This window comes from Salmo trutta, chromosome 37, assembly GCF_901001165.1.
Source record: "Salmo trutta chromosome 37, fSalTru1.1, whole genome shotgun sequence".
In the NCBI taxonomy this organism is placed as follows: domain Eukaryota; kingdom Metazoa; phylum Chordata; class Actinopteri; order Salmoniformes; family Salmonidae; genus Salmo; species Salmo trutta.
Genome location: NC_042993.1, coordinates 12,276,904 through 12,501,884, shown reverse-complemented (window position 1 = coordinate 12,501,884; position 224,981 = coordinate 12,276,904). Strand labels below are relative to the sequence as shown.

The following is a 224,981-nucleotide window of genomic DNA, read 5'->3' as shown; positions in this document are numbered from 1 at the left end:
ACTGAACACCAAATTTGACCAAAGGCTGGGGATCTTTGGCCTATTGGATTCAGACAGCTAGACTGAAAAAAATAGGTGTCATGGAAAATGTGTTTGCTGTATTCAGGCTTGTGTCATGAATTGTGGTTTTGGTACATGCACATTAGCCAGCTACATCCTGAAATGTTCTCTACCTCCTTGTCAGCAGCCACACTACCTCTTGGTTCCATTGAAACCTTTGCACATGATGCTATTGTCCCTGTCTGAACCCAAACCTAATGTGGTGTTAGTTACACCCAGACCTGCAGTACTTCCACCCAGTCTGTCTTGGTTGAGATTCTCATTAAGCAGACATGCTTATCCAGACTTAAGGAGCAATTTGGGTTAAGTGCCTTGCTCAAGGCTACATTAGCATATTTTTCACCTAGTCAGCATTGGGATTCAAACCAGTGACCTTACGGTTACTGGCCCAATGCTTTTAACCACTAGACTACCTGAAGCACTGGCTTTATGTGTCTGCTGGACCAAGACAGGGTCTAGTTTGCAAACATTTTTGAAGACTCCAGCCACCCAACTCATAGACTGTTCTCTCTGCTACCGCACGGCAAGCGGTACCGATGCACCAAGTCTGGAACCAACAGGACCCTGAACAGCTTCTACATCCAAGCCATAAGACTGCTAACTAGTTAGTTAAAAAATTAACCAAATAGCTACCCGGACTATCTGCATTGACCCTTTTTGCACTAACTTTTTTGACTCATCACATTGCTGCTACTGTTTACCATCTGTCACTTTATTCTTAGTTATATGTAAATATCTACCTCACCTACCTCGTATCCCTGCACACCGACTCGGTAATGGTACCTCTGGTATATAGGCAAGTTATCGTTACTCATTGTAACAGCACTTCACTGTTAGTCCACACCTGTTGTTTACGAAGCATTTGATAAATAACATTTTATTTTAGTTGAACCAGTGCTATTATTGGCAGGAGCTTATTGACCAGGGCTATACAAGGTATGGTCCCTATACAAATGATCCTGTGCAAATGGGTCAATCAATGACATTGGCACATCACATCACTGTACCACCTTTCCTTGCCCAATGATCAGCACTACAGTTACAAAAGTACATTTTTTCATACATCTACAGTGCATTCAGAAAGTATTCAGACCTTATTCTAAAATCGATTAAATTGTTAGTATTTTCTTCATCAATCTACACACAATACCCCATAATGACAAAGCAAAAACAGGTTTATTTTTTATTTAAAATAAAAAACTGAAATATTACATTTACGTAAGTATTCAGACCCTTTACTCAATACTTTGTTGAAGCACCTTTGGCAGCGATTACAGCTTCAAGGCTTCTTGGGTAGCTTGGCAGACCTGTATTTGGGGAATTTCTCCCATTCTTCTCTGCAGATCCTCTCAAGCTCTTCAGGTTGGATGGGGAGCGTCGCTGCACACCTATTTGCAGATCTCCAGAGATGTTAGATCGGTTCAAGTCTGGGCTCTGGCTGGGCCACTCAAGGACATTCAAAGACTTGTCCCGAAGCCACTCCTGCGTTGTCTTGGCTGTGTGCTTAGGGTCGTTGTCCTGTTGGAAGATGAACCTTCGACCCAGTCTGAGGTCCTGAGCGCTCTGGTGCAGGTTTTCATCAAGGATTTCTCTGTACTTTTCTCCATTCATCTTTCCCTCGATCCTGACTTGTCTCACAGTCCCTGCTGCTGAAAAACATCCTCACAGCCTGATGCTGCCACCACCATGCTTCACCGTAGGGATGGTGCCAGGTGTCCTCCAGACGTGACGCTTGGCATTCAGGCCAAAGAGTTAAATCATTGTTTCATCAGACAAGAGAATCTTGTTTCTCATGGTCTGACCGTCCTTTAGGTGCCTTTTGGCAAACTCCAAGCGGGCTGTCATGTGCCTTTAACTGAGGAGTGGCTTCTGTCTGACCACTCTACTCTATCCTACCTGATTGGTGGAGTGCTGCAGAGATGGTTGTCCTTCTGGAAGGTTCTCCCATCTCCACAAAGGGACTCTGGAGCTCTGTCAGTCACCATCGGGTTCTTGGTCACCTCCCTGACCAAGGCACTTCTCCCCCGATTGCTCAGTTTGGCTGGGCGGCCAGCTCTAGGAACAGTTTTGGTGGTTCCAAACTTCTTCTATTTAAGATTGATGGAGGCTACTGTTCTTGGGGACCTTCAATGCTGCAGAGTTGTTTTGGTACCCTTCCCCAGATCTGTGCCTCAACACAATCCTGTCTCGGAGCTCTACAGGCAATTTCTTTGACCTGATGGCTTGGTTTTTGATCTGACAACTGTGGGACCTTTTATATAGACAGGTGTGTGCCTTTCCAAATCATGTCCAATTAATTGAATTTACCACAGGTGGACTCCAATCAAGTTGTAAAAACATCTCAAGGATGATCAATGGAAATAGGATGCACCTGAGCTCAATTTTGAGTCTCATAGCAAATGGTCTGAATACTTAAGTAAATAATGTATGTTTTATATTTGTAATACATTTGCACCAAAAAATGTGCTCTGTCATTATGGAGTATTATGTGTAGACTGATGAGGGAAAAAAATGATTTAATAGATTTTAGATTAACGCTGTAATGTAATAAAATGTGGAAAAAGTCAAGGAGTCTGAATACTATCCGAATGCACTGTAATTGCAGTAGTTGCATTAGCATACATTAGACACAAGACCAAATACCTTCAGCAGTCTCTGACACAGTTCCCAGGATATGATCCACCGGAAAGTCAATGTGTACAGGCTCTCATTGTCATCTCCACCATCACCCACAAATTAGAGAGAATTTCACAGACCTGTCCCCTTTATTTCTCACTGCAGCTTCATCTCTACCACACCACAACTTTTAGGCGCCTCTTCTCTACTGACGGTAAGACCTGTATACACAGATTACTCTGAACAGGGTCTGTGGCCATACAGTGACGGTTTGCCATTCATGCGTTTTGTGTAAGTCACAGTCATCTTGGTAGTGGTTCCTCTGAAGTACTCAGACTCAGGCGTTTACCGTGTTGTAGTGTACTGTAACAACGCAGCATCGTAGCATCACATTCAGTGGTGGTGACCTTATCACTTCTGTTAACATCTCACCTGCTACGCCTGCTTTTCATTCATGGACTCTTTGATTCATTCAGAGACAATATAAAACTGTTTCTAACAGAAACAAATGTGTGTCAAGAGACTCAGATCAAAGATGGGAGAATGAACAGTGAGTTTGTCTCATCTGAATGATGACTGAAATATAAGTGTTGTCATCCAGGCCACGTGGTACTAGGAGAACTGGAATAAACATCTGTAGCAAAGTGGCAGATGTCCTGAATGGACAACCATGTCAGCAACCATACAGACGTTCCACTTACATTGGTTTGGTTGATAAAGACTAGACACACACACACACTCCAGTGACACATACCAGTGAGTCAGCATAGACGCGGGGCAGGGTGAGTGTAGTGAACGTTAAACTGGCAGTAGCGGACTAGCAGGTGTTAGGAGGTGGGATGTGGGGGAGAGGTACTCTTGCTATTACTGTATAAGAGACAGTAAAGTACAGCCTCATACACCATCTCTCGCTGTCTCTGCCCGGTATCTGAAAGAGTGACATTTCTGTGTTTGGTTAGTGGGACCACTCATAATCACTTACAGCCACATAGAGTAGACTAGACAGTCCGCTGCTTTGAGTTCAAGTCATTTCAACACCAAACAGTGAAGTAGTCTCAGAGCATGACACAGGAGCTCTAACGCTAACTCTCTCTCTCTCAACTAAATTCAAAGGGCTTTAGTGACATGGGAAACATATGTTAACATTGCCAAAGCAAGTGAAATAGATAATAAACAAAAGTGAAATAAACAATATAAAATGAACAGTCACAAAAGTTACAAAAGAATAAAGGCATTTGAAATGTCATATTATATAGTGTTGTAACAGTGTGCAAATAGTTAAAGAAGAAAATGGAAAATAAATAACCATAAATATGAGTTGTATTTACAATAGTGTTTGTTCTTCACTGGTTGCCCTTTTCTTGTGGCAACAGGTCACACATTTTGCTGCTGTGATTGCACTGTGGTATTTCAGCCAATACATACAGTTGAAGTCGTAAGTTTACGTACACTTAGGTTGGAGTCATTAAAACTCATTTTTCAACCACTCTACACATTTCTTGTTCACAAACTAGGGTTTTGACAAGTCGGTTAGGACATCTACTTTGTGCATGATACAAGTAATTTTTCCAACAATTGTTTACAGACCGATTATTTCACTTATAGTTCACAGTATCACAATTCCAGTGGGTCAGAAGTTTACATACACTAAGTTGACTGTGCCTTTAAACAGCTTGGAAAATTCCAGAAAATGATGGCATGGCTTTAGAAGCTTCTGACAGGCCAATTGACATCCTTTGAGTCAATTGGAGGTGTACCTGTGGATGTATTTCAAGGCCTACTTTCAAACTCAGTGCCTCTTTGCTTGAAATCATGGGAAAATCAAAAGAAATCAGCCAAGACCTCAGAAGTAAGTCTGTTTCATCCTTAGGAGCAATTTCCAAATGCCTGAAGGTACCACGTTCATCTGCACAAACAATAGTACTCAAGTATAAACACCATGGGACCACACAGCCGTCATACCCCTCAGGAAGGAGACGCGTTCTGTCTCCTAGAGATGAACGTACTTTGGTGCAAAAAGTGTAAATCAATCCCAGAACAACAGCAAAGGACCTTGTGAAGATGCTGGAGGAAACGTGTACGAAAGTATCTATATCCACAGTAAAATGAGTCCTATATCGACATAACCTGAAAGGCCGCTCAGCAAGGAAGAAGCCACTGCTCCAAAACCGCCATAAAAAAGCCAGACTACGGTTTGCAACTGCACATGGGGCAAAGATCATACTTTTTAGAGAAATGTCCTCTGGTCTGATGAAACAAAAATAGAACTGTTTGGCCATAATGACCATCATTATGCTTGGAGGAAAAAGGGGGAGGCTTGCAAGCCGAAGAACACCATCCCAACCGTGAAGCACGGGGGTGGCAGCATCATGTTGTGGGGGTGCTTTGCTGCAGGAGGGACTGGTTTACTTCACAAAATAGATGGTATCATGAGGTAGGAAAATTATGTGGATATATTGAAGCAACATCTCAAGACAACAGTCAGGAAGTTAAAGCTTGGTTACAAATGGGTCTTCGAAATGGACAATGACCCCAAGCATACTTACAAAGTTGTGGCAAAATGGCTTAAGGACAACAAAGTCAAGGTATTGGAGTGGCCATCACAAAGCCCTGACCTCAATCCTGTAGAAAATTTGTGGGCAGAACTGAAAAGGCGTGTGCGAGCAAGGAGGCCCACAAACCTGACTCAGTTACACCAGCTCTGTCAGGAGGAATGGACCAAAATTCACCCAACGTATTGTGGGATGCTTGTGGAAGGCTACCCGAAAGATTTGACCCAAGTTAAACAATTTAAAGGCAATGCTACCAAATACTAATTGAGTGTATGTAAAATTCTGACCCACTGGGAATGTGATGAAAGAAATAAAAGCTGAAATAAATAATTCTCTCTACTATTATTCTGACATTTCCCATTCTTAAAATAAAGTGGTGATCCTAACTGACCTAAAACAGGGGATTTCTACTGGGATTAAATGTCAGGAATTGTGAAAAACTGAGTTTAAATGTATTTGGCTAGGGTGTATGTAAACTTCCGACTTCAACTGTATGTGAGTTTATCAAAATGTGATTTGTTTTCAAATTCTTTGTGGGTCTGTGTAATCTGAGGGAAATATGTGTCTCTAATATGGTCATAAATCTGGCTGGCAGTTAGGAAGTGCAGCTCAGTTTCCACCTCATTTTGTGGACAGTGTGCACATAGCCTGTCTTCTCTTGAGAGCCAGGTCTGCCTATGACGACCTTTCTCAATAGCAAGGCCATGCTCACTGAGTCTGTACATAGTTAAAGCTTTCTTTAAGTTTGGGTCAGTCACAGTAGTCAGGTATTCTGCCACTGTGTACTCTCTGTTTAGGGACAAATAGCATTCCAGTTTGCTCTGTTTTTGTGTTAATTATTTCCAATGTGTCAAGTAATTATCTTTCTCTCTCTCTCTCTCTCTCTCTCTCTCACACACACACACACACTCACTCACTCACTCACTCACTCAGTTAACTCACTCACTCAGTTAACTCACTCACTCAGTTAACTCTCTCACTCAGTTAACTCACTCACTCAGTTAACTCACTCACTCATTCAGTTAACTCTCTCACTCAGTTAACTCTCTCACTCAGTTAACTCTCTCACTCAGTTAACTCTCTCACTCAGTTAACTCTCTCACTCAGTTAACTCTCTCACTCAGTTAACTCACTCACTCTCTCGCACAATGTGAATAGTTTTCTTCTGAAAAGTTTTTCTTTCCTGTGAGAAAGATGTGTAGGTGTGTTTCTTGACACCTACCCTTACACCTTGTATTATCTGTGATCTAAATAATGTGATGAACAGACCACCTTGTGGTTAACCCCAACAACAGGAGTGTTTGATGATGACTAACTAAGGGAGATGCAAGATGGCCACCAACACCTCCATCATTTCAAATGGAATGCCTACTGCACCTCATCATGGTATTTGTGTTACTTCTGTTTCAAACAGGCAACATGCACATCCAGAAAGGCCTTTCAGAGAGTTACATTTTGGATCAATCGGATCAATGAAATCACATGATCAGTTATCTTCTCTGCTGAAAAAAAGTTGTCCCGTAAAAAAAAACATTTCTAAATGCAGCTTATCTTTGTGTGGACCTTTAGAGGAGGATTAGGCAGGGAACCCCACATAAGGCTTTGACACTAAAGTTGACATGGTTTCCCCCCGTGTGTGTCATCGTTGCTCTTTCTGTCTCGGAAAGCAGTTGGGCAGATATGCAAAAACAGGCGTTAGGGGTGAAGGAGTAGGGGTGAAAGGGAAACCACTGGACCGTTCAGATGGTTGAGTGTCCCTCTCACCCACCCATTCTCTTAGTAAAATTGAAAAAACCTCAGGCATAGTACAGAACGAATGATTGGTCAAGACGCTCCATACTACAGTATGTCTTCTCAACACAATGGAGGTTAATTTATAGGGCCAATGCAGATGTTTTTATATCAATATCAAATCCTTTCTTGGTAACAATTAAGTACCTTACTGTAATAGTTTTCAATTAAAATGGTTAAAAAGAACATAAAAGATTTCTCAAACAAGAATTTAGCTAAGACTGTCTGGGAGTGGTCTGAGTAGGGAGAAGAAAAATAGCTGTTATTGGCAGAGAAGTTTGGAACTCTCATTGTGATTGATCTATTAAGTCATTTACCACCTGGTGATGTCACCAGCCAAGCCGAAACTCCACCCATGCAAAACCTGCTTGTTAGGTCCTGTGTAGATTGTATTTTCAACCAGCAAATATCAGGAAATAACACTGATCAAATTTCTTCACACTTTTACAGTGTTAGTTTCATCAGCTGTATAATATGATACAAAATACAGGAAAACTGAATTTTGACTGAACTGGTCCTTTAATCAACATTAATATCTTTGAAAAACAGAGCCTTAAATTTCCAAGCTTCACTACTGTATAACGTATTACTAAAGATGCTGCATGCATTGTAAAGAGTGCAAGGTCTGACCATTGACCCCACAGTAGAAGCCTACATGCCTATATCATTAATGATAATAGTTTTCACATTATCCATCTCACACCCACATGAAATGCTGCACCATCAGGCTAATGCATGTGCTATTTCAGGTAGACAGGTTGTAGTTGGGTTCTATGTTGTTACAGCCTCTCCGGCCTCTCTAGCGTTCAACATCCTGTCAAACCTAAACAAAGTGCAAATGGTTTTCTCTGAGCACTGTACTTCAGCCCATTACAACATTTCAGTAACCTGCGACTGTGATGTGCGTGGGAAAAAATGAATAAATGTGTGTGCCTTTTAAGATAAGATCATAAATATGATTAAAGAGATTAATCTGGCATAACCTGTGCGTAGCTACATTTCAAACTGTCAGTCTCAGCCTAATACTTTATTTTGAAATTAGATAATAAACCAAGATCAATAACTTGCCAGATCAACTCTGTATACTGTAGTAACCAATCATATCTCACGGATGCTCTCATGACAGACCAATCAGGGCCAGATGAGGTTAAGAGGAGGGACTGAGAAGAGAGAAGAGGTAACCACCCTTTCCCTTACCTAAACGGACACCCAGCCAACCCTGTCATTCAACAGCCAGGCCACAATGCGTGTAGGGTCGACACTCTCCACAGTGGGTGGGTTGAGTCACTCGTGAACTGGTGAGTCTCTCCATCTCACTGAACACCTCTGCTTTACTTCACTTTCCGTCCCTGCATGGTCTCCTAAGCCGATTTTTAAAAATGTCTCTCTCTTTTTCTCTCTCACTCTTTCTCTCTAACTCTTTCTCTTCACTATCTCCTCTCTGTTGCTCCTGTCATCTAGCTGGTGTCTCTGTGGTTTTTAGCTTCAAAAGGTTCCTCGCATGCAACTCCAGCCTTTACATGTGAGTAGAGGAGAGGCCCTCTGGTTTTTCATGTGTTGTCAGAGGATGTTGAAGGTATGTCAGTGCACACTAGGTTTTCCCCTTAGCTTTATGGGCTATTGAGCACATGTAGATTTGCTTGTGGTAATATTGAGGCCTGCATACTGTAGGCCTAATGTCTGTCTGTAGCCCGCTACTGTATGTGTGATATTCAGTAATCATATCGCCATCAGTACCTGATTTCTGATGGGACTGTCCTGTATGGGGATAGCCAGGGAAGATATACTCATTCAACTTTGTGGATCGATTAGTTTGTATGGATGATTGCATTGATGGTGGATCAAGCTGTTGTTAAAGGTGCTACATGTAACATTTCTACCTGCAATAGTCCTGATGTCAATAATAATGCATTTTACTTCTATAACACATGTCAGTATCAGTAAAGGAACATACAGTCGTGACTCAAATTATTGGCACCCTGATAAAGATTAGCAAAAAAGACAGTATAAAATAAATACAAGCTATGCTGAAAATATTTTAAAATTGTATTATTTTTACTAATACAATTGCTCAGAAAAATATATTTAGTTTAACAAGTCATATTTTCTTTCTCAAAAAGATAGGGGTCAAAATGATTGGCACCCATGTTTTCAATACTCCGACACCCTCCCTTTGTGAGGATAACGGCTCCGAGTGTTTTTCTAAAATGTTATAAGAGATTGGAGAACACATTGGGAGGGATCTTAGACTACTCCTCCATACGGAATCTTTCCAGATCATTGATATCCTTTGTCTGTGCTTATGGCCCTCTTCAATTCAAACCACAAGTCCGGAGACTGAGATGATCATTGCAAAATGCTGATTTTGTGGTCAATTAACCATTTCTTTGTGGAATGTTATGTGTGCTTGGAGTTATTGTGCTGTGGCCAGATGACATGAAAGTAGACATCTCTGGCCACGCAAGAAGGATGTGATAAACAGAAACAAACCGCATACCTACTGTAAAATATGGAGGTGGATCTTTGATGTTATGGGTCTATTTTGCTTCCACTGGTCCTGGGGCCCTTGTTAAGGTCAATGGCATCATGAAATTTACTCAGTACCAGGACATTTTAGCCACAATCCAGGTTGCATCTGACAGGAGGTTGAATCTTGGCCAGAAGTGGATCTTCCAGCAAGACAATAACTCCAATCACACATCAAATTCCACAAAGAAATGGTTAATTGACCACAAAATCAACATTTTGCAATGGCTCTCTCAGTCTCTGGACTTGAACCCCATTGAAAACCTGTGGTTTGAATTGAAGAGGACACTCATTCCATTAGCACAGATGAAGGATATCAATGATCTGAAAAGATTCTGTATGTAGGAGTTGTCTAAGATTCCTCCCAATGTGTTCTCCAATCTCATAAAACATTTTAGAAAAAGGCCCAGTGCCGTTATCCTCACAAAGGGAGGGTGCTGGAGTATTGAAAACTGAGGTGCCAATAATTGTGACCCCTATCTTTTTAAGAAAAAAATAAGTATTGTTAAACAAAATCTCTTTCTGTGAGCAAAATTGTATTAGTAGAAAATAATAGGATTTACCCTTTTTTCAGCATACAATATAGCTCAGTATTTGTATTATGTATTTTATACAGTATTTTCTGCTCATCTTTATCAATAATTTCTGTCGTGACTTGATGTCCTACTGGTGGAAATAATAGAATAGAATTTTTAAAAATGCACTCATACAATTCTCTAATATACAGTAAATAGTCAAATTAATGTCAGTAAAGACGTTCTATAAATGTTCACCCTATAAAGTATTACTGTACCAACAAAAATAGGGATGAAGTGATGCTGGAATACATTGTACGATAACTGCTATTCTGCAGTTTCACTTACGCATGAACTTCATTGTCATTTTCGAGAAGGGTGGTCAATTTAATTAAAGCAGTTGCTTCTCAACAATAAGAAATTCAAAAATGTGATTGTAGGATCCCTCATGTTGCGTACAGACAGTTTAGCAACAACATCTAAATCAGAATATGATGATTTCTATGATCTGTTGTGTCCCCACCACCAATAACCAGTGTTATTGAGCCTTGAATGACTGGCCTTTGTATGTCTGTGTCTTGCAAGGATAATGTATTGCACATTTGTGGACAATGTGAATCCATTATCTGGTGCATAAATACGATATAGGGGGGTGTATATGGTCAATATACCACAGCTAAGGGCTGTTCTTAGGCATGACGCAACGCGGAGCCGTGGTATATGGCAGCCCCCCGCACCTCTCTGATTCAGAGGTTGGGTTAAATGCGAAAGACACATTTCAGTTGTATGCATTCAGTTGTACAACTGACTAGGTATCCCCCTTTCCCTTTATTGGCCATACACCATAAACCCCTGAGGTGCCTTATTGCTATTATAAACTAGTTACAAACATAATTAGAACAGTCAAAATAAATGTTTTGTCATACCTGCGGTATACGGTCTCATATACCATGCCTTTCAGCCAATCAGCATTCAGGGCTCGAACTACCCAGTTTATAATATGATATAATCTATAATAATACAGAGGCCATTACAGAGGCCATACTGAGGCATCGTATAACAGTTGTCCGTGGCCATCAGTATACTATAGTTGAAGAGAAGTTAGTTTTAGTATTTTCACTCTGGGGTCTATAGACCCATTCAGCAAACAAATCACACTTTGGGTGTTTAGTAATATGTAAGCAAATAAAGGAATATATTACTTAAAATATTGAGTTCATACTTTTGAGAGTGGAACTGACACTTTGTTTGACTACGTGTGTGTTGGAAAGAGATTAAGCATCAATTACAGTAACGATGACATTAAAGTGCTGTCATTTCAGTACCGGTATGTCTACTTTCGATCTTATCGACTGTCGCCGTCGGCGGATAGAAATGGCGTTACTGTACTAAGCAGAGGTTACTGTGCCAAAGTGCTCCATGGGACAGTTCTCTCAGAGACAGGTCAGCTGGAGGAGCAGAACAGAGGATACACAACCACACATCACACACATAACTGACCACTTAGATTTTTTTAATGAAGGGGGTTTTAATGAGTTCAAAAATAAAGTCAGTTTTAACCTGTTTGCAGTGGTAAGTAAAAATACTTTAAAGTACTACTTAAGTAGTTTTTTTCAGTATCTGTACTTTACTATTTATATTTCTGACAACATTTACTTTTACTCCAATACATTCCTTAAGAAAAATATGTACATTTTACTCCCATACATTTTCTCTGACACCGAAAAGTACTCGTTATATTTCGAATGCTCAGGCAGGACAGCTATATGGTCCAATTCACACATCTATTAATATAACATGTTGTCATCCCTACTGCCTTTGATCTGGCTGACTAAATGCAACTACTGCGTTTGTAAATGATGTCTGCGTGTTGGAGAGTGCCGCTGGCTGTCCGTAAATAAGAAAACCAAAAAATTCTTGCCACCTGGTTTGCTTAATATAAGGAATTTGATGTAAAGCATTTTGTTTTACTTTTTACGTATAACAATTTAGTACTTTTTCCACCATTGTAATTAAGTACATTTAAAAACAGATACTTTTAGACTTTTACTCAAGTAGTATTTTACTGGATGACTTTTACTTTTGTCATTTTCTATTAAGTTATCTTTACTTTTACTCATGTATGACAATTGAGTATTTTTTCCCCCACTGCTGTTTAGTAGGATTGTGCACAATATAGTACAGAACTGCGGTTAATCCACTTTTGTAAATTGACGTGACCCATTTCTTTTCGACACAATCCTGTCATATCAAGACTCACTACTGCATGTTCCAATAGCACAATTTGATTTATACCACATACAGCACACTGATACAACTGTAGATGCCTATCTAAACCAAATTACAGTACATTATAGGTTGTTGTTGATCAAACAAACTTGTCGTCTGTCTGTGAAGCCTGTGTGTACTGGCATTAGTCATAGTGTCATATTCTGAGGAGGTTTGTGGCTTCTGAGCGTATACCTGAGAGATTAATTTCAAAGCTGACATGAAACATAACATTTCCACACGTCAACCAGATATACAGCCTCCGCCACTTATTTTTTTTACAGAGGTCAGATATAAGACGTGCTAAAAATATCTGTGAAATATGCTGTACTTCATCAACCACAGAATTGACATACCTTTTAAGCCCCAGATTGCCACACAAGGACTTCAGGGGAAATGGACTTAAAGATAATATCATGAATGGATATATTTTAATACGACATGTTCTTGAGATTCATTTCACTTCATGCTGCAGACTGTGAAATGCCACTCAATATTTATTGATATGTAACATGATTGACATATCAATTGCTCCTGTAATGTTGAACTATTTAAGTCATTCTTGCATTGTGTCAGTCCCTTTCGGGCTATGAATTTCCAAAACCCTAGTAACCAACAGCACATTATCAACCTAACCTACGTCAGCAGGTGATATGATCTGCCCTCTGAGTTTCCAACCCCCTCTTCTCTCACCCCTGATAGCTTGAAAACATCCTAAACGTCTGGCATCGATGGAAAAACACTAAGAACCAGAGGCGTGGGATATAATCTATTTATCACAACCGCAATCTCTGCAATTTACCTATTTATACAAATACATTTTCCAACTTGCTATCTGCCATTTTTATTTCTCAGAAACATTACAAAAAATGATCACATTTAGATAATTTCACTGTCTCCTTTTTCCTATAGGTTGAATGGCGTTGTCTCAAACAGTTTCCAAACCATCTCCGATCCACCTGCCCATCTTCTCTTCCCATCACTCCTCCCTTCCTCCTCCAGACCTCTAAGATGATCCGAGTTCACAACACCCAGTACTCCCTCTTCCTGCGCCAGGCAGATGTCCTGCGTCGCTCGGGGACGCTGTGTGATGCTGTTATCTCAGTGGAGAGCCAGGTGTTCAGGGCCCATCGGCTGGTGCTGGCCTGCGCTAGCAAAACCCTGGAGCATCAGCTCACCCTGCAGGCTGCATACTCAAACCAGCCCGATCGCCTCGACCAACCTCACCACTGTAGTCTGGAGCTCCTCTCTCCACACACCTTCCAGCAGGTCCTGGACTTTGCCTACACCGAGACACTGGAGGTCCCTGTGGATGATCTGCCCCAGCTTCTGAGGGCCGCCAAGCTCCTGGAGATGCATTCCCTGGAGGAGCAGTGTCGCAGCCAGCTGAAGAGAAATCGGGGGTGCCTGAAGAGAGAGAGAAGAGAGTTGAGAGAAATAAGAGAAGTGAGAGGAACGAAAGAAACTGGAGAAATGACAGAAACAAGAGTTCAGATAACAGAGGAGAGAGATGAGAAAGAATCCCTGAAAGGAAGTCCCATTCCAGAAGAGGGGGATCCCCAGACAATTCCCTCCATTGATCTGGAGCCCCAGAGCAGCCCATTCACTGAGGACCCCACTCTTCCTGACACTAGGGATAACTCCTCTGGTTCATTACCCCCACAGAGAAAAAGGCCAAAGCTACTCACACCCACACTAGTGGCCACCACACCGCCTCCATCCAGAGACAGTGTCATCGCCACCACTGCTGCCACCATCCAACCCCCTCCTCCTCCTCCCCCAGCGTCGAGGATCATGTGGCACCAAGTCAACACCCTGAGGAGGATGGCCTTGAACTATAACGACATCCTAGCAGCCAGTTCCTCTTCCCTTCACCCCTCACAGCACCTGGTGACATACCCCTTCCACCTCTCCACTCCCCACATGTACCCCCTGCTAACGTCCTCACGCCCACCCCAGGTCCACAGCGCCGTCCTGGGCTACCCGGGCTTCCTGCATCCATACCACCACCCCCTGTTCTCTGGGTCTCGGGAGCTAGGGGACATCCTGAAGCAAGGTCTGCTGGGAAAAAGAGACCCGATGGATAAAGTGTTGATAGGTGGAGCACCAGGGGAAGGGCAAAGGTAAGACCGCTGTGGAGGGGTTTTATACTACAGACGTTTCGGTCTTCATTCTTCTCCTTCTTTCCCTGTTCTCATTTCTACAATATAGTTCAGAATCTCCCTAATTTGCTTACATTAAGTAGCACATATCGACACAGCTATCTGACTCATTGTCGTTTGGGTGGATCTGAGTGAAAGTTCTAGTCTCCTGTTCTTTCCTACAAGCAGAGTTTCCCCTGTCTCCAGTTAACCCTCTCCTGTCTGTCATATTCACATGATGTATATTATGGATGTAGATGGTCATTCATATTAGCTGTGTCCAAACCACAGAACAGCTGCTGAAGTCATGTTATGTGGTCTGTCCCTTGATGGTGGCATTACCTTGTATCTGGTTTTACAGTGAAGCTACTTCCTCTTTTCTAATGCAGAGACATGAAGTACAGTAGGGTGTAAATGAAAGGCTCTATAAATCAGTTTTCCACATAGTATGTAAAGGGGGAGCCCCTTAGTTTCTCCCCTCCCTTGCAAATATCAACCATGAAAGACATTCAGATCCACTATAGATCGGTTACAAACTGTTTCAGTCCTGTTCTTAATTAAACAATGTCTGCCTATTTTATATGTATTTAACTTTTGTTTAATCAGGGGAGTCCATTGAGCCCTGAGGACAACAAATGTAACATGAACATTCCAATAAAAATAATATATAAAGAAATTAGGTTTACAATTTGGCACACACACACACACACACACACACACACACACACACACACACACACACACACACACACACACACACACACACACACACACACACACATATATAACATGATACATACTGCACTCCCTCAGATACCACATTGATCCCCAGGTCAGAAATAACATGTGGCTCAGATCAGAGTACTACAAAGTACTACAGAATGAGTGTAAGTAGTCTTAAAACTGTGTTTATGTGATCCTGTTTCAGTGTGGAAACTATCGGTCGTCAACATCTCTCTGACTTCCTCCTCCCTCCTGTTGCTGATCTCTGAGGTTTATCTAATATCTGTATCCATTTCATTTAGGTGGCGCAGAAAACCATCTAGCAGACTTTGTAGCAGATTTGTCACTTGTTTATTTGGGGGATTTTAGGGCCACAAAGAGCGTTACCATTCTTCCTTTAATCTCTGAAAAATCATTCACCTATGGTTTTTCAGTCTAACAAAGTGCGTCAGATGCTGTGGAAAGTCCCTTTTCTATGTGACACTAAACATACAGTACCATTGTAACGCCTGGCCTCTTCCTCAGAACCCCAACCTACGACAGTTGGGTGCTTACGTTTGACATCAATAGACAGGTACATATAGCCTGCGGTTGGAGAGGCAGGGGAGAAGGACAGGATGTCTAAAGATGGTGTGCAAGTCAATCTGCTTTGGCATGACATTCATTGCAACACATCAACTGGGTTATCTAATAGTGGTTCGGTGACCACCATGCTCACGTGTTTGCCTTACAACAGTTACATTGACTCTTGTACTTGAAATAAAGTTTTATTTTGAACCTGTCTTCTATGGGGCCAGATACTCCCAGGAGCATCCAGCAAGAACCCAGGACTGTCAGCACTGCAGCAAGGTCCTCCTGGGCAGCTCATGGCTGCAGGCCTCAACCACTAACCCCTCAGGTACTGTAATGTCATAACATTCACTCAGTGCTTTTTCACTAGACCTCTAACTGGGATACATTGCAAAAAGCATAATCTCAAAATGTGAATATTGTATTGGGAGCTGTGCAGAACTAAGACGTGACTGTATTCTTAATATTCTAATGGATACATGGCAGTGACATTTCTAAAAAAGTGTGACCCTTAACCTCTATTGTCATAGGGACAGAGCATATAGAAAACATGAGAGAGAGAAGAGTGCCTGAGGGAGAACGAGAGAGAGAGTAAGAGAGTGAGAGAGAAAGAGTGGGGGTGATAAAGGAGAGGAGAGAGAAGCATGTCTTATGAAGAACGAGAGAAATAGAGTGAAAGAGTGAGAGAGTGGGGGAGAGAGAAAGGGTAAGAGAGAGTGAGGGAGTGAGAGAAAGAGAGTGAGAGAGAGAAGTGTGTCTTAGGGAGAACGAGAGAGAAAGAGAGTGAAAGAGTGAAAGAGAGAGAGGGGGAGAGAGAGAGTAAGAGAGAGAGAGTGAGAGCAAGAGTGTGTGTGAGAGAGAGAGAGAGAGAGATACAGAAAGACAGACAGAGTGAGTGAGTTGTGGCTTTGTGCTGGCGGTGCAGCAGTGCGGTAAGCTGGCAGAACAAACAGTACGCTCTGCAATGTGCTGGTGGTTTTGATACAGTGCCAAAGGGAAAAAAAGCTTACATCTTTTTTCCCCTCTATGTAGGGTGGTCAAATCAGCCTCACATCTTTACAGTCTGTGTTTGTGTGATGGGGTTACCACTGTCACTCGCTCGTTACAGTACGACTGAGAGACAGTATTCATGTGACTCAAGATTATCTCCACTGATTGTCTCCACCAAATTGAATGGACAGCCAAGAGTAACACATTTAGTTGAATAATGAGTGTTTCACTGACTTCAACTGGTCACTTTTATCAGGCTTGATCATTTTAGTCCCCATAAGTGGGGACTTACAAGCTTAGACATCAGAGGTTTGTGCGTTCTAAGCGAGAGGCCAAGGAAGGTTTGGACAGGAAGCTAATTGAGAACAGGCTGAATTGTAGCGAGAGAGGAGTGAACACTTTATTGTGGTCTTGGTCCTTGCTCTCCCCCACCTCTCTCTCTCTCTCTCATCTCCACCCCCCACACCCCCCCCAGCCCCCCACCCCTATTCAGCATCCTGTATGTGTTCTACAGGGCCCCATAGTAACTGTGTAAAACAGTATCACTAACTGCCACCAAAGGGCTAGAGAGCTGACAGCTCTACTTCAGAATCACACCTCGGTCAGATTATAGAGAAATACAAAGGTACACGATGAGAGGAAACCAAGGTTCTTCTTGTCAATTTGAACCTCGTGAAAGGATGTGGTGTATTTATAGAACTATCTCTGATAAAAGGAGGTCTTATTTATCATTATCTAGGTGTGACAAACAACATGATGCTACATAACAGTTGTATAATACCATTTCATACAATACCCACTGTCATTTAAAATAAAATCATCTTTGAACTTATCGTCACAAAAGAAGACAACAAAAAATGTTGAGTGAAGAAGGTTGCTGCTATGACAACAGTGAGCCTTTACAGTCATGAGTGTGACCCCTGTCCTACAGAGAATCCATCTGCATGCAATGTGGCTGAGCTCACATCACCCTTTAGTGCTATTAGTAGGTCATCACTCTGGCCTGACACTATTGTTTAATCGGGTAATGGTCACCAATGATTGTGCAGATAAATATAGACGTGTGAGAAAACAATTAACCCATACGCTCAATTATACAGGCTGCAGTGGGGAGCACCGGGGGAAAGTCAGGGGAAGAAACACATTACAGAATAGAAATGGAGCTAAGCTAGGTTCATTAATACTGATGTTCAGTGGACGGTTCTGTCTGTATACACAATGTATATTCATGTAAAGTTAACTATAACTAATTATAAGTTACTCATCACAAGATACTAAATGAAAAAAGGAATTTATATGACATGGAATGATTACAATTCTACCCCCACCCCCTCTTGTTGCTCTCTCCTCCCCAGGCTCAGGTGAGACCTCTCTGGGGTGTAAGTACTGTGATCGTGGCTTCAGGGTGGAGCGGTCACTGCCGTCCCACCGGCGAGATCAGGGAGGAGAGAAGCCCTACCAGTGTAAGCGCTGCTCTAAGAGGTTCAGTCTCAAACACCAACTGGATACACACCATCGGGTACACACAGGTATTATATCCCCCTGTGTGTGTGTGTGTGTGTGTGTGTGTGTGTGTGTGTGTGTGTGTGTGTGTGTGTGTGTGTGTGTGTGTGTGTGTGTGTGTGTGTGCGTGCGTGTGGTTGGGGGTGTAGGCGTGGGTGTGTGTTTCAATGTGTCAGTCATTGTGTATGTGCTTGCCTGCTCACTCTCAATGTCAACCCCAGGAGAGAAGCCGTTTGAGTGCCGTCTGTGTGGCCAGCGGTCAAGGGACTACTCAGCCATGATCAAGCACCTGCGGACCCACGGCGGGGCCACACCCTACCAGTGTACTGCCTGCCTGGAGTTCTGTAGCAGCCTGGCTGCCATGCAGAAACACCTGAAGAACCACCCGCTGCAGGACTTCCCCCCAGACTGGACCATCAGCAGCACCTACCTGTACACATGCCATACCTGAGCTAGATTGAAGGCAAATGTAATGTCAACAGAGAATAATTTTACTGCCAAACAACTACATCTCAGGGAGACTAACTCAAAGCATGTAATAATGTACATACATGGTAACAAGACACCAGTTACCGTAGAATTTATCCATGTACTCCAAAAGTGCATGGAGTACGTCAATGCATATTTCCACCACTAGAGGGACACTGGGTCTCAGAAAAGAATGTAAAACATGTCTTGCATCAGCAGCATTATCATTATCAAGCACAGTATTATTACCATGCTATCAAGGCTGCAGCTGAAGTCAGTCACTTCCAAGAGACAAGGAAAGGAAACATCAAGACTATTTAGAGGCAGCAAAAAATGTGTCCTTGTTTCATACGAATGTTTCCATCTATGTTTGGCCGTTATGTCTCTCAAGACGACTTGGAGCAATCCTTTTGTACGCAAATTCTTGATTTTCATTTAGCCATATGTGTTTAGTACATACCTTTTTTTGCACTTTTTTTGTGTTACAAAGTAGGATAGAAATATATTTAATTTTATTTTTTGAATCATTAATCTACACAAAATACTCCCTAATATCAAAGTGAAAAGAAAATTCTACACATTTTTATAAATTAATAACAATTAAATAACTAAAATATAGTAGCTGCAGAAGTACTCATCCCCTTTGTTTAGGCAAGCCTAAATAAAGTAAAATTTGTCTTAACAAATCACATAAGTTCTATGGACTCCCTCTGTGTGGAATAACAGGGGTTGACATGATTTTTGAACGACTACCCCTTGCTCTGTCCTCCATACATACAACATATATAAGGTCCCTCAGCCAAGTATTGAATTTGAAGCACAGATTCAACTACAAAGACCAGGGAGCTTTTTGAAAGCCTCATAAAGAAAACCAGTGATTGGTAGATGGGTAACAATAACAAATCAGACATTGAATATATCTTTAAGCATGGTCAAATTAATAATTATGCTGTGGATTACGTATTAAACCACCCAGACACATCAAAGATGCAGTCGTCCTTCTGATCTGAGCTGCAGGACAGTAAGGAAACTGCTTAGGGATATTATTATGAGGTCATTGGTGATTCTAAAACAGTTACAGAGTTCAATGGCTGTGATGGGAGAAAACTTAGGATGGATCAACAACATTGTAGTGACTTCACAATAATGACCTAAATGACAGAGTGAAAAGAAGAATACAAATATACAGAATAAAAATAATCCAAAACATGCATAAAGGCACTAAAGTAATACTGCAACAACAACAAAAACATGGCAAAGGAATACACTTTTTGGCCTAAATGCAAAGCCTTATAATATACTTATCTAATCAAGGTATATTAGTGTCTTCCACTTTGATATTAGAGTATTTTGTGGAGGCCATTGACCAAAAAAATACAATTAAATCCATTTTAATTCCACTTTGTAACACAATATAATGTGAATAAATCCAAGGGGGGTGTAGCCTTTCTATAGGCACTGTATATTTGCTTTAGCCTGTTGCCATTTTAATGATAGTATTGATATAATAAATGTACTCATTTGGCAGATGGCCTGTTTTTGTATTGATTGTAGATCCTCACACAGTCACACCCAACAACAAAGAAACAGTAGCCTGTCAAACCTTAATGACCATTGATTTGCTCTGAACTTGAGTATGAATGCGTTTTGGCATAAATTACACAGCAGCTGGCATGCAGATTGTATTTGCAATTATTATCTTTTCAGAGAATAAATGTTTTAAATAAATATTTATTTATTTTGACAGGTTGTCTGTGTCAGTGTTCTACCATTTTACTTACAGTACTTTTTAGATAAAACTATAATCTCATTATTAAACAATATCTAACATCTTATTCATCTGGTCCAAACAATCCTCATAATTTATCTGAAATATCTATCTGAAAACAGGGGCGAAAATCCCGGAGGGGACAGGGAGGAACACGACCCCCCCATCCTGGGAAAAATATGATTTGTCCCCCCCAATATATCACTGAAACATAACTATGTAATTTAAATAATATTAATAATACGCAATGAAAGCAATTGTGCTGATTATAGACACTTAATAGCGCGTTTTTAAGTTTCAAAAGATTGCGATCCCCCCACCCTTTGCCTCACAATGGTTTGATCCACTGGCAAGGTAACAGAGAGGTCGTATCTACTGTCTGAAAGGCACTCAATGCACGTAACTGACGTGAGGTTAATCCAGTCAATCGCGTACACACACTAGCTGAATATGCAGAGCTAGCGCGCAAATATTAACTATTAAGCTAGCTAGTACCTATTCCATTTATGTGGCGTCGTCAAAGATGGAATCTTTGATATCGTCAATTTATTCCACGATCAGCATGCAGATGATGTAAGTTAGTGCTTCAAAGTCCCTGTGATAAGGTTAGCGATAAACTGAAATCCAAACTGAACAGAACTACACTCTCTTCTACCATTGTCTTAAATATATTTAATGGTCTCGTTGCAAAAGCTAAATTGTTGCAAGGGAACTTTTATTTATTTATTTTACTTCACCTTTTTTTAACCCGGGTAGCAAAGATTATAGCAAACACCACTGAAACTGAATTGGTGCTCGCTAGCTTTGCAAATTCAGCTATTGTTGGAAGCCAGCCAATATGAAACAAACTATTAAAATTACAAAAGGTTGCAGCATATCTTGTGTAAATGGTGAACTCATACAGCTGTTAACTCTTGTCATTTTAATCCGTTTCACATTTGCTAGCTACCTTTTAGATCGAAGCCCAAATAGAATGATTGAAGATGATAGAAGCCCATCTCCTACTGTAAATAACCTACACACTGTGTGTGTGTGTAGCCAGCCAGCCAGCCAGGTAGAAAAATGGCAGAAAAATAAAAGACGGACATCAGAGTATTTTTCAATACACCAAAACGCATAGTAAGAACCCTAGTAGCCTAATATCTCAAAGACTAGTTGATAAAATGCTCATAAGAAAGAAATTCTAATGGAAATGTTTCACAATGATGTCATTAGGCAGAGCAGGCAACAGATGGCACACAGACAGCAGAGTTGGGGACAGATATGCAGGGACAGACTGGCAGAGACAGGGAGTCTCAGGTAAGTTTGTTGAGTCTTTGTTTGGCAACATTATGAAATGTTCTCCATTTTTTTGACTTGTAAAATAGGAACATAATTGGAAAATGCCATGGATACCACCACTCTCAACTTAAACTGGTGACTGAACTAAGATTTGTTAAAGGCAATGGTATAGCTGTTGTGATTAGTTGTGTAGTTTTGGGTACCGGTAGTTAGGAGTACGGCAAACACCTTATTTCTTTGGTTCCTCAATATACATTTACCATATTACAATGTAGGCTATGTGTTACAGCACTACTTTTGGTGTCCCCCTCAGGAATTGCTCTTGAGAAAATTTCATGTAATTGTCCCCTCCAAAGTTGATATCAGATTTTCGCCCCTGTCTGAAAAGATATCTGAAAAGCAGTATTCAAAGGTAGCACTTTAAACAATCAACACAACGGTCAGTCTTAAATAAACGAATGTTCTACATTTAAAATGACAGTTGCTTATTATTTTAAATTAAAATATCTTAGGCGATTATAATCAGTTAATGTGGAAGCCTGAGAGCACCTGATATCACAGAGTAGTGATCTGATCCTGGCTCCCATCACACTCGTTCACTTCACCCGTTCCTCTTGGATGCTGTCTATAGTGAAGCCCCCACGCTGCGACGGCCGCTGCGACGGCCGCTTCTCCTTCCCCCTTTCCCTCTTCTCTGTCTCTCTCTCTCTCCGTCCCGTCAACACAGTTCTCCGAGTCGTCGCTGGCCTTGGATAGTGCGAAGAGCGTACACTCCACCAGGACGTTAAACTGCTTGGTCTCGCGGGCGCTGCAGTGGGGTGGAGTGGAACCGACGCAGGTCCACCCGGAAGGAGCCCTTCTCCAGGGTCATCCATGGCTCACATCGAGCCACTCATTCTATCAATTACATTTCAATTTAAGGGCTTTATTGGCATGGAAAACATATGTTAACATTGCCAAAGCAAGTGAAGTAGATAGACTTTTGTTTATGTAGGAGATATTCGCTTGGCACATCATACCTGGGAGAGGAATACAGTCAGTCCAGTCATTGCATCTGGAAATTTTAGAAAACAAGCTACTGAATACTTTCTGCTGCATAGCCCTCCAAGGCAATGCATTGCAACTGATCTTAATAAAGTTATACATAATTTGAACTACATTTGACCAATTACCCTATCCTGCCACAAGAGGGCACTATGAGCCAAAACCTGCATCTGTTACTTAAGGTTGTTCATAATAACCAGTCTCTTTGATACCACTGCTCCTTAAATTCTACTGTATGTTATAAACCGCGCTCCCCTTCCGATGCATAGAGCAAAAACCTGAAATTATAATAGCCCATATAATAGGCCCAATTAAATGAGATACGCATGGTAAGTTGTATGGTTACTTCGGGAATATTTACTCATCATGGCGATAAACGGCGAGGAATTTATTATACAATGGTTTTCATAACAATTGCAGAATAAATAATACATATCATATGATAAATGTATTATGTTTATAAATGGAATATTGTCTACTCGAGAAATGATAAATTACAGACGTAGCCTACAAATGGCAATGGAAAAGGTGAACCTCTGTTCTACTATTAAACTGTGCTTCTGAATGGATCGCATAGAGCAAAAATACTTTAACTAGCTTATCTATTTACTACTGTGAAGTGGATACAATTAAATAAGACATTAAGCCTATCCTTACTTGTTGTGGGCTTACAGGGTTTTCAGGAGTATAAAACCACCACAGGCAGAGCATTTGAGGAATTTATTCTGCAACATCATGGAAATCAAATAATAGGTAATAGATGCCAATTTCTAATTATTTTAGAATGGAAATATAAAATACATATATTTTCGCTGTTCTCACGAACGGCAAATGATTTCATCTTGTTATTATAGCGTATTTAGATACATGTTCTTTTTAGGAATAAGAGCATCATCATATTTTCCCCATTTCACAAGGCTAGGCTATTGCATTTGGCTTCTTGCAATGCAATACTTTAGACCATGTGCTTACACATGGTCTAAAGTTTGCAGATAGATAAGCACATTCTCCCATCAAGTTGAGTTTTTATAAATGCCAACTTTTGAGTGAAAACTGTCACACTATTTTGGGGCATATTTTGTGCATATGCAATGTTTATAAATGAGGCCCCTGGTCACTTCAACACTGTGTTAAGTACAGTACTCCAACAGTGCTCACTCAACACATCAGCCACAGTTAACATATGGCAAAACATGCCATAATTAAAAGGGAAAGACACCCATATCTCTGTTGTCTGCAGTTATGCCAAATGTCTCCATTTTCTTTAGAGGTTGCATTTGGGCATTTCCTGATCCAGAGACTCTCTTTGGAAGGCTTCAACCTAAAATAAAACCTGCCTGAATAATTAACAAATCTTGTTGTGTGTTTAGTCACTGCCACTTGCATAGTCAGGGACATCACATAAAGTACTTTCTGTTACGGCTTGGTAATCGTGGAGGAGGAATGAGGCGCAGGAAGCAGCGAACACAGGGTAGTGGTGTTTTTAATATACACTCACACAAAAAACAAATGTTCCCACACACAGGGGAGAAAATACATACGGCGTCAAACAACGTCGACACGAACATAAGCCGTCTGTCAAAGAAACAATCATTAATCCCGCACGAACAGGAGCGGGCCAGCTAAACTAAATAGCCCCTCTAATGGCTAATTGACCACAGGTGTCACAAAATAAAAAAAGGGAAAAGCAAAAGGGAATCGGTGGCAGCTAATAGGCCGGTGACGACGACCGCCGAGCGCCACCCGAGCAGGAGGGGGCGCCACCGTCGGTGGGAATCGTGACAGTACCCCCCTCCTGACGCACGGCTCCCGCAGCGCGCCGACACTGGCCTCGAGGTCGACCCGGAGGGCGAGGCGCAGGGCGATCCGGACGGAGGTGGTGGAACTCCCTCAACATAGATGGGTCCAGGACGTCCGCCGCCGGCACCCAGCACCTCTCCTCCGGGCCGTACCCCTCCCAGTCAACGAGGTACTGTAGGCCCCTCGCCCGACGTCTCGAGTCCAGTATGGCCCGTATGCTGTACGCCGGGGACCCCCGATGTCCAGAGGGGGCGGAGGGACCTCCGGCACCTCATCTTCGTGAAGGGGACCAGCTACCACCGGCCTGAGGAGAGACACATGAAACGAGGGGTTAATACGGTAATAGGAAGGGAGTTGCAACCGATAACACACCTCGTTTATCCTCCTCAGGACTTTGAAGGGCCCCACACACTGCGGCCCCAGCTTCCGGCAGGGCACGCAGAGGGGCAGGTTCCGGGTCGAGAGCCAGACCCTGTCTCCCGGTGCGAACACGGGCGCCTCACTGCGGTGGCGGTCAGCACTCCTCTTCTGCCGCGCACTGGCCTCCTTTAGTGAGTCCTGGACGGCTCTCCAGGTCTCCTTGGAGTGCTGGACCCAGTCCTCCACCGCAGGAGCCTCGGTCTGACTCCGGTGCCATGGTGCCAGGACCGGCTGGTAACCTAACACACACTGAAAGGGTGATATGTTAGTAGAGGAGTGGCGAAGTGAGTTCTGGGCTAACTCAGCCCAGGGAATATACCTCGCCCACTCCCCTGGCCGGTCCTGGCAATACAACCTCAGGAACCTGCCCACCTCCTGGTTCACCCTCTCCGCCTGCCCATTGCTCTCGGGGTGATAACGGGAGGTCAAACTGACCGAGACCCCCAGCCGCTCCATAAATGCTTTCCAGACCCTGGATGTGAACTGGGAACCTCGATCAGAGACAATGTCCTCCGGGCACCCCGTAGTGCCGGAAGACGTGGGTAAATAGGGCCTCCGCAGTCTGCAGGGCCGTAGGGAGACCGGGCAATGGGAGGAGACGGCAGGACTTAGAGAACCGATCCACAACCACCAGAATCGCCGTGTTCCCCTGAGAGGGGGGAAGATCTGTCAGGAAGTCGATGGACAGGTGCGACCATGGTCGTTGTGGAACGGGGAGGGGCTGTAACTTCCCTCTTGGTAGATGCCTAGGAGCCTTACTCTGGGCACACACCGAACAGGAAGAGACATAGGACGTCACATCCTTAGCTAAGGTGGGCCACCAGTACTTCCCCCTTAGACTCCGCACTGTCCTCGCCTCACCAGGATGACCCGCAGTGGGTAGCGTGTGCGCCCACCGATTCAAACGATCACGAACACCGAGCGGCACATACATGCGCCCCAAGGGCACCTGCGCAGGCGCAGGTTCTAACACCAATGCCCGCTCGATGTCCGCGTCCACCTCCCATACCACAGGTGCCACCAGCCTAGACGCTGGAATGATGGGAGTTGGATCGATGGGCCGGTCCTCCGTGTCATAGAGACGGGACAGCGCGTCGGCCTTAGTATTCAGGGAACCCGGTCTATAGGAGATGGTACACCTAAACCGGGCAAAGAACATGGCCCACCTCGCCTGACGTGGATTCAGTCTCCTCGCTGCCCGGATGTACTCCAGGTTTCGGTGGTCGGTCCAGATGAGAAAAGGGTGTTTAGCCCCCTCAAGCCAGTGCCGCCACACCCTCAGAGCTTTGACCACTGCTAGCAACTCCCTGTCCCCCACATCGTAGTTACGCTCCGCCGAACTGAGCTTCTTCGAAAAGAAAGCGCAGGGGCGGAGTTTCAATGGCACACCCGAGCGCTGTGATAGCACGGCACCCACCCCAGCCTCGGACGCGTCCACCTCCACTACGAACGCTAAAGACGGGTCCGGGTGCGCCAACACGGGTGCGTCGGTGAACAGCGTCTTCAACTTCTTGAAGGCTCCGTCCGCCTCCGTTGACCATGGCAAACGCACCGGCCCCCCCTTCAGCAGTGAGGTAATGGGAGCCGCTACCTGGCCAAAACCCCGGATAAACCTCCGGTAGTAATTGGCAAAGCCTAAAAACCGCTGCACCTCCTTCACCGTGGTTGGAGTCGGCCAATTACGCACGGCCTTAACGCGGTCACACTCCATCACCACCCCCATGGTGGAAATGCGATAACCCAGAAAGGAGACGGCTCGTTTGGAAAACTCACACTTCTCAGCCTTAACGTATAGGTCATGCTCCAGCAGTCTACCAAGCACCTTGCGCACCAGGGACACATGCGCGGAGCGGGTGGCGGAATATATCAGAATGTCATCGATATAGACTATCACGCCCTGCCCGTGCAGGTCCCTGAGAATCTCGTCAACAAAGGATTGAAAGACGGCTGGAGCATTTTTCAACCCATACGGCATGACGAGGTACTCATAATGGCCTGATGTGGTACTAAAGGCAGTTTTCCACTCGTCTCCCTTCTTGATACGCACCAGATTATACGCAATCCTGAGATCCAGTTTTGTGAAGAACTGTGCTCCGTGAAATGATTCCACCGCCGTAGCGATGAGAGGTAGTGGGTAACTAAACCCCACCGTAATAGCGTTTAGACCTCGGTAATCAATGCACGGACGCAGACCTCCCTCCTTTTTCTTCACAAAAAAGAAACTCGAGGAAGCGGGTGAGATGGAGGGCCGAATGTACCCCTGTCCCAGGGATTCCGTAACATATGTCTCCATAGCCGCAGTCTCCTCCTGTGACAAGGGGTACACGTGACTCCTGGGAAGCGCAGCGTCAACCTGGAGATCTATCGCACAATCCCCCTGTCGATGAGGTGGTAATTTAGTCGCCCTCTTTTTACAAAAAGCGATCGCCAAATCGGCGTATTCAGGGGGAATGCGCACGGTGGACACCTGGTCTGGACTCTCCACCGACGTGGCACCTATGGAAACTCCTAGACACCTACCTGAACACTCCTCTGACCACCCCTGGAGAACCCCCTGTTTCCACGAAATACGGGGATTGTGACCAGCCAGCCAGGGGACCCCCAGCACCACCGGAAAGGCAGGCGAATCAATAAGGAAAAAACTAAAGCGTTCCTTATGATTCCCCTGCGTTACCATGTCCAGTGGCACCGTAGACTCCCTGACTAACCCTGACCCTAATGGCCGGCTATCTAGGGAGTGCACAGGGAAAGGGGAATCTATCGGCACCCGCGGAATGTCCAGCTTAATGGCAAGTCCACGATCCATAAAGTTCCCAGCTGCACCTGAATCGACTAGCGCCCTATGCTGGGAAGAGGGAAAAAAATTAGTAAACAAAACAGGTAAAAACACATGACCAACAGGGTTCTGGGTGAATCTGGTGCCGACTCACCTGGGGTGACCGAGAAGTGTTCTGCCTGCCATCTCGACTCCCAGACTGGCTCCTCCAGCACCGGTCGGCCGTGTGTCCTCTCCGACCACAGCTGGTGCAGGAAGAGCCACTTCCTCCGGTGCCCCTTTGCACGGCCCCCCCTACCTCCATAGGGGTAGGGGCGGGGGTGCACGGGGGTGGAACGGGCAGGACCCTCTCCGAACGCCCGCGGGCAGCCTGCAAATTGTCCAGTCGTATGGACATATCTATGAGCTCGTCCAGGGACAGAGCTGTGTCCCGACAGGCCAGCTCCCTGCGGACGTCCGCCCGGAGACTGCAGCGGTAGTGGTCTATGAGGGCCCTGTCGTTCCACCCCGCCCCAGCAGCCAAGGTCCTGAACTTCAGCGCGAAGTCCTGGGCACTCCTCGTCTCCTGCCTGAGGTGGAACAGCCGTTCACCCGCCGCTCTTCCTTCCGGAGGGTGGTCGAACACGGCCCGAAAGCGGCGGGTGAACTCTGGGTAGTGGTCCCTCGCCGAGTCTGGACCGTTCCAGACCGCATTAGCCCACTCCAGAGCTCGGCCCGTCAGGCAGGAAACGAAGGCACTCACGCTCTCCTCCCCCGTGGGAGCAGGTCTGACGGTGGCCAGGTACAGCTCAAGCTGGAGCAAAAATCCCTGGCACCCAGCCGCCGCCCCATCGTACTCCCTCGGGAGCGCCAAACGAAGCGCGCCAGAGCCAGACGTCATGGGGGGCGAAGATGGCTGTATCGGGGGAGGTGGAGGTGGAGAGAGGATACCACTTCTCTCCCATCGGTCCATCCTCTCCATCATCTGGTCCATTGCCGATCCGATGCGATGGAGGACTGTCGTGTGGTGGAGTACGCGTTCCTCCATCGAGGGCAGAGGAGTGGCCGCTGCTCCCGCTGATTCCATGCCTTTTATCACGGTGCGGGATTCTGTTACGGCTTGGTAATCGTGGAGGAGGAATGAGGCGCAGGAAGCAGCGAACACAGGGTAGTGGTGTTTTTTAATATACACTCACACAAAAAACAAATGTTCCCACACACAGGGGAGAAAATACATACGGCGTCAAACAACGTCGACACGAACATAAGCCGTCTGTCAAAGAAACAATCATTAATCCCGCACGAACAGGAGCGGGCCAGCTAAACTAAATAGCCCCTCTAATAGCTAATTGACCACAGGTGTCACAAAATAAAAAAAGGGAAAAGCAAAAGGGAATCGGTGGCAGCTAATAGGCCGGTGACGACGACCGCCGAGCGCCACCCGAGCAGGAGGGGGCGCCACCCGAGCAGGAGGGGGCGCCACCGTCGGTGGGAATCAAATGTATTTATATAGCCCTTCTTACATCAGCTGATATCTCAAAGTGCTGTACAGAAACCCAGCCTAAAACCCCAAACAGCAAGCAATGCAGGTGTAGAAGCACGGTGGCTAGGAAAAACTCCCTAGAAAGGCCAAAACCTAGGAAGAAACCTAGAGAGGAACCAGGCTATGAGGGGTGGCCAGTCCTCTTATGGCTGTGCCGGGTGGAGATTATAACAGCACATGGCCAAGATGTTCAAATGTTCATAAATGACCAGCATGGTCAAATAATAATAATCATAGTAGTTGTCGAGGGTGCAACAAGTCAGTAACACAAGAGTAAGTGTCAGTTGGCTTTTTCATAGCCGATCTTTGAGAGTATCTCTACCGCTCCTGCTGTCTCTAGAGAGTTGAAAACAGCAGGTCTGGGACAGGTAGCACGTCTGGTGAACAGGTCAGGGTTCCAACAGGTCTGGGACAGCAGGTCTGGGACAGGTAGCACGTCCGGTGAACAGGTCAGGGTTCCATAGCTGCAGGCAGAACAGTTGGAACTGGAGCAGCAGCACGGCCAGGTGAACTGGGGACAGCAAGGAGTCATCAAGCCAGGTAGTCCTGAGGCATGGTCCTAGGGCTCAGGTCCTCCGAGAGAGAGAAAGAAAGAGAGAAAGCGAGAGTTAGACTAGACTACTCCCTAGTCTAACTGGCAGCAATCCACCAATCAATAACCATATAAAACCATGTGCAACAGAACCACTCTGTTAGCATTTCCTCTACACACTGCTGAGATCAGATATACAGTCTGGAGTTGTCCTGGGAACAGTGTTTACATTAGTAGAGGGATTTAGTAGACAGATAAAGACAGAGTAGGGTAGGGGAGAGATTGTGGATCTAAACCTGTCCACTGAAACAGGGCCTGTTGCTCTATCCAGAGACCAACTTACTGTTAACGCACATATGAGGTGAATGCAGGATTTGAACCCACAGCCATGCTGTCGTGTCCGCACCTTTGTGTCCATGCTCCGACTTATCTTCTCTAAACCAGTGCACATAAAAACACATGGAAAAACAATGGAGTCCACCTGGAAAGCATCTTGTCTTTATTTGGTGACACGAAATACCTCACTGGGGGGGATTTATGAGGTTGTTCTTTCAAAGAATATTTAACTCCTTCAGCACAAGGAAACACAAACAACATTTGGGAATACACTACAAAATTTGAACAAAAAATGTAATGTAATCTGTTAAAAAATACATATTATATACGAATTTGCCTAGTAAAATGTTGATACTCCGAACACAAGGTAAAGGTAGCCAGGTCGGTCTACACTCCATCCCTACAGTCCAGGAATTGACCATCGGTCAATGCGTCTGTCTGTCTGTCGAGGCAGACATACTTGCTTATACTATCCTTTAGTCTGGTTACACATATTTGGCTTTTAAACAGTGGCAGTCTGTGACGTTTATACATTTAACAAAAAAAAAATTATGAACATGGCCTTATTTTTATTACAGCATATTGGATAACTGTCATTCATATTCCATTCACCCAGTTCAATGTAACAGCGATAGGTTAAGGTTAGTGCATGATACTCAAATATTTTCCATACCCATAATGAGGTTGATACAACCTAGCCTATGAATGAAAGTTTACAACATACAGTAGGTGTATAGGTCAAAAGAAATCTGAGTAATCAAGGTGACAGACATTAACACATTCAATACCGCTTTGCACACTATTGCCTGTATCTAGCTGATCAAAGCTGTAATCATTAGTCCAACAGTTGCAAACGAGAGTTTCTATTGGACAAATTCAGGTATGTTTATCCCAATTTCGTTCTGTTTGCTTCCGTTTAAGAAATGTTTTTCAACAGAATCGGTGGAATTTATACACCCCTGATCACACGTAAATACTGTTCACTTTCATAGCAGCCACATACAAACAGCATGATCTCTTTGTTGTATAATTCCTTCTTGCATCTAGGCGCTCGCCTCCTCTCACCTTCTTCCCTTCGCTTATGGACTTCAGTGTACAACACCATCAGCTTTCTCTGACCTGGTAAAAAAAAACTTTCCAAGCCAAAACTTCATAACATAACTATTAAAACTTCTTAGGGATTTCCCCCTTTATAAAATTTTCGCCTAAAATGACATACCCAAATCTAACTGCCTGTAGCTCAGGATCTGAAGCAAGGATATGCATTTTCCATTGAAAGGAAACACTTTAACGTTTGTGGAAATGTGAATTGAATGTAGGAGAATTTAACACAATAGATCTGGTAGAAGAAAATACAAAGAAAAAAACAACCGTTTAAAAAAAAAAAATCTACTACCATATTTGAAATGCAAGAGAAAGGTCCCAAATCTAGCCATCTCTATGGTTGTTATTCCAATGGTGTCCACAAGAGGGCAGCAGTGTATGTGCAAAGATTCAGACTGATAACTTGAAGTATGAGCAAGCCACATGACATTTAGTGTGAAGTCACCCAGCAACATTTGGGCAAATCGTGAAGGACACATTTACATTACATTTTTCTGCAAGAATATTGTCAAATCTGTATACTTGGACTTTGATTTAGCTTTTCCAGTATTAGTAGCCATATTGTAAGTTCAACATTTGTAAAAAACCCAGGTTTCATAACTTCATAACTTTCCATATTCTTGCAATTTTTGCCCAAAAGGAAAAGGCTAGCTGTCACACAAGGTTAGCAGAAACATTGTGCGACAGATACGGGGTTACCGCATACTCCTGTAAAGCCCAGCTCATTGGCTATCTACAGTTGAAGTCGGAAGTTTACATACACTTAGGTTGGAGACATTAAAACTTGTTTTTCAACCACTTCACAAATTTCTTGTTAACTAACTATAGTTTTGGCAAGTCGGCTAGGACATCTATTTGTGCATGACACAAGTAATTTTTCCAACAATTGTTTACAGACAGATTATTTCACTTATAATTCACTATATCACAATTCCAGTGGGTCAGAAGTTTACATACACTAAGTTGACTGTGCCTTTAAACAGCTTGGAAAATTCCAGAAAATGATGTCATGGCTTTAGAAGCTTCTGATAGGCCAATTGACATCATGTGAGTCAATTGGAGGTGTACCTGTGGATGTATTTCAAGGCCTACTTTCAAACTCAGTGCCTCTTTGCTTGAAATCATGGGAAAATCAAAAGAAATAAGCAAAGACATCAGAAAAAAAATTGTAGGCCTCCATAAGTCTGTTTCATCCTTGGGAGCAATTTCCAAATGCCTGAAGATACCACGTTCATCTGCACAAACAATAGTACGCAATAAGGACCTTGTGAAGATGCTGGAGGAAACGTGTACGAAAGTATCTATATCCACAGTAAAACGAGTCCTATATCGACATAACCTGAAAGGCCGCTCAGCAAGGAAGAAGCCACTGCTCCAAAACCGCCATAAAAAAGCCAGACTACGGTTTGCAACTGCACATGGGGCAAAGATCGTAGTTTTTAGAGAAATGTCCTCTGGTCTGATGAAACAAAAATAGAACTGTTTGGCCATAATGACCATCATTATGCTTGGAGGAAAAAGGGGGAGGCTTGCAAGCCGAAGAACACCATCCCAACCGTGAAGCACGGGGGTGGCAGCATCATTTTGTGGGGGTGCTTTGCTGCAGGAGGGACTGGTGCACTTCACAAAATAGATGGCATCATGAGGGGGGGAAATTATGTGGATCTATAGAAGCAACATCTCAAGACATCAGTCAGAAAGTTAAAGCTTGGTCGCAAATCAAATCAAATCAAATTTATTTATATAGCCCTTCGTACATCAGCTGAAATCTCAAAGTGCTGTACAGAAACCCAGCCTAAAACCCCAAACAGCAAGCAATGCATGTGAAAGAAGCACGGTGGCTGGGAAAAACTCCCTAGGAAAAACTCCTGAGAAAGGCCAAAAACCTAGGAAGAAACCTAGAGAGGAACCAGGCTATGAGGGGTGGCCAGTCCTCTTCTGGCTGTGCCGGGTGGATGGGTCTTCCAAATGGACAATGATCCCAAGCATACTTCCAAAGTTGTGGCAAAATGGCTTTAAGGACAACAAAGTCAAGGTATTGGAGTTGTAATGTCGTGTATGTAGGTGGCAGGGAAGTCAGGTGCAGGAGAATCGAACTTGGTATAAATGGAGTAGTTTAATAGCGTTCAAAAAATAATTTAAAAAAAAAGTACATAATAAATAAAAGTGGGTACAAGAATCCGTCGCACACCAATCCATAATACACGAGCATACAAACAAAACAATCTCTGACAAGGACATGAGGGGAAACAGAGGGTTAAATACACATGTCATGAATGGGATTGGAACCAGGTGTGTACGAAGACAAGACAAAACCAATGGAAAATGAAAAATGGATGAATGATGGCTAGAAGACCGGTGACGTCGACCACCGAGCACCGCCCGAACAAGGAGAGGCATCGACTTCGGCAGAAGTCATAACAGGAGTGGCCATCACAAAGCCCTGACCTCAAACCTATAGAAAATGTGTGGGCAGAACTGAAAAAGCGTGTGCGAGCAAGGAGGCCTACAAACCTGACTCAGTTACACCAGCTCTGTCAGGAGGAATGGGCCAAGATTCACCCAACTTATTGTGGGAAACATGTGATAGGCTACCCGAATCGTTTGACCCAAGTTTAAATTGTTTAAGGCAATGCTACCAAATACTAATTGAGTGTATGTAAACTTCTGACCCACAGGGAATGTGATGAAAGAAATAAAAGCTGAAATAAATTATTCTCTCTACTATTATTCTGACATTTCACATTCTTAAAATAAAGTGGTGATCCTAACTGCCCTAAGACAGGGAATTTTTACTAGGATTAAATGTCAGGAATTGTGAAAAGCTGAGTTTAAACTTATTTGGCTAAGGTGTATGTAAACTTCCAACTTCAACTGTAGCTAGCTTTGTTTGACCCCGATTGGTGCTTATTTGACAAAGTTACAGTCAATCAAGTGAAGGTCTTCCCTGTGGCTCAATTGGTAGAGCATGGTGTTTGCAATGCCAGCATGGTGTGTGCAACGCCAAGGTTTTGGGTTTGATTCCCACAAGGGGCCAGTACAAAAAAATAATAATAAAAATGCATGAAATGAAATGTATGCATTCACTACTGTAAGTTGCTCTGGATAAGAGTGTCTGCTAAATGACTAAAATGTAAATGTAAGACCACCCGTGCCATTAAGGCGTCGCTCTCTGACCAAATTTGGTGTCTTATAGGATATACGACACTCCTAATGATATAGTGAAGTCTGGTTACGTTCTAGGATCTCTGAGGAATAAATACGAATGTAATTTGACTGGTTGAAACAACGTTTAGGCTTAGATTTTCACAGATTCCTTTCTTTGCAAGTTGAACGAATGGAAATGCAAAGTCGATCATGCATGCTATTTGGACATTATTAGGATATGAAAAATTATTTTATCTAAGAAAATGACACTTCATGATATCTCTGGGACCCTTGGGATGATAAATCAGAGCAAGATTTCAGAATGTAAGTACACATTTCATCTTCAGAGGTGAATTTATCAAACCTATCGCGGTGAAAAAAGTGTTTTGTTGTTAGGAGCTCTCCTCAAACAATAGCATGCCATTTTTTTGCAGTAATAGCTACTGTAAATTGGACAGTGTAGATATATTAACAATAATTTAAGCTTTCAGCCGGTATAAGACACTTATATGTACCGATATTTGTTGTTTCTCTAAAATCTGCGATCGTGACACACGACGCTGCATGATTTACAACAACGGGACGCCTATCCCTAAGATATTTTAACCGCTACACACAGCCTACATCGTTGTCACCATATTAACATCATAGTTAACATAGCTACTAGAACTAATGCGTTAGTAAACATGCTACAAACATGCAGTGCAGTGTATAGTAAGCACCTACATCGGCGGGCCCCGGTGGCAATAAATTAATAAAACCAAAAGCTTACTTCGACTTGGAAGAGTTCCAGTGTTTGATAGCCATTGCCAGCTAGCTAACCTAGCATCCCTCTCTGTTTGAGTCAGGTGTTTGAGTAGGCTAAACTAGCTAGCTGCATTTGCTAGTTAAGTGAAGGTGAAAGTTTAAAAAATACAACAAAATATAGCTCTCTCTCTCTCGCTTCTCCTTAATTTAGGAATAAATTAATTTGTTCAAAACTGTTATACTATTGTTTTTCTCTTTTTGAGTCAACTACTCACAACATTTTATGCACTGCAGTGCTAGCTGGCTATAGCTTATGCTTTCAGTACTAGATTAATTCTCTGATCCTTTGATTGGGTGGACAACATGTCAGTTCATGCTGCAAGAGCTCTGCTAGGTTGGATGATGTCCTCCGGAAGTTATCATAATTACTGTGTAAGTCTATGGAAGGCTGTGAGACCCACAAGCCTACTAGGTTTTGTATTGAAGTCAACGTGCCCAGAGGAGGATGGAAACTAGATTTCCCTGGCTACACCATGGTGCTACACCAGAGAGTGCTGTTGAGGCTACTGTAGACCTTCATTGAAAAAACGTGTGTTTTAATCAATTACTTAGTGACATTTGAATATATTTTGTATAGTTTTATCTAAAAAGTTTAAATTTTAAATGCTTCAATTTTTTTTTTAAATGAAATTCACTGAAGAGACCTTCATTAAAGGCAGAGGATCCTCCACTGCCTTTAACTAATGAATAAGATGAACAAATAACTTAGACTGCATTTACACAGGCAGCCCAATTCTGATTTTTTTTTAAAATTAATTGGCCTTAATTGGCTCAGCTCTTTTGCCCATAATTGAGAAAAAGATCAGAATTGGGCTGCTTGTGTATGTATCTCATATCTAGTAAATAAGCAGAGGCCTAATGTAGTTGAGCTCTATCTTCTAGCATGTAGCCACCTCCCACAATCCAACCCTCCTACCCTTTTCCAGGCCCGGCAGCAAAACGAATCAGTTGGACGGGCCTTTGATTTCCAAACGGGGGCACATTTTTTCATGGGATCTGCAAAAAATTCTAAAAACCTGTTTTTGCTTTTTCATTATGGGTATTTTGTGTAGATTGATGAGGGGATTAAAATGGATTAAAATGGATTCAATCCATTTTAGAATAAGGCTGTAATGAAACAAAATGTGGAAAAAGTCAAGGGGTCTGAATACTTTCCGAATGCACCGTATTTGTGGTGTACCTGGTGAGTTAAGACAATAAGAAATAAGACATTGCCAAATAGGCACTTTCCTACATTTGAATGCGGCAGCGTAGCCTAGTGGTTAGAGCGTTGGACTAGTAACTGAAAGGTTGCAAGATCGAATCCCCAAGCTGACAAGGTACAAATCTGTCTTTCTGCCCCTGAGCAAGGCATTTAACCTACTGTTCCTAGGCTGTCATTGAAAATAAGAATTTGTTCTTAACTGACTTGCCTAGTTAAATAAAGGTAAAAATAAATACAAATTCTGGAGAGAGGCGCACCATATATTCACCATGATGCAACATTTTAAATTATACATTATGTTCACATGTTTTAGTCGCTTTGAAGCAATCCATAGATAAAAAATAAAAAATAAACAAATGATCCACTGTGGCAATGTCATGCTCTCTGGTGAAGTATTTTAATTATTTTATTTAGACAGGAGTAATTATATAATTTTGGTGCAAAATCAATTTACTTTAGGGCAATCCAGCATCCTAACAGTGCACTTTTCACCCACCAACTTTCCTTTACAATTTGCCCGGATAAAGGAGGTGGGTTGGAATTGTGACATTAAAAAAACAAGAAAGTTCATTTGCAGTTCTAAACATATTTAGGGTGTCTTTTACTCACTTTTTGTCTCTCCCACGATGTTATTCCGCTCTCCTACTGCTCCATTACAATTACATGCACATGACCAATTATGCAAATTAGGTGATGACGTCATTTAGGACTTCCAGCGACTTTTAGGACAGCCAATAGCTAAACTGAGGCGTTGGCAACACTGAATTACCGAGACAGAGGGTTGCCGTTTCGCTTGCTCTAACAGAGCCTAGTCTATTCCTTACGTCTTCTCTGAACGAAATGAGCCACTATTCTCATATTTGCTCTGATGACTTGGATACATTTTGGGATGAGTTGAGTAATACATGTGTGCCGTGTCATAAACATAATCCGATCCGACCAGGTGAGCTCGACATGCTGCAAAGATAATCTTTATTTGAAATCAAGTTTCGATGTTGATGTTTTTCTGTGCACAGCGGACACTTGTAGTCTACAAACAATGATACATTTTTGACCAGGGTACGAATTTAGTCCAAACTGTGGCAGGCATGATGATGGGGGAAGATCGGAAGCACCGTATCGACCGTGTGCCGCCCAGAGCTTCAATAACGGGAGCTTCGTGAAATGCCAACCCTGTTTTCGCTGCGCTCCAAATCATCAAAAGCTGTCGGAATGCAACACAACGACAGACACGCAATGCTGCGTAGCGAGGTGAGCGCAAATTCTTTCTGGGATAGCTTCAAATCTTGACAGGAAAAGAAAGGATGGCCGATTGTTTTCAATCTGGTGCTGAAACTATGGGTGCTTGGTTGTTTGAGTAAAATGTTTAACTGTAAACCCTATGTCTAGGGACCAGACAGGCTGTTGGAAAGGAGCCCTGAGTACCACGGTGAGTTTCATCTATGATGATGAAGCTGATGATGCTATTTAATTAACAGCGTTGTGTGGTAGACTTTGAAGACCACTCTCAAATGTATCATCGCAGTTATTAATCTGTGGACTCTAACAACATCAACAACAGTGCCCCAGGGAGGCTATTTATTCACAAATGTTTTCAATTTTGGTCAATGTCTTCCCAATAGGGCACTGAGCAAACAAAACAAAGTTATTCAATCAGGAATAACAGAGTTAGTTGACTTCACATCAATTTCAGACTCAACAGGTCCAATGGTCAACAACGTTAAGGGACCAAGTGTCATCATCTAGTCCCACCACAGTCAAACACATTGATCCAGGATTACATGGTTATTCTGCAACTGCATGTAAGTTCCAACCCCCAAATATGAGCCATTTTAGAAGTCATTTAAAAGGTACTGAGTTTGATAATACCAGTCCTTCACCATTCAAAAAGATGACTAAACTGCTTTGTTAGGATACTGCTGAACATGTGTAACTGCTCATTGTCACACTCCTGTGTTCTTTCAGGGATAGTGCTTACTGTCATCTTGGTTTTCTCTGCACTTGCATTTCTCTTATTCATCTATATTAAGAAGAGAAGGAGAACATCAAGAGCTTTTTGCTTCAGAGGTGAGCAGGGTGATGAGCACTAGGGAGATTAAAAAATGTCAAACTGTCATGCTTAATTAACGCAGACCAACTGGTTTGACACGTTTGCTTAAAACCGCTTTAACTCTTACACTTACCTTACTCTGTGTAAAAAGCACTTATTTCCTGTCCTATGTTTGAATGGTTGTGGTTTGACACAGATAAGGAAAATACCCACCAACGGTCACGGAGCAGTAAGACAACAGCAGCTGTCAATGAAGAGGTTGCTCTGCTACAGTCAGAGACCAGGAGCCTAGAGGACATTTTGAGTGAGTTATCAAGTGCTATTACTAAGAGCTACTACCAGTCTGTTATTCATTGGTATTACTAGTACCTCTACATCACTACTCTTCCATAAGTTGCAAAAAGGCTTTAGCACGCAACTTGAATTTCAGCACAAATCTCCAATGACATTTGGCTGGTTCAACGAAATGGGTCCATTTTTGTCTATCTTTTATATTTTAAGTAGAAATTGTGCCCCATATTTAATTTTAAAAGCCTGTTATATTAAATGAAGTGCCCTTTAATGTAGACCACACGGATAATTCAATGAAGACTGAAAAGACGTTTAACTGTTCCTTTTTAAATAATTATTTCAAAAGAAACATTGAACATCTAATAGTCAAATCATAGTGTAAAAGCAGGTGAGCTGGTTCTACTGTCAATCTTCTGGTGTTTTGTGGTGGAAAACTGAGTGGGTCAAGCAGAACACGTCAACCCTGTTACCCAACAATTTACATTCATTTGCCCCTCCTGGTTGCACACAAGCTTCCATTCACCCTGTCAAACATCGTCAACCATGTTAGTCAACCCTGTAACTTTATTTGGCACTTAATATAGTCATTATTTTATTTAACCTCTTGAGATGGGAAATCGTGTTTTTGATTAAGTTGACCGTGTGCTCTTCATGACAGAATGTTAAAATGAGGTGAAATCAGGCTTTTCACCACACAGTTATACTACCCAAAAGGGACTCATTTCGTGAAACGACCCATTAATACTTGATTTACGTATTTGGCTCTGGATTGACACAAGTCAGCATTACAGACACGTCACTCAACTTTAGTGATATTTCCCCTCGTCTCACCAGGTCCTGACCTCCAGTCTGCACCACTGCAGATGGTTCTGGACAACCTGGATGTTCTAGAGGAGCTTGTGATCCTGCTGGACCCGGAGAGCCCTGGGGTGAAGAACACCAGCCACCTAGCATCTCGCTGCTCATTCCCCGCCACCTGGATTACCTACACCTACTCCCTGAGGGAGAGCAAGAGCCCCTTGAGGGCCGTGCTGGAGGGGGTCACCACCAAGCACCCAGAGTGGACTGTAGGACACCTGGCCAGGTTGCTGAGAGAGATGGACCGGAACGACGCAGTGGCGGTGCTCACCAAGCTCAGCTTGCTTAAGGTGTTCTAGTCTGGGTGTGTTCCGTGTTGGGTCCGGAAAAGATTTCTCCATCCAGATACAACTGCGAGTCTCTACCCCCTGCCAACTCACAGATATGTGACTAGTTTCGGGAAACTAGGCGTATGTCGCAAGTCACGACTTCACAGGAGAGGCCATTTTTTAAAATCAAAATGCGTTTTTTTGACAGAAATGCCTTCTAGAACATTATAACCGGAGGGCCAGTAGAAGGCCCTCCGGTTATAATGTTCTAGAAGGCATTTCTGTCAAAAAAACGCATTTTGATTTTAAAAAATGGCCTCTCCTGTGAAGTCGTGACTTGCGACATACGCCTAGTTTCCCTGGGGGACACCGAAGTCCCAAGGCAGTGATTGGGAACACTGCTCCTTTGCATTAAGGTTCAAATCATATATTTATCTTCGATAACATGGCACTTATCACTTAAAGCAAGGATGTTTAACCCGGTGTCCAGGCCAAGTTCCCAACCTTGCCCTTACACAATCATGGCTAACTAATCATTATCATCTTATGTCAAATGTATTATCACCAGGATTTTATCACCAACCAATTATATTGCTTTATTTATACATTGCATGTTATATAAATGACATATCAGCATTTATTTGTTGTTTAATTCTCTTTTCGAATGACCAAGTCTGATTTTTGGCAAATAAAATTAAATAAAATTGCATAGAAAAATTAAATGGGTTTAGAAATATGTATACAATTATTTACTAACTCAGGGTTTATTTTTACAAGGGAAAGACAAGTTCACACATTTTCTTGTTTTATGTCTTTTACACTTTTGTTATACTTAATAACCCTACCATATAGAACATACAGCTTTCTGGGAGAGATCGTCATGGTAACTTCAGGTTTCCAACTAGTGCTTTGCATGTTTCATCGAACACACATGCCAGCTCTGCAGGACATTAAAACCAAGTTACTCTTATATTGTCTTCATCCTCTTTTTTGCATTAGTATTCTTTCTGTCAGAACAACTGAGGTAGAATCCTGGCAAGAGGTTGGGGAGTGGAGTGGGCATAGAGAAACTTTCTGCTCTGAGCGGTGTTCCCACATCTGGTTTTAAGAGGAAAAGGAAGCATGGTTAAGGATAGCCGTATCCCTGAAAAACAGATTCATCCTGTTATTGGCAAACTAAGGGTGTTAGATGATTGACACATGGGAATACAGGCTCCATCTCACTGATTGGTCGCGCAGGCTGGTGGGCTTAAGCTTTTCCTTACTGGGTAATAAATTCCAAAAGGACAGTGCTCATTTCCTTTAGATTATTATCTCTAGCTTGAAGGGTTCTCTGTAGCACGCAGATGGGAAGAACAGCGTGGACTCGAATGCTTGATATCCTCCTGTTATAAGCCCTGCCGATACTAAGGCCTGCTGTACTTTCTCCATGAAAATTCTACCAGAACAAAGAAATACAATCAAAAACAATTCAAAAATACCTGCTTTAGAACAATGTCTTGTGTAAAGGCTGAAATGTAATACACAACTGTCCTCAAACATCAAGGTTCAAATAAGAGAAAGAAGTAACAAAGTAAACAAAAAGAGGAAACGAGGGGAGGAAGATTTTCCACTAGACCACCATTTATACAAAGCACAGCTAGTTTCACCAGTCCAAAATCTGAACAGAAACATGAATAAATACAACTATTCTAGAGCTCAAGCAATCTCTTATTGTAAAGATGTGAACAAGAGTGTGTACATTTGATGTCCTAATATGTCTGACTGAACTGACTGACAGCGTTGTATGACAGCAAACGTTAATGTGCTGAGTGCATTCTCTCCCTATCTGGGTTTTACACCAAGATTTGATTCTCTCTTAAAGCCATCCTACTGAGCAACATACAGTACTGGCCTAACGCTATGCTTGAGATCTCCAGTGCACAGGGGTGCTGTCAGTCCACACAGTCGGGTATATATAGAGTTTATAACACATCTCTTAGTGGTGTAACATGGACAGTGTTCCACCCTTTGTGGATTGCAGAGAATGTCAGAGAGAAGTCAGTACTTTGTTAACTGAATGTTGAGAAATATGGAGTCTGGATTTTGTTAGTTCACTAAAGATGTGCAACTGTAGCAAAGAAGTAGGCCTAATATTATTGCAAAAAGGTAATCAGCATTTGTCATGATAGTAACAAAATATATTTTTAAATAAAAAAAGACGCACTGAGGTTTCCAGCTAAACTCGTCACTCTTGGATTGGGTAGTGTTTGCGACATACAAAACTGTTGAAGGGAAAGTTCTTAAAGATATGATTTAGCTGCAGCAAACTCTTTAAGGGTGACACTAACCGTTATCTAACCGTTTAACTGAACATAATGGAGGTCCCTTCCCCGGTCTGTGTGAGAGGGGAGTGGAGAATGGATAGAAAAATAGGTATTATTAGCAGGGTCTCTGACCTAGGAGCCAAAAAGCCTACGGCCCATCATATCTAGCACCGTGGTTCTCTGAACAGTCAACGGAAAGCAAATATGTACAACCTGACGCATGATGAGCACTGTGAAAAATAATTTCAAATAAATAAAACAATGATTAAAGGATCAAGTAAAGATAGAGATATAGCTAAGGGATCGACTAGAAAGGATGGAGCCAACATGATTATGGGTGTCGAATAAAAAAAATCCTGCCTCCTGACAAAAAAAGATGCGGAATCTCTCCAAGTCTAGCTTATCAGGTCCACCCTTATATTTCAACAGAAAGGGATTGACGTTATACATAATGGAAATACCTTCATGCAACATAGAACCAGCATAACCACAAGAGGTCTGCGGCGTTCAGTTTCCTGTTCTCAAGAAAAAACCCACGCTATAGCGGTAGCTACTTCCGCTCTCTCCTGTGGCAAACTTGCCCAACCTCTGGCAGGTGCATATCGGTCAGGAGCCAATGTGAGCTTATGGATGCATGTCCCTGTGTGGTGCTCCTCTTCCCTCTTGCTCCCCATCTCCTGGCCCTGGTTCCTCTCCCAGTCTCTTCGTAGTGGCTCATCTTCTCCTGTATTTTCTCCTCCCCCAGAGCCTATTAACCTCTGTTGTCTTCCCATGTTGCCTCTGCTCTCTTACCCCTCCCCTAGCGCCTTGCTCCCGCTGCAGGGACTGTGGCAGTCCCACGTCCTGCCCCTAGTTGAGGAAGCATCTACATTTCTGGGCCCCGCAGTTGCAGTTGAGCTTGCTTGCTGGGTCTTCGATGGGGAACTTGTTTCATTAATCTAATGAGTTATTTATTTAATCTGCTAACTATGTTTAATTGTTACCCAATTAAATGAATCATGTAATAATTAACTCATTAGGATTTGGGCCACCATGGAAGAGGTTGTTTAAGGAGTTACCATCTTGCGAATTGAACTCCTATAATGTATACATCTATTTCAACGATAAACAGTCCTCTTATTAATCATTACCTCATCATGTCATCATTCTGAACAGTTGTAACCTCATGCATCTGCAACAACCCCAGCCTTACTCCAGTACTACACAAATTGGTTTAATTTCTATTTACTAGCTAACTAAATAATAACAGGATAACATACACACTTAATACATGAGACAAAGGTCCCTAGCAGACTTTTACAATATGCTGGCTTTTTACACGACGACATGGAGAGAAATAGAAAAAGATACTTATCTGCGATACATTTTAGAACTTTTCTGACATTAATCATATACAGTTGAAGTCGGAAGTTTACATACACCTTAGCCAAATCCATTTAAACTCAGTTTTTCACAATTTCTGACATTTAATCTTAGTACAAATTCCATGTCTTAGGTCAGTTAGAATCCCCACTTTATTTTATGAATGTGAAATGTCAGAATAATAGTAGAGAGAATGTTTTATTTCAGCTTTTATTTTTTTCATCACATCCCCAATTGGTCAACAATTGACATACACTCAATTAGTATTTGGTAGCATTGCCTTTAAATTGTTTAACTTGGGTCAAACGTTTCGGGTAGCCTTCCACAAGCTTTCCACAATAAGTTGGGTGAATTTTGGCCTATTCCTCCTGACAGAGCTGGTGTAACTGAGTCAGATTTGTAGGCCTCCTTGCTCGCACATGCTTTTTCAGTTCTGCCCACACATTTTCTATAGGATTGAAGTCAGGGCTTTGTGATGGCCACTCCAATACCTTGACTTTGTTGTCCTTAAGCCATTTTGCCAAACTTTGGAAGTATGCTTGGGTCATTGTTCATTTGCGACCAAGCTTTAACTTCCTGACTGATGTCTTGAGATGTTGCTTCTATATATATCCACATAATTTTCCATCCTCATTATGCCATCTATTTTGTGAAGTGCACCAGTCCCTCCTGCAGCATACCACCCCCGCAACATGATGCTGCCACCCCCGTGCTTCACGGTTGGGATGGTGTTCTTCGGCTTGCAAGCCTCCCCCTTTTTCCTTAACGATGGTCATTATGGCCAAACAGTTCTATTTTTGTTTCATCAGACCCGAGGACATTTCTCCAAAAAGTACAATCTTTGTCCCCATGTTGTTATAATTATTGCCGTGTTGAATTGACCAAACCGCAGCAGGAATGTGGATACTCATCTTTTTAATATTTTAGAGCAAAGTATACACAGAAAACAATAAACACGAACGACTCCAGACAGGCTAACAGGCTACTTACAAAATCATAGCAGTGTTAACACAACCACCCACAATCCCAAGTGACAAACATACTCCTAAATATATGACTCCCAATCAGGAACAACGATAACCAGCAGTCCCTGATCGGGAGCCACACAGACCAGCATAGAAACACAACACCCAGAACAAACATACACAGACATCTTCTGGCATGTCCTGACCAAAATACTACACAACTACACCCTCAGCTGGTCATGGCGTGACACATGTGCAGTTGCAAACCGTAGTCTGGCTTTTTTATGTCGGTTTTGGAGCAGTGGCTTCTTCCTTGCTGAGCGGCCTTTCAGGTTATGTCGATATAGGACTCGTTTTACTGTGGATATAGATACTTTTGGATCCGTTTCCTCCAGCATCTTCACAAGGTCCTTTGCTGTGATTGATTTTCACTTTTCGCACCAAAGTACGTTCATCTCTTGGAGACAGAATGCGTCTCCTTCCTGAGCGGTATGACGGCAGCGTGGTCCCATGGTGTTTATACTTGGGTACTATTGTTTGTACAGATGAACGTGGTACCTTCAAGCGTTTGGGAATTGCTCCCAAGGATGAACCAGACTTGTGGAGGTCTACAATTCTTTCTCTGAGGCTGATTTCTTTTGATTTTCCCATGATGTCAAGCAAAGAGGCACTGAGTTTGAAGGCAGGCCTTGAAATACATCCACAGGTACACCTCCAACTCAGGTACACCTCCTTTCTGATTGAGAGGGGGTCAAATACTTATTTCCCTCGTTAAAATGCAAATCATTTTATAACATTTTTGACATGAGTTTTTCTGGATTTTTTTGTTGTTATTCTGTCTCTCACTGTTCAAATAAACCTACCATTAAAATTATAGACTGATCGTTTCTTTGTCAGTGGGCAAACGTACAAAATCAGCAGGGGATCAAATACTTTTTTCCCTCACTGTACAGGAATGGACAACATTTCAATAGTGAATTAGTCACAGCTATGAAAACGATTGTGTAAACCTGTAGTTGTACAGCTGGCTCCTTTGTTACTCATCAGACCGAACGAATACATTGATATGTCTACCAACTTATAAATGGATCATTTGTTGATGTGAAAGTTGTTTTTCAAAGGAACAACATTTGCGGTCATGTACAACAAGTTCTAAGAATGTTCCTCTAGACAAGATCTTTCATGGACTAGCTACTGCAGTATTTAAGTTTCCTTTTTTAAGATATTAGCATTTAGCTAGCTTCCTTTGCGATGGCCAACATACAATAACTCTGTAATCTGACCTTGTGGATTTGAGTGGGACTTCATCCTCCTCCTCATCGTAGGGGTTGATGTCAGGGAGCTGGTGGTGCTGGGAAGCCAGGAAGTTGAACATGTCGAAGACCGGAACAAGGTGTTACGTTAAATTTTACAGTATGCAGGCTTAATTTTATCATAGTTGTTTTTGCCCAGCACTGGTGTAGAATTTGGGATGTGGACATCATCAACACACTCTTCATATGTTAATGAAAGGAGCAGCATAGACGTCATACAGGTCTTATTTCTAGCTTACTCAGACTGTGGAGTTGGAGATGACACTCACACCCAAACACAACCACCACAGACATCCTTTGTTCCTCTAAACCTGACAGCTGTCTACATTCAAAACAGACATTTCACCAATACTCCACACAGAGAGACTAGCTTTCACTGAAGTTGAAAACCACCTACAGAGGGAAAAACCCAGATTCTCGAGACATTTGCTAGACAGTGGTATGGGTTGATCAACTGCAAGGTGAGGACAAAGTAATACCTGTTCCCACAATTACACTTGTGGTGATTCGCCAATTCTCAGAAATTTCCAAATGAATACATTTCTATTTATTAAACTTCTTCCAAACTACGACTCATGATACCTAGGAAGTGTTGGTTAAAATGTTAACAAGATATGTAAGATGAATATGTAAGACAACTTGGACTCAATTTCTGATTTACATTCCAAAATAATGACTTCCCTTATAATTTCTATATTTAACTTCCAGGGCCCCAGAAGTGAACAGAAAACAGGGACAATGACCTGAGGTAGACCTCAGAGCGGGCACATCCAGAGGGGTTGACAGGCAGGTCCTCCTCTTGGCTGATCTGTTTAAAGAAGCGGAAGGCGTGGCTATGGCAGCGACGGGCCCCCTGGAGCTGCTCCACCAGGAAGACCACCGTGTCGTGGAGCAGGCCCAGCATACGGACACCTGTCATTCCAGAGAAGGACAGCTTCCTCAGCCTGGCCCCTGCCAGCGCCCCCTGGACAGTCTATCACTGCCCTCCAGGCCACTGAGGGAAAGGAGGGGGAAGAAGAATGGAGAGAGAGAGAGTAAGGTGTGAGTAACACAGGATAACACAAAATTGTAATTCATATGGGAATTAGCCTACATTTTGTGCTAGATGGTTTACTATACAAGTTCATTCTAGCCAAGTACGAGAACAAGTATATTTCATCATCTTATGTTAAGTCATATGTAGAAATAGTGGGTATTTGTGCAGAAATCATTGCCTTGACTATTGGCTAATGTAATTATTTCTAAACGAACACTCTACAAATAACAGACACATGCAGTCTATTAATTTGCCCTTTCCTCCCTGAAACCTCACCCTCTATGCTGTCTGCCTCCACACTGAAACCGTCATTGCTTTTTGAAGCGGAGGTGGGGCTGGTCTCGGCTGGGAGGGCACTCATCGTCCTCGTCTGAGGGCAGCAGCTCATCATCTGAGCATGATAGAGCACCTGACAGGATGGAAATACCACAGGGTATTTTCAAATCAGGCAGACTTGTTTACAGAGTACAGGCATAAGAAGTATCATCAGTCATCATCATCATCATCCAAGTCATCGTCATACAGACATACTGTTCATTCGGCACCATTACACATAAGTACCTGAGTATTTGTTCCAGTCAGTCAGGGCACTGCGGCCCACTGCGTCACAGTTCTGTTTACCCATGTCCCCCCCAAATCGAGGTATAGACAGGCGGTCCCAAGGCCCTGGCCTGTGAGGAATACAACAAGAGAAACACTGAAATCGACTGGATATAGGCTGTATATCACTCGCTGTATCAGATACACACTTTCAGGCAGAAATGCAGCGATGACAATTGGAGAGCATAGTGCAAAGCAGGACCTGTCGGTACCCAAAGACAGCTTTGCTGTTGTCTCCAGCAGGGCTGGGGGTAGGGCTGGGCGATATGACAATATATATCGTGTGACGATAGAAAAACGTATATCGTTTCATATTATGCTCTATCGTTTATTTCATTGTGTCGCAAATCACTCTTTACCGCAATATTTGGACGTCGCTCTGTCCATATGGCAAAGAATCATGAAGATGGAAGAAGATAACAGCTGCTGTTATAACTTACATCTGCAAAGACATGGCCCCAATTTACACGGTCGAGAAATGGGGGTTTCGTGAGTTGGTGCTAACACTCGACCCAAGGTTCCAAATTCAAATACCTTTTTATTTGTTGAGTATAATACAAAATGTAATAAGAAATAGGCCTTTACATGTGGTAATTTTATGTAAACTATTTATTCATTGAATTTACAGAAAATGTGTGTATTTTGCCATATCGTCCAGCCCTAGTCAGGGGTGTTTGCATTAAAACCTCAATGGTGAAAAGTGTGTTGGACCTGGACAAGCTAAAGGAGGAGCACTTGAGTGACTCTGAAAGCACAAGGTTAGTCTTTTTAGAACTTATCAGGGCAGTGATCTAATGAAATGAGTAATCAGACAAAATGTACAAATAATATCTTCAATGAATAATACAAGAATAGTCATGCTTTTATGTTTAATGGCCAGTGAGTTTCCTGTAGAGTTCCATTTTGATTTAAAAGTGATTAACTTGCTACATCTGCAACAATGCTCAAGGTCAGAATCATATTGAAATATTTATTCTTTCACAATTGGCACGTTGCTCGTGTTTCCAGTGTGGGCCTCTTCTGTTTAGTGTCGATAAGATCATGTCTGGCTATTTTTAACCTTATTCTTAACTCTTCCTCTGACTACTAGTAACCTACAGTATGATATGACAAATGGAACAAGGCGTTTTACTCCTGAAATAGAACTGTCGATGTCAGTAACTATAAAGAGCAGGTCATGCATAGAAACCTTTTTTGGAGTCATAACTGAGATTGTCATAACTGTCACCACTCATTTACCAATCTACAATACAGCTCCTAGTTTGCAATAGGGGACTCTGGCTCTAGGAAGTCTGTCTTGGACTTCTTTGTGGCACCAATGCAATCTGAAAGGGAGGACACCCTCTTCATACGGACATGGGTGCAAGGACGGTGGGGTGTTGAAACAGGTGGTGTGGTGGCTGTGGGCTCAATGAGTAGTCCTGGGGGCAGGACCACAGATTTCAGGGAAGATGGGAGACTGGCGCTTTATGTTGCAAACAAAATGGGATCAATTTGAGAAGAAAAATGTAAGGACAAATGTGGAAGGGCACTGTCTGGAATAGGTGCTGATAATTTGGTACAAAAGGTCTCCATGAGCGGCAAGACTGTTGATCCTTGGGAGGATGTCAGGGGTTGTAGCGAGATGCAAGTGAGAGGTGGCCTTGACGGGTTAAAGCCAGGCAAAGAGAACTGCACAGAGGGACTCATTTGTAAAAGGGGTTAATCGGGGCTACGCAGGGGTTAGGGAAGTCTGAGGAGATAAGAGAAGAGGGTTGAAGAAGCTCCAACAGGGTGCCCTGACTACTGCTCAACGATGGATCTTGTGAACTCTCTGTCAAGTGGTTCATGTAAATGGCAGATCCATCTGTGGGTGATACAAAGTGGCCACTGTTAGAATCTTTTGGGTCTTGAGGCTGATGGGTTTCCATGGGAGCATCAACCTGGACAGGGACCAGCTCAGTGAAACAGGGGGAGGGAGGATCACACCTTTCAAGGATCACACCTCTCAAGAACAAGTGGAGCCCCAGGGACAAAGTCTAGAATGGAACCTTGAAATAAATCCTCTGGGTAGACCGTATCAGGCACCTTAGTATGGACAACGTCCGGCAGAGTTCCTTGAAGGGGTGCAATCAGCACTGGTTCCTGGGCTTCTAAGGAGGGGACTGAGTTCTGTTGCTCTAGAGGAGTTGGGAAGGTGTATAACTGCAGGGGAGTAGTATTCACCTCAGCAGGGCTGTATGTTGTGGATGGGTCCACTGCATCTGGTCTTCGAGCTTCTGGTGAGATCTCAGTTGGTGCAAGGGTCACACTGTCCAATTCAGTCCCAGCTAGTTGTGTGGAATTGAAGGCTTGGATGGATCCTGGGGTACACACTACCGGTCAAAAGTTTTAGTACGCCTACTCATTCAAGGGTTTTTATTTATTTTTACTATTTTCAACATTGTAGAATAATAGTGAAGAAATCAAAACTATGAAATAACACATATGGTTCATGTAGTAACCAAAAAAGTGTTCAAATCAAAACATATTTTATATTTGAGATTCTTCAAATAGCCACCCTTTGCCTTGATGACAGCTGTGCACACTCTTGGCATTCTCTCAACCAGCTTCAGGTGGAAAACTTTTCCAACAGTCTTGAAGGAGTTCCCATATATGCTGAACACTTGTTGGCTGCTTTTCCTTCACTCTGCGGTCCGACTCATCCCAAACCATCTCAATTTGGTTGAGGTCGGGAGATTGTGGAGGCCAGGTCATCTGATGCAGCACTCCATTACACTCCTTCTTTGTAAAATAGCCCTTTCACAGCCTGGAGGTGTGTTGGGTCATTGTCCTGTTGAAAAACAAATGATAATCCCACTAAGCGCAAACCAGATGGGATGGCATATCGCAGCAGAATGCTGTGCTAGCCATACTGGTTAAGTGTGCCTTGAATTCTAAATAAATCACAGACAGTGTCACCATAATAGCACCCCCACACCACCAGCAAAGCAGTCCCACCTCCTCCATGCTTTACAGTGGGAAATACACATGTGGAGATCATCCATTCACCCACACGCGTCTCACAAAGACACGACGGTTGGAACCATAAATATCCAATTTGGACTCCAGACCTAAGAACAAATGTCCACCGGTCAAATGTCCATTGCTCGTGTTTCTTGGCCCAAGCATGTCCTTTAGTAGTGGTTTCTTTGCAGGAATTCGACCATGAAGGCCTGATTCACCGTCTCCTCTGAACAGTTGACGGTGAGATGTGTCTGTTACTTGAAGTATGTGAAGCATTTATTTGAGATGCAATTTCTGAGGCTGGTAATGAACTTATCTTCTGCAGCAGAGGTATCTCTGGGTCTTCCATTCCTGTGGCGGTCCTCATGAGAGCCATTTTCATCATAGCACTTGATGGTTTTTGCGAATGCACTTGAAGAAACGTTCAAAGTTCTGTATTGACTGACCTTCATGTCTTAAAGTAATGATTGACTGTCTTTTCTCTTAGCTTATATGACCTGTTCTTGCCATAATATGGACTTGGTCTTTTACCAAATAGGATTATATTCTGTATACCTGCCTTACCTTGTCACAACACAACTGATTGGCTCAAACTTATTAAGGAAGAAATTCAATAAATTAACCTTTAGGGCACACCTGTTAATTGAAATGCATTCCAAGTGACTACCTCATGAAGCTGGTTGAGAGAATGAAAAGAGTGTGCAAAGCTGTCATCAAGGCCAAGGGTGTCTATCAAAATATATTTTGATTTGTTTAACACTTTTTTGGTTACTACATGATACCATATATGTTATTTCATAGTTTTGATGTCGTCACTATTATTCTACAATGTAGAAAATAGTAAAAATAAAGAAATACCCTTGAATGAGTAGGTGTTCTAAAACTTTTGAACGGTAGTGTATACAGTGGGGGAGGTTTGGTAGCAGGGAGTTCAACTCTGGTTGTAGACTCGGGAGGGTTGCTAAGGGGTGACTGATCTGGGACAGGGCTTCCAGAGTCTGCACTTAGACCATTTGTTGTCGTTTCTACATCAGTCGGAGCATCTTGCGTTTGAGCTGGGTTCTGGACTTGACTGGCGCTCTTCAGTTTCTGAGCCCCGTCCATGGTTGTCATGCTGGCATCACTCTCCATCCCATTGTCTATGCCGTCCAGCTGAGGGCTAGATCTTGAGGAGGGAGAGGCAGGAGCCTGGGGTGGGTCCCTGGAGCCTGTGCGACTGACCACAGCGCTCGTGGAGTCAAAATAGTGCTCCATGTCTTCATCGGAGGAAGTGTTCCCCCAGTCTTGCCTGGCGGACTCAGCTGAGCGGTTCAGGGCTGAACGTGTCTTCCCCTTGCAAACCTCTGGCTCCCAGAACTCCTCTTGATTGTCGTCGCCCTCCACGTCTATCTGGGCGCCACAGTTCATGGCCACTCCCTTCGTTCACTAGCGTCTCCTCAATCTCAAGCTCCGTCTTCAACTCGGAGCCCATGGCCACATCAGAATCCTCGTGGAATGGTATGAAAGAGCCCCTAAGTGGTGAGGTGCTGTTAGATACAGGGTTATCCTCCGGTTCTGGGGAGGCCAGGAAGTTGTGTGGTACCTCCACTGAGTCTGACTGGTTCAGGTCAAAAGACAGCCTGGGTTTAGGAGAGTGCTGGACGGTTGGGGAGAGGGACAGGCAAGGGGAAGGGAAGCTGCCCACACTGTCTTCCCACGGTGGCTGGGGAAAGAGTCCTGAAGTAGAGTGAGTCATGTTCCCGGGGCATCGGGCAGAGGAAGCACTTCGACCTCCGACAGGGCGGGCAGAGGGAGAGGTCAGCAGGATATCAGTAGCACCGAGGGGAAACAGCGGAGAGGTGGGTACGGAGGCCTTGGGATGCATGGAGCCCCCAGTGCGGAGGGTGATTAGTCCAGATTCAGTTGGACAGCCTAGGGGGTGGGGAGGACATGTCCCTACGATTTTGGGAGTGGGGGCTGTGGCGACGTGGGCCTGCGCGTCTCCTCCAGGTCACTGATGGTCAGCATGTGGTGGGGTTTGGACTTGGTAGCTCCTGTGGAGGAAAAACAGATAGCAGTAAGGCAACTGAACAGACACAAACAATCAATGCTTTCTGTGTAATATCTATAAATCACTCAAAACCTGACAATTAAGAGTCCTAATAAAGTTTATTTTTTTAAACCCAGATATGTTTTAGAAATCAACATCAGCCAACCACGGAACAGATGGCAGTCCCCGGAACAGACCGCCAGTTGGTCTCCTGATTTTGGGCCTTGCCCCTTGGTCAGGTTTAGTGGAGCTGAGAAGCTGGGAGTAGTGGGTCAGGAATGTGCCACCTCAACCTCTTGGGCATCAGATTCTAGAGGTGAAGCAACAACAACTCTGTTTCCTATGCCACATCTAAGTCTTGCCAATATCCACTTTGCAGTGTAAGAAAGTCAACAGTCACACATTCACACTAATATTTTATACTGAACAAAAATAGAAAACGCAACGTTCAACAATATCAAAGATTTAAATAAATTCATTAGGCCCTAATCTATGGATTTCACATTACTGGGAATACAGATATGCATATTTTGGTCACAGATACCTTAAAAATAATATAGGGGCGTGGATCAGAATACCAGTAGAGTATCTGGTGTGACCATTATTTTTTCCTCATGCAGTGCAACACATCTCCTTCACATAGAGTTGATCATTAAGTTTGCTGAGGACACAACAGTGGTAGGCCTGATCACCAACAACGATGAGACAGCCTATAGGGAGGAGGTGAGAGACCTGGCAGTGTGGTGCCAGGACAACAACTTCTCCCTCAGTGTGAGCAAGACAAAGGAGGCGATTGTGGACAAAAGGAAAAGGCGGGCCGAACAGGCTCCCATTAACATCGACGGGGCTGTAGTGGAGCGGGTCGAGAGATTCAAGTTCCTTGGTGTCCACATCACCAACGGTCTATCATGGTCCAAACCCACCAAGACAGTCGTGAAGAGTGCTCGACAACACCTTTTCCCCCTCAGGAGACTGAAAAGATTTGGCATGGCTCCCCAGATTCTCAAAAAGGTCTACAGCTGCACCATCGAGAGCATCCTGACCGGGTGTATCACCGCCTGGTTTGGCAACTGCTCGGCATCTGACCATAAGGCGCTACAGAGGGTAGTGCGTACGGCCCAGTACATCACTGGGGCCAAGCTTGCTGCCATCCAGGACCTATATACTAGGTGGTGTCAGAGGAAAGTCCCAAAAATTGTCAAAGATTCCAGTCACCCAAGTCATAGACTTCTCTCTGCTACCACACGGCAAGCGGTACTGGAACCAAGTCTAGGACCAAAAGGCTCACGCTCAAATGGGTGACATGTCTGGTGAGTATACAAGCCATGGAAGAACTGGGCCATTTTCCTCTTCCAGGTATTGTTTACAGATCCTTGCAACATGGGGCCGTGCATTATCATTCTGAAACATGAGGTGATGGAGGTGGATGAATGGCATGACAATGGGCCACAAGATAGCGTCATTGTATCTCTGTGCATTCAAATTGCCATCAATAAAATGCATTTGTGTTCGATATCTGTAGCTTATGCTTGCCCACATAAGCTCTAGCGGACATTGCTGCAGTCAGCATGCCAATTGTATGCTCCCTCAAAACTTGAGACATCTGTGGTATTGTGTTGTGTGATAAAACTGCACATTTTAGAGTGGCATTTTATTGTCCCCAGCACAAGGTGCACCTGTGTAATGATTATGCTGTTTAATCAGCTTCTTGATATGCCACACCTGTCAGGTGAATCGATTATCTAGGCAAAGGAGAAATGCTCACTAATAGGGATGTAAACAAATTTGGGCACAACATTTTTGCAAAATATGCTTTTGAGCGTATGGAAAATTGCTATGATCTTTACATGTTGAGCTTATATTTTTGTTCAGTGTAGTAGTGAGGGTTTGATGCAGTATTGTGTTACCGGGACTCTCACCTGACTGGGCGCAGAGGCTGTGTGCTATAGTGCTATTCTCTCCCTTGTCAGGCATCTCTTCAGCAGGTTTCTCAGGGACCGGCGGTCGGACCTCCCGGATCGTACACGTGTATTTGCAACGCCGCAGTGGGTTCACCGTGCTCCAGTACCAGCGAGAACACCTGCGGAGAGGAGGAGTTGAAAGGAAGGAAGTCATAAAAAAAACAAGTCTAAACATGCCAATTTCTGATTCATTATTAATTATGAATTTCTGCTACTTACTGGTAACCCACTGGGAAGAGTTTTCCTTGCTTTGCAGACAGCTCAGTCAGAATACCTAGCTTTTCAATCTGCAAAGAGCCCGAATTCAGAAAATAACAATGATTAGATGAGAAAAACCCATGACCAGTCCTGTGTCCACTGTACTGTGATTCCTGTACTCAATGAGCTAAAAATAACAATGTAATGTGTCGAGAAAATATACCAATCATCAAATTGATGTTTTCTGGCTCCAGTCCGGTCAAGAACTTCCTGCGAAGACTGATCCCATCAAAGTCCACGTACATTCTCCGATTCACCTCAAACCCTTGGCCAGTGATGATCTGCAATGAACAAGAACAATGTACACATGCGTGAGGAAACTGATTCACATGTTTCAAAAAAACAACAGTCCCACTGCTGAGTAGTCCCAGGACTTTACCTTGCCACTGATGAGGTCTCTGTGTTTGTAGCAGTAGACCTTCTTGTCGTCCTGGAATACACAGTTGCGGGAGCGGGCACACATGAAGTGGTAGTTGCTCTGGCAGGAGGTCAGACAGCAGCCCACTGTGGCACCTGTATGGTTACAGCGCTCACAGCGCTGCGGAAACAAGAGAGACAGGTTAGATCAGTCCAGGAGGAGAGAATAGGGGTGGATAATGAGTTTGAGAGAGATGGACATTGGACAATGATACACAAACTACAGCAGCTGGAAAAACAAGAATTCACTTCACAAAAAAAGTGGAAGCCTCACAGGTACCAAATTCAACACCAATATTACCCAGTCCAGGTTCTGCAACCAATTGGCACCTGGAATTGGTCCCACCTGTCCCTCATTACCCCAAATTAGTATAAGTAGAAGTGCAGTCACTCGGGTGGTCGGGCAGACAGGCAGAGTCTTCAGAAGAACCGGAGAAGAGGACCTATTCCCAGCAGCATGCCACCCAGAGCAAGTTGAGAGCAAGGAATGAAATCCCGGGCTCATTGCTCTCTCCCTCTCTTTTGTTCATTAACCCAGGCGGTCCGAGGTGCCGCCACGCTGGACACAGTGACCCACCCGTTACCTGAGGGGCCTTTCAGTTGGATTTCTCCCCTTCACGTTCTCTCCAACCTTTATTGAAGAACTACTTTGTTTTGAGCACCACATCAGTCTCCTGCTGTCTTATTTTATTGTGAGTTTCACCTCTGACTCTGCTGGGCTGCCACAATTCATAAGCCACTTTTTCAAGATCCTGGCCATAAATGTTTATTTTCTTGCTCACATTTAGTTTCCCTTTTTGTGTCTCATGCTGCTCTGCTGAACTTACACTTTAAAACTTTCCACACCTTCTCAGGGGATGCCTTTTTCATCTGGAAAACTGCAATATAGAAAATGTAATAAAATAAAATCCCTGTTATCTTTTCTGTTTTCCTTTTAGAGCAAACAAATCATTGGAATTACTTTTCCAGAAAATATATAAGAAAATATTAACAAATCATGTTATAAGAACATTCATCAATATTTAATAAACATCCACGTAAACATTGATTCCCTCACGTTGATGACGTGAGTCTGATCGTGAACGGTCTCCCCTTGAGCTCTGGTCTGGACCATTATGGTGGCTTTGGGCTGGTTAGTGATGGATGATTGCCAGCCCCGTAGACCCTCCTGTATGGTCCCTGTGGAACCCCTGGCCTCAGCACTAGGGGCCTCTTTAGCCCTTGTCAACATACTATAGGTGAGGTGCCAGATATGGGAACAAGGTTGATGGCAGGGGAGTGACTCCCAGTCATTCAATACCTAAATAAACACAAGAGCATGTCAACAACAATTATAAAGTGGTTGGTTCGAGCCCTGAATGCTGATTGGCTGACAGCCATGGTATATCAGACCGTATACCATGAGTATGACAAAACATTTATTTTGAATGCTCTAATTACGTTGGTAGCCAGTTTATAATAGCAATAAGGCACCTCAGGGGTTGTTGATATACTATAGAACACAGGAACCTTTGAGTACTTGGTCTTGAAATAACCAGCAGGTGATGAGATCCCAGGTATCATTACATGTCCTACCCAAAATGAAGCATGTCTGGACCTTTGTTATGGTAAGATCTCAGGTGCATATTTTTCCAAAGCACCACCCAATCTTGGGGGTTCGGATCATAATATGGTTCAGCTCATCCCAATGTACAAAGCGAGAGAAGGCTAAAAAGGTGGAAATTAAAACCTGGACTCCTGAAGCCCTCCAGGACTGACTGGGCGGGACTGATGGACAGCGCCGATGACCTGGAAGAGGCAGCTGATACCGTCTCGGATTACCTCTGTTTGTGTGAAGATCTCGTTATTCCCAAAAGGAAAATCAACATCTTCCCCAATAATAAACCATGGGTAACTCAGGAATTAAAATAGCTCCTCAACCAGAAAAAAACAAGTGTTTAAATCAGGTGGCAGTAAAGACGAAAGGAAAAATATTTAGAGGCAATGCAAAAGCAAAATCATGAAGTGCAAGACAGCATACAAAGACAACTTAGAAAACCTTTAAAGACAAGGACAGTAGGAAAACAATCACAGGCTTCAAACCAAACAGACAATGTAGGACTGTTGAAAATGACATTGCTTTTGCAAATGATTTGAATAGTTTCTATTGTAGGTTTGATGTGTGATTTTGCATCGCAGCAGAAAGTGGCCTTGGACAGTATAGACAGCATACCAGTTGTTGATATACAGATCTCTGTGAATGACGTCAAGCAATACTTTCAACGTGTCAACCCACGAAAATCATATGGTCCAGACGGCGTCACCAGCAAGGCACTTCAGGCATGCGCAGACCAGCTGTCACTGAACAGTGGGATAGTTCCAGACTTATGGAAGAAATCACTGACTGTCCCAATAGCTAAAAACAACAGGCCAACAGAAAATAACGATTTACGCCCTGTAGCCCTAAACTCTGTAAATATGAAATGTATTGAAAAAATAATGAAAAAACAAATTCTGGTCTCTCATCCCAATTAGACTCAAACCATTTTGCCTACCGTGCTTCCAGGGGTGTTGATGTGTTACTGGTCATGTTGAACAATATCTACGAACATTTAGTAAAGGCAAATAGCCTAGTGAAAATTGTATTAATTGACTTTAGTAGAATGTTTAACACCATCCAACCCCACCTACTGGTGGATAAGCTGGTGAATTTAGGTGTCAACTCTCTACTGATCAAGTGGATAATTAGTTTCCTTGTGAACCGTACTCAACAAGTGAAGTTTAACTCTGCCATCTCTACATCTAGAATGGTGAATAAGGGAGCCCCTCAAGGTTGCGTAGTTTCACAGATACTGCACACGATTGTCAAGCCTCTGACGCATCCCACATTTTCCGCAAACTGAACCATTTTAATGTTGACCGCCATATCTTGCAAATGTTCTATAAATCTATCCTGCAGAGTGTGCTGTCCTTTGGTCTGATATGCGTTTTTGGTAACATGCGAGTGCAAGACCAAGTCAAGCTTCAGCGCTTGATTAAGGTGGCGGGAAGGATAATTGGTTTAGATCAAGAATCAGCCAACAACCTGTACACAAATCTCATCCTCATAAAACTTGAAAGCATTTTACAGGACAGTACTCATCCCTTTCACTCAATTCAGTCACAGCAGCAGCCGGACAAGGGCAAAGACTTCTTCAAATGAAAATGAAAACAGATAGATATGTGTACTCTTATTCCAACAGCCATTAATTGTTGGTCCCTTGAGTATACAGTATATTGGACTTTCACTTTAAATGTGTAGCTATAGCATTTTAAATGAATTAAATTGTGTAGTTTCTGTTTTAAGTACATTAACAAATTAATTTTTCCCTGATGGGATAATAAAGTTGATCTGAATCTACAGAGCAGCTGGTTATAGCTCACTGGGCACTGCCGTCTATTCCATGTTGGGTCAACGTAATTGAATTGAAACAACCAGTATGCCCAGTGGGTGGTCATTTAACCAGGCAGTCTGAGCTCATTAAAAGCTGTTTACAGATTACTGGTTCACCCATGATGACCAGAGAGAGGAGAAACAGTACACTTCCAGAACTATTTTGTGACTCGAGCAAACAAAACCTTGTTGGCAGAGTCAGAGGCATGGTCATACAGTTGGAAGTCAGAAGTTTACATACACCTTAGCCAAATACATTTAAACTCAGTTTTTCACAATTCCTGACATTTAATCCTAGTAAAAAGTCCCTGTCTTAGGTCAGTTAGGATCACCCCTTTATTTTATGAATGGGAAATGTTAGAATAATAGTATAGAAAATGATTTATTTCAGCTTTTATTTCTTTCATCACATTCCCAGTGGGTCAACAATTTACATACACTCAATAAGTATTTGGTAGCATTGCCTTTAAATTGTTTAACTTGGGCCAAATGTTTCGGGTAGCCTTCCACAAGCTTCCCACAATAAGTTGGGTGAATTTTGGCCCATTCCTCCTGACAGAGCTGGTGAAACTGAGTCAGGATGGTAGGCCTCCTTGTTCGCACATGCTTTTTCAGTTCTGCCCACACATTTTCTATGGGATTGAGGTCAGGGCTTTGTGATGGCCACTCCAATACCTTGACTTTGTTGTCCTTAAGCCATTTTGCCACAACTTTGGAAGTATGCTTGGGGTCATTGTCTATTTGGAAGACCCATTTGAAACCAAGCTTTAACTTCCTGACTGATGTTTTGAGATGTTGCTTCAATATATCCACATAATTTCCCCTCTCATGATGCCATCTATTTTGTGAAGTGCACCAGTCCCTCCTGCAGCATACCACCCCCACAACATGATGCTCCCACCCCCGTGCTTCACGGTTGGGATGGTGTTCTTTGGCTTACAAGCCTCCCCCTTTTTCCTCCAAACATAACGATGGTCATTATGGCCAAACAGATCTATTTTTGTTTCATCAGACCAGAGGACATTTCTCCAAAAAGTACAATCTTTTTCCCCATGTGCAGTTGCAAACCGTAGTCTGGCTTTTTTATGATGGTTTTGGAGCAGTGGCTTCTTCCTTACTGAGCGACCTTTCAGGTTACGTCGATATAGGACTCGTTTTACTGTGGATATAGATACTTTTGTACCTGTTTCCTCCAGCATCTTCACAATGTCCTTTGCTGTTGTTCTGGGATTGATTTGCACTTTTCGCACCAAAGTATGTTCATCTCTAGGAGAGAGCAGGTATGATGGCTGGCTGCATGGTCCCATGGTGTTTATACTTGCGTACTATTGTTTGTACAGATTAACGTGGTACTTTCAGGCGTTTGGAAATTGCTCCCAAGGATGAACCAGACTTGGAGGTGTACTATTTTTTTCTGAGGTCTTGGCTGATTTCTTTTGATTTCCCCATGATTTCAAGCAAAGAGGCACTGAGTTTGAAGGTAGGCCTTGAAATAGATCCACAGCTACACCTCCAATTGACTCAAATGATGTCAATTAGCCTATCAGAAGCTTCAAAACTATGATGTCATTTTCTGGAATTTCCCAAGCTGTGAAGTGAAAGTGAAATAATCTGTCTGTAAACAATTGTTGGAAAAATTACTTATGTCATGCACAAAGTAGATGTCCTAACCGACTTGCCAAAACTATAGTTTGTTAGTCTGGTTGGTCACAGGATGAGCAAGACATCATACCTGGGATTCATGCGAACCCAATACACACATTTGTCATTACACAACTTTTAAACAATGGCGGTCAGTGAACAGCATGTTTGATGACTGTCATTCATATTCCATTCACCCCGCTCAATGTAACATCGATAGTTTTAGGCTAGTGCAAGATACTAAAATGTTCTCTATACCCATAATGAGGTTGACACAACTTAGCCTATGAATGGAAGTTTACATCTTACAGTAGGTGCACAGGTTAAGAGAAATTTGAGTAATCAAGGTGACAGACATTGACACATTCACTACCGCTAGCTGATCTAGCTGATCAAAGCTGTAATCATTAGTCCAACAGTTGCAAATGAGAGTTTAAAATTGGACAAATTCAGGTATGTTTATCCCCGTTTTGTTCTGTTTTTCCATTTAAGAAACGTTTCAACAGAATCAGTGGAATGAATACACCCCTGATCACATGCAAATACAGTTCACTTTCATAGCAGCCACATACAAACAGCATGATCCCTTTGATTGTTGTATAATTCCTTCTCGCATCAATGCGCTCTCCTCCTCACACCTTTTTCCCCTTCGCTTATGGACTTCAGTGGACAACACATCAGCTTTTTGTGACCAGGTGAAAAAACCTTTCCAAGCCAAACCTTCATATCATAACCGCTACACACAGCCTACATCATTGTCACCATATTAATGTCATAGTCAACATAGCTACCATCCATAGAGCCCTGCGACAGGAGTCCTCACCTGCCCACTGTCCCGAGGGGCGTATATCTACGTCACCTCTGATGTGCGGGACCGTCTCCTCGCCTTGGCACACACAGCACCTGTGTCGGGGTACCCGGGTATAGCCCGTACTATCGACCGTCTCTCCACCAAGTTTTGGTTACCCACCTTGGCCCAGGATGTCCGGGTATACGTCTCTTCCTGCACCACCTCCTTACCCGAGCAAGACACAGAGACACCTCCCCTATGGCAAAATCCACCTGCTGCCGGGTTCCCCATGACCCTGGTCCCATCTTTCCGTGGACTTTGTCACGTGGGACATACTGGACCGTTCTCTCATTTGGGACTTCCACAGGCGTTGTCCCAACCGACCCGCACCACGTCTCCGGGGTCGTCCCCAAGGTCGGCGGCGCCCCGCTGGAGCAGCTCCTGGGGGGGGGGGGGGGGGGGGGGGGGGGTGTTACTGTCACACTAGCATTCACTTTGGTGCCCCCTTCTGTCCAGCTCAGGTATATATATATTCCCCCTGTCGTTTGTCTTTGTTGGTCATTGTATATGTTGCTTGTTTTCCTGAGAGGAATCACTAGTACATTTTCCTGAGTACTTTATTATTTTGCACTTTGGGTTTCGTCCAGCTTATAGCACCATAGCATAGCATAGTTTATTTGTATTTAGTTTAGTCACATTATTTTTTACATTTGTAGTATGTTTGCCAATCACTTGGGCTGCCAGAATTATTTGCCATACCTTTTGCCTCCCCCCTCTCAATTATACAATTTCTCAATTCCTCATCAATCCAAGGAGATTTGACAGTTTTTACAGTCTTTTTCTTAATGGGTGCGTGCTTATTAGGAACAAGCAATTTCATAAATGTATCAAGTGCAGCGTCTGGTTGCTCCTCATTACACACCATAAACCAGCAAATATGCTTTACATCATCAACATATGAATCACTACACAAATTCTTGTATGACCTCATACACTATATCAGGCCCAGCCTTTGGTATTCCTAGATATGGCTATTCTATTGTGATCACTCCTATGGATTTGGATACTGCTTTAAAGCAAATTTCTGCAGTATTAGTAAAGATGTGATCAATACACGTTGATGATTTAATTCCTGTGCTGTTTGCACCTACCCTGGTAGGTTGACTGATAACCTGAACCAGGTTGCAGGCACTGGTTAGTTTTTCTTGAGTGGGCAGCTTGATGATACCCTGCCTTCGACAAGTTTTATTTTACTAGCAAACAGCACTGTAGCCAACTCTATTCTAGAACGAAATGGGCCACTATTCTGAGAATTGCTCTGATGACTTGAATACATTTTGGGATGAGTTGAGTAAAACATGTGTGCCGTGTCATAAACATTCACAGCATCCGATTCTACCAGGTGAGCTCGACACGCTGCAACGATTGTCTTTATTTTAAATCAAGTTTCGATGTTGCTACGTTATGTTTTTTTCCATGCACAGCGCGCACTTGTGGTCTACAAACAAATCTTATTTTCGATCAGGGTACGAATTTAGTCCAAACTGTGGCAGGCATGATGATGGGGGAAGATCGGAAGCACCGTATCGACCGTGTGCCGCCCAGAGCTTCAATAACGGGAGCTTCGTGAAATGCCAACCCTGTTTTCGCTGCGCTCCAAATCATCAAAAGCTGTCGGAATGCAACACAACGACAGACACGCAATGCTGCGTAGCGAGGTGAGCGCAAATTCTTTCTGGTATAGCTTCAAATCTTGATATAAAACAAATGGCCATCCTTTCTTTTCCTATCTGGTGCTGAAACTGTGGGTGCTCTGTTTGAGTAACACTGTAAACCCTATGTCTAGGGACCAGACAGGCTGTTGGAAAGGAGCCCTGAGTACCACGGTGAGTTTCATCTATGATGATGAAGCTGATGATGCTATTTAATTAAGAGCATTTATGTGGTAGTTTTGTGAAGACCCCTCTCAAATTGATCATGGCTGTTATTCTTCTATAGACCTAAACTACATCAATAACAGTGTCACAGTGAGGCTATTTATTCACAAATGTTTTCGATTTTGGTCAATGTCTTCCCAATAGGGCACTGAGCAAACAAAACAAAGTTATTCAATCAGGAATAACAGAGTTAACTTCACATCAATTTCAGACTCAACAGGTCCAACGGTCAACAACGTTAAGGGACCAAGTGTCATCATCTAGTCTCACCACAGCCAAACACATTGGTCTAGGATTACATGGTTATTCTGCAACTGCATGTAAGTTCCAACCCAACCCCCAAATATGAGCCATTTTAGAAGTCATTTAAAAGGTACTGAGTTTGATAATACCAGTCCTTCACCATTCAAAAAGATGACTAAACTGCTTTGTTAGGATACTGCTGAACATGTCTAACTGCTCATTGTCACACTCCTGTGTTCTTTCAGGGATAGTGCTTACTGTCATCTTGGTTTTCTCTGCACTTGCATTTCTCTTATTCATCTATATTAAGAAGAGAAGGAGAACATCAAGAGCTTTTTGCTTCAGAGGTGAGCAGGGTGATGAGCACTAGGGAGATTAAAAAATGTCAAACTGTCATGCTTAATTAACGCAGACCAACTGGTTTGACACGTTTGCTTAAAACCGCTTTAACTCTTCCACTTACCTTACTCTGTGTAAAAAGCACTTATTTCCTGTCCTATGTTTGAATGGTTGTGGTTTGACACAGATAAGGAAAATACCCACCAACGGTCACGGAGCAGTAAGACAACAGCAGCTGTCAATGAAGAGGTTGCTCTGCTACAGTCAGAGACCAGGAGCCTAGAGGACATTTTGAGTGAGTTATCAAGTGCTATTACTAAGAGCTACTACCAGTCTGTTATTCATTGGTATTACTAGTACCTCTACATCACTACTCTTCCATAAGTTGCAAAAAGGCTTTAGCACGCAACTTGAATTTCAGCACAAATCTCCAATGTCATTTGGCTGGTTCAACGAAATGGGTCCATTTTTGTCTATCTTTTATATTTTAAGTAGAAATTGTGCCCCATATTTAATTTTAAAAGCCTGTTATATTAAATGAAGTGCCCTTTAATGTAGACCACACGGATAATTCAATGAAGACTGAAAAGACGTTTAACTGTTCCTTTTTAAATAATTATTTCAAAAGAAACATTGAACATCTAATAGTCAAATCATAGTGTAAAAGCAGGTGAGCTGGTTCTACTGTCAATCTTCTGGTGTTTTGTGGTGGAAAGCTGAGTGGGTCAAGCAGAACACGTCAACCCTGTTACCCAACAATTTACATTCATTTGCCCCTCCTGGTTGCACACAAGCTTCCATTCACCCTGTCAAACATCGTCAACCATGTTAGTCAACCCTGTAACTTTATTTGGCACTTAATATAGTCATTATTTTATTTAACCTCTTGAGATGGGAAATCGTGTTTTTGATTAAGTTGACCGTGTGCTCTTCATGACAGAATGTTAAAATGAGGTGAAATCAGGCTTTTCACCACACAGTTATACTACCCAAAAGGGACTCATTTCGTGAAACGACCCATTAATACTTGATTTACGTATTTGGCTCTGGATTGACACAAGTCAGCATTACAGACACGTCACTCAACTTTAGTGATATTTCCCCTCGTCTCACCAGGTCCTGACCTCCAGTCTGCACCACTGCAGATGGTTCTGGACAACCTGGATGTTCTAGAGGAGCTTGTGATCCTGCTGGACCCGGAGAGCCCTGGGGTGAAGAACACCAGCCACCTAGCATCTCGCTGCTCATTCCCCGCCACCTGGATTACCTACACCTACTCCCTGAGGGAGAGCAAGAGCCCCTTGAGGGCCGTGCTGGAGGGGGTCACCACCAAGCACCCAGAGTGGACTGTAGGACACCTGGCCAGGTTGCTGAGAGAGATGGACCGGAACGACGCAGTGGCGGTGCTCACCAAGCTCAGCTTGCTTAAGGTGTTCTAGTCTGGGTGTGTTCTGTGTTGGGTCTGGAAGAGATGGCTCCATCCAGATACAACCGCAAGTCTCTACCCCCTGCCAAGGCACTGAGATATAACAGGAGGGCCAGAAGGAGGCATGCTTTTCTTGGGGACCCCAAAGCCCCAAGGCAGTGATTGGGAACACTGTTCTTTTGCATTAGGGATCAAGTAAGATATTTAACTGCGATAACATGGCACTTATCACTTAAAGCAGGGATGTTAACCCCGGTGTCCTGAAAAAGAAGAGCTGCACACTCTAGGAGCTCCGATGCAAGAATATACTAACCTAATAACCAACGTTTTGACAGACAAGCTGTCTTCATCAGGTTATAATGACAAACACTGTGGGGTGACGAGTTTATATTGTGTCGAAGGACACACACAGGTGTCTGTAATCATGACCGGGTGTGGCTTGATATCATTGGTTCATTTTCAGATATAAATAGAACATACAAAAAACATGAATGGATAGCATACAATCATAGATAACATTTTGCTACATAGGCCTACAAACATTTATAATGAATAGCAAGATCACAGTAATGGCTTCAGATCAAAGTCTACGTTGAGACCAAGGGGAGCAAGGGTCTTTAAAGTAAAGATCCAGGCAGCCTCTCGTTTTAACAAATTGTCAAGGTCATCCCCTCTCCTAGGGAGGGTGACGTGTTTGATGCCGATATAACGTAGGGACGAAATCGAGTGTTCATTTTTACCACACGGACAAGTTCTATGATAAATAACTGCCTTAGTAGAGCATGTGATAACACCTTTGATTGGGATCTGTTTCCCTGTTTGGGGGTGTTTAAAGGATCTACATTTGTAAGTGACATTGTATTGAGCGCAGCTGTTACACTTGTAGTTTCCATCCAGTAGAGGTGCAAATAGACATTGTGCAGGAGTATTTTGGGGTGGTAAATCAGTTTACCAACTGATCAGAGATTTCTGCCCCGTGAAAATACCACTAAGGGAGGGTCAGAAAACACATTACCGATACTGTCATCGGATTGTAGAATGTGGTAATGTTTGTGAACGATTCCCTTAATTTGTTCAGAGCACTTTAAATGAGGGGTAGTGAGGATGCAAGAATGCTTCTTTTTGCAGACTGTCCTTGAAAGAGATTAAGGGACATTTTAATGTTTGTGCCATTCTTATCTAATTTCTGTGTTCTATACACCTATTTCTGTGTTCATGCAAGTGGCTGACTGTACAAATCACACTTATGAGTAGCTGCAATTTGGCAGTAGGCCCAGACCGTGTTTTGAGAACAAACGAAAGATCTCAGTTTCAAGGTATCAGCTTAGAGAAAGAAGCCTCGTGAGTTGTTGGTCTGTCACGTTATGAAACAGTATTGGTCGGTCACATGGATGAAACAAAACAGTAATGATTAATTAATTATGCCAAATCATGCAAATATAATTTGTCTGTGTATAGCCGTATATAAGTCAACGGTTGGGACTGCCCCGGCAGAGTTTTTCTGACAGACATGTGTACTATAGTGCATTGAGTTGGTTGGAACCTCTCCAGCACGCTGACAAATAAACAATTATTCATTTAAGATTGAGTGTCCCTGTGTAAGAAATGGTTTTGGATTTTTGTACCCCCTCTCCTTGAATTTTCTTTGCATCTCAGCCATATTTCTGTCAATCTGATTGTTTTTGATTCGACAGAATTGTCTGTAGGGCAAACTGTATTTCATGGGAAGCGGGTGACAGCTATCAGCCCTCAAACTGTTACGATCAATAGGCTTCCTGTAAAGATCAGTATATAGAACATTATCCTCACACAAAATCAGAAGATCAAGGAAACTGGTTTGATGCGTTTCAGATGGCAGTAAATCTCAGGTGCTCAGAACAAGTGTTAAGTTCCCAACCTGGCCCTCACAATCATTATCATCTTATGTCAAACGTAATATCACCAACCAATGATATTGCTGTATTTATACATGGCATGTTATATAAATGTCATATTAGCGTTTGTTTAATTCAATTTTCAAATGATCAAGTCCAATTTGTTCAAACATCTTAACATCTTTATTAAGCAAATAACATTATAAATAAAAAAAGTGCATAGAAAAATTAAACGGGTTTAGAAATATGTATACAATTATTTACAAACTCAGGGTTAATTTGTACAAGGTAACAAAGACAAGTTCACACATTTTCATGTCTTTAACACTTTGTTATACTTAATAACCCTACCATATAGAACATACAGCTTTCTGAACCATTCCTGGGAGAGATCGTCATGGTAACTTCAGGTTTCCAACGAGTGCTTTGCATGTTTCATCGAACACACATGCCAGCTCTGCAGGACATTAAAACCAAGTTACTCTTATATTGTCTTCATCCTCTTTTTTGCATTAGTATTCTTTCTGTCAGAACAACTGAGGTAGAATCCTGGCAAGAGGTTGGGGAGTGGAGTGGGCATAGAGAAACTTTCTGCTCTGAGCGGTGTTCCCACATCTGGTTTTAAACGGAAAAGGAAGCATGGTTAAGGATAGCCGTATCCCTGAAAAACAGATTCATCCTGTTATTGGCAAACTCTAAGGGTGTTAGATGATTGACACATGGGAATACAGGCTCCATCTCACTGATTGGTCGCGCAGGCTGGTGGGCTTAAGCTTTTCCTTACTGGGTAATAAATTCCAAAAGGACAGTGCTCATTTCCTTTAGATTATTATCTCTAGCTTGAAGGGTTCTCTGTAGCACGCAGATGGGAAGAACAGCGTGGACTCGAATGCTTGATATCCTCCTGTTATAAGCCCTGCCGATACTAAGGCCTGCTGTACTTTCTCCATGAAAATTCTACCAGAACAAAGAAATACAATCAAAAACAATTCAAAAATACCTGCTTTAGAACAATGTCTTGTGTAAAGGCTGAAATGTAATACACAACTGTCCTCAAACATCAAGGTTCAAATAAGAGAAAGAAGTAACAAAGTAAACAAAAAGAGGAAACGAGGGGAGGAAGATTTTCCACTAGACCACCATTTATACAAAGCACAGCTAGTTTCACCAGTCCAAAATCTGAACAGAAACATGAATAAATAACTATTCTAGAGCTCAAGCAATCTCTTATTGTAAAGATGTGAACAAGAGTGTGTACATTTGATGTCCTAATATGTCTGACTGAACTGACTGACAGCGTTGTATGACAGCAAACGTTAATGTGCTGAGTGCATTCTCTCCCTATCTGGGTTTTACACCAAGATTTGATTCTCTCTTAAAGCCATCCTACTGAGCAACATACAGTACTGGCCTAACGCTATGCTTGAGATCTCCAGTGCACAGGGGTGCTGTCAGTCCACACAGTCGGGTATATAGAGTTTATAACACATCTCTTAGTGGTGTAACATGGACAGTGTTCCACCCTTTGTGGATTGCAGAGAATGTCAGAGAGAAGTCAGTACTTTGTTAACTGAATGTTGAGAAATATGGAGTCTGGATTTTGTTAGTTCACTAAAGATGTGCAACTGTAGCAAAGAAGTAGGCCTAATATTATTGCAAAAAGGTAATCAGCATTTGTCATGATAGTAACAAAATATATTTTAAAATAAAAAAAGACGCACTGAGGTTTCCAGCTAAACTCGTCACTCTTGGATTGGGTAGTGTTTGCTACATACAAAACTGTTGAAGGGAAAGTTCTTAAAGATATGATTTAGCTGCAGCAAACTCTTTAAGGGTGACACTAACCGTTATCTAACCATTTAACTGAACATAATGGAGGTCCCTTCCCCGGTCTGTGTGAGAGGGGAGTGGAGAATGGATAGAAAAATAGGTATTATTAGCAGGGTCTCTGACCTAGGAGCCAAAAAGCCTACGGCCCATCATATCTAGCACCATAGTTCTCTGAACAGTCAACGGAAAGCAAATATGTACAACCTGACGCATGATGAGCACTGTGAAAAATAATTTCAAATAAATAAAACAATGATTAAAGGATCAAGTAAAGATAGAGATATAGCTAAGGGATCGACTAGAAAGGATGGAGCCAACATGATTATGGGTGTCGAAATTAAAACTCTCCCCTTGCCCCCCCCCGACAAAAAAAGATGAGGAATCTCTCCAAGTCTAGCTTTTCTGGTCCACCCTTATTTCAACAGAAAGTGCTTGACGTTATGGCGTCAAGGAAAATACCTTCATGCAACAAAGAACCAGCATAACCACAAGTTGTCTGCAGCGTTCAGTTTCCTGTTCTCAAGAAAAAACCCACGCTATAGCGGTAGCTACTTCCGCTCTCTCCTGTGGCAAACTTGCCCAACCTCTGGCAGGTGCATATCGGTCAGGAGCCAATGTGAGCTTATGGATGCATGTCCCTGTGTGGTGCTCCTCTTCCCTCTTGCTCCCCATCTCCTGGCCCTGGTTCCTCTCCCAGTCTCTTCGTAGTGGCTCATCTTCTCCTGTATTTTCTCCTCCCAACCCAGTAAAACCTTAATTTAAGGCTTTTAACCTCTTCCTCTGTTGCCTCTGCTCTCACCCCCTTCCCTTGTGCCTTGTTCCTCCTGCAGAGATTGTGGCAGTACCACGTCCTGCCCCTAGTTGAGGAAGCGTCTGCATTTCCGGGCCCCGCAGTTGCAGTTGAGCTTGCTCGCTGGGTCTTCGATGGGGAACTTGTAGTCGTAGGTGAGCTCCTCGCCCCGGTAGATCTTGCGCAGGGCGAAGATGACGATGTGCTTCTGACCCTCCACGTTGATGACGCGCGAGTAGCAGTTGGGCTCGCACGAGTGGTTGATGAAGCGCGCCGCATTGCCGTGCATGGTGGCGTCCACCACGTCAAAGTCATCGATACGGAACATGTAGCAGCCGATACCCTGTGGAAGAAGGAGGGAAAAGAGACAGGGGGCTTAATATGTGTTTCTTAAACTATGTTGGTATCAATAACATTTATTCATTCAAGCCCACAATTAGTGGACTTAAAAAAAGTCCAACTAAGATCTTTTTGGGACAAACCATAGGGCTTATGTCGTCTCAAACACACTCTGGACTGATTGATCTCACCTTGCCATCGTAATACTTCTCTCGCTTGTCTGTGAGCACTGAGCGAATGACGATGCCGGCATACTCGATGACCATCTCCTGAGCATCGATGTTCCTCTTGCAGAACAGACCTCGGCCGTGGATAGCAGACCTACACCAGAGAGATGTCAGAAGAGGTTCAAGTATGAACAACAGTTTCCATAGCTAATCTCCTTGGCTATAAAAAGGATGCAATGGATCACATTATTATTTTTTATTATTTGATCCTGAGTCAATGGAAATTCATGTTACTCATTTTGCAGCAGAATAACAGAATAGCAAGAAAGGGAGAAGCAGGAAATATAAACCATGCCTCAGTCCCTAGTTTGCTGTGATAGCTGTAGAGCAGTGGTTCTCAAACTTTCTATAGTCCCGTACCCCTCCAAAACATTCAACCTCCAGCTGCGTACCCCCGCTAGCATCAGGGTCAGAGCACTCTCAGATGTTGTTTTTTGCAATCATTGTAAGCCTGCCACACACACACACTATACGATACATTTTTTAAACATAAGAATGAGTGTGAGTTTTTGTCACAACCCGGCTCGTGGTAAGTGACAAAGAGCTCTTATAGGACCATGGCACAAATAATAATAATAATAAATAATTTCTCTTTATTTAACCATCTTGCATATAAAACCTTATTTGTTCATCAAAAATGGTGAATACCTCACCACAGGTTAATGAGAAGGGTGTGCTTGAAAGGATGCACATAACTCTGCAATCTTGGGTTGTATTGGAGAGAGTCTCAATCATTTCCCACAGTCTCTGCCTGTATTTAGTTCATGCTAGTGAGGGCCGAGAATCCACTCTCACATAGGTACGTGGTTGCAAAGGGCATCAGTGTCTTAACAGCGTGGTTTGCCAAGGCAGGATACTCTGAGTGCAGCCCAATCCAGAAATCTGGCAGTGGCTTCTGATTAAATTAAATTTACACAGAACCGCTTGTTGCAATTTTGATGAGGCTCTCTTGTTCAGATATTGGTAAGTGGACTGGAGGCAGGGCATGAAAGGGATAACAAATCCAGGTATTTGTGTCATCAGTTTTGGGAAAGTACCTTCGTAATTGCACACCCAACTGACTCAGATGCTTCGCTATATCACATTTGACATTGTCCGTAAGCTTGAGTTCATTCGCACACAAAAAAATCATAAAATGATGGAAAGATCTGTGTGTTGTCCTTGTTAATGCAGACAGAGAAGAGCTCCAACTTCTTTATCATAGCCTCAATTTTGTCCAGCACATTGAATATAGTCGCAGAGAGTCCCTGTAATCCTAGATTCAGATCATTCAGGCGAGAAAAAACATTTCCCAGATAGGCCAGTCGTGTGCGAAACTCGTCATCATGCAAGCGGTCAGACAAGTGAAAATTATGGTCAGTAAAGAAAACATTAAGCTCGTGTCAATACTTTTCCCCTTGATAACCAGCGCACTTCTGCATGTTGTAAAAGTGTTACTTGGTCGCTGCCCATATCATTGCATAGTGCAGAAAATACACAAGAGTTCAGGGGCCTTGCTTTAACAAAGTTCACCATTTTCACGGTAGTGTCCAAAACGTCTTCAAGCTGTCAGGCATTCCCTTGGCAGCAAGAGCCTCTCGGTGGACGCTGCAATGAGCAACTGCTGGCACGCGTGTTATCACTCCACTGTGTCTCCCTGTCATGGCTTTTGCGCCATCAGTACAGATAACAACATGAGCAGCAGCTACGTTTGGCTACATACGGACCGTTAGTGGAATTCCCGTGAGAAAGTAATGGTTAATGTGATTGGATGTTAATCATTTCACTAGGCTACCTGTATTTGACATTGTGTTGTTATTTTACAGAACACTAGATGGTTTCATTTTATTTTTGGCAGTGAAACGAGGCTACTCAGGCGACAAAAAAAACCTTACCCAAATGTATAGCCCCGTTCAAAAATATAAATGGACTGTTTGAAAATGTGGGGCAGAAAAGGGAACCACATTTTTATTTGGCATACCCCTGTACCCCAGTTTGGGAATACCTGCTGTAGAGAACCACAGTGACTGCTTCCTGTCCAGACAGACGGTAAATGACCTATTGTGGGGTCAGTTTGCACCCCACTGAGAAACGCATGAGCTCTTTAGCCCAGAATCATGATCATAGCCACAGGCTCTGTCCATAGTATTGGCTTTGACCAGGACTAGATGTGTGCTGACCTGTACACGCCTACAGCCTCCTTAGATGTCCTCTCCAGATGTCTGAAGCGCATGGCCATGGGGAGCTCCAAGCTAGTGGCACGTCTAGGAGAAAAGGCATAAGCAGAGAAGATGAGCTTCTGACCTTTCACGTTGAACTCTTGGAAAAGAGTCACTAGAGACTCTAAGACACAAGAGGGTAGAACACATTTGTAACATTTATTGTTTGGGGGAAATAGTTGCAGAAATGACGGAATGGTTTAGTCCAACCATAAAGATCACTTTAGGGGAGTTACAAATACAGGAATGGACAACATTTCAATAGTGAATTAGTCACAGCTTTGAAAACGATTGTGTAAACCTGTAGTTGTACAGCTGGCTCCTTTGTTACTCATCAGACCGAACGAATACATTGATATGTCTACCAACTTATAAATGGATCATTTGTTGATGTGAAAGTTGTTTTTCAAAGGAACAACATTTGCAGCCATGTACAACAAGTTCTAAGAATGTTCCGCTGGACAAGATCTTTCATGGACTAGCTACTGCAGTATTTAAGCCAAAGTTTCCTTTTTTAAGATGTTAGCATTTAGCTAGCTTCCTTTGCGATGGCCAGCATACAATAACTCTGTAATCTGACCTTGTGGATTTGAGTGGGACTTCATCCTCCTCCTCATCGTAGGGGTTGATGTCAGGGAGCTGGCGGTGCTGGGAAGCCAGGAAGTTGAACATGTCGAAGGTGGACTTCCTGTAAGAGAAGACAGGAACAAGGCGTTATGTTAAATTTTACAGTATGCAGACTTTCTTTATCATAGTTATTTTTTGCCCAGCACTGGTGTAGAATTTGGGATGTGGACATCACCCACACACTCTTCATATGTTAATGAAGGGAGCAGCATAGACATCATACAGGTCTTATTTCCAGCTTACTCCGACTGTGGAGTTGGAGATGACTCACATCGAAACACAACAACCACAGACATCCTTTGTTCCTCTAAACCTGACAGCTGTCTACATTCAAAACAGACATTTCACCAATACTCCACACAGAGAGACTAGCTTTCACTGAAGTTGAAAACCACCTACAGACGGAAAAACCCAGATTCTCTAGACATTTGCTAGACAGTGGTATGGGTTGACCAACTGCAAGGTCAGGACAAAATAATGCCGGTTCCCACCATTACACTTGTGGTGATTTACCAATTCTCAGAAATGTCCAAATGAATACATTTGTATTTATTAAACGTCTTCCAAACTATGACTAATGATTAGGGTTGCACATTTTGGGGAATATTCAGAGGTGGAAACTTTCCATGGGAATTAATGGGAATATATGGTTATTAACGGAAATACACTACCGTTCAAAAGTTTGGGGTCACTTAGAAATGTCCTTGCTTTTTAAAGAAAAAATGTGCTTGTCCATTAAAATAACATCAAATTGATTAGAAATACAGTGTAGACATTGTTAATATGTAGTAAATGACTATTGTAGGTGGAAACGGCTGATTTTTTATGGAATATCTACATAGGCGTAAGAGGCCCATTATCAGCAACCATCACTCCTGTGTTCCAATGGCACGTTGTGTTAGCTAATCCAAGTTTATCATTTTAAAAGACTAATTGATCATTAGAAAACCCTTTTGCAATTATGTTAGCACAGCTGAGAACTGTTGTTCTGATTAAAGAAGCAATACAACTGGCCTTTAGACTAGCTGAGTATCTGGAGCGTCAGCATTTGTGGGTTCGATTACAGGCTCAAAATGGCCAGAAACAAAGAACTTCCTTCTGACACTCGTCAGTCTATTCTTGTTCTGAGAAATGATGGCTATTCCATGTGAGAAATTGCCAAGAAACTGAAGATCTGGTACAACGCTGTGTACTACTCCCCTCACAGAACAGTGCACAACTGAGCAAAAGGACAAGTACATTAGTGTCTCTAGTTTGAGAAACAGACGCCTCACAAGTCCTCAACTGGCAGCTTCAATAAATAGTACCCGAAAAACACCAGTCTCAACGTCAGCAGTAAAGAGGCGACTCCGGGATGCTGGCCTTCTAGGCAGAGGACCTCTTGCTCAGTTGTGCACTGGGGCCTCCCACTCTTTCTATTCAACAGTCATTTACAACATTCAAATTGATCAGAAATACATTGTTATGTTATTTTAATGGACCAATTGTTTTTGCTTTTCTTTCAAAAACAAGGATATTTCAAAGTGACCACAAAACTTTGAACAGTAGTGTATATGCAAATTAATATTAATACCATCCTGATGTCCTAGCCATGTCTGAATCCTGGCTTAGGAAGGCCACCAAAAATTCTGAAATGTCCATCCCCAACTACAACATTTTCCGCCAAGATAGAACTGCCAAAGGGAGTGGAGTTGCAATCCACTGTCTGCAGAGTTCTGTCATGCTATCTAGGTCTGTGCCCAAACAGTTCGAGCTTCTACTTTTAAAAATCCACCTTTCTAGAAATAAGTCTCTCACTGTTGCCACTTGTTATAGACCCCCCTCAGCCCCCAGCTGTGCCCTGGACATCATGTGAATGAATTGCCCCCCATTTATCTTCAGAGTTCGTAATGTTAGGTGACCTAAACTGGGATATGCTTAACATACCGGCCGTCCTACAATCTAAGGTAGATGCCGTCAATCTCACACAAATTATCAAGGCACCTACCAGGTACAACCCTAAATCTGTAAACACGGGCACCCTCATATATATCATCCTGAACAACCTGCCCTCTAAATACACCTCTGCTGTCTTCAACCAGGATCTCAACAGTCACTGCCTCATTGCCTGCGTCCGTAATGGGTCCACGGTCAAACGACCACCCTTCACCACTGTCAAACGCTCCCTAAAACACTTCAGCGAGCAGGCCTTTCTAATCGACCTATCCCTGGGGAACCTGGAAGGATATTGACCTCATTCCGTCAATAGAGGATGCCTGGTTATTCTTTAAAAGTGCTTTCCTCACCATCTTAAATAAGCATGCCCCATTAAAAAATTGAACTAAGAACAGATATAGCCCTTGCTTCACTCCAAACTTGAATGCCCTTGACCAGCACAAAAACATCCTGTGGCGTGCTGCATTAGCATAATATAGCCCCTGTGATACACAACTTTTCAAGGAAGTTAGGAACCAATATACACAGGCAGTTAAGGAAAGCAAAGGCTAACTTTTTCAAACAGAAATTTGCATCCTGTAACACAAACTCCAAAAAGTTCTGGGACACTAAAGTCCATGGAGAATAGGAGCACCTCCTCCCAGCCGCCAAATGCACTGAGGCTAGGAAACACGTTAATCTAGAATTTCAATAAGCATTTTTCTACGGCTGGCCATGCGTTCCACCTGCCAACTCCTACCCCGGTCAACAGCTCTGCACCCCCCACAGCAACTTGCCCAAGCCTCCCCCATTTCTCCTTAACCCAAATTCAGATAGCTGATGTTCTGAAAGCGATGCAAGATTTGGACCCCTACAGATCAGCTGGGCTAGACAATCTGGACCCTCTCTTTCTAAAATTATCCGCCGCAATTGTTGCAACCCCTATTACACCTCTCTTTCGTATCGTCTGAGATCCCTAAAGATTGAAAGCTGCCGCGGTCATCCCCCTCTTCAAAGGGGGAGACACTGTAGAACTAAATACAAACAGTTACAGGCCTATATCTATCCTACCCTGCCTTTCTAAAGTCTTCGAAAGCCAAGTTAACAAACAGATCACCGACCATTTTGAATCCCACCGTACCTTCTCCGCTATGCAATCTGGTTTCCGAGCTGATCATGGATGCACCTCAACAATGCTCAAGGTCCTAAACGATGTAACCGTCATCGATAAAAGACAATACTGTGCAGCCTTCTTTATTTCGCCACTTTGACCCATTTATTGCTTTACCTCACTAATCTTACTACATTTGCACACACTGTATATAGATGTTTCTATTGTGTTGACAGTAGGTTTGTTTATCCCATGTGTAACTCTGTGTTGTTTGTGTCGCACTGCTTTGCTTTATCTTGGCCAGGTCGCAGATGTAAATGAGAACTTGTTTGATGTTTTTTTGCATACATCATCCAGGAGGATCCTCTTGATGGGGCTGTCCATATGGCCATTTCTTGGAGAGACTCCTTCCCCTCCAGGAGACTGTCAAATATGACAACAACACCACCCCAACGGGTGTTGCTGGGCAGCTTCGATGTGGTGCTCTTATTCTTCTCACTTTGCTTGTTGAGGTAGATTGCTGCTATAACTTGATGACCCTTCACATACCTAACCATTTCCTTGGCTCTCTTGTAGAGTGTATCCATTGTTTTCAGTGCCATGATGTCATTGAGGAGCAGATTCAATGCATGAGCAGCACAGCCTATGGGTGTGATGTGAGGGTAAGACTCCTCCACTTTAGACCAAGCAGCCTTCATGTTTGCAGCATTGTCTGTCACAGGTGCAAATACCTTCTGTGGTCCAAGGTCATTGATGACTGCCTTCAGATCATATGCAATGTTGAGACCAGTGTGTCTGTTGTCCCATGTGTCTGTGCTCTTGTAGAATACTGGTTGAGGGGTGGAGATGTAGTTAATTATTCCTTGCCCACGAACATTCAACCACCCATCAGAGATGATTGCAATACAGTCTGCTTTCTCTATGATTTGCTTGACCTTCACTTGAACTCCGCATCCAGCAAATGAGTAGATAAAGCATGTCTGGTTGGAGGGGTGTATGCTGGGCAAAAAACATTCAGAAATCTCTTCCAATACACATTGCCTGTGAGCATCAGAGGTGAATCAGTTGCATACACAGCTCGAACAAGACATTCATCAGCATTTCTCTGACTACGTTCCTCCACTGAGTAAAAAAAAACTTCTGATTCCAGGTGGACCATGAGCTGTTGCTATCGATAGGGTGTCTCATCATTTTCACCTCGAATAGAAGTAGAGGGACTTTTGTCAAAGGTTGCTTGCTGTGAGCACAGAGGGAACTTTATGCACTTGGCCAGATGATTTTTCATCTTTGTTGCATTCCTCACATATGATTTGGCACAGTATTTGCAACTGTACACAGCTTTTCCTTCTACATTAGCTGCAGTGAAATGTCTCCACACGTCAGATATTGCACGTGGCATTTTCCTGTAAAGATTAGAAGAAAAAAACAGTAAAAAAAAACTAAATACAATTCCATGTACAGTTAAATAGTTAGATTAAACAACTCCTTTGTAAGATAAATGTTTTAAAATGAAACATGTATAGAAACAGGTGAACTAACACTCAGTTAGCAGGCTCAAGCAAGCTAAAACCCACATGGTAGCAAAGTCTAACTAGCAGAAACTGTTAACAAGTTAGAAATTATTTAAACAAACTTTGCTGTAGGCTACTAAACTCAGCTAAAAAAGAAACATCCCTTTTTCAAGACACTGTCTTTCAAAGATCATTCATAAAAATCCAAATAACTTCACAGATCTTCATTGTAAAGGCTGAGTAAGGCTGGACTGAGAGCTTGTAGGCCTGTTGTAAGGCAGGTCCTCACCAGACATCACCAGCAACAATGTCGCCTATGGGCACAAACCCACCGTCGCTGGACCAGACAGGACTGGCAAAAAGTGCTCTTCACTGACGAGTCGCGGTTTTGTCTCACTAGGGGTGATGGTCGGATTCGCGTTTATTGTAGAAGAAATGAGCGTTACACCGAGGCCTGTACTCTGGAGCGGGATCGCTTTGGAGGTGGAGGGTCCGTCATGGTCTGGGGCAGGGTGTCACAGCATCATCGGACTGAGCTTGCTGTCATTGCAGGCAATCACAACGCTGCGCGTTACAGGGAAGACATCCTCCTCCCTCATGTGGTACCCTTCCTGCAGGCTCATCCTGACATGACCCTCCAGCATGACAATGCCACCAGCCATACTGCTCGTTCTGTGCGTGATTTCCTGCAAGACAGGAATGTCAGTGTTCTGCCATGGCCAGCGAAGAGCCCCGATCTCAATCCCATTGAGCACGTCTGGGACCTGTTGGATCGCAGGGTGAGGGCTTGGGCCATTCCCCCCAGAAATGTCTTGCAGGTGCCTTGGTGGAAGAGTGGGGTAACATCTCACAGCAAGAACTGGCAAATCTGGTGCAGTCTATGAGGAGATGCACTGCAGTACTTAATGCAGCTGGTGGCCACACCAGATACTGACTGTTACTTTTGATTTTGAACCCCCCTTTGTTCAGGGACACATTAATCCATTTCTGTTAGTCACGTCTGTGGAACTTGTTCAGTTTATGTCTCAGTTGTTGAATCTTGTTATGTTTATACAAATATTTACACGTTTGCTGAAAATAAATGCAGTTGACAGTGAGAGGACGTTTCTTTTATTGCTGAGTTTATTTACTAGTTAACAAAAAAACATGCATGTCATAAAATATATTCACCCCACCCAGTATTGTAATCAAAACTTACCAGAAAGCATGTTGTCCTTGGCTCAGACAGTGTAGTAGTGTGGGCACAATAGCATCTCATTAGTGTGCAAGATCTTGAGAATCAGCTGTACATGTGATGGAAGAGTGGACTGCACGTGATGGTAGAATGCACTGTGCATGCAGAGGGTTGCAATTCCATTGAATTGGGGATAGTTTAACCAAAATATGTCACAAAACCTAGAATTGCCTTATATGTATCCCACAAAAAAGGTTCACTGTTATAAGCTAAGTTTTTTTATGAATTTAAGCAAAATTCCCCAAAATTCCCATGGAAAATTTCCGGAAATTTCCCGCAATGTTTCCGACCTTTTGCAAACCTACTCATGATACCTAGGAAGTATTGGTGAAATGTTAACAAGATATGTAAGATCAATCTGTAAGACAACTCAGACTCAATTTACAAATTACACTCCAAAATAATGACTTCCCTTATAATTTCTATATTTAACTTCCAGGGCCCCAGAAGTGAACAGAAAACAGGGACACTGACCTGAGGTAGACCTCAGAGCGGGCACATCCAGAGGGGTTGACAGGCAGGTCCTCCTCTTGGCTGATCTGTTTAAAGAAGCGGAAGGCGTGGCTATGGCAGCGACGGGCCCCCTGGAGCTGCTCCACCAGGAAGACCACCGTGTCGTGGAGCAGGCCCAGCATACGGGCACCTGTCATCCCAGAGAACGACAGCTGCCTAAGCCTGGCCCCTGCCCGCGCCTCCTGGACACAGTCTATCACTGCCCTCCAGGCCACTGAGGAGGGAAAGGAGGGGGCAGAGAAATAGAGAGAGAAGAGTAAGACGTGAGTAACACAGCATAACACACAAATGTAATACATATGGAAATTAGCCTATTACACAAGTTAATTCTAGCCAAGTGCGAGAACAAGTGTTTTTCATAATCTTATGTTTAGTCATATGTAGAAATAGTGGGTATTTGTGCAGAAATCATTGCCTTGAGTATTGGGAAATGTAATTCTTTCTAAACGAACACTCCACAGATAAGACACATGCAGTCTATTCATTTGCCCTTTCCTCCCTGAAACCTCACCCTCTATGCTGTCTGCCTCCACACTGAAGCCGTCATCGCTTTTGATCTCGAAGCGGAGGTGGGGCTGGTCTCGGCTGGGAGGGCACTCATCATCCTCGTCTGATGGCAGCAGCTCATCATCTGAGCATGATAGAGCACCTGACAGGATGGAAATACCACAGGGTATTTTCAAATCAGGCAGACTTGTTTACAGAGTACAGGTATAAGAAGTATCATCAGTCATCATCATCCAAGTCATCGTCATACAGACATACTGTTCATTCGGCACCATTACACATAAGTACCTGAGTATTTGTTCCAGTCAGTCAGGGCACTGTTCTGTTTACCCATGTCCCCCCCAAATCGAGGTATAGACAGGCGGTCCCAAGGCCCTGGCCTGTGAGGAATACAACAAGAGAAACACTGAAATCGACTGGATACAGGCTGTATATCACTCTCTGTATCAGATACACACTTTCAGGCAGAAATGCAGCGATGACAATTGGAGAGCATCGGGCAAACTAGGAGCTGTATTGTATATTGGTAAATGAGTGGTGACAGTTATGACAATCTCAGTTATGACTCCAAAAAAGGTTTCTATGCACGACCTGCTCTTTATCGTTACTGACATCGACAGTTCTATTTCAGGAGTAAAACGCCTTGTTCCATTTGTCATATCATACTGTAGGTTACTAATAGTCAGAGGAAGAGTTAAGAATAAGGTTAAAAATAGCCAGACATGATCTTATCGACACTAAAGAGAAGAGGCCCACACTGGAAACACGAGCAACCAAATGTGAAGAAAAAAAAATATTTCAATATGATTCTGACCTTAAGCATTGTTGCAGATGTAGCAAGTTAACCACTTTTAATAAAAAAGGAATTTTACAAGAGACTCAGCGGCCATTAAACATAAAGGCATGACTATTCTTGTATTATTCATTGAAAATAATATTTGTACATTTTGTCTCATTACTCATTTCATTAGATCACTGCCCTGATAAGTTCCAAAAAGACTAACCTTGTGCTTTCAGAGTCACTCAAGTGCTCCTCCTTTAGCTTGTCCAGGTCCAGCACACCTTTCACCGTTGGGGTTTTAATGCGAACTCCCCCAGCCCTGCTGGAGACAGCAGCAAAGCTGTCTTTAGGTACCAACAAGTCCTCCTTAGCACTAGGGGGCTCTGGCTCTAGGAAGTCTGTCTTGGACTTCTTTGTGGCACCAATGCGATCTGAAAGGGAGGACACCCTCTTCATACGGACATGGGCGCGAGGAGGGCGGGGTGTTGAAACAGACAGTGTGGTGGCTGCGGGCTCGGGTTCGAAGAGTAGTCCTGGGGGCAGGACCACAGATTTCAGGGAAGGGTTGTTACGGAATGTGGAGGGACTCAATATGCGCGGACCGGTCCGGTTTGGAGTGTAGTTACTGGCCATAGCTTGGTTGATGATGGCTTGTGCGCTCTCAGTCTTGGTCATGGAGGAACTGCCGTCCTGACCAGCAAACTCAAACAGGTCTGCAGCTTTGTCAGACTTCTTTCTCCTAGAATTTGTGGAAGGTTCTTTCTTCTTTCTGGTTTTCTTCATCCCTGGTATAGCTCCTTCTGCAGATACACTTGCGTTCCTCCTGGGTTTCTTTACCGCAGTTGCTGCCACTGTCCCATTGCTGTTATGAGTGAGCAGTTGAGTGATGGTAGCTGGGTTCTGAACCACAGGCGTGGCCATCCTAGGGACATGGGTTGGCATGGCAGTCCCTGTAACTGGAGTGGACATTGTACCAGCTGCTGCCAAGGTGGCAGACAGGGCATTGCTCTGAAGGAGGCTGGCAATCTGAGTGACACAGTTATAGGAGGGAGAGCTCTGACTGGGCAGCTGGAAGGTGTTGCTCTCTGGGTTCTTCACAAAGATCTGGCCCAGGCGGTTGACCAGCAGAACGTGAGGTGTAGGGTCCACGTTAGGACCACCCACTTCCTTCACAGTAAGGATAGCGTGGCCAGGTAGTCCCTGAGGTAACAGCGTCTGTTGGGGCTCCAGTGGCGGCCTGGGGGTGGAGAAGTTGATGGAGATGGTGTGTCCCATGGCAGCTTCCTTCTGCAGAGACGTGGAGCTGTATCCGTTAATCATCACAGGGGCAGAGGAGGGCTGAAGCGAAGAGAGCATGGGGTGACACTGGGTGGATAGAGCATCGGAGAGAGAGCATATGGAGGGAGAGGAGGATACAATGGTAATTGCTGTGGAGACCATGGCCTGGGATTGTGTGGAGAATACAGGCAGAGAGACTGATCCATAAGATGGGAGACTGACACTTGATGTTGCAGATAAAATGGGATCAATTTGAGAGGACAAATGTGGAAGGGCACTGTCTGGAATAGGTGCTGATAATTTGGTACAAAAGGTCTCCATGGGCGGCAAGACTGTTGGCCCTTGGGAGGATGTCAGGGGTTGTAGCGAGATGCTAGTGAGAGGTGGCCTTGAAGGGTTAAAGCCAGGCAAAGAGAACTGCACAGAGGGACTCATTTGTAAAGGGTTCATCCGGGCTACGCAGGGGTTAGGGAAGTCTGAGGAGATAAGAGAAGAGGGTTGAAGAAGCTCCAACAGGGTGCCCTGACTACTGCTCAACGATGGATCTCGTGAACTCTCTGTCAAGTGGTTCATGTAAATGGCAGATCCATCTGTGGGCGATACAAAGTGACCACTGTTAGAATCCAAGAAGAGGTCTTTTGGGTCTTGAGGCTGATGGGTTTCCATGGGAGCATCAACCTGGACAGGGACCAGCTCAGTGAAACAGGTGCTGGGGGAGGGAGGATCACACCTCTCAAGAACAAGTGGAGCCCCAGGGACAAAGTCTAGAATGGAACCTTGAAATAAATCCTCTGGGTAGACCGTATCAGGCACCTTAGTATGGACAACGTCCGGCAGAGTTCCTTGAAGGGGTGCAATCAGCACTGGTTCCTGGGCTTCTAAGGAGGGGACTGAGTTCTGTTGCTCTAGAGGAGTTGGGAAGGTGTATAACTGCAGGGGAGTAGTATTCACATCAGCAGGGCTGTATGTTGTGGATGGGTCCACTGCATCTGGTCTTCGAGCTTCTGGTGAGATCTCAGTTGGTGCAAGGGTCACACTGTCCAATTCAGTCCCAGCTAGTTGTGTGGCATTAAAGGCTTTGGATGGATCATGGGGTCTATACACTGGGGGAGGTTTTGTAGCAGGGAGTTCAACTCTGGTTGTAGACTTGAAAGGGTTGCTAAGGGGTGACTGATCTGGGACAGGGCTTCCAGAGTCTGCACTTAAACCATTTGTTGTAATTTTTACTTCAGGCGGAACATGCGTTTGAGCTGGGTTCTGAACTTGACTGGCGCTCTTCAGTTTCTGAGCCCCATCTGTGGTTGTCACGCTGGCATCACTCTCAGTCCCATCGTCCACACCGTCCAGCTGAGGGATAGATCTTGAAGAGGGAGAGGCAGGAGCCTGGGGTGGGTCCCTGGAGCCTGTGCGACTGATCACAGTGTGCGAGAAGTCAAAATAGTGCTCCATGTCCTCATCAGAAGAAGTGTTCCCCCAGTCTTGCCTGGTGGATGCAGCTGAGCGGGTCAGGGCTGTACGAGTCTTTCTCTTGCGAACCTCGGGCTCCCAGAATTCCTCTTGGTTGTCGTCGCCCTCCACGTCTATCTGGGCACCACAGGTCATGGCCACTCCCTCATTCACTAGCGTCTCCTCAATCTCAAGCTCAGTCTTCAACTCGGAGACAATGGCCACGTCAGAGTCCCCGTGGAATGGTATGAAAGTGCCCCTAAGTGGTGAGGTGCTGTTAGATACAGGGTTATCCTCCGGTTCTGGGGAAGCCAGGAAGTTGTGTGGTACCTCAACTGAGTCTGACTGGTTCAGGTCAAAAGACAGCCTGGGTCTATTGGAGTGCTGGACGGTTGGGGAGAGTGACAGACAAGGGGAAGGGAAGCTGCCCACACTGTCTTCCCACGGTGGCTGGGGAAAGAGTCCTGAAGTAGAGTGAGTCATGTTCCCGGGGCATCGGGCAGAGGAAGCACTTCGACCTCCGACAGGGCGGGCAGAGGTCAGCAGGATATCAGTAGCACCGAGGGGAAACAGCGGAGAGGTGGGTACGGAGGCCTTGGGATGCATGGAGCCACCAGTGCGGAGGGTGATTAGTCCAGATCCAGTTGGACAGCCTTGGGGTGGGGAGGACATGTCCCTACGGGTTTGGGAGTGGGGGCTGTGGCGACGGGGCCTGCGTGTCTCCTCCAGGTCACTGATGGTCAGGATGTGGTGGGGTTTGGACTTGGTAGCTCCTGCAGAGGAAAATATATCAGATAGCAGTGAGACAACTGAACGGCACACAAACAATTAATGCTTTCTGTGTAATATCTAGAAATCACTCAAAACCTGACAATTGTTTTTTTTTAAACAACATTAGCCAACCACGGAACAGTTACCTGGGGAGGGTAGAGGCCGGAACAGACCGCCAGTTGGTCTCCTGATTTTGGGCCTTGCCCCTTGGTCAGGTTTAGGGAGTGGAGCTGAGAAGCTGGGAGTAGTGGGTCGGGAATGTGCCACGTCAACCTCTTGGGCATCAGATTCTAGAGGTGAAGCAACAACAACAACAACTCTGTTTCCTATGCCAAATCTAAGTCTTGCTAATATTCACGTTGCAGTGTAAGAAAGCCAACAGTCACACATTCACACTAATATTTATACTGAACAAAAATAGAAACGCAACATTCAACAATATCAAAGATTTCATTGAATGACAGTTCATAAGGAAATCTGGCTATTTAAATAAATTCATTAGGCCCTAATCTATGGATTTCACATGACTGGGAATACAGATATGCATATTTTGGTCACAGATACCTTAAACAAAAAAAGGTAGGGGCGTGGATCAGAAAAGTATCGGGTGTGAGCACTATTTTTGCCTCATGAAGCGCAACATCTCCTTCGCATAGAGTTCATCAAGTTGTTGATTGTGGCTTGTGGAATGTGGTCCCCTCTCCACTTCAACGTCTGCATGAAGTTGCTGGATAGCGGCAGGAACTGGAACACACGGTTGCACACGTCGATCCAGAGCTTCCCAAACATGCTCAAGGAGTGACATGTCTGGTGAGTATGAAGGCCATGGAAGAACTGGGATATTTTCAGCTTCCAGGAATTGCATATAGATCCTTGCGACATGGGGCCGTGCATTATCATTCTGAAACATGAGGTGATGGCGGCAGATGAATGGCACGACAATGGGCCTCAGGATCGTGTCACAGTATCTCTGTACATTCAAATTGCCATCAATGAAATGCAATTGTGTTCGATGTCCGTAGCTTATGCCTGCCCATACCCTCACGCCACAATGGGGCACTCGGTTCACAACGTCAACAAACCGCTCACCCACACGTGGCCATACAATGTGATCTGCAGTTGTGAGGTCGGTTGGGCATACTGCCAAATTCTCTAAAACAACTTTGGAGGCAGCTTATGGTAGAGAACTGAACATTCAATTTTCTGGCAACATGTCTGGTGGACATTCCTGCAGTGAGCATGCAAATTGCACGCTCCAAACTTGAGACATCTGTGGTATTGTGTGATAAAAATTCACATTTTAGAGTGGCCTTTTATTGTTCCCAGCACAAGGTGCACCTATGTAATGATCATGCTGTTTAATCAGCTTCTTGATATGCCACACCTGTCAGGTGAACGGATTATACATTACTAGTAAACAAAATTGTTCACAAAATGTTAGCTAAATAAGCTTTTGTATGTATAGAAATTGCTATGATATTTTATTTCAGCTCATGAAACATGGCACCAACACTTTACATGTTGCGCTTATATTTTTGTTCAGTGTAGTAGTGAGGGTTTGATGCAGTATTGTGTTACCGGGACTCTCACCTGACTGGGCGCAGGGGCTGTGTGCTATAGTGCTATTCTCTCCCTTGTCAGGCATCTCTTCAGCAGGTTTCTCAGGGACCGGCGGTCGGACCTCACGGATCGTAAACGTGTATTTGCAACGCCGCAGTGGGTTCACCGTGCTCCAGTACCAGCGAGAACACCTGCGGAGAGGAGGAGTTGAAAGGAAGGAAGTCCTAAAAAAAACAAGTCTAAACATGACAATTTCTGATTCATTATTAATTATGAATTTCTGCGACTTACTGGTAACCCACTGGGAAGAGTTTTCCTTGCTTTGCAGACAGCTCAGTCAGAATACCTAGCTTTTCAATCTGCAAAGAGCCTGAGTTCAGAAAATAACAATGATTAGATGAGAAAAACCCATGACCAGTCCTGTGATACTTATACTCAAGCGAGCTAAAAATAATGTAATGTGTCGAGAAAATATACCAATCATCAAATTGATGTTTTCTGGCTCCAGTCCGGTCAAGAACTTCCTGCGAAGACTGATCCCATCAAAGTCCACGTACATTCTCCGATTCACCTCAAACCCTTGGCCAGTGATGATCTGCAATGGACAAGAACAATGTACACATGCGTGAGGAAACTGATTCACATGTTTCAAAAAACAACAGTCCCACTGCTGAGTAGTCCCAGGACTTTACCTTGCCACTGATGAGGTCTCTGTGTTTGTAGCAGTAGACCTTCTTGTCGTCCTGGAATACACAGTTGCGGGAGCGGGCACACATGAAGTGGTAGTTGCTCTGGCAGGAGGTCAGACAGCAGCCCACTGTGGCACCTGTATGGTTACAGCGCTCACAGCGCTGTGGAAACAAGAGAGACAGGTTAGATCAGTCCAGGAGGAGAGAATAGGGGTGGATAATGAGTTTGAGAGAGATGATGGACGTTGGACAAAGATACAAACTACAGCTGCTGGAAAAACAAGAATGTCACTGCAAAAATAAAGTGAAGCCTCACCATGAAGCGCCCCCTAGCGACGGCACTGTGCACGTGCATCAGAGAGCCATTGTCCTCCTCGAACACCTCGGCGGACCACATGGAGCAGTTGATGTGAGCCCATTCGTTCTGGCCCAGGTACAGCAGCCTGCCCGCCTCCTGAAGGACACACGGAGGTGGTTAGAAATACAGTACTGATGGGTTACCTACTCTGTGGATTTGGTTGACTTAATTTCCTGTGAGTCAAAGGCTGTTATGTTGAAAAAGGGTATGAAGGCTTAGTGCTCTGAAGTCAGAGTGCGGTTTGTGTGTCTTTCCACCATGCTGCTCAGAAGTGTTCTGAAACCTAGTTTCAGTCTTACTCACATTGGACTTAGCATCTCCATACGTTTGGCACAGTGAGCATTGCCTCCCGTCATCCTTGGACCACCCTGTGTCTAGGTCAGCCTTGGACAGCCTTCCCTCAGACTTGAATGGATGTCCCTCAGACATGGATTGCCGTCCGGCTCTTCCCCTTTTCCCTGAGGGACAAACGCCAGACATCAAACCAAAACAATTCCCTTAGGAAATTGGTTGATTCAATATTTTCTTTCTCATTGTTTTTCCTCCCCTCAGTTGTGTAAAGTACCTTTGAGTTTATTAAGCCTGAAAGCCCTGTTTTTCCTAAAGTGGAGGCCCCTGGTTGGCTCTGTGAACAGTGGGGTGGTGGGGTGAGGCACCTCTTCTTGTTTCACCTCCAGGCGTGGTACGTTCTCCGTCTGCAGGGTCCCGAGAGGGGCCCTGGACCTTAGCTCCTCCCTCTCACGCCACTGGGCGTACACATGCTCAGTGGTGGGGGGCTGAACCGCATGGGACAGCATCCCACTGCAATGGGAAAGAGAATGGATGGAGAAATGGAGGGGTGAGGAGATGAAAGAAGAGGAAGTCAAGTTCTCTATTAGACACCAGCACGAAACTCAAATTGTGATGGTTTAGGCAAACATCTGAGTTACATGCACACAGTTACTCAAGTTAGGATTTGACTTTGAGCATACAACTGAGACAGTGGCTCACATCTAGCTAATTATGATTATACTCATTTACATTAAGAAACAATTCATGTTTATTAATCAATCTTTCCCCCAGAAGATAAGGTGACAGACAGGGCAGGTCCTGAGCTTACCACTCTTCCTTTACCACTCTGTGCATCACCCTACAATGAGCTAAATGAAGTCACTACTCTGGGTCCTCCATCGCAGGGAAGGAAAGATGTGAACTGGGAATGTGTGGGAGAGGAGGGGGACTTGTCCTGGCTTTAACATACAGAAGAAGAAAATAAGACTAACTTCTGTAACTTCCTGTCACATTGCATTTGAATGACTGTTCCCCCACTTTAAGGTCGTTGTTGACAGTACAATTCAAATCAACGTCTCATTTCCCCATCAGGATGTGAACACCAGGGGAGTCATACAAATGTGTGGCAAACCAGAAAACATAAATCAGTTGCGCCACTGAATGTAGGCTTATGCTACTTCATGGGAAAATACATAAATCCCTGCAGGGAAGTAGTGAAGCAATATGTCACAACCCAACATTAAACTGGAATTTCATATAAATCTTCCTATATGAGTCAATATCTGATGACATGGCAAATTCTTCAACCTAAGTGTTAAATCCCCAAATCCCAATGTCTGAGAAATAACTCCCAGACAGATAACCTTCTAAGAGCCTTGGTAAATCGTTCGCCGAGTTCACAAGCATAACAAAAACCAGGTTTAACAGACTAGGACAGGGATCATCAACTAGATTCAGATGCGGGTCGATTTTCTCTTGAGCAGATGGTCAGGAGGCCGGAACATAATTACACATAATTTGTAGACTGCAAAATGATCACAAGAAGCCCAAACAGATATCATTTCACTAAAACAATAATTTCAAAATCTGCTTACATTGGTATAAAACCCCATATTTCTCTATTATGCATGGGAAATAAAATCCCCGTGGGCCACCAGTTGAGATACCCTGGACTAGGACATTTAAGGAGCAGATTGCTACTCACATAGGCAGGTCTTTGGATCGGGAATCCCACACTTTGGGGTCCTGACTGTTGAACCAGTTGAAGACCTCCTCCAGAAGCTGCAGAGAGAACAGTGAGGAGAGGGTGAATCTACACTCCCCTGTTGGCCATTTTAAAACGTGTAGTGCTTTTTTCTTTGCAATAAACATTCCAAATGTTCTTGGATTCAAGCATCTTCTATGACTTTAGTTTGAACCAAGTGAACCTATGACCACCAGGGGAGTCATGACCACCAGAACCACAGCCCTACAGAGCCCCATAACTCATTCCCAATCACATACTGTTCTGCTGACTAGACAACCATTTGGAACAGCAGACACCACAAGACATATACTGAGGACTGATATCACTGACTGAGTACAGACCATGTATTGCGTTAGGATGAGGGTATTAAAGTGTCTGTTGTCTAACTTCTGATATTGAACTTTATGAAACATTTAAACTAGTGTGTACAGTCTATACACAATACTTCAAAAATAAGATGAGCGTAAACAGCTGTGTTCAAAGTGCAGCCAAGTGTAGTAGTGAGAACATTTGTATATCCGTTTACTATCGTGTGTGTGCTTTTAACAAAAAGGTTGTGTTTATGTAACTAAAGTACAGGAAAAACGTGATAACATTGCAGAAGACATAGTTCAACCAACTGTTTTCTGTCATACTGAAAGTACTGTGCTTGTAGCTACATGGTCAAGTAAATACTTCTGATTTGTACTGTACAATTGCCTATGTAAAGAGTTTTCCTCCCAGAGTGTTGCTGTCAGAGTAATCAACATTACCTTCAAGTAGTAGGAGCGGGCCAAGGCTGTGGGCCTTTCGTCCTCCGGGAGAGACTCCTCATGATCCAGACGCCTCCGCACCACTTGCACCACATCTTCATGGAACGATTTCTACAACATCAACAGACATAGAAATATACAAACACAGTTATTTAGCTGACACTACTCATTCATCTTCCTTTGAAAATGTTCCTTCAAATGAGAGTTTCAATGTAGAAGAGATCCTGTCCTGCCAATTCAGATGCTATTTAGACAGACACTGACCAGGGTGGTGTAGAGGCCTTTGTCAAACTTCTTGCCCACAGCACGGAGGTCACAGGCTGGCTGGCCCTCCGCTCCACTGTCAGGGTCAACCTGGGTCACACACTACAGGAGGGGAATAGGGACTAATTTAGTATGTTACAGAGAAACAACACAAGCACTTATGTGCAACAGTTCAAGAGGAACAGGCAAATAGTCCTAGCAGATCTCAGTCTGTAAATGTACATCTAATATCAGCTAATAAACTTTTAAAAAGAGAGGAGAGAGTCGTTGCACTCGTTCTTTGAAATTATTTATTCAGAAAAGCCAAATCAAAACTTGACTACAAGTCATGATAGGTGTTAAAAAGCCTGCTGCTATTTTCAGCCTGTGCATCCGGTCTCATTTAGCATCCTGTGGTAAGAAGCATTGTACGGCCTGGTATCTCCCACCTGTGAGCATGTGATGAGGTGCTGGGTGAGAGTGGAGGTGAGCAGGCAGGCCAGCACCTTCTCTACCCCAGCCCTTAGCTCCATGTGGAGCAGCTCCCTCCAGGCACTGGGCTGGGACTGGCTGCAGGGCCGGCAGGAATAAGCCACACTCTCTGGCAGGCTGGACAAAATCTCATACAGGTCACCTGGAAGGTAGGAGAGGGAGAGAGACGGACAACCATCAGAACCATTCCTTCGCACTACATCAAAAGCATGGGAGATAACAGCATGTGATAAACTCAGATTTGGGCTGTCCCAGATAGTGGTTGTCTGTTCTTTAGACCAATCAAAATTGTAAAAATTTTTTTTCCAAATATAGACACACTATGCATTTGAATGAAATCAACTATATGCACTGAGAGTGTCTTACGCTTTAAGCGCAATGTTTGATGAAATAATTAAGACAAATGACTCATGAGGGAGGGAGCCCATTGGCCACGCGGAGTAAAAACATTTATAACAAATGACAGCAAGTCTCTCCTCCCTGGTGCAGCAAACAGACACCACAGCAAGTGTTTATTGCGCTGTCTGTGCCAAAGCGGCAACATAACAGCGATTTCGTTTCTTACTTGTTTCTAAACTGAAAAGTTCTGTCATCGAAATACCTACATTTGTTAAGGAAAAACATTCCCTAGACCCTTGCTCTCTTTACGTGAAACATGTATGCATATGACCAATAGGACCTGGCCTATAGCCTATCATAATCACATCAATAAACTGGTTTTAACAAACTCCGAACACCTGACAGCAAAATGGATGTGAAAAAGAAACTCGAAAGTGCCAAGAGTGAGCAAAGCTGTCATCAAGGCAAAGGGTGGCTACGTTGAAGAATCTCAAATATATTTTCATTTGTTTGTTTACCACATGATTCCATGTGTTATTTTATAGTTTTGACATTGTCATGAAGTTGGCCTGTGGGTAAGGTTTATGACCCCCCCATAAATACCTTCTCCCTTCCCCTCTCTCTCTGACCCTACTGAAGGACTGGAATAGCCTGTGTTAAATATAGAGTCTGGGAACATCAAACATGGGGAAAGGAACCATCTTTTGATAATAAAACCAGTTGGAAATATGCTTGATAACGTAATGAGTATGTATGTCAGTTCATTGTTATCTGAGACATTATGATTGAGGACAGGACGACATAAACTTTACCTGAGAAAGTATACACCCTCTAGTTATCAGAGTCACATGGAATTGTTATGCAATTGAAATGTTTGATATTGAAATTGTTTGTTAGGAGATTAAATGTAATTTTAGCTTCCAAATGAGAGAATTGGGTTTTCATAAGGAAAGTGCCCTGCCGATCAGTGGCCCAACCCTTTGTAGAGACATGGGGTTATAAACGATGGGGCGCCTCCTTCCCCCCCTCTCCACTATATAAGCTTTGGACGAAAATACATTCCGGGTTCCAGTACGTGAGGACTGCAGCCTCTACGTTATAAGGACAGACACATATCAAGAACAGAACTAAGCCAACCTCGGCGTGAGCTATGGTATGAACTGGTATGAACTTTGAGCTTATTCACTACAGAAGTGATACTTCCTAGCCGTTGAGTTAGCCGCTGCTAACGTGGGCTAGGAAAGGACGGACGACGGATCCAGTCTAACAATCAGACGAAGATACCACCACCATTGACATTCTTCCACTACACAACAGGAAGATCTGTTGGCCAACCACGGCCAGCATCTACGACCAATCTACCGAAGCGCAGCTCAGAGTAAATATTTATTGCATTTTCCTTTTCCAAATGGGCGGTAATTTAGAATGCATAAGATAATGTATTTACGATAGCATAGCTGCTGTTTCTGTGTTCCTAAATCTTCCCGCTCTTTCATTCAAGCCCAACCCCCTTTTCCTTTGTGTAACCAGCCATGATACAGGCTCAGTCCACCAGGACGTTTTCTGTATGACATCATATGAATTCTGTGTATTTGTAATTCTGTGTGATTAGTTAGGTATTTAGTAAATAAATAATTAAACCCAATTTTGTATTGCTGATTCAACTTGTTAGCCAGGGTTCGTGAAGATAACCAAGAATTTATAACTTTCATGATGAGATTGAAAATAAGATAAGATTGACTGCTATCGATGTAAAATATTACGAAGTATTTTAAGAGTTTATTCAGAAGATAACAGCTCTATAAACGTTCTTCTGTGGTGCCCCGACTTTGTAGTTAATTACATTTACATGATTAGCTTAATCAGGTAATATTAATTACAGAGAAATAATTTTATAAGTTAGCATGTCATATCACTTAATCCGGCATAGCCAAAGACACGACAACATCTTCACTTTTATTCTACAATCTAGAAAATAGGAAAAATAAAATAATAACCTTGAATGAGTAGGTGATCTAAAACTTGACTGGTACTGTATATGGATAATTTATAAAACCAGGCATGTTTAACAGTTAGGCTATTCATTAATTAAGTTGGTGTTTCCCCTCAATTTTCTTAAGACAATTAAGGCAAGACCTGTTTCCTCATCTCCTCATTCAGCTGCTGCCTCCACCGCATTGTTCTCAACACCAACATGGTGGTTAACTTTGCTATTATGCACATAGCAACATATAGGGGGAAAAGTCGCCAATTCAACGGCGCACTGCAGTTTACGTTTCAGAACCACTATCCATCGCGGGAGAAAGCGCGTTTGTTATAAAATAATATTTATTAGCGTTGCACCATTATTTTGTTACATAATATAACCATTTACAATTTCAGTAGCACGTTTTGGAGTTATGGGCTGTGCCATCCTCATGGCCTCGGCATTGGCGCAGTCCACTGAGACAGGCGCGAATTAGATAGCCGGCTTGTGCACCATGAAGAAATACATACATTTGGGACTGTTCGACTAAAGAAAGCTCAGTCGACCAATAGCCCATCGACCAAACAAATCGAGCAGTCCACTTAATGGGGTCAGCCTTAATAGAGATACAGTGCCTTCAGAAAATATTTACACCCCTTGACTTTCTCCACATTTTGTTGTTACACAACCTGAATTTAAAATTGATTAAATGTGTCACTGGCCTACACACAATACCCCATAATGTCAAAGGGGAATTGTGTTTTTCTATATTTTTGCCAATTAAAAATGTAAAGCTGAAATGTCTTGAGTCAATAAGTATTCAACCCCATTGTTATGGCAAGCCTAAATAGGTTCAGGAGTAAACATTTTCTCAACCTTTTACTGCAGTGGGCTAAATCAGTGTCACACAGCGTTTCTTGGTAATATTTTATTTATTTATACTTTTTAACCCTTTTTTCCTCCCCTTTTTCGTGATATCCAAATTTGCTGTAACTACCACTCTCGTACGGTCTCGGGAGAGGCGAAGGTCGAGAGTCATACATCCTCCGACACACGACCGTGCCAAGCCGCACTGCTTCTTGACACAATGCTCGCTTAACCTGGAAGCCAGCCGCAACAATGTGTCAGAGGAAACACCATACAACTGGCGACTGAAGTCAGCGTGCATGCGCCTGGCCCGCCACAAGGAGTTGCTAGAGCGTGATGGGACAAGGACATCCCGCTTGGCCAAACCCTCCCCTAGGCCTGGGATCGAACCCGGGTCTGTAGTGATGCCTCAATCAGTTCTTCCATGGCCTGCATACTCACCAGACATGTCACCCATTAAATATGTTTGGAATGCTCTGGATTGACGTGTACGTCAGCGCGTTCCAGTTCCACCAAGATCTAGCAGGTTCGCACAGACATTGAAGTGTGGGACAACAATCCACAATCAACAGATTGAACTCTACACGAAGGAGATGTGTCGCACTGCATGAGGCAAATGGTGGTCACACCAGACACTGACTGGTTTTCTGATCCACGCCCCTATCATTTTATTTAAGGCATCAGTGACCAACAGATGCATATATGTATCCTCAGTCATGTGAAATCCATAGATTTGGGCCTCATTTATTTCAATTGACTGATTTCCTTATATGAACTGTAACTCACGTTTACATTTTTTTCCCCCCAGTTTACTTTTAAACAAAAGTATACACCTCACACATAGTCATAAAAAAATACAAATAAACCAGTACCATGTCAGAGAGTTGAAATGTATTAAATTGAGTTTGATTCCAAATATTACACTTTATATACACATCATAAAATACTAAAATAACAAAAGCCGTTTGACATAGAAACAATCTCCAACATCTGTACCACAAACACAAATTATCTGTAAGGTCCCTCAGTTGAGCAGTGAATTTCAAACACAGAATCAACCACAAAGACCAGGGAGGTTTTCCAATGCCTCGCAAAGAAGGTCACCTATTGCTAGATGAGTTTTAAAAAAGCAGTAATTGAATATCCCTTTGAGGATGGTGAAGTTATAAATTACAGTTTGGATGGTGTATCAATACACATACACCAAGTCACTACAAAGTTGCCAGAGAGGAAGGAAACCGCTCAGGAATGTCACCATGATGCCAATCGTGACTTTTTAAAAACAGGTAAAGGGTTTAATGGTTGTGATAGGAGAAAACTGAGGGTGGATCAACATTGTAGTTCTTCCACAATATTAACCTAATTGACAGAGTGAAAAGTAGGAAGCCTGAATATACTAAAAATACTCCAAAACATGCATCCTGTTTGCAGTAAGGTACTAAAGTAAAACTGCAAAGAATGACAAAAAAAATAACTTTGTCTTGAATACCAGTGGTGTAAAGTACTTATGTAAAAAATACTTTAAAGTACTACTTAAGTAGTTTTTTTTCTCAGTATCTGTACTTCACTATTTACATTTTTGACAACTTTTACTTCACTACATTCCTAAAGATGTACTTTTTACTCCATACTTTTCCCCTGACACCCAAAAATACAAAAATGATCCAACTCACGCAGTTATCAAGAGAACATCCCTGGTCATCCCTACGGTCTCTGACGGACTCACTAAACACAAATCCTTCGTTTGTAAATTATATCTGAGGGGGAGAGTGTGCCCCTGGCTATCCGTAAATACATTTCAAAAATGTTTCTAAAAATTGTGCTGTCTGGTTTGCTTAATATAAGGAATTTGCAATGATTTAAACTTTTACGTAAATATATTTAAAACCAAATACTTTTAGACTATTACTCAATTAGTATATTACTGGGTGACTTTCACTTGAGTCATTTTCTTTTAAGGTATCTTTACTTTATCTCAAGTATAACAATTGAGTACTTGTTCTACCATTGCTGAATACAAAGCATTATGTTTGGGGCAAATCCAACAACACATCATGGAGTACCACTTTTCATATTTTCAAGCATGGTGGTGGCTGCATCATGTTATGGGTATGCTGGTCATCGGCAAGGACTAGGGAGTTTTTTAAAGATGCAAATAAATGGAATAGGGCTAAGCCCAGGCAAAACCCTAGATGAAAACCTGGTTCAGGTATTCCAACAGATACTGGGAGACAAATGAATCTTTCAGCAGGACAATAACCTAAAACACAAGGCGAATATACACTGGAGTTGCTTACCAAGACGACGTTGAACGTTTGAGTGACCTAGTTAGCTTTGACTTAAATCTATGCAAGACTTGAATGGCTGTCTAGCAGTGATCAACAACGAACTTGACAGAGCTTGAAGAATTTAAAGAATAATGTGCAAATACTGTACAAAAATACTGTACAGAAAGACTCACAGATGTAATCACTGTCAAAAGGTGATAACATGTATTGACTAAGGGGGTTGAATACTTAATCAAGATACGTTTATTATCAAGATGTTATTCTTTTTTATAATTAAAAAAAAGTTAGAATCTCTCTTCTACTTTGAAAGAGTATTTTGAGTAGATGACAAATAAATCCATTGTAATCCCACTTTGTAACAACAAAATGTAGAGAGTCAAGCGGCGTTTCCCCTTTTGAATTGTCTTGTCAATGTCCATGTAGCCCTTTGGCATCGGTTACTTCAATCGTTACTTCATATAGAAGAAGAATTACTTGGGGAAGGTAGTGTATAGATTGTATTGGGGGGAGGGGGGAATAATAATGTCTCAATTTACGATGTGCTGGTCCTAGACATCCTTGTATGTAGCCTAGTGTTTATCGCCTTCTCCCGCTTCTTCCTTTCCTCAGACAAGGGGTCTCTCCTTCAACTGGATGGGATTCTTCCAGCTTGTCCAGGGCCTCATCTGCACTTGTGAATTCCATTCTTTGCTTTCCCTTCCATACTCACAGCATTGCCAGGAATCGTAGATGAGTTTTGATGTCACTTTTCTCCAGTGACGGTCTGATCAGAATGAACTCGTGTTTTTTTCGCAGCCTAGCAGACAGGTCCTGGATGAATCTAATGGATTGGCCGTGGATTTTAATCTCCTTACACCCCTGTGCATTCAGAATGTTGACTTTAGTCTGATAGTTCCACAATTTGAAGATTACCATGCAAGGGTATTTAGCAGAGGTGTGGACTCGAGTCACATGACTTGGACTCGAGTCACAAATATGACGACTTGCAACTCGACTGACACCAATGAGCTGGAAAGGGATTCTTTTTCCTCGTCTTCCGATAAAGACAATTATCTCATGTTTCGTCTCGTTCTACAGTATTTTCAATTCCTCTTCCAAAGTTAGCAGCTTTGTTTCCAAAAGGCAAATTTTGTTGTCTTGTTCGCTCACACACATGCCTTGTTGGTACGTGTCTGACACAATAGACTACTTCCTTTCGAGCAAATCTACTTTTTTCACCACAGATTGTAACCGTTTGTTTTGGTGAGTATCAAGAGCCTTTTAGCTACACTTTCCTGAATATCCTTTAGACGTTCATTACTCTCATTTGAATCTCTAAGTTGTTCCTTGTCTTTTCCTCTGAGGGAAGCCATGGTTGTGTCGCCGCGTTGCTTTACCAACTGATTGGCTCGCTGTTATTCACAGATTACCACTCACTCTCTCCCAGGTACTTGAGGATATATTGATCTATCGATTTTATGGGCTTAATTTAAACTGTTGTCTGGCTTCTACATGTAACAGTTTTGTCGGTCTTTTTTTATTTTTATTAAAAAATAAAGAGCTCCTCACTCCCCATGCGTTCTAAACAGAGCTACTCACTCCCCATGCATCCTATCGGCACCCACATGCCACTCTCATATGGCGCCAATTCCAAGGAAAACAAAGTGAAACTAGACAAACGAAAAAATGTGAGAAACATGTTCCTGAGAGAAAAGGTCAACTTCTTCATAACTGGAGAAAAAACCCCCACTACAAAACACAAGATGGAAAACTTTGTTATTATGTGTGTTTCTGGGTAACCCTGACAGCAAAAGGACAAAGCAAGGAAGCAGAACTCTAGCCGTGCATTTTCACGACTCCTTTAGGCAGAAAATTACATCAGGGCATTACATTAAATAACTATTTTGAGAATCACCCACGTAATTAATTCGACCTTTCATACTAGTTCTCTATTGGAAACTCCTGTGCTTACTGTGATGACTCATTTGTTGAATGCTCTTTAATGCTACTGGGGACATTGCACCTGATGCACTGACTTGTGTCTCAATATACACTGTAGGCGTGTCACAATTCCAACATTATATAAACGATACCAGGCGAAGTATCACGACACCGAGATTCAGTGGCCTAGCATCCCCTGGAAGCTTTCCTAAACGTTCTCCAAAAACCTCTCACTGAAATTCACACTTCTACTCAAGACAACAAATTGAACTAATAGAATACTGCATAGAATGGCTGATTTGCTCATATTTGCAAAGCTCTACCTGTGATATGGCTGGAGGAATGGGAGGAAGGAATATACATCAGTGGAGGATGCTGAAGGGAGGACGGCTCATAATAATGGCTGGAACATCACAAATGGAATGGCATCAAACACATAGAAACGCTCCAGCCATTACCACAAGCCTGTATTCCCAAATGAAGGTGCCACCAACCTCCTGTGATATACATGCATAATGATCTGCATGTCATTGTGTCAGTAAGGAGAAGACACTGCATGAAACCTTTACTCTTCAGTTGACACACACACAATCTCCCTCACTCTCATAAACATCACTCTCTCCCACAAACACACACACTGAGACCAACTTAAAAAACATTAGGCACCAAACAGAATTTAAGGAGCACCAGAAAGAAAGATTTTTGATATAGTTTTGGTTTTCATTAGGCCTATATGAAGCACATCTCATGAGTAGGAGACCCATTTCCTTTCTTTGTGTACCAATCAAATTTGCCAAAACCTACCAGGTTGTTAGCTAGCTAGGTAACATGACTGAACAACGTTAGTTGATGTCAAATCAATAATTAGCAACACTGGGTTTTTCCAAACGGCCCGTGTCATGGTTTGTGATATATAAAATGCGAGAATCCAGATACAAATAAAAAAGGCATCTCTCGTAATATGGGTCATATTTTTGTAACCACTTAGGCTAGAGACAAGCCATTTTCTTTGCTGTGAAGCTGCAAGCATGCTTATCCATTTTCCCTCTCGGACACTAAGAGGCTGCATGACAGTGAACTCAGACTGATATGTGCTCTTGGTTATAACAGGCGATGAAATTATATAATGTATCAATATTGCTCGCTTTGCGTGCTGCTCCAACATAACAAAAGTACAAACCTAACAGAAGACTAAGGGTCTGCTTCCAGTGTCTTGAAGGTGCCCCACTTGCCGTCACAAATAAATGATATATTTTCAAACTGACGGAGGAATAGAAGCGCGTGAAGAGCGGACGGAGAGAAGCAGGCGAGGATTGGTAGGGGATGAGGATGGCTGACTACAGCTGCCACACGTGATATGCAAATTAATTTAAACTCAGCAAAAAAAGAAATGTCCTCTCACTGTCAACTGCATTTATTTTCAGCAAACTTAACATGTGTAAATATTTGTACGAACATAAGATTCAACAGCTGAGACAAATTGAACAAGTTCCACAGACATGTGACTAACAGAAATTGAATAATGTGTCCCTGAACAAAGGGTGGGTCAAAATCAAAAGTAAGTCAGTATCTGGTGTGGCCACCAGCTGCCTTAAGTACTGCAGTGCATCTCCTCCTCATGGACTGCACCAGATTTGCCAGTTCTTGCTGTGAGAGGTTACCCCACTCTTCCACCAAGGCACCTGCAAGACATTTCTGGGGGGAATGGCCCTAGCCCTCACCCTCCGATCCAACAGGTCCCAGACGTGCTCAATGGGATTGAGATCTGGGCTCTTCGCTGGCCATGGCAGAACACTGGCATTCCTGTCTTGCAGGAAATCACGCACAGAACGAGCAGTATGGCTGGTGGCATTGTCATGCTGGAGGGTCATGTCAGGATGAGCCTGCAGGAAGGGTACCACACGAGGGAGGATGTCTTCCCTGTAACGCGCAGCGTTGCGATTGCTTGCCTGCAATGACAACAAGCTCAGTCCGATGATGCTGTGACACCCTGCCCCAGACCATGACGGACCTTCCACCTCCAAATCAATCCCGCTCCAGAGTACAGGCCTCGGTGTAAATCTCATTCCTTCGACGATAAACGCGAATCCGACCATCATCCCCCGGTGAGACAAAACCGTGACTCGTCAGTGAAGAGCACTTTTTGCCAGGCCTGTCTGGTCCAGCGACGGTGGGTTTGTGCCCATAGGCAACATTGTTGCCGGTGATATCTGGTGAGGACCTGCCTTACAACAGGCCTCCAAGCCCTCAGTCCAGCCTCTCTCAGCCTATTGCGGACAGTCTGAGCACTGATGGAGGGATTGTGCGTTCCTGGTGTAACTCGGGCAGTTGTTGTTGCCATCCTGTACCTGTCCCCCAGGTGTGATGTTCGGATGTACCGATCCTGTGCAGGTGTTGTTACACGTGGTCTGCCACTGCGAGGACGATCAGCTGTCCATCCTGTCTCCCTGTAGAACTGTCTTAGGCGTCTCACAGTACGGACATTGCAATTTATTGCCCTGGCCACATCTGCAGTCCTCATGCCTCCATGCAGCGTGCCTAAGGCAAGTTCACGCAGATGAGCAGGGACCCTGTGCATCTTTCTATTGGTGTTTTTCATAGGACACTAAAGAGGCCTTTCTACTGACTAAGTTTTCATAACTGTGACCTTAATTGCCTACCGTCTGTAAGCTGTTAGTGTCTTAACGACTGTTCCACAGGTGCATGTTCATTCATTGTTTTTGGTTCATTGAACAAGCATGGGAAACAGTGTTTAAACCCTTTACAATGAAGATCTGTGAAGTTATTTGGATTTTTACAAATGATCTTTGTAAGACAGGGTCCTGAAAAAGGGACGTTTCCTTTTTTGCTGAGTTTATAAACAAAACTGACTTGCACCAGCAGGTCCTTTAGATCAAAACTGGCACCAGCAGGTTCTTTAGATCAGTAGGGTATCATATGGAACGGTACTATGGTATTCTTAAAATGTTGATATTATAACATTTTGGTATACTGTGCACCACTAATATACTACCCCCCCCCGCCGCCCTCAGAACAGCCTCAATTCGTTGGGGCATGGACTCTACATGGTGTTTAAAGCTTTCCACAGGGATGCTGGCCCATGTTGACTCCAATGCTTCCCACAGTTGTGTCAAGATGGCTGGATATTCTTTGGGTGGTGGATCATTCTTGATACTGTTAGATTCTTGGTTTTGACTTCTTAAACTTGGAACATTGTTATACTAGAGACATGATACATCAGAAGTAATACTATAGTATCTAAGGAGTGATAGAGACTGGTTTTTATATCAGAAGTTAATGGTTATCTGTAGGAGCCAGATGGCTTTGGAACGTGCTGAGTAGAGGGGAAGCAATCACATGATTGCTGTAGGTGATACGGGTGGAGAGCTTTGGATTAGGCATCAAGGGGGTTGTGGTCAGGTCACCTTAAGGGAGAAGGAACGTTTTATTACCCCATCACTTCGTCTTCCTGTCGAACCATAAAATATGCAAGGGTCGAAGAGAAGGGGAGTGCATCTGTATACACATACTTGTGTTGGAGGAAACATGTTTTGTCAATGCAGCTGTATTGACCCTCTGGGAAGAATAAACTTGGTTAAGCTTACATAGTATCTGTTGGACTTTTGACTCAGAATTAGAACCTAACAGTTGGCGCTGCAAGCAGGGTTCACCACGATTTGCTGTCAAACTAAAGATTCCGAATCAGTGAAACATGAGCCGGCAACAGAAATAAGGTAGGCACAGTTCCTACACCTGTTATCACTAATTCTGACATCTTGGGGAGATGACAGTCGTAGGGTGAACCTATTATAGGATACGGACCTAGAAAGCCCGAGCTTATTCAGTAGTCCCATTGTGTTACGACCGGTCATAGCTTTGTGGTATATGCTAATAGAGTAAGTCCAGAGCAGGATATTGTTCCTGTGGAATATAAAGAGAGGTTGGTTTTATGCCCTGTTTGGGTGGGGAACCATGACAGATTGTGTGGAAATAGGAAGACAAGTGTGAATAAGTTTGGTAATGTGTGTTATCAATAATAGTGATATTTGATGCGCAATACTGGAATAAACCATTAAGTCATCCGTATTCTCCAGTAATGAAATTTGCAGACACTATAGTATAGGTTCTAATACAAGGTATTAAGTGCCGTGACCAATTAATAGGCACAAATACAATAACTATTATCCGGGGAAGTGGGTAGCGCTACCTTGGAAAATAGTTAATCGAAGGTGTGTATTATAGATGGGAGTGAAGAAATCTAAAATACCCTGAACATCATCGGGAGAGGTTTAGGAATAATAACTATTGATATCGCAACAGACGGCCCCGATTTTCCCTGTAGAGCGGAGCTAGAGGATTTTAATAAAGCCATGTAGGTGCTGAAAGAAGTGCACAAGCATTCTACCAATTTGGCTCGAATATGGAAGAAATTCAGCAAACTGGATAGAATTGGGCAACATTTCCCTGCTGACGGAGAATTCAAATCAAACAAAGAATTCTGGGAGGCAATTATGACTTGGCACAATGACATAAAAACCAAATCAAAAGCTCAATATACCAGCGTGTTGATGTCAGCATTCTATCAACAACAAAAAACAAACCAAAAAAACTCTAAATTAGTAGAGGTACTCAGCTGCAAAAAGACTGGGTGCGGGAGTGCATTGATAGAATTTGCACTTTGGCTTTGATGGTAGGTTTGGAACCTGTGATCAAAACGGCAATTGTGGGGATTGTGGATGAAATGGAGCAAGATGTTTTGAGAGTGAAATTTAACCTGTTAGGGCTAGGGGGCAGTATTTACACGGCCGGATAAAAAAACGTACCCGATTTAATCTGGTTACTACTCCTGCCCAGTAACTAGAATATGCATATAATTATTGGCTTTGGATAGAAAACACCCTAAAGTTTCTAAAACTGTTTGAATGGTGTCTGTGAGTATAACAGAACTCATATGGCAGGCAAAAACCTGAGAAGATTTCATGCAGGAAGTGGCCTGTCTGACAAGGTGTTGTTGTTCTTGGCTCTGTTTATTGAACATTTAGGATCGTAGCTGTAATGTGACACTTCCTATGGCTCCCATAGGCTCTCAGAGCCCGGGAAAAAGCTGAACGATATCGAGGCAGCCAAAGGCTGAAACACATTATCGCCTTTGCCAAGTGGCCGATCAGAGGACAAAGGGCTTAGGCGCGTGCCCGAGTCGACCCCATGCTGTATTTTCTTTCGTCTGTTTACCTAATTGCAGATTCCCGGTCGGAATATTATCGCTTTTTAACGAGAAAAATGGCATAAAAATTGATTTTAAACAGCGGTTGACATGCTTCAAAGTACGGTAATGAAATATTTAGAAATCTTTTGTCACGAAATGTGCCGTGCGCATGACCCTTATTTACCATTCGGATAGTGTCTTGAACGCACGAACAAAACGTCGCTGTTGGAACATAACTATGGATTATTTTGGACCAAACCTACATTTGTTATTGAAGTAGAAGACCTGGGAGTGCATTCTGACGAAGAACAGGAAAGGTAATCAAACTTTTCTAATAGTAAATCTGACTTTGGTGAGTGCTAAACTTGCTGGGTGTCTAAATAGCTAGCCCTGTGATGCCGGGCTATCTACTTAGAATATTGCAAAATGTGCTTTCACCGAAAAGCTATTTTAAAATCGGACATATCGAGTGCATAGAGGAGTTCTGTATCTATAATTCTTAAAATAATTGTTATGCTTTTTGTGAACGTTTATCGTGAGTAATTTAGTAAATTGTTAGTAAATTCATCGGAAGTTTGCGGGGGGGTATGCTAGTTCTGAACTTCACATGCTAATGTAAAAAGCTGATTTTTGATATAAATATGAACTTGATTGAACAAAACATGCATGTATTGTATAACATAATGTCCTAGGTGTGTCATCTGATGAAGATCATCAAAGGTTAGTGCTGCATTTAGCTGTCTTCTGGGTTTTTGTGACATTATATGCTAGCTTGAAAAATGGGTGTCTGATTATTTCTGGCTGGGTACTCTGCTGACATAATCTAATGTTTTGCTTTCGTTGTAAAGCCTTTTTGAAATCGGACAGTGTGGTTAGATTAACGAGAGTATTGTCTTTAAAATGCTGCAAAATAGTCATATGTTTGAGAAATTGAAGTAATAGCATTTCTAAGGTATTTGAATATCGCGCCACAGGATTCAACTGGCTGTTACGTAGGTGGGACGATTTGGTGCCACCTGCCCTAGAGAGGTTAACTACGCTCACGTCGCAGACCTGCGACGGGTTAATACGGCCACAGTGAAAGTCACTAACAATGCGCCTTGAAACTTCCTTTTGAGACTGTAAACAAGGTGGCTTTCCACCGAGTACACAGACTTGGAGCTCGGAGCGACAAGACCAAGGGTCCCCGACCGATCATCGCAAAATTTGAACACAACCAACAAAAGGAGCTGATCAAAAGCAGGGGAAGAGACCTTAAAGGGACCAAATTCGGTCTCAATGACCAATTTCCAAGGGAGAGAAAAGAACGTCGTAAGAGACTGTATCCGGTACAAAGGCAACAGAGGGGAAAGGGTAAGCGTGCCTTTCTCATTGTGGACAAACTCTTTATAGATGGACAGCTATTCCGAGACAACTCCATAACACCATGGCTGTACTTGTTTGGAAAACCTTTAAAATGTACCTTCAGGAGGTGTTTCAATTCAATATTCATCAATAATTTTAAAAAAGCAGTTTCTGGCTAAAGACAAGACTAACAAGGGAAATCCATGAACTAATAGTACAGGTAGATACCAATAAAAATTATACTACAGAGATACAAAATAAGTTAGAGGAAAAACAAAAAGAACTTGAGAAACTTATTCAAGAACGATCTAATGTAATCTTTCACAAAAATAAAGCAAACTGGATGGAATATGGAGAACATTTCCTCCTGAATCTCCAATACAGGAACGCTAACAAAAATAATTGTGGTTTCAATGGCCAAGGTAAGACAAAGAAATGTAGCGAAAAAACATCAAAGTGTAAAGAGATAGTCCCACATCTAAAACAGGGAGCTATCAGACATTGGAAGAATCAGTGTAAGGTGATACTAGAACATGCTGCATTCGGAGGAAATGCCGTTATACAAGCGTTTGCATCTTTTTCAAAAGAGCAACAACAAATCCTTTTGAGAGTAGCAGGAGAGGAAGTGTCACATATTGGTGTAAAGCCTGGGTTCGATTGATAGTGGTTCATAGAGATTACAGTTTATATGTGAAGGAAAACGTATGAGATCACATCTTACCAAACTTTTTAATAGATGCCAGGATCAAATATCAGATTCCTTGTGATGAGAAATTGGCTAAATTTGCCACAGAAAAAGTATTTTGGGTTGAATAATCTAGGCGAAAAGCCAGGGGAAGGGTTCTTAAGAGGTAACAATTTAAATTAGCTGGTCAAACACTCCTTGCAAACTCTAAAAAACATGTATTTTTTGATCTCATAAGACATTTGTGGTTTATTATGAAACAGATTAATAGAATGGACGAAAGGGTGGAGGGGTAATGAGGAATTAGCATAGGGGTTACCAAACCTAAAAGGAACTTAATTTTCTTAGTTAATGAAGATTGTGGCGCGGTGGTGATGGTGGACTCGGTGGCGAGATAAAGTCGCTGTGTTTAAGGGTAGTACATGCTAAATAAAAGATACATAAATGTTTGGGTGGATTGAAACAAATATTTAATGATTGGAGTGGATTTACCATTATCATGTTTGGTTTGTAATTAATACTTTTGAATTGCTGATTAAACTGTAGCATTGTGAATGCTAACGAAATGTACACTTTCTTTTCCAGAAGAGGGGGTTTCATTATCTCTCGTTGGAATGTCCCCGGAGACTATGTTATTGGGGAGAGCAGTTAGAGATATTCGGCAATTAACCTCTCTTGGGCAGGGGGCAGTATTTTCACGGCCGGATGAAAAACGTACCTAAATTAAACGGCCTACTACTCGGGCCCAGGAACTAGAATATGCATATTACTAGTTGGATAGAAAACACTCTGAAGTTTCTAAAACTGTTTGAATGATGTCTGTGAGTATAACAGAACTCATATGGCAGGCAAAAACCTGAGAAAAATCCAACCAGGAAGTGGGAAATCTGGTTCTTGTAGTCTATTCAAGTCATTGCCTAACTAACACAGTGACTTAGGGTTCATTTTGCACTTCCTACAGCTTGAACTAGATGTCAACAGTATTTAGAAAGTTGTTTGAGGCGTCTATGGTGAAAGAAGAGCGAACAAAGGAAGTTGGAATTTGTTGACTCAGGAAAGCACGAGTTCATCGGCGCGCATTCACGTGAGGGGTAGCTGTGTTCCAAAACGTTTTTCAAGACATTGGAATCGTCCGGTTGGAATATTATTGAAGTTCTAAGTTAAAAAGGCCCTAAAGATTGATGCTATACAATGTTTGACATGTTTGAACGAACGTAAATAACTTTTTTTGACTTTTCGTCGTGAAATTTTGGCCGCGCTTCTACATTTGGAGTAGCTTACTGAACGCGCAAACAACAAGGAGGTATTTGGACATAAATTATGGACTTTAGCAAACAAAACAACATTTATTGTGGACCTGGGATTCCTGGAAGTGCCTTCTGATGAAGATCAAAGGTAAGTGAATATTTCTAATGCCATTTATGATTTTAGATGACTCCAAAATGGCGGGTATCTGTATTGCTTAATGTCTTTTTCTGAGCGCAGTACTCAGATTATTGCAAAGTGTGCTTTCCCCGTGAAGCTTTTTTGAAATCTGTCACAGCGGTTGCATAAAGGAGATGTTCATCTATAATTCTTTGAATAACAGTTTAATATTTTATCAACGTTTATGATGAGTATTTCTGTAAATTGTAGTGCTGATTCACCGGCAGTATTGGAGGCAATATATTTTCTGAACATCAAGCGCCAATATAAAATGCTGTTTTTGGATATAAATATCAACTTCATCGAGCAAAGAATGCATGTATTGTGTAACATGATGTCCTAGGAGTGTCATATGATGAAGATCGTCAAAGGTTAGTACATAATTTTAGCTGGTTTTCTGGTTTTTGTGACACCTGTCCTTGCTAGGAAAATTGCTGTGTGGTTTTTCTTGTGTTGGAACTGTCCTAACATAATCTAACTTTATGCTTTCGCCATAAAGCCTAGCGTCCCACCTCCCCAAGAGAGATTATGGATAAAAGTATTGGAATTAGGCCATAAACAGAGTTCCCAGATAACTAAGGCCTGTTCATGTGGGTTTTTTGGACCTACAGTTTACCACACACACACACAATTTACCGGTTCTGAATATGCGTTAGTGGTGTGGATAGTGTGGGATTTATTTTGGATGGGGTCTTTTCACTTCAGTTTTAAATTGGGTATGCAGAAGGATGGAAAGGTTTAAACTATTTGGAAGGTTTGAAATGGTTTCTGATGGACAGGAAAAGTAAAGGGAGAGGAAAATATTTAATGGTGTCGAATGCCCTGTATCCTGGCTTTCTGGTGAGGCCTGATCAATCTCATTAGAAATGATCGAAACAGGTGGGATTTAACTATAAAATGAATGAGAAACACCCGTTTATATTCTACTTTACCATTGCTTTATGAGATACTATTATTTCCTTATGGAGTTATCAAGAGTTGTAATTCTAAGTTGGTTATTCTTGATTTAACATGTTTTTGAATCACGATGCGAATCATGGGTTCGAAGGGAAAATATACAAATATACTTTGTTCAGTCTGCATGTAGACTAAAAATATATATTATATAGGGATGACAGTTACTCCAAATGCATTTTGATATGTGAATTGCTGATGTTTCTTTTTTTTTCGATACAGATTTCACCAGATTGGGACTGCTGGATTGTTAGTGGGATTCTCCGATGGATTAGGGTGCCAACTCCCTGATCGGGTAACTCTTCCGAGAGGTCGCCAGTAAAATAAGGGAGTATGAACTAATGTTGAAAATGGTTTCAACAGTAACAGTATGCTATGCTCTTTGACGTTTGTCATAGAGATGGTGTTAAGAAAATTTGGAATGTAATAATTTATTTAGTATAGTCATATAGACAACACTTGTCTGGATTTCGTGAAACAGGAAGGAATTTAACTGAACTGTTGTTCTGATCTGTGCTTTTTTGAGGTTATCATGGAAGGTGACGTCAGATCGTGTCTTAATGCATGGTATGAATCATTTGGACACAAACTGTGTGTGTGAACCTCAAAACTCTCCCAAAACGGCTGAAGGAAGAGCGACAAAGGCGTTCAATGTGACAGTGACTTAACACTTCAATATGAGTCCGAGCCATTAACCTGGGTACCGGCGGCAGGAGTGCACTAGAGTCCTGAGATCGCGCATGTGGAGTGAGCGTGGAGAGAGATAACATACACATTTCTCTTCATGTTTCTGGGGTGCTGGTGGGAGGAATAGGCCAGACAGGATGGTGATAGCAGCACAGGTGAGAGACTCGTGTACGTGGAAAAATCGTACGGTCCCAAGACCCTCCCCATTATTGATTAAGGGGACCTTAAGATTCATATGTTTTGCTGCAGGCCTAATAAGAAGATACTGTTGCTATGTGTCTAAAAACTCTGCCACTATACGTTGCACAAGCTATCTATATTAGTCTTTGCGGTTAAGCCCTGGCTGTTGCGAGAGTGCGCTTGCAGGCTAGGTGTGAGTCAGACCGAAACTAGATAAAGAGAAGTAACCACTGTCTGGTTTTGACATTTTGATCTTGTGTGACCATAGATGATGCTAATAAATTCAGAGAAGCTACTGTACTAGGTTGCCTAATGGGGTTCTAAAACGGTGAGGGGTGGGGGCACTGCTAAATGTACAAGGCCTAGGGAGGCTCTAGAAAACTAATCTCTAAGTATCTACTAACATGGAGGTTGTTAGAGAACTCACTGGATGATAGCTTGGGTCAACCATGAAGGTTTTTTTTTGTTCTCTTTTGTCAGAATTTTAATGTTAAATCGCATTGATACATAGAGATTGCTGGATGATACGGTACAATTAATTGCATACAAGGCTCATAGTCTATTTTGCGATAACACCCAAGGATGAAAATGAAGGAGATGGCATTGAGACCAGCATCACATGGGTATAGAACGTAACGGATGGACGGTTGTTTCCCCAGTTTTAGTCACATCAAGGGTGGTGTGAAGTTATTAAACATGTACTTTTTCGCTCTTTCCTTTGCAAGTCAATATGTTTTTAGGTTTCGTGGAACATAAGAGTGATCATTGTTCTAGAGGAGGGACTGATGTATATTGACTAATTGATTTGAGAATGTTTTAGTATGTCTATAACTGTAGAAGTGCATTAGGAGTTGTTACTATTGTGTTATGGGTTAGATGGAATGATATATGTGCAAATGTATCTGTAGCAGGAGGCGAGGTACACATGAGGCCTGTGTTTGAGACGGAATGATTACATAGGGCTGTTAAGTGGGATGGAATGTGACTGGGGTGGAGATATGTGGGGGCTCATATATTAAGGTTGTGGTGATAGTCTCTGGGAATGATACCCCTCTATGTATATTGTTCCACGAGAAGGCTCATAGGAGAGGGAGGACAGCTAACTGTGCACAATATAGGGACTATTATGAAGTTAAACTACTGTTAAACATTACACATACCCAGATCATGGTGAGAGTAGGAGATAGTGGTGGCATTTCAGACACAAAGGTAAACTTTCAGGAAACAGGTGACTCAGTTTTGTTAGGTTGAACATTCTTCCAACTCATTAAACTCTTTCCCAATTTCTAACAGCTGGCGAACACTTGACAGATTACATGCAGTAGTTATTCTCACGGCAGTCACTGTACGGACAGTAATTGAAGGAGGCTATAGTCATGGGCCATGTTAGTAGTAGCAGGGCTTACTTTAGTAGCATTGTTGGGATATCACTTTATGAGGACTCATGCCAAAATGACTGGGTAGCTGGGAGACTGACGGGAGTACCGGGGGCTGTTATTCAAATGCCACAAATTAGTGATCTTGCCATAAGGGGGGAGTCTATGTTGTCAGGAAATGACCAATGCGTTGCAGTGTGTATATCCTCAGGTGAAAGCAGCACATGAGGAGCAGGAGATAACCGAGGGCACGGGCTGAATTCTGGAGATTGAGTGTACATCAAGATACACCAGGCGGGGGTGTTGCGACAGTGTTGGTCTGGTCTACGCACAGTACTCCTTACAGCACCTGCAGCGGTAAAGATCGTCATGTCTCTCCTCGGTGGGTTCACAGTTCTCACAGGAAGTGAGGTCCAACTGCATAATGGGTGAGCTTGAAGATGCCATGACAGAGGAAGCAGAGCTAAAGAGAGAGAGAGAGAGAGAGGGAGAGAGAGAGACTAGATTCCACTGTAGAAATGTAGATGGGTTGGGTAAGGGAGCTACTTTAAACATCATAGTTGGGTTGGGTTAGCTGCTTTATTGGTTAATGCATCATATGAAAGGATAGATGGTGGGGAAATTGTACTCTAAACAACATTTTGGAGGCATTGATGTAAAAGTCTATACAGTGCCGAGTTACCTCAAGAGGATGCAGCGTTGATTGGGGATACGCACTTGCCTATCAGGTGGCAATGGAAGAGATGGGGAACAAAGTGAAAATGACACGGCTTGGGAACACCTCTTGGAACCTGGGGCCGGAAAGGGGAAGTCTGGGCGAAAGCTAGAGGCGGCTTTTTAGGGCTTTCAATTTTGTGGAATCCAGCAGAAAAGTATCCTAGAGGCATAGAGTCAGGTGAAGAGAGAGTGGGAATTATGGTCTCAGACTTTGGTTTTTAGGCATGTATAATTATGCATAGCTTAACACATTTAAAAAAAATGCCTTCCTCACCATCTTAAATAAGCACGCCCCATTCAAGAAATTTAGAACCAGGAACAGATATAGCCCTTGGTTCTCTCCAGACCTGACTGCCCTTAACCAACACAAAAACATCCTGTGACGTTCTGCATTAGCATCGAACAGCCCCCGTGACATGCAACTTCTCAGGGAAGTTAGAAACCAATATACACAGGCAGTTAGAAAAGCCAAGGCTAGCTTTTTCAAGCAGAAATTTGCTTCCTGTAACACAAACTCAAAAAAGTTCTGGGACACTGTAAAGTCCATGGAGAATAAGAACATCTCCCAGCTGCCCAATGCACTGAGGATAGGAAACTCTGTCACCTCCGATAAATACACTATAATTGAGAATTTCAATAAGCATTTTTCTACATCTGGCCATGCTTTCCACCTGGCTACCCCTACCGCAGTCAATAGCACTGCACCCCCCACAGCTACTCGTCCAAGCCTTCCCCATTTCTCCTTCTCCCAAATCCAGTCAGCTGATGTTCTGAAAGAGCTGCAAAATCTGGACCCCTACAAATCAGCCTGGACCCTTTCTTTCTAAAAATGATCTGCCGAAATTGTTGCAACCCCTAGCCTGTTCAACCTCTCTTTCGTGTCGTCTGAGATTTCAAAAGATTGGAAAGCAGCTGCTGTTAGCCCCCTCTTCAAAGGAGGGGACACTCTTGACCCAAACTGCTACAGACCTATATCTATCCTACCCTGCCTTTCTAAGGTCTTCGAAAGCCAAGTCAACAAACAACTTACCGACCATTTCGAATCCCACCGCACCTTCTCCGCTATGCAATCTGGTTTCAGAGCTGGTCATGGGTGCACCTCAGCCACGCTCAAGGTCCTAAACGATATCGTAACCGCCATCGATAAGAAACAATACTGTGCTGCCGTATTCATTGACCTGGCCAAGGCTTTCGACTCTGTCAATCACCACATTCTCATCGGCAGACTCAATAGCCTCGGTTTCTCAAATGATTGCCTCGCCTGGTTCACCAACTACTTCTCTGATAGAGTTCAACTTGTCAAATCGGAGGGCCTGTTGTCCAGGCCTCTGTTAGTCTCTATGGGGGTGCCACAGGGTTCAATCCTTGGGCCAACTCTTTTCTCTGTATACATCAATGATGTCGCACTTGCTGCTGGTGAGTCTCTCATCCACCTCTACGCAGACGACACCATTCCGTATACTTCCGGCCCTTCTTTGGCCACTGTTAACCTGTTGGGGGTAGGGGGCAGTATTTACACGGCCGGATAAAAAACGTACCCGATTTAATCTGGTTACTACTCCTGCCCAGTAACTAGAATATGCATATAATTATTGGCTTTGGATAGAAAACACCCTAAAGTTTCTAAAACTGTTTGAATGGTGTCTGTGAGTATAACAGAACTCATATGGCAGGCAAAAACCTGAGAAGGTTTCATGCAGGAAGTGGCCTGTCTAACAAGGAGTTGTTCTTCTTGTCTCTGTTTATTGAAGAGTGGGGATCTTAGCTGTAACGTGACACTTCCTACGGCTTCCATAGGCTCTCAGAGCCCGGGAAAAAGTTGAACGATGACGAGGCAGCCTCTGGCTGAAACACATAATCGCCTTTGCCAAGTGGCCGATAAGAGGACAAAGGAATTAGGCGCGTGCCCGATTCGACCCCGTGCTGTATTTTCTTTCGGCTGTTTACCTAATTGCAGATTCCCGGTCGGAATATTATCGAATTTTTACGAGAAAAATGGCATAAAAATTGATTTGAAATAGCGGTTGACATGCTTCGAAGTACGGTAATGAAATATATAGAAATCTTTTGTCACGAAATGAGCCTTGCGCGTGACCGTTATTTACCATTGGGATAGCGTCTTGAACGCACGAACAAAACGTCGCTGTTGGAACATAACTATGGATTATTTTGGACCAAACCTACATTTGTTATTGAAGTAGAAGACCTGGGAGTGCATTCTGACGAAGAACAGGAAAGGTAATCAAACTTTTCTAATAGTAAATCTGACTTTGGTGAGTGCTAAACTTGCTGGGTATCTAAATAGCTAGCCCTGTGATGCCGGGCTATCTACTTAGAATATTGCAAAATGTGCTTTCACCGAAAAGCTATTTTAAAATCGGACATATCGAGTGCATAGAGGAGTTCTGTATCTATAATTCTTAAAATAATTGTTATGCTTTTTGTGAACGTTTATCGTGAGTAATTTAGTAAATTGTTAGTAAATTCATCGGAAGTTTGCGGGGGGTATGCTAGTTCTGAACTTCACATGCTAATGTAAAAAGCTGGTTTTTGATATAAATATGAACTTGATTGAACAAAACATGCATGTATTGTATAACATAATGTCCTAGGTGTGTCATCTGATGAAGATCATCAAAGGTTAGTGCTGCATTTAGCTGTCTTCTGGGTTTTTGTGACATTATATGCTAGCTTGAAAAATGGGTGTCTGATTATTTCTGGCTGGGTACTCTGCTGACATAATCTAATGTTTTGCTTTCGTTGTAAAGCCTTTTTGAAATCGGACAGTGTGGTTAGATTAACCTGTTTGGTATAGGGGGCAGTATTGAGAATTTTGGAAAAAATATGTTCCCATTTTTAACTGCCTCCTACACCAACTCAGAAGCTAGAATATGCATATTATTGTTCAGGTTTGGATAGAAAACACTGAATTTTCTAAAACTGTTTGAATGGTGTCTGTGAGTATAACAGAACTCCTATGGCAGGCAAAAACCTGACAAGGCTTCAAGCAGGAAGTACCCTGTCTGACAAGGAGTCGTGCGTCTTACCTCTTTTTATTGAAAAGTAAGGATCTTAGCTGTAACGTGACAATTCCCAGGGCTCCAATAGGCTCTCAGAGCCCGCGAAATAACTGAAGGTTTACGAGGGAACCTCAGGTTGAAACATATTATCGCCTTTTGTAAGTGGATGCTCGGAGGACCTTTCAATGATGCGCGTGCATGAGTCGCTTCTGAGGAGAAATTTTATTCGGCTGTTTAGGCTCAATGCATACTCCCGGTCGGAATATTATCACTTCTCTACGACATAAATGGCATAAAAATTTGTTTTAAACAGCGGTTGACATGCTTCGAAGTACGGTAATGGAATATTTAGACATTTTTGACAAGCCAACGCGCCATGCGCGGGACCGTGAGGAAGCATTCTGATAGTGTCTAGAACTCACGAACAAAACGTCGCTGTTGGAATATAACGATGGATTATTTGGGACCAAACCAACATTTGTTATTGAAGTAGAAGTCCTGGCAGTGTATTCTGATGAAGAACAAGCAAGGTAAGAACATTTTTCTTATAGGAAATGTGATTTTGGTGGAGGCTGAACTGGGTGGGTATCTAAATAGCTAGCCCTGTAATGCCGGGCTATGTACTTAGATTATTGCAAAATGTGCTTCATCCGAAAAGCTATTTTAAAATCGGACATATCGAGTGCATAGAGGGGTAATGTATCTATAATTCTTAAAATAATTGTTATGCTTTTTGTGAACGTTTATCGTGAGTAATTTAGCAAACTGTTAGTAAATTCACCGGAAGTTTGCGGTGGTTATGCTTTTTCTGAACGTCACATGCTAATGTAAAAAGCTGGTTTTTGATATAAATATGAACTTGATTGAACAGACATGCATGTATTGTATAACACAATGTCCTAGGTGTGTCATCTGATGAAGATTATAAAAGGTTAGTGCTGCATTTAGCTGTGGTTTGGGTTTATGTGACATGATATGCTAGCTTGAAAAATGGGTGTCAGATTTTTTCTGGCTGGGTACTCTGCTAACATAATCTAATGTTTTGCTTTTGTTGTAAAGCCTTTTTGAAATCGGACAGTGGGGTTAGATTAACGAGATTCTTGTCTTTAAATAGCTGTGAAATAGTCATATGTTTGAGAAATTGAAGTTATAGCATTTCTAACGATTCAAAAATCGCGCCACTGGATTGAAGTGGCTGTTACGTAGGTGGGACGAAATCGTCCCACATACCCCAGAGAGGTTAACGAGAGTCTTGTCTTTAAATAGCTGTAAAATAGTCATATGTTTGAGAAATTGAAGTAATAGCATTTCTAAGGTATTTGAAAATCACGCCACAGGATTCAACTGGCTGTTACGTAGGTGGGACGATTTCGTCCCGCCTGCCCTAGAGAGGTTAACAACCCTCCAGACGAGCTTCAATGCCATACAACTCTCCTTCCGTAGCCTCCAACTGCTCTTAAATACAAGTAAAACTAAATGCATGCTCTTCAACCGATCGCTGCCCGCACCTGCCCGCCCATCCAGCATCACTACTCTGGACGGTTCTTACTTAGAATATGTGGACAACTACAAATACCTAGGTGTCTGGTTAGACTGTAAGCTCCCCTTCCAGACTCACATCAAACATCTTCAATCTAAAGTTAAATCTAGAATTGGCTTCCTATTTCGCAACAAAGCATCCTTCACTCATGCTGCCAAACATACCCTCGTAAAACTGACCATCCTACCGATCCTCGACGATGTAATTTACAAAATAGCCTCCAATACCCTACTCAATAAACTGGATGCAGTCTATCACAGTGCCATCCGTTTTGTCACCAAAGCCCCATATACTACCCACCACTGCGACCTGTACGCTCTCGTTGGCTGGCCCTCGCTTCATACTCGTCGCCAAACCCACTGGCTCCAGGTCATCTACAAGACCCTGCTAGGTAAAGTCCCCCCTTATCTCAGCTCACTGTTCACCATAGCAGCACCCACCTGTAGCACGCGCTCCAGCAGATATATCTCTCTGGTCACCCCCAAAGCCAATTCCTCCTTTGGCCATCTCTCCTTTCAGTTCTCCACTGCCAATGACTGGAACGAACTACAACAATCTCTGAAACTGGAAACACTTATCTCCCTCACTAGCTTTAAGCACCAGCTGTCAGAGCAGCTCACAGATCACTGCACCTGTACATAGCCCATCTATAATTTAGCCCAAACAACTACCTCTTCCCCTACTGTATTTATTTATTTAGCTCCTTTGCACCCCATTATTTCTATTTCTACTTTGCACTTTCTTCCACTACAAATCTACCACTCCAGTGTTTTACTTGCAATAATGTATTTACTTTGCCACCATGGCCTTTTTTGCCTTTACCTCCCTTATCTCACCTCATTTGCTCACATTGTATATAGACTTATTTTTCTACTGTATTATTGACTGTATGTTTGTTTTACTCCATGTGTAACTCTGTGTTGTTGTATGTGTCGAACTGCTTTGCTTTATCTCGGCCAGGTCGCAATTGTAAATGAGAACTTGTTCTCAACTTGCCTACCTGGTTAAATAAAGGTGAAATAAAAATAAATAAATAAACATTGTTAAGGCTGTTGTTTTGTGTTTCTTTTCGGCTTTCCAAGTCTTGTGCTATCACTCTCTTAAGAATCAGAAGTAGAAAGTGCAAAAGCAGCTCCAGCTGAAGTGGAGAAAGCCAACAGCTTCAGCTGCTATGGCATTCTGTTGTGTGATGAGAGATGGAAATAAGAGCGTGCATATAGAACAGATGCCATAAGCCTAACTCTGAATGTTAATCATGTTTTATTTTTTATTATTATTATTGTTTGTCCATTTAAAAGTAATTTCCAAGTGTATGTAACAGTATGGAGTTAAATGTTCGATACAGGGGACTGTTAGATTCTGGGTTCTGAATTCTTAAACTTGGAACATTGTTATACTAGAGACATGATAGATCAGAAGTAATACTATAGTATCAGAGGAGTGATAGAGACTGGTTTTTATATCAGAAGTTAATGGTTATCTGTAGGAGCCAGATGGCTTTGGAATATGCTGAGTTGAGGCAATCACGATTGCTATAGGTGATACGGGTGGAGAGCTTTGGATTAGGCATCAAGGGGGTTGAGGTCAGGTCACCTTAAGGGAGAAGGAACGGTTTATTTCCCCATCACTTCGTCTTCCTGTCGAACCATAGCAGATGTAAGGGTTGGAGAGAAGGAGGAGTGCATCTAAATTGGAGTATATATGTGTGTGTGTGTGGTGTGTGTGTGATATATATATATATATATATACTGCTCAAAAAAATAAAGGGAACACTTAAACAACACAATGTAACTCCAAGTCAATCACACTTCTATGAAATCAAACTGTCCACTTAGGAAGCAACACTGATTGACAATATATTTCACATGCTGTTGTGTAAATGGAATAGATAACAGGTGGAAATTATAGGCAATTAGCAAGACACCCCCAATAAAGGAGTGGTTCAGCAGGTGGAGACCACAGACCACTTCTCAGTTCCTATGCTTCCTGGCTGATGTTTTGGTCACTTTTGAATGCTGGCGGTGCTTTCACTCTAGTGGTAGCATGAGACGGAGTCTACAACCCACACAAGTGGCTCAGGTAGTGCAGCTCATCCAGGATGGCACATCAATGCGAGCAGTGGGAAGAAGGTTTGCTGTGTCTGTCAGCGTAGTGTCCAGAGCATGGAGGTGCTACCAGGAGACAGGCCAGTACATCAGGAGACGTGAAGGAGGCCGTAGGAGGGCAACAACCCAGCAGCAGGACCGCTACCTCCACCTTTGTGCAAGGAAGAGCAGGAGGAGCACTGCCAGAGCCCTGCAAAATGACCTCCAGCAGGCCACAAATGTGCATGTGTCTGCTCAAACGGTCAGAAACAGACTCCATGAGGGTGGTATAAGGGCCCGACGTCCACAGGTGGGGGTTGTGCTTACAGCCCAACACCGTGCAGGACGTTTGGCATTTGCCAGAGAACCCCAAGATTGGCAAATTCGCCACTGGCGCCCTGTGCTCTTCACAGATGAAAGCAGGTTCACACTGAGCACGTGACAGACGTGATAGAGTCTGGAGACGCCGTGGAGAACGTTCTGCTGCCTGCAACGTCCTCCAGCATGACCGGTTTGGCGGTGGGTCAGTCATGGTGTGGGGTGGCATTTCTTTGGGGGGCCGCACAGCCCTCCATGTGCTCGCCAGAGGTAGCCTGACTGCCATTAGGTACCGAGATGAGATCCTCAGACCCCTTGTGAGACCATATGCTGGTGCGGTTGGCCCTGGGTTCCTCCTAATGCAAGACAATGCTAGACCTCATGTGGCTGGAGTCAGCAGTTCCTGCAAGAGGAAGGCATTGATGCTATGGACTGGCCCGCCCGTTCCCCAGACCTGAATCCAATTGAGCACATCTGGGACAATATCTCTCGCTCCATCCACCAACGCCACGTTGCACCACAGACTGTCCAGGAGTTGGCGGATGCTTTAGTCCAGGTCTGGGAGGAGATCCCTCAGGAGACCATCCGCCACCTCATCAGGAGCATGCCCAGGCGTTGTAGGGAGGTCATACAGGCACGTGGAGGCCACACACACTACTGAGCCTCATTCTTACTTGTTTTAAGGACATTACATCAAAGTTGGATCAGCCTGTAGTGTGGTTTTCCACTTTAATTTTGAGTGTGGCTCCAAATCCAGACCTCCATGGGTTGATAAATTGGATTTCCATTGATTATTTTTGTGTGATTTTGTTGTCAGCACATTCAACTATGTAAAGAAAAAAGTATTTAATAAGATTATTTCTTTCATTCAGATCTAGGATGTGTTGTTTAAGTGTTCCCTTTATTTTTTTGAGCAGTATATATATATATATATATATATATATATATATATATATATATATATATATATATATATATATATATATATATATATATATATATACACACACATACATACACACACACATACACACTTGTGTTGGTGGAAACAAGTTTTGTCTGAATGCAGCTGTATTGACCCTATGGGAAGAATAAACTTGTTTAAGCTTTCTTAGTATCCATTGAGTTTGACTGAGAATTAGAACCTAACAAATCACACAGGCAACTTGTGAAAACCCCAGCAGCTTCGCAGTTCTTGACACACTCAAATCTGGTGTGCCTGGTACCTACTACTAAAACCCATTCAAAGGCACTTAAATATTTTGTCTTGCCCATTCCCCCTCTGAATAGCAAAAATGCACAATCCATGTCTCAATGATTTAAAATAATCCTTTTACTTTTCTCCTCCCCTTCATCTACACTGATTGAAGGTAACAGCCATAAGGGCTCATAGCGCTCAACTGGATTCACCTGGTCAGTCTGTCAAGGAAAAAGCAGGTGCTTATAACGTTTTGTACACTCAGTGCATGTTCTCTATTGTGAAAGCAGGGATGCAAACTGTTGAGGGCCTAAAAAAGTGACATAAAGTCTTCCTACATAAACACACAACAAAAGCTACGTAAACTGCAAGAAAATGTGCCTATTTTTAGAGTGGGGTTGTCACCATACCAACACTTTACTAAGGATGTGCTACCAGACCAAGTATCATAATACAGAGTAACATGTATCCACTTCCCTTGCACTGCGAGCAGCTCCAATTATTAAACAAATGTAACAGAAACCACATCACTGTCTGCACACCCCATCTCGCCATCACGGCTAAATAGCATTTTAAAAGTGATAGAGATGTGCAGAAAGAACAGATGGAGAGAGTCCGCTGAGCAGGCTAACGGCTGGTTAGTGGGACGCAGCTGGCTGCTCACAGCTGTCACACGTGATATTGCATGATGCACTCGTTCTGATTTGACATATCTGACATCCCGATCTAAACCCTGGTATTCTATTTGTAGGACGCAGAGGGTATGGATGCATTCTGTACAGTCGGTAGTGATCACACAGGGAGGAAATCTGTTGGAGCCTCGACGTTATAACTCAATGAGTGATACACTACATCTACGCACTTTTTGTCAGATCTACATGACTCGCGTGGATGACCTTCTGTATTCTAAGATCAAAAGGCAAATGTCAGGGAAAAGTGACAAGTTTGCATCCCTGTGAAAGGTACTGCTGAGCATGGGAGCCCGTTACACAGCATAAGTTGGGCGTAACAATGGAAGACTCACCTGTTAGGTCCTCACACTTGGCATGGACCCAGTGGTTACAGGTGGCACACTGCATCATCTGACTGTCGTAGTCACTGTCCTCATAGCACTTGAAGCAGATCGGACAGTAGTTGCCTTTAGAAAATGATATCGTCAATATCCTGCCATTCCCATATGAACAGTGAAATCAAATAAATGAGCTTGTCTTTTACCATGTTTTAACATTTGTGTTTGCAGATCGACTTCCCCAAAGCGTTCACTTCATCTTACCTTGGTCGTGAAGCTTGGTGCAGTCTGGACAGAGTCCTTTATCGTGGTTCCACTCTGTGTCCCAACTCTTCCCTGGTGTAACCCCACAGCTTTTACACCTGATGCACGTCATACACACCCAGGCCTTCCTCCTCCTGTTGGGTTTGGGGTAGTTAGGCCCCAGGCATGAAGGGTGATAACAGTTCTGACATCTGCCACACTCCAGTAGAGGCTGGGAACACCAGAGAGATACAGTATTACAGTTACACATAGATTGGTGGCAACACTGATGTCACAGTTTTTTCCTGATCAGTGAAAACCAAAGATGGTGGATGTGTGCCCTCTAGGCCCTCTCCTATTCTTGCTATACACCAAGTCACTTGGCTCTGTCATATCCTCACATGGTCTCTCCTATCATTGCTACGCAGACGACACATAATTAATCTTCTCCTTTCCCCCTTCTGATAACCAGGTGGCAAATCGCATCTCTGCATGTCTGGCAGACATATCAGCGTGGATGACGGATCACCACCTCAAGCTGAACCTCGGCAAGACGGAGCTGCTCTTCCTCCCGGGGAAGGACTGCCCGTTCCATGATCTCGCCATCACGGTTGACAACTCCATTGTGTCCTCCTCCCAGAGTGCTAAGAGCCTTGGCGTGACCCTGGACAACACCCTGTCGTTCTCCGCTAACATCAAGGCGGTGACCCGATCTTGTAGGTTCATGCTCTACAACATTCGCAGAGTACGACCCTGCCTTACACAGTAAGCGGCACAGGTCTTAATCCAGGCACTTGTCTCCCGTCTGGATTACAGCAACTCGCTGTTGGCGGGGCTCCCTGCCTGTGCCATTAAACCCCTACAACTCATCCAGAACGCCGCAGCCCGTCTGGTGTTCAACCTTCCCAAGTTCTCTCACGTCACCCCGCTCCTCCGCTCTCTCCACTGGCTTCCAGTTGAAGCTTGCATCTGCTACAAGACCATGGTGCTTACCTACGGAGCTGTGAGGGGAACGGCACCTCCATACCTTCAGGCTCTGATCTGTCCCTACACCCAAACAAGGGCACTGCGGTCATCCACCTCTGGCCTGCTGGCCCCCCTACCTCTGCGGAAGCACAGTTCTCGCTCAGCCCAGTAAAAACTGTTCGCTGCTCTGGCACCCCAATGGTGGAACAAGCTCCCTCACGACGCCAGGACAGCGGAGTCAATCACCACCTTCCGGAGACACCTGAAACCCCACCTCTTTAAGGAATACCTGGGATAGGATAAAGTAATCCTTCTAACCCACCCCCCCCCCAAAAAAAAATATATATAGATGTACTATTGTAAAATGGTTGTTCCACTGGATATCATAAGGTGAATGCACCAATTTGTAAGTCGCTCTGGATAAGAGCGTCTGCTAAATGACGTAAATGTAAATGTATGAAGATTGTTAACGGCCTGAGTGTGAATTATTGAACAAAATGTCAGTTCTGGTCTAATAAAGTAAGCCCCTCTCCCATAGGCATCAATGCAATATCAGCTAGATCTGGTCTACTTAGTTCATTGAAGCATAAAAAAAAAACAGTGAGTGGGGTGTCTCACTTACTCTTCAGTCTCTGGGTTAACTACAGACCCTGGATATAGCCTAAAAACTAGTGACCAGGTGGTTCAGTCCTCAGGTGAGACTGGAGTGACTGGGGCCTTGTGTGGACCCATACCTTGGAGTGCTTGTTTTTTCTGCCACATATATGGCAGCACTTGCAGCGGCGACAGCACCAGTTCTCCTCAGAGGGACGCTCCGTTGGCTCAAGGCAAAACCGGTGGAAGGGCTCACAGCACACCTGGCAGTACAGCATTTGCTAGAATAGGAACAGACAACAGTCTGCAGGTTTAAGACTTTCCAATGTGGATTCAAAAGATCCATCATGGCCATACATTGACAAAAACATCCTATATGTCAAAACATCCTATAGCAAATAGCAGTGTTGAAAACAAAGACATTCCTCCAATGGGACATTGTAATAACAGAGCCATGTTGTGAGCCTTTACCTCTTGTTGTCCTTTACTGGCACACAGCAGGCAGACACAGGGGGGCATGATGGGCACAGAGGTCAGGATACTCAGGCCTCCCATCATCCACACATTCTGGAGGTCACAGTCCTCCTGCATGGCAGACAGGGGAGGCTTAGACACAGCTTTCACCTCTCATATCGAGGCCACAGGACAGAGTCATACACAGGAGTGGGACATACAGAGATGGGAAATAGCCTTTTGGACTTTTGATGTAGAAGAGCACTGACATCCAGTGGATAGATAAGTGTATTACAGAACTAAACCAAAGCCAAAAACTGATGATGATAATGGCTAATTTTGTTAACCCGAAATGACAACGACAAAGTTCCAGTTTAACAAAGTTTACTATACCGTATGAACACACTACAAGGTAGCCATTGCACTCTCGGCTAGGTCCATCAACGAACAGACGTCCTGCGCAGGCGCACTCTTGACTGAGTGATAGCCCCGTAATAACAGAAATATAGGGATACTTAAAACATGAACTTAACAAATTTAAGCATGGTTATAAACTGCGTAGTTTGGGTCCTGGATGCTGATGGGCTGAAACAGCATTCATGCCGTGTATTTAGCATACAATATATCACAGGTATGACGCAAAACAACTTATTTACTGTGATATTTATGTTGGTAACGGTTTATAATAGCAATAAGGCACCTCAGGGATTTCTGGTATATTGGCCATTAAAACTGGGTGGTTCAAGCCCTGAATGCTGAATGGCTGACAGCCATATACCACGGGTATAAATGGTAAATGAGATCTCTAAAACCACAGCTACAAGAGTCAAGGAAAAGCATCTGACCTTGAAGTCCACGCCGATCTTGTGCGTAGGCTCGGACGGCTCCCTCTCCCTCTGGTCAAATCCATTGGCCAGGGCGGCCAGGACGCTGGGTGGCGTCTGTTCCAGAGGATTCTGGGAAAAATAAGACGAAGCATAAAAACGGGCTCGTCCCCACCCCACCTCCACCAACATTCTTCCCCTCTCACCCTCTACCCTCACCCTGGCCCTTGGCCACCCCGGGGTGGCCCCAGTGTGGGATAGCAGGCGCCAGGGGTGGGGAGACCCTTGGTCCTCGGGGTAGGAGGAGGATAGCTCCAGGTCTGACTGTGAGTGTGGGGGGGACTGTGTCATCTGCAGCAGTAGCTGCTCCGCCGACAGCCCCTCTGACTCTCTCTCTCCATGGTGGTCATCGTGCAGCCAGCTGTAGACACCACCGCTCCATGGGCCTGTCCGCTTCTGCTGTGCCTGTGAAGGGTGGGACTGCTGAGGCCAAAGCAAAAGAGCACCAGCGTTATCTGCCACGAGCACCTATAAGCAAGCAGCAGCTTAACTCGGAATGAGAGGAGAGAGAAGGAAGAGAGGACAGGGAATCCCACCATAAGGTGCAGCAGAGAGAAGACGAAGTGAGTGGAAAGATAGAGAGATTGGAGAGAGAGAGAGGGGGGGGGGGAGTGGGTTGTGCAGATCCTTTGTGTTATACACCTAGGCGACCCAGAAACTGTCAATTCATGCACCGCCTGCTCAGTGGCATCAGAGCAGCAGCCCTGTTGTGATTCTTTACCTTGTCAGTTTTACGGCGACCAGGAGGGACTCGGTGGTGCAGCCTGCGATGTCTCACACTGTCGTCTGATAGGTCTCCCAGGAATCCATCCAGAGAGACAAAGTCTGAAGACGAAAAGGAACCATTGCAGCGGTCATTAGACATACAGCGTTAATACTTCAGAGTTAACGCATTACCTTACAGCTTTGACCGGGATCTTCTAGAACAGTGGTTCCCAATCTTTTTGTAGTCCCGTACCCCTTCAAACATTCAACCTCCAGCTGCGTACCCTCTCTAGCACCAGGGTCAGCGCACTCTCAAATGTTGCCACTATTGTAAGCCTGCCACACACACACTACACCAGGTCGCAATTGTAAATGAGAACTTGTTCTCAACTTGCCTACCTGGTTAAATAAAGGTGAAATAAAAATAAATAAATAAAAATACATGTATTAATGAGTGTGAGTTTTGGTCCCATAAGAGCTCTTATAGGACCATGGCACGAATAATAATAATCAATGCTTTTGCTCTTTATTTAACCATCTTACATATAAAACCTTCTTTGTTCATCGAAAATTGTGAATAACTCACCACAAGTTAATGAGAAGGGTGTGCTTGAAAGGATGCACATAACTCTGCAATGTTGGGTTGTATTGGAGAGAGTCTCAGTCTTAAATCATTTTCCAAAGTCTCTGCCTGTATTTAGTTCATGCTAGTGAGGGCCGAGAATCCACTCTCACATATGTACGTGGTTGCAAAGGGCATCAGTGTCTTAACAGCGTGGTTTGCCAAGGCAGGATACTCTGAGCGCAGCCCAATCCAGAAATCTGGCAGTGGCTTCTGATTAAATTCAATTTATACAGAACCGCTTGTTACAATTTCGATTTCTCTTGTTCAGATATTGGTAAGTGGACTGGAGGCAGGGCATGAAAGGGATAACAAATCCAGTTTTTTGTGTCATCAGTTTCGGGAAAGTACCTTCGTAATTGCACACCCAACTCACTCAGGTGCTTCACTATATCACATTTGACATTGTCCGTAAGCTTGAGTTCATTTGCACACAAAAAATCATACAATGATGGAAAGACCTGTGTGTTGTCCTTGTTAATGCAGACAGAGAAGAGCTCCAACTTCTTTATCATAGCCTCAATTTTGTCCCGCACATTGAATATAGTTGCGGAGAGTCCCTGTAATCCTAGATTCAGATCATTCAGGCGAGAAAAAAACATTTCCCAGATAGGCCAGTCGTGTGCGAAACTCGTCATCATGCAAAATTATGGGGAGTAAAGAAAACATTAAGCACGTGTCAATACTTTGCCCCTTGATAACCAGTGCACTTCTGTATGTTGTAGAAACTGTAGTGTGCAAAACGTCTTTCAAGCTGTCAGGCATTCCCATGGCAGCAAGAGCCTCTCGGTGGATGCTGCAGTGTACCCAAGTGGCGTACACTGCCGAGAGCAACTGCTTGCACGCGCGTTACCACTCCACTATGTTTCCCTGTCATGGCTTTTGCGCCATCAGTACAGATACCAACACATCTTGACCACCAAAGTCCATTTGATGTCACAAAGCTGTCCAGTACTTAAATATCCTCTCCTGTTGTTCTGGTTTGCAGAAGGGGATGTCTTCCTTAATTGACCCCCCATAAACGTAATGGACATATACCAGGAGTTGTGCCAGGCCCGCCATATCTGTTGACACCACATCATCCAGCTGTAACGCATAGAAATCACTGGCTTGTATGCGAAGCAGTAATTGTTTCAAAACATGTCCTACCATGTCACTGATGCGTTGTGAAACAGTGTTGTTTTTTGGGCCTTTTCCCACAGCATTGTCCCAACCATATCCACGGCAGCAGGAAGAATGAAGTCCTCCACAATAGTATGGGGCTTGCCCGTCCTAGCCACTCGGTAGCTCACCATGTAAGATGCTTCTAGCCCCTTCTTATTAATGGTATCTGTTGATTTTATACATGTCTTACTACTCGAAAGTCATCTTAATTCTCTCTCAAAAAACTCCCATGGCTTATTTTTCAAATTGGCATGTCCTGTTTCTAAATGTCTGCGCTAGAGTGAAGGTTTCATCGAGTTGTGAGATAGTACTTTTGCACATAACACACTGTGGCTGAGGAAAGGCACAACTCCCAATATAAGTGAACCCCAAATCAATGTAGTTCTCATCATATTTGCGCCTTTCGATGGTCCAATGTCCCTGTCTGTTGTTCGGTGCTTTCCCGGGTTAGGGGGCAGTAGCTCTTCGGCTGCATCAGATTTACAACTGTCAGTGCCCATGCTAGCTTACTGATGCTAGCATTGGATGTGCTCGTGGAAGCAACACAATTTGTGTAGTCAACAGGTGCAGGTGTAGTACTGCTGGTAGTAGCAGTACTACCAGTAGAGCTGGTACGTGTCTCTATGGACGCATGCCTTACTAAAATTGACTGTTTGAAAATGTGAAAAAGGAAGAAAAAAAATGTGAATCACATTTTTATTTGGCTGACGGCATTGCGCCTGACGGCATTGCGCGTGTCCCAGTTTGGGAATATCTGTTTGGGAATATATGTTCCAGAAGATCTGACAATATTAAATAGAATAAAATCCCTTTCTATGATCACTTCCCAATAATGTTACATTACTACCTTGGATGCGTGGGCCGGGGCCTCTCCTCCGGCCAGGGGAGGCAGAGTTGGAGCCCACAGTGATCTCCAGGTCAGAGTCATAGTCCAGCAGGTCAAAGTAGGAGCGCGGCTTCACACAGCGCCGCGGCTGCTTCCTCACAGATGGGCTCTGGCTGTCCCCCACCTCCATCCCATCAACTTCCTCATTGCTAGACTGAACCACGCTGAGGCAGTGCCGCCTGCGCTTCCCAGGACCTCTAGGGAACTTGCCACTCAAACGACGTGCTTTTCTGTCTTCAATCTGATCGCATCTTTTATATCTTTTGGAGAGAGAAAAAAATGGGTCATTTAGTTGTCTATTCAATCTATATAATTCAGTAGCATATATGCGAGTTGGTCACCTTTGCAATTCTGATGAGCAGTACACTTACACGCAGCACTGTCGCTTCGTATTGGGCCCTCCAAACTTGGGTTTGTCCAGGCAGTTCATGCACTCGCCACAGTCCTCCTCGTGGTTGCAGCCCTTGCAGATCCCACACCTCCGAGAGCGGAGCCCAAATGATCCAAGGCTCTTTTGTTTAGCAAAACCTGCTCCTGACTTCCTGACCTTGGTAACCTTTTGGTCCAGCAGCCCAGGGCTGTCTGGCCCAGAGGGAGACCGACCACCTTCAATAGATAAGGTATATAATTATGATATCTTTCATAGGAAAGTCAAAGAAAGTTGTGTGGAAATACCAGAACGCATAATTTCACTTAAAAATGTTTTTTGAGAGATTTGCATTGATAATCAGTTTTGAAAGCTTGAGGCTCTACCTTGGTTCTTTCCAGAGGGGGATATGCCAGTTCTCTCATGCAGTGGCAGAGCACTGAGTCTGGGGATCATGTCATCGGGCACCAGCGCCCGAGGCTGGCCCAGCACCACAGCTGCTGCACGGCACACATGCTTGATGCGTGGACCCCCCGCTCTGCGGAACTCCTGTTAACGAGGAAAGAGGGGGGACAGGGAGGGATACTGTTATGACACATTCATTCATCACATTGCAAAATATTTTTATGACCAGAAAAGGTGGGTCTTAGCGAGGAAGAAACAACATACTGATACTTTATTAAGTAAGAGACAAAGCAACATTCAGACACATTGAATAGCGAGAGACACTGAACATAAAACACGCAGAGAACAGCACAGACCAGGATTGTGTTCATATGCCCATACCTGTGACAGGGGTGGGTCAGTCATGTTTGAGGCAGCAGGCTCAAGCTGCTCTTTCGGTTTCCTCCTTTGTCTCTTCCCTGCTGCATCTCTGGAGCCAGCAGGCCCTAATAGAAGCTGCAGGTAACATGTTTCATCACTATGGGCTTACACAGGAAGCTCTCCAGAGATATCACAATATTGGTGTTAATGAATATCATCCTATTTAATGACAATGAAGGGAAACAAAGCATATTCTGTATCAGAAAAAAGTCCCATCATGCATGTTGTTTACTGCAAAAAATAACTGTCTGCATGGCAATTTTGAAGTGTATTCTTTTTATGAGTGGGACAATTAATACCCCTGAGGACTTCAGTTGTTTCTGCTGGTCGATCTTGTTGAGCTGGACCTTGGCTTTCTTGAGCAGATTGAACATCCTCTTATTGGCCCCTGTGAAGCGAACTCTCTGGGTGGCTCCTTTCTCCTCAGCAGCAGCAGCACGGTCAGCCTCAGCGATCATGTTCAGATGCAGTTCCTGTGGCTCAAGCTTTCCTGCTTCTGGGACAGAGAAAGACAAAAAAGTATGTCACTACTTTCCAGGGTAGTTTAAGCAGTAAAAACATACTCAGAGACATTATACCAAGTAATATAAAAAATAAACAAAAATACCAGGTTTACATAATGCACAGTTTTTTTATCAAGCAAGCCAATGTTAAACAACTATCAGCATTAATTGATCAATATTTGCTTACCTGCAATAACATTTTCAGCATTTGTTTTGTCTTCCTCTGTCAACTCCTCATGCTCTCCATATTGGAATGTTAAGAACTTTGAGTTCATAGTCCGAACACACACAGAGACTTTTCGCACAACCCCAGGACTATCAAGATCCTCAATCTTGAGTTTGGATTTGCCTTGCTTTGATTTGGGTTTGCTTGGAGCTGTGATTGTAGGACGTTTCTTTAGACAGATGCTCTTGACTTCATCATCCAGACCTTCCGCTAGCATATGAACAGAAGATTGAAGAGTATTGCAAACACCATCTGTCATCACATTTTTTCTTCTCTTTTTGGGAAGTCCTGGTTGCAGCTTCTTCAGTCGCTTGTATATATTTAGGTGAGATGTTTGCTTGTTGAACTTGCAGGGCCTTTTCTTTTTCTGAACCTCCTGGGGATCGGTTGATGGGTCAGAAGCAATTTGGAATTCTTTGGATAAAAGTAAAGTCTCATACTCGCTCTGTAGAGTTTTGTCCAGTGTATATACCTCCTCACCAGACTCTCCTGGCACATGCCACTTGAAACTGGGATTCCTCAAAAGGGACTTCCTCTTTCCAGACTGCTTTCCGTAGGATAAGCCGTCACTCACGTCAGTGGTTTCCTGTTCGAGTTCCTGAGTTGAGAACAAATCCACATCTAACTGCGCCTCATTCAGAAATTCTTCCTCGTCGATAGGCAGATCAGGAGTAAGCTCTCTACTTGTGCCATCTTCTCGTTTCCTTCCAGTGCGTGGGTATAAGCCGAATTGTTGGCCTTTCTTCGGGGAGTTTCTACGGGGCAAAACGGACATGCCAGCATCATCCATAAACCTCTGTGGAGTCTTGATCACCCGTGAGGACCGGACACTGACAACAGGCATGATGAAGTGCTTTATGTTTTTAAGGTACTTTGATTTACCATGCTGGTCATCAAAAGCATCAGACTGTGGTTCATCATCCACAGTGTCTTGTATATCCTGCTCCTCCAAAATTTGCTGGGCGAGATCCATTTCTACCTGCTTAGATAGAGTTTTAGGCCTGGCTCTTGGTCTTTTGGTACCAAGGAACTGAAGGCTTGAATTGGGGACCTTTTTCCTTCTGTACTTGGTCTTGAGGATGCCAATGAGTTTAGAGCTTGCCGGTGTGGAAGCAGCCTCTGGGGAGGAAACTTCCTTTAGGTCTACCTCTTCAACAGTTTCAGGAACCTTACTTTCAGGTGATTTACTCTCAACACTCTTTCTCCCTCTTGGCCTCTGCCTTTGTTTCTGCCTCTGTCCAATCAAGGCTCTTCGCTTCTTTTTGCCATGTTTGAACAGACTTCTATGACGCCGTGGTTCTGTCTTTTCAATAACAGGGGGCTCCAACAGCAGCACCTTTCCACTCTCTATTGGCTGGGTCTCTGGCTCCACCTTTACCGTTGGTTGAGTGTCAGCCAAAGTCACAGGTTCAGATCGGGCTAATTCTATGTTTGGAGTTTCAGATGACGTTGGCGTCTTTGACTTCTTTCTAATTGAAAGGCTCAAATTTCTTCTCCTTCTAGATTTAGAGACTACAGACAATGTGGAGATCTCTTCTGTCTGTGGTTCAAATGAAGCCATCTCTGTGATTGGAGTTTCAGATGATGTTGGTGTCTTTGACTTCTTTCTTATTGAAAGGCTAGAAGTTCTTCTCCTAGGTTTAGAGACAACGGACAATGTGGAGACCTCCTCAGTCTGTGGTTCAAATGGGGCCATCTCTGTGATTGGAGTTTCAGATGATGTTGGCGTCTTTGAATTATTTCTTATTGAAAGGCTAGAAGTTCTTCTCCTAGGTTTAGAGACAACAGACAATGTGGAGACCTCCTCTGTCTGCTGTTCAGATGGGGCCATCTCTGTGTTTGGAGTTTCAGATGGTGTCTTTCTTGACTTCTTTCTAATTGAAAGGCTAGAAGTTCTTCTCCTAGGTTTAGATAAAACAGACAATGTGGAGACCTCCTCTGTCTGCTGTTCAAATGGGGCCATCTCTGTGATTGGAGTTTCAGATGATGTTGGTGTCTTTGACTTATTTCTTATTGAAAGGCTAGAAGTTCTTCTCCTAGGTTTAGAGACAACGGACAATGTGGAGAACTCCTCTGTCTGCTGTTCAGATGGGGCTAACTCTGTGTTTGGAGATTCAGTGGGTTCAGGTAACATCTGTGTCTTCCCTGGCCTCTTTCTAACTGAAACACATGAACTTCTTCTCCTTCTAGGTTTAGAGACAGACAATGTCGAAACCTCAGTCTTCAAAACCTCATTGATCTGTGGTTCTGCTTCACTGGCTGGAACATCAGATGGATGTTCCACATTTGGACTTGATTGAAGCTTGTGTTTGTGGGTTGTCCAGGGTTTATGACTTCCACGCTTCTTCCGTGGTGTAGACATCTTTGCCAGTCTTCTCCTCCTTGCTTTGGGAGTTGGCACAGCGTTTGTGTCTGATAAAAAAACATTTTCTTCCAGAATTGCACTTGAAACTTTTGTGTTTACCGGTATCTTTTTTTCTTCAGGCACAGGACTAGTTTGATGGATCAAGAATGATGGTTTTGAGCGTTTAGGTTTACCGGGTGAGGAGACCTTTTTTATCTGAAGGGGTGGAACAACCTTTCCCACAGTATCACCACAGTCAGTTTGAGTGGCTTCGTCTGGATGTGGTTGCGTTACCTGTCCCACTTCAACATGAAGAGAGGACTTTTCCTCAAGAGACGAAGTCTCCTTAGACTTCTTCTTGGAAGACTTCACATTATGTGTGTGCTCAGCATCTCTGGAAGTGGTAAAACTCGTGGCCTCTTTCTCTTCGGGGTTCTCTACACTCTTGATCACACTTGGTTCAAAAAGAGAGGCTTTGTCTAATTCAGTGGTACTCCGCTGCTTCTCTGTTCCTTTGACAGTATTTCCAGAGCCCTGCACTTGGGTGTCCTTTCTTTTCCCCTTAACCAATGTAAGTGTCCACACAAACTTGCTTCGTTTCTTCTTACGAGAGGAGCCCTTACTGTCAGACTGAGATGAGCCTTCCAATTTGGGGTTTCTGATTTTAATCAGCTTAAAACTTGGAATCCCGATTATGTCATCGTCATTTTTAAAAGCCAGACCGTCATTGGATTCAACAATTGGCTTTTCAGGTTCTGTGGCTAATGGAACATGGATTTCTGTGACCATCTTCTCTTCTTGATGTGCCTTGCTTTGTTTACGCCTACTCTTTCTGGATGGTGGTTTGGCTTCCTCTATTCTAGAAACCTCTAACAAAGACTCTGCCAGACATACTTTGTCATTGCTCTGGTTTTTTGATTCTGTTACAAGGCCTTCATGTGTTTCGGAGGGTGGATTAGTAGTTCTACTTCTCCGGATCACCAGTTTATTGACTTCAGTGCTTACCTCTGTGGTTCTTTCTTTCCGTTTGAATTTGTTAATGTCCGTTTTTGGCTCCACATTTCCACATTCCAGTGCAATGTCCTGTTTGCCTGTTGATTTTATACACCCCTCAGATTTTTGGTCATCAACCTCCCCAACTTTGGCCCCACTTTGAACACAGGGTTCAGTGATCTTGGAGGCAGATCTACCACGCCTCCTTGCCAGTATGGCTCCTCCGCCTCCCTCATCCTCAGTGCCATTCAGATGCTGTGCCTCATCAGCTTGTGTCTCGGTCTTTAATTTGACATGGGCACTGGACATCGGGTCACCTTTGACGTCATTAGCTTTTGATTGAAAATGTAATCCTTTTACCTTCAGCTTCTCCACAGATTTTAGATGTCCTCCCTTTTCCTTTCTCACCGTCTTCTTGGCCACCAACTTGATGGTAATCCGTGGTGTTAAAGCTGCCCCGTTTCTCACAGGACGCCTATCCTTTGCTGGATTTGAGTGCTTGTTTTTTGAACCCTTCCTACTATCCTTGGAAGGCACTGCATCTGGAGGAATTGCACTGTGGACCTCTTGTGAAGATGGTGCATCTTCTTCAGGAGTTGGAGACTCCTCTGTCTCCTTTGGGGTGACTACAAGGGGTGGCTTCTCTCGTATCCTTTTTGATTTTGTTTTGACAGGATCCCCTTATGGAGGAAAATAACAAATGAGAGAGGAAATTACTATCATATCTAAGCTGATATACAATGCTTTCAGAAAGTATTCATACCCCTTGTCTTATTCCACATTTTGTTGCGTAACAGCCTGAATTCAAAATGGTTTAACATTACATTTCTCACCCATCTACACAATACCCCATAACGACCAAGTGAAAACATGAAAAAATAAAAAGATAGCTATTTTATTGCAAATGAAATATAGAAATCTAATTTACATAACTATTCACATGTCAGCATCACCTTTGGCAGTGATTAGAGCTGTGAGTCTTTATGGGTGAGTCTCTAAGAGCATTGCACCACAGGATTGTACACTATTTGCACATTACTCTTTTTAGAATTCTTCAAGCTGTCAAGTTGGTTGGCCATAGATTTTCAAGCAGATTTAAGTCAAAACTGTAACTAGGCCTCTCAGTAAACTTCAATGTGGTCTTGGTAAGCAACTCCAGTATATACTTGCAGTGGTGGAAAAAGTACCCAATAAACCTTAATAGAAAATGACACAAGTAACAGCGAAAGTCACCCAGTAAAATACTAGAGTAAAAGTCTAAAAGTATGGGGGTTTTAAATATACTTAAGTACCAAAAGTAAATGAAATTGATAAAATATACTTAAGTATCAAAAGTAAAAGTATAAATACATTACAAATTCCTTATATTAAGCAAACTGGACTGCACCATTTTCTTTTTTTTCCTGGATAGCCTGGGGCACACTCCAACACATAGACATCATTTACAAATGAAGAATTTTGTGTCTAGTGTGCCCGCCAGATCAAAGGCAGTAGGGATGACCAGGGATGTTCTCTTGATAAGTGTGAGAATTAGACCCTTTTCCTGTCCTGATAAAAATGTAAAAATGTAACAAGTAATTTTGAGTGTCACAGAAAATGTAGTAAAAAGTACATTATTTTCTTTAGGAATGTAGTAAAATAAAAGTTGTCCACATACACTTAGGTTGGAGTCATTAAAACTTGTTTTTCAACCACTCCATACATTTCTTGTTCACAAACTATCGTTTTGGTAAAGTCGGTTAGGACATCTACTTTGTGCATGACACAAGTAATTTTTCCAACAATTGTTTACAGATTATTTCACTTAGAATTCACTGTATCACAATTCCAGTGGGTCAGAAGTTTCCATACACCAAGTTGACTGTGCCTTTAAACAGCTTGAAAAATTCCAGAAAATTATATCATGGCTTTAGAAGCTTCTGATTGACTCATGATGTCTCAGTGCCTCTTTGCTTGACATCATGGGAAAATCAAAAGAAATCAGCCAAGACCTCAGAAAATAAATTGTAGACTTCTACAAGTCTGGTTCATCCTTGGGAGCAATATCCAAAACACCTGAAGGTACCACGTTCATCTGTACAAATAGTACGCAAGTATAAACACCATGGGACCACGCAGCCGTCATTCCACTGAGGAAGGAGACGCATTCTGTCACCTAGAGATGAACGTACTTTGGTGCAAAAAGTGCAAATCAATCCCAGAACAACAGCAAAGGACCTTGTGAAGATGCTGGAGGAAACAGGTACAAAAGTATCTATATCCACAGTAAAACTAGTCCTACATTGACATAACCTGAAAAGGCCGCTCAGCAAGGAAGAAGCCCCTGCTTCAAAACCGCCATAAAAAAGCCAGACTACGGTTTGCAACTGCACATGGGGACAAAGATGGTACTTTTTGGATAAATGTCCTCTGGTCTGATGTAACAAAAATAGAACTGTTTGGCCATAATGACCATCGTTATGTTTGGAGGAAAAAGGGGGAGGCTTGCAAGCCAAAGAACACCATCCCAACCATGAAGCATGGGGGTGGCAGCATCATGTTGTGGGGGTGCTTTGCTGCAGGAGGGACTGGTGCACTTCACAAAATAGATGGCATCATGAGGGAGGAAAATTATGTGGATATATTGAAGCAACATCTCAAGACATCAGTCAGGATGTTAAAGCATGGTCGCAAATGGGTCTTCCAAATGAACAATGACCCCAAGCAAACTTCCAAAGTTATGGCAAAATGGCTTAAGGACAACAAAGTCAAGGTACTGGAGAGGCCATCACAAAGCCCTTACCTCAATCCCATAGAATATTTGTGGGCAGAACTGAAAAAGCGTGTGCGAGCAAGGAGGCCTACAAACCTGACTCAGTTACACCAGCTCTGTCAGGAGGAATGGGCCAAAAAAGCTGAAATAATACATCCACAGGTACACCTCCAATTGGCACAGTCAACTTAGTGTATGGAAACTTCTGACCCACTGGAATGGTGATACAGTGAGTTATAAGTGAAATAATCTGTCTGTAAACTATTGTTGTAAAAATCACTTAAGTAGATGTCCTAACCGACTTGCCAAAACTATCGTTTGTTAACCTGTTGGGGTGTAGGGGGCAGTATTTTCACGGTCGGATGAAAAAACGTACCCAAATTAAACTGGTTACTACTCTTGCCCAGAAACTAGAATATGCATATTATTAGTAGATTTGGATAGAAAACACTTTGAAGTTTCTAAAACTGTTTGAATGGTGTCTGAGTATAACATTACTCATATGGCAGGCAAAAACCTGAGAAAAATCCAACCAGGAAGTGGAAAGTCAGAGAATCAAAAGAAGAACTACAATTCTCAATCGAAACTAAAGTTTCTGTGGGGTCACGTTGCACTTCCTAAGGCCGTCAACAGCCTTCAGAAAGTGGTTTGAGCATTCTCCTGTCACTGGGCAGAGTATAGGAGCTCAGTTTCTGAATGGACTGCCTGGCAACAAAGGGATTGGATATGCTCGATCCCGCAAGCACACCGTTCCTTCTTTTTTTTCTTGAATGAATATGCTATTGTCCAGTTGGAATATTATCGCAATTTTACGTTAAAAATACCAGAAAGATTGATTTTAAACAGTGTTTGACATGCTTCTAAGTACGGTAATGGAACATTTTGACTTTTTGTCTCTGGTTCCGCGCTCGCGCGTTATGCCTCTGGATAAGTGATCTGTACGCACAAACAAAACTGAGGTATTTGGACATAAATATGGATTATTTAGAACATAAAGAACATTTCTTGTGGAAGTAGCAGTCCTGGGAGTGCATTCTGACGAAGATCAGCAAAGGTAAGACAATATTTCTAATACTAATTCTGAGTTTAGGTTGCCCCGAACTTGGCGGGTGTCTGTATAGCTTGCTGTGATGGCGAGCTATGTACTCAGAATATTGAAAAATGTGCTTTCTCCGTAAAGCTATTTTAAAATCTGACACAGCGTTTGCATAAAGGAGTAGTTTATCTATAATTCTTAAAATAATTGTTATATATTTTGTCAACGTTTATGATGAGTATTTTTGTAAATTGATGTGGACATTCAGACGTTTTGGTGGGAATACATTCTCTGAACATCATGCGCCAATGTAAAATGCTGTTTTTGGATATAAATATGAACTTTACCGAACAAAACATAGATGTATTGTGTAACATAATGTCCTAGGAGTGTAATCTGATGAAGATCGTCAAAGGTTAGTGCTTCATTTAGCTGTGTTTTGTGTTATTGTGACACATGTCATTGCTTGGAAAATGGCTGTGTGGTTATTTTTGTCTATCTACTCTCCTAACATAATCTAATGTTTTGCTTTCGCTGTAAAGCCTTTTTGAAATCGGACAACGTGGTTAGATTAACGAGAAGTTTATCTTTAAAATGGTGTGAAATAGTTGTATGTTTGAGAAAGTTGAATTATGACATTTTGTTGTTTTGAATTTGCCGCGCTGATATTTCACTGGCTGTGCGTCCCATGTAGCCCACAGAAGTTAACAAGAAATTTGTGGAGTGGTTGAAAAACAAGTTAATGACTCCAAGTATGTAAACTTCCGACTTCAACTGTATGTATGTATGTATGTATGTATGTATGTATGTATGTATGTATGTATGTATGTATGTATGTATGTATGTATGTATGTATGTATGTATGTATGCATGTATGTATGCATGCATGCATGTATGTATGTATGCATGCATGTATGCATGCATGCATGCATGTATGCATGCATGCATGCATGTATGCATGTATGATTGTGTTGTAGGTCATCGTCTTGCTGAAAGGTGAACTTGTCTTCCATTGGCTGTTGGAAAGCACACCAAACAAGGTTTTCCTGTAGGATTTTGCTTGTGCTTATATCTATTCTGTTTCTTTTTGTCCTTAAAAACTCACTAGTAGTTGCTGATGACAAGCAAACCCATAACATGATGTAGCCACCACCATGCTTGTAAATATGAAGTAGAGGTCGACCGATTATGATTTTTCAATGCCGATACCGATTATTGGAGGGCCAAAAAAAGCCGCTAGCGATTAAATCTGCCAATTTTTTGTTTTTTTGTGTGTAATAATGACAATTACAACAATACTGAATGAACACTTATTTTAACTTAATATAATACATCAATAAAATCAATTTAGCCTCAAATAAATAATGAAACATGTTCAATTTGGTTTAAATAATGCAAAAATAAAGTGTTGGAGAAGAAAGTAAAAGTGCAATATGTGCAATGTAAGAAAGCTAATGTTTAAGTTCCTTGCTCAGAACATGAGAACATATGAAAGCTGGTGGTTCTTTTTAACCTGTTGGGGCTAGGGGACAGTATTTTCACTGCCGGATAAAAAACGTACCCGATTTAAACTGGTTACTACTCTTACCCAGAAATGAGAATATGCATAAAATTAGTAGATTTAGATAGAAAACACTAAAGTTTCTAAAACTGTTTGAATGGTGTCTGTGAGTATAACAGAACTCATATGGCCGGCCAAAACCTGAGAAGATTCCATGCAGGAAGTGCCCTGTCTGACAATTTGTTGTCCTTCTAGGGCATCTCTATCAAAAATACAGCATCTCTGCTGTAACGTGACATTTTCTAAGGCTTCCATCGGCTCTCAGAAGGCGCCAGAAAGTGGAATGAGAGCTCTGCAGTCTCTGGGCGAAAAACAGCAGGAGTTTTTGTGAGTGGTCAGGCAGGGAACGCTGACACTGGAGCGCGCGTGCACGAGAGGACTCCATGTTTTTCTTTCTCTCTTTGAACGAATACGTCGCCCGGTTGGAATATTATCGCTATTTTACGAGAAAAATCGCATAAAAATTGATTTTAAACAGCGTTTGACATGCTTCAAAGTACAGTAAAGGAATATTTTCATTTTTTTTGTCACGAAATGCGCCCGCGCATCACCCTTCGGATACTGACTACAACGCACGAACAAAACGGAGCTATTTCAATATAACTATGGATTATTTCGAACCAAAACAACATTTGTTGTTGAAGTAGAAATCCTGGGAGTGCATTCTGACGAAGAACAGCAAAGGTAATCCAATTTTATAGTAAATCTGAGTTTGGTGAGGTCCAAACTTGGTGGGTGTCAAATTAGCTAGCCGTGATGGCCGGGCTATCTACTCAGAATATTGCAAAATGTGCTTTCGCCGAAAAGCTATTTTAAAATCTGACACCGCGATTGCATAAAGGAGTTCTGTATCTATAATTCTTAAAATAATTGTTATGTATTTGTGAACGTTTATCGTGAGTAATTTAGTAAATTCACCGGAAGTTTGCGGTGGGTATGCTAGTTCTGAACATCACATGCTAATGTAAAAAGCTGTTTTTTGATATAAATCTGAACTTGATTGAACAAAACATGCATGTATTGTATAACATAATGTCCTAGGAGTGTCATCTGATGAAGATCATGAAAGGGTAGTGCTGCATTTAGCTGTGGTTTTTGTGACATATATGCTTGCTTTGAAAATGGCTGTGTGATTATTTTTGGCAGGGTACTATCCTGACATAATCTAATGTTTTGCTTTCGCTGTAAAGCCTTTTTGAAATCGGACAATGTGGTTAGATTAACGAGAGTCTTGTCTTTCAAATGGTGTAAAATAGTCATATGTTTGAGAACTTTGAATTATGACATTTTGTGGTTTTAAATTTGGCGCTCTGATGTGTCACTGGCTGTTGAATAGTGCGGGACGATTTCATCCCACCTACCCTAGAGAGGTTTTAACATGAGTCTTCAATATTCCCAGGTAAGAAGTTTTAGGTTGTAGCTATTATAGGAATTATAGGACTATTTCTCTCTATACGATTTGTATTTCATATACCTTTGACTATTGGATGGTCTTATAGGCACTTTAGTATTGCCAGTGTAATAGTATAGCTTCCGTCCCTCTCCTCGCTCCTACCTGGGCTCGAACCAGGAGCACATCGACAACAGCCACCCTCGAAGCAGCGTTACCCATGTAGAGCAAGGGGAAACAACTACTCCAAGTCTCAGAGCGAGTGACGTTTGAAACGCTATTAGCGCGCACCTGGCTAACTAGCTAGCCATTTCACAACGGTTACACCAGCCTAATCTTGGGAGTTGACAGGCTTGAAGTCAAACAGCGCAATGCATTGCGAAGGGCTGCTGGCAAATGCACAAAAGTGCTGTTTGAATGAACGCTTACGAGCCTGCTGCTGCCTACCACCGCTCAGTCAGACTGCTCTATCAAATCATAGACTTAATTATAACATAACACACAGAAATACGAGCCTTGGGTCATTAATATGGTCGAATCCGGAAACTATCACCTCGAAAACAAAACGTTTTTCCTGTCAGTGAAATACGGAACCGTTCCGTATTTTATCGAACGGGTGGCATCCCTAAGTCTAAATATTCCTGTTACATTGCACAACCTTCAATGTTATGTCATAATTACGAGCCAGGCGGCCCAAACTGCTGCATATACCCTGACTCTGCAAGAGAAGTGACACATTTTCCCTAGTTAAAATAAATTCATGTTAGTAGGCAATATTAACTAAATATGCAGGTTTAAAAATATATACTTGTGTATTGATTTTAAGAAAGGCATTGATGTTTATGGTTGGAGCAACGTGTACCTAAGTGATTATAGGCAACACAGGACAGGCTAGATAAACTAGTAATATCATCAACCATGTATAGTTAACTAGTGATTATGAATGATTGATTGTTTTTTATAAGATAAGTTTAATGCTAGCTAGCAACTTACCTTGGCTTCTTACTGCATTCGCGTAACAGGCAGGCTCCTCGTGGAGTGCAATGTAAAGCAGGTGGTTAGAGCGTTGGACTAGTTAACCGTAAGGTTCCAAGATTGAATCCCTGAGCTGACAAGGTGAAAATGTTGTTCTGCCCCTGAACAAGGCAGTTAACCCACCGTTCCTGGGCCGTCATTGAAAATAAGAATGTGTTCTTAACTGACTTGCCTAGTTAAATAAAGGTCTGAAAAAAATAAAATAATAAAATCGGCGTTCAAAATTACCGATTTCCGATTGTTATGAAAACTTCAAATCGGCCCTAATTAATCGGCCGACCTCTAATTAATTAATTAATCTATATCTATCTATCTATCTATCTATCTATCTATCTATATATATATATATATATATATATATTAAAACATTGTAAAAAATGGCCGATTAATCGGCATTTTTTTTGGTCCCTCCAATAAATCGGTATCGGCGTTGAAAAATCATAATCGGTCTACCTCTAGTTTGTTCGTTTGCGCTCGTTAGCATTTAGCTAAAAGCGTCCATGAGAATTCGCCATTACTTGTGCTAATTTTGTTGGAAATCTGGTAATAGACTGCCAATGGGCCTTTTTTGCGTTTTGAGCCCCTTCTGTGCTATACCAGTTATACCGTAAATCCTGGGATGGCAGAATAACGGTATGAAAATCTCAATTCCGCCCAAGAATAATAGATAGGTGGCAAGGGATGGGAATAGGTTTAGAATAAGCTAATACTTACTTTTGGAGGGATTATGTCTGGACCGTACGGGGCCTTTATATCCTTTACGATCAGATTCAAATCCTGTGAAATCATCTCCCTGAAAGGCAAGGACAGATTATTAACTTTGGACACCCATCATTCTTTTTCCGACTGTTTCACAATTTTCCATAACCTCACAACAGTTTGAAAACTAATATGTATTTGAAATTGATGAATAGTAGTTTACATTCAACAATTAGGCCTAAAAGCTTTGACAACAGTGACAATAACCTAACACACCTGAACACAACTAGGCTTATGCAATAGATAGCTAGTACTGTTACTGTTGACTACAGAAGTATTTTTTTATATCCCAACCTTGAGGGAGAACAGTAGCATGGCAATCAAAAATGATATTGTTTAACATGTAGTGAGTAGATAATTCCCTGGTAATGGAATTATGCTGAAACTTTCTTTTTTACATTCAAATGTATTAAAAAAAAAAAAACATTGATTTCAATGTAGAACAAACCATACAACTCTATGCACAAGGACTACTTTGAACAATTTACACAGAAAATTTCACAAAAATACATTTACTGGAAGAACTGTGCAGATGCTAAATTTGGTAACAATAAAATCTCCCTCTGTTTATACAACTGCATTTCCCAAAAACTTCAAAGATGTTTGCAGAAAGAATGGAGTGTCAGCTATGACATGACACCTTGACTTTGAAAATCTATTTTGGTTATTGAATACACAATGTGAAGTGAATTTACAACCGGTAATGACAACTATGATAGCAGAACTACCTTATCAGTCCCTGATCTGTACTACACAAATGCATAATTATGGATATGAATGTCACTCATGGTGTCCTGAATTAGGTACACAAAGGTAAAAATATGCAATATCATACTTTGCATATATGGGTATTATTCTACACACTGGCCATTATTCTCATGATCTCATGACCAAATTTGGTTGGTCCGGATGAAATCTGAACCAATCAGACTTCTATGTAGGGTATTTAATAAAACAATTAAGTATTATTTACCTCAAATCTGAAATCCACAACAGAAGCTAGCCAGAGGTTGGCCAGTTCACTTGCTAAAGTTGGAGTTCAGCTAGCCACGGTTGGCGGTCATCAGCTATCCCTTAGCTCGAAAAGCTATCGCCAGTTTTGTACAGCGCGACTCAGACCAGAGCATACCAGATCTATTTTCTCTCCATATCCCCGGATTTCTATCGCAGGCTCTGGACATTTACACCTGGATCTTGCAGCTAGCTAGCTGCTACCCGAGTGACTATTGGCTAACGTCGGTCCCGGCGCTAACATCAATTATTCCAGAGCTAGCCAGCTGAAGAGTTCCATCAGCCACTCCTGGGCTACAATCACCTATCCGGACCCGTTTTACTGCCGATGCGGAGCCCTATCGGGCCTTCACAACTGGACTACCGACGTTATCTGCCCGAGGGAGTTATCCAACTGGCCCCTCCGTTGCGACGTAACCCGAACGGCCATCTGCGGCCCGCTAATCGTTAGCTTGTCTTATCGGCTGCCATCTTAATAGGTCTATTGGACAATTTTCTTGGGCCACTATAACTATAACTATTTTGCCAATTGGACTGGTCCCCCCTACCACACGGAACCCCACTAATCTACTGACGGAAACGCACGAGGTGGCTAAAAACAGACCTCCCTCCATCTTCTGCCAGCTTGCTACCTATGGCCCGGCTAGCTATCTGAATCTCACTTGGACATTTATGATCACTCGGCTATGCATGCCTCTCCTTAATGTCAATATGCCTTGTTCATTGCTGTTCTGGTTAGTGTTTATTGGCTTATTTCACTGTAGAGCTTCTAGCCCTGCTCATTATACCTTATCCAACCTTTCAATTCCACCACCCACACATGCTATGACATCTTCTGGTTTCAATGATGTTTCTAGAGACAATATCTCTCTCATCATCACTCAATGCCTAGGTTTACATCCACTGTATTCACATCCTACCATACCTTTGTCTGTACATTTATACCTTGAAGCTATTTTATCGCCCCCAGAAACCTGCTCCTTTTACTCTCTATTCCGGACATCATAAACAACCAATTCTCATAGCTTTTAGCAGTACCCTTATCCTACTCCTCCTCTGTTCCTCTGGTGATGTAGAGGTGAATCCAGGCCCTGCAGTGCCTAGCTCCACTCCTATTCCCCAGGCGCTTTCTTTTGATGACTTCTGTAACTGTAATATCCTTGGATTCATGCATATTAACATTAGAAGCCTCCTCCCTAAGTTTGTTTTATTCACTGCTTTAGCACACTCTGCCAACCCGGATGTCCTAGCCGTGTCTGAATCCTGGCTTAGGAAGTCCACCAAAAACACTGAAATCTTCATCCCTAACAACAACATATTCAGACAAGATAGAACGGCCAAAGCGGGCGGTGTTGCAACCTATTGCAGAGATAGCCTGCAGAGTTCTGTCCTACAATCCATGTCTGTACCCAAACAATTTGAACTTCTACTTTTAAAAATCCATCTCTCTAAAAACAAGTCTCTCACCGTTGCCGCCTGCTATAGACCACCCTCTGCCCCTAGCTGTGCTCTGGACACCATATGTGAACTGATTGCCCCCCCCCCCATCTATCTTCAGAGCTCGTGCTGCTAGGTGACCTAAACTGGGACATGCTTAACACCCCAGCCATCCTACAATCTAAGCTTGATGCCCTCAATCTCACTCAAATTATCAATGACCCTACCAGGTACCACCCCAAAACCGTAAACACGGGCACCCTCATAGATATCATCCTAACCAACTTGCCATCTAAATACACCTCTGCTGTTTTCAACCAAGATCTCAGCGATAACTGCCTCATTGCCTGCATCCGTAAAGGGTCAGCAGTCAAACGACCTCCACTCATCACTGTCAAACACTCCCTGAAACATTTCAGTGAGCAAGCCTTTCTAATCGACCTGGCCTGGGTATCCTGGAAGGATATTGACCTCATCCCGTCAGTAGAGGATGCCTGGTTATTTTTTTTAAATGCCTTCCTCACCATCTTAAATAACCATGCCCCATTCAAGAAATGTAGAACCAAGAACAGATATAGCCCTTGGTTCTCTCCAGACCTGACTGCCCTTAACGAACACAAAAACATCCTGTGGCTTTCTGCATTAGCATCGAACAGCCCCCGTGATATGCAACTATTCAGGGAAGTTAGAAACCAATATACACAGGCAGTTAGAAAAGCCAAGGCTAGCTTTTTCAAGCAGAAATTTGCTTCCTGTAACACAAACTCCAAAAAGTTCTGGGACACTGTAAAGTCCATGGAGAATAAGAACACCTCCTCCCAGCTGCCCAATGCACTGAGGATAGGAAACTCTGTCACCTCTGACAAATTCACTATAATTGAGAATTTCAATAAGCATTTTTCTACGGCTGGCCATGCTTTCCACCTGGCTACCCCTACCGCGGTCAACAGCACTGCACCCCCCACAGCTACTCGCCCAAGCCTTCCCCATTTCTCCTTCTCCCAAATCCAGTCAGCTGATGTTCTGAAAGAGCTGCAAAATCTGGACCCCTACAAAATCAGCCGGGCTAGACAATCTAGACCCTTTCATTCTAAAATGATCTGCCCGAAACTGTTGCAACCCCTCTCGTGTCGTCAGATTCCAAAAGATTGGAAAGCAGCTGCTGTCATCCCCCTCTTCAAAGGAGGGGACACTCTTGACCCAAACTGCTACAGACCTATATCTATCCTACCCTGCCTTTCTAAGGTCTTCGAAAGCCAAGTCAACAAACAGATTACCGACGATTTCGAATCCCACCGCACCTTCTCCGCTATGCAATCTGGTTTCAGAGCTGGTCATGGGTGCACCTCAGCCACGCTCAAGGTCCTAAACGATATCGTAACCGCCATCGATAAGAAACAATACTGTGCTGCCGTATTCATTGACCTGGCCAAGGCTTTCAACTCTGTCAATCACCACATTCTCATCGGCAGACTCAATAACCTTGATTTCTCAAATGATTGCCTCGCCTGGTTCACCAACTACTTCTCTGATTGAGTTCAATGTGTCAAATCGGATGGCCTGTTGTCCGGGCCACTGGTAGTCTCTATGGGGGTGCCACAGGGTTCAATTCTTGGGCCAACTCTTTTCTCTGTATACATCAATGATGTCACTCTTGCTGCTGGTGAGTCTCTGATCCACCTCTACGCAGACGACACCATTCCGTATACTTCTGGCCTTCTTTGGACACTGTGTTAACAACCCCTCCAGACGAGCTTCAATGCCATACAACTCTCCTTCTGTGGCCTCCAACTGCTCTTAAATACAAGTAAAACTAAATGCATGCTCTTCAACCGATTGCTGCCTGCACATGCAGCATCACTACTCTGGACGGTTCTGACTTAGAATATGTGGACAACTACAAATACCTAGGTGTCTGGTTAGACTGTAAGCTCTCCTTCCAGACTCACATCAAACATCTCCAATCCAAAGTTAAATCTAGAATTGGCTTCCTATTTCGCATCAAAGCATCCTTCACTCATGGTGCCAAACATACCCTCGTAAAACTGACCATCCTACCGATACTCGACTTCGGCGATGTAATTTACAAAATAGCCTCCAATACCCTACTCAATAAACTGGATGCAGTCTATCACAGTGCCATCCGTTTTGTCACCAAAGCCCCATATACTACCCACCACTGCGACCTGTATGCTCTCGTTGGCTGGCCCTCACTTCATACTCGTCACCAAACCCACTGGCTCCAGGTCACCTACAAGACCCTGCTAGGTAAAGTCCCCCCTTATCTCCACTCACTTGTCACCATTGCAGCACCCACCTGTAGCATGCGCTCCAGCAGGTATATCTCTCTGGTCACCCACAAAGCCAATTCCTCCTTTGGCGGTCTCTCCTTCCAGTTCTCTGCTGCCAATGACTGGAACGAACTACAAAAATCTCTGAAACTGGAAACACTTATCTCCCTCACTAGCTTTAAGCACCAGCTGTCAGAGCAGCTCACAGATCACTGCACCTGAACATAGCCCATCTATAATTTAGCCCATACAACTACCTCTTCCCCTACTGTATTTATTTATTTTGCTCCTTTACACCCCATTATTTCTATTTCTACTTTGCACTTTCTTCCACTGCAAATCTACCATTCCAGTGTTTTACTTGCTAGATTGTATTTACTTTGCCACCATGGCCTTTTTTGCCTTTACCTCCCTTATCTCACCTAATTTGCTCACATTGTATATAGACTTATCTTTCTACTGTATTATTGACCATGTTTGTTTTACTCCATGTGTAACTCTGTGTTGTTGTATGTGTCGAACTGCTTTGCTTTATCTTGGCCAGGTCGCAATTGTAAATTAGAACTTGTTCTCAACTTGCCTACCTGGTTAAATAAAGGTGAAATAAAATAAATAAATAAACATTGTTAATGCTGTTGTTTCTTTAAAACAGCACAGCACAGTTCACTACTAAGGATGCAAATTTCGGTCAATTCTGCTGCTGACTAACCTACCCTCATTAACCGGTCAATAAAACAGCTACATTTTCCCAAACAGTAAAATGGCATGATCAACCGAAAATACTATACATAGAAAAGGAGCGGCCATTTTTCATTAAGAGCCTACATGCAAACATGCAACAATAGCAAACCCATTGTCTTACAGTGAAAAGGCTATAGCCTATTATGGAACATGCAACGCATGTAATGAAGCAGGAAATAAAATGTAATTTTCAAACATTTGCCAAAATGCATTATGCGGGAAAACACAGTTCCAAAACAGTGCACCTAATGCGAGTGGTTTCATGTTTGACAGGGATTAAAATCTGTTACACAAAAAGATGGGAAATCTAACAGCAACAATTAGGATGGGTTGCTAATATGACTAGGATTGTGCCTTTGGGTTTCTAGACAACAAAAGAAAGTTGATAAGAAAACCAATAGAACAGTAGCAAAATTAAAGTTAATGGCATAAGAGTTTATATAAAATAATTGTCTACGTTTTTATGGGCTACCTTGAAGCAAGGTAAGACATGCCTCCTTATTTGAAGTCAAGTAAAACTTTCAGGTTTCAAACAATTATACTGCCTAAAGCTCATGCTGCAAAGTGGTGGGTGATGCACTGCTAGCCTGACTATAGCATATGTACTCAAATGGGGAATGGGAGGCGAGCTTAAATTATGAGTTGAGATTGGGAAATAAAAAGTTATATATAAAAGCACGTTTCACTCCAGTACCATCTTTTGAGGAGCTGCTCTCTGACAGGTGATAGGCTATTCTCTGTATGCTGTGCGCGTGTGACAGATAAGATACATGACAACCAACAAAAATACACACGGCCAATTTAATTCCCCTAAATTATGCAAAATTAACCTATAGACTGATAAGCATGAGCGGTCAAATGTATTTTTGGCGGCTAACCAATTAACGGTTAAGATCCCTATTCAGTACAGTAGACTCTACTGTACCAAACTTTACTGTACCAGGGGTCGCATTAGAGTTCAGAAATCAAAATCTGCGTTTTAAACTATCTCCCAATGCGTTTTATGTTGAAAGACAGTGTTTTGTTTCAATAGAGTGATCAGGGATGTGCAACTATAGTTCTCCTTCACAGAAAATACATTAGTACAACACATTCAGCAGAAAATAGCTTAATTTACATCAGATGACAACAGAAGTGCAACACTATTTGGCTAGCAGCCACACAAGTGAATTAGCTTAAAATGAAAAAAAGCAAGGTATTTTTTGCAAAAACGATGCATGGCCATCATATTTCTATTGTTCATCAGAGAAAGAGCGTAGCCAGCTAAATTTCCTAATGTGTTGCATGAAATTAATCTTGCATTTTACTGGAGAAAAGTAGGCTACACCGAGAAAAGTGGAGAAGTGCAACTGAAGCACAAAAAAAAATTCTGATGCTGAGCAGAAGTTACTGTAAGAAGCATTTTAGATCTGTGCTTACAAAACGCAGTAAGATAGAGTATCTTAGGAGTTCTCTTTTTATGAGTGAAAAACGCAGAATTCTGCATTAACGCGTAATGAACTATACTCTTGTCTTTACTGTACCCAGCTGTGCTTCACTGTACTGTGCAAACTTGTGAAACACAGGCGTCTAGGATTGGTGATCGGACCAAATCTGAAACAATCATGGACGTCTATGTTAGGGCCAAATCAGGCTTGTCTAGAAAGACAAAAAAAATCCAGACTCCTTGACTTTTTCCAACAACAAAAAATATGTTACAGTCTTATTCTAAAATGTATCACTCCCCCCTTCAATCTACACACAATACCCCATAATGACAAAGCAAAAATAGGTTTAATACATTTTTGCAAATGTATTAAAAATAAACTGAAATATTACATTTACATAAGTATTCAGACCCTTTACTCAGTACTTTGTTGAAGCATATTTCATGTCTCTCCAGAGATGTTCGATCGGGTTCAAGTCCGGGATCTGGCTGGGCCACACAAGGACATTCAGAGACTTCTCCCGAAGCCACTCCTGTGTTGTCTAGCCTAGTGGTTAGAGCGTTGGGACAGAAACCGAAAGGTTGCTGGATCGAATCCCTGAGCTGGCAAGGTAAAAATCTGTCGTTCTGCCCGAGCAAGACAGTTAACACACTGTTCCCTTGGCACCAAAGATGTGGATGTCGATTAAGCCAGCCCAAGAGGGGTAGGGTTAAATGCAGAAGACATTTCAGTTGAAGGCATTTAGTTGTACAACTGACTAGGTATCCACCTTTCCCTTTCTTGGGTGTGTGCTTAGGGTCGTTGTCCTGTTGGAAGGTGAACCTTCACCCCAGTCTGAGGTCCTGATCGCTCCGGAGCAGGCTTTCATCAAGGATCTCTCTGTACTTTGCTCCGTTCATCTTTGCCTCAATCCTGACTAGGCTTCCAGTCCCTGCCGCTGAAAGAAAAACATTCCCACAGCATGCTACTGCCACCAACAAGCTTCCCTGTAGAGATGGTGCCAGGATTCCTCCAGAGTTCAATCATGTTTCTCATGGTCAGAGAGTTCTTTAGGTGCCCTTTGGCAAACTCCAAGCGGGCTGTCATGTGCCTTTTACTGAGTTGTGGCTTCCCTCTGGCCACTCTACCATAAAGGCCTGATTGGTGGAGCTCTGTCAATCAGAGTAACCATCGGGGTTCTTGGTCGCCTCCCTGTCCAAGGCCCCTGATTGTTCAGTTTGGCCGGGCGGCCATCTCTAAGAAGAGTCTTGGGGATTCCGAACTTCTTCCATTTAAGAATGATGGAGGCCACTGTGTTCTTGGGTACTTTCAATGCTGCAGAAATGTTTTGGTACCCTTCCCCAGATCTGTGCCTCGACACACACAATCCTGTCTCGGAGCTCGACGGACAATTCCTTGCTCTGACAAGCACTGCTAACTGTGGGACCTTACATAGACAGGTGTGTGCCTTTCCAAATCATGTTCAATCAATTGAATTTACCACAGGTGGACTTCCAATCAGGTTGTAGAAACATCTCAAGGATGATCAATGGAAACAGGATGCACCTGCGCTCATTTTCGAGACTCATAGTAAAGGGTCTGAATACTTACGTAAATAAGGTATCTGTATTTTATTTTTATAAATTTGCTAAAAATTCTAAAACCTGTTTTAGCTTTGTCATTATGGGGCATTGTGTGTAGATTGTTCTCAATGTTTTTATTTGATCCATTTGAGAATAAGGCTGGATACTTTCCGAGTGTACTAACATTATGCCAATGGGAGGAAGGACAGTAGCAGGTGATTCAATGGTGGTTTGTGACTACTATGATTTCCCATTGTTGACAATTGCAGTAATTACATTAATGATTACTTAATAATTGATAAACGAAAATGGGTTATCGGTAAAAACATGAACTAATTGGTAGGTCTACATTTACTTGTTACTTCTGTGAACTTTCGTTATCCTCCCTCCACATGAGGGAGAGAAATGTGAAAATATCTTAAAGACATGGGATTTCACAAGGCACAAGGAAAAGATTCTTCAACTTAAAGGCAGATCATTTCTCTAAAACAAAATATACATTGCTTATATTAGTTGGCAGGGGGTCTTTACGTCAACATTGTGTTTTGATGTATTTCTAATACCTTTTATTTTTAAAGACCCTTTCCCATCTATTTTGCCAGAAATCAATGCCAAATGTATTTATTTTTTTAAATACGTTTTTTTCTTATGCATCCGTTCCTTCATTTACCAAAAATATAGACTCTTAGCTTTCATTTGACACCCAATTTGATATGCGCCTACGAACTTCACGTTGGTGCTCATGGGTTATTTTACATGGAAATGACCAAGTATTGTGTAATAGGTTACTGCCTTCTTGGAATAGGTCTCCCATGTCAAATGTTTACCATCATTGGGATGAGCACCAAACTATACCATTACAAACCCAACACAAGTGCACTGGACAAGCCATTACATCAACTAGTTAAGTTAATCATTCAAAAAAACAGTCCAAGCACTTCTTTCAAATTCTCTTCTCCTCCAGGTAATGCAGTTTTGTTCATGGATGGCGAGGCATTACCAAGAAACCAGCAGCAATTGACCCAGGCATGCCTGGGAACTGGGGAGGGGTTGGGCCTCTAACTACATCTGCTACATGCCTGCTAATATGCAAATAAAGTCGATATTGAGCAGCAGCATTTTGTCGGCGAATGTGGAGCTAGGGTCCAAGTGAGATTATTAACATATGAATACTTAACATTATTAGGTAGGCCTGGGTCATTTATATGTCAAATTGAAATATCTAATATGCTTGGTGGTCCTCTCTTGCTTGTACTGAAATAGAAAATGGACTGCAATAGCAGGCCAAGTAACGATAACATCTCACATCATGACAAATTTACCCACTACCGGGTTTCGTTATCATAGTTTTCCCTCCAATGACTTCAACAAACTAATTACATTAGCAAGCGTTACATGAATTGACTCAGTGACTGCGACAAAAACTGACCTGGGTGACACTCTGCAAACCATGTTTTTGAAAGGAACGTGAAATGATCCCCATAAACGGTAGTTAGCTAGCTATCATAGAGAGTAGGATTCTGACGTAGCCCCTCCCCCTCTTGAATTCATAGAAACATTTATGTAGCTACGTTCGTTACTCACTGCAGCAATTACAGGCATAAACCAGCTAAACACTCATTTAAGACAAATACCTGGCTAGCTAGCGTGGGTGTAAGTTATTCGTGGTAACTCGTATGTCTAACTAACCATAGAGCTCCAATGCAGACAAATATTACATTAGCCTTCCCCTTTGTTAGCAGGCGTTATTGACGAACATCTCATGAAGTCGCTCCTGCTAACGTTAGCTAGCTAGCTAACTAATGTTGACACTTAAAGCAAAGTATTATGAAACGGAGCTAACTCTACATGACACACACACACACAAAACTACACACCAACACAGGTAACCAAAATGACATGATAAAAGAAGCAAAAATATACTAACTCCAGCAGCGATTTGGGCTCTCACCTCTTCGCTCCCACTTGAGCTGTACCCAGCCTCCGCTAAGTTCTTGTGGTTCGACTCTATCCCAAGTAAGCGCAAGTGAGACTGGTCCTCGTTTAACGCTAGTATCAGGCTTGCGGGCCTTGGGCCTCCAGCATTAGTCACATCGTCAGCTTCTGCCCCTGATCGGTCGAGTTGCCAACGCTTCTCAGAACGCAAGCGGCTGCGAGACGACCAAGGCCGACCAGGGAAGCGACCTCGGGGTGCAGCAGTGCCAACTTGGCCTCCTATGGCAGCCGCGGTTGCTGATCCGCATCCCGCTGCCGCCATCATAGCTTCAAAAACAACACCGATAGCAACTTGAGGTGAGACAAGAGGGAAGGCGCGAGATAGGGAGGGGGGACCCCGCAAGACTGCTGGGAAATGAAGTAAGTCCAAGAAAAGCTTCACAGGGTAACTTGCAAATCTTTATATAAATGATGATTGGAATTTATAGGAGTGGTGTGTGCAATGCAATATGTAATGCAAGTAATAAACCCATTTGATATTAAACAAAAGACACATTGCTCGATCATTGTTTGACTACAGCCATTACGATTATTGATAATTAACTACAAGGCCCAGCTTCCCTTCATGCAAAAAAATACACATTTTGTGAATGGCCATCTGCCGTTGTACCAAGATGTTTAGGCTTGTCCCTATTCCTCAGTTGCCGTGCGGCATGTCCTCGTCTTCTGATATGATCATACTGAATGAACGTACATTATGTGCACGCTCCTTACACGAGAGAGAGTCAATGCACTTAAATCAAACTCTAAACATAATTTTTTTTAAAAGAGAGTCAATGCACCTGAATCAAGCTCGAAACATAATTTGAAAAGAAGATTTGAAAACATCCACAAGTCTAGGCCTATATTTTTTGCATTGATAAGAGGAGAATTGTGGTTGTATATTGTAGTAAACGTCATTGATGGAAAATATTCACAGAATAAGACAGGCAGGTTAACAGTAATTGTGCAACTGCAAGGCACATATTTTACATATCTTTTGCATGGCAATTCAGATAATCTGCACTGTCAGAAATCATAGGTGATTTACTACAAGCATAAGTGAATTACACTGTTGAAATATATTTTAATTTAATGCCAAAACATACGTTTGTATTTACGCTAGCTGAACTACATTACCCACAATGAACTGGCGGTGGGGCAGGATGGATGTCACATCCCCCTCTTCAGAAAACTGGAGCAGGAAGCAGAAAGGAACGAGTTGAAATGCTCTTTTGTGTTGATGGTTTGAGCTTTTTAACGTTAATTTGTCAAGCAATTTAGAGCTATTTGACATCTATTTAATTAAAGATTACAGGTAAAAGCCTCGGAAAATATTATTAATGCTGTCTTTTCTGTAATAGTGGTTCCTATAGAGGACAATTGCTGTTAACATTGTAGCATATATTGTTAGCCATCCAGCACGCAGTATTTTCGACTGTTTTTTCAAAACAGCCTACACATTTCCCCTTAAAATACTTCAATAGTTAGCAAAATTGGTGTTTAAATATGTTATTTTATCGTGTAATCTGGGAAGATAGCCAGGCAAAAGTTGGGTGGAAACACAAGACTTGTTCCACTCTTATCGATAGGGGGCACCCTCATTTTACAGACGGGCAGTTTCATGAAGCCGAAATGTGCCAGTCTAGATCTTCAAAAGACCCTCTCACTTTTACTCTTCCTTCGTACTTCAAGGTCTCTTTGAAAAGCTGTCAATACGAAGGGGGAAATAACAGGAAATCAACATGAACCTAGAGCGCCTTCCCAATGAGGAGAAACTCACCCTTTGCAGGAAATACTATTTAGGTAAGTTGGTAGTGAACTACCAAGTGTTGTTGTGCTCTAATTATAAGCCACGTGAAATCCCCTGGCATGGTTCAAAGATAAAAACATTTAATGAACTACCCAATGTTAGTGTTGTGAATTGATGTTTTCACAACGTTGTGTGTATGTACACACACACAGTTGAAGTCGGAAGTTTACGTACACTTAGGTTGGAGTCATTAGAAATCATTTTTCAACCACTCCACAAATTTCTTGTAAACAAACTATAGTTTTGGCAAGTCGTTTAGGACATCTACTTTGCATGACACAAGTAATTTTTCCAACAATTGTTTACAGACAGATTATTTCACTTATAATTCACTGTATCACAATTCCAGTGGGTCAGAAGTTTACATACACTAAGTTGACTCTGCCTTAAAACAGCTTGGAAAATTCCAGAAAAGGATGTCATGGCTTTAGAAGCTTCTAATAGGCTAATTGACATCATTTGAGTCAATTGGACATGTACCTGTGGATGAAGTCTGAAGTTTACATACACCTTAGACAAATACATTTAAACTCAGTTTTTCACAATTCCTGACATTTAATCCTAGTAAACATTCCCTGTATTAGGTCAAAAAAAATTTAAAGAATGCGAAATGTCAGAAAAATAGTAGTGATTTATTTCAGCTTTTATTTCTTTTATCACATTCCCAGTGGGTCAGAAGTTTACATGCACTCAATTAGTATATGGTAGCGTTGCCTTTAAATTGTTTAATTTAGGTCAAATGTTTCAGGTAGCCTTCCACAACCTTCCCACAATAAGTTGGGTGCATTTTGGCCCATTCCTCCTGACAGAGCTGGTGTAACTGAGTCAGGTTTGTAGGCCTCCTTGCTCGTACACGCTTTTTCAGTTCTGCCCACACATTTTCTATGGGATTGAGGTCAGGGCTTTGTGATGGCCACTCCAATACCTTGACTTTGTTGTCCTTAATCCATTTTGCCACAACTTTGGAAGTATGCTTGGGGTCATTGTCCATTTGGAAGACCCATTTGCGACCAAGCTTTAACTTCCTGACTGATGTCTTGAGATGTTGCTTCAATATATCCACAATTTTCCTACCTTATGATGCCATCTATTTTGTGAAGTGCACCAGTACCTCCTGCAGCAAAGCAACCCCACAACATGATGCTGCCACCCCTGTGCTTCACGGTTGGGATGGTGTTCTTTGGCTTGCAAGCCTCCCCCTTTTTCCTCCAAACATAAAGATGGTCATTATGACCAAACAGATCTTGTCAGATTTTGTTTCATCAGACCAGAGGACATTTCTCCAAAAAGTACAATCTTTGTCCCCATGTGCAGTTGAAAACCTTAGTCTGGCTTTTTTATGGCACTTTTGGAGCAGTGGCTTCTTCCTTGCTGAGCGGCCTTTCAGGTTATGTCTATAGGACTCGTTTTACTGTGGATATAGATACTTTTGTACCTGTTTCCTCCAGCATCTTCACAAGGTCTTTTGCTGTTGTTCTGGGATTGATTTGCACCTTTCGCACCAAAGTACGTTCATCTCTAGGAGACAGAACGCGTCGCCTTCCTGAGCGATATGACAGCTGCGTGGTCCCATGGTGTTTATACTTATGTACTATTGTTTGTACAGATGAACGTGGTACCTTCAGGCGTTTGGACATTTCTCCCAAGGATGAACCAGATTTGTGGAGGTCTACAATTTATTTTCTGAGGTCTTGGCTGATTTCTTTTGATTTTCCCATGATGTCAAGCAAAGAGGCACTGAGTTTGAAGGTAGGCCTTGAAATACCTCCACAGGTACACCTCCAATAAGCTAATTGACATCATGAGTCAATCAGAAGCTTCTAAAGCCATGATATAATTTTCTGGAATTTTCCAAGCTGTTTAAATGCACAGTCAACTTAGTGTATGGAAACTTCTGACCCACTGGAATTGTGATACAGTGAATTATAAGTTAAATAATCTGTCTGTAAACAATTGTTGGAAAAATTACTTGTCATGCACAAAGTAGATGTCCTTACCGACTTGCCAAAACTATAGTTTGTTAACAAGAAATTTGTGGAGTGGTTGAAAAACAAACAAGTTTTACAACCTAAGTGTATGTAAACTTCCGACTTCAAGTGTGTGTGTGTGTGTAGTAATACTGTAATGACTTTCTCTCTCTCTCAGGGGGATTTGCATTCCTTCCGTTCCTGTGGCTGGTGAATGTGGTGTGGTTTTTCAAAGAGGCCTTTGTAAAGCCAACATATACTGAACAACTCCAGATCAAAACATGTGAGTACACAGAGAAGGTTCTGTGAATTAATATAGCTAAAGATTCCTGTACAAATGATTAGTTGTCCAGGTTTGTTGTGGCTCATCCACATACTGGATAAATAATACATTTATGTTACAGGTTGTGTGTCTTATGAGATGTAGGCCTATGATCCATGATGAGATAAGATGATCCAGCTAAAACAAAGTTGGCTTTGTATTATTTTAACATTAGTGTAAGTATTAGTGAAAGTATGCAGTTTCTATGCAAACATGACTACAATAAATTACATCTCTCTTTCAGATGTAAAGCGTTCAGGGCTGGGGTTGCTACTGTGGGTTGCAGTACTCACCACATGGATAACCATATTCCAACACTTCAGAGCAGCATGGGGTGAGGTGGGCGACTACCTCTCCTTCACCATTCCACTTGGCATTCCCTGAGACGGACAAGGCGGGAAACAAGAAAGCTTCCTACTGTATAAAACTTGACCATGACAGAATTAATAGACAAATCTAACAGTTTGAAATAGTTAAATGTGTAGTTGATCTCAATGGATAATCATAGTAATTTTTTTCTGGGCTTTAATGAGTGGGAAGATGTCCTGTGAACACTGCACCTTTTCCCAAAATTGTGTCTAGTGTGTGGATGGCTCAACACGTTTGAGTAAATTTGGAAGGTTAAACAGGCGAATGGTATGTATGACAAAAATAAATGGCAAATTCATAAACTTTCTAAATTAAATGGAAGTGTATGCTTTTTTTATTTGCTGTAATAAGGTTTTGAGCTTATGCTAGATCGTGGTCTAGTGTGCATTTCATTAGACATTTGGCTCCTATGGATAATATGAATGGTATGCGCATAGCTTTGGATAACAATATCCAATTGGCTTTGTGTTTAATATAAGTCAGTTTGTGTAACACTGCTCACAATAACAACATACTTATTCCAGATAATGTATTCATAGTTTCCTTTGTACTCTCACAGTGTAAACAATTCCAACAGTGATGAGATATTAACCAGTAAAGTACTTTATGATTGCAGCATTATGATTAAGTCTTTAAATGAGGTCCGCCTTAGGCATTGATTTTAATAAGAGATTGGCCTATGTAGCAAATGTTACCACCCCCCTCTCTTCAGGATCATGGTTGAAGCTGTTTTTAGGTACTCAAAGACTACTTCTATTACCAACCGACGCCATAGCAGGAAGGACACGTCGTCCCACCAGCTCCAGTACTTAACACATGTCCATTGAGTCTGCCAGGGTTGTATAAGTCACACAACTGTCTGCTCTAAATGGGGTCAAGAGGCAGTGGATGTAAACACAACTCAGATGTGTGTGATGGATGGTCAAGATACCCAATCGAGGAAGTGCTAAGACATGTGACATGCAGGAGGCTTATATGACATTGTTGTGGATGTGGTGTCAATGTAATTGTAGAACATGATGTTCACCCTGCATGTCATAATGACCTAATTATTATAAGGTCGTTTTAATACGCCCCCATTCCTCTCCAGGACAAAGTGGTTCGGGGAGGCTGGCCAACATTAATCACGGATTTGTTCATCCCTCTCTTTGGGATTTCTATCTCTAGAAATGACAGAATTATAAAAAATATTAAATATTTTTTCTTTGAATAGAAAGATTTCCAAATGAGGCCAATGTTATTGAAGATTAGTGTGCTTTAACACCTGCTTCACATTGATCAAAAGATCATTACATAAACAATGTAACAGAAAAATCTTAAGTATGTAGACCTATAAAATAAATATTGTAACATCTTTAACATTCCAGTGTTTGGAAAAATATTTTTTATATGGTGTGACATTGACAATGTTTGTGACCTTGTTCAACCTCTGTTTAATAAGTGGAGGTGGAAGATAAAAAATCACATTGCCCAATTATTAACCCGGGATAAGCACAGTTTATGCAGTGTAGGCCTAATGGATAATCATTTTAAGCCTGTCAGAAAATAAAATTGCAATATTTAATCACTTTTCAGGGAATCTGTAACAGCAATTATTGAGCAGTCCAGTCCGTTATGCAGTGTATCCGTAGAAGGAAGCGTCTGAACTGTTGTCTGGCAGAACACTGTATTGAGATTACCGCTTTTGGCTGTGTTGAATGCCAATTGCCAAATCACTAAAAAGGGCTCCACCAGAGCTCTCAACAGGTGTCAAGGAAAACAACCATGTTAGGTTAATTTAAAAGGTGCATGAGATGGAAACATTCCTATTATCACACGTACACTGGCATGTGAATATTGCCACGTTTACGTGGTAGTCGGAACTAGGAAACTCACATTCACGACTTGCTAACTGGTCGTGGTTACAGGATACAGTACACGTCCGCATGCAATCAGTTAGCAAATCAGAAATGTACGAGTATCCCAGTTCTGACTACCACTTGAACGCGGCATATCACCCTTTACTGTCCCATGCTGTCTGGCACGGATGCACTGTTTGGGGGGTCACCCCTTTGATGTTATTTTTAAACAGACAATCCTGGAAAGTAATGGATAAGATACAGCAACAAACTCTGAGAAAGTGAAATTGTATAATGCATACAATTTATCTAAAATTAAATGAAAAAGCGTTATGATTTTGAAGGAGGATTGTAAAGCTATATGATGGAGAATATGGTAAAAGTTCCTCATATATAGGTTGATATGATAGGGAGGAGTGTTCCTTAAGGCAGGTCCCTATTCTATCGAAGCCTTTGATCACAACTAAAACAAAATCATAATTCCCAGGGGGTCTGGTGGTGAATCCAAAGCAATGCAGGGTGTTTTACAGCGAAGTTCCCGCCTCATTATGCAACTCCTGCTATCATAAATACAGACCTTAACTCGCACTTCCACAATTTATGTCAGGGAAAAGGGCAGAGTCAGATACACGGACGCAGCAATCCATCCTATTGGCAGTCAGAACATAATAGGATTTGCAGGCATCTCATAACGGTAAATGCTAACGACTCTGCGTCTCTGGGATTTTACACTGTGACTCTTCCCAGCAACAATTTGAAAGGTCTTTGATTGTTCAAGCGAATTTGGTATTATTTACTGCAATATTCCAGATTTGACAAGGACTATAAAAACCATCGCTGTAGCCTTTACGAATCAATCACTTTCTGTACCTCAGCAGTGAAGCAGCGGGTATATTATGGTTGAATTATTTCTTGCTTCATTCTAACAACTTCTATTAGGCTAATATTTTCTCGAATAGACCTACATTTATTGGACTATCATTTTTCCCATTTGCTATTTCTCCCTGTGGCCCAGAATATTTGTAACATCATCGGCCCATATGGTTGTGAAAGGCTGTAGTAATCACTGCATATTTCATTTTTTTTTACCTCAGAAGTGAAATGGACTTCGATCTGCCACCCACTTTTCCAGCCAGTGGTATCGCATGGGAGAGGGTCCTGCCGCCTCTTCTTCCCGGGCTGAACGGGACATTCGGGCTGTACTCATTCACGCCGTCGGAGCTGCTCACCCCAGTGACCGAGCACACTGGCCCTGCACTGGTAGGTTTATTCCCGTTACACTGCATGCATGCAGTGCTCTAATTTCTCACTGATTAAACCATTTCTGGATTCATTTTTCATGACTTTGTTCTGTATCAATGAGGTAACATTGCTAAATGAATTGTGTGTTTTACTTTCTATATTCTACTGACATTTTAATGAATGCCCATTTACGGCAGGTGCTCTTGCATTTTCGTATCGTTTGAATAGAATTACAGAAGTAGATTAAACCAGCAGTAATAAAGCAGCAATAGTGTCAATTTGAGTAGTAATATTGGGTATCTTCCCATGTTGCCAGGTGTGTTGTGACCACAAAGGATTCACAGTTCAGGTTGATGTGAAACACTTCAACCCAGAGGAGCTGATGGTCAAGGTGACAGGAGACTTTGTGGAGGTCCAAGGGAAACACAAAGAGAAAAAAGTAAGCAACTACTGTGTTACATGTATTATGCAAGAGTTGTTCTCTGTTCATAATCACACTTCCATAGTGTGATGACAGACATTGAATATAGCCTGGTTACTATGCAGTCCGTTTCTGCTTCAACCAACTACCGACCAGACTGGAAACCAGACCACTTGTTAGCCTGAAAATGAGCATTCCTCACTGACTGTGTTCACTATAAACGTGTGTTTGCAGGATGGGTCAGGGCTGGTGACACGACAGTTCAACCGGCGCTACAGGATTCCAGAGGGAGTGGACTCCATGGCTGTGGAGTCGGCTGTGTCGCCTGAAGGCATCCTCATCATATCTGCCCCTATGCTGCAGGGGGAGAACTCCACACACCTGTCCCACTCTGAACCATGAGCATACACACCCTAGGAACATACACACACAATCCATAGGAACCAGTGTTGGGGAGTAGTACACTACATGTAGTTCAACTAGTACTTTAACTACATTTTGCAGTAGCTTGGTGGCAGTTCAAATCTTGGTATTATGTAGTTTGCTACATGGGGAAAAAAAGTAGTTGTGTAGCTAACTACTGGAATTACACAACTTTTTTTGCAAAAAGAAAATATGGATGTAGTAAGTGTAACTGATGTGAAATGGCTAGTTAGTTAGCGGTGGTGCGCGCTAATAGCGTTTCAATCTGTGACGTCACTCGCTCTGAGACCTGAAGTGGTTGTTCCGCGGCTTTTGTGGCGCGATGGGTAACGATGCTTCGTGGGTGTCAGTTGATGTGTGCAACGGTCACTGTTTCGAGCCCAGGTTGGGGCGAAGAGAGGGACGGAGCCTGTTCCTTTCTTTTTCAGTATTACTATTTTCTAGTTCTCACTTGAAACAGTTGTTTAATATGCTAAATTACACATTCTGTGAACTGTTCTTGCAATTTGTAGTCTGACATTTCAAACTTAAATATAATTTATCACAAAGTAGTTTGATGTAGTGAACGCTTTTCAAATTAATTTTAGTTAATAAAGAAAATAAAAATGTCGTTAAGGGTAACTTTATTGTAGCTTAACTTCTTCCAGTGTGAAGTAATTGGTAGCTTGGTAAACTATTCACACACACACAAATACAGGCACACTCTCCAACAGACATATCAAACACTCACCAAGGAACTGGTGCATGCCTGTACCAAAACACCCATTAACTACACCATCACACCATTAAAATTCCCTGCTCTCTCTGAGGTTTGTACATATATACAGGACAGATTCCTCATTTAAAAGCATCCCTCATCCAAAAGAATCCCATTTAACTCAATCTTAAAATGTTTTTATGGAATCATTCATTGTAAATATGATCTAAAACCATTGAAAATGTTGATTTGTATTGTGTGGAGTGTCTAATGCCCTCTAAGTCATGAGTAAATGTTTTAACACTCAGATTATCAAGTATGTTCACAAAACTCAACAGTAAGGTTGTTGTATATTTTCAAACTATTTATTGTAAGAAGAGAATGTTAAAAATAAATGCACTATATATTGCTGTACAAAAATCAAATAAAAAGGCTGTTGAATTGATTGGTTGTTTTTGTTCCCTGTGTGCACACCACCAGTGCTCACTCTTCCTCGAATTCATCCAACAGCGAGTCTACCTCTCTGAAAGAAAATACATTTTTTAGAGCATGTTCTAAGGTTGCTTCAACGCTTTGCATAGCCAAATATATCACTCTAGGAATCATATGGGTCTGCAATGTGAGAAAATAAAATGTAACATTTTACTCCAAAGACAAAACAAATCAGCATAACATCATGATTTTACTATACAGTGCATTCGGAATGTATTCAGACGCCTTGACTTTTTCCACATTTTGTTATGTTACAGCCTTATTCTAAAATGGATTAAATTGTTTCCCCCCACCTACACAATACTCCATAATGACAAAGAGAGGTTTTTAGAAATGTTTGCAAAAAAATACAAATCGCAATCACATAAGTATTCAGACCCTTTACTCAGTACTTTGTTGAAGCACTTTTGGCAGCGATTATGGCCTTGAGTCTTCTTGGGTATGACGCTGCAAGCTTGGCACACCTGTATTTGTGGAGTTTCTCATTCTTCTCTGCAGATCCTCTCAAGCTCTGTCAGGCTGGATGGGGAGCGTCGCTGCACAGTTATTTCCAGGTCTTTCCCGAGATGTTCGAACAGGTTCAAGTCCAGGCTCTGGCTGGGCCACTCAAGGACTTGTCCCGAAGCCACTCCTGCATTGTCTTGGCTGTGTGCTTAGGGTCATTGTCCGGTTCTAAAAACCTGTTTTTGATTTGTCATTATGGGATAGTGTGTGTAGATTGATGAACAGTTATTTAATCCATTTTAGAATAAGGCTGTGCCTTGAGAAAGTATACCCCTGGACCTATTCCACATTGTTGTTACAGCCTGAATTCACAATTGATTTACAAAAAAAAAGAAAAAAAAAAAGATTTCAACCATCCAGCTTTTTAGAAATTATTCCACATTTATTGAAAATGAAATACAGAAATGTATAGAAGCACCTTTGACAGTGATTACAGCTGTGAATCTTTCTGGGTAAGTCTAACAGCTTTTCACACCTGGATTAGGTAACATTTGTCAATTATGCTTTTCAAAATGTTTCAAACTGTCAAATTGGTTGTTGATCATTGTGAGAATTTTAAGGCTTTCCATAGATTATCAAGTAGATTTAATACAAAACTGTTACTCGGCCACTCAGGAACATTCACCGTCTTCTTGGTAACCAACTCCAGTGTAGATTTGGCCTTGTGCTTTAGGTTACTGTCAGGTTAATTCATCTCCCAGTGTCTGGTGGAAAGCAACGGAACCAAGTTTTCACTCTAGGATTTTGCCTGCACCATTAGGTTTTTTTTAATCCTGAAAAACTACCCAGTCCTTAACGATTACAAGCATACCCATAACATGATGCAGCCACCACTAGGCTTGAAGATATGGAGAATGGTACTCAGTAATGTGTTGGATTTGCCCCAAACATAGCACTTTGTATTCAGGACAAAAGGTGAATTGCTTTGCCACATTTTTTGCAGTTTTACTTCATTGCCTTATTGCAAACAGGATGTATGTTTTGGAATATTTTTATTCTGTACAGGCTTCCTTATTTTCACACGGTCCTTTAGGTTAGTATTGTGGAGTAGCTACAATGTGGTTGATCCATCCCCTGCAATTTCCTATCACAGTCATTAAACTCTGTCACCATTGGCATCATGAAATCCCTGAGCGGTTTCCTTCCACTCCAGCAAATGAGTTAGGAAGGACACCTGTATCTTTGTAGTGACTTATTGATACACCATCCAAAGTGTAATTAATAACTTCACAATGCTCAAAGGGATATTCAATGTCTGCTTTTTTCATATTCTTCTTCGTTTACCCATCTACCAATAGGTACCCTTCTTTGTGAGGTATTGGAAAACCTCCCTGGCCATTGTGGTCGAATCTGTGTTAGAAATTCACTGCTCGACTGAGGGACCTTAAAGATAATTGTTTGTGTGGGGTACATAGGAGGTAGTCATTCAAAAATCATGCTAACCACTTTTATTGCACTGTGAAACAATGCAATTTATTATGTGACTTGTTAAGCACATTTTTACTCCTGAATGCATTTAGGCTTGCCATGACAAAGGGGTTGAATACTTGACGCAAGACATTTTTCAGCTTTTAAATTTGTAAAGATTTCTAATAACATAATTCCACTTTGACACTATGGGGTATTGTGTAGGCCAGTGACCAAAAAACAAATCTCAATTTAATCCATATGAAATTCAGTCTAACACAAAATGTGGATAAAAGTGAATAATTACAGTACCTTATGAAAGTACTCTGAAAATATTTTAATAAGCTCATTATTTTAATGAGTAAAGGAAAGGTCAATGAAATAAATGAAGGATATACTGTATCTAGGGAACATATACCAGTTCTTTACCTGATTTGCTCCTTCACCCACTTCCTCTGCTGCCTTAAGACCTTCAGTAAGGGGTCATCTTTAAACTCCTGCTCGTCTGAATCTTAAGGGGGAAAAGATATGCAGTTAAAAATGTCACTGTGCAGATAACAAAAGTAACTTTAGGAGCATTGGATTACATTACCGATTCTTTTTGTTGTAACTTCAGCTACTTTCTAGCAAAGCTATGCCAGGAGTTCATAATGTTATATTAGAGCACATGTTAACTGTACACAGGTATAAATAGCCAGAAATGTACACATGAACACCAGCAAGGTGAAGTGAAAATAGATAACTGGCACTGGTCCACACAGTCAATGTACTCCTATAACAGAAAGGACTATGGCATCACTCAATTGTTATGCCACCCAAAAGACCCCTTTAGCATTTAGGGCAAAATCCTAACTTATTATTTAGAGTAAGAAATGCATGTATATGAATGGGATATTCGGGAAAAAGTTCAAGTTACGATTCAGTCCCGGTGGAACTTGACTGGAGGCCATTTACACACACTATTATACAGCCAGAGTCTATTCCACCTCTGCTACCTAGAGTTAAGGTCAGCAGTCCCCACTGCACCAGGCAGTCTCACCTTCAGCCTCCTGCAGCAGCTGAGCTACGACCTCCCGGGGCTGCTGTGCACTGGGAGGCGGGGCGGGGGATTGTGGGGGCGTGTATCTGGGAGAGTCAGAGGACACAGGGGTTCTGGGCGGTTCCGGAGAGTCCGTGGTCAGGAACAGTACCTCTGAAACTACCTGCCAAGGTAAATTAATATGCTTTACTCAACTAATATCTTTATTTAAATTAAACTAACCTGGATAAATGAATAATGACTAAAGTAAATGAATATTATTGTAACACTTAAATTCATAACAGCCTTTCTTCAATGTGTTAATGGCATCTAGCATCAGTGATGCTGATGACCCACGGTGTTAACTGACCTGTCCCAGGGCACTGTGTATGGGAGAGGGTGGTGGAGCACGATCTCCAGGGCAGCCCTCTCTCACTACCCCCGGCCCCCTTTCCTGTTGCCCCCAGTCTCTGCTGGGCTCCTCCCTCCATGGGATGACCCTGTCTTTACCTCTGGTGTGGTGTTGGCTCACACTCCAATCTGCATAGCTGGGCCTCTCAGCATGGTCCCTGTCACCAACGTGACACCTACAGAGATATTGTCATTGAGTTTACAGACTGGGCCACATGTCATTCAGTCAAACTGTTACCCCTCTTAGATACAGGTCATACCTGTCTGATTTCTTCTTTCTGCAGGACGGCCCTGTCCGCTTCTCACTCCTCTCCTTCTGAAGTGTCTCCTTTTTTGTCCTCTCGGTTCTTCTCTGTTGAACTGCCCACTCTTCCTCTGTGGTCTCAGACAAGGCGGGTGGTGGTGGAGAGGACTCATGTTTACTAGTGGGCTCCTCAGTGGACGCGTCTGTGGAGCTGAACTGGGCTTTGGGCTGCCTGACAGTCCGGTCGGCCCCAGAGACCTCACTCCTCTTTGGGCTCCTCTGGTGGCTGGGTGGAGGGGAGTGGGGCTGAGCGGTACAAGGAAGGATGTCACAGAGGAGGTGCATGTGGGGACGGACCAGGGCATCCGGCTGCAACTTAGAGACGGTGGGGCTGGAGATGGGGAGGGAGGGGGCAACTCTATGAGAGGAATAAGCAGAGAGAGGATTCCGCTGTACCTAACGAAGGGGAACAAATCAAATCATATGATCTGTGATTACCTAAATGCATTGGAAAATACTATAATACACAATGGCAGACATTTCAAAGAGACTTCAAAAACTCTTTCTAAGAGCAGGTGTAGTAGACAAGGGGGTAAGTACCTTGTGAGCCTGACAGCTGGCAGAGTGCTGATGAAGGGTGTAACCCTGCTGTGGGTTTGACTGAACCCACTGACTGGCCTGCTCCATCTTTCTCCTCAGACGCCACTGAAACAGGATGTCCTCCTCTGGGCATGTGCGGGGGTCCGGGGGACCAACCACAGACGGTTTGGGCGCGGTTCCAGCATAGAGGTCTGCTGAGCCTAGGTTCCCCACAACTTGAGGAAGCGGTTGCACAAGAAGAGTTATTGCAATATGTGTATTCAGATAAAGTGAGAATAAAGAAAGTTGCAAAAGGAAACTAAATTGTGACCATGAGAAATGAGGGACGTGGCAAGAGCACAGAATAAGAGTGGCTCTGGGAGTTTGAAAAAGCAATGTGGTTGAGACAAGGGAAATTCATGCAAATCAGATGTTTTGAACTTCCCAACCCCCATGGCTCACCAGTGGTTGAGTCGATAAGACTGGTAACTATAGGCCTTCGGACTGGCTCATCTATGCTCACAGGGGAGGAAAAATTGGAGCAGCCCAGGCCCTCAGAGCTGATGGGAATAGATCCACTACTGAGTGAGTGCTCACTGAAAACATAACATTTAGTTTTTGTAAGACTAATACAATTCTCCTCATTGCAACTGACGGAATTACATTTAATTGACCCCAACCCTGCTCAGTGTATTCCATTCCTCCCAGCATATCTACCTTCTGTGTAGCAGTCTACTGGCCTTCTCCTGTAGATGCAGTATCTCTGAGTCTCCAAGGTCACCGTGAGAGGAGTCTGACAGGCCCTGCCAGGGGGATCAGAAAGAGAGGCCAGTGAGTGCACCAGAGGCATCATCTCCTGTCACCATTTCTATCACCAACATTCTAGAACATTCACAATGTTGTGTAACTGAGCCCTCAGCGGGTTCTGTTTTGAACACTCTTTATGGCTCAGTTCTATAAAAGCTCACATCAGTTACATATCGAGTTCAGCTCATTCCCTCAGGGATATGCAGCAAGCTGGATATGGAGCGGTGTTTTGACCAGAAGGGGTATTAACGAAGGCATCAAACACAGTTGCATAATCAAAGGGAACAGCTGCCAACTAGTTAATATAAACAGTGGTTCGGCAGAACATGTCGTCTGGTGTTGGTATGCAAATATTTATGAGGAGCAGCACTCTGCATGGGGAGTCTTCTAATACATTTCAGCCATTCTGGCTCTTGCACACTTGACAGAATTACATACACCTGTCTAATACCAATATATCTCACCATCTCAAAAATAAACTTACCAAAACGGAGCATGAACAGGACGATGATGTACTCACCATGGCACTAAGATCAAGGAGTCCCCTGCATGGGGAGAGGGTGGTGCCATGCCAAAACTGCCCAACTGGACTGAGGGTGGTGGCTGAGTCTTTAAGGGAAAGGCCTGTGTACATAAAGGGGGAATGAATGAGTAGGCATTGTATTTTACTGTTTATACACAGCATATTTATTTATATACTTGATTCTTGATATATCTCACTAATATAGCTACTGCTGTACATATTCATCCGGTGTATAGATTGCATTTTGATTCAGTGCTATTTGGGTTGTTAATTGGATTCGGCCTGACTTTCTTGATTTCTTTCCTTTAAAAAAATTAATGTTTTAATTGTTTGACATTTGACTGCATTGTTAGGAGCTAGTAACATAAGATTTCGCTGCACCCGCTATAACATCTGCTAAACTGTGTACTTGACCAATAAACTTTGATTTGAAATGGAGAGCAGAGCAAGAGTTGGTCAAATGCATCACAACGGTCACTAGATTCCTTGTTTTATAGAGCCAGCAACACTTTTTGTGAGTTTCAATGAGATGTAAAGAACAATGAATGATCCAAGTGAAGTACCTATGTCAGTGGTTTGAGTGGGTGTAGAACAGGAGGGTAGAGGGGAGGAGGACAGCCACCAGAAAGGCTGCTGGCCCTCTCCCACCATTGCCGACATCTGCTGCCGCTCCTCTCGACTCTGTGGCCTTCCGTGACGAAAACGTTCAATGTACCTGGAATTATTGTAGTTACTAATGAGACAAGGGCATAACACCATAAATCAATACAAAAATCCTATGAACTCATCACCTGCAAGCTTATTGTGGATATCATGATACACACTATAATTAAGACATACATAAGGATGCAGGGTCACAAATGCTGAATGACATGTCACAAATAAAACAAATTACCATCATGTAATTTTAGAAATAGTATTAAGCATACTTTGCCAACACTGAATCTTCCTGCTCTCCTTCCCCAGTGGAGACCAGGGACTTTCCCGATGTTGGGTCCAGTGTCAGTGTGTCTCTGTTCGGGGAGGCGGCAGTGTTGGCCGGGGAGGACCCAAGGTCAGTGGAGGGCCAGGACTCTAAGAACCTAGGCTGGGCCTCTGTGGCAGGAGGAGGACAGAGGACAAAGTGGTTGGCTGCCCCAAGGAAGCACTGGTCCTCTGGGCTCAGTGAGTGTGTCTGGAGAGGAGGGCTGGACAGCTGGGCAAGGCGAACAGGGCTCAGGGTCTAAGACAAACCAGGAAAAAAGCTAAAGTTTGATGAGGAGACTAATGACAATACATTTATTTACTGTATTGGAGTATGTATATTTGGAAAAGACCCTGACAGCCCCTGAAGTCCAGTTCTTACGGTTTTCCTCTGTTGCCTTGGAAGCTTCTTGGTGCATGAGGGGTTGTAATGTGTTTTTCCTAGAGGTGGGTCTGACGGGAAGGGATTCTTCCTTGTGAACAGAGCAGCACCACTAAGAGAGCAAGAGAGACAAAAGGTGACCATTTTCATTGTGGCAAAAACATATCGTTCTGGTTTGAAAACGGTTGCGCTGCATTCCTAATTACTTGTTCCACGCCTCACCTGGATTTCATGTTGACAGTACCACCGGCACCAACTCACACACTGGGCAGAGAAGTGTTATAGCTCACATGTAGACAACTCTTAGCTATAATCATAGGATGAGACAGTGTTAAAGTGGTAAATACCTAGCACACACGCATTTGATTTAACAAGAGAGTGAAAAGAGACAACTAGCTAATTAGCTGGCACTGCAAAAAGTTATCCCTGTAATTTAGCTAGCTAACAGCATTGCAGTTTAAAACAGTTTTTGTTCATTTAGAAAGGCTAGATCACTGACGTCGATGACGTATTAAATACTTTTTTTTAAAGCACGTACTTTCCATGTAAATGTTACTTGAGCATCTCGATTTGATCACTGCCTCGGTTGATTCAATGAAAGGAAAACATAATGCGCCTTCCGGGTTTTTATCCGGTTTGGGCTTGTGTCAGTTACCGGGCAACCAAACGGCGAAATAAAATAGTTCGATTAGTAAAATCATATGCATAGTCTAGACAATTAGTTCTACTTTTCTAAATGGTACATTCCTCGCAGGATAACTTTTAATTAAACTATTTGACAGATTCAATAATCTTGAGTTTATCTTTACCGAGAACCTCATTATCGCCAACGATCGATTCTGGCCAATCTAGAAAAAGTTGGTAAGTGACAGACATTGATCTGAACCAATGATACTCGTGTAGTCGACTCCACATTGTACAACCAGTAGAAAGGAAGCGACCTGCGCGCGGAAGAGGAAAGTCTTCTGAAACAAATCCGACCACCGCGGTAACCAACCAGTCAGCTACTTAGTTGTTGGAGGGTAACAAAACTAACTGTTCTATGTATAGATACGTGGCATTTGGATATTAATTCAACAATAATTTTCTGCTGATGAAAAGTTATATATCAAATAGACATAATTCGAATAATGCGTCTACACACGCTTACTCAAGAAAATACTGCTTCAATTTGCGTTAGTTTACATTAACTAGCACAACAACAGTCGTTTTGGGTCATTTAATATCTAGCTGCATATTTTGCATCAGTGTTTCCCTGTACATAATCTTTTAAAACTTGTCGTTTTAGCTAGCTACCAACTAACTTGTATTTTATATTTTGTTTTGGGGATTTCTGAACGTTAGTGTGAACGGGTAGACTGATCATGCATCACGTCAAGATCAAGACTGAGAAGCCAGGTGAGAGCTTAAACATTTCAAAACCAAAAACCAATTCAGCTGACAATACAGTGGGACTTAACACTAGCTACTGGAATTATTATATCTCTCCTAAGCAAAGTCGACTGTTTATTTATGTTTGTCAGATGCAGAGGGGAGTGCTGCACGCAGCCGACTAGATGCAGTATTACAGGGGCTGGTAGAGAAGAGTGACAGTGAGAGGTTGGTGTTTTTATTTTATTTGGAAAGATACAGCACATTAACTGGCTTGACACTGAAACTCACAGCTTCAGGATCCTTTCCTTGGCTGTGCACTATCTAATCAAGCTTAGGTGATGGGAAATGTTGGTTTTGCTGTTTTTCCAGGGAGCAAAATGAAGATGAGACAAAGATGGCAGAAGAGCCTCTGAGCAAGTATGTCCGTAACATTTTTTTTTTTCTTCTGGTATTCCAACTTATAATTTATAATAAACGAAGTATGCTATTTAGACTCACTCAGTAGCCTATTGTGGTTCCACTACTTCTGTAGTAATTCCGATTGCCTGTTTCTTCCATAGGGATGTGTCTCCATCTTCTGCTGGGAAGCGGTAAGCATTATGAGTTTTTTTTAAACACATCTGACTGTGGCTGTTAGACACTGAAAGGCCTTGACCTGTCCCCTTTCCCTCGTCGTTGATGTCATAGGCCATCGTCACGGTTCCCACAGCACCGGAGGAAGAAACGGAAAGAGATGGATGATAGCTTAACAGAGAGTAACCAACATAAACAAAGTAATTCCGCTGCAGATGTCAATCCCCTGCCAAACACAGATCGTTTGACTTTTAAAAACCTTTTCTCTCTCACTCACTAACTCTACAAGCTCTAGATATTCACCTACATATACAATCATTTGTTCTCCTCCCTCTCTGCTAGATGCCTACATTATCAAGTTGTTTGACCGCAGTGTGGACCTGGCCCAGTACACCACCAGTACCCCACTTTACCCCATTTGCCGGGCCTGGATGAGGAACAACCCGGCGGTCAGAGAGAGAGCTGCATCCCCAAGCCCCCCACACAGCATAGGGGAAGAGGAGGCAAGCTCACAACCAAAAAGCAGGACAAAGATGCCCACAATGTGGGCATAAATATATATTTTTCATTAGTGCTCTCTGTCCAGTATTTGTTTTCTCACTTTTCACCTGCATCTTGCCAGGCTGCAGACATGCTCAATGGGAAGGGACAGAATGTGTATCGCCTCCCTCCGCCCACCTCCTGTCCTCTCAACCCTTCTGGAGATCCTGTCAATCTGAGGATCCCGCCCACAGAAAAGCCTATCGTCAGCAAGGTACTGTATAACATCTACTATGCCTAGCCATCATTTTCATATTTACCACAGTAAAACGGTTGATTGCTTCAATCTGTCTTTGTCACCAGTCTACAGATACAGCTCTTGTGTCTGGTCCCCTCATATACAACCACATAGAACGCTGGAAAAAGATCAGGCAAAAGTAAGTCCAAGGCATCTAAATAATCACAAAAGCTAACTTTGTTGACATGAATAGATTGTGGAGTCGAATATCAACTATTGAACTGAATGTAATCTTGATTGTAAAAAAAGTTGATACAAATTCTGTCAGTAAACATTGTTTATCTAGCTGCGTTCAATTGTATTAATATACATAACTGTGTTCAGATGGAAAGAAGCGTCCAACAAGAATCAGCTGAGGTATACCGAGAGCATCAAGATCCTGAAAGAGATGAAGGAGATGTATGACCGCTAGCTGGGAATCCCCCAGGCAGTATCCCACAGCAGAGGGAGGAGAAAAGAATAGAGCAGGTAGGAGCCACGAGGAAGTCATCTGCCCCAGGACACTGCCCTAGTCCTCTCCCCAAGGAGGACATTATGTGAGACAATGTCAGAGGAGCCCATATACTGCCACAATTAGGGACCTAAAAAGTCCTCGTTTTGAAAATGTAGCAATACTTTCAGCAGTAAGTTGATGCTTCTGGTGGGCCCAAGTTCATCTGTTTTTAAATAATTATTACATGTTTTTTGTCATATTACAGAATATCTGGTAATGCATTATATAGTCTGATGTCAATCACAACAATGTGTCATGAAAAGTTTGTAAACACGTTGAGTAGTGTGCAACATTTGTCTAAATTCTGGGATACTCTAAATTAATTCCAGGCTTCCAGTGGTAAATATTTGTGTTTTAGGATCACCAGTTTCCCAGACAAGCAGTGCTCTTGTGAATATTTTTTGTTTTAACATTCAAAAGAAAAGTCTCTCACACATCTAAAATTTTAAGTAAACTGTAAAAACAAATAAAGTTGTAAAGAGCTATTGTAATTTATTCATCGCTATAATATATCTGTCAGTGCTGTTTTTACAATTGTCAAATGTCCTCATTTCCCCATAATGTCAACATAACATCCCCATAATTTACCCATAACATCAAAATAAGGTCTCCATAACTTCAACATAACATCACTATAACAGAAGTTAAATCCGGTAACTGCATCTGCATTGCTTGCTCTTTGAGGTTTTAGGCTGGGTATCTGTAAAGCAATTTGTGACAACTACTGATGTAAAAAGGGCTTTGTAAAATACATTTGATTGATTTGATTACCACCATGAAAACCACAATGACAACAGCTACTGACCATTTCAAGTCCCATAACTACAGTATAGATACAGTCAAATTACTCTGTAATACAGATGTATTAGCCCTGTCTTTTGCAGATGTCTCCTATCTCACACCTCAGTTTCCACTTTACTATCAGACTGGTTACCAGTGAGGCGTAAATGTCCTCCTTCTCCTGGATCCAGAGACTCAGACTTACGGGAGATCCGGGAGAGATGGGAGCTCAAGGAGCGCGTTGATGACACAAAGTTCATCCCGTGGTCCTCTGCAAAAGCGTTCTCGAATACAAGCAGCACGGACTGACGCAGCTTCTTCTGGAACTCGTCACACATGAAGACGTACAGGATGGGGTTCAGGCAGCTGTTGAGGAAGGCCAGGCTAGCAGACAGGGGAATCCCTATATGCACGACCAGGTTGAAGCCTTGGTTGTCTTCTTCCATGATGTCCATAAACTGGAAGACGTGGAAGGGCATCCAGCAGATGAAGAAGGCCAGGACAACGGAGACGATGATCCGGAGGGACCTGCGCGTTCTTCCTCTCTGAAGGCGCTTGGCGCGTATCCAAATGGCAATGTAAGAGCCTATGATGACAAGGAATGGGATGAGAAAGCCCAGCAGGAAGCGGAACACAACCAAGTTCCTGCCTGTGGAAGAATGGGGAAATGAATAACTGCACATTGTCCTATTATCATGGTGTATGATCTGCCGAAAGATGGTGAATGGGAGGCTGCAGACCAATGAGGCTAGCCAGATCCCCACACAGATGACCTCAGCCCTGCCTGGCGTGCACTTGTTATGGGCCCACACAACCACCCACGTGGACAGACAGCGGTCCAGACTGATGGCCGTCAGGAGGAAGATGCTGGCGAACATGTTGAGCATAGTCACCATGCTGTATAACTTGCAAAGGATGTCACCAAATGGCCAATCATAACCACGGGCCATGTTGATGATATAGAGGAGCAGAAAGGAAGTGAAGAGGAAGTCTGCCAAGGCCAGGTTGAGGAACCAAACAGAGTTGGCAGTCTTCTTTATCCTGCAACTTGTCACGTAGATCACCAAGCCGTTGCCAATGGGGCCAAGCACAAACGCCACACAGTAGACAACCAGAGATATTATGTCCATCCCCGTTGTCACATCGGAATATACCATGGTAGAGTTTTCTGAAATTAGAAAGAAATATTACCAATTGTAATCTTAAATATAGTGCTGATTAGTATACTTTTCTATAAGAGATTATTTGAAACGGATGTTATCTGAAAGTTATTTGCAAGGGAAGTCAGTATCTTGCAAAACGGTGTATATTTTGTGCAACCTTGCACGTCTACAGCACTGATAAGCCTTAAATATCTATTTGTTTATTTGGATCAATTATTCACAAGAAATGTCCCAATTTGTTACCCCAGTTTTCATTAATTTCCCACCTACTATGACCAGGTATGACTTTCAACAAGGAAAGTCATTAGATTTATAGAAGACATTTAGTACATGACTTAGCCCTCATATGTTCTCTATTCACACATAATGCAACAATTCTAATGCATAGGAGTTTCTAAAAAGTATGAGTAAAAAGCAATTGAAAAAATCAAGATGACATTAAGAATTGCATGTTTGTCATGAAACTCTACTTCTACAAATGAAGCATCAGTCTGAATGAAAAGTTAAAGCACCTGGTGCAGAGATCATAAGGGTACAAAAAAATAGACTATAAAGCGTCTTACCCATTTCCGTCTTATTCTCTATAGCAATGAATAGCATCCGCTCTCTCGCCACAAATGAAACAGCGCTCTCTCGCACGCGCGTGCGCTGTCGCCCTCTTCCTCCCTCCCTTTCTCTTCAAACATCCTCTCAAAGTTTAAAGTGCCTTATTTCATATTTGAAGATGGTATGGCTTAGGGTTGAATAACAGGAACTGGGTTACCGAGATTTCCCGGCCAAACCTACTCCATTTTCCCAGTATGAATAACTGCGAGAAACCGGTAAATTATAATAAATTATTTATATGAACAGGCTCAGCATGATGTGAAATGGAATTCTTAAATTATATGCCATATCTAAATCTGGCTTCTTTGGAAAAAGTACTAAATTGTCATACTTGAGTAAAAGTAAAGATACCTTAATAGAAAATGACTCAAGTAAAAGTGAAAGTCAGCCAGTAAAATACTACATGAGTAAAAGTATTTGGTTTTAAAGATACTTAAGTATCAAAAGTAAAAGTATTTCAAATTCCTTTATATTAAGCAAACCAGACGTCACAATTTTCTTAACTTTTTTTTTTTTATTGTCGGAAGGCCAGGGCACACTCCAACACTCAGACATAATTTACAAACGAAGTACGCGTGTTTAGTGAGTCCGCCAGATCAGATGCAGTAGGGATGACCAGGGATTTTTCCCTTGATAAGTGTGTGAATTGGACCATTTTCCTGTCACTGTAACGAGTACTTGTGGGTGTCAAGGAAAATGTATGGAGTAAAAAGTACATTATTTTCTTTAGGAATGTGGTGAAGTAAAAGTAAAAATTGCCAAAAATATAAATAGCGAAGTAAAGTGCAGATACCCCATCAACGCTTCTCAGTATGGAGCGCAGTTCACAATGCATGTATCATCTTATCATGGTAACTTATTTTTCTTGTGAAAGGTAGGACTACATTTGCTGCAACATAGCCTATGCTACGGGAATATAAGGACTGAATGCGGTCCAATTTACTCTTCACCATATGGATTTCGGGGTCACCATTTTTTTTCACTGTAAAGATGCATTTTTTAAATTGCAGCTGCAGAGATTTAAAGCAGCCTATCACTCGAATATCATTACTTTAAATCAGTGCGCATGCAAATACTCTCTGTCTTTCTCACTCCATCAATTCCATTCAAATTGCATCCAAAATAGATAGGCCTAATCCTGGTCAAGATTGATATACCTTACAGTGCATTCGGAATGTATTCAGACTCCTTGACTTTTTCCATGTTTTGTTATGTTACAGCCTTATTCTTATTAAATTGTCCCCCCCATAAATCTACACACAATACTCCATAATGACAAAGCAAAAATAGGTTTTAGAAATGTTTGCAAATAAATAAATAAATAATAATAATCTCACATTCACATAAGTATTCAGACCCTTTACTCAGTACTTTGTTGAAGCACCTTTGGCAGCGATTACAGCCTGCAGTCTTCTTTGGTATGACACTAAGCTTGGCGCACCTGTATTTGGGGAGTTTCTCCCATTCTTCTGCAGATCCTCTCAAGCTGCCAGATTGGATGGGGAGTATCGCTGCACAGCTATTTTCTGGTCTCCAGAGATGTTCAATTGGGTTCAAGTCCAAGCTCTGGCTGGGCCACTCAATGGCATTCAGAGACTTGTCCTGAAGCCACTCCTGCGTTGTCTTGGCTGTGTGCTTACGGTCGTTGTCCTGTTGGAAGGTGAACCTTTGCCCCAGTCTGACGTCCTGAGCGCTCTAGAGCAGGTTTTCATCAAGGATCTCTCTGTGCTTTGCTCTGTTCATCTTTCCCTCAATCCTGACTTGTCTCCCAGTCCCTGCTGCTGAAAAGCATCCCCACGGCATGATGTTGCCACCACCATGCTTCACTGTAGGGATGGTGCCAGGTTTCCTCCAGATGTGACGCTTGGCATTCGGGCGAAAGACTTCAATCTTGGTTTCATCAGACCAGAGAATCCTGTTTCTCATAGTCTGAGAGTACTTTAGGTGCCTTTTGGCAAACTTCAAGCGGGCTGTCATGTGCCTTTTACTAAGGAGTGGCTTCCATCTGGCCACTCTACTGTAGAGGCCTTATTGGCGGAGTGCTGCAGAGATGGCTGTCCATCTGGAAGGTTTTCCCATCTCCACAGAGGAACTCTGGAGCTCTGTCAGTGACCATCGGGTTCTTGGTCACTGCCCTGACCAAGGCCCTTCTCGCCGGATTGCTCAGTTTGGCCGGTCGACCAACTCTAGGAAGAGTCTTGGTGGTTCCAAACTTCTTCCATTTAAGAATGATGGAGGCCACTGTGTTCTTGGGAACCTTCAATGCTGCAGAAATGTTTTGGTACCCTTCCCCAGATCTGTGCCTCAACACAAACCTGTCTCGTTGCTCTACGGACAATTCCTTGAACCTCATGGCTTGGTTTTTGCTCTAACATGCACTGTCAACTATGGGACCTTTTATGTAGACAGGTGTGTGCCTTTCCAAATCATGTCCAATCAATTGAATTTACCACAGGTGGACTCCAATAAAGTTGTAGAAACATCTCAAGAATGATCAATGGAAGCAGGATGCACCTGAGCTCAATTTCAAGTCTCATAGCAAAGGGTCTGAATACTTATGCAAATAAGGTATTCCAGTTTTTTTGTAATAAATATGCAAAAATGTCTGATTCTGTTTTTACTTTGTCATTATGGGGTATTGTGTGTAGATTGATGAGGATTTTATTTATTTAATCCATTTTAGAAAAAGGCTGTAACGTAACAAAATGTGGACAAAGGAAATGGGTCTGAATACTTCCTGAATGCATTCTATAGCCTATAGATCTGTGAGCCTACCTCTTTCAGGTTCTAAATTAAATGCAGTATTAGCCTTACATTTAGCTAATGAATGATGGGTTATGCATAGTCTAAGCTTCTAATTTATAGCTGTCTCTTGCATAATCCACACCTACGCTCCACTGGCCTCTCCTTTAAAAAATGCTCTTTAGCTCTTGGAGTCCCAGGAAAAGCTAGACTAGAATAATAGCTTGCTGGACATTTTTTTTAATCATTATTAGACTATCAATAGACTATTCGAAGAGGGATGCAGTCTCTTGTTTGCTGAATGTTAGATAGGCCTACAGCAGCCAATATAACTCACAGGGAGTTTAAAAGAGGAGAGAATGCACGATGGTAGGCTCTGATAGTTATTTATTCAGACCTATAACTGGTCAATCTTCATGGAGTGAATAGATAGCCATCTGCATCTTATTCTAGTCCTATATTTATTATTCAAGGGTGTCATTACAATGGCGAAGATAAGGACAACAAAACATATTTCATTTAACTGTTGAAAGCAAAGAAGGAAGGAAGCAACAATGGAGAAAGAGGTGGGCTAATACACACATGGTAAAACATTAAGGGAAATGTTTTGAAAGGTATATATGTCAGCCTGCAAATTATACACATTTTAAAATAGGCCATATTATATTTCCAAATATAATTGTGACTTTGTAGGCCTCATGTCCTGCACCAGCATCACGTTCTCTCCCAGCTTCATGGTTTGAATGAGGTCAGTAATTCCAGTCCTTATAATACAATACAATACATTCCACACACAAAAATATTAGGCTACTGGAGCTTGTTTCCTTTATTTATCCAAGAGAGCATGTATACATCTATTGGCTTTCATGTTTTTGTGTAATGTGCGGTAGCCTATATCATAAACAATGTATTGGAAAATGGCACTATCATTTGGGCTTTTTTGGGCTTGGGATCATAAAATCTCTTTGATGCCGATCAAAGCTCTAATCAAATCCAGACACATTTATATTCTTTATATACTTTAGGATGGCACTTCTGGTTTTGGCATGAAATACCGGGTTCGTCGTGTGACAAGTCACTTATGTTCGGGATGGAACATTTGTAAAATACCAGGAAAATATTTAATCCTGTTATGCTTGCTTGACACATATTTTTAAATACTTTCCATATTTGCTGTCTGGGGAAAAGTTGGGGGGGGGGGGGGAAACTTTACTTTCCCCAGGACAATTCACACATTTAAAATAAAAAAAATAACTGCCAAATGTGTTTTAGTAAGACTATCTAAGGGTGACTATTAATGAACGCAAAGTTTTTTTTGTGCATGCGTGTGTGTGTTTTGTTTTGTTGATGGTTATGTTTTTCCTGAATGGTCTCTCGGCACTGCTCTGACTTCAAACAGAAAAAAACTTTATACAACTTTAATTGAATGCATCTTTTTCAGTTACATTGAAAACAATTAGACTGTGGCAACACAGTGAGCGGCTGTGCATGAGACAGGTTGAAATGTCACTAGCTGATGGGAAAGCTAGCCGGATCAGGCCTGTGTGACATCACACACTCATCTGTGGGACCACTGTTTGCAGGAAGAAGAGTTTGTGTGCGGAGACATGGTTGCTATTGCAGCTGGGGTCCACTGTGACTAGTTGGATGCGACGGTCTGGCCAATCCAGCCACGCAGGTAGGTGGCACGGGAGGAGACGGCAGGGGTACTGACGTTGCAGTTGGTGGTGCCCTAGGACACGATACCCAATTGAAACCACACGCCGCTGCTCTGACACACCAGAGGACCGCCAGAATCACCCTGGAGATGGAGGAGAAGAAGGGAGAGGTTAGGAGCACTGGCACTGGTAGAGATTATTGTATTAGGGGCCGAGTTGTAGCCTATCTGACTTCCATTGTCATGCCATTGCCAGAGAATTTGGTTAAACAAATCTGTACCTGGCTACTTTAAGATAGCGCATGTGTTGGGTGAAAGGTTATTGTCAGACGAAATGATACGAGAGTGATTAGAGAGAAATGTTCAGTAACTGACTGGAGAAAGGTAGCCTCAACTTGCTCCAGGAGGACATGGGAGGTCAGTCAGTTATCTGACGTTCCGGAGGCTCCGGCGCAGATCATGGCGTCAGTGATCCTGCTCTGTCCCCAGTACTGCTTGCACTGAGCAGGGCTCAGCAGAGGAAGGACCACCTACTGGAGGACACGGGGGCTTGCTGGGGACAGGGGACGTGGTTAGGAAGGAGCTCAGTGCTCTAATGAAAGCTGAGGTGGAAACATTGGCACAATACATTTAGCATTTTAGAAATTTCGCAGACGCTCTAATCCAGAACACCATACAGTAGTGAGTGCATAGTTTTCCGGAAATAACGCAATAGTGCTACATTTGAAGGTGCGGTATGTGGCAGTTTCTTTCCACTAACTGAGAATGAGGAAGGAAATCATGTTACAAACATTAGGCCTTTAGCTATGATGCAGCTGTTTTCTTAAGAGCCATGCCCATGCTGACTGGTTTACTGCTAAAACAGTTTTTGTGTATTTTACCATCTATTTGCACATACTCTTGTATTAACTGTAAATCTATCATGTATCAATAATGGTTCAGTAGCTTGTGTGGCCACTCACAGGTGGTGCCAGTCTTGCCCCAGCCAGTGGTGACACAGCGGGTTCCAGAGGGGAAGGAGGTGCTAGAGGAGGCCAGGCACACAGAGGACACGCGGGAGGTGATCTGGACGGGGGAGGACAGCTTCAGCAGGGTCACGTCGTTCTTAAAGTTCTGGCTGTTGTAGTAGGGGTGGGTGATAGCCTACAGGGATCAAGGAAAGATGTAGACACAGATAGTGAAGTGATTCATCTTCGAAAGTGAACAGAATCTCAGAACTCTGGTAAAACCTATGAAGCAGGCAGGCATGTTGTGGTTAAGTGAGTGGATCTCTCCCCAGGCTTCTGGACTTACCCTGGAGATGCTTTTCACCTGGATCGGCTCAGCATTGAACTGACGATCGTGCTCTGACAGGATCACTTGGTGACGGCCAGGACTGGAGAGAGAGAAAACAGATTACAGTGTGTATGAATGAACACAGCTTATCTGAGTGCAACTAAGAGGAATGCAGTATGTACTTATGAACATGGTGCTAATAAAGCACTTTTGAATGGAATTAAATGCACTTACGTGACAAGGCAATGGGCAGCAGTGACAACCCAGTTCTGGCTGATTAGGGAGCCTCCACAGAAGTGGAATCCAGAGGTATCCTGAAGGAGAAAGGAGAGGTGGAAGACAGTAGATAGTATGGGTCTGACCATAATGTGAAGACAGCACTTCGCAACATTGTCAACATACATTTACTGTAAGTGGCTAACAAGAATAATCAGTGATTACAGCATTGCGGTGTGAAAAAACAATGTATAGAATTAAAGAGTGGAAATGGGGATACCTGAAGGGAGACTTGCCAGGGCCAGGAGCCAGATACAGCATTCTGTCCGTTCACAATCTTCAAGCCGCTCACCTGCGGCGGGGTGCTAGGCACTCCGCAACCTAGGGCACAAACACACAGTCTCAAACAACACCCTATCCTCATATATAGTGCACCACTTTTGACCAAAGTCCTACATAGTTTTGATTGGCCTCAGAGTATGGACTGACATGCCTTCAGTAACTACCAAAGTATAATACAACACTTCACCTCCTTGGCCAGGGCTTCTTTTAGCTATTCATCTCAATAGGACTTACCTATATGAATAAATAAAGGATCAAAAAAATCAAATCAGTTCATGTTACCAGACGTTGATGATGACACCACTCACCCAGGGCTGAGGCCACCAAAGCGAGAGCTGACGATCCAGAGCATGGCCATAGTCTAGTAGATTGTGCTTGATGTATCTCTCCCTCTTATACCCTGGCAGGCCCATCAGTCATGTCTCCCACTCACCCATGGGTTCCCCCAAGGTCTGATAGAGCTGGGAACAGTCAGGGGGAACAGGTGGGAAAACCTCACGCCTCAGGGACAGTCAGATACACGCTTGTGTTTGCCATGTAGTGCACTGTACTCTATGTGGACCAGGCCTAAGCAAAAAAAGGCTTTGCACAATGATTCCAGGGAAAGATGCAGTCATAATTCTTTGTCTTTATGCTGAGTGGAAAATATGCCCAGACCCCAAATTTGGTCATCTGAAATGCCCTTGATGCCTATTTTTCTGGTTTCTTATCACGCTGTCCAATTGGAATTCTAATGATGGGCAGAACAATAACATCTTGTAAACGTGTGTTGCAATCCCACAAGCAGGGTGGAAAACCATGGTCAGACCGTTCTGTTTATATGCAGCTGAACGTGACCGCAAAACAATCAAAAACAAAACACTTGATTAACATTATGGATTCAGATCATATGTTTTATGGAGCCCACGGTGACAAAAACATTTGTTTTATTACGAAAGGAAGATATTGCTTATTCATCTATACAAAGTAGCAGTAAGGACATGTGTTCAAATTGCTATTCCAGTTCATACTTTGACACATTTAAAATGCCACTACATTTGAGGGTTGTAACAGAGGGCCCACCACCACGAGGATGAGGCCACTGAGAAAACCGCCAGAAAATAGGATCTTATCCCATTAAGTTTTGAGAAAGAGACAAGTTTATCAACCAATCAGGAACAAAATATAAATCTGCACATGGTGCTGTCTTCACACATCATAATCACATACATACCTATTTCTACTTCTTCATAACAAGATTGCTACAATATGAATGTCACTTTTGAGGGAACTTTTACGATGAGCAATAGTGCGGATGTTCATACAAGTTTATAAGACTTTAAGCACTTTGTGACAACTGTTAATGTACAAAATGTATTTGCCATATCTAACCTCAGGGAGGGTATTTGGGGGGGGAGGTTAAAGAAAAACACAAAAAATGCTTATCAGAATCCAGCTTTATTGGTTGTGATATATTCAATCTGATTAAAGTGAAGGTTGTGTGAACTGCACAACAGCACAAGGCTGTAAGAGCCTGCCATAGATATAAATATTACACAGGATGTTCTCAAGAAGAGAAGTGATGACACAGACCAGGTCTGCAGTAGGTGTTGTGTGAAGCATGGGAGCTGAGATGTGTACAGGATGTGGATTCTCTTCTGTAGAGGTCAGGGATTTTAGTCGAACTCCTCGATGTTTGGGCCAGAGGAGGAGCCAGCTCCAGCACCTCCAGGGAAGCCTCCAGGCATACCACCTGGCATACCGCCTGGCATACCTCCTGGTGGGCCTCCGGTACCCTGATACAGATTGATAATGATGGGGTTACACACCTTCTCCAGCTCCTTCTGCTGGTGCTCATACTCATCCTTCTCTGCCGTCTAGATAAAGACAAGGGGAGAGACGAGAGAGGAAGGGAGAGAGTATGAGAGCGTAAGAGAGACAGGTGATGATCACAATATTCTATCTTATATGATTTATTTGTTTCAAACTTACTGTGAAGCCTACTTTTACCATGGGAGGAAATGCATCAATGTGAAACCATTGCTAACCACTAAGAACACTCAATCTAGGTGGAACTCTAGACCAGCCCCCTGTGGTTTACCTGGTTCCTGTCCAGCCAGGAGATCACTTCGTTGCACTTGTCCACGATGGTCTTCTTGTCCTCCGGGCTGATCTTTTCCGTGAGCTTCTCGTCGTCCACGGTGCTCTTCATGTTGAAGGCCAGGGACTTCAGCGAGTTCTTAGCTGTGACGTTCTCCTTCTGTGCCTCGTCCTCAGCCCTGTACTGGTCAGCCTCTTGCACCATGCGCTCAATGTCCTCCTTGGTCAGACGTCCTGGGGATAACAAGATACAGACACATAATTATATAATTGCCCATATGTGACATATTCATTATCTCCTACTCTCTCCTGTTGTCTCTCTTTCTTTTTGGGACTCTTTTCTTTGAGGAAAGGGTTGGAAATCAATAAGACCTTTGATTATGTTGTGAGGTTCAAGGTTAAGGAGGCATACCTTTGTCATTGGTTATGGTGATCTCGTTCTCCTTGCCGGTGCTCTTGTCCACTGCAGACACATTGAGGAGGCTGTTGGCGTCAATGCCAAAGTCAAAGGACGCCTCTGGGGTCAGGGGGGATTCCGGTGAGCTCAAACTTGCCAAGGATATTGTTGTCCTTGGTCATGGCTCTCTCCCCCTAATACACCTGAGAAATAAATAATGGGAATGGATTAATACTAGATAGAATCATGGAGGGAATAGGTAATCTGGCTACTTTACACAAACGTTGGCAGCTCATAAAAGACTCACCTGGATGAGCACTCCGAGTATGTTGTGAAGGTCTGGGTCTGCTTGATGGGGATGGTGGTGTTCCTCTTGATGAGCACGGTCATGACCCCCCCGGCCATCTCAATACCAAGGGACGTCCAGCAGCAGCAGGCACTTGTCACCGGCCAAGATGGCAGTCTGCACAGCTGTGGAGGACAGAGAGGAGATGTTGGATGAAACATTGTATCACATATACTTGACACAGTGACATTTTCTTGCAAAACACAGTGAGATACCTATCTTCGCCATAAGCCAGAGCCTCATCAGGGTTGATGCTCTTGTTGAGGTCTCGCCCATTGAATAAGTCCTGCAGAAGCTTCTAGATCTTGGGGATACGTGTGGAGCCTCCCACCAGGACGATGTTGTGTATCTGGGCCTTGTCCATCTTGGCATCTCTCATAGACTTCTCCATGGGTTCCAGGGTGCTGCAGAACAGGTCAACGTTTAGCTCCTCAAAGCGAGCCCCGGTTATGGAGGTGTAGATGTCGGCACCCTCATAGAGGGAGTCAATCTCGATGCTGGCCTGGGTGCTGGAGGAGAGGGTGCGCTTGGCCCGCTCACAGGCAGTGGGCAGGCGCCGCACCGCCCTCTTGTTGCCGCTGATGTCCTTCTTGAATTTACGCTTGAACTCGCTGATGAAGTGGTTGACCATGCGGCCTCCCAGGTGGGTGTCGCTGGCGGTGGACTTGACCTCAAAGATGCCATCCTCGATGGTCAGGATGGACACGTCTAAGGTGCTGGTCGAAGAACAGGACTCTTGCGCACACCGCCGACCTGATAAGAGAGAGCAATTAAGTCAGTAGGACTTTCAAAGGACTAATCAAGCAGACCTAGTGTGAGTCATACAAACCAGTGTTTTTTTGTTTGTTTTTTTAGTTTCTGTGCCTTCTTGTCCAGGCCACAGGTGATGGCTGCAGCGGTGGACTTGTTGTTGATATGCAGGACATTGAGTCCAGAGATCACTCCAGCATCTTTGGTTGCTTGGCGCTGGGAGTCGTTGAAGTAGGCAGGGACTGTGATGACAGCATTGTTCACTGGCTGAAGAGGGAAAAACACTATTAGTTAGATCTAGTGTGTATCATCCCTAAATAGATTGTCAGTTGGAGTTATTAACATACAATGTATACCCATCCAATCTTTTCAAACCTACATGGGGTGCATGGAGTGGGTAGGGGCTAAGACTAGATTTGGAATTGAGGTGGTTTTTCATTTGGTTAGTCAGACTCCCTACCTTGCCCAGGTAAGCTTCAGAATCTCCTTCATCTTGGTGAGCACCATGGAGGACACCTCCTCAGGGAAAAAGGTATTCCTCTCTCCCTTGTACTCTACCTTCATCTTCGGCTTGCCACCATTGCTCACCACTGTGAAGGGCCAATGCTTCATGTCCAACTGTACCACGGCATCATCAAACTTACGACCAATCAGACGCTTGGCATCTTTGGACACAGGGATGGCAGAGTAGGGTTGATTTTTAAGAGTAGGAGGAATTTGTCTGTGGTTACTGGTCTAAGGTCAGTTTTGCATTTCCCCCTAATGGAGTGAGGCGAGGCTGATGGATTTAAATCTAGTACTTTTAGGCCCTCAAGTAGGGACTACTGATAACAACAGGCAAGAGGCTACAGCGCTGAGCTTAAAATAAACCTTGATGATTCTGTTCCCTTTGTCCACTAGAGGATTCATCTAACTACCCACTGTGTGTCAAGGTGAGGTGATGTGCTTACCGAACACGGTGTTGGTGGGGTTCACGACCACCTGGTTTTTGGCGGCGTCACCGATCAGCCTCTCCGTGTTGGTGAAGGCCACATAGCTGGGTGTGGTTCTGTTGCCCTGGTTGTTGGCGATGATCTCCACCTTACCATGCTAGAAGATGCCCACACAGGGGTATGTGGTCCCCAGGTCAATGCCTGCTGCTGGTCCTTTAGACATCCGGCAACAACAAGACCTGAATTAGAGTTCATTAGTGAGAGGAGAATTACTTGAATTATTTGAGAATTACGTAGGCCTACAGTATCATAAAAGAATGTTGAAATATACGTTTCATGAAAACGATATTGTTATAAAACCGTCTCTTTTGAATATTATCAGTTATTAGTAGCTAGCAACAGGTAGTTAGTTGGATGACAACAGTCAAATGTTTCAACATGTGTTGAAAGCCTTTGGGGTTAAAGGTCATCATGATCATGTATGCACATTCGTGTGTATGCGTGCACACGTGCACGTCTTTGACAGTGTGTGTGTTCCTTCCCTGGATGTCCCTGTCATTCACAGGGAGAAGATGCAGTCCCACGTGTGCCCCCAAATTGGAAGTGATCCCCGGGGCTCAGCTGTTCTAGAAAGTGCTGTCACGGCAACATGCCAACCAGGGGAGTGATACCAACACCGCAACTCCTTAAAGCAGCAATACAACCAGTAGCATGCCACCTGAGCCAACAGGCCACCCTCCCTCACCCTCCACTCATCCTGTTTTCCCCTCTCCACAGATCCTTCTGGCAATACAACACCCAACTGTTACCAGCCAGGCTAAGTCAATGTGATGTATTAACACAGTGGCTTTTTTCCAACAGCTGAATCCCTTAAACTACCAACGCATTCTATTAATATGGCTCACAGATCTGTTGTTGGGACACGGGTTGGATTAAATTAAGTGATTATTAATGAGCTGTTAAGTAAAACTGGACTTTGCCAATATCATATGTACTGAGCAGTTACCTTGTTGAAATACTTACTACTGTACTTCACTATTGTGTAATATGCAGTTACTATGGGCCTGGACTGAAATAACAGGAAAGGCCTTAGAAACCTCACTGCTGGAGAAGGAACTATGATATACATTCAAGCTGTTACCTCACAATTAACTAATACATTAAGTCAGTGGGGAAATAAGGGGGGATTGTTGAAATGGAAAAATGGTGAACATGCTAAACAAGGCCAGATCATGTGGTGAGGCCCAAATATTTGGTCGTAAAAAAAGTTCTTAAATGTTTGGCAAGTAAATACTGTACCTAATTCTGTCATACAGCCACTCACTGTATTCTTGTGAAAGGATAAAAGTAGCATTTCTCATATTCGGGATGGATTAAACAGACAAAGCCACCACACAAACTACTGGTACTGGTAAATTCCTTATCACTTATGATCTAATTCTGTTAATCCTTGTATATTCATTTAATTTGAACGAACTCATTACCATCCTTTTTATCTATTTTTTAAAACGTATCTAAACTCAAAAACGGAACATCCCTTTTCCAGGACCCTGTCTTTCAAAGATAATTCGTAAAAATCGAAGAAATTTCACAGATCTTCATTGTAAAGGATTTAAAAACTGTTTCCCATGCTTGTTCAATGAACCATAAACAATTAATGGACATGCACCTGTGGAACTGTCGTTAAGACACTAACAGCTTATAGATGGTAGGCAATTAAGGTCACAGTTATGAAAACTTAGGACACAAAAGAGGCCTTTCTACTGACTATGAAATACACCAATAGAAAGATGCCCAGGGTCCCTGCTCATCTGCGTGAATGTGCCTTAGGCATGCTGCAAGGAGGCATGAGGACTGCAGATGTGGCCAGGGCAATAAATTGCAATGTCCATACTGTGAGACGCCTAAGACAGTTCTACAGGGAGACAGGACGGACAGCTGATCGTCCTCGTAGTGGCAGACCACGTGTAACAACACCTGCACAGGATTGGTACATCCGAACATCACACCTGCGGGACAGGTACAGAATGGCAACAACAACTGCCCGAGTTACACCAGGAATGCACAATCCCTCCATCAGTGCTCAGACTGTCCGCAATAGGCTAAGAGAGGCTGGACTGAGGGCTTGGAGGCCTGTTGTAAGGCAGGTCCTCACTGGCAACAAGTCACCTATTGGCACAAACCCACCGTCGCTGGACCAGACAGGACTGGCAAAAGTGCTCTTCACTGACGAGTCGCGGTTTTGTCTCACTAGGGGTGATGGTCGGATTCACGTTTATCGTCTTCAGGAATGAGCGTTACACCGAGGCCTGTACTCTGGAGCGGGATCGATTTGGAGGGGGAGGGTCCATCATGGTCTGGGGCGGTGTGTCACATCTCAGACTAAGCTTCTTGTCATTGCAGGCAATCTCAACGCTGTGCGTTACAGGGAAGACATCCTCCTCCCTCATATGGTACCTTCCTGCAGGCTCATCCTGACATGACCCTCCAGCATGACAATGCCACGAGCCATACTGCTCTTTCTGTGCGAGATTTCCTGCAAGACAGGAATGTCAGTGTTCTGCCATGGCCAGCGAAGAGCCCGGATCTCAATCCCATGTTTTATCGGAGGGTGAGAGCAGTAATGACAGTAATGAATTGACAGTATTTTGGAATAAATGAAGCATTTTTTATATAGTTGTCTGAACCTTTCATAGCATGCTCCATGAAAATACTACACAAACCATGAAAGCATTCACCAAAGGCTTAAGTCAAGTAGGTCACACAAAGGCTATTCTAAAAAGGTTAAATTAAGAAAAGATTCACACACCTTTAATGTCCCACAATTTATTACATTTAACCCTTATATAATAACAGTCCATACATACAATGACAATCCTGTCCCTCCAACATACTGAAACCTATTCTTCATTCTCCAACTCGCAGGGCGAGGAACTGAAATGTCAAGCAGCTATAGATCTGGAAATAATCCTCAATTTTTTTATGAATTGCTCCAAACCCAATTATACTCGGAATTACATGTTCACTCCTATCTGCCTAAAAGTACTGGACACCTGAAAGTGACATCTCCTTTATGGCAATTAGCTGGATACGAATAAAATATCTTTAAATAACCAAAAAACTAACCCACACACATAATATCAAACTTTCACTAAGCAAGATTGTGACAGACATGTGTATTTATTATAGTATTCCAGACAGTATTGGCACACTGTCTGGAAGGGTTCTGGGGGCCTACAACCACCCCACCCCCAAACAGGTCAAAAGAAAATGGAATTACAGGAAATGAGTTTTAAAAATGCAAAATCCTCTCAGCCTCATGGCAAAATGTGTAGAATAGATTGGGACTAGCTATAAAACTGCAGTATGCCACTGTATTGGCAACATGGCAGAATGCTACTCGTCAATGTTTAGGGATTTCCAGAGGGGTGTCCTGTCCATACTCTGAGCTATTTCAGGAGAGGTGACACACAAGCACAGTCTTAAAATGCAGCTAGGGCTGAGGGCTCTTGTAGAACTAATCAAATCTGACCGCACCTCTCGGCTCTTTCTCAGAACTGAACCAATGAACAGCTACTCCGGTCACACAGGTCCACTATGACACATAGGTCAGCAGCTGGCATCCTATTTTATATCCTTAGAAATAGACTGACTAGAACAGGCATCCCCATAATTCTATGTTTACCAATCACCAGGGAGTCACAACACATGCAAACTGATGCTACATGCAATTTTTCAGTGGTCTTGATGCAATTCCAAGACTTGTTTTCTTCCAGTATTATCACATATTATATAGTTCAATCTCAGATCAAGGGTGAGAATCCCTTTTGGCCACATCATAGTCCTAATTTTTATTATATCATTTTGTAAATAGGGCTTTCTTCTAAACTCACCAAGGAAAACATAGAAATCAAGGCTTGCAGTGCGTAGGCCAAACTCCAGGTGAACGTAAGTAACTAGTTCAGCGTTGCACACTTTTCTATCCGTTCATTGACACCTTTCTAAATAATTAATAGATATGTTTAAATAGATATAAATTAGCATAATCAGATACAACAACAAAGAGAGAGTCCAAATTGATAGAATTATTGGTAAGTAAGCAGCGTCACTCACTGAAGGTAGATCCCACAGCAATATTAATACTTCAACGTTAGTGGACAAGAGATGTAAATAGTACACACTCCTCTTAGGAAATAGGTCCCTTGTTTTGAGTCCACCCCACAGTTACTACAGGTTGTAGCTGAATGTTCAAGAGGTTAAGTTAAGGACTGATCTGGGTTCAGGAGAATAAGCTGCGGAGCTGGAACAAGAAGTGGTCCTCCTTGTTTTTACTTGTCCTGCAGCGGCCATTCATATAGTCCCAAGCAGAGCGCTTGCAGTAGTTGTAGAAATGCTCCTCTGCTTTCTTCAGGGTGAGGTTCAGGTCCAGAGTTCCCTGCAAACTGCACAGAGAGAAACACGAACCGAAAGACTGATGAGTCTGGTTGTATTGCTTTGTAATGACAAGGCAAATATTCAGAGGATGGACGGACGCAGACACACACACACACACACAACCTGTTGGTGAACTGGATGAGCTGCACGTCGTTCCTACAGCTCAGCAGGGCGTCTCTGTTGTCCAATAATATGGTGGCACAGATGAAGAGTTCAAAGGTGAATTCTGTGTTGACGGCCTGTGCCTCAGACACTGGTTTATCCTCTGGAACCATCCCAGAACATCCGTTACAACACAAACAAATCACAAGGACAACATACCATTGTTATAAGCAAATACAGAAGGACCAAAACGGGCTTCTGTAATTTCACATTACCAATTGTATGGACATATACACAACATGACCAAAAGTATGTGGGCACCTGCTTGTCGAACATCTCATTCCAAAACCAGCGGTGGTCCCGTTCTGTGAGTTTGCGTGGCCTACCACTTCACGGCTGAGCCGTTGTTGCTCCTACATATTTCCACTTTACAATAGATAGTGTATTTGGAACCATAGGCTGTGCACTGTTTCTTATGTACTGTCACACGTCACTGTCTCACTAGCCTGGGACTTGGAAGGATGGCCACAGGAGACTACCGTCTCACCTACACCGTGCCTACCGTCTCACGTTCAGTTGAAGTCGGAAGTTTACATACACTTAGGTTGGAGTCATTACAAATCGTTTTTCAACCACTCCACAAATCTCTTGTTAACAAACTATAGCATGGCTTTAGAAGCTTCTGATAGGCTAATTGACATCATTTGACATCATTTGAGTCAATTGGAGGTGTACCTGTGGATGTATTTCAAGGCCTACCTTCAAAATCAGTGCCTCTTTGCTTGACATCATGGGAAAATCAAAAGAAATCAGCCAAGGCCTCAGAAAGAAAATTGTAGACCTCCACAAGTCTGGATCATCCTTGGGAGCAATTTCCAAATGCCTGAAGGTACCACGTTCATCTGTTCCAACAATAGAACGCAAGTATAAACACCATGGGACCACGCAGCCGTCATACCGCTCAGGAAGGAGACGCGTTCTGTCTCCTAGAGATGAACGTACTTTGGTGCAAAAAGTGTAAATCAGTCCCAGAACAACAGCAAAGGACCTTGTGAAGATGCTGGAGGAAACAGGTACAAAAGTATCTATATCCACAGTAAAATGAGTCCTATATCGACATAACCTGAAAGGCCGCTCAGCAAGGAAGAAGCCACTGCTCCAAAACCGCCATAAAAAAGCCAGACTACGGTTTGCAACTGCACATGGGGACAAAGATCATACTTTTTGGAGAAATGTCCTCTGGACTGATGAAACAAAAATAGAACTGTTTGGCCATAATGACCATCGTTATGTTTGGAGGAAAAAGGGGAGGCTTGCAAGCCAAAGAACACCATCCCAACCGTGAAGCACGGGGGCGGCATCATAATGTTGTGGGGTTGCTTTGCTGCAGGAGGGACTGGTGCACATCACAAAATAGATGGCATCATGAGGTAGGAAAATGATGTGGATATATTGAAGCAACATCTCAAGACATCAGTCAGGAAGTTAAAGCTTGGTAGCAAATGGGTCTTCCAAAGTTCTGGCAAAATGGCTTAAGGACAACAAAGTCAAGGTATTGGAGTGGTCATCACAAAGCCCTGACCTCAATCCCATAGAAAATGTGTGGTCAGAACTGAAAAAGTGTGTGCGAGCAAGGAGGTCTATAAACCTGACTCAGTTACACCAGCTCTGTCAGAAGGAATGGGACAAAATTTACCCAACTTATTGTGGGAAGCTTGTGGAAGGCTACCCGAAACATTTGACCCAAGTTAAACAATTTAAAGGCAATGCTACCAAATACTAATAGAGTGTATGTACACTTCTGACCCACTGGGAATGTGATGCAAGAAATAAAAGCTGAAATAAATCACTCTACTATTATTCTGACATTTCACATTCTTAAAATAAAGTGGTGATCTAACTGACCTAAAACAGGATTTTTACTAGGATTAAATGTCAGGAATTGTGAAAAACTCAGTTTAAATGTATTTGGCTAAGCTGTACCTACATTTCTGACTTCAACTGTATACCATGCCTACCGTGACTACCGTCTCACCTAGACCGTGACTACCGTCTCACCTAGACCGTGACTACCGTCTCACCTAGACCGTGACTACCGTCTCACCTAGACTGTGCCTGCGGGCGATCCTCTCCTGGTAGCGGGCGCGGTCCACCTGCTGGGAGATCAGCTCCAGGTGGTCACAGCTCAGGATCTCAAAGAGACGCAGGGCATCACAATGCTCAAACTCTCTTTGGAAACCCAGCAGCAGCCATCTGGGAGAGGGGACACACATAAGTGTAAGTATACATATTTCATTCAAATACACACCTTCAAATTAGTGGATTCTGCCATTTCAGCCACACCTGTTGCTGACAGGTGTATAAAATCGAGCACACAGTCATGCAATCTCCATAGACAAATATTGGCAGTAGAATGGCCCGTACTTAAGAGCTCACTGACTTTCAACGTGGCACCGTCATAGGATGCCACCTTTCCAACAAGTCAGTTCATCAAATTTCTGCCCTGCTAGAGCTGCCCCAGTCAACTGTAAGTGCTGTTATTGTAAAGTGTAAACGTCTAGGAGCAACAACGGCTCAGCCGCGAAGTGGTAGGCCACACAAGCTCACAGAATGGGACCGCCGAGTGCTGAAGCGCGTTAAAACCGTCTGTCCTCGGTTGCAGCACTCAGTACCGAGTTCCAAACTGCCTCTGAAAGCAATACATTTTTTTTTAAGCTTCATGAAATGGGTTTCCATGGCCGAGCAGCTGCACATAAGTCTAAGATCACCATGCGCCATGCCAAGCGCCGGCTGGAGTGGTGTAAAGCTCGCCGCCATTGGACTCTGGAGCAGTGGAAACGCGTTTTCTGGAGTGATGAATCACCCTTCACTATCTGGCAGTCCAACGACAGAATCTGTGTTTGGCGGATGCCAGGAGAACGCTACCTGCCCCAATGCACAGCGGCAACTGTAAAGTTTGGTAGGCCCCTTAGTTCCAATGAAGGGAAATCTTAACACTACGGCATACAATGACATTCCAGATGATTTTGTGCTTCCAACTTTGTGGCAAAAGTTTGGGGAAGTCCCTTTCCTGTTTCAGCATGACAATGCCCCTGTGCACAAAGCGAAGTCCATACAGAAATGGCCGAGATCGTGTAGAAGAACTTGACTGGACTACACAGAGCCCAGACCTCAACCCCATCAAACACTTTTGGGATGAATTGGAATGCCAACTGTGAGCCAGGCCTAATCGCCCAACATCAGTGCCCAACCTCACTAATGCTCTTGTGGCTGAATGGAAGCAAGTACCCGCAGCAATGTTCCAACATCTAGTGGAAAGCCTTCCCAGAAAAGTGGAGTCTGTTATAGCAGCAAAGGGGGGACCAACTCCATATTAATGCTCATGATTTTAGAATGAGATGTTCGACGAGCAGGTGTCCACATACTTTTGTAGTGTATGTACTGCAAACACATACAGATGCAGTATATGCGTGTGTGTTGTGCTGTGTACCTGTGACAGAAGGTGAAACTCTCCATGCTATCTGTGATCAGGTGGGTGTGGAGCTGAGGGTCCAACTCCTTCAGCAGCGCCGCCTCCAGCTCTGAGTGACAACAATCAAAACGTACAGAACATTACCTTATTATCAAGTCTACCATATTATTACACATGTACAGAGAAGACAAAAAAACAATTAAAACTAACAACAAACCTATCTTCCTGTGCAGGCCATCAGCGCGGAAGTCCTTGGAGAACTTCTCCATGTAGCAGGAGAAGCTCCAGTAGGTGTCAACCTCAGAGTCCAGAACCTCCAGGAATCGGCTACAAAGGTCATTCATCCCCTGGGCATAGCTCACCTCTGACCCCCAGCGCATCAGCATGACACACACAGTATGAGGAAAGTAAGTAAATACAGTTACTTTAGCTTACTACTAAGACTAAGGGGATAATTTGAACATGAAATATGCGTGTACATTTCTCGTAAGTTCTGCATTTACTTCCATGGCAGATAGGGGCGAAAACGTACACGCACATTTATCAAGTTAGGATTGTGTGACATTTTACTTCGCCAACATTAGAGGGCTCTCTAATGACACTCTTTCTTTCAGTGGTTGGGTGACAACCGGCTCATGACTTTGACCAGTATACAGTATTTGCAGCACTAAACTGAGATAGGCAGGATCAAAGATAAACAGAGAGAGAGAAAAGAGAAAAAAAATGACAAGAGAAAGAGAGACAATAGGAGAGAGAAAGAGAGATTACCTGGGTGAAAAGCAGCATATGTGATGAGAATATCCCTCAACACCAGCAGATTGCCCAAGCCTTCACCCCTGTAAAAGCAAACAAACCGTCAACACAAGGGTTGCAAAGGGGGAGAATGTTACCGGCAACGTTACCAGTACACTACTGGAATATTGGGACACTTTCTAGGATTTTAGGTAATTTTCATAACATGTAACAGATAAAATAAGATGTTTTAAAATGTGATGACAAAGCTGTTAAACATAATCCTTAATATGACACATTCATTTTTGAATACAGTTGGTGTTTAATATGAGTGTTTCAGCATGGAATATCCTTTCTATCTTTTTTATACGCTTTTATTTATTTATTTTACTATGGGTCTGTCAATATGTATTTGTTGTAAATGTTTTGGGGCCGAACTGGTGGTAGTTGTGAAAAAAGAACTGGTGGTAGTTGCAAACAATGTCATTATATTTAATATGTTTTTTCCTTATGTAGGTCTATCCACTAGAACAGGGTTTCCAGAACTTTTGTTTTGCAACCCCACCATGTAAAAACAGTGATGTAATAAAAGGCCAATGTTTACTTTTTTAATTGGGTCTATGGCAGTCTATTACAAATCAGTTTGACAGTACTTTAATCTAAAGGAAGTATGGTTTGAGGTGGCTGAAATGCATCAGAAAGGTATTGGGAAGTTCAGAAGATTAGGCAATAATTTTGCATGGTATTCTATGTAGAAAAGATCATTGATGATATTCTTTTCCCCCCCAGTCTGATTTAGAGCCTGGTCTTGTCCGCTCTGTTCTAATGAGTCCTGCGCAGCTTGAGGGAAACAGAAGACACATACGTATTCCTTATCTTTCAGTGAAGGGGTCATAATATTTTGTAGCTTAAACCATAAAAAATGTGAGACACATTTGTAGGAAGAAAACAGAAACTGCTCTGTTTATTACAACCGTATCTAGTAGCTACTGGAGGTTACTGACAGAATCCCGGTTCTATGAACCAAGAGCAATTATTCATATTTTTTATTTCAGTCGCAACCCTTAGTTTGGGAAACGCTGCACTAGAAACTAATGGACAATATGGACACACAGATGTAAAGATTAAGAAAATCACTATTTTATATGACTTTTTTTAAATTTACCATAGATAAATTAACTGTTTATTACCAAAATGACTGACAAAATCTGATAACTTTGGTAAATGACCAGTAGTTTTGCAACCCTCGTTAAAACAAATCAGATCAAATACACGGACACCTCACACAAAAAGACTGTGATCCTTAAAATGAGCAACGACACGTAGCCTACTGGCTTTATATGGGTTGTAATGTCAAGCTAAAAACCTTTAACGTTGTAACGACACAGCCTTCTTATCCTAAAACCAACAACAGGTAGTCAGTGTGTCACTGCTTACACATGTTGACAGAGAAAGAACACTTAAGGCCCTACTCCAATATGCCCTGTTGATTTAAGTGTTGAACTGTTTGTAGCTGACAGCCTGCCAGAGGAGTTTAAACATAAATCCTGTTAAGCTTCCTGTTAAGTGTTGAGCAATGTTCCCTGTAAAGGCATCAGCATGCTTTAGATTGCCTGGCGCCTAGCCGAGCTCAGCTAACCGAAACCAAACTAATGTGATCACTTACTCAAATAAAAAAACCTTCGCTTGAAAAACGAGAAAAAAAGTGGCAATAGTACTGTTTGTCCATTATGAGATGCCGAAGCCAGTATACACCTCAATAAATCAGGATTTATTTAAGATAAAATTAACAACAGATTTCTTGAGTTGAGGTTTTTCCAGAGGAGATCTTAATCGTGCAACTTGGCATCTGAATAGAATTTTGGTGTAGTATTTCTCAAGTGAACAAAATGTGCATGAGGACGAGTCATCTCTCGTTGAATGACAACAATCACTTCATTGAAGAATCCCTACTGGTGACCAATCTCCGACGAGGGGGCGTAGACTCTGGCTACCGACTTACTATTTGATCACCACAAAGTATTGAGTATTCAACTGTGAGATCATTTCATTGGCCCTCTGTCTCAATGTACAGAGACTGAAGTTGATAATGAACTAAAGCCACTCACGAGTAGTAGGGTAGGTCTCTGTCTGTCCGAGGCACGTCCTTGTCGATGATTCGGATGGCCTCTTGGAGCTCCTCCAGATCAAAGGTCACCCGCTCAAACAACACCTGGGTTCAGGGGTCAGAGAAACAAAGATATTAGTGATCAGATGGACTATGTCATCATCTCAGACTTCAGTCTAACATACTGTAGACTGTAAAGGTCTGTAACAAGACATGTCAACCTCTGAGAGTGTGACCAGCTGTTAAGAGATTGTAAAATATAATAATATATATAATATTCAGTAATACAATGACAGAGTGGATTATATTGACCTTTCCATGACTAAAAAACACAGTTTGCAGCCTAACACCCATATCCTGGTGCAATATAAACTGACAACATTTCAAACAGCCCCAAGCTAAATTACTGTAGTACATTTTCAACATATAGCACTTCTGTTGAACATATTAACTATGAATAGGTGAATGGTCAATAGGGAAGGTGTATGGTAATTTTGATCTCTTACACTCAAAAATGTAAAGAGGGAGAAGCGGTTAAACCATATACTTTGCAGGGGTTTTGAGTACTTTCTGAGGCTGGTGGTTTACCTGGGCCTGTAGCTCCAGGAAGGACAGCCTCTCCCTGACCTCATCACTCTGGTTCTGAGCCTGCAGCTGGACCCTGTCCTGCCTCACATCGAAGTACTGCACCGCTGCCACCAATTCAGCTAGAAACACACACAGGGAGGGAGGAAGAGAATGGGAGGCAGGTGAGCGTGAGTGAAGGAAGCAACTTTACAGGAGGAAACCAGGGAGAATTTACAAAATTGGTTGAGCTCAGATTCCAGCATAAAGTTGATGAGTCTAGAATGAGGTGCTGAACAACAATAGATAGCAAGAGAGAGAGAAAAAGAGAGCGAGAGAGAGTACAAGTTGATCTACATCCGGGCCCTACCATCGGTGCCATTTATACGCAGTCGGACGGCGGCAGGAAAAAGCTGCTGCCACTTCCTCTTCATGGAGTGGTAGCGGACGTTGAGCTGCTCCTGCAGTAGGGGGCGCTCCAGAGAGGTGGAGCTGCAAGGGTACATCCCGAACAGGAAACGCCAGACCTGGCCACGCTCCGAATGGGACACACCACCTAGACACATACAGCACAGGTTGAGTCCAGATACTTTACAATGGCTTCTTTCCTCCTGTGTGTTCCTTTTCCTCACTCCTCAACCTCACTGACGGGAAACAACTGGACAGGTGAGAGATGCAATGACATGTCCACTTGGTGTTCTGGACAGGTAGGTCTCTCTTTAGCTTTTCAACAGAATCGACTTTTGCACTAGAGACAAGGACTTTTGCATAATTTCACAGGAATGTGAAGACAAGACTAGAACTAAAATATAAAAGATAAGCTATTGGATCACTTGGCCTCTGACTAGATAGAGATATCATTTTTTTAAATTTAACCTTTTGCCTAGTTAAATGTCAGTTAAGAACAAATTCTTATTTACAATGACAGCCTACCCCGGCCAAACCCTAACAACGCTGGGCCAATTGTGCGCTTCCCTATGGGACTTCCAAACACAGCCGGTTGTGATACAGCCTGGAATCGAACCAGCATCTGTAGTGACGCCTCTAGCATTGAGATGCAGTGCCTTAGTCCGCTGCGCCACGCGGGAGATAAAGTGGCTAATTTATTCCTTCTAGCTAATTTATCCCTAAACAAACTAGGCTTATAATGGTTAGTGTGCAAAACAAGTCTTGATCCCCAGCGTGGAGACCTTTAGCCCCCTTCTTAGAGCTCTGACAGGGATCATTATATAATGTTTTTACACCATAGTCACTGCAGCTAATGATATCGCACCAGAGGAGAGAAGGAATGTGCATCGATGAAAGGGAGGGGGGATTTTTCCATGTTCCTGGTTACATTTTTTGATAAACACAGTCACAGTAGTAACCCCTCTGTAGCAGAATACCATGTACCTAGCTCACAGAGCTCTACCTTGCGTGCAATGGAAGACTCATGATTTTCAGCGCGACAAAGCCCTAGGGGTTCCTAAATCAGTGGGGGGGTTCAGTGTTTACAGTCAACACTATGCACCCTGAGTCCTACATCTTGGTCATATACTGTAGCTGTTTCCCCTAACCACTGATACATGGTCAGATATTTTGTCATCCCTAAATGGTTAAGGTTATGATTGGTAGTTGGATAGTCTGATCCTAGATCTGATGTTAAGGTCCATTTCACCTTGAGCTTGAAAACGTGAGTGAAGGCCCTGAGTGTACCGGTGACTAACTTATGCACTGATGCAGATAGAAGCTAGAAAGTATACTGTCCCCAGCTATTCACCCATTCATACACTCCTCTTGTTTTCCCTCAGGAGCAGCTGTGTGTGGACTGTTGATGTCATACCCACAAACCATGACTGATGGATTTCATGTGAATCATGATTTTTCCTCCCTCTGAACATAATCTGTCAGATCACACCAAAGTCTTGACTGGTACCTGTAAAACCAAACCATTGTCTGTTTCTAAAAGTCATGTTGGGAGTCTTTGCTTGAGGGGTCTCAGTGAGGTTTGATTACATGGCTTTCTAGAGAATGGTTGAACTGTAGTGCAGTGAGCTAGCTCCTCAGGCAAACATCACTTGACTTCCTCTTGACTTGTAGATAGTGATAGAGCAATACCAAATATGGGAAACCCAGCACTGGGAAACAATTTAACTTTACTTAATTTAAACTTTGTGATAGGCTCCAGCATACTGGTCCATAATGTTTGAATATTAAATAATTGTCAATCAACTAATATGTTGAATTGTGAATTGCTGAATGGCAGTGATTTATGCCCATCAATTTCTCTTTAGGATATCGTATCCCATCCTTACCGTTCTTGAAAATGTGCATCCGCAGCCTGGACTCGTCCACTCTCCCCTCTGCGTCCATAACGCCAGGTAACCCGAGAGGTGTCGTGGAAGGAGCAGGTAGGTTTACCAATGGTACTTTCTGCTGGTTGCCAAACTCCGCCGTGACATGATTGCCAGGTGAACTTCTTTCCGTTGTCCCATTATTTCCCTTGGTTTTAAGGGGAGTACCACATACCCCAAGTTCTTTGGCGGTCCTTTCACGACCGGGAATATCGAGTGCAGGTGAGTGCGGTAGCCCGTTCTCCTGTAGAGTGTCCATGATGTATATTCTCACTAACGACACGAAGTGTAAAACACAAACATCCCTCCTCGTGAAACCGGTTTGAGTGCCCTCTACATTTGTTTGTTGCAAAAATAAAAAGTTGCGCTTTACGTTCCTTTCACTTGTATGTTTATGCTGCGCTCCGATTTTAAATGGAATATGCTTCATTCAATACACAGGAGTTAGGACATTTTCCCAGTTCAGACAGGAATCCATGTTATGCTCTGCCCACTTAAACCTCACGACCAAAGTTCTTCCTGTGAGTCAGTCATATGACTGAACCTTACTGTTTTGTGTGTGAGGCCTACATTCGGGTTTTTATGTCGGGTTGAAAGCCGCAATTCTTCCGCTACAGGAGCATTTTAACACCACCTAGGGGTTTTTACGAGACAACTATTTCTACTGGTCAATCTGGCATAAACGTTTAAAAGTGAAACGCCTTCATTCATATTCTTGGCATTTTATGATGGACTAGGCCTACAGCTAACTAGTCTAAACTGCTCTTTTATCACCCAAACCTTTACATTTCCTCCCACACTATGAATGGAAGTGGTCTGTGAAATGCAGATTCAGTGCAATACTAAACGTACAAACTAATGACTAATATAATGACCATACAATATGTTGGGCCTTTTTCCATTAATGAATTGAATAACTACTTTAAAAAATTTTATTTAACCTTTAAATTGTCGAAATGACATCTTTAACAATTGATTGTGAGGCCTCCAAGCACTATGATGACCAACAGCTTCACTGCCAGAAAAGCATAAAAATAAAATAGTTGCATCTCGGAAGTATTTTCCTCTTCTGCACCTTAAGAACAAAATCATATTGAAAACATTAACTACAAAGGGAAGGACTACTGTCATCTGTATGATAACTTGATACATTTTTGAGCAATACAATAGTAAGGGAATAAATGTGATATTTTTTTTTACCTAATATGTGCATTTTCTTTGTTGTGTTACCTGGGATAACTGAGGTAAATATTAACCCATAAGGTGTAGGTTTAGCCTCGCTGATGAGGAGTCTTGTCCCATTGCCATGGTACTGCTTGTCCTTCCCATTGACGCAGCACTGCAGAGTGCAGAAGTAGTTGCCTATGTCATTCAGCTCTAACCAGATCATCAGGATGCTTGTGTCTGTTGTGTTCAGGTCGTAGGTTTTCTGAAACCTCCCCTTGAATCGGGGCAAGTCACCCATCTCCCTCCACACCTTCCTCTGGCCATGTGTGGCCGAGTTGATGTACCACTCTGCCCTGCAGCCAGTGATCAGCTCCCCGCTGTCCGACAGGACACGGCATCCCATGGAGACTTTCTGGCCCAGTGTGCCGGTCACCACTGGGTTCTGGTCCACCCATACACGACAGAAAGCCTGAAGAGGGACTGGACAACAGAATAGACAAATACTTGTGACAAATGTTCTCGTTATGGTATAATTAAGCAATAAGGCCCGAGGGGGTGTGGTATATGGACAATATAGCACGGCTAAGGGCTGTTCTTAAGCACAACACAATGCGGAGTGCCTGGACACAGCCCCCTTAGCCGTGGTATATTGGCCATATATCACAAACCCCTGAGGTGCCTTATTGCTATTATAAACTGGTTAGCAACATAATTAGAGCAGTAAAAATACATGTTTTATCATACCCGTGGTATACAGTCTGATATACCACAGCTGTCAGCCAATCAGCATTCAGGGCTCGAACAACCCATTTTGTAAATAACTATATTTCTGTCAAGAGGATGACTTTCTTTGCCATCAAGACAAAAGAGACTATACAATAGTGAAACTAGATGCACCTGTTAAGATCTCTCCTATAGTTAACATTGGGGTTTGTGTCTGCCAACTGCACAAAACTAAATTAAAACCCAAACAAGATAAAACCATTACCTTTGAGAAGGATGATCACAATTAGGACAATGTGAAAGGTAGTCATTCCTTACAGCAACACGAAGAGCCAAATAATTAGCATGTTGTATGATACCAAAAGTCAGATTTTATGGGTTGAATTGTGGAAGAATTTCATCCAGATAAGAGATTCAGAGAAGAAATGTACTAAATTTGTCATTAAAGTCTTACCTTATGCCCCCAAATAGTACCGCAACAATTACAATAATCAACTTTACTTCCTTAATAAGTTCATTTCCTGATGCTCTAGCTACACTCTTGAGGTAAAAAAAATATATATATAGATATGAGTCAAACCCACTGTGGTTTCCAATGTAGGTTTGTGTGAGCAAATGTCAATTGGATGTGGATATCAGAAATATTTAATGTGTATGTTTAACCTTGCAAAGGCCTAAAGAATATAAAAGTGGTTTTGTCGATAGAGAGAGTTTTGTTGATGCTGAGAACGGAATGTTTTTAAATTTAAAAAAAGGTAACATTCTTGCATAAAAAAAAATGTATTGTGTTTTTTATGGAAAGTTATCTTAATGTTCTGAGAACATGACGTTAAATAGAACCATGAGGAAAACCTGCAGAAAACATTATGTTGAAGTACTGAAATTTCCACCTAAGAAACATACAGTTCTCAAAACGTAATGTGCCATCTGGGTATCCTGCACCGTTTCCAGAATGTTGTGGGAAGGCTGTGTTCAAAATAACCATAGGACAACCACACTCTCCCCAAGCTCTAAGAAGGGGCGGCAGGCAGCCTAGTGGTTAGAGCGTTGGACTAGTAACCGAAAGGTTGCAAGATCGAATCCCCGAGCTGACAAGGTGAAATCTGTCATTCTGCCCCTGAACAAGGCAGTTAACCCACTGTTCCCTTGTAGGCTGTCATTGAAAATAAGAATTTGTTCTTAACTGACTTCCTTTTTTTGTTCAACCACCATCATTGTTAAGTAACAGGAAATATACATGCAATACTTTTGACACCGCTCTTGTTATAACTGCTTGTCACTCATTTTACTGGAACCAGTTGGCTTTTAAGATGTGTGCCAGTGCCATGGTCACTGCTGGTGTTTTCCTTGGACCTGTAGCCTCCTGTTTTTGCACCTCTTTTCACAACACAGTGAGTATCCTTCGTAGATTAGAGTTTTTATTTTGTTGTTGCTGAACCAACATTATTTCCCAATGCTTTACAGTCTCTGCTATGCTTGTTGGTCAGTGGTAATGTTGTATTGGTTGACACAATTATGATGGGAGCGCCATCTGACACCAGGCATCTTTAACACAACATGTAAACGATATTAGGAATCCGATGCGTCATTAGTTAGTTAACTTTCAAATCTCTCCGTTGGACCAGATGAGCCCATTGATGTGGATTGAGATGATGCTCATTTTGTCTCAGGCCTCTGGCACTAGTGGTATGTGATTCATTTTTATGTCAATATGCACTCAGTGTTTCCTTATGCTATGTCTAAACAACATGAACTGAATAATACTTTTGTTGTTAATTCAAACACAGGTGTGGATTGGAAAGCTGATTACCCGAAGGTTGTTTTTACCAAAATGGGAGAAGATGTGACCATACCATGCAATGTTACCTATCCCCCGTCCCCATCTAAAGAGCCTATCCAGGCCTACTGGAAACGCAAGGGAAACATTAAACTAAACATAAATGATAATGACAAGAATGAATTCCTCTATCACCCCATCAACACATTCGTCATCAAGAGTTTTCAGAACAGGACCAAGCTGACAGGAAATGTCACTAAGGGAAACTGCTCCCTGAACATCAAGGGAATTGAAGAAGGCGACATGAGGAACTTCTACTTGAGAATTGCCACTGGAGCCAACAACTTCAGTTTTATTAATCAACTTGTCTCCATTCAAATATCTGGTAAGCAGTAGAGGATGCAATGTAAAGTGCCTTTGTTCAGTGCAGTGTGTCATTCATTTGATTTGGAGGAAATTAATCCCTACTGTATTTTTTTCCATTCAGGAACCTCCGGGACTACTTCAACCATACCAAAGGACAAGTCAAACACAGGTGAAATACTCAGCTTAGAATTTTCACGTACACACCGAATTTAAACTGTTGCTATGAATCAGATATTGGTTTACTTTAGAAATGACCAGTGAACCTGACACAGTTGATAACAGCAATAACAATGTCTTTGTCTTCTTCTCAGTTGATTCCACAACTACAGTCCCACTAGCCACCATTGAATGTAAGTAGACTCTCAGGGCCAGTTTCCCAGACCCACATTAAGCCAAGTCTGTATGCTATATCTACAGTGCCTTCAGGAAGTATTCATACCCTTTGACCTATTCCACATGTTGTTGTGTTACAGCCTGAATTCAAAATGGATTCAATATTTTTTTCTCTCTCACCTATTTACACCACAGGAGGTCGGTGGTACCTTAATTGGGGGGGACAGGCTCGTGGTAATGACTGAAGCGGAAATAGTGGAATGGTATCAAATACATCACACATGGTTTCCATGTGTTTGATGCCAGTCCATTTACTCCGTTCCAGCCATTATAATGAGCCGTCCTCCCCTCAGCAGCCTCCACTGATCTACATAAAATACCCCATAGTGAGAAAGATAAAACATGTTTTTAGAAACGTTTGGAAATGTATTGAAAATGAAATAATGAAATATCTTATTTACATAAGTATTCACAACCCTGAGTCAATGCATGTTAGAATCAGCTTTGGCAGTGGTTACAGCTGTGAGTTTTCCTGGGTAAGTCTCTAAGATCTTTGCACACTTGAATTGTACAATATTTGCACATAATATTTTTTTTTATTCTTCCAGCTCTGTCAAGTTGGTTGTTGATCATTGCTTAACAGACATTTTCAAGTCTTGCCATAGATTTTGGTAAGCAACTCCAGTGTAGATTTGGCCTTGTGTTTTAGGTTATTGTCCTGCTGAAAGGTGAATTTGTCTTCCCGTGTCTGTTGGAAAGTAGACTGAACCAGGATTTCTTCTAGGATTTTGCCTGTGCTTATCTCCATTCCGTCTCTTTTTATAAAAAAAAACTCTATAGTCCTTGCTGATGACAAGCATACCCATAACATGATGCATCCACCACAATGCTTGAAAGTAAGAAGAGTGGTACTCAGTGATGTGTTAGATTTGCCCCAAACATAATGTTTTGTATTCGGGACATAAATGTAACAAAAATAATAATAATTTGCAAACAGGATGCATGCTTTGGAATACTTTTATTCCGTTCGTGCTTCCTTCTTTTCACTTGTCATTTCGGTTAGTATTGTGGAGTAACTACAATGTTGTTGATCCATCCTCAGTTTTCTCATATCACAACCATTAAATTCTGTAATTGAAATCACTGTATCTTTGTAGTGACTGGGTGTATCGTTACACCATCCACAGTGTAATTAATAACTTCACCATGCTCAAAGCGATATTCAATGTCTGCTTTTATTTACCCATCTACCAATAGGTGCCCTTCTTTGTGAGGCATTGGAAAACCAACCTGGTCTTTGTAGTTGAATCTGTGTTTGAAATGTACTGCTTGACTGAGAGACCTTACAGACAGTTGTATGTGTGGGGTACACAGATGAGGTAGTCATTCAAATATCATGTTCAACACTATTATTGCACACAGTGAGTCCATGCAACCTATGCGACTTGTTAAGCACATTTATACACATATATACAGTTGAAGTTGGAAGTTTACATACACTTAGGTTGGAGTCATTAAAACTTGTCGTAAGTTTACATACACCTTACCCAAATACATTTAAACTCAGTTTTTCACAATTCCTGACATTTAATCCTAGTAAAATTATTTTAAGAATGTGAAATGTCAGAATAATAGTAGAGAGTGATTTATTTCAGTGGGTCAGAAGTTTACATACACTCTATTAGTATTTGGCAGCATTGCCTTTAAATTGTTTAACTTGGGTCAAATGTTTCGGGTAGCCTTCCACAAGCTTCCCACAATAAGTTGGGTGAATTTTGGCCCATTCCTCCTGACAGAGCTGGTGTAACTGAGTCAGGTTTGTAGGCCTCCTTGCCAGCACACACTTTTTCAGTCCCATACATTTTCCATAGGTTTGAGGTCAGGGTTTTGTGATGGCCACTCCAATACCTTGACTTTGTTGTCCTTAATCCATTTTGCCACAACTTTGGAAGTATGCTTGGGGTCATTTTTCATTTGGAAGACCCATTTGCGACCAAGCTTTAACTTCCTGACTGATGTCTTGAGATGTTGCTTCAATATATCCACATCATTTTCCTTCCTCATAATGCCATCGATTTTGTGAAGTGCACCAGTCCCTCCTGCAGCAAAGCACCCCCACAACATGATGCTGCCACCCCCGTGCTTCACGGTTGGAATGGTGTTCTTCGGCTTGCAAGCCTCCCCCTTTTTCCTCCAAACATAACGATGGTCATTATGGCCAAACCGTTCTATTTTTCTTTCATCAGTCCAGAAGACATTTCTCCAAAAAGTACGATTTTTGTCCCATGTGCATTTGCAAACTGTAGTCTGGCTTTTTTATGGCAGTTTTGGAGCAGTGGCTTCTTCCTTGCTGAGTGGCCTTTCAGGTTATTAGGACTCGTTTTACTGTGGATATAGATACTTTTGTACCTGTTTCCTCCAGCATCTTCACAAGGTCCTTTGCTGTTGTTCTGGGACTGATTTGCACTTTTCGCACCAAAGTACGTTCATCTCTAGGAGACAGAACGCGTCTCCTTCCTGAGCGGTATGCCGGCTGCGTGGTCCCATAATATTTATACTTGCGTACTATTGTTTGTACAGATGAACATGGTACCTTCAGGCGTTTGGAAATTGCTCCCAAGGATGAACCAGATTGTGGAGCTCTACAATTTTCTTTCTGAGGTGTTGGCTGATTTCTTTTGATTTTTCCATGATGTCAAGCAAAGGGGCACTGAGTTTGAAGGTAGGCCTTGAAATACATCCACAGGTACACCTCCAATTGACTCAACTTCTAAAGCCATGATATCATTTTCTGGAATTTTCCAAGCTGTTTAAATGCATAGTCAACTGTGTATGTGTATGTGTATGTGTGTATATATATATATATATATATATATATATATATATATATATATATATATATATATATATATATATATATATATATATATATATATATATTTCCCGCAAACCCTACCCCCCCCCCCCTAATTTGAGTAAACTAATAAACAACAACGATTGTTGTCTACTTCCAGCTTATACAAACAAGGGGTTGAATACTTATTGACTCAAGGGCTTGTAAGTAAGCATTTCACTGTTAGGTCTACACCTGTTGTATTCGGAGCATGTGACAAATATCATTTTGTTTTATTTTACATTTTAGCTTTTAATTTTTTAATTTGCCAACATTTCTACAAACATAATTCCACTTTGACATGATGTTGTATTGTGTGTAGGCCAGTGGGGGAAAAAAAGTCAAGGGGTGGGAATACGTTCTGAAGGCACTGTATCCATTTGAGAGAGGGTCTGTTGATTTTGCATTGGGAGGCAGGTAGCCTAGCAGTTAAGAGCGTTGGGCCGGTAACTGAAAGGTTGGTGGTTTGAATCCTTGAGCTGTGAAAAATCTGTTGATGTGCCCTTGAGCAAGGCACTTAGAAATAGTTGCTCTGGATAAACGTGTTGACTAAAATCATATTGTTTTTCACAGCGTTTGAGGACGCGCTATCCACGACCACATATATTGCCACCACGGTCCCAGTGGTTGCAGTTCTACTGGTTGCTGTATTGGGAAGTGTTTGGTTCTTCAAGTACAGGAAAAGGTGTGTCCGGTTGATGGGTGTCCCCAGAGGGATGCACTCAACCTTGACTGACATTGATCCATTTCTATAGCAACATCCTATCCTCTGCCTTATATTAGTCATTGCAGATACATTTTAAATACATTTTTCTCACATTTACTAAAATAACTTAATTGATTTAATAGGTCCAGGGGTGTCCCTAAGCAAGAGTCTGGATATTATGCTAATTTCACCATGACAACTCCAATGACCAAACCTGAAAGGTGTGCTTAAAACTATGAAACATCCTTCAGTAAATTGCTAGTTTGACATATTTTGTTTTTTTCTTCTGAACATTACTCTAAAATGTGTTCTTTGAGTTGACCTACAGTGTCAGTGAGATACTTATCTTCCCCTATCTCCACAGAGTCAAAACTACAAAGAAGAAAGATGACACCCAAATTCCTCCTCCAAAGGTCATCGATGAGCCTGTCTATGGCAACGTCCAGGTACATTACAGCACCCTGAGCAGATCTGTTTTAAACTGACAGTACTCTTTATAGTGATATCAACAGTCTACATGTACTAAGTCATCAGCTTTGGACCTAATGGTCTTTACCCACTGGGCAGACACTGGTTGACTCAACATTGTTTCCACGTCATTTCAATGACATGACATTGAAGCAACGTGAAATAGACGTTGAGTTGACATCTGTGGCCAGTGGGTACTATATATGTTTACCATGTTGGCCATTTAGTGTTGTGCTCATAGCTTGATGATAGCCCTTTCCCTACCTTCCCTGCCTGATTTCTCCATTTCTCTTTACAGGGTCCAGGCGATCCGATGGACAGTATGGATCAAATGGACAGTGTATATGCAAATGTGGATCATGCAAAACAGTGATGAAGCTGCATCTCATATATCAGCACTGCTTAATAATACTTGTTGAATATATGTGTGTGTGTGTGTGTGTGTGTGTGTGTGTGTGTGTGTTTTTATCTTGATTGTTTTCTTGTCAAAAGGCAGCTTACAGAGTGTCAGCCCTCATTTCTCTTATCCTGTTTGACTTTCACTTGGTTAGACAATAATATGTGCAGTTTGTTTGTTAAATGTAATATACATAATTCAGTATGTAACTATTTTTTAAAGGACTGGCTTTCAAATAAACATACTTACTGAGATATGCTACCTGTTGTTTGATTCAATCTATGTCAAAACATTTCACAAAAACAGCTCTCGCAGTCCTATATTGGCAAGCATTCACAACTAAACGTAACATTTGTGCTGAGTTGGAGGGGGGGGGTTAATTTCCTCATAATATTACAGCAGTCATGTTTGTGCAAGCTGCCTACAAGTCTAGGAAGGATTTCTTTTAACTCTTGATTGACTTGAGCCCAATGACTGCTCCAGTGATCCATGGGGTCCAGTCTCAGGTCAGCAGACGTCCCAGGTGGTCAACAGACATCCCATGTATCCTGTACATTCAGGTACCCTCCCACATGGACACACATCACAGACAATGAAGGCTCCTGATAAACCCTCCTGGTGGGGGAAGGTCAACTGAATCTACAACCTACAGGAGAACACCAGGTGGCCCCAGAGTTTGCACCCAGATCCTGGGAGACCTGAGCAAGGGAAACTGCATCCTGAGGATTGATAATGTTCAGCACGATGACGTTGGACCGTTCTGTTTCAGGACTGACATGCCAGAGTACAACCATTTCTCCTATGTTAGTAACATGGTTTGCATCAGTTTTAAAGGTGGGTAGGCCTGTGTTAATTTGGTTGAGGATTTTTTGGCAATCTGTATCCTGTTGAATTGTTGAACGTGGCTTATTAAATGTGCCTTTCAAAAGGCCATATATCAGTCTGACTAATTGTTCAATTAATGCTTTTCTTCCGTGTCATGCTGTCCAGTCCCCCCTTTCTGTCAGTGAGGGAGGAGGTGAAGGAGTGGGAGGTGGTATCTGCCTCTTGCTATGTGTCTCACTCCTGCCCATCTGATCCCCCTCTCCTCAACTGGAGCCATTCTGGAACACCCAGCATCCAATCACAGCAGCATACCAAGGGCCAGTGGGAGGTGACATCATCCATGACCTTTACCCCCGCCATCACTGATAACAACCAACCTCTGGACAGTGAACCGCTCAAAGACTCATTGTCAAATGTCACTCTCTATGTCAAAGTCCTATATAGTACAAATGAGAGTGGTTATATTTCTTGACAATGTTGTTCCAAACCAAGTGGCGTGGCAGCTGTTGGGCTGAACAAACAAACTCATGATTGCGCTTTGTGGGAAAGAATGACCCAGTCAGTGGCTCATCTGCATTGTCAGTGGTGATTTTAGCATGTACATCTTGGTGGGGCAAACAAAAAATAAAACAATTGGGATGCATGCCAGCAAAGCCACTACACAACACAAAAACCCTAAACATTAGATGAATTGCACAATAACGGTGACAAATGGTGCCCACAAACTTTTAGGGCCTACATAAAGCTGCCCCAACAGCAGAGTTCCAAAAGCAGTCCCCAAACCTTACCACTGCTACACCTGGCTATCAGCGGAGCCTTGTCTGGCAGCAAAACAATTAATTCAGCCTCATTTACTGCCTTAAAAAAACAGCTGATATGGCTGACTTAAACAAATGTGGTTTCTACTGACAATTGAGATGTACAAACTATGGCAAGCGGATAAGAGGCAATCTGTAATTTCGAATAAGACATTAATGAGCGAGTTAGGAAGAGCGTAGTCAATATAGCTATTTGTTCAGCCCTTTTGAAATGTACAGTGACAGAAATCAGAACATGGGCTGTTCTTAGTTCTCCCTAAGTCAGAACCGTAGGATAGAAAAATGGGGCATATAAGCAGACAATGAAATCTCTTACAATATTCAATAATTACATTTCTCTAAAACAGATTATAGGCTACATGTGCACCACCAAATTTTGTCATCAAATCTGGCATTCTCTGGATTTATGGTGCTTTCAAGATAACTGGAAACTGAAAAAAACAAGGTTGAATCATGATGACGTCAGTGATCTTCAGATCAAAACTCTAGAAAGAGGCCCAATTCTGACTTACAATTCCGAGTTTGATGACCGTTCAAAACGTATTTACCCAGTCGGAGCTTGTTTTTTCCTGAGTTCCCAGTTGTCTTGAACTCACTGAAGTCAGATTTCCCAGTTCCGTGTAAACAGTTGTTTTGAGTGCGGCAGAAATCGCGCTTGATTGACAGCATGGCCAATGTTTATAATTTTAAACTTGGAAAAGAGACCCTTAAACCAAGACGTATCACCACACAGTCACTCCACTAAATAGTAGGCTAGTGATTGCTTCGCAATTGTCATAGGCGTCGTAAGGGACAGACCAAGGCGCAGCGGGTATAGTGCTCATCTTCTTTTATTATTAATAAAGTGAACACTTAACCGAAAACCACAAACCGACAATCAACAGTTCTGCAAGGTATACAGAAAGCAACCACCCACAAAAACACAGGAAAAACAGGCTGCCTAAGTATGGCTTCCAATCAGAGACAACGAAAGACACCTGCCTCTGATTGGAATCCATACTTGGCCACACATAGAAAAAGAAAACTACAACATATCCCCTGGAACCAAAAAACCCCAAAACACACAAAACAAACACCCCCTGCCACGCCATGACCATACTACAATTACAAATGACCCCTTTACTGGTCAGGACGTGACAGCAATGCTTGCAGTTAGCTACTGATTCCTTCCAAACCACTCATTGTTGAATTTGCAATTTCCAACTTGTTGTGAAATGTTTATGTCTAATGGCTAATGAGCACTGATATGATTTCTCTACAATTTGTCTTAATTATTTATCTTTGTATGGCAAGGATTAAATAGGATTTGCCAGTAGAATGTCAACTTGATTCATGATGATGACTGCTAGCTAAGATTTTGAAAGTATGATGTTGACATGATCAGTCCAATCAAAGCTACTGTTGATATAATGTGATTTGACATCATTTTATCTGTGGCCAATGACCTTGAGCCTTCTTGGATGGGCACTTCTAATGTAACTCTATGACAGCACCCAAGGGGCTTGCATTTTCTATCTCTACCCTTAGATTTGGCGGCGACGTAGTGTCCCCATGAGTGACAGAACACTGAGCAAATCACGGCTTAACTAGAGATTATTACCAACCCCTACGCTCTGAATTTTCTGCTGGCTGCCCCCCCACCACAGAAATCACTGAGCTAGGCTGAAACACATGCATTTTGGAGTTGCCTTTCTCAAGAAAGCAAAAAAGAGACCATGGTTGCATTTGGCTTATTTATTATGTTTTACATTGTTTGCAAACTGATATATGACATGTATTAATAAAAAAAACATAAGCATTTCGCAGCACCCGATATAACATCTGCTGAACTATGTACGTGACCAATACATTTTGACCAGACCGAAGCCCTCTACTGCACTGCCGTCAACACAGAGGGACATGGGTGGTTCAGACAATGGACAATCATGGTAGATTGTAAGTACCAAGCATTTATGTCAGTGGAATTTTTCTATCCCAATGATAATAATTAACAATCAATAAGCCTTGACTAATCCCCAAGGTTTGTAAGACACTGGGTTAAGAATAATTTGGCAAGGACTCAGCTTTCTGCAAAAAGGTTCGTACAGTTTATTCAGTGAACGTTCTGAAGTCCATTACACAAAGATGTTCATTTTATGCTCACTCCCCGCTTACGCACATACCTACACACAAACAATAGATATCCTACGCACATACATACACACACACACACGAACAGTAGGTGAATTGTATCCCTCCCCGGACTTCTCGCCACTGTTAATCACTACCCAGCGCTGCCTGTTCCTTTCCCCCGAGATTAGAGAAACCTTGAGGGTCACTCCCTTTCTTCTCTAAGTTACTCAAAGTTCCTCAGCTGCCGGGTCAACCACAATCTACTTGTTGTTATCTTAGGCCCACTAAAACACACACACATTTTGTCCCGGGCCTCTACTAGACCTTATGGGCCTTTCGATTAGTACTTTAATTATTCATTATATATGCTACATAACTACTTAATTACTAATTGGTTACGTGACAGGGTTGGATCCTTTATTCATTTACCTTTATTACATAATTCCCTTATCAATTTATAACTTATATTCCCCAGTTTCTCCTTTAGTCAGGTAGAGTCAATTGACAAGCGCATCCTATAACTGGATACACACATTCACGTTTCTCACTAGTTTTGGTTGTCATGCCAAGTTAACAGGGGTAAACCTATTCCCCCTCAGGAGACTGAAAAGGTTTAGCATGGGTCCTCAGATCCTCAAAAAGTTATACAGCTGCACCATCGAGAACATCCTGACTGGTTGCATCACTGTCTGGTATGGCAACTGCTCGGCCTCCGACCGCAAGGCACTACAGAGGGTAGTGCAAACGGCCCAGTACATCACCGGGGCCAAGCTTCCTGCCATCCAGGACCTCTATAACAGGCAGTGTCAGAGGAAGGCCCTAAAGATTGTCAAAGACTCCAGCCACCCTAGTCATAGACTGTTCTCTCTGCTACCACACGGCAAGCGGTACCGGAGCACCAAGTCTAGGTCCAAGATGCTTCTAAACAGCTTCTACCCCCAGGCCATAAGACATAAGTCTCCTGAACATCTAGTCAAATGGCTACCCAGACTATACACATTGCTGCCCCCCCCTCTCCACACCACTGCCACTCTCTGTTGTCATCTATGCATAGTCACTTTAATTAACTCTTCCTACATGTACATACTACCTTAACTAACCGGTGCCCCCGCACATTGACTCTGTACCGGCACCCCCTGTATATATTGTTATTTTTTACTGCTCCTCTTTAATTACTTGTTACTTTTAGCTCTTATTCTTATCCGTATTTTTTGAAATTGCACTGTCGGTTAGGGGCTCGTAAGTAAGCATTTCACTGTAAGGTCTACACCTGTTGTGTTCGACGAATGTGACTAATAAAATGTGATTTGATTTGAATTCCTGAAGATCACAGTAATTGAGGAAGTTCCAGAGTGATTGTAGCTCATTGCACTTCTGAACTGGTCTGTAAAAAATATGCTGTGTGGCTATAAACAAATGGTCCATATTCTCCCAACAGACCTTCCAGAAAAGTATGCAGATTACTCGGGCTGAACCAACAAAACCACACATTTGACAAGTCAACCTCTACATTTTTAGTGGAGGGGGAGTTTGAGGATAAGGACTCTATATCCTGCACTCCCAGGAATTAGTATGGGGAGGCCTTTCTCACCAAATACATTGAATACATTAAAATGTTTCTAAGCCTTTCAAATCATATGAAGGATTCGTTCAAAAACATGTTGTGAAACTTTCTTATTTTTTCTCCAGATTTAATCATGTATACAGAGCTACAATCAGAACCTAATAACAATTAATAATTGTCTGGATTTTGATTTGTATGCCCGTTACCGATATGTTCTTATAGAGAGGGTCAAGAAAGCTGACAAAAATCAGTATTGTGAAATAGCTCAAACCCCATGGAAATAAACAGATGTTGAAAATCTCAATAAATGAAAGAGCAACCCCAAGTGGAGAAACACTGAAAGTCCCACACTCAGATTACCCTCAAGACACAATTTCAACAGACAGCTGGGGAAGTGGGGAACAATCTATCGTTAAATACTGGTTGATTTATTGTGCATATTAAACATTTTGTAAAAACTCTTCTGAATCACCCAAGCCATAGATGATAAACAAATGCCTTGTAAAAGCCATAACACAAAGCCACAGCCCAAATAAGAATGTACCATATTCATTAGCCATAAGGACTATAAAGCTACATCAAGCTAACAAATATAAGCAGTCACCAGCTCTTCTACATTGGTTTAGACTGTTAATATTTTACTGGAACCTTTGAGAGACGGAGTACCACTGCCTCTGGGCCAGCTGACTCCCACATACTTCCTGTTGTGTTCACACGTTACCATAGACTGCTTTGTCTCCACCATCACACTTGTATGGGTCGCCATCCTCTTCAGCCTATAGGAAACCAGATCAGAGATATCATCAACAACACCTCTATTGTTTTTTTATATCCTTTGTATTTAGAGCAAACTTTTCTCAGATCTCTACAGCAGCTGTAAATGTATGCAGTAGAACCACAGTACATACCTCCATGTTGCCATATAGCTGATTGTTGGTGTGGTAGTTTGTGTTGATTTCACTGCTGGTATCTTTCTGCTCTTTCCTGTGGATAGAGTTAGGACCACTCTCCGATGCTTTCTCTTCATTTGATAAGACACAACAAGAGTGAATGTAGGCAAATGGTCTTTAACAACTCATCAAGGATTGTAGGTTATGATCACAGATAGATCAGCCTGTAGAAAAATACCTTGATGGTGAGGGATCTGAGGAAGCACAGTTGGCTGTATCCATGTTCTGCATATTGGTTACTGGCTGGTCACTCTTTTTTTGTGCAGTGTGAACACTCCAATGGAACTCAGACTGCTCAAACGAGCCCCCGATGCAAACAGAACTGAGTTACTGTAGGTTCGCTTGAATTCCAAGGCTCACCAGGTTTGCTTGTCATTATTCCCGCACCACAGACTAGAATACTGCAACACCGTTTCCCATGCCATAACCCCTCACATTGGTGCCACAAAAAAAAGAAGATGATTATGTACAGGTTTGTGGAAAACATGATTGGTTCCTTTCTTAATATAGCAATGTGAATACGAAGAGGACTCGGACCACAAAACAGGTGAAGTGATATGGCAAGAGTGTTGAGTCCTCATTCAAAGGCAAGGCCAGTGTGAATACAAAGAACTGAGTTATTTTACCTTTTTTTACCCAGAGTTTACTTTAAATAGGACTGTGATCAGTTATTTAAAAAAATACTATATGTGAAAACACCCTAATACAGATTAATTTGATCAACCACATGCTCTCAATCCATTTTAATTTGAAAAGGGAAGTATGTCTAGACCGTGGACAAAGTTCATGTTTCCTTTTCAAATAAGTTTAATTCTAGTTTCATTTTCCTCCTCTGCATTGTTTTCACAGAAGTGAAAGTGTAAATCTACCAAACAGTGTTGTTAACACAAAGGTGTTGTCCACTTACATTTGACATTGACAGTTTTGGCGCTGTTTACCATCTTCCCTCCCCTGTATGCTGCTGTGCAGATCAGAGAGTGGTTGTGATCAGTGATGGTGGAGCTAAAGTTCAGGGATTATGTCACTTCCCAACGGCCCTTGGTCAGCTGCTGTGATTGGATGCTGGCTGTTCCGGAATGGCTCCAGGTCAAGAGAGGGTGTTCAGTTGGGCAGGAGTGAGACACAGAGCAGGAGGCAGACACCTCCTCCCCCACCTTCACCTCCTCCCTCACTGACAGAGAGGGTGGGTCTGGAGAGTCTGAAATCAGTGAAGAGATGATAACAGTTATATCAGTTCCTCTGCAGCGTGCTTTTACTTATTATTGGGTCTGTCCTTTCTGTACTATCATTAAGATTAAAATCTGCTAGAAGATATAGCTAATCAGATAACAATATGGTCAATGGGATACTATAATTTATTCAATATTTGAAATTCTCCTTGTCAACTTCCCCCTGGGAACTTACTGCTCACTGCAATGGAGACTTTGTCATGTACTGTATGTAGGAATACTTGTTACGGTCTTCTATTTCAATCCTGAAAGTAAAGGGTCCTTTGTCACTATGATGGAGGGGGTTGATTTTGAGAGAGAAGTTCTTCTGCCAGAGATCTCCCACCAGCTCTGTACGACCCCTGTAGCTTTTGATGACGTTGGAGCTGTCTGGGTGGTATATATAGTCATATTGGTTTTTGATCCAGGTGCCAGTTAATTTGGAGGGCTTCTTCTCTGGTTCTGGGTAGTTGAATGAGCAGGGAATCACAATGCACGAGCCCTGTAGGCCGGAGACTGAGCCGGGCACCCCAGCAGTCCATGATGAGTCATCAATTTCCATCACACAAATAGAATGGGGAATGTTAGTCAGAGGTGTTGGACACAGTCAAGGAATATGAGTATAAGAATTATAATATCTGATCCACAGGTGGCTGGTGGCACCTTAATTGGGGACGACAGGCTCATAGTAATGGCTGGAATAGAATGGTATTGGCACATGAAACACATGGTTTCCTTGTGTTTGATTGCATTCACTTCATTCCAGTCATAATTATGAGCCGTCTTCCCCTCACCAGCCTCCTATTCTCCGATGTTCCTTGGGCTGGTCACGGGTTGATTTGAACAAATCAAGAGGCCATTTTATTGTTCATTTTGTTCTATTAATATTTGAAAGGGGGAGGTGCATTACTAGCCCCTCAAGGTTTTTCATCTCCCCTGCACATGCACTTTTCGCTACTCTTTTTAACTTTCACCACATTGTTTTGTATTTGTTTTGTGTGAAAATAAATTTAAAAAAGAATGTTTTTATACATTTTTTTTACTGTACACACTCTATATTTGTAGCCTACCTCCAAGCCAAATGCAATGAATAAGAAAACGCCATGGTACTTTTTCACTCCCCATCCCTTCCGCTCAGTGAAGGACCTGAAGGAATAAGGAAATTTGTATTATCACTAGAAAGTTAGCATTGCATATGATACTTGTAATGTCTAAAAGCCAAATCACTGACTTTCTTAGTGTCACAAGATTCGTAGTGGAGAGAAGAGGACCAAGGCGCAGCGGGATTGTGGACACTCATGTTTATTAAATAAAACACGTAAAGCATCCACTTGAAAAAAACAATAAACAGTACTTACAACAGCAACAGTCTTGCAGGCACAACAATGCAGTGCAAGGACAACCACCCACACCCCCAAAGAAAAACACACACACCTATATAGGACTTCCAATCAAAGGCAACTCAACACACCTGCCTTCAATTGGAAGTCCCAATCACCAACACAACATTTAACAAACACAAACCACCTGCCACATCCTGACCAAGACTAACACAATTACGCCCTCTGCTGGTCAGGACGTGACAGTACCCCCCCCCCTCAAGGTGCACCTAAAAAAAGAAAAACACAAGAAAATCCCCAATACCCCAACAAAACCAACAAACAATAACCCCTAAACAATAAGGGAGGGAAGGGAGGGTGGCTGCCGTCACCGACGGCACTGTGCTACACCCTCCCTCCCCAACCCACCTATCATGGAGGTGGCTCAGGTGCAGGACGTGGACCTTGCTCCACCTTCGGCGTCGCCCACTTCGGTGGCGTTGCTAGCTGCGCCGGGCAGACGGGGCACTTGGGCTGACCCTGGCAGACGGACCACTCGGGCTGGGCCGGAGGACAGGAGGGCCACTCGGGCTGGGCCGGAGGGCAGGAGGGCCACTCGGGCTGGGCCGGAGGGCAGGAGGACCACTCGGGCTGATCCTGACTGACGGGCCACTCTGGCAGCTCCGAACAGGCAGGGCACTCTGGCAAATCCGGACTGGCAGGGCACTCTGGCAAATCCGGGAAGTCGGGCCACTCTGGCAGTTCCGGGCAGTCGGGCCACTCTGGCAGTTCCGGGGCAGTCGGGCCACTCTGGCGGATCCGGGCAGTCGGGCCACTCGGGCGGATCCGGGCAGTCGGGCCACTCGGGCGGATCCGGGCAGTCGGGCCACTCTGGCGGCTCCGGGCAGATGGCTCTGGCGGCTCCTGACTGGCGGGCGGCTCTGGCGACTCCTGACTGGCGGGCGGCTCTGGCGACTCCTGACTGGCGGGCAGCTCTGGCGACTTACGACTGGCGGGCAGCTCTGGCGACTTACGACTGGCGGGCAGCTCTGGCGACTTACGACTGGCGGGCAGCTCTGGCGACTTACGACTGGCGGGCAGCTCTGGCGACTTACGACTGGCGGGCAGCTCTGGCGACTTACGACTGGCGGGCAGCTCTGGCGACTTACGACTGGCGGGCAGCTCTGGCGACTTACGACTGGCGGGCAGCTCTGGCGACTTACGACTGGCGGGCAGCTCTGGCGACTCTTGACTGGCGGGCAGCTCTGGCGACTCTTGACTGGCGGGCAGCTCTGGTGACTCTTGACTGGCGGGCAGCTCTGGTGACTGTTGACTGGCGAGGCTGGGCTGACGCACAAGACTCCTGATGCATGGGGCTGTTACTGGACGTGCCAGCCTGGAGACACGCACCTCAATGCTAGTGCGTTTAGCGGGAAACACCGGACCGTAGAGGCGCACTGGCGGTCTTGAGCGCAGGGTTGGCATCACCCCTTCAGGCTCGATGCTCACACTCCCCTGGCACATGCGGGGCGCTGGTACTGCGCTTACCGGCCTGAAAATGCCAGGCCTCACCACAGCACCTACCCCAAAGCACGGGACCTGTCCAGTGTGTTTTCTTCCAAAAAGGGTACGGGGAGCTGGCCTGGGTCTCCCACCTCGCCCCGCCAAACAGCCCTTGTGCCCCCCCAATTTTTTTTTATTGGGGCTGCCTCTCGGGCTCTACCTGCCTCCCAGGCAGGTTGTCGCAGTGCACCCGCAATTGCTCCCATGTCCAGTCAATCCTCTCCTCCAGTATTTCCAGCGACCAGGAATCCATCACCTCCCGAGCGCGCTGCTTCCAACTTTCCTCCTGTGGCATCCTCCTCTTCCGCTGCTTGGTCCTTTGGTGGTGGGTGGTTCTGTCACAAGATTCGTAGTGGAGAGAAGAGGACCAAGGCGCAGCGGGATTGTGGACACTCATGTTTATTAAATAAAACACGTAAAGCATCCACTTGAAAAAAACAATAAACAGTACTTGCAACAGTCTTGCAGGCACAACAATGCAGTGCAAGGACAACCACCCACAACCCCAAAGAAAAACACACACACCTATATAGGACTTCCAATCAAAGGCAACTCAACACACCTGCATTCAATTGGAAGTCCCAATCACCAACACAACATTTAACAAACACAAACCACCTGCCACATCCTGACCAAGACTAACACAATTACGCCCTCTGCTGGTCAGGACGTGACACTTAGTTTGACAATTCTTGCTCTTTCTTGTCAGATAGCCACCCTCCTTTAAAGACAGAGGGCATTAACATATGAAATAAATAAATAAACTCTATGTTTTCTTAGTCACATGCGCCGAACACAACAGGTGTAGACCTTACAGTGAAATGCTTACTTACGAGCCCCTAACCAACAATGCAGCTTAAGAAAAAATACAGATAAGAATAATAAATAAGAGTAACAAGTAATTAAAGAGCAGCAGTAAAATAACAATAGCGAGACTATATACAGGTGGGTACCGGTTCAGAGTCAATGTGCGGGGGCACCGGTTAGTTGAGGTAATATGTACATGTAGGTAGAGTTATTTAAGTGACTATGCATAGATGATAACAATTGAGAGTAGTAGTGGTGTAAAGGGGGGGGGGGCAATGCAAATACACTGGGTAGCCATTTGATTAGATGTTCAGGAGTCTTATGGCTTGGGGGTAGAAGCTGTCATGGACCTAGACTTGGTACTCTGGCACCGCTTGCCGTGCGGTAGCAGAGAGAACAGTCTATGTCTAGGGTGACTGGAGTCTGACAATTTAGGGCCTTCCTCTGACACCAGCCTGGTACAGAGGTAAAGAATGGCTGGAAGCTTTGCCCCAGTGATGTACTAGGCCGTTCGCACTAGCCTCTGTAGTGCCTTGTGGTCGGAGGCTGAGCAGTTCTGAGCAGTACTCTGCCCTCCTTTTCCTGTAGTCCATGATCATCTCCTTTGTCTTGATCACGTTGAGGGAGAGGTTGTTGTCCTGGAACCACACAACCAGGTCTCTGACCTCCTCCCTATAAGCTGTCTCATCCTTGTCGGTGATCAGGCCTACCACCATTGTGTCGTCAGCAAACTTATTGATGGTGTAGGAGTCGTGCTTGGCCACGCAGTTAAGGGGGAACAGAGAGTACAGGAGGGAACTAAGCACGCACCCTTGAGGGGCTCCCATGTTGAGGATTAGCGTGGCAGATGTACTGTTGCTTAGCCTCAGGGCTGTTATCTTGGACAAGGTATTGAATGAAGGGGTGCCAATAATTGTGGCACACATATTTGAGAAAAATATTTGTTTTATGATAAGATTTTTTTTTCTTGCTTAATTCAGAAAGTAGACTTCACCTCTGAGTTACATCTGTAGACATTAGCTACATAGCTAGTGTGATCTAGCTAACGTGAGCTAGCTAGCCAACATGCATTGTTTCTGACACATGCCATGATCCTGCTTGTTTTACATCTGACAGATATTTCACTACCGTAGCTAGCTAGATAATAATGTTTTATGATAATAAACCATCTAAAATTAGGAATTATATCGGGTGTGTTTAAAAAAAAGTTGAACAGTCAATTTTTACACAATGTTATATATATTTTTTTACAGTTAGTCTAAATTCTGCATTTCTGACTGGATTTATAAATCTGAACGCAATAAATACATCCTCTCATTTAGTAGATTATATCCAAGCCTCAATGTCACAATTTAAAACAAACAAACATGGTTAAAGAATATGTGTGATTGAACCTGCAATCTTCAGTTCTGCAGCAAGCTCAATAATCCTTTGTGCCACCAGTGGATAGCTGTGGTAGTGCAGGGGATTCTCCTTTTAATATGGTCAATCAGGACTCAGAATACAATTTTGGAGTTATTAAAATGTTCCCATTCTCATATGCTGTGTACAATAACATTTTAAAAGAAAAAACACGCCTGATACAATTTCTAATTTGACGCTTGATATGGTGCCCCCTGTCAAATTTTTTATGATCTGAAAAGCAAAAGTGATTCTAGATCAGCACTCATAAACCCACTTACAACTGGTTCTAACTTACGTCCTTTATCCTCTATGGGACCGGCGGGACGAATTCGTCCCACCTACGTAACAGCCAGTTGAATCCTGTGGCGCGATTTTTAAAACGTTTGAAATACTATTACTTCAATTTCTCAAACATATGACTATTTTACAGCTATTTAAAGACAAGACTCTCGTTAATCTAACCACACTGTCCGATTTCAAAAAGGCTTTACAACGAAAGCAAAACATTAGATTATGTCAGGAGAGTGCCCAGCCAGAAATAATCAGACACCCATTTTTCAAGCTAGCATATAATGTCACAAAAACCCAAACCACAGCTAAATGCAGCACTAACCTTTTATGATCTTCATCAGATGACACACCTAGGACATTATGTTATACAATACATGCATGTCTGTTCAATCAAGTTCATATTTATATAAAAAAACAGCTTTTTACATTAGCATGTGACGTTCAGAAAAAGCATACCCCCCGCAAACTTCCGGGGAATTTACTAAATTACTCACGATAAACGTTCACAAAAAGCATAACAATTATTTTAAGAATTATAGATACATTACTCCTCTATGCACTCGATATGTCCGATTTTAAAATAGCTTTCGGATTAAGCACATTTTGCAATATTCTAAGTACATAGCCCAGCCATCACGGGCTAGCTATTTAGACACCCACCCAGTTTAACCTTCACCAAAATCACATTTCCTATAAGAAAAATGGTCTTACCTTTCCTGTTCTTCGCCAGAATGCACTCCCAGGACTTCTACTTCAATAACAAATGTAGGTTTGGTCCCAAATAATCCATCGTTATATCCAAACAGCGGCGTTTTGTTCGTGCGTTCTAGACACTATCAGAATGGTAAATCACGGTCGTGCGCATGGCGCAGAACGTGACAAAAAAATTCTAAATATTCCATTACTGTACTTCGAAGCATGTCAACCGCTGTTTAAAATCAATTTTTATGCCATTATTCTCGTAAAAAAGCGATAATATTCCGACCGGGAATCTGCAATTAGCTAAACAGCCGAAGGAAAATACTGCACGGGGTCGAATCGTGCACGCGCCTAATTCCATTGTCCTCTGATGGGACACTTGGAAAAGGGGATTCTGTGTTTCAGCCTGAGGCTGCCTCGTCATCGTTCAGGTTTTTCCCGGGTTCTGAGAGCCTATTGGAGCCCTAGGAATTGTCACGTTACAGCTAAGATCCTGACTCTTCAATAAACAGAAGCAAGAACAACAACACCTTGTCAGACAGGGTACTTCCTGCATGAAACCTTCTCAGGTTTTTGCCTGCCATAGGAGTTCTGTTATACTCACAGACACCATTCAAACAGTTTTAGAAACTTTAGGGTGTTTTCTATCCAAACCTGAACAATAATATGCATATTCTAGCTTCTGAGTTGGTGTAGGAGGCAGTTAAAAATGGGCACATATTTTTTCCAAAATTCTCAATACTGCCCCCTAGCCCGTAGAGGTTATCCTGATCTTGTCCATATTCTGATTCTGCCCACATTTGTAGACGGGTGTAGACAATCAAAAGATTGGAGTGCCTGCTCCCGCTCTTCAACCCTGGCACTCGATGGCGCCAGGCTCCCCAGCACTGCGCACTCCTGCCATAATCATTAAGCACACCTGCCTTCCCCCGTCACACACATCAGCGATTATTGGACTCACCTGGACTCAATCACCTCTGTCATTACCTTTTCTATATCTGTCTGGTTCCCCGCTCTGTTCCCTGCTTCAGCATTAATTGTCATTTTGTACCCATGTGCTGTCGCTGTTCTTGTCTTGGTCTAGTTCCTGATTAAATGTTGACTCCCCGTACCTGCTTCTCATCCCCGGTTGTCAGTCCTAACAAGACTTTAGTTTAGAGCTGGGCAATATGGACAAAAATCCATAACGGGATAAATTGACACATTTTTTATATTACGATAAATTATATTTGGGGGCAGTGCTAGAGCTGGGTGACATGGACAAAACGTGATATCATGGTAAATTTTGCGCTTCTGCTGATAATAATAAAGTGAAATGTTTTAATGGACAGTTACTTTACATGAGCTGCAGGGCTCGGGACAAAATGTCAGTGCCACGTAAGATACCTGAGATGGTAGCTTATGATTAAAAAAGCAAGCTATTTCATATAACATATCCAGGTAATGCATGATTGACATTTTGATGTGCATCCTGTCAAAAATAGGATCCAGATTAATTTTAGGATCTTCAGAGAATTTGCCGACATTTTTGTGCATATTGGCCTATAGTCTATATTATTCACCTGAGGAAGTGGGAACTCAAAACACTTAACTGGATTGATAACTCTAAATATATTGTGGCTATATAGATGAGTAGTCTAATTGATTAGCAGTAGGCTACATCATGTCATTTAGGCCTATTCACTGCAAATGGCACGCTTTGCTCCGCTCTGCAAGCACATACAAAACCATACTACATACAGCCTACTCCTGCTGTAAAGTGGTGCAATGAACTCAATATTAAGAGGTGAGAAATAAATGACAGACTCGCCGAAAGCTGTAACTCTCCTCAAATTAGAACCATAGTTTACATTTTGACCAAAGTCATCTTCCTGTGCTTTTCAGAATGCATCTCTACCTCCTCCGTGCACACAGTGGGGAAAAGGAGTGTAAGAGTGGCTTGGTCACACAGCAGCCGACAGCGAAATGGGGACAGGCAGATACTTTCACAGCAGGAATCAACATAATGCATAGGCTATACGGTTGACTAAATAATGGTTTTAGAACAATCTACAGGAATTTTGTGTAGCAAAATCACCCAAAAATACACTGCTCAAAAAAATAAAGGGAACACTTAAACAACACAATGTAACTCCAAGTCAATCACACTTCTGTGAAATCAAACTGTCCACTTAGGAAGCAACACTGATTGACAATAAATTTCACATGCTGTTGTGCAAATGGAATAGACAACAGGTGGAAATTATGGCAATTAGCAAGACACCCCCAATAAAGGAGTGGTTCGGCAGGTGGGGACCACAGACCACTTCTCAGTTCATATGCTTCCTGGCTGATGTTTTGGTCACTTTTGAATGCTGGCTGTGCTTTCACTCTAGTGGTAGCATGAGACGGAGTCTACAACCCACACAAGTGGCTCAGGTAGTGCAGCTCATCCAGGATGGCACATCAATGCGAGCTGTGGCAAGAAGTTTTGCTGTGTCTGTCAGCGTAGTGTCCAGAGCATGGAGGCGCTACCAGGAGACAGGCCAGTACATCAGGAGACGTGGAGGAGGCCTTAGGAGGGCAACAACCCAGCAGCAGGACCGCTACCTCCGCCTTTGTGCAAGGAGAAGCAGGAGGAGCACTGCCAGAGCCCTGCAAAATGACCTCCAGCAGGCCACAAATGTGCATGTGTCTGCTCAAACGGTCAGAAACAGACTCCATGAGGGTGGTATGAGGGCCCGACGTCCACAGGTGGGGGTTGTGCTTACAGCCCAACACTGTGCAGGACGTTTGGCATTTGCCAGAGAACACCAAGATTGGCAAATTCGCCACTGGCGCCCTGTGCTCTTCACAGATGAAAGCAGGTTCACACTGAGCATGTGACAGATGTGACAGAGTCTGGAGACGCCGTGGAGAACGTTCTGCTGCCTGCAACATCCTCCAGCATGACCGGTTTGGCGGTGGGTCAGTCATGGTGTGGGGTGGCATTTCTTTGGGGGGCCGCACAGCCCTCCATGTGCTCGCCAGAGGTAGCCTGACTGCCATTAGGTACCGAGATGAGATCCTCAGACCCCTTGTGAGACCATATGCTGGTGCGGTTGGCCCTGAGTTCCTCCTAATGCAAGACAATGCTGGACCTCATGTGGCTGGAGTGTGTCAGCAGTTCCTGCAAGAGGAAGGTATTGATGCTATGGACTGGCCCGCCCGTTCCCCAGACCTGAATCCAATTGAGCACATCTGGGACATCATGTCTCGCTCCATCCACCAACGCCACGTTGCACCACAGACTGTCCAGGAGTTGGCGGATGCTTTAGTCCAGGTCTGGGAGGAGATCCCTCAGGAGACCATCCGCCACCTCATCAGGAACATGCCCAGGCGTTGTAGGGAGGTCATACAGGCACGTGGAGGCCACACACCCTACTGAGCCTCATTTTGACTCGTTTTAAGGACATTACATCAAAGTTGGATCAGCCTGTAGTGTGGTTTTCCACTTTAATTTTGAGTGTGACTCCAAATCCAGACCTCCATGGGTTGATAAATTGGATTTCCATTGATTATTTTTGTGTGATTTTGTTGTCAGCACATTCAACTATGTAACGAAAAAAGTATTTAATAAGATTATTTCATTCATTCAGATCTAGGATGTGTTATTTTAGTGTTCCCTTTATTTTTTTGAGCAGTAAGCAAAGTGCTTACTAGGAAGTAAATGAGGAAGGCAATGTCTGTGTCGATAATCTTCGGTTTATCGTCTGGGGTGTCCTATGTTTTACTTTTTTTGTTCAATAGTGATGAATTACATACATCATTATGCAGGGGCTCAACTTTGGTTTTAGAAGTGGAGGGGACATAATTCTTTATTTTTATTTTCATTTTTCCAGTCGATAAACACTCCAAACAGCCTACGCGATCACTTGGAGGCATCCGCATGGTCCTAAAGCACACTGTTGCCTGTTTTGAGTCACATTCCAATGATAAAACTGGGGGGACAAAAATGCAATTTCAGAATGCAGTGAAAGTTGAGCCCCTGTCATTATGTACACTATTGTAACGCCCTGGCCATAGAGAGGGGTTTTTGTTCTTTATTTTGGTTAGGCCAGGGTGTTACATTGGGTGGGCGTTCTATGTTCTTTTTTCTATGTTTTTGTATTTCTTTGTTTTGGGCCGTGTGTGGCTCCCAATCAGGCACAGCTGAAGCTCGTTGTTGCTGATTGGCTGACAGCTGTGGTATGTTAGACCGAATACCATGGGTATGACAAAACATTTATTTTTACTGCTCTAATTACGTTGCTAACCTGTTTATAATAGCAATAAGGCTCCTCGGTGGTTTGGGATATATGTCCATTATGCGTTGTGCATAAGAACAGTCTTTAGCCGTGGTATTTAGGCCATATACCACACCCCCTCGGGCCTTGTTGCTTAAATATAATACCCATTGTTACCCATGTATTCGTCCAACAGAAAATGTAATGTCCTAAAAAACTTTGCAGTTGTGGGCTACTACCCATGAGGCCTATGTATGCGAGCCGCTCCATATCTCAAAGCTGTATCAATTACATATTTTGTAAAATAGTTGCTCTTGAGCTGAATATAGAAAGTTGAGAAATAAAAACGTTACCTTCAGAAAGCTGAGACCCTTCTCACTTCGACAAGAACAAGGGGATGAAGCTTCCAAAGCTGTGTTTTCACCACAATTGCATTTTGAAAAGGTAAATGATCAGAACACATTTTTCTCTTCAACACATGGGGGAAGAGGAGAGTGGCTCACAGGCCCCAGCGAGGGCACAGCGTCAGGGCAGTCACTTTCATTACAGGCATCATGAGGATAGTGCACTTTACTGTTTTACAAAATTACGTTTTGAGTGAGGTGTCAATGTAGAATGTGCTCTTTCTACATTTATAGGCACCCATTACATTTTTTTACGATCCATGATCTTGGCTGTCTAACTGGACAGAGTTGGAGCAGGTTTCTTTGGTGTTGCCATGTTTGAATTTGAATGTGAGTTTAAATGGCCTCAGCTCAGCCCATCTGGGTACGGGAGCCGGCCATGCCCACTGATCAGCCAAAAGCTCATTATAGATTAGTGTTACAGAGAAATTGTGCAAAAAGCTATAAAAATATATGTTTTAACAGGCCGGTGGGCCGCCAGCCATGTCACCTTTTCCATAGTTTTATTTTCAAATCAAAAATATATTTTTGTCTGTGTGTCAATTTCGACCAGCCCACCCCCCCAAAAAACTGTCCAGGCCATCTGGCATTTGCCAGAATTGCCAGATGGCCAATACGCACCTGCACTTTTCAAATGTCCTATGAATGAAATCATGTGCAGATTGTCAACATATGAAGTGTATAAAATGTGGTTTTGTTTGTATGATTAAATGCTGTTCAAATGTCCTATGAATGAAATGTAAGTGCTATGTGTGTCTATATCACCTTGTAGTGTTCCTACAATATAGTCCTCAAATGTGAATTGCCATTAAATCTACGGAGAAACATAATGGGGATATAATCCAATAGGCTTTAAGGAGCTAGAAATTTGCATGCTGAAAATGGTTTGGTAATATGTAAAACTTAAATAAAACATTTTTTAAATGTTCTGAGGACCGCCAAGACAAGTTAAAATGTATGGGAACCTTTAAAGAACTGTGGTGTGTCAGTCTTCGTCATGTTGAGGAAAGGAGGACCAAAATGCAGCGGGATTGTGGACACTCATGTTTTATTACTGACAAAAAACAAGAGTAAAGCATCCACTTGACAAACAAAACAATAAATGATACTCACGACACAAAACAGTTTTGCAGGCTCACAAACTCAGTGCAAAAACAATCTCCCACAAAAGACACATACAAACACACCCTAATATATGGGACTCTCAATCAAAGGCAAATGGAGAACACCTGCCTTCAATTGAGAGTCCCAACCCCAATTGACCACACATAGACATACAACAGCTAGATCAATCATAGACATACATAACAAGGAACAGTGCCCAAAAACCCCGGAATACACAAATCAAATCCCCTACAACAAACACACCACCCCGAATACCATAAA

The 224,981-nt window shown here is 42.9% G+C and overlaps 15 protein-coding genes, 2 long non-coding RNA genes and 1 pseudogene across 30 annotated transcripts; 8 read left to right on the top strand and 10 right to left on the bottom strand.

Moving 5' to 3' along the window:
* Positions 1–8,231: 8,231 nt before the first annotated feature.
* On the top strand, positions 8,232–19,247 carry LOC115176747 (zinc finger and BTB domain-containing protein 16). 4 transcript variants are annotated; one of them, XM_029736997.1, is made up of 6 exons: positions 8,232–8,317; positions 8,481–8,595; positions 13,241–14,451; positions 15,990–16,090; positions 18,108–18,281; positions 18,477–19,247. In XM_029736997.1, the coding sequence occupies exons 2-6, from the start codon at positions 8,521–8,523 to the stop codon at positions 18,704–18,706; spliced, it is 1,791 nt and encodes a 596-aa protein (XP_029592857.1). In that variant the 5' UTR covers positions 8,232–8,317; positions 8,481–8,520; the 3' UTR covers positions 18,707–19,247. The 4 variants fall into 4 exon arrangements, with proteins under 4 accessions (XP_029592857.1, XP_029592855.1, XP_029592854.1 ...); XM_029736995.1 differs by having other exon boundaries at positions 8,481–8,541; positions 18,108–19,247; XM_029736994.1 differs by having other exon boundaries at positions 18,108–19,247.
* Positions 19,248–37,200: 17,953 nt separating this feature from the next.
* LOC115177345 (IGF-like family receptor 1) lies at positions 37,201–40,902 on the top strand. The gene is made up of 7 exons (XM_029738041.1): positions 37,201–37,407; positions 37,523–37,715; positions 37,854–37,893; positions 38,158–38,266; positions 38,430–38,531; positions 38,711–38,818; positions 39,640–40,902. The coding sequence occupies exons 1-7, from the start codon at positions 37,305–37,307 to the stop codon at positions 39,960–39,962; spliced, it is 978 nt and encodes a 325-aa protein (XP_029593901.1). The 5' UTR covers positions 37,201–37,304; the 3' UTR covers positions 39,963–40,902.
* A 4,808-nt stretch (positions 40,903–45,710) lies between these two features.
* LOC115176474 (histone-lysine N-methyltransferase 2B-like) lies at positions 45,711–46,797 on the bottom strand. The gene is made up of 2 exons (XM_029736510.1): positions 46,622–46,797; positions 45,711–45,916 (listed from the first exon to the last, which is right to left on the bottom strand). Exons 1-2 carry the CDS (start codon positions 46,795–46,797, stop codon positions 45,802–45,804), a joined length of 291 nt encoding a protein of 96 aa, XP_029592370.1. The 3' UTR covers positions 45,711–45,801.
* A 5,575-nt stretch (positions 46,798–52,372) lies between these two features.
* LOC115177348 (histone-lysine N-methyltransferase 2B-like) lies at positions 52,373–55,304 on the bottom strand. The gene is made up of 5 exons (XM_029738046.1): positions 55,127–55,304; positions 54,911–55,028; positions 54,709–54,787; positions 54,448–54,608; positions 52,373–52,532 (listed from the first exon to the last, which is right to left on the bottom strand). The coding sequence occupies exons 1-5, from the start codon at positions 55,208–55,210 to the stop codon at positions 52,435–52,437; spliced, it is 540 nt and encodes a 179-aa protein (XP_029593906.1). The 5' UTR covers positions 55,211–55,304; the 3' UTR covers positions 52,373–52,434.
* Positions 55,305–62,285: 6,981 nt separating this feature from the next.
* LOC115177343 (IGF-like family receptor 1) lies at positions 62,286–66,534 on the top strand. Its single transcript, XM_029738040.1, has 7 exons — positions 62,286–62,409; positions 62,533–62,725; positions 62,854–62,893; positions 63,156–63,264; positions 63,433–63,534; positions 63,714–63,821; positions 64,643–66,534. Exons 1-7 carry the CDS (start codon positions 62,301–62,303, stop codon positions 64,963–64,965), a joined length of 984 nt encoding a protein of 327 aa, XP_029593900.1. The 5' UTR covers positions 62,286–62,300; the 3' UTR covers positions 64,966–66,534.
* Positions 66,535–69,331: 2,797 nt separating this feature from the next.
* Positions 69,332–150,250, bottom strand: LOC115177337 (histone-lysine N-methyltransferase 2A). Of its 3 annotated transcripts, none has more exons than XM_029738028.1 (35): positions 149,842–150,250; positions 139,401–139,479; positions 127,537–131,592; positions 127,146–127,342; positions 126,808–126,921; positions 126,408–126,570; positions 126,026–126,260; positions 125,616–125,914; positions 122,999–123,102; positions 122,437–122,682; positions 122,239–122,349; positions 121,412–121,525; positions 121,081–121,221; positions 119,402–119,612; positions 119,153–119,266; positions 89,972–90,156; positions 89,544–89,645; positions 89,280–89,390; positions 88,486–88,562; positions 87,076–87,311; positions 86,814–86,968; positions 86,469–86,606; positions 86,156–86,314; positions 85,941–86,058; positions 85,755–85,833; positions 85,494–85,654; positions 84,050–84,193; positions 80,632–83,905; positions 79,916–80,007; positions 79,632–79,769; positions 79,082–79,334; positions 72,791–72,898; positions 72,172–72,255; positions 69,977–70,106; positions 69,332–69,789 (listed from the first exon to the last, which is right to left on the bottom strand). In XM_029738028.1, the coding sequence occupies exons 1-35, from the start codon at positions 150,172–150,174 to the stop codon at positions 69,514–69,516; spliced, it is 12,537 nt and encodes a 4,178-aa protein (XP_029593888.1). In that variant the 5' UTR covers positions 150,175–150,250; the 3' UTR covers positions 69,332–69,513. The 3 variants fall into 3 exon arrangements, with proteins under 3 accessions (XP_029593888.1, XP_029593889.1, XP_029593890.1); XM_029738029.1 differs by having other exon boundaries at positions 149,866–150,250; XM_029738030.1 differs by lacking the exon at positions 122,437–122,682 and having other exon boundaries at positions 149,842–150,249.
* LOC115177352 (uncharacterized) lies at positions 107,210–110,260 on the bottom strand. The gene is made up of 2 exons (XR_003872390.1): positions 109,934–110,260; positions 107,210–109,714 (listed from the first exon to the last, which is right to left on the bottom strand). It is a non-coding gene; the product is annotated as an uncharacterized LOC115177352 (long non-coding RNA).
* An 809-nt stretch (positions 150,251–151,059) lies between the features above and the next one.
* On the top strand, positions 151,060–154,675 carry psenen (presenilin enhancer, gamma-secretase subunit). Its single transcript, XM_029738050.1, has 4 exons — positions 151,060–151,206; positions 151,584–151,694; positions 153,847–153,951; positions 154,235–154,675. The coding sequence occupies exons 2-4, from the start codon at positions 151,634–151,636 to the stop codon at positions 154,372–154,374; spliced, it is 306 nt and encodes a 101-aa protein (XP_029593910.1). The 5' UTR covers positions 151,060–151,206; positions 151,584–151,633; the 3' UTR covers positions 154,375–154,675.
* A 2,117-nt stretch (positions 154,676–156,792) lies between these two features.
* LOC115177349 (alpha-crystallin B chain-like) lies at positions 156,793–159,425 on the top strand. Of its 3 annotated transcripts, none has more exons than XM_029738047.1 (4): positions 156,793–156,891; positions 157,292–157,457; positions 157,756–157,878; positions 158,095–159,425. In XM_029738047.1, the coding sequence occupies exons 2-4, from the start codon at positions 157,299–157,301 to the stop codon at positions 158,260–158,262; spliced, it is 450 nt and encodes a 149-aa protein (XP_029593907.1). In that variant the 5' UTR covers positions 156,793–156,891; positions 157,292–157,298; the 3' UTR covers positions 158,263–159,425. The 3 variants fall into 3 exon arrangements, with proteins under 3 accessions (XP_029593907.1, XP_029593909.1, XP_029593908.1); XM_029738049.1 differs by lacking the exon at positions 156,793–156,891 and adding an exon at positions 156,944–156,958; XM_029738048.1 differs by lacking the exon at positions 156,793–156,891 and adding an exon at positions 156,956–157,086.
* On the bottom strand, positions 159,332–168,377 carry proser3 (proline and serine rich 3). 5 transcript variants are annotated; one of them, XM_029738032.1, is made up of 14 exons: positions 168,183–168,377; positions 166,533–166,617; positions 166,311–166,422; positions 165,895–166,187; positions 165,529–165,680; positions 164,963–165,066; positions 164,353–164,438; positions 164,098–164,231; positions 163,657–163,871; positions 163,073–163,512; positions 162,772–162,988; positions 162,423–162,585; positions 161,813–161,894; positions 159,332–159,503 (listed from the first exon to the last, which is right to left on the bottom strand). In XM_029738032.1, exons 2-14 carry the CDS (start codon positions 166,541–166,543, stop codon positions 159,464–159,466), a joined length of 2,049 nt encoding a protein of 682 aa, XP_029593892.1. In that variant the 5' UTR covers positions 166,544–166,617; positions 168,183–168,377; the 3' UTR covers positions 159,332–159,463. The 5 variants fall into 5 exon arrangements, with proteins under 5 accessions (XP_029593892.1, XP_029593895.1, XP_029593891.1 ...); XM_029738035.1 differs by lacking the exon at positions 168,183–168,377 and adding an exon at positions 166,849–166,978 and having other exon boundaries at positions 166,288–166,422; XM_029738031.1 differs by lacking the exon at positions 168,183–168,377 and adding an exon at positions 166,849–166,978.
* LOC115177346 (protein lin-37 homolog) lies at positions 167,185–169,995 on the top strand. 2 transcript variants are annotated; one of them, XM_029738043.1, is made up of 10 exons: positions 167,185–167,298; positions 167,655–167,708; positions 167,834–167,909; positions 168,054–168,101; positions 168,245–168,274; positions 168,372–168,457; positions 168,600–168,760; positions 168,880–169,011; positions 169,101–169,174; positions 169,360–169,995. In XM_029738043.1, exons 2-10 carry the CDS (start codon positions 167,675–167,677, stop codon positions 169,445–169,447), a joined length of 729 nt encoding a protein of 242 aa, XP_029593903.1. In that variant the 5' UTR covers positions 167,185–167,298; positions 167,655–167,674; the 3' UTR covers positions 169,448–169,995. The 2 variants fall into 2 exon arrangements, with proteins under 2 accessions (XP_029593903.1, XP_029593902.1); XM_029738042.1 differs by having other exon boundaries at positions 167,249–167,332.
* Positions 169,996–170,003: 8 nt separating this feature from the next.
* On the bottom strand, positions 170,004–172,080 carry LOC115177341 (C3a anaphylatoxin chemotactic receptor). Its single transcript, XM_029738037.1, has 2 exons — positions 172,035–172,080; positions 170,004–171,476 (listed from the first exon to the last, which is right to left on the bottom strand). The coding sequence occupies exons 1-2, from the start codon at positions 172,069–172,071 to the stop codon at positions 170,425–170,427; spliced, it is 1,089 nt and encodes a 362-aa protein (XP_029593897.1). The 5' UTR covers positions 172,072–172,080; the 3' UTR covers positions 170,004–170,424.
* Positions 172,081–176,931: 4,851 nt separating this feature from the next.
* On the bottom strand, positions 176,932–177,943 carry LOC115176473 (chymotrypsin-like protease CTRL-1). The gene is made up of 4 exons (XM_029736509.1): positions 177,934–177,943; positions 177,770–177,834; positions 177,439–177,619; positions 176,932–177,029 (listed from the first exon to the last, which is right to left on the bottom strand). Exons 1-4 carry the CDS (start codon positions 177,941–177,943, stop codon positions 177,007–177,009), a joined length of 279 nt encoding a protein of 92 aa, XP_029592369.1. The 3' UTR covers positions 176,932–177,006.
* A 2,421-nt stretch (positions 177,944–180,364) lies between these two features.
* LOC115177351 (heat shock cognate 71 kDa protein-like) lies at positions 180,365–182,523 on the bottom strand (annotated as a pseudogene).
* Positions 182,524–185,623: 3,100 nt separating this feature from the next.
* On the bottom strand, positions 185,624–197,150 carry LOC115177340 (TBC1 domain family member 15). Its single transcript, XM_029738036.1, has 10 exons — positions 196,519–197,150; positions 194,595–194,780; positions 194,249–194,367; positions 193,662–193,765; positions 191,590–191,657; positions 191,039–191,185; positions 190,840–190,930; positions 189,454–189,602; positions 187,371–187,512; positions 185,624–187,255 (listed from the first exon to the last, which is right to left on the bottom strand). The coding sequence occupies exons 1-10, from the start codon at positions 196,985–196,987 to the stop codon at positions 187,093–187,095; spliced, it is 1,638 nt and encodes a 545-aa protein (XP_029593896.1). The 5' UTR covers positions 196,988–197,150; the 3' UTR covers positions 185,624–187,092.
* LOC115177353 (uncharacterized) lies at positions 191,159–191,566 on the top strand. Its single transcript, XR_003872391.1, has 2 exons — positions 191,159–191,228; positions 191,436–191,566. It is a non-coding gene; the product is annotated as an uncharacterized LOC115177353 (long non-coding RNA).
* LOC115177342 (uncharacterized) lies at positions 194,743–205,646 on the top strand. 2 transcript variants are annotated; one of them, XM_029738038.1, is made up of 10 exons: positions 194,743–194,931; positions 199,746–199,838; positions 200,073–200,133; positions 200,235–200,609; positions 200,712–200,759; positions 200,902–200,940; positions 204,390–204,501; positions 204,666–204,743; positions 204,887–204,968; positions 205,289–205,646. In XM_029738038.1, the coding sequence occupies exons 1-10, from the start codon at positions 194,821–194,823 to the stop codon at positions 205,361–205,363; spliced, it is 1,074 nt and encodes a 357-aa protein (XP_029593898.1). In that variant the 5' UTR covers positions 194,743–194,820; the 3' UTR covers positions 205,364–205,646. The 2 variants fall into 2 exon arrangements, with proteins under 2 accessions (XP_029593898.1, XP_029593899.1); XM_029738039.1 differs by lacking the exons at positions 194,743–194,931; positions 200,073–200,133 and having other exon boundaries at positions 199,604–199,838.
* Positions 197,476–199,087, bottom strand: LOC115177347 (uncharacterized). Its single transcript, XM_029738045.1, has 3 exons — positions 198,713–199,087; positions 197,788–198,204; positions 197,476–197,632 (listed from the first exon to the last, which is right to left on the bottom strand). Exons 1-3 carry the CDS (start codon positions 198,756–198,758, stop codon positions 197,523–197,525), a joined length of 573 nt encoding a protein of 190 aa, XP_029593905.1. The 5' UTR covers positions 198,759–199,087; the 3' UTR covers positions 197,476–197,522.
* Positions 205,647–224,981: the final 19,335 nt, after the last annotated feature.

Bases quoted from the DNA above. Each gene is read 5' to 3' on its own strand.
- LOC115176747 (XM_029736994.1), top strand. From the start codon at position 8,521: ATGCAACTCCAGCCTTTACATGTGAGTAGAGGAGAGGCCCTCTGGTTT. The intron at 8,596-13,240 runs GTATGTCAGTGC...TTTTTCCTATAG, and splicing joins GTTGTCAGAGGATGTTGAAG to GTTGAATGGCGTTGTCTCAA. The intron at 16,091-18,107 runs GTACTGTAATGT...TCTCCTCCCCAG, and splicing joins CTCAACCACTAACCCCTCAG to GCTCAGGTGAGACCTCTCTG.
- LOC115177340 (XM_029738036.1), bottom strand. From the start codon at position 196,987: ATGAAGCATATTCCATTTAAAATCGGAGCGCAGCATAAACATACAAGT. The intron at 194,368-194,594 runs GTAGGGCCCGGA...GTGTGTTTCTAG, and splicing joins GCGTATAAATGGCACCGATG to CTGAATTGGTGGCAGCGGTG. The intron at 190,931-191,038 runs GTTTGTTGTTAG...GTTGTCACTCAG, and splicing joins TGGCCTGCACAGGAAGATAG to AGCTGGAGGCGGCGCTGCTG.
- psenen (XM_029738050.1), top strand. From the start codon at position 151,634: ATGAACCTAGAGCGCCTTCCCAATGAGGAGAAACTCACCCTTTGCAGG. The intron at 151,695-153,846 runs GTAAGTTGGTAG...TCTCTCTCTCAG, and splicing joins TTGCAGGAAATACTATTTAG to GGGGATTTGCATTCCTTCCG. The intron at 153,952-154,234 runs GTGAGTACACAG...TCTCTCTTTCAG, and splicing joins ACAACTCCAGATCAAAACAT to ATGTAAAGCGTTCAGGGCTG.
- LOC115177348 (XM_029738046.1), bottom strand. From the start codon at position 55,210: ATGTGTGCCCGCTCCCGCAACTGTGTATTCCAGGACGACAAGAAGGTC. The intron at 55,029-55,126 runs GTAAAGTCCTGG...TGTTCATTGCAG, and splicing joins GAGACCTCATCAGTGGCAAG to ATCATCACTGGCCAAGGGTT. The intron at 52,533-54,447 runs GTGAGAGTCCCG...TTTCCTCCACAG, and splicing joins CAGCCTCTGCGCCCAGTCAG to GAGCTACCAAGTCCAAACCC.
- LOC115176473 (XM_029736509.1), bottom strand. The intron at 177,620-177,769 runs GTAAGTCCAGAA...TGATCCCTGTAG, and splicing joins AGGTGAAAAGCATCTCCAGG to GCTATCACCCACCCCTACTA. The intron at 177,030-177,438 runs GTGAGTGGCCAC...CCCTGTCCCCAG, and splicing joins GGGCAAGACTGGCACCACCT to CAAGCCCCCGTGTCCTCCAG.
- LOC115177349 (XM_029738047.1), top strand. From the start codon at position 157,299: ATGGACTTCGATCTGCCACCCACTTTTCCAGCCAGTGGTATCGCATGG. The intron at 157,458-157,755 runs GTAGGTTTATTC...CCATGTTGCCAG, and splicing joins AGCACACTGGCCCTGCACTG to GTGTGTTGTGACCACAAAGG. The intron at 157,879-158,094 runs GTAAGCAACTAC...GTGTGTTTGCAG, and splicing joins GGAAACACAAAGAGAAAAAA to GATGGGTCAGGGCTGGTGAC.
- LOC115177345 (XM_029738041.1), top strand. From the start codon at position 37,305: ATGAGCCACTATTCTCATATTTGCTCTGATGACTTGGATACATTTTGG. The intron at 37,716-37,853 runs GTGAGCGCAAAT...CCCTATGTCTAG, and splicing joins ACGCAATGCTGCGTAGCGAG to GGACCAGACAGGCTGTTGGA. The intron at 38,267-38,429 runs GTAAGTTCCAAC...GTGTTCTTTCAG, and splicing joins TGGTTATTCTGCAACTGCAT to GGATAGTGCTTACTGTCATC.
- LOC115177341 (XM_029738037.1), bottom strand. From the start codon at position 172,071: ATGCTATTCATTGCTATAGAGAATAAGACGGAAATGG. The intron at 171,477-172,034 runs GTAAGACGCTTT...TTCTAATTTCAG, and splicing joins AGAGAATAAGACGGAAATGG to AAAACTCTACCATGGTATAT.
- LOC115177343 (XM_029738040.1), top strand. From the start codon at position 62,301: ATGGGCCACTATTCTGAGAATTGCTCTGATGACTTGAATACATTTTGG. The intron at 63,265-63,432 runs GTAAGTTCCAAC...GTGTTCTTTCAG, and splicing joins TGGTTATTCTGCAACTGCAT to GGATAGTGCTTACTGTCATC. The intron at 63,822-64,642 runs GTGAGTTATCAA...TCGTCTCACCAG, and splicing joins GAGCCTAGAGGACATTTTGA to GTCCTGACCTCCAGTCTGCA.
- LOC115176474 (XM_029736510.1), bottom strand. From the start codon at position 46,797: ATGACAGGTGTCCGTATGCTGGGCCTGCTCCACGACACGGTGGTCTTC. The intron at 45,917-46,621 runs GTCATTGTCCCT...CTGGCTTCCCAG, and splicing joins CGCTCTGAGGTCTACCTCAG to CACCACCAGCTCCCTGACAT.
- LOC115177342 (XM_029738038.1), top strand. From the start codon at position 194,821: ATGGCTTCTTTCCTCCTGTGTGTTCCTTTTCCTCACTCCTCAACCTCA. The intron at 194,932-199,745 runs GTAGGTCTCTCT...TACTGGAACCAG, and splicing joins CCACTTGGTGTTCTGGACAG to TTGGCTTTTAAGATGTGTGC. The intron at 200,941-204,389 runs GTAAGTAGACTC...TGTTTTTCACAG, and splicing joins CCCACTAGCCACCATTGAAT to CGTTTGAGGACGCGCTATCC.
- LOC115177346 (XM_029738043.1), top strand. From the start codon at position 167,675: ATGCATCACGTCAAGATCAAGACTGAGAAGCCAG. The intron at 168,102-168,244 runs GTATGTCCGTAA...TTTCTTCCATAG, and splicing joins GCAGAAGAGCCTCTGAGCAA to GGATGTGTCTCCATCTTCTG. The intron at 168,458-168,599 runs GTAATTCCGCTG...CCTCTCTGCTAG, and splicing joins GAGTAACCAACATAAACAAA to ATGCCTACATTATCAAGTTG.
- LOC115177337 (XM_029738028.1), bottom strand. From the start codon at position 150,174: ATGATGGCGGCAGCGGGATGCGGATCAGCAACCGCGGCTGCCATAGGA. The intron at 127,343-127,536 runs GTAAGCAAATAT...TCTCTGTCCCAG, and splicing joins TGCTGAAAATGTTATTGCAG to AAGCAGGAAAGCTTGAGCCA. The intron at 87,312-88,485 runs GTGAGTAGCAAT...TTCCCATTGCAG, and splicing joins CGATCCAAAGACCTGCCTAT to TGGGATGCTGTCCCATGCGG.
- proser3 (XM_029738032.1), bottom strand. The intron at 163,872-164,097 runs GTGAGCCATGGG...CGCTTCCTCAAG, and splicing joins TCTTATCGACTCAACCACTG to TTGTGGGGAACCTAGGCTCA. The intron at 162,586-162,771 runs GTCAGTTAACAC...TTACCTTGGCAG, and splicing joins TACACAGTGCCCTGGGACAG to GTAGTTTCAGAGGTACTGTT.
- LOC115177347 (XM_029738045.1), bottom strand. From the start codon at position 198,758: ATGACTACCTTTCACATTGTCCTAATTGTGATCATCCTTCTCAAAG. The intron at 198,205-198,712 runs GTAATGGTTTTA...TCTGTTGTCCAG, and splicing joins TGTGATCATCCTTCTCAAAG to TCCCTCTTCAGGCTTTCTGT. The intron at 197,633-197,787 runs GTAACACAACAA...TTTGTTCTTAAG, and splicing joins ATTTACCTCAGTTATCCCAG to GTGCAGAAGAGGAAAATACT.